The sequence below is a fragment of the Salmo salar genome, chromosome 01 (genome assembly GCF_965601325.2).
Source record: "Salmo salar chromosome 01, fSalSal1, whole genome shotgun sequence".
NCBI classification, from domain to species: domain Eukaryota; kingdom Metazoa; phylum Chordata; class Actinopteri; order Salmoniformes; family Salmonidae; genus Salmo; species Salmo salar.
Window position 1 is genome coordinate 143,226,643 of NC_138291.1, and position 258,358 is coordinate 143,485,000.

The following is a 258,358-nucleotide window of genomic DNA, read 5'->3' on the forward strand; positions in this document are numbered from 1 at the left end:
AATAGCTATTGAGCTGTTACAGATATTATTTCAGAGTATTTATTCATGACTTGAAAGGTGATGGTTATTTATTTAGTAAATTTGATGTGCATGTGAAAGTTCAGTAGACTTATTGCATCCTGTGGAAATGAATTCTCTTGAGGAAAAATAAACGTTATTTGTTTTGCAGCACGAAGACATGGTTGGCATATGGTGTTGTTGAATGAAATGCCAGATGAAATTTCCAGAATGTTGGATATGCACATAGGTACATGGTACATTTACTTGGAAACTAATTACAGTTGTAGGTTATAAACCAGGAGCAGAGATTGACTCATGAAGGCACATCTTGGTTTTTCAGACCTCATTGATGGGATTTATGAATACTTCTACATGAGTTTGAAGGACAGCTGCAAGTGAAAATTACATTGATATTTTATAAATGACATGTGTTTGTCATGAATGGAAAACAGAATGAACACACCGACAAGAAATCAAAACGGACCTTATCAGCCCTAGGGCCAATTTTTTTGCCGCCCAGCCTGGTTTTCTGAACTCGAGCAAAGCTGACTCACAGAACATGCTCCCCCTGCTGACATGAGTAGCACTGGAGCAATGCACATTTGCACTGGAGTCGCGAGGGCGTTGCAGGGAGAGAGGGAATTGTTTATTTTCGTAGCTAGCACTTTAGCATTGTTTACCAGTCAGTATATTGCGACCATGTTTGTCTTGTTTCGCCACTGGCACAATTGAGAAACATCAAAGAGTCATATGTCATAATTAGAAGATTGTCAAGTAACGTTATTGGCTCGAACTTCGATTCAAAGAACACTGGTTTTGTTGTCGGCTAGCAAGCTAACTAGTTCAACGATAATAACATTTTAGGTTTGCTACGAGAAAGTATTAGCATTTAAAAAAAATTGTAATTTAGCTACACTGACAATTAGCTACAACTTAACCACACGGGCACGTCATTTTTTGATTTTAAGCGAGCCTACTACTGTAGCTAGCTGTTACATATGTAAATGTTAACCATAGCTAGTTAGCTGGGTATGCAAACTAGTTAGCTTTTGTAAGTCATATTTGTGTAACTAACTAGCTAAGACTGTGTAGGAAAGTAGCTAGCTAAGTTTGTGATGCTAACGTTTGCTTGCTAGCTAACTAAACATGATGGCATTATTAATTTGCTGCCAGTGAATTGATAGTACGGTAGTGCTCTAATGTTGTTATTTTCTTTCTCCCTCACTGCAGTCTGTCCTGTACACCCCACCAGTAGAGTGAAGGGGACACATTCCATTCTAACCCTGGCAAAAGGTTTCAGAAAATGTGTTTTTGACTCATTGATCTGGAGTGAGGACTGAACTGGAAGCCTCCTTAAGATTGAACTCCCAAGTAATAGAGACTGTGGAACGGTGAGCAAAATGTCGATCACAAACACCCCCACAAGCAATGACGCTTGTCTGAGCATCGTGCACAGCCTGATGTGCCACAGACAGGGTGGAGAGAGCGAGACCTTCGCCAAGCGAGCCATTGAGAGCCTTGTTAAGAAACTGAAGGAGAAGAAAGATGAGCTAGATTCTTTAATCACAGCCATCACCACCAACGGAGCTCACCCCAGCAAGTGTGTCACCATACAGCGCACCCTGGATGGACGCCTGCAGGTAATGGGGTAGCTTGGTCATTCATTAGGGCATCCCGTAGTAAAACATTTTGAAACTTAAAATGAAAAAGAGCATTTCTTATTGGACAAGTTCATATCGTCCCTCCCTGTTTCAGTCCCTTTGGTGCCTAATGAATTCCACCTTGGTGATAGGGAGGAGATATTACACTTGCATTACAGGACTGCTGTACTGTGTTCATAACTCTTGTCTTCTCATCTCTGCTCTCAGGTTGCGGGGCGTAAAGGCTTCCCCCATGTGATCTATGCAAGACTGTGGCGGTGGCCTGACCTGCACAAAAATGAACTGAAGCATGTGAAATACTGCCAGTTTGCTTTTGACCTCAAAGCTGACAACGTGTGTGTTAACCCGTACCACTACGAGAGGGTGGTATCACCAGGGATTGGTGAGTGGGATTTATTTTCTCCTCTCTTGAATACTGTTGTTTATCACCTCTGACTTTTCCTTTGAATTCTAAGTTGGATCTCATTTGTGTCCTTCTACTTCTCTTCACAGACCTTTCAGGACTGACTCTTTCAAGCTCAGGTAAGGGAGGCTCTCGCTCTGTACTAGTAATTTGCAGTTCACAATGGAGGATTAAAGTGAAGTTCCCCAAAACCTCGACCCTCTCACCCTACCTGCCCTACCAGGCACACTCATGGTCAAAGATGAGTATGAATTTGAGAACCAGCCATCTCACTCCGGTGCGGACGGCCACCATCAGACCATCCAGCACCAACCCTCCAGACCAGGGGGTCCCCAGGAGTCGTTCAGCAGCCCGGCCCTGCTCCCTCCCCCTGAGGGCAGCAGCTCAGCCTCCACCTCTGCCTTCTCCAGCCTCGCTGCTGGAGCTTCAAGTGAGACAATGTGTTGTGTTTAACCGTCCCCTGTCTTGTAGTTCATTACTCCCTTTAAATGTAAAGTTTCATTTTGTGGTGAATAAGCTTCTGACATAAATACATGACATAGTGGATCCCTCATACCCCAAGTCAAGGTCACGCTGAGAAGTTTTTCAGATGTGTCATTCCTGATCACTTTTGTTTGTGTGTGTGTCTGTATCGTGGTGTATGTATGTATGTATGTATGTATGTATGTATGTATGTATGTGTGTTTGGCTGTGTGTGCTTATATGTTTTCCATACCCACCCTGGCCTGTCATGTTTCTGTCCCTATAGCCCAGTCCAGTAGCCTTCTGTCAGGGAGCCATAGCAGTGAAGGTCTGCGGAAGCTATCCTCAGGGCCAGGCCCAGCACAGGGACAGAGCTCACAGCAGAATGGCTATCCCCTGGCACAGAGCGCCACATACCATCACAGTAAGCACCCACACTCAGCCCTCCAAATTTAATACAATACCAGATACAATACTTTTCTTTAATGAATCCGACAGGAAGGATATACTGCTTCCCCGAGACCAGGCCCAAATTCCCGTCATTCGTGTGAAGAAAAGAGGGGCGGAGGTCGGGTGCCTTGTGAGAATTCATTGGCGAGTGGGTAAACTGCCTTTACCATCCGTTCTATTGGCCAACGTGCAATCACTGGAAAATAAACTGGATGATCTACGATTGAGACTATCCTACCAACGGGACATGAAAAATTGTAATATCTTATGTTTCACCAAGTCGTGGCTGAATGACGACATGGCTAATATAGAGCTGGCTGGGTTTTCCGTGCATCGGCAGGACAGAGCAGGCACGTTTGGTAAGACAAGGGGTAGGGGGGTCTATTTGTCAATAACAGCTGGTGCGTGATGTCTAATATTAAAGAAGTCTTCGAGGTATTGCCCGCCTGAGGAATTGTACCTCATGATAAGCTGTAGACCACACTTATCTACCAAGAGTTTTCATCTATATTATTCATAGCTGTCTATTTACCACCACAAACCGATACTGGCACTAAGACCGCACTCAACGAGCTGTATAAGGCCATTAGTAAACAAGAAAATGCGCCGGGGACTTTAATGCGGGCAAACTTAAATCTGTTTTACCTAATTTCTACCAGCATGTCAAATGTGCAACCAGAGGAAAATAAACTCTAGAACACCTTTACTTCACACACAGAGATGCATACAAAGCTCTCCCTCACCCTCGTCGGATGTGGCAAGGCTTGCAAAGTATTACAGATCACAAAGGGAAACCCAGTCGCGAGCTGCCCAGCGAAGCAAGCCTACCAGATTAGCTAAATGCCTTTTATGCTCGCTTCGAGGTAAGCATGCATGAGAGCACCAGCTGTTCCGGACGACTGTGTGATAATGCACTCCGTAGTCGATGTGAGCAAGACCTTTATACAGGTCAACATTCACAAGGCCGTGGGGCCAGATGGATTACCAGGACATGTACACAGAGCATGTGTGGACCAACTGGCAAGTGACTTCACTGACATTTTCAACCTCTTCCTGACCGAGTTTGTAATACCTACATGTTTCAAGCAGACCACCATAGTCCCTGTTCCCAAGAAAGCGAAGGTAACCTGCCTAAATAACTACTGCCCTGTAGCACTCACGTTGGTAGCCATGAAGTGCTTTGAAAGGCTGGTCATGGCTCACATCAACACCATCATCCCGGATACCCTAGACCCACTCCAATTTGCATACTGCCCCAACAGATCCACAGATGACGCAATCTCCATCGCACTCCACATTGCCCTTTCCCAATTGGACAAAAGGAACACCAATGTGAGAATGCTGTTCATTGACTACAGCTCAGCATTCAACACCATAGTGCCCACAAAGCTCGTCACTAAGCTAATGATCCTGGGACTAAACACCTCCCTCTGAAACTCGATCATGGACTTCCTGACGGGCCGCCCCCAGGTGGTAAGGGTAGGCGGCAATGCCTGCCAAGCTGATCCTCAACACCGGGGCCCCTCCTGTACTCCCTGTTCACCCACGACGGCGTGGCCAAGCACGACTCCAACGGCATCATTAAGTTCGCTGACGACACAACAGTTGATGGAAAAATATATTGGCCATATAGCACACCCCCTCGTGTCTTATTGCTTAAATTAAATACGTCACATTGTGTATATGGGGCATCACTTGTTTTAACGATGCATTGTTCCTACAACGGCCGAAGATGTAACGTGCATATCCCAAAACACCATGCAGAGAACGTTCTTTAAGTGCGTTGTTAGATACTTATAGGATAGAAAATAAAACCATCACTGCTCTCAGATCAGCTTTATTCATTCAAACCTTACCTTTTAACATTATTACTTCACAATAATGATGACAGATCAGTTTCTAGAGCGCTATCACCTATAGCTATAAATATCAAGGCGGCTTATTATGCAAGGCTACCCAGCAAATATATTGAGGCAAAAAAATTGACAGTAACCTATTGGCACAATAGTACTCAATTGATTGAACATGAAATTGACTGAAATATATATATATATATATATATATATATAGGCCCACGTAGCCTAAATATATTTTAATGCAGTCATCTTGGTTTTCATTTGAAGCATCTTGTCATCCTTCACTTTTTTGTAACCATTGTAAAGACTTTGGCGACTTTGTAGTCAACCCTGTTCAGAAGTTATCAGCCTTCAGTCAGACAAACCTCTTGATTTTATGTTTAGCGGAGATCTTTATCTAATCTACGAGTGGTCTGAGGCAGTCAATAAATAACAAGTGCAGCTTTAGTTACGCTGGTTTTGGGAAACACCACAGAGATGTAATGATGCCCCTACTAAGGTTCTAATGATGAACTTAGCCATATGATGTTTTTGGGAAACCGGGCCCAGAGGTGCGTTCAGTTTGCTTGAACATTTACTATGTTGCGTAACGGTATGTACTGAACGACACGTTTCCCCAAACCGTTCTTGTACGTTCTACTGCAGACTTTGAGGTACGTTTGCTCCCGTTTGGTGGGCGTGGCTTGAGGCAATAAGTGATGTATTTAAAGGGCAGTGGCCACGCTGACAGCGTTCCACAACCCAACCCCTCCTAGTTTTTCAACTGGTCGTTCAGTACCGCACCGTTTCCATTCAATTGAATGTGCCAGAACGTAAACAAGTAGTGAACACAGCCCAGGTCCATCTCACTGTCTGGAGGTTCTGGCTATATGATCATATAGAGCACACAGCTGAGCACAGTCAGCACAGCTGCTTCTCTTGTGTTAGTGTGCACTGAGCAAGTGGGCATGATCATAATTCATACCCCCAACCCTCCAGTAAGTCGTGACGAACTGACTTACAAAACTCAGTACAAGACTGACTTTGTACGAGACTGAATTTAGGACCAAAATGAGCATATTTCCACTTTGTAGTCAATTTTGACACAGATGTGTGTTTTTGACTTATATTGATGCCACATAGGCCATTTAAAACCAGAGAAGTTGATTCTAAGGGCAAGTTGACCTTTAAAGGGAGTGGGCACCTGCATTCATCAGCCTAAATATAACTCTCACTGCCTATGCTATTAGCAATTACAGAAATGACCTGCACTTACAAGCAACCATTACAGGTAGCGCTCACATTTACCCGCCCTCCATATACCATAACAGCCCTCATATTTCCTCCCTGCTGCTTTTCACAGTAACCCTATTAACTTCTCAGAACCTGGACGTTCTCAACATTTTTCTTCTCTCAAAAAAGCTTTTCAGCATTACCACATTGCATCTCCGGTGGGTTCATTCCTCCTCGGTCAGTTATAGAATTCCTCTCACCCCTGTGACTGTAACCTATGTATGTGTCGAGTGTGATTGCGAGTTGTGTTTAGTTCAAAGCTAGGTCTTTTCTTGCTATATTGATGGTCTGACGCAACAGGTGATTGTTCTGCTTTCAGGTGCCACCTCAGGCTGGCTGAGAAACGGGAACTTCTCCCCCCCAGTGCCTCACCACCAGAATGGGCACCTGCAGCACCACCAACCCATGCCCAACACCCCACACTACTGTGAGTGGCTCTGTTGGCCCCCTCTCTGGGTATACAGCTAGTGGTGCTGCCGCCAACATCTGAGCCTAACATATGTTATCTCCCACAAAGCAACAAGCTAACATTGAATTCATGTAACAAAGATTATGGTCTTGTGAAATGAAAGAGCAATTTTCCAGAAATTATGTGAATTTGTACTTATGCCATTCAACATACATTTTTTGTTCATTTAGCACGAGCAGTACAAACAGCACCATTCTCTGGATTGTTGTCTTATTTACCTGCCATTCTCTTCCAGGGCTCTCGCACAATGAGATTGCATTCCAGCCCACCATCTCCAATCACCCTGGTGAGTCTGTGTGCAACGTTAATCAGAGAGTATGTGTCCCCATCTGATCCGGCATGAGGTGTGAAATACAGGGCCTTCAGAAAGTATTCACACCCCTTGACGTATTCCACATTTTGCGGTGTTACAGCCTACATTTAAAATTGATTACATTTAGATGTTTGTCACTGGCCTACACACAACACCCCATAATGTCATAGTGGAATTATGTTTTTACATCTTTTTTAAAACAAATGAAAAGCTGAAATGTCTTGAGTCGATAAGTATTCAACCCCTCTGTTATGGCAAGCTTAAAGTTCAGGAGTACAAATGTGCATAACAAGTCACATAATAAGTTGCACTCTCTCTGTGTGCAATAGTGTTTAACATGATTTTTTTAATGGCTACCTAATCTCTGAACCCCACACATACAATTATTTGTAAGGTCCCTCAGTCGAGCAGTGAATTTCAAGCACAACCACAAAGACCAGGGAGGTTTTCCAATGGTTTGCAAAGAAGGGCACCTATTGGTAGATGGGTAAAAAAGAAGCAGACATTGAATATCCCTTTGAGCATGGTGCAGTTATTAATTACATTTTGGATGGTGTCAATGAACCTAGTTTCTACAAAGATACAAGCGCCCTTCCTAACTCAGTTGCTGGAGAGGAAGGAAACCGTTAAAGGTTTTAAGCATGAGGCCAGTGGTGATTTTAAAACAGTTTGAGTTTCATGGTTGTGGTAGGCGAAAACTGAGGATGGATCAACAACATTGTAGTTATTTCGCAATGCTAACAAATGACAGAGTGAAAAGAAGGAAGCCTATACAGAATAAAAATATTCGAAAAGATGCATCCTGTTTGCGACAAGGCACTAAAGTAATACTGCAAAAAATGTGGCAAAGAAATGTAATTATTTGTCCTGAATACGAGGCGTTATATTTGGGGCAAATCCAACACAACACATCACTTAGTACCACTCTTCATATTTTCAAGCATGGTGGTGGCTGCATTATGTTATGGGTATGCTTCTCATTGGCAAGGACTATACACTGCAGTTGTTGCTTACAAAGAAGACATTGAATGTAGCCTAGTTACAAATTTGACTTGAATCGGCTTGGAAATCTATGGCAAGACTTGAAAATGGCTGTCTAGTAATAATCAACAACCAACTTGATAGAGCTTGAAGAATTATTTTGAAGAATAATGGGCAAATATTGTACAATCCAGGTGTGCAAAGCTCTTCGAGAGTTACCCAGAAAGACCTACAGCTGCCAAAGGTGACTCTAACATGTATTGACTCAGGGGGTTGAATACTTATCTAATGAAGATTAAGTGTTTTTATTTTCCATACATAAAAAATAAAATTCTACTTTGACATTAGAGTATTTTATGTAAATTGTTGACAAAAAAAGACAATTAAATCCATTTTAATCTTACTTTGTAACACGACACAATATGGACATAATCAAGGCGTATTTATACTTTCTGAAGGCACTGTAGAGGGTATAGAGACCGAGACCAATTGATGGTGATTCTTTCGTTCTATTCCAGCCCCTGACTACTGGTGTTCCATTGCCTACTTTGAAATGGATGTTCAGGTTGGGGAGACGTTCAAGGTTCCAGCCAGCTGCCCCACGGTGACTGTGGATGGGTACGTGGATCCCTCAGGAGGGGACCGCTTCTGCCTGGGTCAGCTCAGCAACGTCCACAGGACAGAGGCAATCGAGAGAGCCAGGTACTCTACCATAGAAAAAGGAAGGATTTAATGTCTTTGCGAAATGAAGTGGCTAAGCAGAGTGCCTGCCACTCCCTTCAGTTTTTTATATCATTCATATTTTTGGAAGACTATTAGTGTACCATAGCAATATAAAGTATTTTTTTAGGCAGATAAAAAAAAAAAAGATATATCTTGTCATATACTGTCTCTCTGTTTGCTTCTCTTCCCTCCTTTCTTCCTGGCTCTATAGACTTCACATTGGTAAAGGGGTGCAGCTGGAGTGTAAAGGGGAAGGGGACGTGTGGGTGCGTTGCCTTAGCGATCATGCAGTGTTTGTGCAGAGTTATTACTTGGACAGGGAGGCAGGACGTGCCCCAGGAGATGCAGTGCACAAGATCTACCCCAGCGCCTACATCAAGGTGAGATATTATATTTTTATTGTATTCCATTGAGCTTTTATTTTGTACTATTTTTATTATTTGAATTACTTCTATTCTTATTTTTGTCGTGTAGTTGAGAGGGGTACCTGCAAGTGAACATGTCACTCTACTGTGTACACACTATGCGTATTCTGTGCATATGACATATACATTTGATATCACAGCCCACAGACTCACTGCTGAGGAATGGCATCCCTAAGTAAACAAGGACATGTTTTTGATCTGTATTATTTTCATGCATTGTGTCTCAGTGGTTATTTGACAGCTTGGTAAGGTTGATTGTTCTCAAAACTGGTTAAAATCCTTACGTTTTAGACCGTTGAACCTTTGGATGAGCACAGTTATTCAAAAATTTGAACTGACTTTAGTATTCATTTTTGAGAAGATACAAATAAGGCCAGTTTTAAAAGTTAAAAAGCTAAATTTGATTATCCACGTGACATTATTACATACCGGGATATACCATGACATTAGATGTAATAAACAACAAATGTTTGAATGTAGTTCTTATGACATGCACGCTCAGTAGCTTCCAAATATATTTGTATTTTTGTCGGCCAATCGAAGCGGGACTTTATTCATTCAAAGGCATTATTCTTGTATTAAAAACTGATTTTTCAGGGGGTGCCGCACCTCTACTTCCCGCAGCTATGGATATTTTCATCTCTGTCACATGAAACTGTTTGCATGTGCGGTGCCCTTTTGACAACTGTGTTTTCCCGCTAATTGCATTATGGATCAAACATTTGCGCATAGTCTAATGCCTTGTGCACATTGCTGTGCTTAATAATGTGAAGAATAGTTTAGCAACATTTTAAGCTAAACTTTCTGATCTGTTGCATCTGACTCATTTGCTTTTTAACTTGAAAAAAAAAATGTAACCTAGTCCTACTGGTTGTATGAATTTGGCTTCTATCTTCCCACAACTGTCCCGGAGTCTGTTTGGAATAGGCTAGTTCTACCTCGACAAGCTGACCAATAAAATGGGTCATATCTAAAAACCAACTTCTTACTGAATTCTGCACATCAGAATTCGGTAAGGACTGCACATTGTTGCATCCTCGACTTGCATGTTCTGTTAATAAGAATTACCATAATCTACATGGGATTTCTGTCATTCTGAGCACCGCGGGTGGACACCCTAAAGATTACGCACCCAATGCATAAGGGTCCGGCAGACTTCTCTAATGTCCGGTAAATTAAAATGGAAAACTTTCCCCTACAGTATGCATTTTTATTGTAGCTGTGGACAAGCACACCTGATTCAACTTGTCAACTAATCATCAAGCCATTTGATTAATTAAATCAGGTATGTTTGTCCGGGGCTGCAACAAACGTGTGCTGTTGTGGGGGTACTGGAGTTGGGAAACTGCTGTAATCGATGCAGTCAAGACCTGCAGTCAAGACCAGTACTATCAGATGGGATGATAAATAATCTATGGTAGCTAGAAGTTTTCTAACTAGCATGAGTCGGCTTTGATACATTCTACATCTCTCTCTGCTTGTCCTGCATTCCTGCGTCCCAAACACACCGGCCCCTCCCCCTGCTGCAACAGCAGAGCGCCACCGCTCAGGTTAAAGACAATAAGTACAAAAAAACCCATGTATTTCGACTATCCGGATATTACATTTCATAATATATTATTTGAATAGTGAAATTATTTCAGTTGCCCATCTGTAGTTGAATCCCTATCCCCTCTTTTTTATTTTATTTCACCTTTATTTAACCAGGTAGGCCAGTTGAGAACAAGTTCTCATTTACAACTGCGACCTGGCCAAGATAAAGCAAAGCAGTGCGACACAATCAACAAAACAGAGTTACACATGGAATTAACAAACATACAGTCAATAATACAATAGAAAAAGTCTGTATACAGTGTGTGCAAATGAGGTAGGATAAGGGAGGTAAGGCAATAAATAGGCCATATTGGCGAAATAGTTACAATATAGCAATTAAACACTGGAATGGTAGATGTACAGAAGATGAGTGTGCAAGTAGAGATACTGGGGTGCAAAGAAGCAAAATAAATAACAGTATGGGGATGAGGTAGTTGGATGGGCTATTTACAGATGAGCTATGTACAGGTGTCGTGATCTGTGAGCTGCTCTGACAGCTGGTGCTTAAAGCTAGTGAGGGAGATATGAGTCTCCAGCTTCAGTGATTTTTGCAGTTCGTTCCAGTCATTGGCAGCAGAGAACTGGAAGGAAAGGCGGCCGAAGGAGGAATTGGCTTTGGGGGTGACTAGTGAAATATACCTGCTGGAGCGCGTGCTACGGGTGGGTGCTGCTATGGTGACCAGTGAGCTGAGATAAGGCGGGGATTTACCTAGCAAAGACTTATAGATGACCTGGAGCCAGTGGGTTTGGTGACGAATATGAAGCGAGGCCAGCCAACGAGAGCAAACGGGTCGCAGTGGTGGGTAGCATATGGGGCTTTGGTGACAAAACGGATGGCACTGTGATAGACTACATCCAGTTTGCTGAGTAGTGTTGGAGGCTATTTTATAAATGACATCGCCGAAGTCTAGGATTGGTAGGATAGTAAGTTTTACGAGGGTATGTTTGGCAGCATGAGTGAAGGATTTGCTTTGTTGCGAAATAGGAAGCCGATTCTAGATTTAGTTTTGGATTGGAGATGCTTAATGTGAGTCTGGAGGGAAAGTTTACAGTCTAACCAGACACCTAGGTATTTGTAGTTGTCCACAAGTCAGAACCGTCCAGAGTAGTGATGCTGGACGGGCGGGCAGGTGTGGGCAGCGATCGATTAAAGAGCATGCATTTAGTGTTACTTGCATTTAAGAGCAGTTGGAGGCCACGGAAGGAGAGATGTATGGCATTGAAGCTCGTCTGGAGGTTAGTTAACACAGTGTCCAAAGAAGGGCCAGAAGTATACAGAATGGTGTCGTCTGCGTAGAGGTGGATCAGAGAATCACCAGCAGCAAGAGCGACATCATTGACGTATACAGAGAAAAGAGTCGGCCCGAGGATTGAACCCTGTGGCACCCCCATAGAGACTGCCAGAGGTCCGGACAACAGGCCCTCCGGTTTGACACACTGAACTCTAGCAGAGAAGTAGTTGGTGAACCAGTCGAGGCAGTCATTTGAGAAACCAAGGCTGTTGAGTCTGCCGATAAGAATGTGGTGATTGACAGAGTCGAAAGCCTTGGACAGGTCGATGAATACAGCTGCACAGTATTGTCTCTTATCGATGGCGGTTATGATATCGTTTAGGACCTTGAGCTGGCTGAGGTGCACCCATGACCAGCTCGAAAACCAGATTGCATAGCGGAGAAGGTACGGTGGGATTCGAAATGGTCGGTGATCTGTTTGTTAACTTGGCTTTCGAAGACCTTAGAAAGACAGGGTAGGATAGATCTACAGTGAGGGGAAAAAAGTATTTGATCCCCTGCTGATTTTGTACGTTTGCCCACTGACAAAGAAATTATCACTCTATAATTTTAATGGTAGGTTTATTTGAACAGTGAGAGACAGAATAACAACAAAAAAATCTAGAAAAACGCATGTCAAAAATTTTATAAATTGATTTGCATTTTAATGAGGGAAATAAGTATTTGACCCCCTCTCAATCAGAAAGATTTCTGGCTCCCAGGTGTCTTTTATACAGGTAACGAGCTGAGATTAGGAGCACACTCTGAAAGGGAGTGCTCCTAATCTCAGCTTGTTACCTGTATAAAAGACACCTGTCCACAGAAGCAATCAATCAATCAGATTCCAAACTCTCCACCATGGCCAAGACCAAAGAGCTCTCCAAGGATGTCAAGGACAAGATTGTAGACCTACACAAGGCTGGAATGGGCTACAAGACCATCGCCAAGTAGCTTGGTGAGAAGGTGACAACAGTTGGTGCGATTATTCGCACATGGAAGAAACACAAAAGATCTGTCAATCTCCCTCAGCCTGGGGCTCCATGCAAGATCTCACCTCGTGGAGTTGCAATGATCATGAGAACGGTGAGGAATCAGCCCAGAACTACACGGGAGGATCTTGTCAATGATCTCAAGGCAGCTGGGACCATAGTCACCAAGAAAACAATTGGTAACACACTACGCCGTGAAGGACTGAAATCCTGCAGCGCCCGCAAGGTCCCCCTGCTCAAGAAAGCACATATACATGCCCGTCTGAAGTTTGCCAATGAACATCTGAATGATGTTGGGTGAAAGTTGTGGTCAGATGAGACCAAAATGGAGCTCTTTGGCATCAACTCAACTCGCCGTGTTTGGAAGAGGAGGAATGCTGCCTATGACCCCAAGAACACCATCCCCACCGTCAAACATGGAGGTGGAAACATTATGCTTTGGGGGTGTTTTTCTGCTAAGGGGACAGGACAACTTCACCGCATCAAAGGGACGATGGACAGGGCCATGTACCGTCAAACCTTGTGTGAGAACCTCCTTCCCTCAGCCAGGGCATTGAAAATGGGTCGTGGATGGGTATTCCAGCATGACAATGACCCAAAACACACGGCCAAGGCAACAAAGGAGTGGCTCAAGAAGAAGCACATTAAGGTCCTGGAGTGGCCTAGCCAGTCTCCAGACCTTAATCCCATAGAAAATCTGTGGAGGGAGCTGAAGGTTCGAGTTGCCAAACGTCAGCCTCGAAACCTTAATGACTTTGAGAAGATCTGCAAAGAGGAGTGGGACAAAATCGCTCCTGAGATGTGTGCAAACCTGGTGGCCAACTACAAGAAACGTCTGACCTCTGTGATTGCCAACAAGGGTTTTGCCACCAAGTACTAAGTCATGTTTTGCAGAGGGGTCAAATACTTATTTCCCTCATTAAAATGCAAATCAATTTATAACATTTTTACATGTGTTTTTTTGTTGTTGTTATTCTGTCTCTCACTGTTCATATAAACCTACCATTAAAATTATAGACTGATCATTTCTCTGTCAGTGGGCAAACGTACAAAATCAGCAGGGGATCAAATACTTTTTTCCCTCACTGCTGTATAGGTCTGTAGCAGTTTGGGTCTAGAGTGTCTCCCCCGGGGGATGACCGCGGCAGCTTTCCAATCTTTGGGGATCTCAGACAATACGAAAGAGAGGTTGAACAGGCTAGTAATAGGGGTTGCAACAATTTCGGCGGATAATTTTAGAGAGGGTCCAGATTGTCTAGCCCGGCTGATTTGTAGGGGTCCAGGTGTTTTTATTCTCCATGGACTTTAGTGTCCCAGAACTTTTTGGAGTTTGTGGTACAGGATGCAAATTTCTGTTTGAAAAAGCTAGTCTTTGCTTTCCTAACTGCCTGTGTATATTGGTTCCTAACTTCCCTGAGAAGTTGCATATCGCGGGGGCTATTCGATGCTAATGCAGTACACCACAGGATGTTTTTGTGCTGGTCAGGGGCAGTCAGGTCTGCAGTGAACCAAGGGCTATATTTGTTCCTGGTTCTACATTTTTTGAATGGGGCATGCTTATTTAAGATTGTGAGGAAATCACTTTTAAAGAATAACCAGGCATCCTCTACTGACGGAATGAGGTCAATATCCTTCCAGGATACCCGGGCCAGGTCGATTAGAAAGGCCTGCTCGCTGAAGTGTTTTAGGGAGTGTTTGACAGTGATGAGGGGTGGCCGTTTGACCGCAAACCCATTACGGACGCAGGCAATGAGGCAGTGATCACTGAGATCCTGGTTGAAGACAGCAGAGGTGTATTTGGAGGGCAGGATGGTTAGGATGATATCCGAGTTTACGTATTTGGGGTTGTGCCTGGTAGGTTTATTGATAATTTGTGTGAGATTGAGGGCATCAAGCTTAGATTGTAGGATGGCCGGGGTGTTTAGCATGTCCCAGTTTAGGTCACCTAACAGCACGAGCTCTGAAGATGGATGGGGGCAATCAATTCACATATGGTGTCCAGGGCACAGCTGGGGGCAGAAGGTGGTCTATAGCAAGTGACAACGGTGAGAGACTTGTTTCTGCAAAGGTAGATTTTTAAAAGTAGAAGCTCAAATTGTTTGGGCACAGACCTGGATAGTATGACAGAACTCGGCAAGCTATCTCTGCAGTAGATTGCAACTCCGCCCCCTTTGGCAGTTCTATCTTGTCGGAAAATGTGTGTGGTCTGCCCCGTTGTGTGTAGTCCCTAACCTTCCCTGTTCTCTCTGTGTGCTGTGCAGGTGTTTGACCTGCGCCAGTGCCACAGGCAGATGCAGCAGCAGGCAGCCACAGCACAGGCGGCAGCCGCAGCACAGGCAGCAGCAGTGGCTGGAAACATCCCCGGGCCTGGCTCTGTAGGAGGCATCGCCCCCGCCATCAGTGAGTCTCTCTTTTCACACTATTCATCCTTTAACCTGTCTGCCAAGCAATATATCCATCTGTCTTGTCTCCAAGCAGCTCAGAACCTTACAGAAATGGCAAAATGTGTGCACTGCCTTAGACGTGTAACTCTATATAGGTAGTGAATCATTCTATCAAATATGTAGTACTACCCTCTAACTGGGCTCCCGAGTGGCGCAGCGGTCTAAGAGGCGTCACTGCAGTACCTGGTTCGAATCCAGGCTGCATCACATCCGGCCGTGATTGGGAGTCCCATAGGGCGGCGCACAATTGGCCCAGCGTCGTCCAGGTTTGGCTGTCATTGTAAATAAGAATTTGTTCTTAACTGACTTGCCTAGTTAAATTTAAAAAAATGTAACTATTGTTTTTAACCCCCTCCCTCCAGGTTTGTCTGCGGCGGCAGGTATAGGAGTGGACGACCTGCGCAGGCTGTGTATCCTGAGGATGAGCTTTGTGAAGGGCTGGGGGCCTGACTACCCCCGGCAGAGCATCAAGGAGACTCCGTGCTGGATTGAGATCCATCTCCACCGGGCCCTGCAGCTACTGGATGAGGTGCTGCATACCATGCCCATCGCTGACCCCCAGCCCCTGGACTGAGTTATAGAATGGCAACACTAACTTGACTTTGTTTATAACTGACAATACCACATGCTGGACTGACTGCCCATGCTGTGTAGGCTAGCCCATTTGAACGCTGTCTGGGATGAGAGAGGGGGGTGAATTATTTTTTTCTTCTTCTACCCACTGGCATCAAAGCCAGCCAGGGTTCCTTCTCTGAAGATACCAGCTCATGAATCTGTTTTCTACTTGCCTCAGAATCAGGATATACAGTCGTTACTCATGGATGCTTTTCATTCTGTTCTACTCATATCATCCTGTTCATTGACTGACAGAAGGCCATGTCATGACACTTTATATACTGTATTTGAGTTTTAATGCTGTTTTTTTTTAAATGGTATATTAGCTTAATTAAGCACTTTATTGGTTTGCTTTTCATGTGCTTGTTTTCAGTATGTTGTCTTGTTGTTAGTTTAGGTATGCAGTGTGGGGGTAGTTTCCGCATACATTTGTAGTTTATCTTAGAATATTCTGCTTTTGTAGCGATGAGTGGGATCCAGGCCAGATGGTGTTCACTTCATGGACTTCAATAATGTTTTCAGATGCCTCAATGTCTAGACAGGTGTTCATTTCAGTTAACATTTTTATCTCCACTTCATATTTCTGTAATCATGACTTTGATGAATTGACTTGTGGTAACATTCCTTGGAGATATTGGAGGAAAGGTAAGGAAGTCTGAAGCCATATTGATGCCAAATGAAAGGACAGTCCTGTCAGTATTGTGAAAGCTGTAAATAAATACATGTTTTTATGACCAGATACTGCATTATGAGAACATCAGCAATTGTGTGGGCCTGGACTACTTGTCACTTTATAATTACAAACCGTGTTGTTCGAGCCCTGGATGCTGAAAGCCGTAATATGAGACAATATACCACAAAACGACTTGTTTACTGTTCTAATTATGTTGGTAACAGCAATAAGGCACCTCAGGGATTTGTGGTATATTGGCCATATACCACTCCCCTTTGGGACTTATTGCTTAATTCTATATTTTTCTGCCTTATGTTTTAAAGTTAGAAAATGATAAATATGTAGGCTAAGGACAGACGTGCTTCAGTGCCCGTCCTTTACCTTCATAATTAATGAAAATAAAATGGTGTATAATTTGTTTGGTGTTCATTCTTTCGCTTGGTCTTAGCAAGGTTCTCCCTGTGGTGTATAAGAGGAAACACACCAGCGCAACAGACATCAGTCGAGTACTTAAGCAGCAGGTGGCTGTCCTATTGCCTCTGACAAAAATATGTAGTGTAAATTTCCAGCCGATTCGACATGTTGACTGATCACCAATACTTTTATCCGTTCATCTTTTGTGTGTCCCTTCTCTATGACAAGTCATAACAATGACTTATTTTTAACAAGAAAAAGTTTATTAATTTAAAGACAAGCCACAAATTAAGAAAACAACACTAAGCTAGCCTGAGCTCAAGTCTGAAATATTCAGAAAACCAAACTACATGTCTTTAATAGTTCCTATATTTCCATCATTACGACACACTGAGGGCTCTATTCAATCTATCGCTGAAGCGTTACAGATTGCGCGATAGAAGTGTAAAAATTATTTCCAATTGAGCCGACATATGCAGTCTACGCTAACGCGGGAACATTGCCTTTAAATTGAATAGAGCCCTTGGCCTTAATGTTAATATGCCTTTATAAATATAAAAGTTCCACAGTTTCATCTTTTATGTAAAATACACAATACAAATCACCCTACACTTATTGGTTTTCTCTTGCCAATTTCAGAAGATAGTATATACTAAGACGTAACTTGAAACAAAAAGAAAGTCACATGATATGTATATATAAATACAATACATTATCCAAAACAAGGAAGAGAAATCACAAAGTACTTTTGCCAACATATCAGATGAAATTAAACTCATCCAACAGGAACAAAACAAATATTTAAGAGACAAATAAATATCCTTTCTTCCCATTTTGTCTATATTTACATCTTGGGGGGAGGGGGAGGGTTCAAGAAAAAGGTTTCCCTAGTATCCACTGCCAAATGCTTGTGCTTGCATTACAGCGGGCCACAACTCACTAGACCGTCAAATGGCACTTAAAATAGATCAAGAAAATATTCAAAATCAAACTGAATAAAGCCACCATACAGCAATCAGTGAATATCATACAACAAAAAGGAAATGATAATGACGACAATGATAGTACAGTGTTGCCATTGGCAAATATCCCAGTCCAGTAGTACTCCAATCTTTCTCTTATTTCAGTGATAATGTAAATCTGTAGTAGTTCTATCCTAAAGCTCCATCCAACAGCAAATATGTGGAGAAAGCCCCACCCAGTGTAAACTGTCATGTTTGGTCAGTGACAGTTGACCAGTAGTCAGTTGGATGAGGTCAGAATTAAGGGTAGGACTGTACGATCCCTTAGGCCCATATCCTCTTCTCCATGTCAGCAGCCATTTTCACCTCTTCCATAAAGTCTGCTCTAAAGAGCCTGTGTCTGGAACCATGAAGTCAGACCAGAGACGTTAGGCCCAGCTGTCTGGGTCAAATTAAAGGCACTGGAGTCTTGTGGATCAGTGAAGCTGATGTATTCTCACCACTTCCAACTGACAGTTTGAGAATAGCTGATATGTTTTTCAGGATGTTAAGATTGTTTTCTTTTCATTTTTTGTTGCTGTAGTTGCTATATCAAACCTTTTAGGTTAGAAATGGGCTCAATTAATCAAGGAACTAAAAAGGCCCTATTGTCTTCTAACACCACACGTTGCCAGGAGCCATCTGTGACCTAAGACAATGGGGAAGGCCCTATAATATTTCTTTGTTCCAAACAAATAAACGTATTACTTTTTGTGAATGGTTATCTATGATTACAACATAGTTTGTGTTGACAGAATTGGCTTGAGTCCAGTTTTGAAACAGGCAGGTTTGATGAGGTCGCAGAGTGAATACAGCATTTACAATCTGGCACATATTCCAAAGAAAACCAAAAACAAAGCAGACAAACCAATAGATTCTAGCAGCACAAAGAGGCATGCAAGATAAAAAAAAGCACTTTCAAGTTTCTAAAGCACATCTGTAAGCTGTTTGCACTCCAGGCACAAATGAATACACAATTCATCTTAACATCTTCAGTATTTTCCGGAGAAAAAGGTCAATGTTCAAAGTTCAAGAGCCATCTCTAATGACATGTTAGGTGGTACAGTACAGTCAGGTTGAGTAAGATCTTGTAATTTCTGTGTGGTCAGAGTTTGACATGTAAACAAATGCCCAAAGCCTTCAATAACCTGTAAGCAAGGTCAATTGCCTTTTCAGTCTAAAGTGAATGCACTTTATCTTCAGTGAACTAGTAAAAGGCATTATCAGTAGAATGGCCCTTTCTCATAAAATCACACAAGCACAATCTGCTAAGTACCATATATATCTAAAGAAAATGTAGTTGATCAAATAAATTCATGATCTTCTAAAAACATAATTTCAATTTTTTTAGCAGGTACATTTTGTTTCTCAGTAGTAAAAATCGTCAGAACTCATACACTACAAGACCAAAAGTATGTGGACACCTGCTTGTTGAACATCTCATTTCAAAATCATGGGCATTAATATGGAGTTGGTCTCTCCTTTGCTGCTATAACAGCCTCCACTCTTCTGGGAAGGCTTTTAGGCCTGTCTTGCATTCAGCCTTCCAATTCATCCCAAAGGTGTTCGATGGGGTTGAGGACAGGGTCTGTGCATGCAAGTTTTTGTGCTGACGTTGCTTCCAGAGGCAGTTTGGAACTCGCTAGTGAGTGTTGCAACCGAGGACAGATGATTTGTACGCGCTACGCGCTTCAGCACTCTGTGTTCCCGTTCTGTGAACTTGTGTGGCCTACCACTTCACTTCGGAGTGGTTGTTACTCCTAGACGTTTCCACTTCACAATAACAGCACTTACAGTTGACTGGGGCAGCTCTAGCTGGGCAGAAATTTGACGAACTGACTTGTTGGAAATGACGGTGCCACGTTGAAAGTCACTGAGCTCTTCAGTGAGGCCAAACTACTGACAACATTTGTCTATGGAGATTGCATGGCTGTGTGATTGATGATTTTATATACCTGTCAGCAACGGGTGTGGCTGAAATAGCTGAATCCACTCATTTGAAGGGATGTCCACATACTTTTGTATATATAGTGTAATTTCATTTTCAAGACTGGTATGGATACGTGTGCATAACTTAAGAATAACTTCTCAAATAGTAAAACAAAAGCACAATAAATACCAATAAATAAAGTCTAGGCAAAGCATTGGTGCATACAGTTCTCCAGATATGAGAGTAAAACAAAAAACAGAAAAGTAATTTCAGTAGTATCAACAAGATTCTTCCAGTTCAACACCTTTTGCCAGTGTGTTGTCCATTTCCTAAAAGCTATCAATAACAGTTCAAGTACAAAATGTGTATCCAGTGTCGTCAGAAGCTGGTCCCCATGCCCCCGCCCATTTCACAGTCAATCGACCAATCACAGAAGAGCTAGCTACCAACGAAACAACCACAGATGACAGATCAACCACATGAAAAACAAAACAAACAAAGATGAATACATACGTATTGTATCATCCTTATATATATCTATATATATATATATCTTTAAATATCAGAAAATATCTACTTTTGGTCCACTATACAAATATGCACTTTACAACCGATAGAACAAGAGATGATAATATGGACTGAGGACTGAATGGGCTAAAATGACAATGTGTATTTTTAGCTGTGTAGTGTGAGAGGCATTATATAGTGTTATCGTGGTGTGTCGTGGGAGCAGTAAGGTTACATATGTGTGTGAGAACAAGGTTTGGTGACGTGCTGCATGTGTTAAAAGGCTGGCACCGCTGGTGTGAGGTAGGGTGACTAGTGGGTGTGCGCAAAACCCACGCTCGGACTCATTCATCCACAACAACCACAACGGCACGCGCAACCATCACCTCAATCAGGTCGAGCGCTCACGTCGGCACACGCGCACACTTCACCCAATAGCACAGGCCAAAGCAGGAGCAGGCCTCGAGAGAGTGAGAGCAGGAACGAGGCAACACACCCACATCGGGGTATCGAACAAACAAACAAAAGTAATAGAACTGGCACAATCCAGAGAAAACTACAAGCACCTCTGAACCTGCACCTCCCCAGCCTTCAGTAACACCAATGAGCCAGCCCAAATCCAGCCACAAGCAACCAGAGAGAGAGCCAAAGCTGTGGCTGGGACAGTAACACAGAATGTACTATCCCTCCCCACAACCACACAATCAGTCAGGACTACGTGGACAGCTGCAGTAAGGGTTATTAAGGCACTAGGATGAAGCCGAGGTACATAGAATCCCTGACATTCAGTCTGCTCTGCAACACCACCCACAGCACTGTTGGGACAGGAAAACGGGACATGCAGCAGCCTCGCCGGGACCACTGTGGCGGCCGTGATGGCTCTCACTCTCTGCCAGTTTCCTCTGGTTGGTTTGTTTTTTGGTCCATTCACAACTTAAGACATCTACCAAGATAGAAGCTACAAACACACACACACACACTGAGAACATGTCAGTAGATTATACGAGTCTAACTAATTACATTTTTATCACACTATCCAGGATCTAAATCCAACCAAACCAAGGCAATAAGTCAAGAGCATCCCATACGATGCATGAAGTGCGTAGAAAAGCTAGTGTTGTAGTGGTATAGTACATCCAGTCTGTCTGTCTGTCTGTCTCACCTCGTGTTTCTATAGAGTAGCAGCACACATAAGAGTACGTCTTTCTTCATGGGCAGAACAAGCCATTAGGGGTCATCAGGGGATCATGGCTACGATTATACACTACTCAATAAATCATTGAACGCAAAACAACTGCCACATAACAAGCAATCATACATCACCAAATGTCATATCTAAACAAAGGTTTGAAATACACCAAAAAAGTCAACAAAAAATCTCATATCGTTCAACTGGATTCTGTCCTTAACTGGAATGTGTCAATGCTTTCTCTGTAAGAACGTATATTATCTCATGACTGGGAGGAATATCTGCTAACGTGAGAGAACAGCACCTGTGTTTTGTTTATATATGCACTATATACTAAACAACCCGATCTAAGAGTGAACCAACTGTCCTCTTATCAATCAATCACATTGCTCATCTGGGGCTGGTGGCTTGGATTTGAGCTTTGAATATATACCCTCCCCTCTACACAGCTTGGGTCAGTCAGTGTCTCACGTCTGGCAGCATCTCATGGGTCACCCCCCCTTCCAATCCTCCTCCCTCACCCAGCATCCCCTCCCAGAGGACAGAAGCATGGGACGACAGCAGACGGAGGCGGCCCGCCCACATTCCTATTCACATCTAGCTCTCTTAATCTATCCAAGGTTTGTGTGACGCCAGCGGCTGTGGTCATGGTGATTTTCATCGTCCTCTAGTGGCCCGGGGGCGGAGGAGAGCAGAGAAAACACAGCACATGACAGTGGGAAATAGTGCAGACGTGTGTGTGACAGCGTGACCCATAGAAAGAGAGAGAGAGACAGACAGATCAAGAGGAGAGTGGTTTGTGGGCGTCTCTCTCTCTCTCTTCAGACGGAGGCGTAGGTGTTGCCGGTGGCGCTGCAGTGGCGGATGGTGGGGGTGGCGGCAGAGGGGGTGAGGATGTGCTCAGCGTGGTCCTGGGGGGGCTGGGGCAGGGAGTGCAGGACGCCCGGCTGGACCACCCCCACCACGGGGTTACAGCCGTCCTCCAGAGCCCCGACCTGGATCACCTGGTGCTCATGCTGCAACTCAGCCTTCTCCCGCTTGGCCAGCGGCTCCCCAGACTCCTCCATGTCTTCCTCCAGGTCACTGTCCATCTCACTCACCTCGTCTGGAGACACAGACAAGGGGACAGGGTCAGTCAGTCAGTCAGACAGACAGGTAGACAGACAGACAGAAAGATGTACAGGGTTAGAATGCCGACTCTCCAGGATTCTCATTAGTCAGGTTGGACCATTGTGTTTGCAGGAAAGGCTGATAGCCTGAAGACCCGACTTTGAATTGCATAGAATTCTACATCGGGCAGAAATGAGCGTTTGGATCAGGAAAGGTTCCTCTCACAACCTCTACAAGCCCGAATGCTGAATAAAATGATACTTTACAGGTTGTCCGAGTGGTTGGTCCTTTTGAAGGAACACTTTATAAACACAACATTTGTGGATTCGGAACTGAGGCAGGACTACAAACATGTTTTAAACACCCTCGCTAGCACATAGAAGAGAATAATTATATCAGACACCCTCCCGTGCTACCAAAGGGGTTCAGAACGTTTCAGACAACTCTTTGCCCCAAACAAGCACTTGAAGAAAACTTTCCAACGACAGGAAAATCTATTTTTGTGACAACGCAGGGCGACATCACAAACTTTCGAGCGACATCACAAACTGTTTTAGAGACTGACGGACAGGGTCTGGTAGTGCTCCAGTTCTCCCTGTCAGAATAAGCAACAGAAGACTTGGAAAGCATATCAATTACGGTAGAAATGGCACTATGGTTATTGTGAGTAACCCAATTTACAGTGCCTTCTGGAAATTATTCAGACTTTTCCCACATTTTGTTACGTTAAAGCCTTCTTCTAAAGTCGATTGACTTTTCCTCATCAATCTACACACAATACCCCATAATGACAAAGCAATACCCCATAATGCCGCTGAAAAACATCCCCACGGCATGAAGCAGCCACCACCATGCTTCATCGAAGGGATGGTGCCCTATTTCTTAAAGATGTGATGCTTGGTTTCATCAGACCAGAGAATCATGTTTCTCATGGTCTGAGAGTCTTTAGGTGCCTTTTGGCAAACTCCAAGTGGGCTGTCATGTGCCTTTTACTGAGGAGTGGCTTCTGTCTTGCCACTCTACCATAAAGGCCTGATTGGTGTAGTGCTGCATAGATGGGAGAACTTTCCAGAAGGACAACCATCTCCATAGAGGAACTCTAGAGCTCTGTCAGAATGACCATCGGGTTTTTGGTCACCTCCCTGACCAACGTCCTTCTCCCCCGATTGCTCAATTTTGCCGGGCGGTCAGCTCTAGGAAGAGTCTTGGTGGTTCCAAACGTCTTCATTTAAGAATGATGGAGGCCACTGTGTTATTGGGGACCTTCAATGCTGCAGACATTTTTTGGTACCATTCCCCAGATCTGTGCCTAGACCCAATCCTGTCTCGGAGTTCTATGGACAATTCCTTCGACCTCATGGCTTGGTTTTTGCTCTGACATGTACGGACAACTGTGGGACATTATATAGACAGGTGTGTGCCTTTCCAAATCATGTCCAATCAATTTAATTTACCACAGGTGGACTCTGATCAAGTTGTAGAAACATCTCAACAATGATCAATGGAAACAGGATGCACCAGAGCTCAATTTCAAGTCTCATAGCAAAGGGTCTGAATACTTATGTAAATAAGGTATTTCTGTATTTTATTAATACATTTGCAAAAAAAATGGTCAAGGGGTCTTTATAATTTTCAAAGGCACTGTATGTTCCTTTAACTCTGCCTTCTAGTGAGGTTATACAAACTGTTATCTCCTACCATTCTGATAGATTGGGGACTGTCAGAAAATGTGGTTGTAACGTTAATAATTTGGTTGTGCAGATGCCCCAGTGGCAGAGTGGCCCACACTCATTGAATATGGTGCTTTTAAATGTTAGAGCAATCACAAGTAAAACCTTTCTCGTGATTGACCTCATTACTGGGCGTTAAGATGATTGCATGTTTCTCACTGAAACATAGCTGTCATCAGACTGTAGTGCCGATCTTATTGAAGCCTCCCCCTCGGACAACAGATTTTCACACTCTATCAGCCTCTATTTTTACTAATGCTCTTAGCTCTACAGACATTTTGTTTGGCGACTTTGGGTATTTTGAGCATCATGCTATACTGTTTAAATGTCAGCCACCAGTGATGGCCGTAACCCTGTATAGGCCACCAAAGCACTGCCCCACTTTCTTTACTGGTTTATCTGAACTATTGCCTATTGTCCTTAAGATGATAAAATCATTGTGTTGGGCGATTTTAATATTCATGTTGACAAAGAGACTGACTCAAAGGCCATTGAATTTATGAGCTCTTTTGAGCTCTATGGACTTTATCCAACATGTTACCGGGCACACTCATAGCTGCAGCCATACCAGGTTATTATCAAGGGGCTTTGTGTTGATGTTGCTTTATCTGATCACCCCTGTGTATTTTTTACTACCTTGTTGCCCATAGCACAGGTTAATACTGAACACATTTTTAAGAAATGCTATCTTGCCTCTGAAGTTGCTCCAGATTTTATTGAGTGTATGAACAATACTCCACCACCTATTCTGCCTTCATCTTGTGATGATTTAGTTGATAACTGCCATAGCTCCAGTAAAGTTGAAAAAGGCCACATCCAAACGCAGAGCCCCTTGGATAAGTGAGGAAACTAATCAATTAAAGAGAAATTGCACAAAGGCAGAGCGGAAGTGGTGAAAGTAAAAGTTGCAGGTCTATTATGATATTCTGAGAGCGCAAGTTGGCAATTAGAAATGCCAGACGGGATCATTTTTCTAACTTGATCACTATTAATCAGAATAATTAGAGAGCACTCTTCTCGACCATTGGTGGCCTGATAAATCCTACCCCCGCAAACCTATGAGAACTTTCCTCTACATCGAAATGTGATGAGTTTGCGGCATATTTCAGTCAAGGCCTGATGAGAAGTTGACACAGACAAGCGCAGGAAAGTGATTTCACAACTTAAGCCTTCAACCTGATTTCTCAATCCTATCCCCACCACTTTCTTTAAAACAGTTTTTAATTGCATATCTGAAGAAGTGCAAGCTATTGTTAATCACTGCCTGTTCACAGGCACTTTCCTCACTGCACTAAAAATTGCTATGATGAAACCCCCTCTGAAGAAAACTAATTCAGATTCTTCAGCTCTTAGCAATTTTCAACCTTCCATTCTCTGCCAATCTCAAACCTTACATTCTTCTGAAAAAATCTGGATGAATTGGTGTTCATAAAGCTAAAATATTGTTTTAAGTGCCAACTGTAATGCCAACTGAAAAATTCCAATCTGTTTTTTGTGCCCACCACAGCACAGAGAAAGCCTTAGTTAAAATGGTAAATTATCTTGACAGATAACAGCTCTCGGGCGTTGTACTCTTAAATCTAAGTGCTGCATTCGACACTGTTGATCATGATGTCTTTCTGGACAGACTGGAGAGGTGGGTCCAGTTCTAAATTAGTTTAGGACCTTTTTAACCAGTCAATTAGTTTTTTGTCACCCTTAGTGAACATAACTTAGTGAACATAAAATACATATCACATGTGGCGTTCCACAAGGTTCGATTTTGGGTCCGGTACGGTTCAGTTTATATGTTATGCCTTGGCAGCATTATCAGAAAGCACAGCATTGATTTTCACCGCTACACAGACGATACACAACTTTACATTTCTGTGTCACCTGAGGATTTTAGCTCCACAGATAAATTATTGGACTGTATTACTGATTTAAATACTTGGATGGCTCACAACTTCCTCCAGCTAAATCAAGACAAAGGTACTTGGAGCCGAAGCACAGAGAGAGAATCTAGCCGCACATTTGAATTCACAAGCAATAAAGATAAAACACCAGCTAAAAAAACCTAGGTGTTATTTTAGATTGTGAATAAAATTTTGATTCACAGCAAAATTGCCAAGGTGTGGCCGTTTCTCTCTCAGGCTGATACAGAGAGACACATCCATGTTTTTATTACAAGCAAGCTTGACTACTGTAATGCTCTCCTGTCTGGTCTACCCAAGAAAGCCATTGGTCAACTGCAAAACATACAAAATGCTGCAGCACAGGTTCTGACCAAGACTAGACGGAGAGCACACATTACACCAGTTTTAAGGTCTCTGCACTGGCTGCCTGTGAGTTATACAATTCATTTTAAGATTCTTCAATTGTTTTTAAATCAATCCACGATTGCGCATCCCAATACATGTCAGGCATGCTTTTAAGTTATGTACCCAGTAGGTCCCTCAGGTCCTCTGGCACTGGCCTTTTAACTATCCCAAAGCCTAGGACCAAGAGGCATGGATAGGCAGCCTTTAGTTATTATGCCCCCAGCCTCAGGAATAGCCTACCAGAGAACCTGAGGGGGGCCGAAACTGTGGACATATTTAAAAGAGATCTTAAAAGCACCTTACATGCTGACCACACCGATCACGTCGCGTGCGTTGCAAAATAAATGTAAACATACATGTTATTCAATTATTGCACCCACACTGCTCGCGCGTGCCAACGAGTGCCTGCGTTGCCAAGCGCTAAAATAGAAGTCAGTTCCATTTGTTGCGGTGCAAGTCCTGCCTCTTCCATCTCCTCATTAACTTATAGAAGCAGATACCCACGTGCCATCTCCTCATTGGTTATACCGACGTGGGTGATTGAAAGATGAACTGAGTTCGGTCAGTCGTTGTGGTAACTATGAAAGTTAGATGCCAATCACCATATAAAGTCCAAAGAAGAAAAAGCCTGGAAGGAGGAGAGATGACTAAAAACGATTCAGTTGACCGTTTTATGTGTGGATTAATTGTCGGAGTAGACGACCTTGCGCATTTCAGGTAAAATAACAACTCAACATTTATATCTCAGGACAAATTAGCTAGCAACAGCTAGCTAGCTAAATTGCCATAAATGTTTAATGCTTTTCGACCTGTCCCCAAATTAATATAATTGGTTCAGTTTGTTGGTGTGGGGGGACAAAATCTATTTGTGGACGGTTTGGCTACAGTGTTAGGGTGCTTTTTAGTTCAGTTTGTGTAATTCTTTTGTTTTTTATCTATTGGGCTCAGTGACTTTCAACGTGGCACTGTCATAGGTTGCCAATTTTCCATCAAGTCAGTTCGTCAAATTTCTCCCCTGCTAGAGCTGCCCCAATCAACTGTAAGTGCTGTTATTGTGAAGTAGAAACGTCTAGGAGCAACAACGGCTCAGCCGCGAAGTGGTAGGCCACACAAGCTTACAGAACGGGATTGCCGAGTGCTGAAGCGCGTAAAAATCGTCTGTCCTCCATTGCAACACTCACTACCGAGTTCCAAACTGCCTCTGGAAGCAACGCCAGTACAATAACTGTTTGTCGGGAGCTTCATGAAATGGGTTTCCATGGCCCAGCAGTCGCACACAAGCCTAAGATCACCATGCGCAATGCCAAGCATCGGCTGGAGTGGCGAAAAGCTTGTCGCCATTGGACTCTGGAGCAGTGAAACGCGTTCTCTGGAGTGATGAATCACGCTTCACCATCTGGCAGTCCGACGGACAAATCTGAGTTTGGCAGATGCCAGGAGAACAGTACTTGCCCCAATGCATAGTGCCAACTGTAAAGTTTGGTGGAGGAGGAATAATGGTCTGGGGCTGTTTTTCACAGTTCGGGCTAGGCCCCTTAGTTCCAGTGAAGGGAAATCTTAACGTTACAGCATACAATGACATTCTAGACAATTCTGTGCCTCCAACTTTGTGGCAACAGTTTGGGGAAGTCCCTTTCCTGTTTCAGCATGACAATTCCCCAGTGCACAAAGCGAGGTCCATACAGAAATAGTTTGTCAAGATTGGTGTGGAAGAACTTGACTGGCCTGCACAGAGCCCTGATCTCAACCCCATCAAACACATTTTGGAAGAATTGGTACACCAACTGCGGGCCAGCCCTAATCGCCCAACATCAGTGCCTGACCACACTAATGCTCTTATGGCTGAATGGAAGCAAGTCTCCACATCAATGTACCAACATGTAGTGGAAAGCCTTCCCAGAAGAGTGGAGGCTGTTATAGCAGCAAAGGGGAGGACCAACTCCATATTAATGCCCATGATTTTGGAATGAGATGTCCGACGAGCAAGTGTCCACATACTTTTGTGAGACAAAATATCTTCAGAGTAGTGTTATCAACCCGACCTTCAGTATGTTGGTCTGCACATAGTTTGTATTTCCGGTTTTTATTTTCAAGACTGATGCAATTCGCACGTGACAAAAGCTTTCACAATACGGATGAGCCTAACCGAACGGCAACCACTTCTAGCTGATTGCAAGGAAACATGCTTCGGTCGACTACATTCGGTTACATTCAGCTATAGTTTACATATTGTGCATTACGTGCAACAGATGGAAAATACAAGCGACAGAACCAACAGGCGCCACAAAAAGTCGGGTAAAGAACCCTTTCCTGTGGACACCCTATTGCCACCTCCTACTGTCAAAAGGACCAACAGCATGTACAACCGTTAAAATAGGTGTAAATATCATCTTACTCAACATTCTGCCTTGTAGAGACTATTGCTTATTTTTTAACAGCGACTTCTTTCTGACTGATATTCATGGAGTAACCATGGTAACAGTCTGGTGTTTAGGCACGGCAACTGTTTAGCAAAAGTTCCTCGCCTTTTCGTGTGAACATCTTAGTATTAAACTTAACTTCACAAAAATGCGAAATGATCCAATAGCTTCTCGACTGCATGGGTAATAATTGAAACTGCTATTCTCTAAGTTGCATCACGTTGAGACGAAGGTAGGAGGAGGTACGACGCGTAACAAAAGAAGAATGACGCACAGCAATGCTGAACGGACATGGCTTCAAAGGGCTTAATAACTCCATGTAATGTGGAAGCAGAAGCCTACAGAGACTTAGCCTGTAGACACAGCTTGGGGTTGGCTTACCTTTGTCCATGTAAGCAGGCGACATGGCGTTGAGGTCATCGAACTGCAATACATTAAGCAGCACAAAGAAACCATACTGAGTCTGAGCCAAGGAGTAATGGGAACATTACAATTATGTGCATGTGTGGTGTGTGTTCATTTCAACGGGGCCTTACTTCTCCCATGACACCGATGGGCGTCTCGCCGGTTGCCTGGGCGACGCGGTGTTCCACCAGGTAGAACATGTACTCGTCGTAGAGCAGGCGGATCAGGTGGAACGAGCCGAAACTGGCAGCGCTGCGCAGAGTCAGGTCTCGAATAACCATGGAGCTGACAAAGAGATGGACAACGAGATCAACCACTGGAAAACTGCTAATAAGCTGCCAAACCAAATCAATTGATATGATAAACATTAAATATCACAACACACTACTTAAATTGGTTGAGGGAGCAAAAATATATAGTTTTTTTTTAAAGTGTGTATGTTGTATTTTCTGTGAGTTGCGTACCAAAAGAACACTTATTTTCTTTCACCATAAAATTAGGATGAAATCTATGGTACTCATAGAACCCATTCAATTTCTATGATCTCATTCAATTTCTATGGACAGTACAGTAGCTGACCTGTAGAAGGACCACTTGAGCAGGAACTGCCGTGCAGCCCTGGGGAAACTGGGCCGGTCCTCGAAGGGCTGTAGGACCTGGGTGACCACGTTGTCCAGCCAGGCAGCCCACTGCTCCAGAGAGCTCTGCTGCTGCAGGGTGGCCTTGAAGTCCTGCTCTAACCTCTGAACCACACCCTCCTCACACTGACAAACCCACGACGCCTGCTCCTAAAGAAAAAGAGAGCGAGAGAGGGAGGACGGGTCAGTGTGGGGTAACACAAACAAACATGCAAAAACACAGATGCACACGCACCCCTTGATGAAATAAACAGCAACCTCAAGCAGGGAGAGGACATAGAGATAATGACAGATGGCTATACGGTGGACAGACGTGTCCCTCTAACTAAATACACAGACAGGCAGACCAAACCACATCCAGCCAGATGGAGGGACAGGCAGACGGACAGCCAGCCAGAGGGACAGACAGACCTGCACGTTGGCGAAGTCGACGCGGTTGAGGTCGCTGAGCATCTGATTGATCTGGGAGGTGTTCTGCAACACGGCGCGGGCTGCCTGGGCCAGGTGGTTCAGACTAGTGTAACGACGCATCGTCTGAGAAAAGGCACTAACAGCGGCAACCTGCAGCCAATCAAACACACAGAGGATCAAACAGCAGCCAATTAAAATCAGACCAAGACCAGTCAGAAAAGATAAAAGAGAGGAAAGTCAGGATCAAACAAAATAGAGGCAATTTAAGTTTATTTGCCAATATGTATGTATGTGTGTGTGTGTGTGAGTGAGTGAGTGAGTGAGTGAGTGAGTGAGTGAGTGAGTGAGTGAGTGAGTGAGTGAGTGAGTGAGTGAGTGAGTGAGTGAGTGAGTGAGTGAGTGAGAGAGAGTCTGTACCTTGGTCTGGATCATTCTCTGTGGAATGACGTTCATGGCATTGTTGAGCCAGCCTTCCAGGCTTTTGGCAAAGTTGCGGATGGCTTGAGTCAAGGCACCTAGAGAGGAACAGATACAGAGGACAGCAGAATATATAAAGATCACCATTTTAATTCTGATACCCAACTAGGAATGAGCAAGAAAGTGTGTGTGTGTGACTGTGTGTCAGCCACTCACTGGGGATAGGTCTGAGGACATCAGGAATGAGGATCTCCACTAGGGCCTGGTACATCAGGTGGTCACAGGAACTCATCCACTTGAGCACAGCCTCGTTCCTACAGAGCACCACCAGCCTGGAGCAGGGCAAACGGCCCTCAATCTCACTCATACCACTGTGGAGACAGAGTTCAAGTAACAAAGTTACACATACTCGTCTTATATAGTGGATCAGATTCACCTCAATCTCACTCGGCCTACTGTGTGTGTGTGTGTGTGTGTGTGTGTGTGTGTGTGTGTGTGTGTGTGTGTGTGTGTGTGTGTGTGTGTGTGTGTGTGAGGGGGGGGGTTTGAGTTATTACTGAATTATTTTATGTAGCAAATCAAATATTAAACCTTGTAAACAATTCATTTAAACCAGGTATTTATTTGAAACAGGTGTTTATTTGCTGAAAAGTGTGCCGTTGCCCAGCTATTAAAAAGGGACAAGCGGCTATTTGCATTTGACTGAAGTTTTACAGTAGTTACAGGGGTCGCGCACTGTCCCAATGAATTCACTATTCACTATATATTTTTTTAAATCCCACCACTAGGCCTTTTTTGCTCCTGTATGAGCGGAGAAAAATACTTGTCAGCAGAGCAGAGAGAAATACTCCTCAGCGTTGCCACTGATCAAAGGATATTTGAAGCATTCAAGAAGAATCAGAGTCGAGGCCAACTTAATCTCGGGTTAACCCAGAACTAAAGTCAGCTGCCCGATTAAGTTCTGGGTCCAAACACAGACAGTCCATACACAGACAGGGGTCAAGAAATGCTAGAACGAGGAGCTCCACCCTCTCTCTTTGCAAGCTATGGGCCAAATATCCCCTCCCCTTCCGAAATTTGAACGATGCTAACATCTGCAAAATTCTGATTTGTCCAAATAACCAGAGACAAAAAACCCAAACACCAGAACTACTTCTTCTCGTTATCCTACACATCCCTTTCAGTCCAAACAGATTCTACAGTACTAGTCATCTGTCTACGAGATACAGGTGATAATGTGTATTGCTAATAGTATACCTGATAATATGGAGCATGCATAGGCTATAAGCATGTTCCAATATGTAAAAATAATTTCTGCAAATAATTTTACTAATATGATATTGGGCTCATTTCTCGAGGTAGAAATTATATTTTAGATGGTGTCAGCATAATTTTATTTTCATTCATTTTGGAGTAGAATATCCTTTTAAAAAGTCACCAGAACTGACCTTCAAGAGAGAGGGAGAGAATGAGTAAGAGAGAGAGAGAAACCGAGAGAGCTGACCTGTTTTCTGTGATGGTGGTGCCCTCCACTAAGTCAGAGGGGGAATAGCGCCAGAATGTCTGCCACAGCTTCTCTATTAGACTGAACTGGAGGTTCACCACCACATCCAGAATGGCCTGCAAGAGAGACATGGTCAGCATCACACAACTGAGCTGAATAACTATTCACAGTCAAGCTGATTAGTGTGGATGAGCTGGTGTGAATCAATGAAGATGAAGACTTGTAAATATCATGCATGCCAAAGAAAGCTCCCATTAATCTGCACATGGGGACCGATTCAGACTTGGAAAATCTTTTTTTTTTAACACATTTTCATTCAAGCACTTCTCAGTAGTTATATTCAGACTATTCAGACAGGTATTCAGACTTACCTTATGGGTGTGGCTCCCTTGTGCATACTGAATACTTTCAATTCAACTGCTGAAAACCCCTCACTCTTGCTGGCCAATAGATTTTCTCGTCGAGTGTTTGCTCAATAGGGTTTTCAGTACATTTATCTAAAGCCATCCCTTTAAGATTAAAAAATACTCTGATCTTGTAGATTACTTAGGGTTGGGAATGTATTTATGAATCATTTAAAAAAAGGTTGAGGAGAGCCTTTACACACTAAATATATGTTCAGGGGCAGAACGACATATTATTACCTTGTCACCTCGGGGATTCGATCAGGCAACCTTTCGGTTACTGGCCCAACGCGCTAACCACTAGGCTACCTGCCGCCCCTCATTTTCTGATCCTTTGATTGGGTGGACAAAATGTCAGTTCATGCTGCAAGAACTCCGATAGGTTGGAGGATGTCCTCCGGAAGTTATAATTACTGGGCAAGTCTATGGAATGGGGTGAGAGCCATGAGCCTCCTAGGTTTTGTATTGAAGTCAATGTACCCAGAGGGGGACGGATACTAGCTGTCCTCCGGCTACACCATGGTGCTACCTTACATTTTACATTTACATTTTAGTCATTTAGCAGACGCTCTTATCCAGAGCGACTTACAGTAGTGAATGCATAGATTTAATTTCATTACATGCATAAAAAATAAAAATAAATTGTACTGGCCCCCTGTGGGAATCGAACCCACAACCCTGGCGTTGCACACACCATGCTGGCGTTGCAAACACCATGCTCTACCAACTGAGCCACAGAGTGCTGTTGAGGCTACTGTAGACCTTCATTGCAAAACAGGATATATTTTTTAATATTTCACTATTTACATTTTTATGCAATTCACTGAGGATGGTCCTCCCCTGAGGGGCATCTACTGGTGTACAATAGGGTTGAACAACTGTCCTACAAAATCGACCCTAATCCTCACTAATCATGGAACAGTAATGACAATGGTCCAGTTGTCGTGAACCGTGCACCAGGCTCCAGGTTTAAACTGCTATGTGTGGTCTGTGTCTCAAATTATTGCAAAACTTGTAATACAGTGCATTCGGAAAGTATTCAGACCCATGACTTTTGGATTAAATCGTTTTTCCCCCCTCATCAATCTACACACAATACCCCATAAAGACAATGCAAAAACAGGTTTTTAGAAATTTTCGCTAATGTATTAAAAATAAAAAACTGAAATATCACTTTTACATAAGTATTCAGATCCTTTACTCAGTACATTGTTGAAGCACCTTTGGCAGCGATTACAGCTTTGAGTCTTATTGGGTTGTCTTCTTACACACCTGCATTGGCACACCTGTATTTGGAGAGTTTCTCCCATTCTTCTCTGCAGATCCTCTCAAGCTCTGTCAGGTTGGATGGGGAGTGTCACTGCACAGCTATTTTCAGGTCTCTCCAGAGATGTTCGATCGGGTTCAATTCTGGGCTCTGGCTGGGCCACTCAAGGACATTCAGAGTCTTGTCCCGAAGCCACTCCTGCATTGTCTTGGCTGTGCGATTAGGGTCTTTGTCCTGTTGGAAGGTAAACCTTTGCACGAGTCTGAGGTCCTCAGTGCTCTGGAGCAGGTTTTCATCAAGGATTGCTGTACTTGACTCTGTCCATCTTTCCCTCGATCCTGAGGAACACTGGAGCTCTATCAGAGTGACCATCGGGTTCTTGGTCACCTCCCTGACCAAGGCCCTTCTCCCCCGATTGCTCAGTTTGGCCAGGCGGCCAGCTCTAGGAAGAGTCTTGGTGGCTCCAAACTTCTTCATTTAAGAATGATGGAGGTCACTGTGTTCTTGGGGACCTTCAATGCTGCAGACATTTTTTGGTACCATTCCCCAGATCTGTGCCTCGATACAATCTTGTCTCGGAGCTCTACAGGCAATTCCTTCGACCTCATGGCTTGGTTTTTGCTCTGACATGCACGGACAACTGTGGGACCTTATGTAGACAGGTGTGTACCTTTCCAAATCATGTCCAATCAATTGTATTGACCACAGGTGGACTCCAATTAAGTTGTAGAAACATGTCAAGGATGATCAATGGAAACAGGATGCACCTGAGCTCAATTTCAAGTCTCATAGCAGAGGGTCGGAATACTTATGCAAATAAGGTATTTCAGTTTTTTATTTTTTAAATTTGAAAAAAAATGCTAGAAACCGGTTTTCGCTTTGTCATTATAGGGTATTGTGTGTAGATTGATGAGGATTTTCTTTATTTAATCCATTTTAGAATAAGGCTGTAACGTAACAACATTTGGAAAAGTCAAGGGGTCTGAATACTTTCTAAATGCACTGTACGTTAACCTAATATGATCCACTATTGCTAGCGACTGAGGAACAACCACATGGATGTGACAGAAGAAAGAAAGTTAAACTAATCATGTAATGGAATAATGCAAAAATGTAGGCTACAAATTTAAGGGAACTAACACCAAAGTGGCAGTTATAAATGTATGTGAGTATTACTGGCGGTGGCTACTGATAGTGGCTAATATTTAATATGATAGGCTACAAATAGGAAACAGAGAAAGTTGGGGCATATAATTAAAACATTGAGAGTGCTCAAAGGTTAAATTTGTTGCAACATTGCGCACATTGTTGCCCTGTGACCAGTAGGCTACCCATTTGGGTTATGTCTCCAAGTTGAATCCCTGGAAGCTAAAAAGCTCCAGGTCATCTACAAGACCCTGCTCGGTAAAGTCCCCCCTTATCTCCGCTCACTGGTCACCATAGCAGCACCCACCGGTAGCACGCGCTCCAGCAGGCATCTCTCTCTGGTCACCCCCAAAGCCAATTCCTCCTTTGGCCGTTTCTCCTTCCAGTTCTTTGCTGCCAATGACTGGAACGAACTACAACAATCTCTGAAACTGGAAACACTTATCTCCCTCACTAGCTTTAAGCACCATCTGTCAGAGCAGCTCACAGATCACTGCACCTGTACATAGCCCATCTATAATTCAGCCCATACAACTACCTCTTCCCCTACTGTATTTATTTATTTAGCTCCTTTGCACCCCATTATTTATATTTCTACTTTGCACTTTCTTCCACTTCAAATCTACCATTCCAGTGTTTTACTTGCTATATTGTATTTACTTCGACACCATGGCCTTTTTTGCCTTTACCTCCCTTATCTCACCGCATTTGCACACTTTGTATATAGACTTATTTTTCTACTGTATTATTGACTCTATGTTTGTTTTACTCCATGTGTAACTCTGTGTTGTTGTATGTGTCGAACTGCTTTGCTTTATCTTGGCCAGGTCGCAATTGTAAATGAGAACTTGTTCTCAACTTGCCTACCTGGTTAAATAAAGGTGAAATACATTTTTTTTTTTTAAAAAGGCCATACAATCAAAATTCTGCATAACGTCACAGCATTTATGCTTCACTCTGTGTAAGGGGCAGACATACCTGTCATGTTGATATGCTTTTCAGTTCACTGCCATATGACTAGTTTCACATTAAATCTCTCTGCATTTGTCAATCATCTCTCTGTTATTTGCATGAAGAAAAGAAGGAGGAAAAGAGGACGCAGATCAGGCTACCTTTTGAGAATCCGTAGGCGAGCGAGTAAACTCCCACTGCCATCAATACTACTTGCTAACATGCAATCATTGGAAAATAAAATTGATGACCTACGATTATGATTATCCTACCAACGGGACATTAAGAACTGTAATATCTTATGTGTCACCGAGTCGTGGCTGAACGACGACACGGATAATATAGAGCTGGAGGGATTTTCAATGCACCAGCGGAACAGAGAAGCTACGTCTGGTAAGACGAGGGGTGGGGGTGTGGGTCTTTATGTCAATAACAGCTGGTGCGCGATGCCTAATATCAAACAAGTCTCAAGGTATTGCTCGCCTGAGGTCGAGTACCTTATGATAAGCTGTAGACCACACTATCTACCAAGAGAGTTCTCATCTATATTATTCGTAGCCGTCTATTTACCACCACAGACCGATGCTGGCACTAAGACCGCACTCAACCAACTGTATAAGGCCATAAGCAAACAAGAAAATGCTCATCCAGAAGCACCGCTCCTAGTGGCCGGGGACTTTAATGCAGGCAAACTTAAATCAGTTTTACCCAGTTTTTACAAGCATGTCACATGTGCAACCAGAAAAAGAGAAAAAAAGGACCACCTTTACTCCACACACAGAGATGCATACAAAGCTCTCCCTCGCTCTCCATTTGGCAAATCTGACCATAATTATATCCTCCTGATTCCTGCTTACAAGCAAAAACTAAAGCAGGAAGTACCAGTGACTCACTCAACACGGAAGTGGTCAGATGACGCGGATGCTACGCTACAGGACTGTTTTGCTAGCACAGACTGGAATATGTTCCGGGACTCATCCAATGGCATTGAGGAGTATACCACCTCAGTCATCGGCTTCATCAATAAGTGCATCGACAACGTCGTCCCCACAGTGAACGTATGTACTTATCCCAACCAGAAGCCATGGATTACAGGCAACAGCCACATCGAGCTAAAGGCTAGAGCTGCTGCTTTCAAGGAGCGGGACACTAATCCGGACACTTATAAGAAATCCCGCTATGCCCTCAGACGAAACATCAAACAAGCAAAGTGTCAATACAGGATTAAGATTGAATCCTACTACACCGGCTCTGACGCTTGTTAGATGTGGCAGGGCTTGAAAATTATTACGGACTACAAAGGGAAACCCAGACGCGAGCTGCCCAGTGACGCGAGCAGACGAGCTAAATGCCTTTTATGCTCGCTTCGAGGCAAGCAACACTGAAGCATGCACGAGAGCACCGCAGTCTGGATGACTGTGTGATAACGCACTCCGTAGCCGATGTGAGCAAGACCTTTAAACAGGTCAACATTCACAAAATCGCGGGGCCAGATGGATTACCAGGATGTGTACTCAAAACATGCGTGGACCAATTGACAAGTGTCTTCACTGACATATTCAACCTCTCCCTGACCTAGTCTGTAATACCTACATGTTTCAAGCAGACCACCATAGTCCCTGTGCCCAAGGAAGCGAAGGTAACCTGCCTAAATGATTACAGCCCCGTAGCACTCTCGTCGGTAGCCATGCAGTGCTTTGAAGGCTGGTCATGGCTCACATCAACACCCTCCTCCCGGATACCCTAGACCCACTCCAATTCGCATACCACCCCAACAGATTCACAGATGACGCAATCTCAATCGCACTCCACACTGGCCTTTCCCACCTGGACAAAAGTGAGAATGTGAGAATGCTGTTCATTGACTACAGCTCAGTGTTCAATACCATAATGCCCATGAAGCTCATCACTAAGCTAAGGACCCTTGGACTAAACACCTCCCTCTGCAACGGGATCCTGGATTTCCTGACGGGCTGCCCCCGGGTGGTAAGGGTAGGCAACAACACGTCTGCCACGTTGATCCTCAACACCGGGGCCCATCAGGGTTGTGTACTTAGTCCCCTCCTGTACTCCCTGTTCACCCACGACTGCGTGGCCAAACACAACTCTAACACACCATCTTTAAGTTTGCTGACGACACGTCTGATCACCAACAACGATGAGACAGCCTATAGGGAGGTGGTCAGAGAACTGTCAGTGTGGTGCCAGGACAACAACCTCTGCCTCAATGTGAGCAAGACAAAGGAGCTGATCGTGGACCTCAGGAAAAGGCGGGCCGAACAGGCGCTACAGAGGGTAGTACGTAAGGCCCAGTACATCACTGAGGCCAAGCTTCCTGCAATCCAGGACCTATATAATAGGCCGTGTCAGAGGAAAGCCCATAAAATTTTCAGAAAATCCAGTCACCCAAGTCATAGTGTGTTTTCTCCGGAGTGCCAAGTCTAGGAACAAAAGGCTCCTTAACAGCTTCATCCCCAAGCAATAAGACTGCTGAACTATTAATCAAATGGCAACCGGACTATTGCATTGCCCCCCCCCCCCCCCCCATTTGTTTTGTACACTGCTGCTACTCGCTGTTTATCATCTATGCATAGTCACTTCATCCCTACTAACATGTACAAATTCCCTCTAACCTGTACCCCTGCACACTGACTCGGTACCCCCTGTATATAGCCTCGTTATTACTATGTTACTTTCTATTATTTTTTACTTTAGTTTATTTGGTAAATATTTTCTTAACTCTTCTTGAACTGCATTGTTGGTTAACAGCTTGTAAGTAAGCATTTCACAGTAAGGTCTACACTTGTTGTATTCGGCGCATGTGACAAATAAAGTTTGATTTGATTTGTAGATACACCTCCATTTCTGCAATCTCCACCCCAAACGGATACCTGTTGGCCATATTCGATTCCCCTTACTTAAGTTCAAGGTCAGAATGTGTGCAGAGAGGAAAGTGCATGAAAAAAGAATGAAGTTCCATTTACATGCGCGTATCTCCGGTCTGAATTTACCCCGTAGAGAATAATACAAACTTTCCTGTAGAACTTTGTTAGAGGTGATGGATAATCTCTGACCTCACAGTGCTCTCTGTATAGTGACTGGAGAGCTTTGATGTCATCTGGGCCGATGTTGTCCACGTTGGTCTCTCCCAGGTCCAACTCCACAAAGTCTGGCAGTGCCCGGGACGCGTCTGTCAGGGAGAGACGCATGGAAATCAGACAAGGTCAACAACAACTCACGTTATGAATCCAGTATAAAGCAGAGGAACACAGGGGTAAATATTTAACAAGGAAATACTGAAGGCTGAGAAAATCCGATCAGTGGTTCATTGCAGAATATAACCGACAGGGGAACCCTTACAGCACTCAGCGGAGGAGCACTTTCATGAAGTGGTATCAAAACTTATTGTGTCATAACAAGGGAACATCAAACAGTAGCAATCTATTGATGCTGAAAGTCACTTAGTCTACACACACAGAAGCATACACACTGCTCACTCACCCAGGTACTGCTGGTGGTGCTGGCTCTGTGCAATGACGGTCTGCTCCGCTGCACTGGGGGTGTGCTGGCCACCGCCTGAGAAGTTCTCCCCAGACACACCATCAACCTTCTGCACCGGCTTAAACCTACAATGACAATGCCTCAGTCAGTACTGTTTGTATATGTACACTGAGTATACCAAACATTAGGAACACCTTCCTAATATTGAGTTGCACCCCTTTTGCCCTCAGAACAGCATGGACTCTACAAGGTGCATGGACTCTACAAGGTGTCGAAAGCATTCAACAGGGATGCTGGCCCATGTTGACTCCAATGCTTCCCACAGTTGTGTCAAGTTGGCTGGATGTCCTTTCGATGGTGGACCATTCTTGATACACAGGGGAAACTGTTGAGCATGAAAAACCCAGCAGTTGCAGTTCTTGACACAAACAGGTGCGCCTGGCACCTACTACCACACCCCGTTCAAAGGCACTTACATATTTTGACTTGCCCATTCACCCTCTGAATGGCACACATACACAATCCATGTCTCAATTGTCTCGAGGCTTAAAAGTCCTTCTTTGACCTGTCTCCTCCACTTCATCTACACTGACTGAAGTGGATTTAACAAGTGACATCAATAAGGGATCATAGCTTTCACCTGGATTCAACTGGTCAATCTATGTCATGAAAAGTGCAGGGTTCTTAATGTCATTGTAAGTATGCACTGTATGTACAGTACATTCGGAAAGTATTCAGACCCCTTCCCTTTTTCACATTATTACGTTACAGCCTTATTCTAAAATGGATTAAAAAAAATAAAACAATACCCCATAATGAAAAAATTGAAACAGTTTTTTTAAATAAACTGAAATACCTTATTTACATAACTAATCAGACCCATTGCTATGAGACTCAAAATTGAGCTCAGGTGCACCCTGTTTCCATTGATTATCCTTGAGATGTGGACTCCAATCAAGTTGTATAAACATGTGGTCAATTCAATTGATTGGACATGATTTGGAAAGGCACACACCTGTCTATATAAGGTCCCACAGTTCACAGTGCATGTCAGGGCAAAAACCAAGCCATGAGGTCGAAGGAATTGTCCGTAGAGCTCCGAGATAGGATTGTGTGAGGCACCGATCTGGGGAAGGTTACCAAAAAAATGTCTGCAGCACTGAAGGTCCCCAAGAACACAGTGGCCTCAATCATTCTAAAAAGACCTCAGACTCGTGCAAAGGTTTACCTTCCAACAGGACAAAGACCCTAATCGCACAGCCAAGACAATGCAGGAGTGGCTTCGGGACAAGTTTCTGAATGTCCTTGAGTGGCCCAGCCAGAGCCCAGACTTGAACCCGATCAAACATTACTGGAGACTTGCATTGGCGATCCCCAGCCAACCTGGCAGAGCTTGAGAGGATCTGTAGAGAAGAATGGGAGAAACTCCCCAAATACAGGTGTGCCAAGCTTGTAGCGTCATACCCAAGAAGACTCGAGGCTGTAATCGTGGCCAAAGGTGCTTCAACAAGGTACTGAGTAAAGGGTCTGAATACTTATTGAAATGTGTTATTTCAGTTGTATTTTTTTTTTTATATACATTTGCAAACATTTCTAAAAACCTGTTTTTGCTTTGTCATTATTGTGTATCATGTGTAGATTGTTGAGGGAAAAAACTATTTGATCAATTTTAGAGTAAAGCTGTAACGTAACAAAATGTGTAAAAGGTAAAGGGGTCTGAATACTTTCCGAATACACTGTATGTATGTATGTATGTATGTACGTACAGTTGAAGTCGGAAGTTTACATACACCTTAGCCAAATACATCTAAACTCACTTTTTCCCAATTCCTGACATTTAATCCTAGTAAAAATTCCCTGTTTTAGGTCAGTTAGGATCACCACTTTATTTTAAGAATGTGAAATGTCAGAATAATAGTAGAGAGAATGATTTATTTCAGTTTTTATTGCTTTCATCACATTCCCAGTGGGTCAGAAGTTTACATACACTCAATTAGAATTTGGTAGCATTGCCTTTAAATTGTTTAACTTGAGTCAAACGTTTTGGGTAGCCTTCCACAAGCTTCCCACAATAAATTGGGTGAATTTTGGCCCATTCCTCCTGACAGAGCTGGTGTAACTGAGCCAGGTTTGTAGGCCTCCTTGCTTGCACACGCTTTTTCAGTTCTGCCCACAAATTTTCTATAGGATTGAGGTCAGGGCTTTGTGATGGCCACTTCAATACCTTGACTTTGTTGTCTTTAAGCCATTTTGCCACAAGATTGGAAGTATGCTTGGGGTCATTGTCCATTTGGAAGACCCATTTGCAACCAAGCTTTAACTTCCTGACTGATGTCTTGAGATGTTGCTTCAATATATCCACATCATTTTCCATCCTCATGATGCCATCTACTTTGAGAAGTGCGCCAGTCCCTCCTGCAGAAAAGCACCCCCACAACATGATGTTGCCACCCCCGTCCTTCACGGTTGGGATGGTGTTCTTCGGCTAGCAAGACTCCCCCCTTTTTCCTACAAACATAACAATGGTCATTATGGCCAAACAGTTCTATTTTTGTTTCATCAGACCAGAGGACATTTCTCCAAAAAGTACGATCTTTGTCCCCATGTGCAGTTGCAAACCGTAGTCTGGCTTTTTATGGCGGTTTTGGAGCAGTGGCTTCTTCCTTGCTGAGCGGCCTTTCAGGTTATGTCGATATAGGACTCGTTTTACTGTGGATCTAGATACTTTTGTACCTGTTTCCTCCAGCATCTTCACAAGGTCCTTTGCTGTTGTTCTGGGATTGATTTGCACTTTCCACGCCAAAGTACGTTCATCTCTAGGAGACAGAACGCATCTCCTTCCTGAGCCGTATGACGGCTCCGTGGTCCCATGGTGTTTATACTTGCGTACTATTGTTTGTACAGATGAACGTGGTACCTTCAGGCGTTTGGAAATTGCTCCCAAGGATGAACCATACTTGTGGAGGTCCACAATTTTTTATCTGAGATCTTGGCTAATTTCTTTTGATTTTCACATGATGTCAAGCAAAGAGGCACTGAGTTTGAAGGTAGGCCTTTGAAATACATCCACAGCTACACCTCCAATTGACTCAAATGATGTCAATTAGCCTATCAGACGTTTCTAAAGCCATGACATCATTTTCTGAAAATGTCCAAGCTGTTTAAAGGCACAGTCAACTCAGTGTATGTAAACTTCTGACCCACTGGAATTGTGATACAGTGAATTATAAGTGAAATAATCTGTCTGTAAACAATTGTTGGAAAAATTACTTGTGTCATGCACAAAGTAGATGTCCTAACCGACTTGCCAAAACTATAGTTTGTTAACAAGAAATTTGTGGAGTAGTTGAAAATGAGTTTTAATGACTCCAACCTAAGTGTATGTAAACTTCCGACTTCAACTGTATGTGTTGTACCTCTGTTTCTGTTGGACAGGCTGCTGTCTGAGGGCCATGTACTGCATGTCCTCCTGCAGTCTGTTGAGAGGAGAGTCCGGCTTCAGCCGGATCCCATAGTAGTGGTACTTTGAGTTCCCCCTACAACACACACACAGGAATGAACAGACAGCTAACAGTTTTCAGTGTTTCCCCAATATTAATTTAGCAGCCCAAAAATATTTGTATTTGTTTATATATTTTTTTTAAACATGCTGTAATACCAAACAAGAAATAATAATGAAGACAACCAAGGAAAAAGGAAAGGACAAGACTAAACTGAAGGCGTCAGAGGAGAGTTAGGGAGAGCAGAACCTTGGGACTTGAGATGCAGTGACAGGTTAGGGGAGAAGGGGAGGAGGGGGGAGCAAGGTGCAGAGGGAGTTATCAGAGCGTGTCTGTCAACTCAGTAGCTCACCTTGTGCCGAGGCGTCGCGTGCGTAGCCCCATGAAGATGGAGCGGATGAGTTTGCCGAAGGAAGCGGCGTTGACCGGGTCCAATTTCTGCTCCTGGCAGTGGCGCAAGTAGTGGTTGTAGAGAGTGGAGCGAGGCAGACTCACCCCCTCCGCAGTCTCATAGTTATCCAGTAGCCATTGCAGCTGTGGGGGAGAGAAGATATGCTGTCAATTACACACATGTATGTCACTACACCTCTCTGTAATCCACAACAGATGCATGTTTCATCCCCCACTTGTCTGTAAATACCAACACCCCCTTTCCTAGCTTTAAAAGCACAATTAACTAAAGCAGCAAAAAATTAAAATTGGAGCATAGGAAGCACCCCCACCACAATAGAGAGAAAGAGAGGGAGAGGCAAGGAGAGAGATTTGGAGGTACTAGAGAGTGAGAACAGCTATACAGGGCAGGCAGGCAAGGCGTTTAGAGTGGCGACTTACATGGCTGTTGAGCAGCGAGCTTCTCTGACTGGATAAACCTTCAGTCTTTTGGAGCGTCTCAATCGCCATTTCAATCTGATAGACCAAGGAGCAAAGAATAGAAGGAAAAACAAAAACAACAAAGGAAAAAGTTGCACTAGAATACTGACACAGTACTGACACATAGAAAATCAGAAAAATCCAGAACAGCTCCGAAAGCAAGCATCACCCAAACTAGTGCCAAAAGCCCAGTATAGCAAAGTCAGTTTAAACTTAAATTAACCTAACTGTCTTTTGAATTACATTTCCCATTGTCTTAATGAAGCAGTGTGCTAACAGAAAGTCAAGCGGCAGGTAGCCTAGTGGTTAGAGCGTTGGGCCAGTAACCGAAAGGATGCTGGATCAAATCCCGGAACTGACAAGGTACAAATCTGTGGTTCTGCCCCTGAACAAGGCAGTTAACCCACTGTTCCCCGGTAGGCCGTCATTGCAAATAACAATTTGCTCTTAACTGACTTGCCTGGTTCAATAAATAAACAAGCGCCACAGTAATCAGAAGCTGTGAAACTACCATTTTCAGCCACCAAAGGAGAGCACAGATCCACTGAGGTAGACCACACTCATTGCGCATGTTGGAGCAGACCAATTTTTTCAAGTCCTTTCAAAGTGTGTTGTATTATAGTTCTAAAAATGGTCAGACTTGCGACTCCATGTCGACTTACTTTACAAAAATCATGTGATCAAAGGTCATGCAGTTTTTGATGAAGTTGCTGCAGTTGCTTCTCACCTGCATTGTGGGAGGCACTATGCGTCAACCAATCATTAGGGTGTTTTTGTTGGACCTGTCTCAAAATACACATCTGCCAAGTATAATAGTCGATGTACATGATAGTAAGATACATTGTAGCTGGTTCCATCAGATAACCTGGCACACGGTAGCCCTTTGCCCTATGCTAACCTCACCAGATGACAGGGATGATTTCCTGGAACAAGTTCTACATCAGCCAATTACAAATGTTGACATAGATTGAGGTGAACAAACGCTTTTCCATAACAGCGTCCTTAACAAAGTCAAGCACTCTCGTTATCATCCTACAGATGGCAGTATTGCAGTAATAGTGTTAAGTTATTTTGAAGAACCCACATTTGCAAGCATCCACACCAGAGGAAAGATTGATGTTTATCGTTCTACAGTACATCTGTCAATCAACTGATCAACACACCCTACCGCACGCTGTAGGCCTACTAATAAGGTGGTAACAAGATCATTCCGTGCTTTCAGGTTGTCTTCATTGTCATAGTGACAACTGCATATAATACCATGAAAAATAACTTTTAAAAAAACAGTATTTAAATGTATTAACTCAACAGCACTTCTTTTACATCGCCAGCACATCTTTTACAGCATGTCACTGCTCGCGTCGTTGCCCAAGTGTTTCTCCTTGATTGTGTAAGGCGTGGATAGAAAGACGAGCTGAACAACTTCTCTCTTCGACGATTCATATTTCATCTTACTGCTAGCTCAGCACAGAACATGACAACCCAGGAACAAACCTTCCCCCATGCAGGTCAACTATTCCATAGGGCGGCCTCGGCTTCCAGGCCTGTGAGGTGAAAGCCTATTAGAGGATACCTGTAGCGATTACGCCCTCGCCTGGCGAGGAGACACTTTTTACAATTATAACCTACAACTTGTCGTTTACCTTACATTTGATGTAAATGACAAAAATGAAATGGTATGTTCTGTTAGTCATTCCAATCACGTGTTTCCACCAGAGGAGCTTGTCCCCAAACAGCCCATTACAAGCACAGTTATAACGAAACAACCTAAAATCACTCACTTCACATGGCTTGGAGGGGTGGCACAAATGTAGAACTACATATTAGGCCTACACTAATTGTGGTAGTGTGTTGTGCCGGCAAAACCTTGCAAATAAAGATTACAGATACATTTTATGAGGAGCTTCTTGTTGGAGTCCCTCTTCCAGAAGACACATAAGCTACTGGCAGTGCTACATAAATAATATTTGCTAATATAGGCTATATTACATAGACGTGTAGGCTACACTTACATGTACAATGTTTTATATGCGTTTTTATAATCATCTACTTTGTCACATATGCGTTATTTGACTCGAGGACCAACAATGGAGCGATTTTTCCTCAAATAAAAACCTTGCTGTCTCTGGGCTTTTTGCCTTCGTGGGTCAAGCCACCAGGTCCATACAGAAATGGTTTGTCGCGATCGGTGTGGAAGAACTTGACTAGCCTGCACAGACGTTGACCTCAACCCCATCGAACACCTTTGGGATGAATTGGAACGCCGACTGCGAGCCAGGCCTAAATCGCCCAACATCAGTGCCCGACCTCACTAACGCTCTTGTTGCTGAATGGAAGCAAGTCCCCGCAGCAATGTTCCAACATCTAGTGGAAAGCCTTCCCAGAAGAGTGGAGGCTGTTAAAACAGCAAAGGGGGACCAACTCCATATTAATACCCATGATTTTAGAATGAGATGTTCAACGAGCAGCTGTCCACATACTTTAGGTCATGTATTGTATTTGACAAGACCGCGAGCATCAGAGTTTTTTTTTTTAAACAATTTGCGAATATACAACGTACATGTTGTACAATCATCCTACATCTTTATTGCTGTGAAAGCACATGAATGTGTGACTAATATATGCGAAAACTTGAACATTTTGTCTAACGCTAGTACTAATAGCTAGTACCCTAGTCAAGGATGCCTCAATGCAATGTTGGCACAAAACACTTTGTTACAGACCAATTGCCATAATGCTTCTACACCTGCATTACTTGCTGTTTGGGGTTTTAGGCTGGGTTTCTGTACAGCACTTTGAGATATCAGCTGATGTAAGAAGGGCTATATAAATAAATTTGAACAAAAGCGAATCTTGAATTTTAAGGTTTAAAATATCCCTCTGGTGGCCAGGGTTGATTTTAAGAAATGCCATTGGTTGGTGGATATAAAGTCTAAGGTCTTTGACAGGAAATAATCAGGAAATAATCATGGTCATCTGGCGAGGTTAGCATAGGGCTAACGTTTGCCAGACTTTCTGATGGGACTAGCTACAACGTAGCTTGTATAAAAATCAACGATTTTAACTGGCTGATGAAGATTTTTAGACAGAGAAATTGTTTACGTTTAAACTGTTTCTAATGTTCGCAAGTATGGCCTCGTTATGTTTTCAGTTTGTGAGTGTGTGATATGGGGGTATAATGTTTTGTGACATTTATACAGAAAAACATTTAGAAATAAGAGCAGCTTTGTTGACACTGCCATGTTGGTCTGAGCCTTGCTGTTGGAAAAAAAAAACACTACCACTACAGTGTCCGACTTTCGGCTGTCGAAGATGCAACTCCTGACTTCACTCGCCGGCTTTCCTCTACAGAAGTCTTCGTTACGCTTACTGCTCAAACACACCCATTGTGTTTTGTCTTAAAAGCTTCACGACACAGTAAAGCAGTACTAACAAATATTATTTCATATTTATTTTAATCTTTAGTTAAAACACAGCACGAGAGGAAATTCCAATTCACAGCACTGGAAAGGGTAGATACCTATAGAAAGTACTAGCTGAGAAGACCACAGGACAGAGGGAGACTGGACAAAATAACACATTCTCAGACACTGACATAGAAGCTAAGTGGTACTATAGTTACTCAAGAAAGGCTTCAGATATGCATTATGGCAGGCAGGAGAGAGTAGCCTGACAGACAAACAGACAGGACGAGAAGAGTAAGTAAAGGGGGGCCGTACACTCACAGTGGACGGGGAGGCTCGGGTAGTCTGGGTGGCTGGGTGGGGGGCAGAGTTGTCCATGGAGTTGCCCCCGATGAGGTAGGCTCCAGAGCTGCTGATGATCTGCCCCCCGGCCAGACCCATGGTCAGACCCCCGTTCCCCCCTCCATTGTTGGCCATGCCATGGGACGACACCACTGTAGACACCTCGGACGAGCTGCCCTGCGTGTCAAAGTAGCTCCCTCCACTGTTCTGGCTGTACACCTGGGGCTCGGAGTACGAGTACGTCCGTCTGGGCAAAAACATCGGAGGGAAAAGTTAGGAATTTCCACCCCCCCCCCGGAGTGATAGGTCAGGATAATTTCCTTCTACATAAAGGCAAGTTTGAATAGTGCTAGAGTGCCTATTTGATGTGAATTAGCGGTGCCATTCTGAGCCTTCACGGGAAGGCAATATTCCTGTGTTAATGAAAGTGGAGTTTCCATAGTTACACAAATCACCTGAGGAGTCGCCGTGCCGACAGAGATTTGTGTGATTGTCGTTTTCCTCTGCAGTGACTCAGACCATTACCTTGGCCTCTGATATAATGACACCCTTCAGTGCCTTGACACAACAGGTGTTGTGGACCAGAAACATATTCTCTCTCTCAGACCTTTATATACATTCCCCTACATATAAATTTGGGACAACGATGATAAAACTTTAAAATGTGGCTCTTTACTCCATTTTGGATTTGAGATCAAATGTTTCATATGAAGCGACAGTACAGCATGTCACTGCTGTACTTTTACTTGAGGATATTTTCATACATATCTGTTTCACCGTTAAGAAATGAATGCACTTTATGCATCTAGTCCTCCCATTTGAGGGTGTCATAAGTATTTGGACAAATTAATTTATAATGTATTACATTTCATCAAAAATGTAGTATTTGGTCTAGGGTTGTCACGATACCCGAATTTTGACTTCCATACGGATACCAGTTTTAGTATAACAATACTCGATACCATCACAATACTCGATACGCAAAAAAAAGTCAAAGAAAGGCGCTTGATCCAGACAGATCTTTTGAGTTCAATATCATAACATTTCAAATGTTATGTCAATTTTTTCAGAGACAGCCATGTATATAAATTCATGAATTTGACTTTGTTTTTACCAATCTAACTACGTAACAACATAATAGTAATAATTTATTTTAATGGTAAATCTCTATTGATGAACTGGGTAAATCAAGATATAATCAAGCCTAGGCCTATTCCTAATACAGGGAAATGCATATTCAATAGGAGTGTGCGCATGTATTGAGTTATTGAGCTTGATTTGGCTGCTTTCATGGGATTCAGAGGGAAAAAAACTATCCGTTTCCCTTCCATTTGGGACTTATTTTATTATACGGCTGAACAAGATTTGCATAAAAGAAGCAATCTCTTATTTTATAAAAGTGTGCGCTGTCTCTTTAAGACCCAGTAAAGAAGTAATTCACACACACAGTCAGTTGCTCTGTCTGAACTGAATTAATAAAGTTTGTGGTGACAATCAGCATATTTTGCATTATGGTTTGCACATTATCACAAAAAAGTACTAGGGTAGTAAATTGATGTTAGCTTCAGCTGTAAGCTAGCAAGAAAAGTTAGCCTACAAAACTGGAAGCTAACAGTTTCTTCTTTCATTGTAAAGCATTCTAGTCTGTAACGGACATAGTTTTGCAAACAGTAATTAACAACATTGTGTTGAAACTGTGTGTTAGCTTGTATGCAGCATGAGTGGGAAGCTAACGTTACGCAGCCCAGACTCCCAGTGAGTGCAGTGGTTCAGGCTAGAGCAAGCAATGAGTAATTGGAGCAGGCACAGTGCACTCGCGCTATGAAAGAGACATTGACTTGCTGATAGACAGACTTGATCCTCTCTCAATCAGTAGACGAAGTGAGACACATTTGACAGAAGTACTGAAAGTAACAAACATTTGAGTACCAAACTGTTTTTCATGTTCTAGTATCAAAAAGGTACAGAAGTTTCGGTATACCATGCAACACTAATTTGGTCCCATATTCCTAGCATGCAATGACTATATCAAGCTTGGGACTACAAATTTGTTGGATTCATTTGCGGTTAGTTTTGGTTATGTTTTGGATTATGTTATGCCAAATAGAAATGAATGGTAAATAATCTAGTGTGTCATATGTGATAATTATGCCTCCAACTTTTTCGCTCATTAGTCACGATTCCTTCATGATTATCCGTAATGGTAGCATCCACATTAATGTAGACGTATTCAGAAACATATTATATAATTATTGACAATAAAAGTGACTCCAAAATGAGACAATACATTATTTACCATTAATTTCTATTGGGCACAACATAATCCGAAACACAACATAAACAAACTGCAAATGAATCCAACAAGTTTCTAGAGTCACAAGCTTGACGCAGTGTTTGTGTGCTAGGAATATGGGACCAAATACTAAACTAGACAAAATGAAATACATTATAAGTGACATTGTCCACATACTTTTAAATGGGGGGCCAAGATACATAAAGTGCTTTCATTTCTAAATGATGAAACAGATATGTAATAAAATACCCTCAAATAAAAAGGTGACATTCTGTACTCGCTTGTATATAATCCAAAGAACAGAAATCGGACAGCACTCTGGCAAATAAACTTAAATTGACATATTTTTTAGTGCAGCAAGAAAAATGTCAATTTAAGTTTATTTACCAGAATGCTGTCCTATTTCTGTTCTCTCGCCTCATAAAACATTTGATCTCAAATCCAAAGCCAAATTACAAGCGTCACTGTCCAAATAAATCTGTAGAGGAGTGCATAAGACTTATGCCGAAACTCTGGAGAGATACCAGGTTATGGAGGAACGTTTAGGGCACCAGAATGATTCTTGTTGACAAATCATCTGAACGGTAAGAAATAACCCCTGCCCTTTTTTCATGTACTCTTTTGGTGTGCAGTGAATCTACTTCTATACCCAATAGAACTGTGGAGGGGACAAGCAGCTGGTACTAACACACTGTTAACAGACTCAAATAGTAAGTGGTTGTGTGCTCAGCTCACTTGTTCTGTCCTGAAGTTAGACGGCGTTGAGCTAGCTTGTTAGCCAGGCCTTGCCCCTCCCTAAGCCCCTCCATCAGAGACTGCTGTCGGTCGATTTGGGACTGTGTCACTCACTATGGGAAAGCCCCAGCCTGTGGAGTGTGTACATAACCTTGTCCCCCGAGCCAAGGAGTACGCAGCACTTATTCATACTCCTGGTCATCTCCAGGTGACTGCACACAATCACACAGTACTTCACTGTGCTGTTACTTACGCCCTCCGCGCCCGCCATGTGTGTGTGGCAGAACTACTGCTGTGAAGTGACTTTAGCTGTTGCCGTTGACTACAGAGAAGACGTTAAAGCCAGTGTGTAGTGCCACTGCAGAGTGAGTGACAAAGGCAGCGGTGGTTGAGCAACACTAAACACTCACATTGTTCCGTTGGTGTAGACGCCACTGTTCTCCTCCACATACTGCACCTGTGCTGGGTATACATGCTGAACCTGTTGAACAGTCTGGGTCTGCAACGGTAGGGCAACAAGTTAGAAACGACACACAAATCAAAACACAAACACACACACACACACACACACACACACACACACAGCCCGTTTATCTGCTGTTGGACAGGCACCTGAGAGGTCACCTGCTGGGTGGAACCTGCGGGCTGCACAGGCACGGCGGTCTGGAGAGGGACAGTGGAGGCGGAGTCAGCGCCTGCCTCAGGGGTCTGCATGGCGCCTGCAGGAGAGAGAGGACACATTGGTCAACTGGGTACCACCAGAGCCATCGATGGAGGGGAGCACATTGATAGACGGACTATAGAGAACCACAAGCTCTTCTCTGGTCTGGCGCCAAAGTGGCAGAACAAAGTCCACTGCAAAGAACTCCACAAGCAACCTTTGTCTCAATTTGGTTTGCATGCACAGTACCAGGACAATTTAAGTGCTAACTAAGGTGTATCTGGGTCTGGGAGTATAAAATTAATATCACTCACAGAGACATGAATTCTAGATTATATCTATGGTATTAGTGTACCCAGGTTGACTAATGAACAGGTGCTGTAGTGGAGCGGGTCGAGAGTTTCAAGTTCCTTAGTGTCCACATCACCAACGAACTATCATGCTCCAAACACACCAAGACAGTCGTGAAGATGGTACGACAAAACCTTTTCCCCCTCAGGAGACTGAAAAGATTTGGCATGGGTCCCCAGATCCTCAAAAAGTTCAACAGCTGCACCACCGAGAGCATCCGGACCGGTTGCACCCCTGCCTGGTATGGCAACTGCTCGGCATCTGACCGTAAGGCGCTACAGAGGGTAGTGCGTATGGCCCAGTACATCACTGGGGCCAAGCTTCCTGACATCCAGGACCTACAGTTGAAGTGGGAAGTTTACATACACTTAGGTTGGAGTCATTAAAACTCGTTTTCAACCACTCCACAAATGTTTTGTTAAACTATAGTTTTGGCAAGTCGGTTAGGACATCTACTTTGTGCATGACACAAGTAATTTTTCCAACAATTGTTTACAGACAGATTATTTAACTTATAATTCACTGTATCACAATTCCAGTGGGTCAGAAGTTTACATACACTGAGTTGACTATGCCTTTAAACAGCTTGGAAATTTCCATAAAATGATGTCATGGCTTTAGAAACTTCTGATAGGCTAATTGACATCATTTGAGTCAATTGGAGGTGTACTTGTGGATGTATTTCAAGGCCTACCTTCAAAATCAGTGCCTCTTTGCTTGACATCATGGGAAAATCAAAATAAATCAGCCAAGACCTCAGAAAATAATTGTAGACCTCCACAAGTCTGGTTCATCCTTGGGAGCAATTTCCAAATGCCTGAAGGTTCAGGTTCACCTGTACAAACAATAGTACGCAAGTATAAACACCATGGGACCACGCAACCGTCATACTGCTCAGGAAGGAGATGCGTTCTGTCTCCTTGAGATGAACGTACTTTGGTGCGAAAAGTGCAAATCAATCCCAGAACAACAGCAAAGGACCTTGTGAAGATGTTAGAGAAAACAGGTACAAAAGTATCTAGATCCACAGTAAAACGAGTCCTACAACCTGAAAGGCCGCTCAGCAAGGAAGAAGCCACTGCTCCAAAACCGCCATAAAAAAGCCAGACTACGGTTTGCAACTGCACATGGGGACAAAGATCGTACTTTTTGGAGAAATGTCCTCTGGTCTGATGAAACAAAAATAGAACTGTTTGGCCATAATGACCATTGTATGTTTGTAGGAAAAAGGGGGAGTCTTGCTAGCTGAAGAACACCATCCCAACCGTGAAGGACGGGGGTGGCAACATCATGTTGTGGGGGGGCTTTGCTGCAAGAGTGACTGGTGCATTTCACAAAATAAATGGCATCATGAGGAAGGAAAATGATGTGGATATATTAAGCAAAATCTCAAAAATTCAGTCAGGAAGTTAAAGCTTGGTCGCAAATGGTCTTCCAAATGGACAATGACCCCAGGCATACTTCCAAGATTGTGGCAAAATAGCTTAAGGACAACAAAGTCAAGGTATTGGAGTGGCCATCACAAAGCCCTGATCTCAATCCTATAGAAAATTTGTGGGCAAAACTGAAAAAGCGTGTGCGAGCAAGGAGGCCTACAAACCTGACTCAGTTACACCAGCTCTGTCAGGAGGAATGGGCCAAAATTCACCCAACTTATTGTGGGAAGCTCGTGGAAGGCTACCCAAAACGTTTGACCCAAGTTAAACAATTTAAAGGCAATGCTACCAAATACTAATTGAGTATATGTAAACTTCTGACCCACTGGGAATATGATGAAAGCAATAAAAGCTTAAATAAATCAATCATTCTCTCTACTATTATTCTGACATTTCACATTCTTAAAATAAAGTGGTGATCCTAACTGACCTAAGACAGGGACTTTTTACTTGGACTAAATGTCAGGAATTGTGAAAAAGTGAGTTTAAATGTATTTGGCTAAGGTGTATGTAAACTTCTGACTTCAACTCTAGGTACTAGGCGGTATTAGAGGAAAGCCCATAAAATTGTCAAAGACTCCAGTCACCCAAGTTATAGACTGTTCTCTCTGCTACCACACGGCAAGCAGTACCGGAACGCCAAGTCTAGGACCAAAAGGGTCCTTAAGAGCTACTTTAGGCTCCTTAAGAGCTACCCCCCCCCTTTTGTTTTGTTTTCACACTGGTGCTACTCGCTGTTTATTATCTATGCATACCCCTACCTACATGTACCAAATATCTCTACTAACCTGCATATTGACTCGGTACTGGTACCCCTTGTATATAGCCTCATTATTGTTATTTTTGTGTTACTTTTTTTATTTTACTATTTTTACTTTAGTTTATTTAGTAAATATTTTCTTAACCTCTTTCTTGAACTGCATTGTTGGTTAACGGCTTGTAAGTAAGCATTTCATGGTAAGGTCTACACCTGTTGTATTCGGGCGCATGTGACAAATAAAACGTGATTTGATTCGATTATTTGGTTCCTGGGAAGACATGAAGTAAGCTTCCCTCCACCAATCATCTATGCACAACATGTACAAATACAGTCACAATACCATATCATTATGATTCTTTGGTATAATTGGAATAAGAATACTGACTCTGTGTGTACAATAACTGTCCATTTGAGAGTCAGTGCTTAAGCAACTCATCACATTGACTGCACCGGTGTAATTCTGACTGCTGTGCCGCTAGAATAGGCAGCTGTGGCCAGCAGTACTGAATGTACTCAGGGTAGTGTATGAGTCAGTGGTCCGAGCAGAGAGCTCGTCTCCTGTCTCCGTGTTCACAGCAATAAAAAAACAGTTAATATTTAACAGCCCTAATGAGCTTCTCTTTCTCCCTCTGCTCTCACAAATCTGTTCCCTTCACATCTTCCAACGATTTTTATCATTCAGACATTCGTTGATTAATTCTTGCCAAAAACATTTAGGCTAATTTTGTGAAAATGTGGTCGTATTTGTCAAACCACGGTTTTTACTTTGTTCTCCCACCTCGGCATTGGAACACACGCATAGGTGTCCAAAAATGCAGCTGGTGTCAGAGATTTAGAATCCATCTTTATTGGCTAACGACCCAACCCTGAACACACAGAGCTACGGTGAGATGAGGACTTGGGCAGAGGGAGACATTCACAGTAAAGCAGCATGTAGGCTAATCATAGAACAGCCACCTCTCCTCCTCCTGCTCTGTCCTCCGCGGTGACCCCCCCCCCCCACACACTCCCCCTCATCTGCTCAACTTAGTTTCCATGACCAAGCCTCTCCTGGTTAATTAACCTGTCTCCTAAGAGCCCTGGATCTCTCTGGGGTCTGCCTGTCCTCCTCCACCTCCTTCTCTCCATCCTACTACTCCTCCTCTCCATCTTCAGTGATATACCAGAGGTTGTGTTCAGATGCATTTCTCCCTTCATAGTGCATGATAGTACAGCACAGTATAGTGCATGATAGGACAGCACAGTATAGTGCATGATAGTACAGCACAGTATAGTGCATGATAGTACAGCACATGATAGTACAGCACAGTATAGCGCATGATAGTACAGCACAGTATAGTGCATGATAGTACAGCACAGTATAGTGCATGACAGCACAGTATAGTGCATGACAGCACAGTATAGTGCATGACAGCACAGTATAGTGCATGATAGTACAGCACAGTATAGTGCATGATAGTACAGCACAGTATAGTGCATGCACAGGGTGTCAATCAGCGTAGTTTCCTTTTAACGCAGGAGGCTGCATTGAATTGAATAGTATTTTCTTCCATCCTGTATTGGTAAAACACTTGAGCACTGATTCAGACAGGTGGTTCTCCATGCTGTTCACAGAAAGAACCAGAGACCAGTCAGTCAGACTATTCCGCTCCTGTTCTGTCATCAGTCAGGACTTTCAAACTGAAGCCTCTCTCCATTGAAGGAACATAGCCTATACTTTGATGGTGCAGCAGGGGTTTTAGAAAAGTGTTCCCCTTGTTTATATAATGTATTAGCCTACCATTTGATAAAACCAAAGACAGAAAGACTTAAACAATTCTGAAGATCTCTCAGCATCCATTGAAGATAAAAATCCTGCATGATTCAAGATATGGCCTTTTAATGTCGCTCAGCAAATTGCATTTGTTCTGCGGGTAGCGTGACAACATGGTCTAAAAAGCTCCAAAAGCCCAGGTACCTGATCACAGGGCGATGCTAGTAGGAAGGCAGCAGATGACAGAAACTAACATGACAGAGACAAATCAGTGCCAGATCGGGCTGGGACGGTCATGGAATTTTGGATGACTGTTATTGGCTAGCCAAATGACTGCGGTCAACTATTTGAATAGCCTATTTGCACATGTTCTCCTCTCCTCTGCTCCTGACTGTATGTGATGCCATAGAAATAGAATGAATAGAACGGGCATACCCATTCAAGGTCAATGATGGCATAATGGGTGGGCTGGCCGCCATCGAAAGTGTACTCATAGGAGCAAAGCAGGAAGTAAAAAGAGGAAGTGTACCCATCAATATGTGCTGTGATATGTTGATTCAACTCAACCGACATGACAAAAAATACATTCCATTGAATGAGCCACATCAGTTATCATTTGAATTAACATTCTACATTACCATTGAAATGATTGCATCCCAATACGAGGCAGCCATTGAGAGTGTACCCATGAGTTTACCAGTCAAGTACTGTGGATGCGGTGAAGGAGTCAATGGAACGCAGACAGTTCCACTGACCAGATTGGCTCACATTCAACTGATCTGACAAAGTGGATATTCGTCAAATCCGTCATGATTTATGTATTGTAACAGGTGCACAATTTTTATATATTTTGATTTTTTTCCCGCTGCATCACATGTAGAACTTCAACAGGTCTATTTTCAGGTTTAGAAGAAGTGACTGCTAAAAATGCCAAATGTATAAGCTGGTTAGCAAAGGTGGTGGAAGTCAGTCGTTTTTAACTGTAATGCAGTTGATTAGTAATGATGACATGAACATGTGTTGGGGTTGACATCCATACAAGCATTATACTCAGATTGTTACCTCATAGTGTGAAATACACATATAAACAATAGCCTAAATGTAGCCTAATTTTGCTGGGGGGCAATGAGGAGACTAAGGATCTTTCCCCCAAGGCCCTTTCCTCCACGCGTTTCCATGGCAATTCCATTGTTTTGTTGAGTTCGATTGACCTCTTTACTGCATCTATTGCCAGGGTGAGAGGTTCCAAGCCTATTCTATAGACCCAGTTGGTATTAGATAGAACTTCATGACCCATCCCGCCTGTGGGGAAAACAACCTGTAGTTACCTACAGTAGGCTACCCCATTAGCTCACAGCAAAAACTTGAACTTTTTCAAATGCAGTTTTTGTTGTCTGCTTGTTTTAGTCGATTACAAAACTACATTTAAGAAAAATATAACATGTCTAGAGATTCATTTTCAACATTGCCTGCTCCCTGGCGTTCTCACTACTTAGAAAAACGTAATATTGTAGGGCTTCCCTCATGCCCCTTTTCATGACGATGCTAGCAGCCACTTGAGTGAGTGCTAGCTACCGACCGTAACATTAAACTTGCCAAGACTAACACAAACACACGGACTATACAGCTGCAAGTAGTGAGTGGAGTTACAAACGGACTGTACTAAACAAGTTATGTCTTACCTGTGATTTAATGTTTCCCACACACATATCTACAGTACGTGTAGACTCCTCGGACACCGTATCCCTCACACAGAACTCTGCTCACAGGCTCTATTTCCCTACGTGGGAGCATTGCGAACCAGAGGTCATGCTTTTCGACAAGGTTACATGTACATTTAACTAACACAGCAGCTTTTCGGCATGTTTTGTTATTTCTGTAAAACAAAACATGTATGACGTATAACAAAAACATGTATGACGAAGTTACCTCTTTTACAATGGGGGTCAATAGAAAATAATGTTGTTTTCCCCCAATTTGTTGGCGTGAATACCGACTGGGACTATCAACTCTATTTCTATGTGTGCTGCAGCTGCAGGAATGCGGGCGTCACTTAGGCAACCGAAGACTCGTATGCTACAATACTTTGCTTGAGCAACAAAGTTTGTTAAGAGTCCATGTTACCTCAAAAAAATGGACTCAACTGCACAAATGCCTGGCCATCCCCTCTTCAGTTATTTTATAACCATCGGTTACGCGGTTATACGGTAAATTATGCCAGTCTTGGGTGCCCCCACCCAGGCAGTGGCAGTGCTGGCAACACTAGCTGCAGTAACCCATGGGGAGGGGGTCACACTCGGACATTCAGAGAGCGGGTATATTATTGTGACCCTGGTGGCACAAAATCAAAGTCTGACTGCATGGAGATGCTTGGGATAAATGGTCAATACGGGTGACCGTACTGTGGGTGTTTCAGGGAAAAGGTGTACATTTGACCTCCATCATCTAGGATGTGACAATAGTTAATAAAATCTCTCAATTTCTGACCATGTTTTTGTGCGGTCTTGCAGGCCTTCTAATGCAGCTGCAACTGTAAATGCATTTGTAAATCAAGATCTTTCTTGAGTTGGGCTCTAGGATGGTGCAACTGTTGAGAATGTGAGTTTATGGTTGTGTGGGGGGAAGGGTTGAGTGTGTGTGGGTGTATGTGTGTATCCCACAACTGTTGCGAAGGAGTAAATGATGTTAGGGACAATAGAGGATGATCCACAGCTATATATAATACAAATCGAGGTGAGGGCGATGGAAATGCATTTGGCAATTAATTTACTTCAATTCGGTAAATGGCACTGTGTGCTCTTTTCCAAGGATGGATCCCAGTCTGTTCAGGGCTATGGGATACGGGGGATCGGGGGTGGTCTGCCGGGCATTGGGATGACAACCCAACTAGAGATGAGGAAGGCTTTTAGCGGGAGGAATAGTAGGGACCAATTGGAGGTTTACTTAGTAGCAATGCAAATATCATGGAATAGCTATATAGACACTCAATCATCATGTTACCTTTTAATGGTACGTTTACAAACATATATTTTGATAAATACAATTTAAAGTTGTGTCTCATTATGGTAAGTGGTGAAATAAGTATAGCCAGTTACAATTGTAATGGCCTAGCAGATAATAAGAAAAGACGATCAGTATTTACCTGGCTAAAAGAGAAGGAATATAATATCTATTGTTTACAGGAAACCCATTCAACAATTTTAGAAGAAGTTTTGTGGGAAAAAAACTGGGGTGGCGAAATATATTTCTCCTATGGGCAAAGAAATTCAAAAGGGGTGATGGTTTTAATTAACAGTAATTTTGATCCAAATGTGCAAATTGTCCAAACAGATTATCAAGGTAGATGGATCATTTTAAATATGTTATTGGACAATAAACAGATATGGCTTATTAACCTATACGGTGCGAATAATGATGATCCAAGCTTCTTTGAAAATATATATAAGAATTGATCAACTCTACAAGAAACACTAGACTCTATTATTATGGTGGGAGATTTTAATACGGTCTTAAATACCTCTATGGACCGGAAAGGAAAACACACTACAAACTATCACCCTCAGGCACTTAAGGAAATCATGAATGTCATGGATATATTGGAATTAGTGGATCTATGGAGACTTAAATACCCTGACCTAGTGAGATATACATGGCGGAGGCTTAATCAAGCTAGTCGCCTTGACTACTTTCTCTCTGGCACCAAAAGTTTAAAAAGTGTTGATAGGGGACAGAATGCGGTCGGATCATCACATAATTGGCATATATATTACTCTTACAGAATTTCCACGTGGGCGAGGATATTGGAAATTTAATCAAAGCCTACTAGATGATAAATTGTTTAGAACTAGGACAGAAGAATTTATAACTGACTTTTTCAGACAGGAAAAACAAAAAGAAATGGAGGAACTTATTCAAGAAAGATTTAGTGTAATATATTATAAAAATAAAGCGAACTGGATGGAATATGGGGGAAAATGCACCAAATTCTTTTTCAATCTTCAATATAGAAATGCTACCAAAAAAAATGTATTAAAACTTGTTACAAATGATGGAGTCATGCATGGTTCACCAAATTATATTTTAAAGAGGAAGTAAAGTACTTTAATATGTTTTAATTTCAGGCTCCTCCATCTCCACTAACTGAAACTAATTGTATGGATTTTCTTCCTAATAATAATGTAAAATTAACATCTGTACAGAAAGACTCATGCGAAGGCCAAATTACAGAGGAGGAACTGCTTGATGCAATTGGGGCCTTTAAGGATGGGAAAACTCCAGGGCTGGATGGCATACCAGTGGAAGTATACAAAACTTTTTTTGATATACTCAAAGGACCATTATTAGCATGTTTTAACCATTCCTATATAAATGGTAGATTATCAGACATGCAACAAGAAGGTCTGATATCATTATTACTGAAACAGGACCCAAATGGTATATATAAAGATCCAGTCCATTTAAAAAATTGGAGACCTCTTACACTTCAGTGTTGTGATGCAAAAATCCTAGCAAAATGCTTGGCGCATAGAATTAAAAAAGTATTGTCAGATATTATTCATCCTAATCAGACAGGTTTTTTACATGGACGATACATTGGAGATAATATAAGACAAGTACCGGAAAAAATCGAATACTATGAAATATCGGGGACACCAGGCCTGGTTTTCATAGCTGATTTTGAAAAGGCTTTTGATAAAGTACAACTGGAGTTTATATATAAATGCCTCGAATATTTCAATTTTGGGGAATCTCTTATAAAATGGGTTAAAGCTATGTATGGTAATCCTAGGTGTAAAATATTAAATAATGGCTACATCTCAGAAAGTTTTAAACTATCTAGAGGAGTAAAACAAGGCGGTCCACTATCGGCATATTTATTTATTATTGCCATTGAAATGTTAGCTGTTAAGATTAGATCAAACAATAATATTAAGCGATTAGAAATCCGTGGCTTAAAAACTAAGGTGTCATTGTACGCCGATGATTCATGTTTTCTTTAAAAACCACAATTAGAGTCTCTCCATGGCCTCATAGAGGATCTACATACTTTTGCTATCCTCTCTGGATTAAAACCAATGATAAGTGTATAATATTACATATTGGATCACTAAATGCAAATTTTACCAATTAAATGGTCTGACGGAGATGTGGACATACTCGGTATACAAATCCCAAAAGAAAGAAATGATCTCACTCCAATACATTTTTATAGAAAGTTAGCAAAAATAGATAAGATCTTGCTACCATGGAAAGGAAAATACCTGTCTATTTGTGGAAAAATCACCCTGATTAACTCTTTAATCATATCACAGTTTACCTATTTGCTTATGGTTTTGCCTACACCTGCTTTTTAAATTATATGAACAAAAAATATTCCATTTTATTTGGAACGGCAAGCCAGATAAAATTAAAAGGGCCTATTTATATAACGAATATGAATTCGGAGGGCAGAAATGATTAAATATTAAAGCATTGGGCCTCTCACTAAAGGCATCAGTCATACCAACGTTATACTTAAATCCAAACTGGTTTTCTAGTAAATTGGTACGAATGTCTCATCCTATGTTCAAGAAGGGCCTTTTTCCCTTTATTCAGATTACACCTGCCCACTTTCGGTTGTTTGAAAAGGAAATAATCTCCAAAATATCTTTATTTTTTAAACAAGCCTTAGAAAGTTGTTTGCAATTTCAGTTTAATCCACCTGAAAAGACAGAACAAATAATACAACAAATATTGTGGTTAAATTCAAATATAGTAATTGATTAAAAAAAAAGTGAATGATATAGTGAATGATATAAATAGGACTGGTGGAGTGATGTCACACATGCAGCTAACACAGAGATATGGAAATGTCTGCTGTACCCAAAATTACAACCAATTAATTGCAGCATTACCACAAAAATGGAAGAGGCAAGTAGAAGGGGAAAAAAGTAAGGAACTTGTATGTCGGCCCTGTATTAAAGAACACAAATGGTTAAAGAAAAGTGTGCTATATAAAAATATACTGCTCAAAAAAATAAAGGGAACACTTAAAGAACACAATGTAACTCCAAGTCAATCACACTTCTGTGAAATCAAACTGTCCACTTAGGAAGCAACACGGATTGACAATACATTTCACATGCTGTTGTGCAAATGGAATAGACAACAGGTGGAAATTATAGGCAATTAGCAAGACACCCCCAATAAAGGAGTGGTTCTGCAGGTGATGACCAAAGACCACTTCTCAGTTCCTATGCTTCCTGGCTGATGTTTTGGTCACTTTTGAATGCTGGCGGTGCTTTCACTCTAGTGGTAGCATGAGACGGAGTCTACAACCCACACAAGTGGCTCAGGTAGTGCAGCTCATCCAGGATGGCACATCAATGCGAGCTGTGGCAAGAAGGTTTGCTGTGTCTGTCAGCGTAGTGTCCAGAGCATGGAGGCACTACCAGGAGACAGGCCAGTACATCAGGAGATGTGGAGGATGCCGTAGGAGGGCAACAACCCAGCAGCAGGACCGCTACCTCCGCCTTTGTGCAAGGAGGAGCAGGAGGAGCACTGCCAGAGCCCTGCAAAATGACCTCCAGCAGGCCACAAATGTGCATGTGTCTGCTCAAACGGTCAGAAACAGACTCCATGAGGGTGGTATGAGGGCCCGACGTCCACAGGTGGGGGTTGTGCTTACAGCCCAACACCGTGCAGGACGTTTGGCATTTGCCAGAGAACACCAAGATTGGCAAATTCGCCACGGGCGCCCTGTGCTCTTCACAGATGAAAGCAGGTTCACACTGAGCACATGTGACAGACGTGACAGAGTCTGGAGACGCCGTGGAGAACGTTCTGCTGCCTGCAACATCCTCAAGCATGACCGGTTTGGCGGTGGGTCAGTCATGGTGTGGGGTGGCATTTCTTTGGGGGGCCGCACAGCCCTCCATGTGCTCGCCAGAGGTAGCCTGACTGCCATTAGGTACCGAGATGAGATCCTCAGACCCCTTGTGAGACCATATGCTGGTGCGGTTGGCCCTGGGTTCCTCCTAATGCAAGACAATGCTAGACCTCATGTGGCTGGAGTGTCAGCAGTTCCTGCAAGAGGAAGGCATTGATGCTATGGACTGGCCCGCCCGTTCCCCAGACCTGAATCCAATTGAGCACATCTGGGACATCATGTCTCGCTCCATCCACCAACGCCACGTTGCACCACAGACTGTCCAGGAGTTGGCGGATGCTTTAGTCCAGGTCTGGGAAGAGATCCCTCAGGAGACCATCCGCCACCTCATCAGGAGCATGCCCAGGCGTTGTAGGGAGGTCATACAGGCACGTGAAGGCCACACACACTACTGAGCCTCATTTTGACTTGTTTTAAGGACATTACATCAAAGTTGGATCAGCCTGTAGTGTGGTTTTCCACTTTAATTTTGAGTGTGACTCCAAATCCAGACCTCCATGGGTTGATAAATTGGATTTCCATTGATTATTTTTGGGTGATTTTGTTGTCAGCACATTCAACTATGTAAAGAAAAAGGTATTTAATAAGATTATTTCATTCATTCAGATCTAGGATGTGTTATTTTAGTGTTCCCTTTATTTTTTTGAGCAGTGTATATACCAATTTCATTTAAAAAACCCAAAACTGACAGCTGTGCCATATAAATTGCAAAATAGTTGGGAAGACATTTTCGATGTACCCATTCCATAGCACATGGTTTATGAATTGATACGCAAAACGCCGGATTCAAAACTTCGAATTTTTCAATTGAAATTACTATACAAAATTCTTGCAAGTAATAGAATGTTATATATATGGGGGAAACAATCTTCCCAGCTCTGCAGATTCTGCTGTGAGGAGGCAGAGTCATTACATCATTTATTTTGGTATTGTCCATATGTAGCTCGTTTTTGGTCACAGGTCCAGGAATGGCTGAAGAATTGCAACATTTGCCTAGAACTAACGCTGCAGATAGCAATACTGGGTGATTTGAAAAGCCATAGTCAATCAATCAATAATATAATAATTATTTTAGCAAAAATGTTTATTTAGAATTTACAATCTGTAGAAGCTATGAGAATAGAAAGGTTAAATTGTTTGTGAAGCATGACAGCACAGTTGAAAAATATATGGCAAATAGAAATCCGAAATGGATGATGTTGAGAGATAGATGGGAGGGGTTGAATGGAGCTGAAGGGTGGGACTAATAACAAGATAAACAATGTAAAACATACAGGGTCTGTAAAATGGATATAGGTTTAGACTTTTTGTGATATAGCACAGTTACAAATAGAAATCAAACTGGATGGACATCAGAAATCGAGGAAGGACTAAAAACAAACAAAAAAGAACTATTGTAAAATAGACTGTGTCTGTAAAATGTGTATAAGATGAATAAATTGAAGGTAAAAGCCGAAGTGTTTATTAGTTTACTCCAATTGGGGGATCGGTGGTAGGGTTTGCGGGGAATAATAATAAAGGTATATTCTTTAAAAAAGTATGTATGTCTATATAGGTATGTGTATGTATATATGTGTACATGTATGCATGCGTGTATGGATATATTTACCCCAAAAATATATGGGGGTTTGGAAATGATGTAGACAATTACATTGATGGAAGCAATATTCTTTCCGCAATATTAAGCTGATCCACCCCCCCCAAAAAAAAAATATATTTATATATAAAATGAAGGAAAAATATAAAAAAAATAAATGTATGCCAGTCTTGGTGCCAGGGAGATGCTGCTGACATGGCAGTCAAGTGATCCATTCAGAGGTTGTCATGCTTTCTCTTTTTAGTCTCTACAGGTACCATTTTTCTTCTGCTCCATGCACTCTGCAGTAGGAGAGCTAAAGTGCAAGGCCCTATCGGCCTCTACAACACAAAACCCACCTGCTCCCTGCAGCCTGCCCCTGATGATTAGGAGATGAGGAGAGGAGTGACTTTCTGGATGTAAACAGGGCACCTACCTCACTCCTGCAGCCCCCCCCCCCCCCCCCCCCCCACAGCCTGCTCTCACTCCCCTGTGGCCCACTTAAGCGCTGTTCTCAACTGAACAACTGCAAGCTCTACAAGCCCACGCAGGAACAAAGGCCAGAGAGGAGGGCAGCACTCGCCCTGTCTCTCCTTCACCCTCCCCCAGGTCCTTCCCCACCATTTGACTGACAGAACGAGATCTATAATGTTATCTCATCACATTACCACAGTCAATAAAGGGCCAACTTTAATGGCATGATCAAAACAAAATATGTTTCTAGTCTAAAATGCTGTTAATGCCTGGGATATCCATTGTGAGCATAAGACTGGTAGCAAGTGGATTGTCCTCAACCTAAAATGTATTGATGAATGTCCAGAAACAACATGCTTTAGAGAGGAGTTGTAACACTGTGAAAGAAACACAACCCCAAATAAAGAGGCACGTCTCCTTTGTATTGATCTCATTTCCTTCCCATCTCCATCATGTTAGACCTGTGTCCATGTTAGGCTGGCAGTGATAAAAACACTGTCTGAAGCTGCAGCATTAACCAATTTCCTTTACAACTATGGAACAGGGTTGAGGTTAGTGATAAAGTACACCTTGTAATGTAAAAACAGTGTACACAGGCTGCTGTGCGTGCAAATAACACAGCAAACCCCCCAGTTTATTCTGCTAAGCCATGAAAATGGATGGATGAATAATCAAATGAATCAGCGGCTCTTTAAGTGATTGGAAACGGAACAGGATCCAGTGAACAGGTGGCATGGTTCTATTTTTGCCCACCCAACACCTGACTTCAGATAAGTGGTAACGTGATCTGATAACTAGCCGTTTCTGACATCCTGTCCTCTGTCCACAGAGGTGTGTATGCCATTATTGCCTTATAATAGGCTATAGGCCTAGGCCAGGGATGGGCATCTTCGATGGGGGTGGGGGCCACAAAAAATCTGCAGTGGCTTGCGGGTCTACATACCCACATCCATACATGTGGCGCTAGCCTTTTACGGGCCCTAAGGAATATTTTGTTGGGGGGCTTCCCCCAACTTGGGACCAAAACGTTTTAGTGGCCCCCCTCTTGACAGCAAAGTGAAGTTTTAGAGTTAATTTCCTGCAATTCTACACATTTGCCATGGGGAGTAGAGAAAATGTTACCTTTTTAATGCAGGTTTGCTGCAATTCTACACATTTTGCCATGGGGTGGAGCGAATATTTGCAGTTCTTAATATGACATCTGAGTGAGAGTGCCTAACAAAATCAATGGGGGCCCGGGTCAGTAATTCGACCATGATTACTACAAGTTAAGATAGCTGGCCGCTAGACTAACTTACCAATCAATTTTTTTTTTGACATGGTCTAATTTGAGTTACTGTCAGTGACCGACAAGATAAAAACTGCTGATGCACAAACACTTAAAAATTGCACCTTGTATATTCTACTATTCTAACTCAACACTTAAGTCGAGACCCAACTGAGTCCTAAAAATAAATAAATAAATAAATAAATAAATAAATAAATATATATATATGACACACACACACACACACACAATCAGTCAAAAGTTTGGACAGACCTACTCATTCAAGGGATTTTCTTTATTTTTACTATTTTCTACATTGTAGAATAATAGTGAAGACATCAAAACTAGGAAATAACACACATGGAATCATGTAGTAACCAAAACAAAGTGTTAAATAGCAACGGGTGGCTATTTGAAGAATCTCAAATATTTTCTGAACACTTTTTTGGTTACTACATGATTCCATATGTGTTATTTCATAGTTTTGATGTCTTCACTATTATTCTACAATGTAGAAAATAGTCCAAATAAAGATAAACCCTTGAATGAGTAGGTGTTCTAAAACTTTTGACCGGTAGTGTATACACACATATATTTGTGGGGGGGTGGGGGAATTTATCCATGGGCCTACAAAAGGGGGGCCACCAGTTATCCATCCCTGGCCTAGGTCCTCTTTTTACAATGCAAAACATCAATAGTGTCAATAGACAGACCTTCAAATGCTCACGGTTTAGAACTGGAGTCCTCATATCACAGCAATAACTTATTTGAACTAAAATCAAGCTGTGCAAATAATCATTAAGCTAATACATTTCAGTTAAAATCATTAGCTTATTTTCCAGATGTTGCCAGTCTGTTCCGTTCATTTGGGATTGAGGCCTGCTATGTGTCTTATCGCATCATGGTCCACACAAATTCAGTGGAATATGGAGTGACAGATTGAAACAACTTTATTGTGAGATGCTACCCATATAAACTTGCAGTAACCATGGAAATGGTCACATCTAGCCTAATTGCAAGCTTGGTGGGCCTATAGCCTACCTACATATATACCAGTCATTTCTTGGCATGTTTGTCAGGGAAAGACTTAGGGTGGCTCAAAAACAATTAGCCTAGGTGGTCAGGAGTCCCACTAAGACCCACTGTGCACCTGTCCCCCCTTCCACCTCCCCCTCTCGACACACACCTGTTCCTCTCCCCTAGGTGGGAACAGAGGGCTGCGGCTGGCTGCAGAGAACACCCAGTGGACCTGACTGTAGAGAATGATGATGCAACACAGAGAACCATGGAGCTTTTCCTTCCTCACAACAACCCTGGAGCTTTTTCCTTCCTCATCCAAGAGGCCATAAGAGGGGTCCAAATCTATCTATAGTCATCCGAGAGGCCATAAGAGGGGTCCAAATCTATCTATAGTCATCCGAGAGGCCATAAGAGGGGTCCAAATCTATCTATAGTCATCCAAGAGGCCATAAGAGGGGTCCAAATCCATCTATAGTCATCCGAGAGGCCATAAGAGGGGTCCAAATCCATCTATAGTCATCCGAGAGGCCATAAGAGGGGTCCAAATCCATCTATAGTCAGCCAAGAGTCCATAAGAGGGTTCCAAATCCATCTATAGTCATCCGAGAGGCCATAAGAGGGGTCCAAATCCATCTATAGTCATCCGAGAGGCCATAAGAGGGGTCCAAATCCATCTATAGTCATCCGAGAGGCCATAAGAGGGGTCCAAATCCATCTATAGTCAGCCAAGAGGCCATAAGAGCCACAAAACCACTAGGAGGAAACTGATCATATGTAGAGATCCATGTGTCTCAACACTTTCATTGACAATTTGCTTTAAAACAATGAAATAATGTATAATTTATGAAGTAAAAAAAGATATATGTCTGTAAGGGGTAGCATGAGAGGAAAGCATAATTTAATCTGGGCAGTAGGTTTACACACCTGTCTTGACTGAGCAAACACCAAACCGGCATTCTGTTTAGGAAGCCTAGGATATTTCCATACTGCAGATTCATAACATTTAATGCAAATTGCAGAGGTTTAAGAGAGTAAAAAAGGGTGTCCAAAGCCATTTTAATGATGTTTTAGTGGAGAGGCCGACAGGGATATGGCCCTGATAATTATTACAAGCCATCCAGCCTATTCCAGTAATAATAATAATCATTCACACTTTGAGAATCTGACTGTCGTGTCTTTCATTATTCCAGCGATTCCATACTGCGCTCCATTTTTATGGAGGGACAGAAAATGTAGGCCTTACGAAATGACAGCTGGAAACCTCTGTTAGAGTATGTTTGTGTGTAATATTCAAAAGTTATGAAGTTTGTATTCTGTGCCATAAATTGTCTGTAAAATACAGAAATCCAGGCTTTGAAATGTGCAGATTTCCTCAGTTTTGTTGGATCAGTGAGTCCAAAATGCAGCAGAATCGGAGTGGTTCCACTTCCACTTTTACTAGCCTATCAACTACCTACCCCACCACACCAGTAATAAATAAACAAACCTGTCATTATCAGGTTCAGTTTGTTTTTTGATCTGCCAAACAACAGTAAACTAATATTAGTCTAATGTTACATTGTCAATGAAAGGAATGTGATACATTTCCATGTAAAAGGACCCATGAGCACCAACATGTGAAGTTCATAGAAACATCTCTAATTGGGTGTCAAATGAAAGCGAAGAGTCTATATTTTGTGGAAATAAAAGGCATTGATACATTTTTATAACATTTTCCATCTTAAAAATGTATGGCTTTGATTTCTGGTCAAACAGATGGAAAAGGGTTCTTCCAAAACATCTACAAAAAAAAAGTATTAATAAGGTAATACATCAAAACAATGATGTTGAAGTAAAAATAACCCTGCCAACTAATATCAACACTTGTATTTCATTTTGGACAAATGATTGGACTTCTGTAAGTTTACCAAAAGCACATATCTTTAAAGATATTTTCTAATTTCTCTCATAAGGAGGGAGAATAATATACATTCACAGAAGTAACAACGTAGACCTACCAATTAGTTATAGGCCTAGTGTTTTTACTGATATACATTTCTGTTTATGAATTATTAAGTGATTAAAACTCAGATCAAATCATTTGCGACCGTAAAGTTTTGAAAAACGTATTTGTTACTCAAATTACAATACCATAGCTCAGGCAGTAGGAAGCTCTCTCATCCATTTATATGCAGATGATACAGTCTTATACTCAGCTGGCCCCTCCCCGGATTTTGTGTTAAAAGCTCTACAACAAAGCTTTCTTAATGTCCAGCAAGCTTTCTCTACCCTTAACCTTGTTCTGAACACCTCCGAAACAAAGGTCATGTGGTTTGGTAAGAAGAATGCCCCTCTCCCCATAAGTGTGATTACTACCTCTGAGGTTTTAGAGCTCGAGATAGTCGCCTCATACAAGTACTTTGGAGTATGGCTAGACGGTGCACTGTCCTTCTCTCAGCACATATCAAAGCTGCAGGCTAAAGTTAAATCTAGACTTGGTTTCCTCTATCGTAATGCTCCTCTTTCACCCCAGCTGCCAAACTAACCCTGATTCAGATGACCATCCTACCCAAGCTAGATTACGGAGACATCATTTATAGATCGAAAGGTAAGGGTGCTCTCGAGCGGCTAGATGTCTTTACCATTCGGCCATCAGATTTGCCACCAATGCTCCTTATAGGACACATCACTGCACTCTATACTCCTCTGTAAACTGGTCATCTCTGTATACCCATCGCAAGACCCACTGGTTGATGCTTATTTATAAAACCCTCTTAGGCCTCACTCCCCCCTATCTGAGATATCTACTGCAGCCCTCATTATCACATACAACACCCGTTCTGCCAGTCACATTCTGTTAAAGGTCCCCAAAGCACACACTTCCCTGGGTCGCTCGTCTTTTCAGTTCGCTGCAGCTAGCAACTGGAACGAGCTGCAACAAACACTCAAACTGGACAGTTTTATCACAATCTCTTCATTCAAAGACTCAATCATGGCCACTCTTAATGACAGTTGTGGCTGCTTCGCGTGATGCATTGTTGTCTCTACCTTCTTGCCATTTGTGCTGTTGTCTGTGCCCAATAATGTTTGTACCATGTTTTGTGGTGCTACCATATTGGTTTTGCTACCGTGTTGTTGTCATGTTGTGTTGCTACCATGCCGTGTTGTCATGTGTTGCTATGTTGTTGTCTTAGGTCTCTCTTTATGTAGTGTTGTGTTGTCTCTCTTGTCGTGATGTGTGTTTTGTCCTACATTTATATGTTATTTATTTTAAATGTTTAATCCCAGCCCCCGTCCCCGTAGGAGGTCTTTTGCCTTTTGGTAGGCCATCATTGTAAATAAAAATGTGTTCTTAACTGAATTGCCTAGTTAAATCAAATTTGCCAAAAAATTGGGACATTTATTTTGAAGGCACTTATAAATAACAACTGCACAGGACAGACAGTGACTGACAGGCTGACACACACATACACACACACACACACACACACACACACACACACACACACACACACACACACACACACACACACACACACACATCAGTTACAAATAGTAGCTAGCTAGAAATTGCGCAAAAATACGTTTTTTAAAAAAGAAAAAAAAAAAAGGAAAGTAGACAATGAATGTAGGGTGTTCCAGCAAGAGTGGACATCGAAATATTTCTTTATTGAGGTATCAGGGAAAGCTGTGTGCTTAGTGTGCAAAGAGAGCATTGCTGTCTTGAAAGACTACAACTTGTCCCGACACTTCCAGACGAAGCATGCAGAGAAATATAGGAATATGTCTTATATACTGTGAACCATCAGATCCTCCTCTCCACCCTCTCCGAGTTGGGCATCTCCGGCGCGGCCCACGCTTGGATTGCGTCCTACCTGACAGGTCGCTCCTACCAGGTGGCGTGGCGAGAATCTGTCTCCGCACCATGCGCTCTCACCACTGGTGTCCCCCAGGGCTCTGTTCTAGGCCCTCTCCTATTCTCGCTATATACCAAGTCACTTGGCTCTGTCATATCCTCACATGGTCTCTCCTATCATTGCTATGCAGATGACACACAATTAATCTTCTCCTTTCCCCCTTCTGATAACCAGGCGGCGAATCGCATCTCTGCATGTCTGTCAGACATATCAGTGTGGATGACGGATCACCACCTCAAGCTGAACCTCGGCAAGACGGAGCTGCTCTTCCTCCCGGGGAAGGACTGCCCGTTCCATGATCTCGCCATCACGGTTGACAACTCCCTTGTGTCCTCCTCCCAGAGTGCTAAGAACCTTGGCGTGATCCTGGACAACACCCTGTCGTTCTCCACTAACATCAAGGCGGTGACCCGATCCTGTAGGTTCATGCTCTACAACATTCGCAGAGTACCACCCTGCCTCACACAGGAAGCGGCGCAGGTCCTAATCCAGGCACTTGTCATCTCCCGTCTGGATTACTGCAACTCGCTGTTGGCTGGGCTCCCTGCCTTAGCCATTAAACCCCTACAACTCATCCAGAACGCCGCAGCCCGTCTGGTGTTCAACCTTCCCAAGTTCTCTCACGCCACCCCGCTCCTCCGCTCTCTCCACTGGCTTCCAGTTGAAGCTCGCATCCGCTACAAGACCATGGTGATTGCCTACGGAGCTGTGAAGGGAACGGCACCTCCATACCTTCAGGCTTTGATCAGGCCCTACACCCAAACAAGGGCACTGCGTTCATCCACCTCTGGCCTGCTGGCCCCCCTACCTCTGAGGAAGCACAGTTCCCGCTCAGCCCAGTCAAAACTGTTCGCTGCTCTGGCACCCCAATGGTGGAATAAGCTCCCTCACGACGCCAGGACAGCGGAGTCAATCACCACCTTCCGGAGACACCTGAAACCCCACCTCTTTAAGGAATACCTAGGATAGGATAAAGTAATCCTTATAACCCCCCCCCCTTAAAAGATTTAGATGCACTATTGTAAAGTGGTTGTTCCACTGGATATCATAAGGTGAATGCACCAATTTGTAAGTCGCTCTGGATAAGAGCGTCTGCTAAATGACTTAAATGTAAATGTAAATGTAAATGTCTTCTGAGCAGAGGGCAAGTGCATCGAAAGAGTTGCTTTCTCAGTTGCAAAAGCAGCAAGAACTTTTCACAAAACTGCATTCAGCAAACAATGGAATTGCGAGAGCTAGCTATGTACTGTCCCACAACATTTCTAAACATAGCAAGCCATTTGCTGAGGGCAATTCATTGAAGAATGTTTATTTGACTCTGCAGCAATACTTTGCCCCGACAAGAAAGAGCTGTTTGTTCGTCTTGAAAGGGAAATATTTTCAGTGACACAGCGTGTTGAGCGCATCACAGAGAACATGGAACGTCGATTGAAAGACAAGGTAAAGGATTTCACCTATTTCTCCTTGGCCCTGGATGAGAGCAGTGGTGCATGTGACACGACGCAGTTGTTGATATTCTTAAGAGGCAAAACCCCATGAACCCCAGAACCCCATGAACCCCATGAACCCCAGATCCCCAGATCCCCAGACTTTGAAATTACAGAGGAGCTTGCTTCAGTGCAGTCAATGAAGAGCACAACCACGGGGAAATGTTTATTTGAGGAGGTTAATAAGTGTGTGGCAAAGCTGGGACTGAGTTTTGAAAAGTTATCCAGTGTGACCACTGATGGGTGCCAAACTTGACAGGAAAAAACGTTGGCCTTTTGAAAAGGATACCAGATCAGGTAGCTGAGCTGAACCCAGAACAGAAAATTATTTTCCTGCATTGCATTTATTCATCAGGAGCTGCTCTGTAAATGTGTTCTGAAAATGAGACATGTTGTGGACATAGTCACTAAAGTGGTAAACTTCATAAGAGCAAAATCTTTAAACCACAGGCAATTTGTCTCACTGTTGGAAGAGACAGAGTCGGGTCATGCAGATCTCCCTTACCACACAAACGTGAGATGGCTGAGTTTGGGGAAGGTGCTTAAAAGGGAGTGGGAACTGAAGTCGGAGATTGCTGAGTTTTTGCAAATGAAAGGAAAATATGTGGATTTCCCTCAACTGCAAGACAAAGAATGGTTGGCTGATTTTGCCTTCACTGTGGACATCATGGCCCTCATGAATTAACTGAATTCCAAACTACAAGGGAAGGGCCTTTTTGCACATCAGATGTACAGCCTTGTCAAAGCCTTCAAGGGAAAATTCCTGCTCCTGACCCGCCAAGTAGAAGCCAACAATCTCACCCACCTTCTGACACTATTAGAGACGTATACATCGCTGCTGCGTGCTTTGAACTAGGGATGCATGATATAATCGGTGAGCATATCGGAATCGGACGATATTAGCTAAAAATGCCAACATCGGCAGCTGCCCGATGATTAGTTTAACGCCAATGTGCCAAACCGATGTCAAAGCTGACGTGCATACCTATAACATAAGTAGATGATGTAATGACACCACGAAAAATACAGCGCTACACAGAACAAAAGCAGAAAAATGCTAAGCGCGCACTTCCAACAACTAAACAAGTTCAAGTCGAGCAGTCATTTGAAAGAGTAAGAACATTTCAGCGAGACAACTCAAAGTCGAAATCCATTAACGGCAAGATAATGGAATTCATTGCCCTTGACAATCAACCGTCCTCTGATGTTGGCTTTCGCCGACTGGTCAAGCCGCGGTACACACTATTTTTCAGATGTTGCCCTACCTGAGTTACACAGTATTGTTGAAACGTACATCAATGAGCTACTTGCTATGGGTGTCACTGCTATTAGCTTCACGACTGACATTTGGACCAGCGATGTCAGCCCCATGAGCATGCCGAGTCTGACAGCACAGTGGGTCGACAAGGATTTCGTAGTGAGGAAAGCCATATTGCATGCTCAAGAATGTGCTGGTTCTCATACCGCTACTGCCATTTCAATGGCATTTGAGAACATGTTTGAAACATGAACACACTCCTAGCGCCATTCGAACAACTGACTGGAGAAATAAGCTCATAAACTGCGTCAGCAGCAGATGTGATACCCCCTGTCATGGACTGAAATGCCTGCTCAACAAAACTGCCGACACAGACCATGGGGTTAAAACGTACAAAAGTACTCGAGGCAGTGAACAAGCGATTCGGTGGCATTCTCTCTGAGCCTCTTTACTGTGTCGCCACCATGCTCGATGCTAGGTACAAGGGCCGCTACTTCGATGCAGACAAGAAACAGGGTTTACGTGAAATGTTCCATACACAGCTGGACAAGATGGAAACGGACACAGTGACAGTGCACACCGAGGAAGAGGCCAAGGACAGACAGCTGAAACTTCACTGCTTGACATGTATGATGAAATCCTGGTTGAGAAAATAACAACTGAACAAATGAATAACGAAACAGCACAGCAAGTAGTGAAATAAATAGGTTTTGATTATGTTTTACTGGTAATGGGGACATACGTAAATGCCAACAAAATAACTTTTTGTCAGTGTGTGGTGTGTGACCTTTATTTAACCAGGTAGGCTAGTTGAGAACAAGTTCTCATTTACAACTGCGACCTGGCCAAGATAAAGCAAAGCAGTGCGACACAAACAACAACACAGAGTTACACATGGAATAAACAAACATACAGTCAATAACACAATAGAGAAAAAGTTTATATACAGAGTGTGGGCAAATGAGGTAAGATAAGGGAGGTAGGCAATAAATAGGCCATAGTGGCGAAATAATTACAATTTAGCAATTAAACACTGGAGTGATAGACGTGCAAAAGATGAATGTGCAAGTAGAGATACTGGGGTGCAAAGGAGCAAAAAATAATAAAAATAACAGTATGGGGATGAGGAAGTTGGAAGTTGGATGGGCTATTTACAGATGGGCTATGTACAGGTGCAGTGATCGGTGAGCTGCTCTGACAGCTGGTGCTTAAAGTTAGTGAGGGAGATATGGGTCTCCAGCTTCAGTGATTTTTGCAATTCGTTCCAGTCATTGGCAGCAGAGAACTGGAAGGAAAGGTGGCCAAAAGAGGAATTGGCTTTGGGAGTGACCAGCAAAATATACCTTCTGGAGCGCGTGCTACGGGTGGGTGCTGCTATGGTGACCAGTGAGCTGAGATAAGGTGGGGCTTTACCTAGCAAAGACTTATAGATGACCTGGAGCCAGTGGGTTTGGCGGCGAATATGAAGTGAGGGCCAGCCAACGAGAGCATACAGGTCGCAGTGGTGGGTAGTATATGGGGCTTTGGTGACAAAACGGATGGCACTGTGATAGACTGCATCCAATTTGCTGAGTAGAGTGTTTGGAGGCTATTTTGTAGTCAGTTTTACGAGGGTATGTTTGGCAGCATGAGTGAAGGATGCTTTGCTGCGAAATAAGAAGCCGATTCTAGATTTAATTTTGGATTGGAGATGCTTATTGTGAGTCTGGAAGGAGAGTTTACAGTCTAACCAGACACCTAGGTATTTGTAGTCCACATATTCTAAGTCAGAACCGTCCAGAGTAGTGATGCTGGACGGGCGAGCAGGTGTGGGCAGCGATCGGTTTTAAAACATGCATTTAGTTTTACTTGCATTTAAGAGCAGTTGGAGACCATGGAAGGAAAGTTGTATGGCATTGAAGCTCGTCTGGAGGTTAGTTAACACAGTGTCCAAAGAAGGGCCAGAAGTATACAGAATGGTGTCGTCTGCGTAGAGGTGGATCAGAGAATCACCAGCAGCAAGAGCGACATCATTGATGTATACAGAGAAAAGAGTCGGCCCGAGAATTGAACCCTGTGGCACCCCCATAGAGACTGCCAGAGGTCCGGACAACAGGCCCTCCGATTTGACACACTGAACTCTGTCTGAGAAGTAGTTGGTGAACCAGGCGAGGCAGTCATTTGAGAAACCAAGGCTGTTGAGTCTGCCGATAAGAATGTGGTAATTGACAGGTCGATGAATACAGCTGCACAGTACTGTCTCTTGTCGATGGCGGTTATGATATCGTTTAGGACCTTGCAGGTCAGCGGGATAACGCTCCCACTGACCTGCAACGTGAGTTTATCGATCTTCAGTCTGGTGCAGTTATTGGAGAACTATTCAAAACAATGTCACTGGCAAGGTTCTATGCATCTCTCGATTAACAAAACTCTCCAAAGATTAGGAGTCATGCTCAGAAGATGTTTGGGTCAACCTATGTATGTGAACAGACATTTTCAGTGATGAAATATAACGAGTCAAGGCACAGATCATCTCTTACTGATTCTCACCTCTCAGAAATCCGACGCATAGCAACGTCAGAAACTATACCTGACTTCCCTGCTCTAGTCAATGCCCATCAGAGACTTCACTCCTCACACTGATTGAATAGTTTAAATGTAAATGTTGAGCTCTCTGTGATTTTGTGCATAAACAAGAGTTCTGTCCGTGGTGCTGAATGCACAGTGTACTTTCCCTCTGTAGTTCATTGCATGTTAAATAATGAAAATACCTACCAAAAGGAGAACATTGTGGTTTATTTCTGTGCATGTTAAAACATTTTAATAAGTAGTATATCTGGATGTGATTTACAGTAGATAAATGTCAGCACAGTCATACACATGTATAATCCTGTAATAGGATTCTGTCCCACGATGGCAAAAATATATTCTAATGTGGCCCTCCATGGAAAATAATTGCCCAGGCTAGACCCTTGAGACATTAACTTAATCTGTACATGGTCATGTGTAGTGGCCTTTCAATGGAGACCGTCCTGCTTTGGCACATGGGTGAGTGTCCAGCTGTAGATAATAAGGACAGACCCCCCAAGACCTCATCTACATAGCAGTACAAGTTTACTGAGTGACTGATTCAAAACAGTAATATTTTATAATATATACTGAACAAAAATATAAACGTAACATGCAAAGTGTTGGTACCATGTTTCATGAGCTGAAATAAAAGCTCCCAGAAATGTTCCACATGCACAAAAACTTTATTTCTCTCTCAAATTTGGTTTACATCCCTGTTAGTGAGCATTTCTCCTTTGCCAAGGTAATCCTGACAGGTGTGGCATATCAAGAAGCTGATTAAACAGCATGATCATTACACAGGTGCACCTTGTGCTGGGGGACAATAAAAGGCCACTAAAATGTGCAGTTGTGTCACAACAATGCAACAGATGTCTTAAGTTGAGGGAGCGGGCAATTGGCATGCTGACTGCAGGAATGTCTACCAGAGAATTGTATGTTCATTTCTCTACCATAAGCTGCTTCCAACACCATTTTAGAGAATTTGTCAGTACGTCCAACCACTCTCCCAACCGCAGACCACGTGTAACCACGCCAGCACAGGACCTCCACATCCGGCTTCTTCACCTGTGGGATTGTCTGAGACCAGCCACTCGCCCAGCTGATGAAACTGAGGAGTATTTCTGTCTGTAATAAAGCTCTTTTGTGGGGAAAAAACAAATTGATTGGCTATGCCTGGGTCCCCAGTGGGTGCCCTATGCCCTCCCAGGCCCACACATGGCTGAGCCCCTGCCCAGTCATGTGAAATCCATAGATTAGGGCCTATTGAATTTATTTCAATTGACTGATTTCCTTATATGAACTGTAACTCATGTTGCATTTACATACTTGTTCAGTATAAGTACAAATAACCAGACAAATACATTTGCAGACCTTTTAGATATGTATTTACTATCACATGAAGAAAATAGTGCAATGTAAAAACAGGTGAAGTGTGATGAAAAGGGGAAATAAGACTTTTTTTACATTTTACATTTGAGTCATTTAGCAGACACTCTTATCCAGAGCGACTTACAGTAGTGAATGCATACATTTCATACATTTTTTACATTTACATTTAAGTCATTTAGCAGACGCTCTTATCCAGAGCGACTTACAAATTGGTGCATTCACCTTATGATATCTTGTAAAAAATAAATAATAAAAATATGATATATTTTTCCCCCGTACTGGTCCCCCGTCGGAATCGAACCCACAACCCTGGCGTTGCAAACACCAGTAACACATGAATGAGGAAATAAGTCTAAAGAAAACGGTAAATTACCAACCACCCTAACGTATGAATAAGAATGGGGAAAAAAGCACAATCGTTTTTGGAGTGAGACAAACAAGAGACGTTGATCAGTAGAAATAGACACCAATCCCTGATACCATGACGTCGTAGACAGCCTTTGCTGGACACGGCTGCTGTTTCTGTAACTCCTGCTGCAGTCATCCACGCGCTGCATAATGTCCGTGTCCAAAGGATCCTCAGCGGTCTTCCTCTTCCGGCCTTTGGAGCTGAGCCGGGGAGATGGGATGGAGGTTGATGGACTTGCAGGGCAGAGAGCACGGGTCTTTGCTAGCCGGAGAGATGATGAATCAAGGGGCGATGAGCCACCTGTAGATGGGTCCCTCAGGGCTCAGCTCCATCTCTGGACTGTCCAAAACACCACAAAAGCAGATGGTGAATACAATGAATGCAATCTTAAACCATCTCCATGGACTCCTTTGAGTTAAAATGTTTACCCAAAAGAAATGATTTCATAAACATCTCAATATAATTAACACACACACACACACACACACACACACACACACACACACACACACACACACACACACACACACACACACACACACACACACACACACACACACACACACACACACACACACACACACACACACACACACACACACACACACACACACACACACACACCACTGTGTTTGAACTAGCCCTGTTAACCATCATGATAACACAGGCACTGAACATTTCCCACTCACAATTTTGCCCATCCAGAAAATAGCTGATTTCACATGTTCTAACAAGGTCTGCTAAACATAAGATCACAAACACACACACTGACTGCACAAAAGGACTCGGCTGCATGACGAGTACATACCGTATCTGGCATATTGTTGTCTGTCTGATGATGCTTCACGTGAACACGAAGCCAATCCAGTTGTCTGACTGAATCTTTCTCCATGTTTCTTTGATATCAGTACCGGTGTTCAAATTCCGTGATATCTCCCTCCAGCTGTTGTCTTTTGCTTGCTTGTGCGAATACAACCGCATCAAAGGGTTGTAAACGTTCTCGTATTGTCTCACCAGCTCGCACAGATGCTACTCCAAACTAAACATAGAAATAACTGCCCTTAGCAAATCTCGAAATAAAAAGCACAAAAAAGATAGGTTGCAAGTAGTAGAACGAAGAAGCAGAACATCCATCTCTTCTGTGTTTATACCAGAAGGGATACCGGAAAGTATGTGATTGACACACAGGGGTGCGACTTCCATTGCAAAACTGACTCAATACTGCCACTCAGTCTTCGCAAGGAATGACAAGTAGAGTCTCAATTGTAGAGTCTCAAAGTAGAGTCTCAAAGTAGAGTCTCAAAGTAGAGTCTCAAGTCTCAAACTGGGTCAAATGACGGAGCGTATAACAAGGATCCACCCTTTTGTGACAAAAAAACAACATTGCAACACTAGGCTCCGTCAGTCCTGTTTGTGTATTGTATGTAGACCCCTCAATGTTACCTACCCATGAGTCCCCTCTCTCTCTATTTACTCTAACCAGCATCCCCACCCACTGAGCACCAGCCAACACAGAACGTCCATGGATGTTGAAAAGTAGTTGAAATTTGGTCAGTCCGCCATGGCCTTGATTTCACTGTCCACGGATGTTTTTGGTCCCGTCTGGACCATGATTCGTGACCGGACCAAATCAGAACCAATCATAGACATCTATGTTTCACAGCACAGCACAGAAAAATAGAGTACAGTTCAGTACAGCAGAGTTTAGTACAGTAGACCACACTAAAGAAGAGTACAGTATAATGTACTGAACTATACTCTACTCTGTGATGTGCTGTAGTACTCTACTGTGCTCTATTGTACTGTCATATCCAAACTTGTGAAACAGACATCTATGATGTTTCAGATTTGGTCCGGTCCAGACCAACCAAATGTGGTCTTGTTTGGGGTGGAGCTCATTAGAATAATAGTCGGTGTGTAGAATAACACCCATATGGTATATGCAAAGGAGGATGTTGCATATTTCTACCTTTGTGTACGTATTCAGGTTACATCACCATGAAGAGAATGACATGCATATCCATAATTATTCATTTCTGTGTAGTACAGATCAGGGACCCACGATGTAATTCTATTACTGGCTGTAAATAAACTTCACTTACTGTAGTTCAATAACCAAAAGAGATTTTTCGAACTCAAATGGCTCCATTTTCAGCTGGCTTTAAGGACCCACTAGTGTCAAACACACGTTACTTTGCAATTTCATGATGTTAAAATGAGCGCACTGGCATTTTCCAGCCCTAATGCCAGGTTCGGCAATTTACCTGTCTAACATCAGCTCACTTGGCCCCCCGACTGGCGCAGCCGTCTAAGGCACTGCATCACTTCAGATGCTGGTTCGAGCCCAGGCTTTCAACCTCTCCATGGCCCAGTCTGTGATACCTACATATTTCAAGCAGTCTACCATAGTCCCTGTGCCCAAGAACGCCAAGGTAACCTGTCTAAAAGACTATCATCCTGCAGCACTCACATCTGAATCCATGAAATGCTCTGAAAGGCTGGTCATGGCTCACATCAACACTATCATCCCAGAGACCTTGGACCCACTCCAATTCCCATTCCGCTCCAACAGATACACAGATGATGCAATTTCTATTGCACTCCACACTGCCCTTTCCCACCTGGACAAAAGGAGCACCTACGTGAGAATGCTGTTGATTGACTACAGATTAGCGTTCAACACCATAGTGCCATCGAAGCTCATCCCTAAGCTAATGTCCCTGGGACTAAACACCTCCCTCTGCAACTGGATCCTAGACTTCCTGACGGACCGCCTCCAGTTGGGGAGGGTAGGCAACAACACATCCGTTACGCTGACCCACAGCATGGGGGCCCCTGAGGGCCCATGCCAAATGCCCTCAGATACTAAAAAAGGTATACAGCTGCACCATCGAGAGCATCTTGAATGGCTGCATCACCGCTTGCTTTGGCAACTGCTTGACATCCGACCGCAAGGTGCTACAGAGGGTAGTGTGTTTGGCCCAGTACATCACTGGGGCCATGCTCCCTGCCATCCAGGATCTGTATACCAGGCTGTGTCAGAGGAAGCAGCAAGAAATGGTCAAAGACTCCAGCTACCCTAGCCACAGACTGTTCTCTGCTACCGCACAGCAAGCTTTACCAATGCACCCAAGTCTGGAACCAACAGGACCCTGAACAGCTTCTACCCCCAAGCCATAAGACTTCTAAACAATACTGCTAAAAAGCTAATCAAATGGCGACCCGGACTACCTGCATTGACTCTTTTTTTGCATTAACTCTCTTGCACCGACTATGCACACACACTGGACTGTACACACGCTGGACTGTACAGTACTTACACCCCAACACACACACACTACATATGCCCACACACACATAACATGCACACTGATGCGCCACACTCACAAATTTTCACACTCACCACATACGCTGCTGCTACTGTCTATTATCTATCCTGTTGTGTTGTCACTTTACCGCTACCTATATGTACAGTACATAGCTAACTCAAATATGTCGTACCCCTCCCTGCACAGCGACTCGGTACTGGTACTCCCTGTATTTAGCCATGTTATTTTCTACTCCCTATATATAGCAATGTTGACTGCAACACTCCAAACATAGGCTATTGAGCAAACACTGGATTGTTTTAATTTTTACTGTGTCTATTACTCATTACTGTAGCCTATGCTATTTAATAAACTGCAGTTTCAATCCACAAGGGACCAGGAGATGAATATTCCATGCACCCAGTTGAATTGGAGTTGATCACAATGCAAATGTCAATAACCTACAGAACTTGAGACAAATGCCTGCAGTATTAAGCCATGGAACGTGTTGCGTTGATTGGCAAGTGAGTGTACAGGTTTATTCATCAAAACCCAGCCCTTTCGCACCACAACCAGCTATTGCACTCATAATTCCACCTGTGAAAATAGCTAAAATATTTCTGGCACACCACAGGACCTATAGGTCTACCGCCAGTGCTTACCATTGAGTTAGGGTCGTTAAATAGAGCCCAAGGTGTCATGTCATAACGGACACCCAATTCTTCCTGCAGACATCTTTGCCTCTTAATTCGGGGCAGATATTTACAACGTTTTTGGAAAATATGGTCGCAGAAAAAAAATATGATTTTGTGTATATTGTTCAAAGTAGTCCTGCATAGAGTCGTTCGATTTGTTAAACTTTGAAATGGTTTTTGATGGCATACATTTTAAAGTAAAAGATGGAAGTCTCGGCTTAATTCAGTTACCATGGAATTGCCCTATGACAGCCAGATGACTGCTGCATTTATTATGTCTGTCTTTAAGATGACAGTCTCTACTTCACTCTTCTACCTGCTCAAAAGTACATATCTCTCTGAGACACACACGCAACTGTAGCTAAATGTCAATGTGACAGCTATTATTGCTTTTACTTTTTGTATCAGCTTCAAAAATGTTAGCTAGCTAATGCACCCTGCCATAGGCATTTCAAACTGGCCACCTAGCTAGATGGGATATAATTTATGAAACTAGCTGGTTAAAGGGTAAAGACCTGAGATCAATACAAATTGAAGGTTTAGCTAAAGTAGCTAGTTTGGCTAGCCGCTCTCGCTAACAGTGTTAGCTAGCTAACGAAGCCTTTGTGGCACCTGCTTCGTAAAGCTAACGTTAGCTACAAAGGAAACTAGCTGGCTAGCCAAGACAAAAGGGAGAAGCTACTGCTAACCTCAATTAGCAATTGCTGAATGAAGATGGTACTAGTTAGAATTTATTCAACATGCAAGTAGTTATATCTTGTATAATATTATTGAAAATGTGAGGTATCTTGACAGCCACCAACATCACACCAGGAAGTTAGCGGTCATTGAACGACACACATACATCAGACACCTGCTCTGTAACGTTAGCTAACGTTAGTTGCGTTGCTAACTTAGCTACCGTAGATAGCGTGTGTTGGCTATCGTGCTAGCTATCTAGCGTTAGCTGTCATTGGACGGCCGACGAACAGCACAGCAAACTCGGGTAGAATAGCTAACTAACAGAAACATCCTTTTTTTGGCTACCTAATGAACAGCCTGGTTCATTAGGTAGCCAAGTTTACTTTCGCAGATAACGTTAAGCACATTGCTTTCTTCTAACAACGTTAACAAATACTGGAAGGAAATAACACCTAACATCAGATCAGCTATCTATCGTTAACCATGTAGCTAATAAAGGAGGGCAGACATTAACTTGCTCATGACAAAACTAGCAAGCTAGACATTTAATATATAAAGTAAAATGCTTTGGCGAAGAATCGAGAAAACAGATGCTGGTAGAAATAGTAAGTATATTCAAACCTGGGCTGAGGACTGGTTGATGAGGATGAAGTGAGGATGGTGGAGGTGGCAATGATGGAACGAGAGGTTGTTGTTGTTGGTGGGTTACAGTCGCCAGGACTACGGTGACTATGGCGCTGCCTCACTGGGCAACAGTTGCTATAAAACTCACCCGGCGCAACCTAACGGAATATTCTGTAGGAGGAGCTGCGATGAGGGAGCGTCGGAAGGATGCATATTAAGGTTTATTTGATAAATGGATGTAAGTGCTCCTGATAAGAAGAAAACAATTATTATAAAAGAAAAACTGCTTAGTATTATAAGCGGTATAAAAATGAATTAACGTCAGTATAACGTTAGTGAATCTTTCATCTTTCATTTACTCAGAACATCATCACATTAGGGTGGATTGATCACACTATTCTTGGTTCAATAAGTCTTCAAATGTATGAAAAATGGCATTAGAAATATCTTAGAATGTTTCATTATGCGCACAATACAACATGGCAAACAGCATTAATAATCGCATTAGTTCATTGAATCAGGTTATTTCCCAAGGCGGGACTACCATGCACCAATAGGTGATAAAGAGTGGTTGAGATAACAAAGAAAGGAGGCAACCATCCATCCACCCCCCCCCCCCCCACCCCCCCCCCCCCCACCCCCCCCCCGCCTCTCTCTCTCTCTCTCTCTCACACACACACACACACTCAAACACACACAGACCACACACACCATATAAACAGAGATATTAGTGAATATGTAATTTTTAAGCCAATTTATAACTTGAAGCTACAGCCAGATCATGTAAAATCTTGTGTTTTAGTGAAAGGCTATACATAATTTCATTAGCCTAACAGTTCACAGATACAGATAGTGAACCTATTAGACATTACTATAAGAGACTTTTTGGAGTTTATTTCTAAATATGGTCCATCGATGCCATTCGAATGTTTCAGTTTAACCTTTAAAAGGTACAAATAATTGCTTTAGTCCATCCAATCAATAATGGGCATTTTCAGAGCCAGCTAGGAAAAAAGTAAACTAAGGTTACTTTTGTAATACACATTACTTTGTAATTAATTACATGTAATTTACACTCTAGATATTTTCTATTGTTGAGGTCCAAATTAACAGTCAGTGTTTCATAATCATCTACCTACGCCACTTTTTTTTCCCCTTCTTACACAATTATGTACAATAGTACAGACATGCCTTCGTACAGCCACCTCAATTTTCTCTAGGCTCAGTCATTAAAACATTTAATTAATCTGACAAGCAGAAAAACACACACAATTCAGGTTAGATTTCTCTAATATATTTTGCACAAAAGAACTTTGATTTATCCAAGAACATTAATTACACTGAACAAAAATATAAACGCAACATGAAACAATTTCAAAGATGTTACTGAGTTACAGTTCATATAAGGAAATCAGTCAATTTGAAATAAATAAATTAGGCCCTAATCTACTGTATGGATTTCACATGACTGAGAATACAGATATGCATCTGTTGGTCACAGATACCTTTAAACAAAAAAAAGGTAGGGCATGGATCATAAAACCAGTCAGTATCTGGTGTGACCACCATTTGCCTCGCATAGAGTTGATCAGGCTGTTGATTGTGACCTGTGGAATGTTGTCCCACTCCTCTTCAATGGCTGTGCGAAGTTGCTGGATATTCCCGGGAACTGGAACACACTATCGTACACGTTGATCCAGAGCATCCCAACCATGCTCAATGGGTGATACTGTATGTCTGGTGAGTATGCAGGCCACGGAAGAACTGGGACATTTTCAGCTTACAGGAATTGTGTACAGATCCTTGCGACCCTTGCCATCCTTGCCATCTGCCGGGTAGAGTTGAAACTGGGATTAATCTGTGAAGAGCACACTTCTCCAGCATGCCAGTGGCCATTGAAGGTGAGCATTTGTCCACTGGTGAGGACGACGAGCACTCAGATGAGCTTCCCTGAGACGGTTTCTGACAGTTTGTGCAGGAATTCTTTGGTTGTGCAAACCCAGTTTCATCAGCTCTCCGGGTGGCTGGTCTCAGACGATCCCGCAGGTGAAGAAGCCGGATGTGGAGGTCCTGGGCCGGCGTGGTTACACGTGGTTTGCGGTTGTGAGGCCGGTTGGACGTACTGCCAAATTTTCGGTCCTTGGAGCCCCCCGCGGGTGCACGTTTTGGTTATTGCCCTAGCACTACACAGCTCATTCAAAAAACCAACTCATCATCAAGCTATGATTATTTGAATCAGCTGTGTAGTGTTAGGGGCAAAAAACAAAACGTGCACCCAGGGGGGGCCCCAGGACCGATTCTGGGAAACCCTGCTCTAAAACAATGTTGGAGACGGCTTATGGTAGACAATTGAAGACCTGTGTAATAATCATGCTGTTTAATCAGCTTCTTGAAATGCCACACCAGTCAGGTGGATTGATTATCTTGGTAAAGGAGAAATGCTCACTAACAGGGATGTAAACAAATTTGTGCACAACATTTATTTGAGAGAAATAAGCTTTTTGTGCGTATGGAAAATTTCTCTGATCTTTTATTTCAGCCTATGAAACATGGGACCAACAGTTTACATGGTGTTTATATTTTTGTTCAGTATAATTCATATGCTACTAACACGTTTTAAAAACAAAAGAATGTGCCTTTCATGTGCTTTTTATGGTATCTACAGTAATTGCATAATAGGAGGGACAATATTTCGATCCAACTGTAGAACAAATGCATTCAACTAATGTAAACATAAAAAATCCTCCAAAGCTCAAGGCCATAGGCATCCACAGAAGTGACATTTTTTTCAGTACAACACAATCTTTAGGAGGCATATTTCATTGTGGGCTTAGACTCTGACATCCAATGATACCGCAGGAGGTTGGTGGCACCTTAATTGGGGAGAACGGGCTTGTGGTAATGACTGGATCGGAATTGGCGGGATGGTAACAAATATATCAAACACATGGTTTCCAGGTGGTTGATGCCATTCCATTTGCTCCCTTCCCGGCCATTATTATGAGCCGTTCTCCCCTCAGCAGCCTCCTGTGGATGATACTCACTTGAATGAAGACAGCATCTTGCAGACTTCAAAAGTAAGGATCTCAGAATAGTTTTTATGATACATATGACCATATGACTTGCCATTATGAAAACAATGTCGATTGAATAGTATCAGTTAATAAGTGATATGTATATGTTCATTTTGCCCATTTAATTAATTCAATCTACTGTATGTCCCCTCTTGTCTACAGTTCTCACCCAATAGGGGCATCACACTCAGGTCAATGTCAGTGAGCATGGAGCTGAAGAACAATAGGGTTGTTGTAGGAATATTATAGAAAGTATCTGCCTTAAGAAGTGGATAGATTTGTTGACATCAACCCTCAGTGTAAATACAGGAGAGCTGGCTAGAGCAACGGTCCACCGCGCTGACATGTAGATAAGCGTCCTCTGACATCACTGGCGCCGGCAGATCCTGTGACGCACCTTGCAGGTCGTATACTGTGGATGCAGCACACACACAGGGAGTCATTGTTATACGATAGATGCGAATGAATGCACGTTGATCCGTACTGTACTGTAATTGTACTTTGTCTCTTCATTACCTGTGAGCCCAGACGGCAGAGCTCTTTGGGAGATGTCTAGTCCATTCTGAGTGGTAAATGTTGGAGCAAAGCTGTCATCAAACACTGGGGTTTGCATCAGGTGACAGGAGTTGGTCTGCTTGGTGGATTTGCGTGTATCATTGTTGTATGATGGAGAGTACACCATTTGGATCTGACCACTAAAACCTGCGGAGGAAAATAACAGGTACATCTAGTTATTTACATTTTATGAATAGATGAAGGGGAGACCGAAGAATCTGTTTTCCTTCTCTGGTGTTTCCCTCTTTTCATCTTCCTTCATTGTTACTTCTTCCCACAAGCACATTGGCTTCATATCTTGATATTCGTATGCACAAATAAATCTGGTATAGATAAAAGGTAGAATACTCAGTTGTAGTTCTATGAACCCTTACATCCACCATGGCACCTTATGGAAGCACTATTACTCATCTGATACTACAGAACTGTACTTTTGAGTAGTTTGAAGCATTGTTCTTATTAAAACAATAGAAACGGTGCACAGCATGAACACCTTGGCAACATCAAGCACTGCTGGCAAGTCCAGTGGGGAAAATGTGCAATCTATTTTAAGCTATGATCTAGAGAGTAAAGCTGCTTCTTTTTTCCTAAATAGAAAAACATCAGCCACCTGCTGCACAACAAATAGCATTAAGCCATGATCATCCTATATCTGAGAGTATCTGTCAAAACAGAATGTCAAACCACCCACACACTTCTTTAATAGACTTTCACACAATAAAACCAACAGTAACTCTCATTTCAGAGCAGGAATTTCCCTCAGGAATTGTACCATTGTTTTCTTTCCGCAGCCACATTTCCACAGTCAATAAGCTACGCCCTCCTGTAGGTGCAGGTGTAATCCTATGCAGAACTCTGGGACGCATTACTGACCTGATCTGCTGTCACTTTTGACATTCCAGGGAAGGATATCTTCAATTTAGTACATTAGCACCTAATAGATGAACATATTTGATGTGCCTGTAGTTGGTAGATGTCATTTACCTGGGTGGTGGTCTGTTTTTACTACAGGAGTGTGACTGGGATGACTCAGAGTTGTGCTGGTCTGTAGGGATAAGCCAGTGGGATGGTGGGTAAGAGGAGCGGAGGGACCAGGCAGTTGGTTTTGGTGTGACCCGGGGCTGAGGTGGTGGGGGGACCTATTGGCAAACCTGAAATGTTTCACAAACCGGTATATGAAATTATATCAGGTTGTTCAAGATACAAATGGACATATAGAATTTAATCTGCACACCTGCTGCAAAACATCACGATACTGTGACACTGCCCCTGCAGTAGGCTTATTTATTTATGCAACAACACACTCACTCATCATCACAAATCTTAAGCAATCTATTTACAGTGCCTCCTAAAAACATGATTGACATGGGGAAAAGAGGGTGGGCTATCAGCTGATCATTGATGTTGATGATTCATGTAAATCTGCTAGTTAGCTAGCTAGCTCGATTTCTTTTACTTTTACCTCTATGTCTTTCTGTCTCTCTCTGCTGCACGTATCAGCCAACCAGACCGAATATTGATGATGATGTAGGCTAAATCAAGTGTTATCAAGTATTAATCAAAGGTTATGCTGCTGTGGCAGTACTGTTGATATTTTAACTAAGTAGCTAGCTACACACACTCGATTGGCGACCGCATCTCTCAAGCCATGTATGTTTGAATCTCTGTACAGAGCAGACTAGGAAAAATGCACAACCGGCCACACGTGAGCTCTGTACAGGGCAGATCAACATGCACAACCAACGGAGTGGGGGGGGGGGGGGGGGGGGGGGGGGGGGGTCACTGGCGTACCACAAACCCCCGCAGCCCATGCAAGGTGGGGGGCCCACAGGCTTTGGGGGCACCCAACCCCAAAAATGTATATATATATATATAGATTTAGATTTATTGGTGTAAATGTTGGTGTTGGGGGCCCCCTTGAGGTTGGCCCAATAGAATTAGGAATCAGAATACTAGAGTGGACATGAACCTTCTTATTGGATAAATGTCAGCCATTTTGGTCATGGAGTTGGTCAACCATGGTATGCTGTGATAAGATATTGTGTAAAATAATGAATTTGAATAATATTTTGGCACTGTTTGTTAGCTAGCTAGCCAGACAGTTTTAGAGGAATGATTCTATACATTTTCTCAAATTAACTGCCAATATGCCTACATTCCATTCAAACAATGTAGTCAATTCACAGCCATACACTGGCTGAAATCAGTTGATGATAGGACTTAGCAAAGTTGTAAATGTAACAAGTACTGATATTATATAATAGCACTCTCAGCTTTCCAATTAATATTTTTTGAGACATTTATGGTCTCAAAAATACAACCTTCATTTAACTAGGCAAGTTAAGAACAAATTCTTATTTACAATGACGGCCTACCCCAGCCAAACCCAGATGACACTGGGCCAATTGTGCGCCGCCCTATGGGACTCCCAATCACGGCCGGATGTGATACAGCCTAGATTTGAAACAGGGACTGTAGTGACGCCTCTTGCACTGAGATGCAGTGCCTTACACCACTGCGCAACCCGGGAGCCCCGAATATATACATATATTTCAGAGGCTATTTATACAGAAAATTGGTATAAAGCCCATATAAACTGTATTTATGATTATTGACAATATTTTAGGTTGACAATAATTCTATTATACAATTTTTTAATTTCTCTGCTTCAGTAAAATCAAGATTATGCCTCTACTGACATTCATTCCAATTAGACTGGTTTGGATTTCTCCCTGACCAATATGGCTGCTATTTCCACCCCATTCTGGAACTTTGAGGGCTTATGACATAGCCCCCTCCCCAGATAGGATATGAACACATCATCATTTGTGTCACAGGAAACAGGTGACAGGAAATTAGCTGTAAAATTGCAAATTTTTCTTTCAGCTTCATAGAAATTATACCACCGCCCAAAAGGAGACTTTGGAGGCTTGAAGGGCAAAGGGGCATGTGCTCTGCACAGGTAGAGCCCAATCTGTGCACATGCCTGCTTGTAAGGAGAATGGAGAAACATGCAATATCTCTTTCTCTCTCCTTAACAAACCCTCAACTTTGTGAGCTAACTTGGAACAAATAAAATAGTACAGTCAAATTTTACATCTTAAATTCTTAAACACGAATAAGAATGATGTAGAAAATTATGTTTTTTCAAATGGAGAAAGTTTATATTGTGAAGTGACGAATTGGGCATGAGTGATATTTATCAAAATGAGTGATATTGTTAACGGGTATATTGGGCACATTTTGGGGAGTTCAAAGACAACTTTGGTAGTATTATAAACCTTAAAATATCTTGTTTCTAGTAGGCTACAGAATTAGAGGGGGTGAAAAGCGTAGTGAAAAGTATACAAATAAGCATAATAGGTTATGACACTTAAAGGGGTTTGGCAAAAGAGCTGATCTGATTGTTAGCTTTTTTTCTGTGAGCTCAATAAGCACATTGCACAGTTTCTCTGTGCGATGTAGTAGGGATTGTAGTTTCCAACAGGTCAATATTCTACATAGTTTAGAGCAGAAAACATGGTATTTAACTACAATGACCATAATCCATTGCACGCCTACTGGTCCAGTCTGTGTGTTTCTTCTGTGCCTGTTAGTTTAGATAAGTGTGGGGCAGACATGGAGAGAGAGAGAGAGAGAGAGAGAGAGAGAGAGAGAGAGAGAGAGAGAGAGAGAGAGAGAGAGAGAGAGAGAGAGAGAGAGAGAGAGAGAGAGAATACATGATCTAAGTGATTGATAGTTGGTATTCAGCAGTCATAAAAGTATGCCTTATTTACTTTGAAGAACTACTAAAATAGTGATTTTGTCAGACAGCATAAGCAGCAGCTCTATAGAGATGAGATGATGACTTGGAGTTAAATAATAAAGTCATCAAATAAAACAAATGTAATATACACAACAACTGAAATCTTCTTTAAAATGTTTTATTAAAAGTAAAGTTATGTGAATCAATAACTCTCTATGGTTAATAATAAGCGGTAATGGGCAGTCACTACCATCATGGGACTTCTATTAATTGTTTTATTCTGTGTTGTTACAGCATTCAACCAACATAATGCATAGTGCATTTGTTAAAAATAAATCATCGAAACTGGAATCGAAAACCGTGATAATTTTTTAATAATGGAAGGAAAACCGAACCGACCTCAAAAAGCACTATGTTCGTTCGTGTAAATGCAGTGTTAGACCAACAGTTTAAAGTAATACAGAAATGTTGTGGTTGGGATATATTGACCAAATTATCAGGAAGGTTTTGGATGTATTTCACTTCAAAAATCACGAGGAACAACCATTTCACAGTTTTTTTTTTTTATGTCGGTCCCCTCCCCCCTCCCCCAATAAGCAACCCAAAGTTACACCCTTGCCCCACAGACAGCTCTTTCAGTGAAAAGACACTGATATCTGACAAGTAGAAGTCTGTTTAAAAGAGGCCGCTAATTCATCACTGAGGGGCAGTAACATAGCACACCTCTCAGACTTTAAATAACCCATGTTAACTAAGCACAGATACGTGAGAGAAATCTTAATGACTTGTTTTAGTTTGTTTGTTTGCCCAGACTAAAATGCCTGGTTACTTAAATATGGCAACCTTCTTTTCCCATACCAAGCATCAAGAAAGTAAGAAAGAGGATATTGTGAAGAACATCCTTAGAAGGAAAGCCAAACAATGAGTGCTTTTATGGTGTATCTGTAAACCTTTTTCATTTTTCTTACTGGCACCAGGGTAATAATTAAAATAATTGAGGTGTTTACAATGCAATTGATTAAGGGGATAACAATGCACAGGCTGAATGAGGAAATAAAGAAATCACATAATGGCAGTGAATAAAATAGCAAATGGGATTTTACAATCGATTTAACATCTAGAAAAGTAATTACAGCAATCCTCTTCCCGGAGCCTCTGAATGGTATTTTTCCAATTTTATGATTCACTTATTGAATTCCTGAGCCACTCTAGATGGTGGCTATAGCATCCACTAATGCAAGCCCTAGAGACTGATGAGGCAAAGCAAGGCCTGCTTTCATTGGCTGATTGTGTACCCAGAATCCTGTGGTGAATGCTGTGGCCTACTGCTGCTACCAGGACAATCAATCAGTGTCAGTGAGAAGCCATGAGCATCTGGCTGCCCAAAACGACAGAAAACACTCTTTCTCATCGCCTTTGAAGTGCATGGATGAAGGAATGTTTTTTTTGTTTGTGTGGGCTGACCAGGCAACAATGTTGCTGGCCATTCCCAACCTGTAAAACCTCTTCCCAACCGCTCTCTTCACAGCTGAGGTGCTGCGGGCCACAAAAAAGCCCATTGGGGTCTTTCAAAAGGGGAGAAAATGGTGCTTTATTTTAATCAGATTATTCTAACTATGAGCTTGCTGCCATGAAGCCATGACAACCGACGTTTAAGTACTTATTTGTTTCAGATCAGAAAAAAAAGAAGGAAAAGGGGATAGGCATTTAAATCAGTCATGGCTACAGTCACTCTGCCAATGGGAACTCAAAATGAATAGAAATACCAAGTCGCTTGCCCAACAGATGCAACTGGGCCTGCAGCAGGTTCTCTTCCCAGAAAGTAGATGTGAACATGTTTCAAAAACCAAACCGCTTTAACAGGATGGATGAGAAATATAACCGTCTATTCATCGTCTGACACAATGTCAGAGAGCCAGACAGTATGCTACCAGCGATGCCATTAAAACACATATCTCGCCGTCAATGTCTTAGACACACCGAGAAAAGTATCTGGCAAAAGCCACCAATAGAGTGTCTTGAAGGGGCTGTGGCTTTCAACAGGACTAGGTAAGGGCTTTCACTATATACAGGTATCATTTTTTTCACCTGCAGAATTCCAAGAACGCTGTTAATTGATTACCCAGCAGGAAGTGAGAGAGACTGAAAGGCTGTTCTTAAGGTAATGACTTTCAGAACTTTCATTAGCCAGCACTTGTCATAACTACGAAACACATTCAATGTAAATGCCTCAACCTTTACACAAGATCTGGGAACATGACTGAATTCTCAAAGTCTCAAGGAAGGAACATTGAATGCAGTTATAAAAATCCTTGCTCGACTTCTAATCCTATATTTTTATTGTAAATTGATTACTGCATTGATGATGAGTAGCCTTCGTTACAGAGATACAAATATGTGACTAAATATGACTATGCATGATGAATGGTTTAAATAGTTCCCCCTTTTTTAGTTCAAGACTAGGTCTCCTGCACATTTTAACATTTAATACAGAATTACAGTATAACACGCACTGTGCACATATCACCGCGCTTAAGTTTTCAAATGGAAATGTTCTCACCACCAATGTCTTAGAAAATGATTTCCACATAACTACGACAGCAACAAGTACTAAGTTACGGAAGTCAGGGAAGTTTAGCATGGTCCAGATTGTGACAGCTGCTAATGAATTTTCATAATTTGAGCATAGGTAAAACACCATTGTATGAATACCAATTGTTTATCATAAATGCAAATGTTCCCTCTGCATATAAACTTACAACCGGGAATGAAACAAGCAAAAAACTATAGAATTGCCTCATAGTCAAAGCTGAACAAACTTCTGTGGTGAACTCAAAAAGCTTAGAAGACTAACACTAGTTGTTCTGCTGTGTGGCTGCAGTACCTGTAACTGTCCTGCAGAGCCAGGTGTGAGCTGTTTGAGGAGGGTTGGCACTGTGGAACAGCTGGAGGGACAGGGATGGATAGAGACACACAGTGGCTTGACTGGCCACTGGACAGCAAATCTATAAAAACACAGACAACAAAATAGCGATATAGATACACTGGACAAGGCTACACGCAACATAAACCCATAACGGAGACTCTAATTAAGAAGAATATACGTACATATCAAACCATGGATTTCACACCCGAATAGGTCTACTTAACTCTAAATAAAGGCACAGTCAGAGTATCTGGATGATGTGTACCTGTGTAGTGATCTAGGGAGGGGCTAGGGGATTGGCCCAACCTTCTGTCAATCATGCCCAGAGGAGAGAGGCTGGGTTTCAGGGGTTGGATGGTTAGGCAATCCGTTAATGCCTCCTGGCTCATGTCAACAGACAACCTCAGCTTTAGACCAATCACAGAGATACAGAGGTACAGAGATCAGCATAAATGCAAGTAGAGAATACACTAACTTGGTAATGAAAAAAAAACTGTGAATGTGGGAGCATTCGTAAAAACAATACTTTTTTTTATAGAAACAGCCCACCTCCTGCGGCAAATTGTATCTATGGTGACATAACCTTAAGTGTAAGATAGAATTAATGAGCATGATTATCCCCAACAGGGAGTTTAATATGGTCTGAGCATTACAGCGCAGCAAAGAAAATCAACTAACTAGTGAAGATTTATACAACAATATGTGGAGGCATTCTGCGTTAGTGTACTGTATAAGTGGATGTGTTTGCGATACAATAGAAGTGGGGAAAAGTAAGAGGCTGTGAAAGACAGCGTGTGTCTCAAAAGACATTGAGACTGTGATAAAGTCAAGGGGATCCTTTCACTGCATAGTGTAAGTTGCTGAGGGGGATTGAGCGAATTTTCAAGTGTAAAGAGTAGAGTCCAGGCAGCTCCATACTGACCTTCTTCCTCAACTGCCTCTCTTTGGAGGAATGGGATTTGACGTGCTTGCGCAGGGAGCTGGGGTCAGTGTAGCGCTTTACACAACCAGGGATCTGACACGCGTACGGCTTCTGCACAAACACGCACACGGACACACACAACTGTAAATAATGTCACAAAACCAACAACTTCCAGTTTTGGCTTTCAGTGTGTGTCTGTATGTCATTTGATTTGATTTATTTAGCCAGGATAGTCCACTCAGTCACTGTTTTCCAGGGAGCCCTGGGTTCCATATAATCAATAAAAGCATACACATCACATAGACGCTGTCTAGATAAAAGTCTACACAGAAGCATTTGTGTACAGCTTTCTTGAAGGTGGAAATGCTCGCTAGCTGCCATGTGGGTAAGTCCAGCTCGAGAGAGGAGAACAAGGCAGCGACAGAGAGAGAGAGAAAAAAAAAACGAGAACGAGAGAGCACAAGAGAGAGTGAACAAGGAAGAACACTTAGAGTAAGAGGTCAGCGTCTCAATTCTCAATGCGTGTGTTTTCTGTGTGTCTGTCTGAGAGACGCCACTCAATTCACCGTGTCCAGGTGAGTGCGTTGATGCTTGGCTCGGTCGCTGGAGTTGCTGAAGGCTTTGTGGCAGCCGGGGTGCTGGCATTGATAAGGCTTCTCTCCAGTGTGGCTGCGCAGGTGGATCTTCAGGTTCTCCAGCCGAGAGAAAGCCTTCTGACAGCCCTCAAACTGCAACCACACACAAAGGGCACAGTGTACACTTAATACCCCTATCACTAACCTGTACATCAGGGGACACAAAACAACACCCAAACATTCAGCATATGGAGAGCTTGAGACTATCAAGTTATATCTGAAAAAAAAAAAAATAGGATTCTCTGAGATAATTGGCTTTAAAGTTCCCGAAACCTCATTGGTTTGAAAGGTGTCAGCAATTTTTTTATCTTGTTTTCTTTTGGACTTAACAACACCATGAGTAGTATATAGGTAGAGAACATTGTACAAAACAAGGGTATGTCAATAACCCAATTTTAATGCCGATAGAAGCTCTCGATATGTAAACTACCACTGGTTAACACTATAAGAGGTGTGGTGGTCAATGTATCCAGCAGGGGTCAGTATCTGTGTGTACACAGACTTCAGTCTGTAGAATCTGTCTTGTCTCAAGGGTCTTGTAGGATCTAAACGTGTTGACAGATGAACTCATTGTAGAAACATGCTACCGCCAACTGGTAGAGAGGTTAAGGTAGAGAGGGGTTTGTTCCTCGTCAAAAGGGCTTGCCCCCTGCCCAGGTGCACTAGCTGTCACAAGCTATGGGATTCAAGAGTAGTGGATGGAAGCTGATCCAAGTCAGCAGAACTAAACAGCTCTCCTTTGTGCAGTACTACCAGTGGCAGACTGGCCATCTGTCACTTCGGGCAAATGCCAGATGGCCTTCCACTTTCAGCCTATTGTGCCTGTCAAACTTGTTTTTGCAAAATTATCATTATCTGGCTAATAATGGTGGCCTCAAGGAGAAAAATAGGCCGGTGTGTGTGGGGGATTCAAGGAGAAAATAGGCCGGTGTGTGTGGGGGCCTCAAGGAGAAAAATAGACCGGTGTGTTAGAAATGCCTGAGACGTCTTCTGGTCCCAGTCCGCCCCTGAGTACTACCACCTCACTGCAATGACCTCACCCTCAAGACATGTGAATCATCACAGTTTCCTACTGTAAGTCAAGCCTAGTACTTTGCTCTCTCACTCCACAGTCAAAGGGCTTGGAATGTCCTTTCTTCAGTTTCACAGAGAAAAATCATGGAACCATGACCCATTTTATTATTGTCCCTCCAGGACTGGATTCCTTGCATAGCTATACCTCTCCCTCAGTCTGAGCTGACCAACTACAAATGAATCAGTTCCTTTAATATTTGACTCATCACATTCGTCTGCATTGCTATGGGACATATTCCTTTGATTCACTCCTTTGATTCCTTTGATTCGCGTAATAACATAATGCTAACTTCAGACTGTATTTCTATCTGAATCAACATTGCCGCTCTCTTCTTGCAAGACAATATCGCGATGAAATTCAAATCTCTAATGTACTGTATAGGCAAAGTGTTACCTACTCAACAGCCACTACACTCAATGTTGTTCTGCCTGGAAGCTGGCAAACAGCAGGCACGAACATACTGTACACCCTGCCGAGCAAAACCCCCAGCAGAGTACTGTCATTATGCCAAAACTCATTATGCCTAACTTTGACCCTCAATTCCAGTAAGGCCATTATGACTCCTTCTGATGGCAACCATATGTTCATATTGTCAAAAGGAATGGGAGTCAGACTTTATAAGCCTTAAGTAATTCAAGAGGGAGAGAGGGAGGCAGATATGCCTGATAATTCTATTAGTGCTCACCAGCCTATTGGGGATAATAAATGTATTCTGCATGACTGTATCATAGCGAATGTGTGAATTCGGGGTACAATCAACTGCATTTTAGTGCTTACAGATGAGGTCTCCCATGCAACGATGACGATATCTCTCCTTGTGGGTCCTTACCACTGCACTCTATGTCCTGCTTGTCTGGGGACACGAGTAATGACCTAACAGAAGTATTCCTGAAAGTGGAGAAAGCCACCACCTTTCCATAGTCTTTCTAGTCTTTCACAAGTCTTCTTCACACACAGCAGGATATTCTGTCCAAATGCTCTCTAAAACGGTGGCATACCAGGGAAGTACACCACGACCGGACACTCCAAACCACAGTGTATAGAAAAGGATCAGCATCGGACCATTCAGACGGGCTAGCATAAGAAAAATACAGGCCAGGGAGAATGAGCAGGATAAATAGCTATTCAGCCTGGGGATGGGAAGAGAACTGAGAACCAGCATCACACGCAAATATACTGCCAGGAGCCCAGCGGTGCCCAGGAGTGGCCTGTCATGCACACTCACACACTCACACACTCACACACTCTCTTGCTAATAAAGCTTAGAGTCCCCTTTTAGCTGCTGTGAGGGACAGAGGGTCTGAATAGACAGCAACATGGCTCCTCAGTGGAGCTGAATGCCACAGCCAGCCTCCTGACAGGTCCTGGCAGCCGGGCATGCCCTGGGGAACAATGACCCGCCCATTGCGTGCCAGCAGAGTCAGTCTAGTGCCCTCTGTAGTGCCTCAGCCTCTCTCCTCTCTCTCACATCTCCTCTCTCACATCTCCCCTCCCTCACATCTCCACTCTCTCACTCACATCTCCTCTCTCTCACTCACATCTCCCCTCTCTCACTCACATCTCCCCTCTCTCACTCACATCTCCCCTCTCTCACTCACATCTCCCCTCTCTCACATCTCCTCGCTCTCACATCTCCCCTCTCTCACATCTCCTCTCTCTCACATCTCCCTTCTCTCACATCTCCCCTCTCTCACATCTCCCCTCTCTCACATCTCCCCTCTCTCACATCTCCCCTCTCACACATCTCCCCTCTCTCACGTTTCCTCTCTCTCACATCTCCACTCTCTCACATCTCCTCTCTCTCACATCTCCTCTCACTCACATCTCCCCTCTCTCACTCACATCTCCCCTCTCTCACATCTCCTCTCTCTCACATCTCCCCTCTCTCACATCTCCTCTCTCTCACATCTCCCCTCTCTCACATCTCCTCTCTCTCACATCTCCCCTCTCTCACATCTCCCCTCTCTCACATCTCCCCTCTCTCACATCTCCCCTCTCTCATCTCCACTCTCACACGTCTCCCCTCTCTCACGTTTCCTCTCTCTCACATCTCCACTCTCTCACATCTCCTCTCTCTCACATCTCCTCTCTCTCACATCTCCACTCTCACATCTCCACTCTCTCTCTCACATCTCCACTCTCTCACATCTCCTCTCTCTCACATCTCCTCTCTCTCACATCTCCTCTCTCTCACATCTCCACTCTCACATCTCCACTCTCTCACATCTCCTCTCTCTCACATCTCCACTCTTCCACTCTCTTCTCCATCCCTTCCAATGTTCCCGCTGTTCTCTCTCCCATCTTTACAGAACGCTTTCCTTACTCTTATCTACAGCTCAACTCCCTTTCTTATCTTCTTCAAACGCTCAAATCTCACCCCCTCTCACATATCCTCTCCTCATGCCCAGTCGTCTCCTCTCCCTCTTATCTTCTCATCATCTTCTTTAAATGCAAAAAGTTAGTTCATGAGATTTTGAGGTCTTTAAAACAAGGGCTGAAAACGGTTACAGAAACATGAGAATAAGCTGGTGCGTTAAAATACTTTGAAGTCTGAACTGGTTTCTGGCGGCAAAATCAAGTTATTTCCCTCCTTACGGTTGTAGAGATGGCGCTAAAAATCTTGGCAACCATAAATCCCATCAGGCCTGCATTCTGTGCCGTTGCGGGCAGGACTAGAATTTCAAGCTGTCCATTGTAAGGGAAACTAAGTGGATTAACCCGTACTACTGGGGTTGTGTTACACCTTAACGGCTACAGTCTTCGAAACATCAATAAGAGATATGTTAAAATACACACTGTGATTCCTCAAGTGAACCCACAACTCAAATACTCTAGTGCAGAATAGAACACCCAGCATCAAGACCATTTATAATTCAGAAGATGTACATACTTTGGGGCCCAAACAAAACCGATAACTCCAGGATGTGTCAAGATATTGTCTATATCATTCACGTAGCTGAACATCACACTGCAGCAACGTGGATTGAGTAACCAACGGGAATTATCTGAACTGACTGATAGCTTCCTGGTTCATCTTAATTGCACAGCCATGCAGCTACCATGACACTTGAACGCCTGCATTCCCATGGAGTGCTTTATTAAACTGACTAAGCTAGAGGAACCCTGGCCTCCACAGTTGCTTGGGTACCCCATATGTCTCTATTTAATTAACTACGATCCAGATCCAACAACACAGGGAGCTTTCATTAGAAAATAATATAGTTACTGTAGGAGGAGATATGGTTCAGCTTTCCAAGAAACTCTATGAATCTATTGCACAACATCTAAAGCTGTTCTGATAAATTCAGAAAATGTACCATTACTAACTATGGCAGTAATTATTCATCTTTCGAACAGTAAATCATCAAATGAATGCAGAGCAAAAACATGATTAGCTAATGTGTTTACATAGGCGTTGCTCTTGGTGATTTCCAAAGCTCCAAACCCGTTTGAAAACTGTTGAAAGAGTTGAAATCCCAGTGATAAGGCATATACTAAATACACAGATGAATCAACTATGTGTTAAGAAAGTGCTCAATCACCCTTACGCACTGAGAGCTGACAGGTACAAGTCATGGCTTGCCTGGTGTATGTGGGGCAGTGTGCTGCGTAATCAGATCTACTTCATTGTAATGCTACCGGCTGGGCGGGCGGCTCGCGCCTCTGTTTGCCATTCACCAGCCCCATCCTTCCTGTCAATCATTCCTCACAATAAGCCCGAGTGTAATTCTCGGACAATTTACTGGCATGGCATCTAAGACGTTTTTAGTGAAGTAGAACTGGTTCTCTCGCTCTGTGAGAGTCTCTGTTGCCTGTCTTGCTCCTCGGCTCTGACTTTGATTGCTCAGACTGTTTTGTTCAGTAAGTATGGGTTTTCTGACAGTTTCTGTCAATTAGACTGACCTCGTTCTATTTCTTTTCAGTCTGACTTTTTTAGCATATGCTGAAGTCAAGCCTGGTATGATGGAATGTCACACAATGGGTATGTCCAAATAGACACTCTATTAACTATATAGGGAATAAGGTGCCATTTCCAACATTCTGTTTTGGGCATGACCCTGGATATTTTCCCCTGTAACACATGATTACATGGTACACAGACCCATCTGACTGCAGCTGCAGCCTCCATAGCAACGGGACTGGTTGGTACTAATAAGTGAGTGTTTTGGAGCGAAAGGTCGACCACAGGTATGCATCCAGTTAATAATTGTCTAACCAAGAAGCAGCGAAACGAGTCAAGGAATGAGAATTTTTGGCTTCTTACTCATCTGAACCTCAAGTATGTTCCCAGTGGGGTTGAGGGCGGGGGGTATCTCAACAATTGTCTCGACCAGGGATGTTAAAGCCATTTTGCCCGCGGGCCACATTCGGTCTTTACCGAAGTCCAGAAAATGTGTTAGATTTCCTTGCAGTCAAAATTGTTCTAAAATGTTTTTTTCCTCCCTAACTATTCAGCTTTCTTTTCGGTGATTCATAGCAACCTGGAAAGAGTGAAGAGACTGTTTCGATGTAGGTCCAATATAATTTCTACAGTTTCGTTTTAGTAATCGGTAAAAAAAAAAACTCTACTCTTCCAGCCTGATGAGCCTCAAAAAGAGCCCGAGCTCACTACTGCAACTAATGTGCATAGGTTTTGTGCTGCTATGGCTCCTGAAGGACTCCTATAACTGCAATCACAGCACAGGAAGGCTATACAGAGTAGAACAACTCATCTGTCAACTGTCTTTGGCTTTGAACATGGTATGTTGTCATGCCGTGAAATCAAAAGAACCAAACTTAGCCTTCTCTAACAGCACATCTGAGAGAACCACCAGTAGCACTAGGACTGGGAGCACCTGTCTCAGGGGAATCCAGCCAATCCTCCTCATCAGTACCAGGTCCAAGGATACATGGCTTTCAGATGAGCTCCATTCAAGTCTCTCTCTCCTTGGCCACAGAACCAGACCCAATCAGAACCGGGCCAGGGGACATCACCTTCCCAGAACCCCAGCCAAGTCTGTCCCTGCCTGGCAGGCTCATGGCTGCTGACAGGCCCTGTGACTGCCTGGTAGAGTAGCTCAGGGAGAGAGAGAGGGGACTGTGGCAGAGCAGGGATCAGGAGGCTGGCTGACTGGTGCCCTGCCAGAACTTAAGCGCTGCGCTGCCTTTGTGCTGATTTAATAACTACATAATTAAGTTAACTGCCATGTCAACTATCACAGAGCTGGACTAATTAGCCCATGGCCACAGTTAAGAGGAGAGAGAGACCATATTTCTGACCCAAACCTTCAGCCTTCGGACATACATCAGAGTACACAAAGGCCTTAAAGAGGTACAACGTGCGTACTTCAAGATGTCGATTTCCCTCTAAACCATCTCAGCAAGGCTATTAAGAGGCTGAAAGGCCCTCTACAGCTCTGGTCTAGAGGATTGGCTGGTTGACTCACAGTAGACAGGGGAGACAGCCTGGAAGGGAACTGGTGCACTCACTTCCCCCTTTAGCATACTTATGGGAAAAAGATGTTAACCATTGTGCATAAGGGGGGTGGAATACCTGAGGTAACATTTTGTTCAGGTAAAGCCAATGGATCCTCAAGTGGGTGACTAAACAGATTCACACTTGCATTTTATAGACAGTTTTGAGGCATTCGCCAGAGATTGATTTGCTATGTACCGTGCACTTGTTGGGCTTCTCTCCTGAGTGGACTCTCATGTGGATGAGGAGTTTGTAGCGGGCGTTGAAGGGCTTGAACCTGCGTGGACACCCGGCCCAGAAGCAGGTGAAGTCCTCGCCTTTCCGCTGGTCCACATGGAGCTTCTCTATGTGCCTTACAAGCTCCTCCTTTTGGTCATACACAGCACTGCAGTCAACCCAGCGGCAGCAGTGGCCCCCACTGTATTCCTCTGTCTCCCCCTCCTCTTCCTCCAGCATGGGGAACAGGGACAGGGGATGGGGCAGGAGGCTGGCCCCATGCACAGGGGGAGCTGAGGGAGCCTGTGGGACAGGGCCCTGGGCCTGGCCCTGGATGTGGCTGGGAGGTCTGTGGAGGTGGAGGTGCTGGTGAGAGTGGTAGGGAGGCGGAGGGCCCTGCGGTGGACTAGCTGATCTGATGATGGTGGCCAACTCTAGCTGAAAGTGTAGAGATGGCACCAGGTCATTAGCACTCCTGGCTGCCTCCTGTAGTGTCCCTCCCTCCTCTGGGAGACACTGCTGCTCTACCACCATGTTAGCCATCTGGCTCTCCAGCGCCCCGCCCTGCTCCAGCCTCTGCATGTGGCCACACTCTGTCCCAGGGTGGGGGTCACTCAGTGGGATCAGGGCCAGCGTGGAGCCTGGGAGGCTGAAGAGGCCTGGAGACTGAGGATAGGGGATACAGCTCCCTCTCACCCCCAGGAAGTGGCCATAGACCTCAGGCTGGAGGGGGGAAAGGGTGTGGTGGGAAGCCGGAGAGCTCCGGGAGCCATTGATGTAAGCCACCAGCGAGGTGGGCGAGGTGCGGATGATGGAGTTGAAGTCGATGCCATAGCCATCTGACAGAGGGGACATGGAGAGGGCCCTCTTCTTGGAACGGGCTGAGTACTGCCGAGGGCTGTTGGCATCCCCGCCAAACAGGTAGGAAGGCAGGGACGCAGAGTTGGAGATGCTGGTGCTCCCTGACATGGCAGTGCCAGGGGGCATGCTGAGCAGCTCACCCCCCTCGCTGCCAAGGGTTGAGCCCTGCTGTGGGCAGAGTGGAGGAAGGACCCGGTAGCCATAGGTCCACTCCTGTCTGCCACTCACAACTGACTGGGTCTCTGCTAGGCTCAGGGTGGTGGAGGCCAGGGACTCTCTGGAGAGCAAGGACCTGAGGCACAACACTGTAGTATGTGAGTAAGGATAGCAGTACCAGGAAAGTCTGGTAGAGTTGAGTATCACAGCTGTTTAATAACGTACATGGATTTTGTTTAAAGTAGCTCAGAAATCAGTGCAATGAAAAGATAGGTGGGGGAGATATACTCCCCCTCCTAGAGTGGTGCAGAGGTTGACTCACCTGGCATCTGTGTAGGGTACCATCAGGCCTTGTGGGGGTTGGGGGTCTTGGGGGGCGTGTGGTACCAGAGGACCTGAGGTGTAGGCCTGGGCACTCACAGGAGACACTGGGCCAAGGCTCTGGACCACCATCGGACTACTGGTGACCCAGAGGTTAGCACTAGCTGGCTGGCCCAACACCTGCATACTCGGTCCTGAGACAGAGTAACCTGGTAGAGACAAGTTCACCATTAGAGGTTTGAGGGTTCACCACCGGGACATACAGTAGGAAATACAATCACTTGACATGGTTTGCTTGAATTAGACCATATACTTTACAAATAAAAAAAATACAGACATTTCTCCTTACATAATAATATCTAAATAGTGAGGAACCACATACTGTATTAATGATTAAGGGTCTAAAATGTCGAGTGACATTTCTTAGGTCTCATGTGGGCTCTAAATTAATCAACACGGTTTCAAATTCATGTTCAACTGGGAATATTATAAAAATCATAATAAATAAGAAGCCTTTACATCGGAGCATCCAGCCTTCCAGTGCTGCTGCTTGAGCTAAAGACCACATTCAAACAAAATCATTCGACACAACTTGAAACAAGATTGCGAAAAAAAAACACCATGAAAAATAATACTAACTTTCTTAATTATGGAATCAAGTCATTCAAAGTAAATTCCAGACAAAGATAATAGAGAGACACTTGTGGAGATCTCTCACTTGTGTATTAATTGTCGTGAGAACTTCAACTACTGTGTTGTCTTCGACAATGTTCACACTTCAGTGGTTGTGGCATTGCCATTTGCATCCAACCATTGTCATCATGCTTGACACACATTTCTTAGTTTGTACTGGCAGTATCTGACTTTGATAGAGACACAATGAATCCACGGTTCAGCGTCTGTTCATCTCCGCCACAGTTCACTTCACCATATTAACACACCAAACTGTGTTTGTACACCAGGGACCCATGAGGCAGATATCATCAACAGAAATCAAACACAAACCTAACATTTTTTGTCTTGTTCAATAGAAGCTTATGAATCCTGGAATTCACCCTAACAAACCTGAACTGCCCAGAGACACTTTCTGCTCTGTTAATTACTAATGAGATTTTTTTCTTCCTCTTTTTCCTCCATCGCTCATTTAGGGATATGTTTTCTGCTTGGTTAGTTATCAATAAACAAGCCAGGGAGAAAGGAGTTCTGGGGAAGAACGGTGGTTAGGGTGGGAGGACGACATTGAAGTGAAGTGAAGTATGAAGACTTCTATGTAAATCAGTGCTACTTTGAAGAGTGGCGAGAAGCGAGGGGCTGATTGAAATGCTGTTTACAACATATCACTGGGACATGTGCACACTGTGATCTTTCAACTGAAAGGGAGGAAGAGGTCCTCCATGTAGGTCCTTGGAGGGCATAGGTATCAGGTTTAAAATAAATTGTTTACGGTAGGGAACATTTAGCTAGCTATTAAACAACTGATTACTTTAATAGGGTGCTTTCAATATATTTGGAGGGACATCCTCACTTGCAAGTGCACCTAGAGAGGATAACTAACCTAAGGTCACGAGGGTCACAATATTTCATAATGAGGGGACAAAGTCAAGACTGATCAAAACAATTACAGTTATGGGCAATTCAACACTAAAGGAATTGCGCTGAGACTCAGATTTTTTCTCTTAAATTGTATTCCAAACAAAAACCATTGATTTCAAAGTTTAACAAACTGTACAACTCTCTGCACAAGGACTACTTTTAACAATTTCCTGGAAGTACTGTGCAGATGCTTATAGCTACTTCCTGTATATAGCCATGTTATTTTTGCTCGTTATCGTTATTCGTTATGCACTGTATTTATTTCCCGTGTCACTATTTCTATTCTTATTTCTATTTTATCTTTAAATCTCTTTTGGTTATTGAACTACAGTAAGTGAAGTGGATTTACACCCAGTAACTGAATTGCGGTAATGGAATTTCATCATTGGTCCCTGATCTGTACTACACAGAAACGCATAATTATGGATAGGAATGTCATTCTCTTCATGGTGTTGTATCCTAAAATGGTACACAAAAGGTATAAATATGCAATATCCTCCTATTTTGGTATTATTCTACACACTGGCTATTATTTTAATGAGCTCCACCACCAAATAAGACCACATTTGGTTGGTCCAAATCTTAACCAATCACAGATGTCCATGTTTCATGGGATAGGATAAAGTAATCCTTCTATCCTCCTATTTTGGTATTATTCTACACACTGGCTATTATTTTAATGAGCTCCACCACCAAATAACACCACATTTGGTTGGTCCAAATCTTAACCAATCACAGATGTCCATGTTTCATGGGATAGGATAAAGTAATCCTTCTAACCCCCCCCCCCCCTTAAAATATTTAGATGCACTATTGTAAAGTGGTTGTTCCACTGGATATTATAAGGCGAATGCACCAATTTGTAAGTCGCTCTGGATAACAGCGTCTGCTAAATGACTTAAATGTAATGTAAATGTAAATGTTTCACAAGTTTGGACATCAAAGTACAGCACAGTAGAGTTCAGTAGAAAACAGTACAGTATAGTCAAGTAGAGTATTCTTCAGTATAGTATAGTTCAGTACAGTACATTATAGTGTACTCAACTCTAGTGTGCTCTACTGTATACTGTACTGTACTTTTATTTACTGTACTGTACTGAACCATACTCTACTTTTCTTTGCTGTAGTGTACTATACTCTACTGTGCTCTACTATAATGTACTGTACTGTACTAAACATTTCTTTACTGTAGTGTACTCTACTGTGCTCTACTGTACTGTACTGTAATGTACTCTGCTGTCCAAACTTGTGAATCATGGACGTCTATGTTTGGGCCAAATGAAGGCCAGTACAGACGTCTGTGGACCTTGAAATCAAGTCTGGTCTGGACCAGGCCCTCAAAAACGTCTGAGGATGTTGAAATCAAGGCCAGGACCAAATGCAAACTACTTTTCAATGTCCATGGACGTCCGGTGTCGGTCAGTGCTCAGTGGGTGAGGATCCTGGTTACAGTAAATGGAAAGGGAGTGTCAGTAAGAGCCGGGAGAGGGGACATTAATTGAAGAGAGAGGGAGCGGTTGTCTAGACTTTTCACACACTTGCTTTGACCACCAGACGACAGAAAGAGAAAGAAAACAGTTGTCAGCTGAACATAACAGAATGCCAGTGGATGGGAGGACAGTAGTACTGAACATAACAGAATGCCAGTGGATGGAAGGACAGTAGCAGGTGACCCAACTGTGGTTTGTGACTGCTTTGAGTTCCCATTGTAGCCAATTCATTTGCAGAAATTCTGTTACCAATTTGTTTTAATCACTTAGTGTACAAAATTAACAAAATTAATATCAGTAAAAACACTATAACTAACTGGCAGGTCTACCTTTACTTGTCACTTCTGTGAACTGTCATTATCCTTCCCCCTAATGAGGGAGAGAAATGGGAAAATATCATGAAGAGTTTGGTAACGGATGTTTCTTAAACTTACAGAAGGCAGATTTTTCCCCCCATAACTAAATGTTGATATTAGTTGGCAGGGGTCTTCAACATGATTGTGTTTTGATGTAAACTCAGCAAAAAAAGAAACGTCCTCTCACTGTCAACTGCGTTTATTTTCAACAAACTTAACATGTGTAAATATCTGTATGAACATAACAAGATTCCACAACTGAGACATAAACTGAACAAGTTCCACAGACATGTGACTAACAGAAATGGAATAATGTGTCCCTGAACAAAGGGAGGGTCAAAATCAAAAGTAACAGTCAGTATCTGGGGTGGCCACCAGCTGCATTAAGTACTGCAGTGCATCTCCTCCTCATGGACTGTACCAGATTTTCCAGCTCTTGCTGTGAGATGTTATCCCACTCTTCCACCAAGGCACCAGCAAGTTCCCAGACATTTCTGGGGGGAATGGCCCTAGCCCTCACCTTCCGATCCAACAGGTCCCAGACGTGCTCAATGGGATTGAGATCCGGGCTCTTCGCTGGCCATGGCTCTTCGCTGGCCAACACTGACATTCCTGTCTTGCAGGAAATCACGCACAGAACGAGCAGTATGGCTGGTGGCATTGTCATGCTGGAGGGTCATGTCAGGATGAGTCTGCAGGAAGGGTACCACATGAGGGAGGAGGATGTCTTCCCTGTAACGCACAGCGTTGAGATTGCCTACAATGACAACAAGCTCAGTCCGATGATGCTGTGACACACTGCCCCAGACCATGACGGACCCTCCACCTCCAAATCAATCCTGCTCCAGAGTACAGACCTCGGTATAACGCTCATTCCTTTGACGATAAACGTGAATCCGACCATCACCTCTGGTGAGACAAAACGGCGACTTGTCAGTGAAGAGCACTTTTTGCCAGTCCTGTCTGGTCCAGCGACGGTGGGTTTGTGCCCATAGGCGACATTGTTGCCGGTGATGTCTGGTGAGGACCTGTCTTACAACAGGCCTACAAGCCCTCAGTCCAGCCTCTCTCAGCCTATTGCGGACAGTCTGAGCACTCATGGAGGGATTGTGCTTTCCTGGTGTAACTCGGGCAGTTGTTGTTGCCATCCTGTACCTGTCCCGCAGGTGTGATGTTCGGATGTACCAATCCTGTGCAGATGTTGTTACATGTGGTCTGCCACTGCGAGGATGATCAGCTGTCCTTCCTGTCTCCCTGTAGCGCTGTCTTAGGTGTCTCACAGTAAAGACATTGCAATTTATTGCCCTGGCCACATCTGCAGTCCTCATGCCTCCTTGTAGTATGCCTAAGGCACGTTCACGCAGATGAGCAGGGACCCTGGGCATCTTTCTTTTGGTGTTTTTCAGAGTCAGTAGAAAGGCCTCTTTAGTGTCCTAAGTTTTCATAACTGGGACCTTAATTGCCTACTGTCTGTAAGCTGTTAGTGTCTTAATGACCGTTCCACAGGTGCATGTTCATTAATTGTTCATGGTTCATTGAACAAGCATGGGAAACAGTGTTTAAACCCTTTAAAACGAAGATCTGTGAAGTTATTTGGATTTTTACGAATTATCTTTGAAAGACAGGGTCTTGAAAAAGGGATGTTTCTTTTTTTGCTGAGTTTATTTCTAATAGCTTTTAAGGCTTTTTCTGGTAGATGTTTTCTAAGACCTCTTTTACAACTGTTTGACAAGAAATCAAAGCCTTTGCTTATTCCTAATTTCTAGGATGGAAATGGTTGAAAAATGTACATGTCTTAATAAAAAAGAAATAGAGCCTTAGCTTTCATTTGACACCCAATTTGATATCCTCCTATGAACTTCATGGAACCTTTCATATGGAAATGACCTTATCCTACATAAAAGGTCAAGACATCACTCATATCTACACTCGTGTAAATGTATTAGTCTGAATGTAATACTGTATTTTGACAAAGCTTACTAGAACATACCTTTGACACCACTGTCAGAGCAGTCAGACGCCATGCCCTGATTGGTGGCTGCAACGCTGATGGGTGGGAGTTGAAGGGCGGGCACTTGTTGCCGTGACATCTGTGAGACACTTGACACATTTGGTTGTTTCCCATTGGTCAACATCTGCCTGCGGAGGCTCAGGGCAGGAAGCAGGACAGAACTCCCAGAATTCCCAGAGTTTGTCCCGGAGCTGAGGGGTACCTGGGAGTGGTGGACACCCCCTCCTCTACCCCAGCTGCTACCCACTGGAGAGGGGCTCAGGGTGGCACAGAATCCTGGGGACAGGGTGGTGCGCATAGGCATCCTGATGGAGGGGGCCTGCTGTCCTGTGATCATGCCCAGCGATGGGGGTACACCAGAGGGGGAGACCAAGAGGTGACAGGCCTTACCGTTCATGTCTGACCCAGTTTCTTTTTCACAAACAGCCTTGGAGGGTTTAGGAGACTAGAACAACTTTTCCCACAATGCTCCTCTTCCCAAAAGTCATTCTTGAGTCTGCAGAAGAGGAAGATCCGTGGCTAAATCAGCATCTCATCTTCAGGCCCTCAGTGGTCTATCCATACGGACAAAGACATCTGAAATATATCAGTGAGACAGGCACACATTTATAGTTATGAGTAATAAATGAGTCACAAACTATAACTGACGCAGGAAAGAATTTACTGAAATCTCCCAAAAATATGTTGCCATAGTCTACTCATGGTTCCCAACTCTAGTCCTTCAAGAACCCCCAACAGTACACATTTTTATTGTAGCCCCGGACAAAAACACCTGATTCAATTAATTGTGGGCATGATTAGTTGACAAGTTGAATCAGGTGTCCTTGTCTGGGACGTTTGACAGCAAACAGAACTACAACAGAAAAACGACACGTGCGCAACTATGGGGCAAAACAGACGGGCTTGGCTTCTATTGTTAACAACAGGTAAACTATATTTAGTCTCCAAATGTTTGACAACACCTGAAACCCCACCTCTTTAAGGAATACCTAGGATAGGATAAAGTAATCCTTCTAACCCCCCACCCCCCCTTAAAAGATTTAGATGCACTATTGTAAAGTGGTTGTTCAACTGGATATCATAAGGTGAATGCACCAATTTGTAAGTCGCTCTGGATAAGAGCGTCTGCTAAATGACTTAAATGTAAATGTAAATGTTTATTGAAAACATAAATACATTTGCACAATGAGTATTTGTTGTCTCTCAAATGCATCGTTACCATTTTTGGGCCCCTCAGGGGTATGTACTTAGTCCCCTACTGTACTCCCTGTTCACCCATGTCTGCGTGGCCAAACACAACTCCAACACCATCATTAAGTTTGCTGACAACACAACAGTGGTAGGCCTGATCACCGACAACGATGAGACAGCATATACAGTGCCTTGCAAAAATATTCATCCATCTTGGCGTTTTTCCTATTTTGCTGCATTGCAACCTGTAATTTAAATAGATTTTTATTTGGAGTTCATGTAATGGACACAAAATAGTCCTAATTGGTGAAGTGAAATGAAAAAAATTACTTGTTTAAAAAATTAAAAACGGAAAAGTGGTGAGTGCATATGTATTCACCCCCTGTGCTATGAAGCCCCCAAATAAGATCTGGTGAAACCAATTACCTTCAGTCACATAATTAGTTAAATAAAGTCCACCTGTGAGCAATCTAAGTGTCACATGATCTGTCACAAGATCTCAGTATATATACACCTGTTCTGAAAGGCCTAAGAGTATGCAACACCACTAAGCAAGGGGCACCACCAAGCAAGTGGCACCATGAAGACGAAGGATCTCTCCAAACAGGTCAGGGACAAAGTTGTGGAGAAGTAAAGATCAGGGTTGGGTTATAAAAAAATATCAGAAATGTTGAACATCCCACAGAGCACTATTAAATCCATTATTAAAAAATGGAAAGAATATGGCACCACAACAAACCTGTCAAGAGAGGGCCACCCACAAAAACTCACTGACCAGGCAAGGAGGGCATTAATCAGAGAGGAAACAAAGAGACTGGAGCTGCAAAGCTCCACAGCTGAGATTGGAGTATCTGCCCATAGGACCACTTTAAGCTGTACACTCCACAGAGCTGGGCTTTAAGGAAGAGTGGCCAAATAAAAGCAATTTCTTAAAGAAAAAAATAAGCAAACACGTTTGGTGTATGCCAAAAGCATGTGGGAGACTCCCCAAACATATGGAAGAAGGGGTACTCTGGTCAGATGAGACTAAAATTGAGCTTTTTGGCCATCAAGGAAAACACTATGTCTGGTGCAAACCCAACACCTCTCATCACCCCGAGAACCCTATTCCCATGGTGAAGCATGCAGCATCATGCTGTGGGGATGTTTTCATCGGCAGGGACTGGGAAACTGTTCAGAATTGAAGGAATGATGGATGGCGCTAAATACAGGGAAATTCTTGAGGGAAACAGTCTTCAAGAGATTTGAGACTGGGACGGAGGTTCACCTTCCAGCAGCACAATGACCCTAAGCATGCTGCTAAAGCAACACTTGAGTGCTTTAAGGGGAAACATTTAAATGTCTTGAAATGGCCTAGTCAAAGCCCAGACCTCAATCCAATTGAGAATCTGTGGTTTTACTTAAAGATTGCTGTACACCAGCGGAACCCATCCAGCTGCTGGAGCAGTTTTGCCTTGAAGAATGTACAACAATCCCAGTGGCTAGATGTACCAAGCTTATAGAGACATACCCCAAGAGACTTGCAGCTGTAATTGCTGCAAAAAGTGGCTCTAACAAAGTATTGACTTTAGTTATGAATAGTTAAGCACGCTCAAGTTCTCTTTTTTTGTCATTTTCTTGTTTGTTTCACAAACATGTTGTGGGCATGTTGTGTAAATCAAATGATACAAACCCCCCAAAAATCGATTTGAATTCCAGGTTGTAAGGCAACAAAATAGGAAAAATGCCAAGGAGGGTAAATACTTTCGCAAGCCACTGTAGAGAGGAGGTCAGAGAACTAGCAGTGTGGTGCCAGGACAACAACCTCTCCCTCAATGTGAGCAAGACAAAGGAGCTGATCGCAGACTACAGGAAAAGGCAGGCCGAACAGGCCCCCATTAACATCAACGGGGCTGTCCCTCAGGAGACTGAAAAGACTTGGCATTGGTCCCCAGATCCTCCAAAAGTTCTACAGCTGCATCATCGAGAGCATCCTGACCGGTTGCATCACCGCCTGGTATGGCAACTGCTCGGCATCTGACCGTAAGGCGCTACAGAGGGTAGTGCGAACGGCCCAGTACATCACTGAGGCCAAGCTTCCTGCCATCCAGGACCTATATAATAGTCGGCGTCAGAGAAAAGCCCATAATATTGTCAGAGACTCCAGTCACCCAAGTCATAGACTGTTTTCTCTACTACCGCACGGCAAGCAGTACCGGAGCGTCAAGTCTAGGACCAAAAGACCCCTTAACAGCTTCTACCCCCAAGCCATAAGACTGCTGAACAATTAATCAAATGGCCACCGGACTATTACATTGACCCCCCCTCTCCATTTGTTTGTACATGTTGCTACTCCCTGTTTATTATCTATGCATAGTCACTTCACCCCTACCTACATGTACAAATTACCTCAACTAACCTGTATCCCGGCACACTGACTCAGTATCGGTACCCTTTGTATATAGCCTCGTTATTGTTATGTTAATGTATTACTTTTTTTATTGATTTATTTTTTGTGTGAAAAAAATGTACTTTAGTTTATTTGGTAAATATTTTCTTAACTCTTCTTGAACTGCACTGTTGGTTCAGGGCTTGTAAGTAAGCATTTCACGGTAAGGTACACTTGTTGTATTCGGCGCATACCATCCCACCTCGATTGGCCCGACTAACTGGTGCCTGTATATAGCCTTGCTACTGTTATAGCCTCGCTACTGTATATAGCCTCACTCCTGTATATAGCCTCACTACTGTTATTTTTCACTGTGTTTTTACTGTTGTTTTTATTTCTTTACTTATCTTTTGTTCACCTAATACCTATTTTTTACTCATAAATTGCACAGTTGGTTAGGGCCTGTAATTAAGCATTTCACTGTAAGGTCTACAACACCTGTTGTATTCGGTGCACGTGACAAATAAAGTTTGATTTGATGTGACAAATAAAGTTTGATTTGGTTAGCTAGCTAGCGAATTTTTGCCATATTAGCATTGACATGTATTCCGTCAAAACACCTTAAAACAAGACATGTTATCAAGAACAAGATGAAACGAGCCACCAACGATTCCCCACATGGCAGCTTCTTGTCATTTTTGCCAGCTATCTGACCATTGAGAATCATAATAAAGCACGGCTTCTGGACCCATCAATGCACGCGCATCATTTTCAAAATGTTGTCAGCCAACCCGTCTATACAGTAGAGCCGTTTAAAAGGTTTTTTTGTGTTGTTGCAGAAATGTCTTCTTGAACATGTGAACTTTGTCTTAATAATAAACTTGTATGTGATCTGTAATTATGAAGAACATTTTATAAACAGAAGCTGTTTAGTCACAGAGAAAATACAGAATCTTGCCCCACTATTATTGGTTGGGATAAGGAGGGGGCCGGGAAATTCACGAGAGAGAGTCTGTCACTAGCTTTCTGTCAAATGTCACGTCCTGCTCTCTGATACTGGGGATATTGGAAAAATTACGTATTTTTCATATTTCCATTATGGATAACATGCAAAGTGTAGCTACAGCTATCAACAACAGTGTCGCCCTGAATTCTGCTGGTGCTGGTATCATGCAGCTCTTACTGGTTGATGCCGAGTGGGAAGGATATTTTGAAAGTGTTTTAGTCTGCTGTGATTAATCATCATCCACATGCAGGTAAGAGTCCCCAGTTAAACAGCTTGCTAGCTTCATGTGCATACTTTATTTGCTAGCTCAAGACAGTGTCAACAGGGTCATAAAGTTGTTTTCGTTGCTAGCTACCCACTGGGCACAAACTGGTCGATTCAATGTAATTTGTCAACGTATTGTGATGTGGAATCTACATGGAAAACAGTGGAGGCTGCTGAGGGGAGAATGGCTCACAATAATTGCTGGAATGGAGTGAATGGAATGGCATCAAACTGTGTGTTTAATGTATTTGATTCCTTTCCACCTATTCTGCTCCAGCTGTTACTACGAGCCCGTCCTCCCCAATTAAGGTGCGGCCAACTTCCTGTGGTGGAAAATACATTGGATTTGAAAAAAGTTATGAACTTTTGTTAAAACTGTCACTTTGAGGGTAACATTTCAACAACCAAAATATGTTGAATTTGTACAACCGAAACAACGTCAGATCTTCAACATGATAGCCACTATAACAAAAAAGATAGAGTTGATCTATCTACAGCTATCCCTTCGGTCTCCCATCCAGGATTTTAACCAAGCCCAGCCCTGTTTAGCTTTGATATATTTGTCACTGACTATTACCAATGTGCTAACGTGATAATGATTGTTGAGAAAATCTCAACTTAATAGATTCACTGTTGCTATCGGAGTCATTCCAACGGGTAGGTCCAACAAATCAAATCAAATGTAACCGTAATTTATCAATCATATATCATCAATGATGATATTTAGGCCTGTATAGCATTTGGGAAGTCATCAACAGCTAATGTTTCAATTCAACCCAAGGTTCAACTAAAAATAGAAAATACATATAGGCCTACGTTTCAGCTTTGGTTGATTTCAAATGGAATCTACAAGTTAATAATACATATGTTGGATTCACGTCTCCATCTAAACCAAAAATACAATTGAGAAAATAAGATTACATCAAATCAAATTGTATTTAAAGTGTATTTAAAGTTAGATTTTATTTAGTTCTATTGTTGATCAATGTATCTACCAAATATTACCCAATTATCCACGTTGAAATGAGGTGGTGTGCCCAGTGGCTATTACTGTGTAACTAAACATCTGCATACAGGTCACTGCTGAACGATTAAACAAAGAGTCTTTTTTCCCCTGAATTTCTTTACTAATTGACTGAAGTCGGTTCAATTATTTGAATTATATTTCCAAATGTTTTTTTTTCTGTGAGCTCAATGATCACATTGCGCTACAGTTAATCTAGAGATAAATCAGAATATGCTTTAACTGTGAGATGTAGTAGGGAGTTGTAGTTTCCAACAGGCCAATGTTCTATATAGTTTAGCACAGAAAATATGATAATTAACTAAAATGACCATAATCCATTGCACGGCTACTCGTTCGGTCTGTGTTTCTTTTACACGTGCTACACAAGACACAGAAGAATGCGCGATCAAGAGGGGATACATAAAGTATGCCTTATTTACTTTGAAGATCTACTAAAATAGTGATTTTGTCAGACAGCATAGGCAACAGCTCTATAGAGATGAGATGATGACTTGGAATTAAATAATAAAGTAATCAAATAAAAAAAATGTATGATACACAACAACTGAAATATTTCATTAAAGTGAAGTAATGTGAATAACTGATGGTTTATAAGTGATAAGCAGTAATGAACATTCACTACCATCATGGGACTTTATTAATTGGTTTATTCTGTGTTACAGCATTCAACCAACACAATGCATGGTGCATGTATTTATTTTTTAAATATCAAAACCGAAATCAAAAATCGTTATTATTTTTTTTAATAATCGAGCCGAAACCGAACCGACCTCAAAAAGCACTAATAATAAACTAATAATAATAACTAATAATAAACACAGCACTAATAGAGGTAGCATGCTAGCTAGCTAGCTAACTTTAGCTGGCCAGAACTCTAGCTAGCTAGCTAACTAATGTTAGATTGGCTAATGTTTATTGTTGATGTGCTGAGCCATGCATGACATGATGATAATCTTTGTCATGTTTGTCAGTCTGTCATGTTTAACCACCAAAAATAACCACTGTGGTGCATATGCTAACCCATGTTAGCCAGGTGATAGGTACATACAGGCTAAGGTTTTCTAGCTAGCTAGCCACAATTAAATAATGGCTAAAAAGCTATCTTGATTGGATAATAGATTTCGATGTAGGTCATTTTTTGCATTTTCAACAAACTGGCTATCTAGACGAATATCATTTACATTTAGCTAATTATGAAGTTAATTGTTTGCTAAATAAGTTGTGTCAGCATTGCCATTGTTTGACTGGAAGCAGGTTGACTACAGGGCTTGTTTTTTAGCTGGTGAATTAGTACAGCTGTAGCAGTCAACAGCCAATAACAAGCTATAAGGTATGAATGTATTTATGTTTTAACTCTAACCTATTTTTTGGAATTTGTCTTTCAGCATAAGAAGAACCTGCTCTCCTCTGCAAGTACAAGGAGATGAACAAGGGTGAACAAGGGTGAACAAGCAGCACTTTAGGTATTTTGTATTTGTACTTTATGAGCTTATTGCTTGAACTTGGGGGTCAGTGAATGTTATTGCTGGGTTTGTTATTGTTAATACAAGGTTTTAAAGTCTTGTCTATTTTAGTCTGCTTTCCTCTTTTACGGCTTCAAATGTCTGGAGCCTGGTGTTGTTGTAGCCAAGGAGCTTTCATTCAGATGGAACCAGATTTCAGCTGCTTTGCAACGTTGATAGCCTTCCTCCCAGAGATGTGCAAGCATCCCCTGGACTGGACACATCCCGGCAAACATATATTTTTGAGAATGAAAAGGCCATGAATATTACATGTCCTGCTCCAAATGGCAGGTCAGAAATAGATTCCTTTGTTCATATCATAACATGACCTGAACCAAAGTCACTCAAAGGCAGTGGCGTGTATTCAAGCCAGGCTTACCCAAAGAATTGACCAAGAAAAACTAAAAATACATATAATTATTTATCTTTTGTCTCTGTGTTTCCTCATTTTCTTTCAATTCGCAAGCGGCTGAATGTATCCCACAGGAGAAAGCATTCGAGCGAGTGAAACAGCACCTCTCTGTCTCTCTAAGTGTAGGCCATCTATCTGATGCTGCCTGGTCCAAATGAGTATGACATTGTTGCCGCAAAGGCAAAGGATGCCAGCAAGCATTTGGCCTCCCTTGATAAAAAAATATATAAAAAATTTGCCAATCAGCATTGAGCTAAACTGTGAATGGTCCTGGCGCACCAAAAAAAAATTGTCAAGGGAAGCCAACTTGGATTTTGCCATCACAAATCCCATTGAGAGCATACATCATTGACAGAAAAACTTGTTGCATCTCATTATGTTGTTGTCCTCCGGTGGCTAGCTAGCTAGCTAATATTGTCCCTTACCTAAATTAGCAATGGATTGAGATGGGATTTGGACTTGTGGTTTTACTTAATTCTCCGTACTGGCCAATGATTATAACGGCGATTCGGATCCAACCATTAATTCATACATTGTTGTGCCCCTGGCCTGAGAGGATGGAATTTCAAAATGTAGCTAGATGTAGAAGGCTAATGTTAACTAGCTAACATTGCCCATGAATGGAAGTTAGGCTAGCGAGCCAGCATTTTAGCTAGGTAGCCTAGGACAACATAAAATAAAAGTGTGAAGTGTATGACAGAGTGACAGACATGAAAGAGAGGAGGATTGCATTGGTTTTTCTCTACAAGTAGGGTTAGTCAACATGTCAAATCAAATCACATTTTATTGGTCACATACACATGGTTAGCAGATGTTATTGTGAGTGTAGCGAAATGCTTGTGCTTCTAGTTCCGACAGTGCAGCAATATCTAACATGTAATCTAGCAATTCCACAAGAACTACCTAATACACACAAATCTACTTGCATGAACGTGCATGCACACACACACACACACACACACACACACACACACACACGCACACACACACACACACACACACACACACACACACACACACACACACACACACACACACACACACACACACACACACACACACACACACACACACACACACACAGAAAGCAGAACCATGGACAGCTACAACGTTGTATCTTTTAGTTGTCACTGTATTAGACTTAGCAGTGGTGATTTGATGGTTTTGAAATGTTGAAGCTGAAATGGTGCTGGAATAGTGGAGACAGCTCCTGTTTTCTTTGTGATTTATGGTAACTCCGCGTGGTTCTAAATCAATAGTTGTTTAGTCGTCCAAAAATGTCAGAAACATTAACTTTCTTGACCATGCTGTAGGTCATATAACTGTCTGTTACTGCACATGCAATATGCTTTGTGGACTTCACTGGACAGAGGTTGCTATCTGGTTTTGTGATAAAACAAAGGTGTGGTTGAATTTATTCTGCCACTGTGTCTTCTTATTGTATCAACCTTTAGGCCTATATATCACATTCGCAAGGTATATGAATTAACAGGTTAAAGAACAAACAACGCAATTATCACAACACATACACTACCGTGCAAAAGTTTGGGGTGACTTAGAAATTTCCTTGTTTTTGAAAGAAAAGCAAATGTTTTTGTCCATTAAAATAAAATCTAATTGATCAGAAACACAGTGTAGACATTGTTAATGTTGTAAATGAATATTGTAACTGGAAACGGCAGATTTTTTACGGAATATCTACATAGGCGTACAGAGGCCCATTATCAGCAACCATCACTCCTGTGTTCCAATGGCACGTTGTGTTAGCTAATCCATGTTTATAATTTTAAAAGGCTAATTGATCATTAGAAAACCCTTTTGCAATTATGTTAGCACAGCTTAAAACTGTTGTTCTGATTAAAGAAGCAATAAAACTAGCCTTCTTCAGACTAGTTAAGTATCTGGAGCATCAGCATTTGTGGATTCGATTACAGGCTCAAAATGGTCAGAAACAAAATAACTTTCTTCGGAAACTCGGCAGTCTATTCTTGTTCTGAGAAATGAAGGCTATTCCATGCGAGAAATTGCATTTCGTACACCGCTGTGTATTACTCCCTTCACAGAACAGCGCAAACTGGCTCTAACCAGAATAGAAAGAGGAGTGGGCGATCCCGGTGCACAACTGAGCAAGAGGACAAGTATATTAAAGTGTCTAGTTTGAGAAACAGATGTCTCACAAGTCCTCAACTGGCAGCTTCATTAAATAGTACCCGCAAAACACCAGTCTCAATGTCAACAGTGAAGAGGCGACTTGGGATGCTGGCCTTCTAGGCAGAGTTCCTCTGTCCAGTGTCTGTGTTCTTTTGGCCATCTTAATCTTTTCTTTTTATTGGCCAATCTGAGATATGGGTTTTTCTTTGCAACTCTTCTGTGAAGGGAGTAGTACACAGCATTGTACGAGATCTTCAGTTTCTTTGTAATTTCTCACATGGAATAGCCTTCATTTCTCAGAACAAGAAAAGTTTCAGAAGAAAGTTCTTTGTTTCTGGCCATTTTGAGCCTGTAATCGAACCCACAAATGCTGATGCTCCAGATACTCAACTAGTCTAAAGAAGGCCAGTTTTATTGCTTCTTTAAATCAGAACAACAGTTTTAAGCTGTGCTAACATAATTGCAAAAGGGTTTTCTAATGACCAATTAGCCTTTCAAAATTATAAACTTGGATTAGCTAACACAAAGTACCATTGGAACACAGGAGTGATGGTTGCTGATAATGGGCCTCTGTACGCCTAAAAATCTGCCGTTAAAAATCTGCCGTTTCCATTTACAATATTAATTTACAACATTAACAATGTCTATACTGTATTTCTGATCAATTTGATGTTATTTTAATGGACAAAAAAAGCTTTTCTTTCAAAAACAAGGACATTTTAAGTGACTCCAAACTTTTGAACGGTTGTGTAGGTTCTAATTTGGGTTTTTTGGGGGTGGGGGGGTTCTTGGCTTCCCCAGTGATTTTACCCACGCACCACTACTGCTCAAAAGGATCTTATGATATATGCCTAGATCTATATAGATTGTTTTTACCTTTATGTGTTTGTGTGTTTTAAGTTGTTACTTCTTGTAAGCTAGCACCTGAAGTTAATCAAATATTGTAATCTTGAAATATTTTCTTTGTTTTTTAAGCAATGTACCTCACTGCTTTAGCATATGGCCACAGTCACATGGGTTCACATGTGAATTCTTAAAGAGATGGGTGGGTCTAAAGCTTAAGAGTTTTTGAACTATGTTAAATGGGTGTGAACAAAGAGACGCATTGTAGCTGTTCAATATGAAAGGTTATCTTTATTATACAACAAATAGGCAATTTAATACGCCAAAGTTTTGCCTAATGAGGGAATTAGTGAGATAATGTACAGGATATCTATTTTGGCAATTTGGTGAAAATCTTCCTTTACTAAATGCATGTTTCCCAAGGATTATTGTAAAGCAAGTGTGTAAATGGCTGCCAAATCTTTGAAAAGCCTTTTTCTCCTGAATGGAATTATACATTCATCAACATTCAAAGCAACATTACTTCCCCATGTCTGATCCTACTACAGTGTATGCTATACCATGTTGAAGCGCTGAGTCTGTAACGTTACTTGAGTACAATGTAAAAAAAAAAAAGCTAATCCCTTACATTTGATTTAAGGCCCCCACAAATGCACGTTCTGTCTGAAAAACATGACAGGCATATTATAAATCAAATCGTATATGCTTTATCATTAAAAACAACTTTCTACAAGACAGATTGCAGTTTCTATTTACTGTTGGCTACTTTGTTACTAAAGACGAATTGCAATTGCAAGTAATTTGGTAGATTTAGCACTTAGCAGAGTGATTTGCAAGAACATTTATTTCAAATGTTTGTAGATGACTTATTGTCAACCTTAACGTTTACAGTAAATTAAAGTAAATAAAAAGTTAATGACAATGTTAAACTTTATTGAATTGTAAATACTGTCAATTACATGTTTACTCACCTGCAAATTCTTTAGCACTGAAACTATCTTCTGTCAAGTAGTAGATTGCCAGGTGAAAACTCGAAACGGTAAGGCGATAATGACTTCAGATAATGTATCTAAGTATGATCATTTCTCGGTGATGATGACATCGATAAGTATCTAAATAAGGCAGATTTTCGACATCACCACACAGTTAAGGTGAAATTACTGTTCGCGGTTTCGATACATTATTCATATCTATGTTTGAGAAGTTGAGAAGTTGTGATGAAGTTGGTCCTACGCGCTCTTTGCACCCAGTCACTGAGCCTCTTGTTGGTAGGCTACGTATTCGTTATGGTCATCATCTCCAGCAGGGAGGTGTATCGGTTACCCTTTTGCCCTTGTGTGTGAGCGATGTGATTTCATATTCAAGCAGCCTGGTCTCATATACTAGACGTAACACAGTAAACGAAAATCCGGGACACTCAAATTAGTATGATATGTTGTGTTTTGTATAGTTACACAAGACAGAAGGTTACTTAAGGCAAAGCTTGCATGTTCGAATCTCAGCAAGTACATTAGCATTTTAGTTAATTAGCAAATTAGCACATTTGCAACAACTTACTACTTTTTACCTACTTTGCAACAACTTAGCATGTTATCTAACCCTTCCCCTAACCTTAACCCTTTAACCTAACTACTAACACTAACGTCAACCCTAACTTTAACCCTAGCCTTAACCCCTAGCTAACGTTAGCATTAGCCACCTAGCTAATGTTAGCAACAACAAATTGGAATTCATAACATACTAAATGGAGGAAACAGCTCTACATTTACTATGTTATGTCTACTCTTGAGTCCAGGTTGCATCAAGAGGTAATTCTTTAACTTTGCTCTATGCAAATTAAAATCCAATGGTTTTCAGATGTTTTACAACTGGTAAAATGATTAACATTTCGCTGAATATTAGGCTACATCATAGTTTTGACGAGTGTGTGTTAGATTAAAAAGTGTAATCTCTGTGTGTGTATGTGTGCGTGTGTGAGAGAGACACACACACAAACACAGACAGAAACAGAGAGAGAGAGAGACGGAGACAGATAATTATATTATATACGAGTAGGCCTATTTCTGACCATAATTTCACTTGATAGGTATGGCTCGGAAATTGCAGTAGATTGGCAAATTGTTAATGTTAAGGCAAATATGACTTACTTTAGATATAAACCTGTCTGTGTCCCCAGATTTTGAACACTGTTTATTTAGCTATATGGAACTTAATGTTCCCAGTCTACCTGTGTGCTGCTCCATCTCCCTCTTCCCCTCTAACCCCAGTTCAGGCTCCATTGTTACGCACTTTTCTCCTGGCGTCTAAAGTGTTTGCTCTGTGGATCCTGCTCCAAGTTGGCATGGCAACCACAGTGTTTACTCTAGGGTGACTTGAAGGTAGTAGTGCTTGGGAACCTGTAAAGGAGGAATTCTCTATGCCGGGGCAACACATCCCATAATAGTATTGAGAGAAATATAACATAGGAGGGAATATACAGCACATTAAATACCAAATAAATGCATTTTATATGTAGGCTGTGTGACAGGGGACTGGTCCAAAACACTATATTGGGGACATTGAGCACTGACGTACTGGTATGTGGACACCATATAATTAGGAATTAGAATAGCCTACTAATTTAATACTCATTTTATAGGATCTCTATGGTGGGTACATTCTCTTTTAGCCAAATCAGTGTGATATCAAGGACGTTCTGAGATTCTTAGGTGGGCAGTGATGTATTATGCCTTTTAGGGTCAGTGGGTCTCTGATTACACCTGTTTCAGTGTCAAGACGAATTCCAGCTAAAGTAATGACAGTATTACTAGGAGAAATACATCTTAGATTCTAACTCATATGGCATTTTACTTGTAACGTTCCATTGTGTATTTTAGGCTGTGTATTAGTGGAAGTAGGGCAGATTGGTAATTGTGTCAGCTTTCAGCAGGAAGTCAGTATGATGATGACCTCTACTGGAGAGTAGAAGGAAGGCTTGTCTTTAATCCTCAATAAACAGAATCCCGCCCATCCCTTTCCCTCTGCTCACTTGCTGTCATTATTAATTCATTCCCGATTCATCATTTAATATTTGATATTTATTGCGTAGTACTGCGTGTAATTTTCATCAGCTCACAGCGCATACATCGTGTCATTTTTGTTCTCCTTGTACGTAAAAAGTTATCCCTCTTACCAGCAGGGGGTACTGTTAGTACACCAATGAGATGATTTTGGAGTCTAGTACAGTACATTAGTTAAGTGTCCCTTTAGGATAGACTTACAGTACCTTTTACCACATATGCAGCCTGTAGAGGTCAACTAGATGTGATTGGATGTTGTTTACAAGATTATCATGAGGGTTGTATACTTGCAGGGTATATTCCTTCAAGGAGCAACCTCCCCCTGGTCCCTCTGTGATTTGGCCTCTCCTTTCCCTTCGCCTGGCTAAGCTAGTCACGGTGGGTTTTCAAATGTCAGAGCGTGGCGGAATATAACAGCAGTAGGACTGGGGCCAGAGCAACAACACAGTCACACAAACAGCCCTCTGACTCCATCTTCACTACAAACACTGATAGAGCGGGAACACCACGATTGGGTTTATGTCCATTGTAGATGGTATTTACTGTTAATGTAAACCTTAGGGTAAACTCAGCATAGAAGATTGTTACTTTTTACCCTAAAGATGTTTCTTTCCAACCAGCGAGGGAGAGAGAGGGAGAGAGAGAGAGGGAGCGAGAAAGAGGAGAGACCGGGGGAAAGGGGCGGCACCCATCTGGAGAGAGAGTTCCATTTGTATTGCATTAATGCACTTATGGGCTCTCTAATACTCAAATAATCAATGTCCATACTTAATGACAATAGCAGCACTTCCAAAAGCAGCAAAACACCTTGTTCATTCATTCTGGTGTCAATGTGAAAGACCATTGGTGATTTTTCTTGAAGTTATATTACTATAGTCACTTAGGGTAATGCACATTCCGCTGGAGTGCTGGCTAATTAAGCCACGTTTGATTTGCTAATGACAATACAAGTCAAATACAAGGTTACTGCAGGCTGACTCAACCCTTTTAGTGCAGGAGAGTGAGAGACAGAGGGAGTGTTTGTAGTGATTTAAAGTTATCAATTTATTTGAATCATCCCAGGGCTTTTATTCAATTACATAAATTACACAGATACATTATCCTTTTTACTGGAATGCAAAACAAAATACCAAAAAATAAGAGATTTTCCATAGATACTCTAGAGGGCCATTACGGAAAGGATGGATGTTTTTTGCATGTCGGACAACCTGTAACATACAGTAATCTCATACAATATAATCATGATTGGCTTTCTGCTGTAAACAGCGTTGTGGGGTGGAGAGGGTATGAATAAGAGCTGGCTCTCTGAGCCGCCCTGGAAACAATGCCTCATCATCACTCTAAATGCCATAAACTCTCTCTCCTCTCATCTGAAGTATAGATGATGCCATCCACTGTGAATGCCAATGTAAAGGGGGAGTGTAAGCCATCCATCCCTCTGCCCTGTGAAGACAGTCCCTCCCTCACATCCTCCAGACAGGGATGAGCGAGGGAGAGATGGGCCTCTAAATGTCTCTCACTTTCATCCATCAATCTTATTCTACTTCACTAATGACCTTTGCAACAGAATAACCACTAACTGAGGAAAATGAATGGATTGCAGTCGGAAGATAGATGCAGATATAGACAGAAGCCACCACTCTTTCATTCTTGTCATGTGTTATTTTTCTGTTCTCACTGTTGTCTTTGAGGACAGGATGACTCTAGTAAAAGACTGCTGACGCAACAGCTTGTGTCAGGCCAAATGCTTGTTTTTAATTTCAGTAGGCCAGCAGGTTCAGGCCCGAGGGTGTGTGTTGTAAACTCACTTCTCTTTGGATGTTATTATGAGCACAGTTATTGGACCTCAGATGCGATGCCTCATACTGGGCATCCTCCACAGCTCTTCTACTCCCTCTGCCAATCGGCCAGGATACCTGGGCCAGCATGTCACCTAAATTAAGGCAAACAGGATTTTTTTTTCCGTAAAACGTAATGAAAAGCTTCAGGACATTTGTTCTGTTTCAAAAGCTGAAATGGGCCCGGTCATAAAAAATAAAATAAATAAACGTACAAAAGTGCTTTTCTGTTCGATTTTTATTGGAAATCCAGTATATCAGAGTACAGTGCCGCTCATCATTGACCCTTGTCTTCCACTGTGGTGATCTGTTGATGTATGAACATAAAAGAGCTGGAGCTGCAATTTCCCAGAGCTATTGTGAGTTTTGAGAGGTAGTTGAGGAAATAAGCAAGGCCTGTGCCAGATGAGTTTGTGAACATCCCAGGAAAAAAGTATCAATAGGCTTCTGAATGTGGTAGGCCTACAGGTTTTTAGATTGGATTGGATTGAACTTGAGTTGAACACAGTTCTCATTTGCAGTAGTCCCTTTCTGACTCCTCTTGATGCAGTGAGTAAATATGAGCACTCATAGGAGATGAGTCACAACATTCCAAGTGGTTCATGGGTGGAGAGCTGTTGAGCATGAGCTCTGAAATTACACTCTACAATACAACTGCAGCATCACTTCAGACAGGAGGCGTAACCACTTCAAAAAAAGTGACATCACCTTTACGTATGGTCTTACATATGTTTTTTACTTCATTTTCTGACACAGACCGTTTCAAACGTACTTTCAACATCTTGAATAGACATACCATCACATTAAATGTGACAGGCCTTCAAAAGATGCATTTGATAAGTGTGTAGCTGAGGTTCACTGAAAAGTGTAAGCTCATGCAGGGGTCACTCAATGCCTAGGCACAGTCATATTTCACTAGCACTGATGTCTGACACAGGTGGTGAGGGTGTGTGGCGTTGAAGGTAGACTTTGTGATATGACATAGATGTAGAAAGTAAACAGCGTAATGGGTACATTTTCGCAACAACTAAGAGCGTTGAAGGCTCAACTTCTGGCTAACATGCTGTGAACAGCGTGAAGCGAACCCATGCACATGCACAGATACTCTGTCTGACTGTGTGAGAGCAAAGTCTTGCATCTTGCTCATCTCAATTTCTGCAGTGCTGTTCGTGGCAACGTCATTTCGCTGAGTCTACCTTTAATATTGAGGGTGGGTTGCACCAACATGCTTCAAATACATTTTATATTAAACCTAACCTAGACTTTGTAAATCTAGAGATGTGTTGCACCACTTAATTTTAAACCTGGGTTAGTTCATCTAAGGTTAAATCACAAAATTATGATTAGTGACACGTGTCATAATGGATTCACTGTAGCAATATGTTCTAATTATATTTCTGTGGAAACAAAAGTGAGTTTTGACTTTGGGCTAAATTCTGAACTTAGTTGTACTTTTTTGTCAAATTAGTTAGCTGGCTAGTTAAGTTTTACAAACATGATAAACCACAAGAGCTGAAATTGTTAATAACACCGAAAAAAAACTGCACATACAGTGACATTGGATTAAAACCTCTCTGGGATAGGGGGCAGTATTTTCACGTCCGGATGAAAAGCGTGCCCAAAGTAAACTGCCTGCTACTCAGGCCCAGAAGCCAGGATATGCATATTATTAGTACATTCGGATAGAAAACACTCTGAAGTTTCTAAAACTGTTTGAATGATGTCTGTGAGTATAACAGAACTTATTTGGCAGGCGAAACCCCGAGGACAAACCAACCAGGAAAAAAATGTTTCGAGGTCACTCTCTTTTCAATGTGTTTTCTATGGAGATCTAGATTTCTAAGGCACTTGCTTGCAGTTCCTATCGCTTCCACTGGATGTCAACAGTCTTTAGAAATTAGTTTATGTTTTTCCTTTGTGTAATGAAGAAGTATTGCTGTTCAGAACGAGGGTCGAGTGAAGTGTACTGTTTGTTAGAGGCGCGTGACCTGAAAGCACGCTCCACTTTGTTTTCATCCGGTATTGAACGCAGTTTATCCCGTCTTAAATTGTATCGATTATTTACGTAAAAAAATACCTAAAGTTGTATTAGGAAAGTTGTTTGAAATGTTTGGACAAAGATTACAGGTAACTTATGAGATATTTTGTAGTCATGTTGCGCGAGTTGGAACCAGTGTTTTTCTGGATCAAACGTGCCAAATAAATTGACATTTTGGAGATATAACGACGGAATTAATCGAACAAAAGGACCATTTGTGATGTTTATGGGACATATTGGAGTGCCAACAAAAGAAGATCTTCAAAGGTAAGGCATGAATTATATCATTATTTCTGAGTTTCGTGTCGAGACTGGTAGGATGAAATATGATTGTCTGTGTTTGTTTGATGGGGTGCTGTCCTCAGATAATCGCATGTTGTGATTTCGCCGTAAAGCCTTTTTGAAATCGGACACTGTGGTTGGATTAACAAGAAGTTTATCTTTAAAATGGTGTATAATACTTGTATGTTTGAGGAATTTTAATTATGAGATTTCTGTTGTTTCAATTTGGCACCCTGCAATTTCACTGGCTGTTGTCGAGGTGGGGCTAGTGTCCCACAAATCCCAGAGAGGTTTTTTTTCACAAAAAACCTCAACCGGTTAGGTTTAATCCCTAAACTAAATTTAAATCTGATTTTAAAACAATGGAGCAACAAGATTACATTTGATCTTGGTTTAAAGTAAAACAATTAAACTGAGTTTAGAGGAATTTAACCAGGATTGATTTAAAACTGGGTTTACATTTTGGTGAAACAATGTTTATAGCTAGACCTTGATTTAACCCAGTTTAAGAGTTAATCCATGTTGGTGCAACCCACCCCGAGTGTTAATGGGTGTGCCAATTGGCCTCAGTGGGAAGCCAGGACCAGGTAGTGGACCCTCTGTGTCATTAGCCCCCTGCCTAGCACCTCCTGGTCAGGCTCTCTTATCTACAAATATGTCTTCATTAAAGAGATGACGCTGGCCCCTCTCTGAGCAGATGGAGAATTAATAGCCCTCCTGCTCCTCCTTGTACTGGGACACTACCTGGAGGACACCCATCACATCACCCTTTTAACGGCACCTTTGTAGTCATACTACCCCTCACTAGAGTGGAGGAATTCCACGAGGCCACCTGAGAATGACACAAGGCCTGTTTTTATTTGTTTATTTTTTAAACATGGCATTTGACTGTGGTGAAGCAAACCCATTTTGTGTGATGAAATGTACTTTATTCTGTACTTTTTTTGTTGGGGGGGGGGGGGGGGGGGGGTTAAAGGTACAATATTTAAATTAAGGGTTTGAACCGGTTCAGGGAACAGTACCGAAAACCGGAAAATAACTCAATTATTTGAGGAGCAGAACCCAGACCGAGTGATCTATACTGTTCTGGAAAATAACCGTTATTTTAAGCATGGGAACTGGCTAATAACGTTCTTTTAAAATCGCCACAAAGCGTCTATGCAAAGCCCTCACTTTGTCACTTATGCCGTGTTATGCCGTGTTTTGACTTGATAACTGGTTGGATAACTACAAAAACATTTTTACAGTCACACAAAATTCGTAACAAACTATGCCTCTTGTGCCTGAAAGCAAAAATATTAAATATACAGTGGATTTGGAAAGTATTCAGACCCTTGACTTTTTCCACACTTTGTTACATTACAGCCTTATTCTAAAAGTGATTAAATCGTTTTCCCCCCTCATCAATCTACACACAATACTCCGTAATGACAAAGCAAAAACAGGTTTTCCGAAATTTTACAAAATGTATAAAAAATAAAACACTGGAATATTACTTTTACATAAGTATTCAGACCCTTTACTCAGTACTTAGTTGAAGCACCTTTGGAAGCGATTACAGCCTTGAGTCTTCTTGGGTATGACGCTACAAGTTTGGCACACCTTTATTTGGGAAGATTCTCCCATCCTTCCCTGCAGATCCTCACAAGCTACGCCAGGTTGGATGGGGAGCGTTGCTGCACAGCAATTTTCAGGTCTCTCCAAAGATGTTCGATTGGGTTCAAGTCCGGGATCCGGCTTGGCCACTCAAGGACATTCAGAGACTTGTCCCGAAGCCACCTGCATTGTCTTGGCTGTGTGCTTAGCGTCGTTGTTCTGTTGGAAGGTGAACGTATGCCCCAGTCTGGGTTCCTGAGCGCTCTGGAGCAGGTTTTCATCAAGGATCCCTCTGTACTTTGCTCCGTTCATCTTTCCCTTGATCCTGACTAGTCTCCCAGTCCCTGCCTCTAAAAAACATCCCCAAAGCATGATGCTGCCACCACCATGCTTCACCGTAGGGATGGTGCCAGGTTTCCTCCAGACGTGACGCTTGGCATTCAGGCCAAATAGTTCAATCTTGGTTTCATCCGACCAGAGAATCTTGTTTCTCTTGGTCTGAGAGTCCTGTAAGTGCCTTTTGGCAAACTCCAAGCGGGCTGTCATGTGCCTTTTACTGAGGAGTGGTTTCCGTCTGGCCACTCTACCATAAACGCCTGATTGGTGGAGTGCTGCAGAGATGGTTGTCCTTCTGGAAGGTTCTCTCATATCCACAGAGGTTCTAGAGCTCTGTCAGAGTGACCATCAGGTTCTTGGTCACCTTCCTGACCAAGGCCCTTCTCATCCGATTGCTCAACTTGGTGGTTCCAAACTTCTACCATTTAAGAATGATGGAGGCCACTGTGCTCTTGGGACCTTCAATGCTGCAGAAATGCTTTGGTTCCCTTCCCCAGATCTGTGCCACAACAAAATCCCGTCTCGGAACTCTACGGACAATTCCTTCGACCTCATTACTTGGTTTTTGCTCTGACATGCCCTGTCAACTGTGGGACCTTATATAGACAGATGTGTGCCTTTCCAAATCATGTCCAATCAATTGAATTTACCACAGGTGGACTCCAATCAAGTTGTAGAAACATCTCAAGGATGATCAATGGAAACAGGATGCACCTGAGCTCAATTTCGAGTCTCACAACAAAGGGTCTGAATACTTATGTAAATACAGTATCTGGAAAGGGCCTTCCCCAAACTGTTGGTACAAAGTTCGAAGCACAGAATCGTCTAGAATGTCATTTTATGCTGTAGCATAAAGATTTCCTTCCACTGGAACTAAGGGGCCTAATCCGAACCATGAAAAACAGCCCCAGACCATTATTCCTCCTCCACCAAACTTTACAGGTGGCACCATGCATTCGGGCAGGTAGCATTCTCCTGGCAGCCGCCAAACCCAGATTTGTCCGTCGGACTGCCAGATGGTGGAGTGTGATTCATCACTCCAGGGAATGCTTTTCCCTTACAGCTGACCAGGGCAGCTCTAGCAAGGCAGAAATTTGATGAACTGACCTGTTGGAAAGGTGGCATCCTATGATGGTGCCACCTTGAAAGTCACTGAGCTCCTCAGTAAGGCCATTCTACTGCCAATGTTTGTCTATGGAGGTTGTATGGCCGTGTGCTCAATTTTATACACCTGTCAGCAACGGATGTGGCTGAAATAGCAGAATCCACTAAATTGAAGGGGTGTCCACATACTTTGAATTGATTTGAGCAATTTGTTAAAGTTTCTGGCAATGGTTTTATCTCATGAAGGAAAAAGATCCACTCCCAAATATTTAAAATGGGAAACGATTGAGATTTTTTAAGTAGAAATGGAGTCCTCCATCAGGGTCTTGAGAGACAGTATGGCTGATTTGGTTATATTAGTTTTATAACTTGAGATTAAGGTGAATTTACATATGATCTTCAATGCCTTTGGAAACGGGTGAGATACAGTACATTGTCTAGATATAGTAAAATATTAGATGAGATGAAGGGATCAGTAGATTTGAGGGAAATTTGTGTTATTTCATTCGATTGGCGAATTGCCTGGACCAGGGGTTCCATGGATAATAAAATAAAAATTGGATCGCCTTGTCTGCTGCTTCTAGTGACTCTGAACGAAGCAGAGCAGATATTGCCTGTTATAACTATGGCTGAGGGATGGCATATAGCATTTTAATCATATTAATGAAATTGGAGCCAATTCCCATATGTTCCAAGACAGACCGGAGATATGACCAGTATTATGTTTGGGGCAAATCCAATACAACACATTACTGAGTACCATTCTCCATATTTTCAAGCATAGTGGTGGCTTCATCATGTTATGGGTATACTCAAAATGGCTAACCTCTCTTGGGTAGGGGGCAGTATTTTGATGTCCCGATGAAAAGCGTGCCAAAGTAAACTGCCTGTTATTCAGGCCCAGAAGCTAGGATATGCATATAATTGGTAGATTTGGATAGTTTCTAAAACTGTTAAAATTATGTCTGTGAGTATAACAGAACAGATATGGCAGGCGAAACCCCGAGGACAAACCATTTCCCCCAAAAAATATTTCAGCCTACCACTATTTTCAATGGCTATCACTTTTATTATAAGGCCAAGTCCTCCCAGATTGCAGTTCCTAGGGCTTCCACTACATGTCAACAGTCTTTAGAAAAAGTTTCAGGCTGGTTTTTGGAAAAATGAGCCAGAAATTGTTGTTTTTCTAGGTGGCTCCCATTTTGGCTGTAGTGTTTCCAAGCGCGTGGAAGAGAGCGCGTTCTTTGGTATTTTTCTCCGGTTAAGACAATAACGATTCTCCGTCTTAAATTTGATCGTTTATTTATGTATTAGGATACCTAAGGTTTGATTATAAATGTTGTTTGACTTGTTTGGAAAAGTTTATTAGTAACGTTTGGGATTCATTTTGTATGCATTTTGATGGAGGAAAACTGGGTGGATTATTGACTGAAGCACGCCAGCTAAACTGAGTTATGGATATAAAGAAGGACATTATCGAACAAAAGGACCATTTGTGATGTAACTGGGACCTTTTGGAGTGCCAACAGAAGAAGATCATCAAAGGTAAGGCATTTTTATATCGCTATTTCTGACTTTCGTGTCGCACCTGCCTGGTTGAAATATGTTTTTCATGTGTTTGTATGTGGGGCGCTGTCCTCAGATAATCGCATTGGTGTGCTTTCGCCGTAAAGCCTTTTTGAAATCTGACACAGCAGCTGGATTAACAAAAAGTTAAGCTTTATTTTGATCTATTACACTTGTGATTTTATGAAAGTTAAATATTTATAATACTGTAGTTTGAATTTCACGCTCTGCAATTTCACCGGATGTTGGACAGGTGGGATGCTACCGTCCCACCTGCCCATAAGAAGTTTTAAGGACTGGGGAGATTTTCAGGACAAAAAATAAATAGAATGGAGCTAAGCACTGACAAAATCCTAGATGAAAACCTGGTTCAGTCTGCTTTACACCAGACACTGGGAGATGAATTCACCTTTCAGCAGGACAATTACCTAAAACACAAGGACAAATCTACACTGGAGTTGATTACTAAGAAGACAGTGAATGTTCCTGAGGGTCCGAGTTACAGTTTTTACTTAAGTCTGCTTAAAAATCTATATCAAGACCTGAAAATGCAGTGATAAAAAAACAATTTGACAGAGCTTGAATAATTTTGAAAAGTATAATGGCCAAATATTGCACAATCCAGGTGTGGAAAGCTTTTAGAGACCCCAAAAGACTAACAGCTGTAATCACTGCCAAAGGTGATTCTAACATATATTGACTCAGGAGGTTGAATACTTATCTAATCAAGATATATTAGTCTTAAGTTTTTAATACCTTTTTCGAAAATGTGGAAAAAGTCAAGGGGTTTGAATACTTTCTGAAGGCACTGTATGTTGACAATGACTTGAAAATAAGTCCGTTAATTCATAGTTATTTTGCAAAAGAAAGCAATGAGAAAGCCATGCGTTTCAATGCATGCTTCCGGAAACGGACAAACCTTTAATGACAATCTGCGTCCAAGGTCATACTGTCGTTACCAGTAATTGACTTGGTGAGATTGGATGTTAACATTTCTTAAATGTCTTGACAGTATGACAGCATGTTTTCATGGCCATAGAATGAATGAAACCCCATTTGCAATTGACTTAGCTTGGTGTTTCTAAGGTGTCAGAGAGGACATTTTATCTGGCCATACTATATTAGTGGAGGCTTCTTATTTTGGAAAGAACATTCCCATAATACAGTTTGGGATGTACTACTGAGGACAGCCACCTCACCTGATTAACCGGAAGCTGTGTCATCTTCTTAAGCCAGTAATTAGCTACCAGTATCTCAGTATTTCACCCTGATCCTGCTTCTCATCACTTTCTAACTTTAGCAGTAGATTGATGACTACGGAATCTTTTTATACAGTTCTGGTCTCATAAGGTTTGATAGAGGCATAAGCTTTTCTCTCTCTCTCTTCCTCCATGTCCCATCTGTCCAGCGGACCTGTGTAGGATGCAGGCAGAGTGTAAATTACAGGGGGCCCAGGGGGGTCTCACACCCCTTGAATGAGACATGAGTCCCCCTAATTGCAACAAAGTCCAACGTGTCATTCAGTTCCTGTTTTGAGCACCCCATTTTTAGCACACATTTTATATATATATATATATATATATATATATATATATATATATATATATATATATATATATATATACTTTTTTGGCCTGTTTTGCAAGTTATTTTGGCATTAATTCACATATTAGTTTGCAAACAATGTAAAAATATATATATCATTGAGTTAATAAATCCGCATACAAACATGGTCTCTTTTTTGTTTTCTTGAGTAAAGCAGCTCCAAAAGGCAGGTGTTTCAGCCTAGCTCAGTGCTTTCTGTGGTGGTGGGGCAAGCCAGCAGAAAATACGGAGCGTTACGCTGTGATTGGCTCACTGTTCTGTCACTCATGGCGACACTATGTCACCGCCAAGTCTAAGGGTAGAGCTAGAAAATTCTAGCCCCTTGGGACCTGCCATAGAGTTAAATTAGAAGTGCCCATCCAAGAAGGCTCAAGGTAATTGGCCACAGATAAAATGACGTCAAATCACGTTATATTTACAGTAGCTTTGATTGGACTGATCATGTCAACATCAAACTTTCAAAATCTTAGCTAGCAGTCATCATCCTGAATCAAGTCGACAATCTACTGGCAAATCCTTTTTAATCCTTGTCATATGAAGATAAATTATAGATAAAACATATCGCTGCTCATGGGCCATTGGAGAGAAACATTACACAACAAGTTGGAAATCGCAAATTCAACAATGACTGGTTTGGAAGGAATCAGTGACAGTGGCTAACTTGAAGAATTGCAAAGCAATAACTAGCCTGTTATGTGGCTGTGTGGTCCCAAATCTGGGATTAAGGGGCTCTTTTCCAAGTTTAAAATGATATACATGCTGATGTCAATGAAGCATGATTTGTGCCGCGCTCAAAACAACTGTTAACTCGGAACTGCGAAAACTTAACTTCAGTGAGTTCAAGACAACTGGAAAGACGGGAATAACCAAGCTCCGACTGAGAAAATACGTTTTGAGCGGTCATCCAACTCGGAATTGCATTCAATGAACGCCGGAGAGGATGGTTGCTGTTTTATTGGCCCTTAACCAACCGTGCTATTTTGTTGTTGTTTTTTTCGCATTTTTTTAAACGTATTTTGTACGTAATGTTGCTGCTACCATCTCTAATGACCAAAAAGAGCTTCTGGACATCAGAACAGCAATTACTTAGCTTGAATTGGCCGAAGATTTTTTCTTTAATGAGTCGGATGGGAGGGATTTACTCCAGACACCCGAACAGGCCCTCATACTCGTCATTCACAGGAGAAAGAGACAGAGGAGGAGTGCCTTGTGAGGATCAGGCGACGAGTTGCTAATCTGCCTTTGCCATCCGTACTGTAAGCCAATGTACAATCTGGGATGAACTAAAATCACATATATCCTACAGTACCAATGGGACATTAAACAATTAAACAACAGCTGGTGCACGATATCTAAGGAAGTCTCAAGGTTTTGCTCGCCTGAGGTATAGTATCTCATGATAAACTGTAGACCACACTATCTACCTAGAGAGTTTTCATCTGAGGGGAAAAAAAACTCTAGACCACCTTTACCCCACACACAGAGACACGCACAAAGCTCTCCCTCACCCTCCATTTGGCAAATCTGACCATAATTCTATCCTCCTGATTCCTGCTTACAAGCAAAAATTAAAGCAGGAAGCACCAATGACTCGATCAATAAAAAAGTGGTCAGATGAAGCAGCTGCTAAACTACAGGACTGTTTTGCTAGCACAGACTGGAATATGTTCCGGGATTCCTCCGATGGCATTGAGAAATACACCACATCACTGGCTTCATCAACAAGTGCATCGATGACGTCATCCCCACAGTGACTGTACGTACGTATCCCAACCAGAAGCCATGGATTACAGGCAACATCCGCACTGAGCTAAAGGTTAGAGCTGCCGCTTTCAAGGAGCGGGACTCTAACCCGGAACCTTATAAGAAATCTATGCCCTCCGACGAACCTTCAAACAGGCAAAGCGTCAATACAGGACTAAGATTGAATCGTACTACACCGGCTCCGACACTCAACGGATGTGTCAGGGCACGTAAACTATTACAGACTACAAAGAGAAGCACAGCTGAGAGCTGCTCAGTGACACGAGCCTACCAGACGAGCTAAATAACGTCTATGCTCGCTTCGAGGCAAGTAACACTGAAACATGCATCAGCTGTTCCGATCGACTGTGTGACCATGCTCTCTGCAGCCGATGTGAGTAAGACCTTTAAACAGGTCAACATTCACAAGGCCGCAGGGCCAGACGGATTACCAGGATGTATACTCCGAGCATGCGCTGACCAATTGGCAAGTGTCTTCACTAACATTTTCAACCTCTCGCTGTCTGATTCTGTAATACCAACATGTTTCAAGCAGACCACCATAATCCCTGTGCCCAAGAACACTAAGGTAACCGGCCTAAATGACTACCGACCCGTAGAACTCATGTCTGTAGCCATGAAGTGCTTTGAAAGGCTGGTTATGGCTCACATCAACATCATTATCCCAGAAACCCTAGACCCACTCCAATTTTCATACCGCCCCAACAGAACCACAGATGATGCAATCCCTATTGCACTCCACACTGCCCTTTCACACCTGGACAAAAGGAACACCTGTGTGAGAATACTATTAATTGACTACAGCTCAGCATTCAACACCATAGTGCCCTCAAAGCTCATCACTAAGCTAAAAATCCTGGGACTAAAAACCTCCCTCTGCAAATGGATCCTGGACTTTCTGACTGGGGCTGTAGTGGAGCAGTCGTGAAGAGGGCATGACAAAACCAATTCCCCCACAGGAGATTGAAAAGATTTGGCATGGGTCCTCAGATCCTCAAAAGGTTCTACAGCTGCACCATCTAGAGAATCCTGACGGGTTGCATCACTGCCTGGTATGGCAACTGCTCGGCCTCCGACCACAAGTCACTACAGAGGGTAGTGCGTACGGCCCAGTACATCACCGGGGCCAAGCTTCCTGCCATCCAGGACCTCTGTACCAGGCGGTGTCAGAGGAAGGCCCTAAAAATTGTCAGAGACTCCAGCCACCCTAGTCATAGACTGTTCTCTCTGCTACCGCACTTCAAGCGGTACCGGAGCACCAAGTCTAGGTCCAAGAGGCATCTAAACAACATCTACCCCCAAGCCATAAGACTCCTGAACATCTAATCAAATGGCTACCTAGACTATTTGCAGTGCCCCCCCTTCTAAACTGCTGCTACTCTCTGTTATTATCTATACATATTCACTTTAATAACTCTTCCTAAATGTACATATTACCTCAATTACCTCAACTAACCAGTGCCCCCACTCATGTGACAAATAAAATTTGATTTGATTTGAGTTGTAAATCCGGCCTCTTTCTAGAGCTACGACCTGAAGATCAATGACATCATGATTCAACCTTATTTTTTTCATCGTTTCCAGTTGTTTTGAAAGCACCATACATCCAGAGAATGCCAGACTTGGATGACAGATTTTGCCCACGAAGGACCACCACAGCACTTTCCTGTTCAAGTGAGCACAGCACAACAATGTGAGTCCAAAAATGTATTGTATGCTGCTGCATAAATTATGCAAAATGCCAGAGAGATATGTATACTCTAGCTAAGAAAGTAATACTAAATGTATGTTGTATAGTAAGACGTTAGTAGCCCATGTGCCTCACCCTAATAATTTGGTCTATTTACCCATCTTAATTGTGCCTACTGTTCTGACTTGGTGGTGCACATGTAGCCTATAACCTGTTTTAGAGAAACATAATCATTGAATATTGTAAGAGCTTTCATTGTCTGCTTATATACCCCCTTTTTATTCTACGGTTCTGACTTGGTGTACAGGGAGAACACTAAGAACAGTCCATGTTCTGAATTCTGTTGCTGTACATTTCAAAAGTGCTCAACAAATAGTCATATTGACTACGTCCGTCCTAGCTTGCTCATTAATGTTTTTATCAAAATTACGGATTGCCTCTTATCCGCTTGTCTCATTATGCTATAGTTTGTACATCTCAATTGTCATTAGAAACCACATTTGTTTAAGCAAGTCAGCCATATCAGCTATGTTTTTTAAAAAGGCAGTAAATGAGGCTGAAGGAACTGTTTTGCTGCCAGACATGGCTTTGCTGATGTGTGTTGCAGTGGTAAGGTGTTGGGACTGCTGTTGGGACAGCTTTATGTAGGCAATTAACAGTTTGTGGGCACCGTTTGTCACCGTTATAGTGCAATTCATGTATTGTTTAATGTTGTGTTGTGTATTGGCTTTGCTGGCATGCATCACCACTGGCCGCTCTAAATAATGCTAATTTAACCACTCTCCTACTTGTTTAAAATGCCATTTCTACTGCTACAATGGTAAATACAAAAAAGCTTATTCCAAACACCCCCCCCCCACCTCTGTCTCATGGATTACATCTTTTTTTTTTACATGTGGCTTCACTTGTTATTAAGGGACAATCCTGTATCTCAGCCCCTTTTCAGGTGTCCCATCATTTCTTTCTACTAATAAAGTAATTTGCATACAACATTTCATGGCCCTGGGTTCATCGGTTCAGTTCTCATAGCCCTGGTGTGATATGGTGCCATCAATTGGTGTATTGTGGTTGACTTTGAATGCAGCATCTAATCATTCTCAAGTTCATTAGAGGCTAATTCATTGAGTCTACAGTGCCTTGCAAAAGTATTCATCCCCCTATGTGTTTTTCCTATTTTGTTGCATTACACCCTGTCATTTCAATATATTTGTATTTGTATTTAATGTAATGGACATACACAAAATAGACCAAATTGGTGAAGTGAAATTAAAAAAATAACTTTTTCCATATAATTCTAAAAAATAAAAAACAGAAAAGTGATGCCTGCCTTTGCTATGAAGCCCATAAATAAGATCTGGTGCAACCAATTACTTTCAGAAGTCACAGAATTAGTTAAATAAAGTCCACCTGTGTGCAATCTAAGTGTCACATGATCTCAGTATATCAGTATGTTCTGATTGGCCCCAGAGTGGCACCATGAAACCAAGAAGCTCTCCAAACAGGTCAGGGACAAAGTTGTGGAGAAGTACAGATCAGGGTTGGGTTATAAAAAAATATCAGAAACTTTGAACATCCCACGGAGCTCCATTAAATCCATTATTAAAAAATAGAAAGAATATGGCACCACAACAAACCTGCCAAGAGAGGGCCGCCCACCAAAACTCACGGAGCAGGCAAGAAGGGCATTAATCAGAGAGGCAACAAAGAGACCAAAGGTAACCCTGAAGGAGCTGCAAAGCTCCACAGCTTAGATTGGAATATCTGTCCATAGGACCACTTTAAGCTGTACACTCCCCAGAGCTGGGCTTTACGGAAGAGTGGCCAGAAAAAAAGCCATTGCTTAATTAAAGAAAAAAATAAGCAAACATGTTTGGTGTTCGCCAAAAGGCATGTGGGAGACTCCCCAAACATATGGAAGAAGGGGTACTCTGGTCAGATGACACTAAAATTGAGCTTTTTGGCCATCAAGGAAAACGCTATGTCACAGTGAAGCATGATGGTGGCAGCATCATGCTGAGGGGATGTTTTTCATCAGCAGGGACAGGGAAACTGGTCTGATTTGAAGGAATGATGGTAGGCGCTAAATACAGGGAAATTCTTGAGGGAAACCTGTTTCAATCTTCCAGAGATTTGAGACTGGGAGAGAGGTTCACCTTCCAGCAGGACAATGACCCTAAGCATACTGCTAAAGCGACACTCGAGTGGTTTAAGGGGAAACATTTAAATGTCTTGGAATGGCCTTGTCAAAGCCCAGACCTCAATCCAATTGAGAATCTGTGGTATGACTTAAAGATTGCTGTACACCAGCGGAACCCATCCAACTTGAAGGAGCTGGAGCAGTTTTGCCTTGAAGAATGGGCAAAAATCCCAGTGGCTAGATGTGCCAAGCTTATAGAGACATACCCCAAGAGGCTTGCAACTGTAATTGCTGCAAAAAGTGGCTCTACAAAGTATTGACTTTGGGAGGGTGAATAGTTATGCACACTCAAGTTTTCTGTGTTTTTGTCATATTTCTTGTTTGTTTCACAATAAAAAACATTTAGCATGTTTTGTAAATCAAATGATACAAACCCCCCAAAATCTATTTTAATTCCAGGTTGTAAGGCAACAAAATAGGAAACATGTTAAGGGGGGTGAATACTTTCGCAAGCCACTGTATATACCAACTCTGGAGTCAATCAGATTCATGGTTTGTGAGAAGAAGATTTTTTAAAGCATTAGCATATGTGCTAACGTGCATCTATAGGTAAAACGCGACCATATTTTAATGCAACAACACTTTCTTCTCAAACCCATGAAAGACGTAATGAGTCTAAATACAAAATCTGGAGTGAATCTGATGTATGGCTCATGAGGAGAAGATGATTGCAGATTATTTTGAGCATTAGCGTTACATATGAAAAGAATTCAGTGTGATTAATCTTAGGAATGTCCACGATAGCAATGACAAGTTTGAAGTTGATAGGCCATTTACAATGGTAATTTACAATGGTTTAAATGGACATGTAAAATCAGATTTATGATTAGTCAAAAGCTAAGCCATCTTTTGACCAATCCCTTAGCTTTTCTTAAACCAAGTTAAGATCGGTACCATATGCCTAAACTGCAACTTGGTGTTTTTTGGTCTTATGGTTAATGAGAAGAAGATTGTTTTGGCATATTTTAGCATATTAATGTATTTGCTAATATGCATCTACTGGTATTGTGTGGCCATCCTTGAACGAACGCATCAATGTTATTTTCTCAAATTCTTTAGGGACTATTATGATGAGTTCAAAGACCAAATTTGGAGTAAAAAATTTGACTTTTAGTCCATGAGAAATAGATTTTTTATGATTATTTTAAGCATTAGCTTTACATGGTCAAAAACGTTAATTGTTAATAGTTTCCTTTTTTTAGATAACAATACCAAACTTAACATGGTTAATCATTTTAGAACACCTACTCATTCAAGAGTTTTTCTTTATTCTGACTATTTTCAACATAATAACTCGTATGGAATCATGTAGTAACCAAAAAACTGTTAAACAAATCAAAATATATTTTATATTTGAGATTCTTCAAAAGAAGAGACTTTCTTGGGCCAAGAAACACGAGAAACACGAGCAATGGACATTAGACTTGTGGAAATGTGTCCTTTGGTCTGGAGTCCAAATGGGATATTTTTGGTTCCAACCGCCGTGTCTTTGTGAGATGCGGTGTGGGTGAACGGATTATCTCTGCATGTATATTTCCCACCGTAAAGCATGGAGGAGGGGGTGTTATGATGCTTAACCAGCATGGCTACCACAGCGTTCGGCAGCGATACGCCTTCACATCTGGTTTGGGCTTGGTGGGACTATCATTTGTTTCATTTGTTTAACACTTTATTGGTTACATGATTCCATATGTGTTATTTCATAGTTTTGATGTCTTCACTATTATTCTACAATGTAGAAAATAGTAAAAATAAAGAAGAACCCTTGAATGAGTAGGTGTTGTGAAACTTTTGACCGGTAGTGTATATCAGAGATGTTTTGTATGGCTCTGAGGCCAGGCTGTCGCTAGTCTCATTATTATATTTTGACATACATCATTCCCCAGAACCTATTCAAGCATCAATTATCATGATTTTAGTTCTGGGTTTCCGAGATTATAGTTTTGGTACATGCAGGACATTGAGGCAAATCCACAAAACTTGATTGTGTCAGCGTTGGAGGATAGTGCACCGGTGTCTCTTTAACTTTATGAGCTATGAAAAATATTACTGCAGTGTGCTGTTTTGAACCTGACCACATAATTTAGTGATATTACTGTGAGCACAGGCATTGTAGAGCAGCAAAACCATATGTGAAAATATGCCATGCTGCTCTGTTCAGGGGTCTTTGTGTAGCTGACTCACCTTACATATGTAGGATCTTAATTTGATCACTCTTTCGTTGCTGAAAGTTTTCCTGAGTCGTAGGAAATGCAGATGAGCTTTGTGATTTACATCAATTAACTGAAAAAACCTGCACACAAACACGGTTATGTTTACAGTATTCCACCTTCCATCTAGCCTCATATTTACCAGCTAATAGCCTAACCACAAATTAAGCAACGTTATGGACTAAACGTTCAAATCGTGTTGCTGCAAGATTATGTTGCTCTGACAATACAGGTAAAAGAAATGAAGATCCTACATCTGTAGCTTGACTCACTGCTCTGTACAACTGCACAATGCCTGCTAAGATAACGACACACACCAGTAGATCAGAGTTTAGGTACTGCCAGTATCTCCAGCAGTCTCAGAGGTTCCAACTCACTGGGAAAAAACTGGTTGAATCAACGTGCACCTAATGACAGGGTGAAAATGTCACGTTGAATTCACGTTAGTTGACAACTCAACCAAATGTAAATCAAAACCAGCCATTGAACTGACGTCTGTGCCCAGTGGGCAGTGTCTTCAGCTGATTCTGTAATGATTCCTGACCAGAGAGCAGAGTATGTTATCCATCTTCATCATGTTCATTATCATCAAGGAGGCGGACACAGGCGTCCTGGCTCCACTCCCTCTGCTCCTCACCATTAGTGTGACTGGATTACACCAGTATCCCAAGGAAGCTCCCATAGACTGCTGTGGTGAGGAATAAAGCCTCACTCCTCTCATGAACAAACTCATAAGACACGCTGTTGTCTTTGACGGAATTTGTTCATTACAATACATGTACAGCAAATCATATTGTTCTATGTCTGTGTTGTTACAATAAGTCATTGGGAGCTAGTAAGCCTGCCGTGTTTCGGCCGAACGTATATGTGGTCAAAGGTCATACTCCAGAGGGGGTTCACGTTTACAGCATGTTTGTTGTCTTATCATCCTCTACTGTGACTCTAATAAAGAGAGACAAAGTGACAGACTTGGTCGTTCTACCACCCAGACAGACAGTAGGCTACACAGACACTGGTTGGGTGATGTGGGAACGCCAATCTATCTTACATTCACTCGTACAGCTGGGTGAACAGGATAGCTTGATCATTACTGGTGGCATTCACATGGACACATACAATGAGAGATCATGTGGAGACAAATCTTGGACAGAGAAATGCATGCACACAAACACGTCAGCCTATTTTCATAGTTTACAGAAGCATGTACAGTGATGTCATCCTGCGTGAAATATACTGTATTATGCACTTAAAATGGTTTTAGGTAGGAACATTGTCAAATCATCTTGCACCTGGAGGAGGTCATTCCATTAAGTTATTGGATTTACATATAAATTGAACAAGTTGGACAAACACACCTCCAGTGTTCTATTATCAACTTGCATACTTTAACAAGTGTTTAATTTCTTCATTAAGTTGACTTATGTTGCATTATTTTTCAATGCTGTTGATTAAAATACATTGAACTAATTCCGCCCCCACGCCCTGCCCCCTTTCCCCACACTATTCCCACGATGCACCTATTCTAATGTGTTCTGGGTGTCTCTGTGTCCTAGAGCTAAAAAAGGAAATGTTCAAAATGCGGTGGAATATGAAAAGCAATCACATTTTCTGTATCAGTAAGCAGGTCTGTTGTAGCTGGGGGTACTTCTTGCTCTCTGATCTTGCTTGGGGAGGCATTTTGTAAGAGCCCCAAGGCTCACCTAGATAATTAACTTTTTCTAGTTTTACAGTAATGAATTCCTTTATTTTCCAATGCTGTTTTCCCATCTGGGGAGAGACAGAGTCTGTGAACTTCATCCTCTGCATGGTGAACTGGTGTATTTAAGGTTCTGTGAACACCTTGAATAATATAATATATTTTTATGTAATTAATTGATTCACTCATGTGTTGCATTGTATTATTAGAACACCTGTCTGTTATGTGTTCATTCATGAATATAATTATTATTTGTGAAAACATTGTTTGTTTCTCCACGATGTATTATTTTACACACATAAACCTTCCAAAACAAATCAGAACTAGATTGCTCAACATGTGGTCAGCCATAGTTCAACATTACATTTACATTACATTTAAGTCATTTAGCAGACGCTCTTATCCAGAGCGACTTACAAAATGGTGCATTCACCTTATGATATCCAGTGGAACAACCACTTTACAATAGTGCATCTAAATCTTTTAAGGGGGGGAGGGGGGTTAGAAGGATTACTTTATCCTATCCTAGGTATTCCTTAAAGAGGTGGGGTTTCAGGTGTCTCCGGAAGGTGGTGATTGACTCCGCTGTCCTGGCGTCGTGAGGGAGCTTGTTCCACCATTGGGGTGCCAGAGCAGCGAACAGTTTTGACTGGGCTGAGCGGGAACTGTGCTTCCTCAGAGGTAGGGGGGCCAGCAGGCCAGTGGTGGATGAACGCAGTGCCCTTGTTTGGGTGTAGGGCCTGATCAGAGCCTGAAGGTATGGAGGTGCCGTTCCCTTCACAGCTCCGTAGGCAATCACCATGGTCTTGTAGCGGATGCGAGCTTCAACTGGAAGCCAGTGGAGAGAGCGGAGGAGCGGGGTGACGTGAGAGAACTTGGGAAGGTTGAACACCAGACGGGCTGCGGCGTTCTGGATGAGTTGTAGGGGTTTAATGGCACAGGCAGGGAGCCCAGCCAACAGCGAGTTGCAGTAATCCAGACGGGAGATGACAAGTGCCTGGATTAGGACCTGCACCGCTTCCTGTGTGAGGCAGGGTCGTACTCTGCGAATGTTGTAGAGCATGAACCTACAGGATCGGGTCACCGCCTTGATGTTAGTGGAGAACGACAGGGTGTTGTCCAGGATCACGCCAAGGTTCTTAGCACTCTGGGAGGAGGACACAAGGGAGTTGTCAACCGTGATGGCGAGATCATGGAACGGGCAGTCCTTCCCCGGGAGGAAGAGCAGCTCCGTCTTGCCGAGACAACATGTTCCATTACCATGAATACTTGCAGTTCCCGCTCAGCCCAGTCAAAACTGTTCGCTGCTCTGGCACCCCAATGGTGGAACAAGCTCCCTCACGACGCCAGGACAGCGGAGTCAATCACCACCTTCCGGAGACACCTGAAACCCCACCTCTTTAAGGAATACCTAGGATAGGATAAAGTAATCCTTCTAACCCCCCCCCCCCCCCCCCCCTTAAAAGATTTAGATGCACTATTGTAAAGTGGTTGTTCCACTGGATATCATAAGGTGAATGCACCATTTTGTAAGTCGCTCTGGATAAGAGCGTCTGCTAAATGACTTAAATGTAAATGTAAATGTAACCCTTGACAATGTTGAACATGAAACAAAAACAAATAAGATTGTTGCCATGGATTGTTGCTAGGCAATGTGACAACATGGAATATTTAGAAATCCTCCTCAGAGCTGTTTAAAACTTCATCAAAACCAGTTATGCTATGCTTGCCCTCCAGTGACAAAACCAGCAATCGTCCTACCACTGCTTTGAAATTACTGCGATAAAACTTTTGGTTGTTGAATTATATACGCTAGTGAGTGTATTTAATTGTATCAGTTTTATTCATTTGGATTTTGTGACAGACAGTGAAACTGAACTTACCTATATCTTCCATTTTTTTGTGAAAGTGTGGTGTCTAACAGTGTAGGTTTTAGTGAAAGTGTGGTGTCTAACAGTGTATTTAAAAAAAAAAAATATTTAACCTTTATTTAACCAGGAAGGGCTCATTGAGATTTAAAATCTCTTTTTCAAGAGCGTCCTGGCCAAGATAGGCAGCGCCAAGTCATTACAAAAATTACAGACAAACAACATGAAAAACTACAATTAATCTAGTAAAAACCATAGAATTAACAAAGAATATAACAAAATCAAAAACAGCAAATTAAAAACATTGACATGTCAGGGAATCAGTCTCAAGATCATTCATCAGTGATTTAAAAATACCAATCGGGACAAGTTCTTCCAGTTTAAAAGTATTTTGTAAGGCGTTCCAAAACGATGGCGCAGAGTACATAAAAGCCCTTTTACCAAATTCAGTTCAGACATTTGGAACAGATAGCAGGATAAAGTCCCACGAACGAAGAGAGTACCGACCACATTTCTGAACAATAAAAATGCCCAAATAAAAAGGTAGTAAACCCAAAATGGCTTTGTAAATAAAAGTATACCAGTGACTGAGCCTACGAGTGACTAGAGAAGGCCAGCCAACCCTGGTATACAAAGTGCAGTGGTGCGTAAGGGTTTTGCAATTTAAAATAAATCTCAAAGTGCCATGGTAAAGGGTGTCAATTGATCTCAAACACTGAGCGGAAGCATTCATATATAAAATATCCCCATAGTCTAGTAAAGGCATAAATGTAGCTGATACTAGCCTCCTTCTGGCTTCAAAAGAAAAACAAGCCTTATTCCTAAAATAAAATCCTAATTTCAGCTTCAATTTTTTTGTAAGTTGTTGAATATGCATTTTAAAAGAGAGGCCATCATCAATCAAAATTCCAAGATATTTATATGAGGTTACAACCTCAATCTCCTTGCCCTGACAGGTAGTAATAGGTGAAAGGTTCACAGGTCTATTTCTTGCTTTAGAAAACACCAGTAGTTTAGTTTTGTCAGTATTGAGGATAAGCTTCAATTGAGACAAGGTATGTTGAACAGTATTAAAAGCAGTTTGCAAGTTCTGGAAAGCTTTTGTAAGAGATGAAGCACAACAGTAAATAACAGTATCATCAGCATAATTTTTTTTTGGTTTTCGTAAAGTGTGGTGTCTAACAGTGTAGGTTTTTGGAAAGGTGGGCCTATTATTTTACTTGTGTTTGAAATAGGAACTCCTAAAGCCTTGAACATCTGCACGTTCACTATCATCCCCTTCTAAAGCCTTGGTTAAACCGTGGTGATTCTGAAGTGGAGAATGATATGGACTTTCAGACTAACATGGTGCACAGGGTTGTCTTGGTGATACTAATGGTGACGGAGGAGGAGAGACAGATATAGATGCATGTAGGAGTAGGTGTTTTTATGAGCTAGAGCAACTTCTAAAGAGAAAACAACTTGCTAACTTTGTTTCTCACCTTGTTCACTCTGAACCAACCACTAAGTGAGCTAACTCACCTCCCGGCCGCTCAAGGGTCCCTCAGTTGTAATCAGAGTCAAAGGAAGGTTTTAAATTGAGTGTTAAAAAGGTGCTATCTTGAACTTTAAAGGGTTCTTCAGCTGTCCCCATAGGAGAACCCTTTAAGGAACCCTTTTTGGTTGCAGGTAGAAACCTTTTGGGTTCCATGCAGGGGCGAAAATCTGATATCAACTTTGGGGGGGACAATTACATTAAATTTTCTCAAGAGCAATTCCTGAGGGGGACACCAAAAGTAGTGCTGTAACACATAGCCTACATTGTAATATGGTAAATGTATATTGAGGAACCAAAGAAATAAGGTGTTTGCCGTACTCCTAACTACCGGTACCCAAAACTACACAACTACTCACAACAGCAATACCATCGCATTTAACAAATCTTAGTTCAGTCACCAGTTTAAGTTGAGAGTGGGGGTATCCATGGCATTTTCCAATTATGTTCCTATTTTACAAGTAAAAAAAATGGAGAACCTTTCATAATGTTGCCAAACAAAGACTCAACAAACTTACCTGAGACTCCCTGTCTCTGCCAGTCTGTCCCTGCATATCTGTCCCCAACTCTGCTGTCTGTGTGCCATCTGTTGCCTGCTCTGCCTAATGACATCATTGTGAAACATTTCCATTAGAATTTCATTTCTTTCTTATGAACATTTTATCAACTAGTCTTTGAGATATTAGGCTACTAGGGTTCTTACTTTGCGTTTTGGTGTACTGAAAAATACTCTGATGTCCGTCTTTTATTTTTCTGCCATTTTTCTACCTGGCTGGCTGGCTACACACACACACAGTGTGTAGGTTATTTACAGTAGGAGATGGGCTTCTATCATCTTATCTTTTATCATTCTATTTGGGCTTCGATCTAAAAGGTAGCTAGCAAATGTGAAACGGATTAAAATAACAAGAGTTGACAGCTGTATGAGTTCACCATTTACACAACATATGCTGCAACCTTTTGTAATTTTAATAGTTTGTTTCATATTGGCTGGCTTCCAACAATAGCTGAATTTGCAAAGCTAGCAAGCACCAATTCAGTTTCAGTGGTGTTTGCTATAATCTTTGCTACCCGGGTTAAATAAAATAAATAAATAAAAGTTCCCTTGCGACAATTTAGCTTTTGCAATGAGACCATTAAATATATTTAAGACAATGGTAGAAGAGAGTGTAGTTCTGTTCAGTTTGGACTTCAGTTTATCGCTAACCTTATCACAGGCATCATCTGCATGCTGATCTCGGAATAAATTGACGATAGCAAAGATTCTATCTTTGACGAGGCCACATAAATGGAATAGGTACTAGCTAGCTTAATAGTTCATATTTGCGCGCTAGCTCTGCATATTCAGCTAGTGTGTGTGCGCGATTGACTGGATTAACCTCACGTCAGTTACGTTCATTGAGTGCCTTTCAGACAGTGGCTACGACCCCTCTGTTACCTTGCCAGTGGATCAAACCATTGTGAGGAAAAGGGTGGGGGGGTCGCAATCTTTTGAAACTTAAAAACGCGCTATTAAGTGTCTATAATCAGCACAATTGCTTTCATTGCGTATTATTAATATTATTTAAATTACATAGTTATGTTTCAGTGATATATTGGGGGGGACAAATCATATTTTTCCCAGGATGGGGGGGTCGTGTCCCCCCCTTCCCCCCTGCGATTTCCGCCCCTGGTTCCATGTAGAACCTTTTCTACAGAGGGTTTTACAAGGAACCCAAAAGGGTTTTACCTGAACCAAAAAGGGTTCTCCTATGGGGACAGCTGAAGAACCCTTTTTTCTCACATTGTAGTGTCATTAGTTTGATAAAGTTCTGTAGAGGAAGCAGCCTCCTGTGGGACCCTGGCTTTAAAGGCCGAATGCAGCTGTTTGTATCTCAAAATCAAATCATTTCTGGGTAACAATTAAATACCTTACTGTGATTGTTTTCAATTCAAATGGTCAAAAAGAAACGAAAACAGCTTCTTAGCAAAAAGCTATTTCTCAAGCAATAATTTTGCTAGGACTGTCTGGGAGTGGTCTGAGTGGAGAGGGGGAAACTGAAAACTAGCTGTTGTTGGCAGTTTGGAACTATCTTTCTTATTGGTTTATTAACTAATTTACCTTCTGGTGATGTCACCAGGCAGGCCAAAACTACATCCCACCAAAACAGGCTGAAATATATTATACACTAAAAGGGCATTATCCTCATTTTCACAACTTCACAGTATTATTCCAATCTCATAGTGTGGAAATATATATAAACATTTTGTTATATTATTTGAACGTTTTTGGGATGTTATCATCCTAATGTTAGATAACAACCCTAACTAGAACTTAATGGCAACCTTAGGTAATGTTCTGGGAATGTTCCCAGTTTGCTGTCCTTGCCTCCTGGTGAAAGTCTCAGAAGTAAGTCTACTCCCTGAGAACCATACATGATAGACATTACTTAACGATTCTGTCAGACCCTGATCTTGTCACGGCTGTTGTCGGTGAATGAGGACCAATACGCAGCAGGTACGTGAATGCTCATCTTGATTTTTAATTATCTTTCAAAACGAACATACAAAATAACAAAAACACGAACGATCAACAAAAACAGTCTGGTAAGGCACAAGGCGAAACACAGAACAATCACCCACAAATCACACATACAAACACACCCTAATATATGGAACTCTCAATCAAAGGCAGATAGACAACACCTGCCTTCAACTGAGAGTCCCAACCCCAATCAACCAAACATAGAAACACACAACCTAGACTAACCATAGAATACTAAACATAAACCAAAACCCGGAATTACTAAATCAAACACCCTTTACACAAAACACACCACCCCGAACCACATAAAACAAATACCCCCTGCCACGCCCTGACCAAACTACAAAACAATTAACCTTATATACTGGCCAGGACGTGACAGTACCCCCCCCTTAAAGGTGCTACCCCAGAAGCACCTTAACAAAAAATAACCCCAAGCAACACCAACAAAAAGTCCCCTTTTCTAAAGGGAGGGAAGGGAGGGTGGCTGCCGTCAACGACGGCACTGTGCTACACCCCCCCTCCCCAACCCACCTATTTCTGGAGGTGGCTCTGGCTCCGGCCGTTCCAGGCTGTCGGGCCACTCTGGCTTCGCCGGGGGGCAGTCGGGCCACTCTGGCTTCGCCGGGGGGCAGTCGGGCCACTCTGGCTTCGCCGGGGGGCAGTCGGGTCACTCTGGCTTCGCCGGGGGGCAGTCGGGCCACTCTGGCTTCGCCGGGGGGCAGTCGGGGCAGTCTGGCAATTCGGGACAGTCTGGGCAGTCTGGCAATTCGGGACAGTCTGGGCAGTCTGGCAATTCGGGACAGTCTGGGCAGTCTGGCAATTCGGGACAGTCTGGGCAGTCTGGCAATTCGGGACAGTCTGGGCAGTCTGGCCACTCCGGCAGTTCAGGGCAGTCTGGCCACTCCGGCAGTTCAGGGCAGTCTGGCCACTCCGGCAGTTCAGGGCAGTCTGGCCACTCCGGCAGTTCAGGGCAGTCTGGCCACTCCGGCAGTTCAGGGCAGTCTGGCCACTCCGGCAGTTCAGGGCAGTCTGGCCACTCCGGCAGTTCAGGGCAGTCTGGCCACTCCGGCAGTTCAGGGCAGTCTGGCCACTCCGGCAGTTCAGGGCAGTCTGGCCACTCCGGCAGTTCAGGGCAGTCTGGCCACTCCGGCAGTTCAGGGCAGTCTGGCCACTCCGGCAGTTCAGGGCAGTCTGGCCACTCCGGCAGTTCAGCGCAGTCTGGCCACTCCGGCAGTTCAGCGCAGTCTGGCCACTCCGGCAGTTCAGCGCAGTCTGGCCACTCCGGCAGTTCAGCGCAGTCTGACCACTCCGGCAGTTCAGCGCAGTCTGACCACTCCGGCAGTTCAGCGCAGTCTGACCACTCCGGCAGTTCAGCGCAGTCTGACCTCTCTGGCGACTGTTGACTGGCGGGCAGCTCTGACGACTGTTGACTGGCGGGCAGCTCTGACGACTGTTGACTGGCGGGCAGCTCTGACGACTGTTGACTGGCGGGCAGCTCTGACGATGACTGTTGACTGGCGGGCAGCTCTGACGATGACTGTTGACTGGCGGGCAGCTCTGACGATGACTGTTGACTGGCGGGCAGCTCTGATGATGACTGTTGACTGGCGGGCAGCTCTGACGATGACTGTTGACTGGCGGGCAGCTCTGACGATGACTGTTGACTGGCGGGCAGCTCTGATGATGACTGTTGACTGGCGGGCAGCTCTGATGATGACTGTTGACTGGCGGGCAGCTCTGATGAATACTGTTGACTGGCGAGGCAGGGTTGACGCACTTGTAGCCTGGTGCGTGGTGCTGGTACTGGGATTACCAGATTATGTACACGCACCTCCAGGCTAGTGCGGGGAGCGGGAACAGGACGAGTCGGACTGGGTTGACGCACTTCCGGGTCCGCACGAGAGACAGGAGCTGGAAACCCAGGGCTATGGAGGCGCACAGCCGGTCTAGATCTTACCTCCTGCACAACCCGCCTTGGCTGGATGGAACTAGTAGCCCTGTACGAGCGGGGTGCTCGTACAGGGCAGACTGGGCTGTGCAGGGGCCTGATGGTAGCCGTGCGTAGAGCGGGAGTTGGGTAGCCTGGTCCTCGGAGGCGTACCGGCGACCAGATGCGCTGCGCAGGCATCCTCCTACCAGGCTGGATGCCCGCTCTAGCACGGCACCTGCGAGGGGCTGGAATAACGCGCACCGGACTGTGCGTGCGTATGGGTGAGATAGTGCGCTCCTCAGCGAAACATAGCGCTCTCCACCCCATACGCTCCTCCATATAACCACGAGTAGCTGGCTTCCGGCTCTTCTTACGCCTAGCCAAACTACCTGTGTGCCCCCCCCCAAAATTTTCTTGGGGGTGCCTCTCGTGCTTCTCCTTCAGCGCGTACTTGGCCTCGTACCACCGCCTCTCTGCCTTGGCTGCCTCAATTTCCCCCTGCGGGCGTCGATAATCCCCAGCCTGATGCCAGGGTCCGGCCCCGTCCAGAACTTCCTCCCAAGTCCACTTCTCCCGCCAGTCCAACTCGAACTCCGTCTGCTCCTTCCTCTGCTGCTTGGTCCTTTGGTGGTGGGTGATTCTGTCAAGGTTGTTGTCGGTGAATGAGGACCAATACGCAGCAGGTACGTGAATGCTCATCTTGATTTTTAATTATCTTTCAAAACGAACATACAAAATAACAAAAACACGAACGATCAACAAAAACAGTCTGGTAAGGCACAAGGCGAAACACAGAACAATCACCCACAAATCACACATACAAACACACCCTAATATATGGAACTCTCAATCAAAGGCAGATAGACAACACCTGCCTTCAACTGAGAGTCCCAACCCCAATCAACCAAACATAGAAACACACAACCTAGACTAACCATAGAATACTAAACATAAACCAAAACCCGGAATTACTAAATCAAACACCCTTTACACAAAACACACCACCCCGAACCACATAAAACAAATACCCCCTGCCACGCCCTGACCAAACTACAAAACAATTAACCTTATATACTGGCCAGGACGTGACAGATCTGTTTCACCTGCATTGTCCCTGGATTACTGACCCCTGCCTGCCTTGTCCCTGAGCCTGCTGGCTGTTCTGTACCTTACAGACTCTGCCCTGGATTACTGACCCCTGCCTGCCCTGACCCTGAGCCTGCTTGCTGTTCTGTACCTTACAGACTCTGCCCTGGATTACTGACCCCTGCCTGCCCTGACCCTGAGCCTGCTTGTCTTTCTGTACCTTACAGACTCTGCCCTGGATTACTGACCCCTGCCTGCCCTGACCCTGAGCCTGCCTGTCTTTCTGTACCTTACAGACTCTGCCCTGGATTACTGACCCCTGCCTGCCCTGACCCTGAGCCTGCCTGTCTTTCTGTACCTTACAGACTCTGCCCTGGATTACTGACCCCTGTCTGCCCTGACCCTGAGCCTGCCTGCCGTTCTGCACCTTACGGACTCTGCCATGGATTACTGACCTCTGCCTGCCCCCGACCTGTTGTTTGCCTGCCCCCTGTTTTATAAATAAACATTTGTTATTTCAAACTGTCTGCATCTGGGTCTTATCCTGAGGTCTGATAGATTCAATGCATTTGGTCTAAATGTTTTGCTACACTTTCACAATGAATTTCATGAAATGAGTTACCTGAGATAAATAAAGCAATTCAGTTTTCATCTTTTTGACATGTCTTCAGTTTATGCTGTTACTCTTGGATGAAAACCAATAGCTAGCTAGCTAATGTCCTAAAACTAATGTTCAATGGATGGTGAGGTGACAAAATATCTTTACTCACGGACTACCTACCCCTTGATCACGACTCTCAGTTCCATTAAATTACACATAAGAGTCATTGAACGAAGGCGTCTTCTGTGGGAGGGAGTTTTGTTAAGAGCCGCGACGCTCGGTCTGAACATTGACATGCATCGCTTGCGGTACGCTTTTGGAAGCAGAAGGACCTTGTCTTTCATTTCAGCAAGAATAAAAATAAAAAAAGGTTAAATTGATACACCCCTTTATAGGGTTTGGGTTAGGCTTCAGACACGGCCATATTTCCATGTTACAGCGCTTGTTTATGGAAAACAGATGGAAGACAGAGTGGACTACCTGTGCTAATTGGGGACTGGTCTTGATAAATCAATGAGATTTTTATTTTCACTGAATCACTTAATCTCCATGTGGGTATTGGTTAGACAAAAATGAGAAAATTAGGATGCAGAAATGTTATGCTCTTAGTGTAACCTTTATTTAACTAGGCAAGTCAGTTAAGAACAATTTCTTATTTTCAAGGACAGCCTACTCCTTCCTCCCCATCGGGGAATTGAACCCCGGTCTCCTGCGTGCCCTGCGAGGATTCTTTAGCTACAGTTGAAGTCGGAAGTTTAAATACACTTAGGTTGGAGTCATTAAAATTTGTTTTTCAATTACTACACAAATTTCTTGTTAACAAACTATAGTTTTGGCAAGTCGGTTGGGACATCTACTTTGTGCATGACACAAGTCATTTTTCCAACAAGTGTTTACAGACAGATTATTTCACTTATAATTCACTGTATCACAATTCCAGTTGGTCAGAAGTTTAAATACACTAAGTTGACTGTGCCTTTAAACAGCTTGGAAAATTCCAGAAAATTATGTCATGGCTTTAGAAGCTTCTGATAGGCTAATTGACATAATTTGAGTCAATTGTAGGTGTACCTGTGGATGTATGTCACGGATCCTTAAGGGCAGGAGGAAGGGGCAGAGTCAAACGCAGGAGACTTATGTCCAGTAGTGCCGAAATTTATTTACACCGAACACTCGGTGGTCAAAAAGGCACAGGGTGCACACAATACCCAAAAGGGAAAACAGGTAATCCACGAAAGAAAAAATAAGCACGGGGCGTAGCCCGGCAATAATAATAATACAACGTGTTCCGCTACTGGGAACACACAACAACAGCGTACACAAACACTGCCCGCTGACATACAATTAATCCCGCACAAAAAACAAACCCAAAGGACCAAACTAAATACCCCCCCCCCCCCCACTAATGACAGACAAGAAACAGGTGCGGACCTAGACAGACACAAAACAAAGAACACAGAAACATAGATCAGTGGCAGCTAGTAGACCGGCGACGACGACCGCCGAGCGCCGCCCGACCGAGGAGGGGCGCCATCTTCAGTGGATATTGTGACAGTACCCCTCCCCTGACGCGAGGCTCCCGCAGCACGCCGACGCCGGCCTCGGGGACGACCCGGAGGGCGAGGCGCCGGCCGGTCCGGACGGAGACGATGGAACTCCTGCAGCATAGCTGGATCCAAAATGTCCCCCACCGGAACCCAGCACCTCTCCTCCGGGCCGTACCCCTCCCAGTCCACAAGGTACTGCAGGCCCCCTACCTGACGTCGGGAGTCCAGGATGGCCCGGACTGTGTACGCCGGGGCCCCCCCCGATGTCCAGGGGGGGCGGAGGGACCTCCCGCACCTCAGCGTCCTGCAGTGGACCAGGTACCACCGGCCTGAGGAGAGACACATGAAACGAGGGGTTAATACGGTAATATGAAGGGAGTTGTAACCTATAACACACCTCGTTTATTCTCCTCAGGACTTTGAACGGCCCCACAAATCGCGGACCCAGCTTCCAGCAGGGCAGGCGGAGGGGCAGGTTCCGGGTCGAGAGCCAGACTCTGTCCCCCAGGGGGGGGCCTCTCGGGGTGAAAAGACCCCCAGCCTCTCCATAAACAACCTCCACCACACCCTGGAAGTGAACTGGGGACCCCGATCAGATACGATGTCCTCGGGCACCCCGTAGTGCCAGAAGACATGGGTGAATAGGGCCTCCGCGGTCTGTAGGGCCGTAGGAAGACCGGGCAACGGGAGCAGACAGCAGGACTTCGAGAACCGATCCACAACGACCAGGATCGTGGTGTTCCCCTGAGATGGCGGGAGATCCGTGAGGAAATCCACCGAGAGGTGAGATCAAGGTCGCTCTGGAACGGGGAGGGGCTGTAGTTTCCCCCGAGGCAGGTGCCTAGGAGCCTTGCACTGGGCGCACACCGAACAGGAAGAGACATAGTGTCTTACATCCTCAGCCAAGGTGGGCCACCAGTACTTTCCTTTCAGGCCTCACACTGTCCGTTCCACCCCAGGATGACCCGAGGAGGGTAGAGTGTGGGCCCATTGGATCAGGCGATCGCGAACACCATGTGGAACGAACTTCAGACCCGTGGGATATTGAGGTGGAGTGGGTTCTGACTGAACCGCCCGCTCGATGTCTGCATCCACCTCCCATACCACCGGTGCCACTAGACAGGAAGCAGGGAGTATGGGAGTGGGATCAATGGTCCGCAACTCGGTGTCATAGAGACGCGACAGTGCGTCGGCCTTCCGGTTCCGAGAACCCGGAATGTATGAAAGGGTAAATTAGAACCTCGTAAAGAACATGGCCCACCTGGCTTGACGAGGATTAAGTCTCCTCGCTGCACCGGATGTACTCCAGGTTACGGTGGTCGGTCCAGATGAGAAAAGGGTGACGTGCCCCCTCAAGCCAATGTCTCCACACTGTCAAAGCCTTGACCACGGCTAACAACTCCCTGTCCCCACATCATAGTTGCGCTCCGCCGGGCTCAGCTTCTTGGAAAAGAATGTGCAGGAGCGGAGTTTCGGAGGAGCGCCCGAACGCTGCGACAGCACTGCTCCTACCCCAGCCTCGGACGCGTCCACCTCCACTATGAATGGCAAAGAGGGATCCGGATGCGCCAGCACCGGAGCGTCGGTAAACAGAACCTTCAGACGATGGAAGGCTCTGTCCGCCTCTGCCGACCACCGCAGTCGCACCGGACCCCCCTTCATCAGTGAGGTAATGGGAGCTGCCACCTGACCAAAACGCTGGATAAACCTCCGGTAATAATTGGCGAACCCCAAGAACCGCTGCACCTCCTTCACCGTGGTAGGGGTCGGCCAATTACGCACAGCCGTAACGCGGTCACATTCCATCACCACCCCTGTGGTGGAAATGCGATATCCCAGAAAAGAGACAGCTCATTTGGAGAACTCACATTTCTCAGCCTTGACGTATAGGTTATGCTCCAGCAGCTGCCCAAGCACTTTGCGCACCAGAGCCACATGCGTGGCGCGTGTGGCGGAGTAGATCAGGATGTCATCGATCTACACCACCACACCCTGTCCGAGCATGTCTCTGAGAACCTCGTCCACAAAGGATTGGAAGACAGCGGGAGCATTTTTTTAACCCATACGGCATGACGAGGTACTCATAATGGCCAGATGTGGTACTAAATGAGGTTTTCCACTCGTCTCCATCTCGGATACGCACCAGGTTATACGCGCTCCTGAGATCTAGTTTGGTGAAGAAGCGCGCCCCGTGAAATGACTCCACTGCCGTAGCAATGAGAGGTAGTGGGTAACTAAACCCCACTGTGATAGAATTTAGAACTCTATAGTCAATGCACGGGCGCAGGCCTCCCTCCTTCTTCTTCACAAAAAAGAAGCTCGAGGAGACGGGTGATTTAGATGGCCGAATGTATCCCTGCCTCAAGGACTCAGTGACGTATGTCTCCATAGCCACTGTCTCCTCCTGAGACAGAGGATACACGTGACTTTTTAGGAAGGGCCGTTTTACTGAAGGCGATAGCCAAATCGGCATATTCAGAGGGAATGTGCACGGTAGAGACTTGGTCTGGACTCTCCACCGTGGTTGCACCGATGGAAACTCCTATACACCTACCTGAGCACTCCCTCGACCACCCCTTGAGAGGGTTCTGAGTGGCTAGCCAGGGGATTCCCAGTACCACCGGAAACGCCGGGGAGTCAATGAGGAATAGGCTGATACGTTCCACATGACCCCCCCACGTCGCCATAACCAGTGGCACAGTAACCTCCCCCACTTGGCCGGACCCTAGCGGTCGACTATCTAGGGCGTGCACAGGGAAGGGGTGGTCCAGCTGAACCAGGAGAATCCCTAACCTATTAGCGACCCCACGGTCCATAAAACTCCCAGCTGCACCTGAATCGACTAGTGCCTTATACTGGAAGTGAGGGGGAAAAAAAAGTGTACATGTGGTCGACAGGGGGCTCTGGGTGTGGCTGGTGCTGACTCACCTGGGGGGTCGATGTAGTGCTCTGCCTGCCATCCGAACTCCCGGGTGGACCCCTCCAGCACCGGTCCGCAGTGTGTCCTCTGCGCCCACAGTGGGTGCAGGAGAGGCCCCCCCCCCTCCGGTCCTCCTCGAAGCAGCTCCTCCTATCTCCATGGGCAGTGGAGAAGGAGGGCTGGGAGGTGGAACGAACAGGCCCCGACTAGCACGTCCCCAGCAGGTTGTCCAGCCTGATGGACAAATCCACCAGCTGGTCTCGGGTGATGGTGTGGTCCCTACAAGCCAGCTCCCGGCGGACATCCTCTCGGAGACTGCAACGATAGTAATCCATCAGGGCCCGCTCATTCCACCCCGATCCCGCAGCGAGGGTCCGGAACTCCAGGGTGAAGTCCTGAGCGCTCCTCGTCCCCTGTCTCAAGTGAAACAACCGCTCACCCGCCACCTTGCCCTCCGGGGGATGATCGAATACCGCCCGGAAGCGACGGGTGAACTCCGGGTAGTCGCCCCGAGCCGAGTCTGGGCCATCCCAGACCGCGTTGGCCCAGTCCAGGGCTCTACCCGTAAGACAAGAGACGAGGACGCTCACTTTTTCTTCGTCGGAGGGAGAGGGGCGGACGGTCGCCAGGTACAGTTCAATCTGGAGCAAAAACCCCTTACACCCTGCGGCCGTCCCATCAAATTCCTTCGGCGGCGTAATCCGGATCCCGCTCGAGCCCGCTTCAGGGGGTGTCGGTAGGGGCACCAGCTGAGGAACCGGAGCTGGTCCGGTGGGGGAAGCACCTCTCTCCCAGCTCTCTAATCGGACCAGCACCTGGTCCATTGCCAAGCCCAGGCGGTGGAGGAGGCTGGCGTGCTGTGACACCTGCTCCACTACTGAAGGTGCTTCTGCTCCTGCTGACTCCATATAAATTTGGTGCGGGATTCTGTCACGGATCCTTAAGGGCAGGAGGAAGGGGCAGAGTCAAACGCAGGAGAATTATGTCCAGTAGTGTCGAAGTTTATTTGCCCAAGCACTTTGCCCGGCAATAATAATAATACAACGTGTTCCGCTACTGGGAACACACAACAACAGCGTACACAAACACTGCCCGCTGACATACAATTAATCCCGCACAAAAAACGAACCCAAAGGACCAAACTAAATACCCCCCCACTAATGACAGACAAGAAACAGGTGCGGACCTAGACAGACAAAAAACAAAGAACACAGAAACATAGATCGGTGGCAGCTAGTAGACCGGCGACGACGACCGCCGAGCGCCGCCCGACCGAGGAGGGGCGCCATCTTCAGTGGATATTGTGACAATGTATTTCAAGGCCTACCTTGAAACTCAGTGCCTCTTTGCTTAACATCATGGGAAAATCAGAAGAAATGAGCCAAGACCTCAGAAAAACAATGTAGACCTCCACAAATCTGGTTCATCCTTGGGAGCAATTTCCAAACGCCTGAAGGTACCACATTCATCTGTACAAACAATAATACGCAAGTATAAACACCATGGGACCACGCAGCCGTCATACCGCCCAGGAAGGAGATGTGTTCTGTCTCCTAGAGATGAACGTACTTTGGTGCAAAAAGTGAAAATCAATCCCAGAACAACAGCAAAGGACCGTGTGAAGATTCTGGAGGAAACAGGTACAAAAGTATCTATATCTGTCACGACTTCTGCCGAAGTCGGTCCCTCTCCTTGTTCGGGCGACGTTCGGTGGTCGATGTCAACGGTCTTCTAGCCATTGCCGCTCCACCTTTCATTTTCCATTTGTTTTGTCTTGTTTTCCTGCACACCTGGTTTACATCTCATCATCATTACTATGTGTATTTAGCCCTCTGTTCCCTCCATGTCTGTGTGGGGTATTGTTTATTTGTCAAGGTTGGCACGCTTCTGGCTGGTTTGTGCCGGGTTTTGTTTTATACCCGTGCTTTGTGGCAGCCGGTACTTTGTACTTGGGTTTTGTACTTTGTGCTGCCTCACTTGTTCTTTGGGCATTTGTTTTGTGGCACGGTTGCGTTCTGTTCATTATGATTGCCTAAGTAAAGTGCTTTGTCCACTCATCTCTGCTCTCCTGCGCCTGACTTCCATGCACCAGCTACACCCACCAATGACAATATCCACAGTAAAACAAGTCCTATATCGACATAACCTGAAAGGCCGCTCAGAAAGGAAGAAGCCACGGCTTCAAAACCACCATAAAAAAGCCAGACTACGGTTTGCAACTGCACATGGGGACAAAGATCATACTTTCTGGAGAAATGTCCTCTGGTCTGATGAAACAAAAATAGAACTGTTTGGTCATAATGACCATCGTTATGTTTGGAGGAAAAAGGGGGAGGCTGGCAAGCCAAAGAACACCATCCCAACCGTGAAGCTCGGGGGTGGCAGCATCATATTGTGGGGGTGCTTTGCTGCAGGAGGGACTGGTGCACTTCACAAAATAGATGGCTCATGAGGATGGAAAATGATGTGGATATATTGAAGCAACATCTCGAGACATCAGTCAGGAAGTTAAAGCTTGGCTGCAAATGGGTCTTCCAAATGGACAACTAATCAGTTAACAAAGGGTTAACTTCTGTCTCGCTTTACGTAGTTTCCGGTCACAACTTGCAGACTTGTTTACGTGTTGCTGTGCGTTTTGTTGCTAACCTTACTTTGCTACCTGACAACTTTACGGTTTTTACTTTTTAATTAGTTTTAGTTTTTCCCTCACTCAACTTTTTTTCATTCAACTTTTTTCACTCCAGACGCTTTATCTGGATATGGTTCGTCAAGACCTCTAACAGCTGAGGAAAAGATCATGATCATTAGAAAGCAAATTACGGACTCCTCTTTAAATCTGCGTATTCCTCCAAATCTCAGTTGTCCTGAGTCTGCACAACTCTGCCAGGACCTAGGATCAAGGGAGACACTAAAGTGTTTTAGTACTATATCTCTTGACACAATGATGAAAATAATCATGGCCTCTAAACCTTCAAGCTGCATACTGGACCCTATTCCAATTAAACTACTGAACGAGCTGCTTCCTATGCTTGGCCCTCCTATGTTGAACATAATAAACGTCTCTCTATCCACCGGATGTGTACCAAACTCACAAAAAGTGGCAGTAATAAAGCTCCTCTTGAAAAAGCCAAACCTTGACCCAGAAAATATAAAAAACTATCGGCCTATATCGAATCTCCCATTCCTCTCAACATTTTTTGAAGAAACTGTTGCGCAGCAACTCACTGCCTTCCTAAAGACAAACAATGTATACGAAATGCTTCAGTCTGGTTTTAGACCCCATCATAGCACTGAGACTGCACTTGTGAAGGTGGTAAATTACCTAGGACCATGCCTCAGGACTACCTGGCATGATGACTCCTTGTTGTACCCAGTCCACCTGGCCGTGCTGCTGCTCCAGTTTCAAGTGTTCTGCCTACGGCTATGGAACCCTGACCTGTTCACTGTGATTACTATTATTTGACAATGCTGGTCATTTATGAACATTTGAACATCTTTGCCGTGTTCTGTGATAATCTCCACCCGGCACAGCCAGAAGAGGACTGGCACCCCTCATAGCCTGGTTCCTCTCTAGGTTTCTTCCCAGGTTTTGGCTTTTCTAGGGAGTTTTTCCTAGCCGCTGTGCTTCTACACCTGCATTGCTTGCTGTTTAGGGTTTTAGGCTGGGTTTCTGTACAGCACTTTGATATATCAGCTGATGTAAGAAGGGCTATATAAATACATTTGATTTGACAATGACCCCAAGCACACTTCCAAAGTTGTGGCAAAATGGCTTAAGGACAACAAAGTCAAGGTATTTAAGTGGCCATCAAAATGCCCTGACCTCAATCCTTTAGAAAATGTGTGGGCAGAACTGAAAAAGTGTTTGCGAGCAAGGAGGCCTACAAATCTCACTCAGTTACACCAGGTCTGTTAGGAGGAATGGGCCAAAATTCACCCAACTTATTGTGGGAAGTGTGTGGAAGGCTACCCGAAACATTTGACCCAAGTTAAACAATTTAAAGACAATGCTACCAAATACTAATTGAGTGTATGTAAACTTCTGACCCACTGGGAATGTGATGAAAGAAATAAAAGCTGAAATAAATAATTTGCTCTACTATTATTCTGACATTTCACATTCTTAAAATAAAGTGGTGATCCTAACTGACCATAAACAGGGAATTTTTACTAGGATTAAATGTCAGGAATTGTGAAATACTGAGTTTAAATGTATTTGGCCAAGGTGTAAGTAAACTTCCGACTTCAACTGTAAATAGCCCAGTATTGTACTGCTGACCGTCATATTGTACAGCGCCATATTTTCCGTTCCATCGTAATGGAAACCCAGAGGGTTTTTCATTTTTCTTGGAATAGAAAAAACATAATATTAATCAAATTAATTAAGCAAGTACCAGTCAAAAGTTTGGACACACCTACTCATTCCAGGATTTAGAATAATAGTGAAGACATCACAACTATGAAATAACACATATGGAATCAGTTTAGAACAAATTGTTATTTACAAGGACAGCCGACTTCTTCCTCCCCGTTGGGGATTTGAACCCCAGTCTCCCGCGTGCCCAGCATTCTGTAGTACAGACATGGCCTGCTCTCCCTTATGTAAGGAATTATGCACTTTCCCATGTTTACTACCATATGTATTGTAGACTGCACAGTAGCCTAATAAACAAATGCAGGTGGCTTATATCTTCAAAATGCTTTAAATGCTTTATTATCCAAATGTAAACGCCTATACTGTACAGTACTGTATTTCTTCATTAGCATCTTTATACTATCGTTAATATAATAATGATAAAAATACTCTTTCAAAATGCAGATATTGATTTAGTTATGGATCCATAATGGATTACTATGGGAATAAATATCACTGATTTACAGAAATATTGGAACAAAGTTGTCTAATGAAGGCAAACAATTTAGAATCCTCCAATCCTCATGCTGTAGCCTGCTCCCGACCGTCATGTTGTACAGCGCCATATTTTCCATTCCATCCTAATGGAAACCCTGAGGGTTTCATTTGAATTTTTCTCGGAATAGAAACACCATAATATTAATCAAATTAATTAAGCCAAATTTCTTAAAATCAATCCCATATACTATGTTATTACAAAAAAGGTTTTAATTTCTTTGGTAATGCCAATATGGAAGACTATCAAATGCTTCTCAAAGATGCACTCTGGTGGTCAAACTAGCAATAACTTGCATTAACAGACAAAATGACTGACAATTAGATAACGTGCCACAGAATGCTGCAGCAGCCCGCAAGGTGTGCCGCAGTATGACGCAACTTTTAAAGGAGGAAGCACTGTATCTGCGTCTCTGAACACCTGTGTGCAAACGGAAGACAGTGTAGTCACTGAAAAATACTGTCAGCTGCAACTGTGTTAAAACAGGTTAAAACCATGTACAGTAAGTGTACAGTGGGGAAAAAAAGTATTTAGTCAGCCACCAATTGTGCAAGTTCTCCCACTTAAAAAGATGAGAGAGGCCTGTAATATTCATTATAGGTACACGTCAACAATGACAGACAAAATGAGAAAAAAATATCCAGAAAATCACATTGTAGGATTTTTTATGAATTTATTTGCAAATTATGGTGGAAAATAAGTATTTGGTCAATAACATAACAACAAACAGGGATTACACCTACAATGCCGTGGTTTCATAAAGTTATGTAAATTATGACATGATGGTGCAGAATTGCTTGTACATTTTTTTTTAAACCTATTTTGGAAGTACATACCGGTCATGACGGCACTAAATGGCGATAGTTGCTAATCAAAACTCCATATTCGGTGGGTAACAAACGTATTTTGACATTATAAAGCTTCAAAAGCTGGTGAATGGCAAGTTCAATGGCTGCTTCCTGGGCTTAAAGGTGATTCGCCATATCAACGTCTCCCATAAAGCCAGATTCTGGTTCAGAGTAAAGGTATAAGCAGCTTTATATTTGTGTTAGTGCTATCCCAGTGCCGCAGATAACACTGCAAACCTCCCAGGTTTGATCCCTGCTTGCGACTATTAACAAAATACGGTAAAACTATGTTTATACAATAAATGTGTAATAAATTGTGATGTGATTACAATAATTGACAGATGTGTTTGTACATGGACTGTTGTACAACTAACTTCCTCAATAGTAAGATAACCCTAACACATGAAATAAAACTCCATGGACTGTTCAAAATTTAATTTTATCATTCTGGGAACATAGGAATAACTTTCTAAGACCATTGGGGGAATGTTTTGTGCACCCTGGTACAAACATTATAAGAACGTCATCACAACTGGACATTTTTTGTGTTTTGGGAACCTATTTCTTGTCATGTCCCCATAATGTTACCACAAACTAAAGAAATGTGTTAGGAACAATTGAAGAACATACAAAAATGTATTCTGGGAACGTCAGGTGATGTTGTATAATCAACTGGACAGTTTTGTGTTTTGGGAACATATATTTTGTGTCCCCATAATGTTCCCACCAGACTGTACCAACAACAACCTAATAAAACATTCTGGGAACCTTTCAAGAACAGAAGAAATGGGTTCTGGGAACGTTCTTGCAATTTCAGGACAATGTTTTAGACAAACATTGTATAATCATCAGCACAACTGGACAGTTTTTGTTGTATGAGAACAGTTGCCGCAACCAAACAAATTTTCTGGGAACTTTCAATTTTGGTTTGTTGGGAGCTTTCTGCTCTGTCTTCTTAGGGAGACAACTCATTACAGCTTGTAGGGATATGTGTGTGTTTGATCTGGTCCCTGTAAACCACATCCTCTGGGTTGCCTGGGAGAGGTTAGGGAGAGGAGGTGGTCTGGCCTGTCTGATGTGTCGGAGGTGTTGACAGGCCTCACCAGAGGAGGAAGATCACTCATCACTCTTTCAGTCACTGTGTAAAGAGAGGAAGCATGGCATGCAGCTCTGTGACCGGCCTAATGAACAACAGTAGGGGAGTTTCCTCCCTCTCAGGTCAGAGGAGGATAGAATTGGCTCACGTATGGCTCCTCTGTTGCTCCAAACTTGCTCTAAGGAAGTTCAACTCCGTACCTCTAAGCCTTTTAGGTAGCCTGTGACGGTGTAAAGTGCACTGTGCAGATGGACAGTAAACCCACTAAACTGTCTTTAAGTCATTCCTTTGAGAAACAAGGCAGTCACCCTTAGCACTGATTGATAGTAAGACTTTCTGAGCTCTCATGAGAAGACAGCTGTGTGTTTTATGAAACTCATATATCAAAAGTAATTGATTGTATAAACCAGCTTGGCTTAGCTTGCTTTTTAGTTTATGAATAAAATTAATAAGCAAAAACAAATGGTGAATAAATAATCAGTTGGATGCCCTTGAGAACGGTTCTAACCTTCATGGATACTTAGGACATTATTTCGCCAGCTCTCTTAATACCGTAACTCACTAAGGGGTGAGGATGAGTGGACGCACGTACACACGCCCCCCCCACACACACACACACACACACACACACACACACACACACACACACACACACACACACACACACACACACACACACACACACACACACACACACACACACACACACACACACACACACACACACACACACACACACACACACACACACACACACACACAGTCAGGGCACGGCAGTGCGAGAGATGGCAGCCAGAGCTGTTGATCAGGACGCCGCTGATGGGAGTAATAGATCCGTTTAGCATTAATCAATGTCGCTCCGAGGTTCATTGAGCAGCGCATTCACCAGAGCCTACATCCTGCCTTTGTGTCTCTGAGCCTTTTAATCTAATTGGACATTAAACTCCTGTCATTATTCCTTCAGCTTCTAGACTTATTTATGCCTCTCTAGCTTGCTTGTCTTTACCTTTTCATTATACCACGCCATTCTACATCAGCAAAGTCATTAACGAGAATGAATCAAAGGAGAAAGCTGATGTGCGGCTGAAAAGTGTGATTTAATAAATCTGCGTTAAGGGCGGCCGTGGTACACGACACATCATTCATGTTGTTTACTGGCTGTTATTTGGCGCTGGGTGAGGGCACTCGGATGACAAAGACAAAGAGGCCAAACACAAAGGCAAACAACAGTGCTGTATTTTAATCATGCCAATGGCAGGCAGCCAGCCTCATCCTAAAAACGTCACTGTTGAAGTAATTCACACCGTGCGCCAACACATGTCAATGTAGCTGCTGCTTCTCAACTTTTCCTTCTGCTTCTCAGTACCCTACAAGTAGAGCCTTTATTCACATGCCCACAATTAGTGTTGCTTGTGTGTCTTAAGGGGGGGATTTTCCAACACATTTCACAACACATATTTAGGTAGTTTTCAGGGACGTTGTTAATATTCCGCCACGATTGACATACGTTGTGTTAAGAAGGCTCTCCTGTACCTTCTTAACACAATGTTAGCCTGTCAATGATGGAGGTCTTCTGCAGGGTATATGAGGAGGGAGAGGTGAGTCTCATGGCTCCAGGGTCCTAAGAGACTCCCTAGTCATCAGCTGTATGCGTGGCAGGCAGGCAGAGAGCTCTTCTTCATGGGTGTTTAAGCAAGCACTTTAAATGGAAATGTACTTGACACTTCAGGAGATGTTATCGTCACGTATTAGAATGCAGCTGACTTACTCCCCACTCCCTCTCATCTCTCTCTCTCTCTCCCTCTCATCTCTCTCTCTCTCTCTCTCTCTCTCTCTCTCCCTCTCATCTCTCTCTCTCGCTCTCTCTCTCTCCCCCTCTCTCTCTCCCACCATCTCTCTCTCTCTCTCTCTCTCTCTCTCTCTCTCTCTCTCTCTCTCTCTCTCTCTCTCTCTCTCCCCCCATCTCTCTCTCTCTCTCTCTCTCCCCCTCTCCCTCCATCTCTTTCTTTCTTTCTTTCTTTCTTTCTTTCTTTCTTTCTTTCTTTCTTTCTTTCTTTCTTTCTTTCTTTCTTTCTTTCTTTCTTTCTTTCTTTCTTTCTTTCTTTCTCTCTCTCTCTCTCTCTCTCCCTCCATCTTTCTCTCTCCATCTCTCTCTCTCCATCTCTCTCTCCCCTCTCTCTCTCTTTCTTTCTCTTCTATATGTAGATCAAGTTATAACTTTTTATTTTCTTCATTAAGGAACTGTTTGAAAACGTGTGGGTGCGTAGTCTCTTTGACAAGCATAGAGCCTGCTGTAGGAGGGAATGTGATAATGTGTTGACAAATCTCAGTAGCATTAGCTGTCTCTAAAATAAGTGATATGTTGACAGATGTGGGAGGCTCTTATTAATGCGTTTATAAACACACTGCAGATCAGATCTTAAGGGAAAGGTGACAGTGAAGTAAATGAACAAAAACAAGAGAAATACTCTATAGAAAAGAAAGCAAGATTCTTGACAGGATTCAATTAGCATTAACGTTTAAAAAACTGATCGTCATAATTGTAGTGGCTGTAATACCTTTTGATTTCCCTCAAACTAAATAGATTTGCTTGAAGGCTTGTCCTTCTCTTTGTCCCTTCTTTGTCCCTTTCTCCTCTCGCTCTGCCTGGTTGCCTGTACAGTACAGTGCCTTCTCCCCAGGCCCTTCTATTACCATAATTACAGCCTGTGCACATTTCATTAGCCTAATATGTCTATGGCTTGGCTGCTGCAGCATGTGTGTACACATCCCCCAGCTGGAGCCCACTCTATCTCTGCTCCCCAATGCTATGCCACTTCCACCCCCACAGCCAGCCTGCAGGGACAGAAAGACAGCTCCACACAACAGGTGGTAGAGACAGAGAGAGGAGGAGGAGAGAAAGGAGAAACATATTAATGGAGGGAGAGCAGGAGATGGAGAGAGGGAGAGAGGCATGGGGAGGTCTGAGATTTGGCAAAATAATGAGATACAAGTTTGGAAAACAAAAAAAGATGAGTGGATGGTGAGCAAAAGGAGTGTATCATAAAACACACCACTCCCACAGAGAGAAAGAGAGAGAGAGAGAGAGAGAGAGAGAGAGAGAGAGAGAGAGAGAGAGCGAGAATAGCACCATCATGTTCTTTATTAGATCGAAACATGTGCCAGTGAAGTGGGATGCAGATTTTGTTCCCTGTCTCCCCAGCGTGGTGAGTGAGTGGCCATGCTGAGCAGGTCTGGTCTGAGAGCTGCAGGCTTTTGTTCTCTGCCTGTGATGATCTGTCCGTCATTTACACCCAGGCCAGCTCGCTGGAAGCTGAAGTCTGCTCCGCATTAACTGCCTCAGAGGTCAACCCAGTTTGATCATTACCTTCTAACAAGCAGCTGGGAATCCCCCTCCTCCTACTGGTCCATTTATCAGGACTTTTAAAAATCACTTTGCATATTCTACTCTGTATCACATCCCGATTCTCTCTCGCTCTGTCTCTCTCCCTCTCTGCCTCTTGTATGATAAAAAAAAATCATGATGACATTCATTCTTTGACTCCACTATTGATGTAGTTCATCCCCTCTGTAGTATGACCGTTCCTGATATACAGTGCATTCGGAAAGTATTCAGACCCCTTGACTTTTTCCACATTTTGTTACATTACAGCCTGATTCTAAAATGGATGAAACTGTTTTTTTCCTCATCAATCTACACACAATACCCCATAATGACAAAGTGAAAACAGGGTTTCAGACATTTCTGCACATTTATTAAACATAAAAAACAGAAATACCTTATTTCCATAAGTATTCGTACCCTTTGCTATGAGAGTCGAAATTGAGGTCAGGTGCATCCTGTTCCCATTGATCATCCTTGAGATGTTTCTACAACTTGATTGGAGTCCACCTGTGATAAATTATTTTGATTGGACATGATTTGGAAAGGCACACACCTGTCTATATAAGGTCCCACAGTTGACAGTGCATGTCAGAGCAAAAACCAAGCCATGAGGTTGAAGGAATTGCCCGTAGAGCTCCAAGACAGAATTGTGTCAAGGCACATATCTGGGGAAGGGTAAAAAAAATCAGCAGCATTGAAGGTCCCCAAGAACACAGTGGAACCACCAAGACTCTTTCTAGATCTGGCCACCTGGCAAAACTGAGCAATCGGGGGAGAAGGGCCTTGGTCAGGGAGGTGATCAAGAACCTGATGGTCACTCTGACAGAGCTCCAGAGTTCCTCTGTGGAGATGGGAGAACCTTCCAGAAGGACAACCATCTCAGCAGCACTCCACCAATCAAGCCTTTATTGTAGAGTGGCCATACGGAAGCCACTCCTAGTAAAAGGCACATGACAGCCCGCTTGGAGTTTGCCAAAAGGCACCTAAAGGACTCTCAGACCATGAGAAACAAGATTCTCTGGTCTGATGAAACCAAGATTGAACTTTTCGGCCTGAATGCCAAGCATCGCATCTGGAAGAAATCGGGTACCATCCCTACGGTGAAGCATGGTGGTGGCAGCATCATGCTGTCGGGCCTTACCCTACACTTCCGGTGCCGACAAAGATGGCCACCTCGCGTCGCGTTCCTAGGAAACTATACAATATTTAGCTTTTTTATGTGTTATTTCTTACATTGTTACCCCAGGTAATCTTAGGTTTTACTACATACAGTCGGGAGGAACTATTGGATATAAGAGCAATGTCAACTCACCAACATTACAACCAGAAATGCGACTTTCCCGAAGCGGATCCTCTGTTTGGCCCACCACCCAGGACAATGGATCAGATCCCAGCAGGTGACCAAAAACAACGATGTCGTAGAAGAAGGGGCAGACGGAGCGGTCTTCTGGTCAGGCTCCGTAGACGGGCACATCGTGCACCGCCCCCGAGCGTACTACTCGCCAATGTCCAGTCTCTTGACAACAAGGTAGATGAAATCCGAGCAAGGGTAGCATTCCAGAGAGACATCCGAGACTGTAAAGTTCTTTGTTACACGGAAACATGGCTCACTCACGACACGCTATCTGAGTCGGTACAGACACCTGGTTTGCCGACAGAAACAAGCATCTCTCTGGTAAGAAGAAGGGCGGGGGTGTATGCCTTATGATTAACGAGACGTGGTGTGATCATAACAACATACAGGAACTCAAGTCATTTTGCTCACCTGACTTAGAATTCCTCACAATCAAATGCCGACCGCATTATCTACCAAGAGAATTCTCTTCAATTATAATCACAGTCGTGTATATCCCCCCCAAGCAGACTCATCGACGGCCCTGAAAGAACTTCATTGGACTCTATGTAAACTGGAAACCATATATCCTGAGGCTGCATTTATTGTAGCTGGGGATTTTAACAAGACTAATCTAAAAACAAGGCTCCCCAAATTCTATCAGCATATCGATTGTGCTACCAGGGCTGGTAAAACCCTAGACCACTGTTATTCTAACTTCCGCGACGCATATAAGGCCCTCCCCCGCCCTCCCTTTGTAAAAGCTGACCACGACTCCATTTTGTTGCTCCCAGCCTATAGACAGAAGCTAAAACAGGAAGCTCCCGCCCTCAGGTCTGTTCAACACTGGTCCGACCAATTGGATTCCACGCTTCAAGATTGCTTCGATCACGTGGACTGGGATATGTTCCGCATTGCTGCGAACAACAACATTGACGAATACGCTGACTCGGTGTGCGAGTTCATTAACAAGTACATCGGTGATGTCGTACCAACAGCGTCTATTAAAACATTCCCCAACCAGAAACCGTGGATTGATGGCAGCATTCGCGCAAAACTGAACGCGCGAACCACTGCTTTTAATCCGGGCAAAGTGACCGGCAACATGACCGAATACAAACAGTGTAGCTATTCCCTCCGCAAGGCAATCAAACAAGCTAAGCGTCAGTACAGAGACAAAGTGGAGTCGCAATTCAGCGGCTCAGACACGAGAGGTATGTGGCAGGGTCTACCAGCCAATCATGGACTACAAAAGAAAATCAGCCCCGTGGCGGATCACGATGCCTTGCTCCTAGACAGACTAAACAACTTTTTTGCTCGCTTTGAGGACAACACAGTGCCACTAACACGGCCCGCTACCAAAACCTGCGGGGTCTCCTTCACTGCAGCCAACGTGAGTAAAACATTTAAACGTGTTAACCCTCGCACGGCTGCAGGCCCAGACGGCATTCCCGGCCGCGTCCTCAGAGCATGCGCAGACCAGCTGGCTGGTGTGTTTACAGACATATTCAATCAATCCTTATCCCAGTCTGTTGTCCCCACATGCTTCAAGAGGGCCACCATTGTTCCTGTTCCCAAGAAAGCAAAGGTAAGTTAACTAAATGACTATCACCCCGTAGCACTCACTTCTGCCATCATGAAGTGCTTTGAGAGACTAGTCAAAGACCATATCACCTCCACCCTACTTGACACCCTAGACCCACTCCAATTTGCTTACCGACCCAATAGGTCCACAAACGATGCAATCGCCATCACACTGCACACTGCCCTAACCCATCTGGACAAGAGGAATACCTATGTAAGAATGCTGTTCATTGATTACAGCTCAGCATTTAACACCATAGTACCCTCCAAACTCGTCATTAAGCTCGAGACCCTGGGTCTAGACCCCGCCGTGTGCAACTGGGTCCTGGACTTCCTGACGGGCCGCCCCCAGGTGGTGAGGGTAGGTGACAACATCTCCACCCCGCTGATCCTCAACACTGGGTCCCCAGAAGGGTGCGTTCTCAGCTCTCTCCTCTACTCCATGTTCCCCCACGACTCCGTGGCCATGCACGCATCCAACTCAATCATCAAGTTTGCAGACGACACTACAGTGGTAGGCTTGATTACCAACAGCGACGAGACAGCCTACAGGGAGGAGGTGAGGGCCCTCGGAGTGTGGTGTCAGGAAAATAACCTCACACTCAATGTCAACAAAACAAAAGAGATGATCGTGGACTTCAGGAAACAGCAGAGGGAGCAGCCCCCTATCTACATTGATGGGACAGTAGTAGAGAGGGTGGAGAGTTTTAAGTTCCTCTGCTGTATCAACGCCTGGTACGGCAGCTGCTCCGCCCATAACCGGAAGGCTCTCCAGAGGGTAGTGAGGTCTGCACAACGCATCACCGGGTGCAAACTACCTACCCTCCAGGTCACCCACACCACCCGATGTCACAGGAAGGCCAAAAAGATCATCAAGGACAGCAACCACCCAAGCCACTGCCTGTTCACCCCGCTAACATCCAGAAGGCGAGGTCAGTACAGGTGCATCAAAGCTGGAACCGAGAGACTGAAAAACAGCTTCTATCTCAAGGCCATCAGACTGTTAAACAGCCATCACTAACATTGAGTGGCTGCTGCCAACATATTGAGTCAACTCAAGCCACTTTAATAATGGGAAAATTGATGTAATCAATTTATCACTTGCCACTTTATATTATTTATATTAGATAATGTTTACATATTCATCTCATATGTATATACTGTACGCTATACCATCTACTGCATCTTGCCATCTTGATGTATTAGATGTATCACTAGCCACTTTAAACAATGCCACTTTATATAATGTTTTCATAACCTGCATTACTCATCTCATATGTATATACTGTACTCTATGCCATCCTGATGTAATGTATCACTAGCCACCTTAAACAATGGCGCTTTATATGTTTTCATACCCTACAATACTCATCTCATATGTATATACTGTACTCCATACCATCTATTACATCTTGCCTATGCCGTTCGGCCATCACTCATTTATATATTTTTATGTACATATTCGTATTCATTCCTTTACACTTGTGTGTACAAGGTAGTTGTGGAATTGGTAGATTACTTGTTAGATATTACTGCATGGTCGGAAATAGAAGCACAAGCATTTCGCTACACTTGCATTAACACCTGCTAACCATGTGTATGTGACAAATACATTTGATTTGATTTGATTTTGATGTTTTTCAGCGGCAAGGACTGGGAGACTAGTCAGGATTGAGTGGAAAGATGAACAGAGCAAAGTACAGAGAGATCCTTGTGAAAACCTGCTCCAGAGCGCTCAGGACCTCAGACTGGGGTGAAGCTTCACCTTCCAACAGGACAACGACCCTAAGCACACAGCCAAGATGACGCAGGAGTGGCATTGGGACAAGTCTCTGAATGTCCTTGAGTGGCCCAGCCAGAGCCCGGACTTGAACCCAATCGAACATCTCTGGAGAGACCTGAAAATAGCTGTGCAGCAACGCTCCAGATCCAAACTGACAGAGCTTGAGAGGCTCTGCAGATAAGAATGGGAGAAACTCCCCAAATACAGGTGTGCAAGCTTGTAGCGTCATACCCAAGAAGACTCGCTGTAATCGCTTCCAAAGGTGCTTCAACAAAGTACTGAGTAAAGGGTCTGAATACTTATGTAAATGTTTTTGCTTTGTTATTGTGGGGTATTGTGTGTAGATTGATGAGGGGGGAAAATGATTGAATCCGTTTTAGAATAAGGCTGTAACGTAACAAAATGTGAAAAAAGTGAAGGGGTCTGAATAATTTCTGAATGCACTGTAGTACACATATTCACAGTGCCGAGGTGGAACATTTTAATCTTGAACTGGTTTATGGATCACTCAGCTGCATCCTCTTCATTTTCAATCAGTTATGGACATCAGATCTTCATGGGCAGTACAGTATGAAATAAGTCCACGCATTAGGTGAAAACAAGAGTAAAGCTAAATTAAACCAGTCCTTGATATTATTATAAATCTATGCACCCTACTACATGGCTCATTAGCTCATAGTCTGCCGTTTTCTTCCCTTAAAAAAAACTGTCGCATCCTGCCTCCTCTCTCAATGCATTGTCAATCTCAAACACTTTCCATGGGAAATGAATTCCATTATTAAACATGCCACACTTCAGAAATTTCTATTACTGAGAGCAGCATGAGGAGAAGTGAGGAAAGGAGAGGAGAGAAAGTAGACTAATGAACGCTCAGGCTAATGCATGAATATTGCATTAGGCCAAGAAAGTAATCACGGCTGGTAACTCAAAAGTCAAGTGTCTCGAGGCCCATTTCTAAACATGACTTCTGGCCAGATGGCCACTGAAGACAACACATCACTTTATGAAATGTATTTAGATTTCATGCCACTTTGAAGAATTGAAATGTGGAAATGGGGTCAATTTTTGGACAACAACACAAGGCTGCCCCTTCACCTACTGTAGTTGAGAGGATTATTAGGCGTAATTCTAGGTTACTGTAAAAGTGCATTATCTTTTTTGAATTGTATTTATTTATTTTATTTAACCTTTATTTAACATGAGCTAATGCCATAATATCTGGAAATATAATAATTTGCTTCATTACCAGCAACATTTTATTTCAGACTGAGAATTATTTCCATTATCATGCAATTTACCATGAGGGTTGAACACATTGAAAAGAACGTCATGGTAAATTGAATATCTTTTGGGAAATGGGAAATGCACATTCCCAGAGGATATCAGTTTTCAAGCACATACGTTTGTTAATTTCCACATTCCCTGTTTTTCTAATATTCTGCCGACCTGAGCACTATTTTCAGTTGGTATAAAATGTCCCCTGTCGCCACAGAGCCATGAGTCGAAGAGGAAAAGAGCTCAATGCAATTTATATTTTACACGTAGAGTTTGATCGCTCTGTCATCGCCTCAGGGTCCAAAACTGCCACTCTCTCTTTCCCTCACACATGCTCACACGCTCACACACACACACACACACGCTCACACGCACATGCACACACACACACACACACACACACACACACACACACACACACACACACACACACTCTGCACGAGAAGGTGTCAACCCACTTGGGTTGCATGCCTTAACTGCTTCTTGGTAAGTGACAGAGATTAGAAGAATGGTTACATGGTGCAAGGATACCAGGAAGGGTTGGGTTTGATTTGGATGTTTTAATAAATATGTTTTCTGAAGGGAAGCTATGTTTTTTTTAGCCCAAGGATAGGTTAGTAAAACACACTACAATCAAATAGGAATGAAATAAAACATATGACTGCAGCAGTCTGCTAATCTTCCATCAACAATAACAAGGGCCTTGAGACAAATAAAGAGCATGAACCATAGCCAACAAACTCACATTGGAAGATACTTGAGGGTGGAGAGAGAGGGAGACAGTCAGAGGCAGGGTTGACGGGCGGTGTGTCAGTGTGGAACATACTCATGAGTGTAATGGATGAAATGGTCAAGACAGGGTGTTATTTATTGTACACATCTGCCTGTGTTGTGGGAGACAAGACTGAGGGAGTCTGGGTAGTAATCTGCTGCCTCCATGAATACTCATCATGGTGATTCCAGAATGATTTACGATAAGGCTGGCTGAGGCGCGGGACAAATGACCTTCACACACAGTTTTCGGACATCAGTGGGTAGCGATCTCTATATCATGTTCCACTGTCCTCCCCCCGGACCCTCCGCACATGTATGCATGTATGTGTGTGTGTGTCTGTGTATGTGTGCGTGTACGTAAGTGAGTATGAGAGAAAGGGCGAGAAAGAGAGAGAGGAAAAGAGCGATATGAGGGTGGGGGTGTTGAGTAAAACATTTGAGCTTGGCCTCAGGGGAGGTATGGCTGGTGTGCGGTATGTGTGTGTGTGTCTGTCTGTTTGTGTGTGTGTGTGTCTGTCTGTGTGTGTGTTTGTGCACATGGTGTGACAATTATAAATGAACTTCTCTCCACAGACAGCACAGTGAGGCGGCGTATGAGTGGCACAGGAAAATATATTTAATTTCCATCTCAAAATGAGTCATAATCAAAAATCACATTCACATTCTGGCAGCCACACCATCTGCTATCTACTGAACCATTACTCAGACTGCGTCACCAGGAGCCGGACACGTAATGGATTAGCATAATTGGGTTCTCACATCAGTTTTTGATTTAAATCAAACCACATATTAAACATTTATAATCAATCCATCATTATCAAATCTTACTGTATTTGTAATTTGGCTGTTTGCGTTATATACGTTTAATTTGACTTCTGATTTGGTGTGAGTGGATGGTTCCATCGGTCTCTTTCATATCCTGCATCTGTAAAGTAGCCCTGACCAGCAAGGGTGTTATGTCTGTTTTGTCAGACTCTGTTTCCAGGTGTTTCTGATGCTTTTGCCTAAACTGACTAGATGTGTGTGTCTCTGGCTGCGTTTACACAGGCAGTCTAATTCAGATCTTTGATGTTAGTTTCTCTTCAGCAATGAGTCTGGATCTGAGTACTTCCCCTACGATTTCTAGAATGGAAATATGTTCTAGATCGTTTGATTGGTCCCAGAAAACAATGGGTTGGGCCAAAGCCAGAACATTTAAAACATTTATAATTGGCTTTGATACTAGGATTGGTTAGAGATGAGCCAATCACTGTTGTTTTGTACAACTGCTCTCATTATGATGTCACCACAATGGACTTCTACAATGACAGTCTCTGACTGAAGTACATAGCGAACATAGCAATTCCGTTTGAGTCGTCAGGCATGCAGATTGTGAAAGTGTGTGTGTGTTTGTGTGAGTGTGTATGGCATCAGTATGCATGTGTGCACGTGTTATGTGTGAGTGTGTGTATGTGTGTGTGTGTTGGGGTTTCAGTGTAAGAATGTGTGAGTGTGTGGGTATAGAGTCAGTGCAGGAGAGTTAGTGCAAAATAGGAAGTCTCAGTAAAAGCAAGCATACCTGTCTGTTTGTGCGTGTGTGTCTCTGAATGTGTGTGTTCGTGTGTGTGTGTGAGAGAGAGAGAGAGAGAGAGAGAGAGAGAGAGAGAGAGAGTGCTAACATTGCCAGTATAGTGACTAGCTGTGCATCACCGCTAGGAGACTCCTTCCAGAGGTCCTCAGCCCGGACCAGGTGTCGTAAATGAGATTGATCCATAATAGAGGCACTAGTGAGCAGTTTCACACCCAGGTAGTAGAGTAGCCTACACGACCTGGCAGTAACTCAATCTCCTTTTCCCCTGACACCTCCAGTATTTTTTAATCTTTCTAATAGCATTGCCTGGCGCTGGGAGATCTGTGCGTTCTATTTGTCAGGCCTTTTTAGTGGGAGCACCTGACACTCAGGTCCACAGATCATGAACCCAATTAAACAAGACAATTTGTGTTACATTTATCTTGACCAGACTGTGCTGTTATTGGTTCTGGGCTTGTCAGTCCCCACCTTTATCAATTCCAAGTGGTGCCCCTTGGGTAGTGAGAGGGCCAGCGCCATCCAGGTTATTGTCCCATTGATTTATGTCCCTCATCATGCCAAAGATTAGGACTCACAGGCCATAGACAGCCTGCTGAGAGACGACCACTACCTACTGGTAGTAGAATATAAACTACTGTCCCATTATATTCTCTCTTTATACCCTCTGATGACAGAGTTATGATAGAGAAAGACATACTGTGCTGGGACTACAAGGAGGAGGATGACCTTGAAATAATTACTCTAAATGGCAAAATATGGCAACCCAAGCATCATATAGACAATGGCACAATGACTATTCCCACTGCGGTTGCCAGTATCTTTTTGGAATCTTTAATTATTGGTCAGGTAATACAATGTTCTAATTTCAAATCCAATCAGAAATGAGTTATTTTTTTACAAATGAAAATAGTAGAGTAGACTATAACGGTGGTGCTGCAGAGCCCGGTCCTGGAACAGAGTGAGGACATTAACACCAGCATGCCTGTCATTTTTCACCCTCTCTTTGATTGGGGCATGACAGCTGGAATTACAATAGCTGGGCACTGGCTTATGCATACTGAAGTTATTTAACAAATATTAAAATAGTGTACAGTATAGAGCTGGGGAGTGAATGATGGCACTGTCCCATTTCAAACCTGTCACTGACAGATCACTCCAGATTACTCCTTCAGACCCCATGACTTTTCCCACATTTTGTTACGTTACAGCCTTATTCTAAAATGGATTCAATTAAATGTTTTCTTCATCAATCTACACACAATACCCCATAATGACAAAGTAAAAAACGTTTTTTAGAAATGTTGCACATTAATAAAAAATAAAAACAGAAATTCATTATTTTCATAAGTATTCAGACCCTTTGCTATGAGACTCAAAATTGAGCATAACTCAAGTGCATCCTGTTTCCATTGATCATCCTTGAGATGTTTCTACAACTTGATCGGAGTCCACCTGTTGTAAATTCAATTGATTGGACATGATTTGGAAAGGCACACACCTGTCTATATACGGTCGACAGTTGACAGTGCATGTCAGAGCAAAAACCAAGCCATGAGGTCGAAGAAATTGTCTGTAGAGCTCAGAGACATGATTGTGTCAAGGCACAAATCTGGGGAAGGGTACCAAAAAATGTCTACAGCATTGAAGGTCCCCAAGAACACATTGGCCTCCTTCATTCTTAAATGGAATAAGTTAGGAATCACCAAGACTCTTCCTAGAGCTGGCCACCCGGTCAAACTGAGCAATCGGGGGAGAAGGGCCTTCGTCAGGGAGGTGACCAAGAACCCGATGGTCACTCTGACAGAGCTCCAGAGTTCCACTGTGGAGATGGGATAAACTTCCAAAAGGACAACCATCTCTGCAGCACTCTACCAATCAGGCCTTTATGGTAGAGTGGCCAGACAGAAGCCACTCTTCAGTAACAGCGACATGACAGCCCGCTTGGAGTTTGCCAAAAGGCACCTAAAAGATCTCTGGTCTGATGAAACCAAAATTGAACTCTTTGTCCTGAATGTCAAATGCTCTGCACCTTTTTCTTCCTCTAATGGGTACTATGGTAAAACCTTTAAAAAAAGGTGAATAACTAAACAAAGGATCTGTAATTCCTCACAATTAGCAATTCCCCCAATGACTGAGAGCTTGGGACTACCTTCTCATACCCGGTCAATTAGAATTGTATGAGGCGAGGGGAATGTAGAGGAGAACCACTCGTCTGAGCCCATAATAGCTAACCTCTGCTGATGCTGTTGTCACAGTAGGCAAACCTCATTTAAATAGCATGACATAACTAACATTATTCTCCATAAGGACATGCAGTGCGTGATTTATAGAGCACATGCACAGACTGGCTTTTATTTAAAGAAATCGCTGACATAATGAACTCGGAGGAGTCATTTTTGCCTTTCATCAACACATATTAGTGCTTACAACTACGCTACCCCATGCAGTCACACACGGCTCCCCACATTACCAGTCTGTTCCATTAGAGAATTTTTTTTCTACTTATTAATGTCGCAGTGACATCATTAATAGGGTGTGATGGTCCGTTCAGTTCTTTTCCCTCTCCGTGTACTACCCTGGGCCTTGGGCCCTCCCTCTGCATGCGTTCCTGCCTCTCTCACCTTCTGGAGGGGGGAGTCGCATGTCATTACAATCTAGTCAATAGTGGTTTGCTTGTGGCTTTATTCTGTTCATAGAAATATACTCTATTGGACAACTTTCAAAATGGGAAAGAAGATTAACACTGTCCTCTGGACTGTGCAACTGCGTTGTGCAATTGTCAGAAGAAATTGTAGGTAAGAAAAACTTGTATTCGTGGACAATTTCTAAACCTACAGTAATATGTGTGTAGGGAATATGAGGGATTTCCATGTCTGGATGCTGCTGGTGTAGAAGGAAATGCATCCTGGCATGCAGACCCAGGTAATCACAGCCCCCATCAAACCAATCACAGACTCATTCAGAAGAGCCATGTACTCTACGCAACACCGTCAAATGAATGATCACACATGATTCGCTCCTTCATTGAGAAAGTAAATAACAGACACACACACACACACACACACACACACACACACACACACACACACACACACACACACACACACACACACACACACACACACACACACACACACACACACACACACACACACACACACACACACACACACACTCACAAAAACACATTAACAGAGAGACCCATCTGGTCGCCGTGGTAGCATAGCACTCATCGGACCCTGATTTCATTATCTCAGCGTGTTCCCACCGTGACCTGAAGAAAAATGACATCTGATTTACCTCAAGATCAATTTGTATGTAAATCAGAAAGAAAACTGGAGGGCAATAGAGAGATGGCGTTATGAAAGCTGTTTCCAAGTGCGCGAGCGGGTTTTGTGGGTTTGGTTCAGGCAGCCCGGCGGTCCCCACAGAGAAAGGCTAATGGAGCTGATTTAGGTAATGGGAACCCTTGGGCCAAGGGGGCGGATCTCAGTAGGGGGGCCCAAAGTACAAAACATACTTTCACACCTTGTTCTAAGCCATCCTGTTAATGTCAGAGTCATTCAAATCACATTATTTTTCATTTCATGTGCTTTTAAATAGTTGCCATTATAGCACCATTAGGATTTCTTTTCTCAGAAGTTGTTGGAAGGATAACTGTCATTGAGAAACATTCTAGATATTAGAACAATGTTCTGACAGCTGGCACATATTCTCATCATAACTCACTCAAATTCTTGACATACAGCAATGCAACTGCATTTACATAGTAATGTCTCTTTATGTAACGAAAAATGATTAAGGCACATACAGATGTCTTGACAAAATTCTTACCTGAGATGACATCACATCGTAGCATCATAACATAGTAATACCATGGACCCTGCTTTTAGACACACACTGTGCACAGCCTCTCTGGCCAGCCCTGCTAGCCATCAATGTGCCTTTGAAATATCCCATCTAGCCGGAGAGATTATATTTTATCTGGAGATGATAAATGGATGTTCTGCCTCGCACATATTCCAGCCAATTTCCTCCTCTTTGATTTCGGACCAAATTTCTCATAAATCGAATGGATCACACAGGACGTGTCACTCTGCGCCCAGAGTAGGGAGGCCTCAGCTCCTCACATCATCCCCAGATTCCCACTCCATCTGCACGATTCAGCAGCTTCCCTTTAGAAGTCAGCAGAGCCCCCTCCTCAACTAAGTCTCTACTGATGTACCTGCACTATATGAAGCAATACCCTCAGGCAGCCTCGGCAAGAACAAAAGGTCAAATACAGGAAAATAGACACACATTGTGAACATCACCGTTGAGGCAATATAATAACATGAGATTTGGCAGTGTGCATTCTTGTTTGTTTTCCCCAATGGATAATGCTTTTCGTGTGTGTCAGAAGATGCAGAAGAAGCAGGCCGCCCATTGACTGCATTACTGCCAGGACTATTGGGTATGAAGACAGTGTTCATGGATTCATATGAATCGTTGCTAAAAGCCAGAACCAATGGTAAAACTAACTCTGGATTTGATTAGTGTCCGGCTAATGTTTGCCTTAAGTGGTCAGGGAGAGTGGCTGTAGTGGAGCGTGGGGCCAAGGGGAGGGGCTAGTAGGCACTTGTTTATGCAGCTGACCTTGACAACTGATGTCTTCTGACTAATAGGTGAGACAGGTAATCAATATCTATACTGCATGCCTTTTGTCTCTGTTTAGATCAATATGACTGGGACTGGTTAGTTACTAATTTGTACAATACAACAGAGGGAGAATTATAATCAGATTGCAGTATCTTAGGGCCTATTGTTCAAAAGAGAAATATGGAGGGGAATAAACACTTTAAAAATAATTAATTTTTTGTAAATGTTGTGTAAATTATTCTGCACACACACTGGGGCGAACACACACAGACATGCCTTAAAATTGGCATCAAATATGGGCTTGCGACTGTCATGCGAAATTGCATTTATAAATTATGGTCGAGGGTAGTTTAATTTTATCTGCAGACCAAAACGGGCTAACCAGCCAATCAGAGGCTGCCAATCCCAGTGACACAGGAATAAAAAAGCTCTTTGTGTTATTAGATGGCTATATCATCTATGGCTGACACAGCTAATGAATATGACAATGACTGCATTACTCACAAAATGGGCCTTCCATTTGTAAGCATTACTCACAAAATGGGCCTTCCATTTCTAAGTGGAACAGTGGCTACCTTCCTGTCGCTCCTGATGACAGTGCTCTGTTATGGTCCCAGCTATGGTCCCAGCATGGCTTCTAGGCAATAGAAACCATCACACAGGCATAATAACAAATGAATCATGCAATGCTAATTTGTTAGCATAAAACGATAAACCAAAATTCCCAACAAAATGAAATATCCCAGAAGCGATCCCAAGTGTCGATCTACAAGTACCATAATAAAGAGATGCAGATATTACAGACAATGTCCCTTTTATTTGCTAAGTTTAAAAGACATAGCAATTGTTGTAAATAGCCAGTCACATATAATGGCAAACATAAACCAAACTGCAGACCAATCTCAGGTCCACTGGGTGCTATGGCACTAAGAGATCCCCTTTCCTATTGTTCCAGTGGTGTTGTACCATGCAATTGAGACAGAAGGGGTACTTTCCAATTTTAATAGAGGAGAAAACTACAGGGAATATAGCTGGGACCAGGAGACAGGTTCATAGGGTCCACTTTCCCTCCATTTGAGCCTTTCTGGTGCACAACTTGGTCCATTTTTACACCCAATACAGAGGGGGTAAGCTATGGGCCATCAAACATACATTAGCATCATTTCATCAGTGCAGTTTTGCACAGTACACCACCTGGGAGCACGGAGGATACTATACAGAACAGTACACCTTTCTGTGTTTGAGTAAGTAGATCGTTAACACAAATGCACCAAACATTACTAAACCAGAAGCACTACATTGTATATCTATGCAGCATATGAGGACGTTGATGCTGGGACATTGTTAGGACCATAAAGTATAAATGCACCCTGAACCATGTCTTCCTCAACCCATTAACCCCCTCACGTGCTTCACTCTCCTCTCCTTCTCTCCTCTCCTCCAACTGTACCCAAGGCACTAGGGTTTAATGACTCCTCTCCTCTCCTTCTCTCCTCTCCTCCAACCCTACCCATTGCACTAGGGTTTAATGGCTCCTCTCCTCTCGGCTAAATGGAGCAAGGCACAGGCCAGCACACACACTGGGCTCTGCTGGAGAGAAAGCTGGAGGACTCTTGATGACCTGTTTCATTTTTATATCTTCCATAAATTACTCCGTTAACATCTCCATAAAGGCTTTACTAAAGGCATAGGATGTTCAGCGAAGGCATGGCAACATCTGCTTCTGGAGATAGAGGTCAGCAAGGCTTTGGTTCCACTTCACAGGGGGTCTAGAGTTTCCGTAGACCCAACGACTGTCTCTGAACTGACTGGGTGACATGGAGTGAAACTCTGGAAGAAACTATATTTCTTATGAAATGGATGACATAAAATTGAACAGATGAAATGGAATTTAGTTTACTGGTATTCTCAAGTAAGAGCCCTACTGTGAGTGTGTGGAAGTCTCAAGCAGTGTGCTTCATGATGGAGTTAGTAAGTAAACATTAGGGCAAGGATACTAGGCCATTTAGATATGGACTGAGATTGAAACCTCCATGAAGAGATGGAATGCTTTTCCATTTATTAAGAACAATATGAAGTCAATAATAATGCCATTATGGCGTTCCTGCTCCAAAGTAGCATTTTACATAACTACAGCAATCTCAAGATTGAAAGTATAAAAGGTAAAAGGATACTGTTGTAAAAAATACATGTTATAAGAAATTTTCATAGAAAGAGGTCAAAAAAGGATAAGGAGTACTGTAATTAGCTTGTACTGTAGAGATCAGATAAAAACACACTGTTCAAACTTCATTCTAAAGCAATCTCAGAGATCAAATGTAGACAACAGAAAACAAAGACCCAAAACACAAATAGCATAGTGCATACATTACCTTTTTTTCCCCCCTCAACACTCCAAATAAATCATCCCTCAAACAGTTCTGACAATCGCCCCTGTGGGGGCTAGATAATATTATGGAAAAGGGACTCCATCTAAGTAGCCCACTTCTTCACTCCTTTTCTCCCCAAACTGAGTGATCTAATTATTGCATGTTAAATGAGCATCTGGTAAATGGTGCGTATAATGATGCGCTTGCACTGAATTAAGTGCCTGCCTGTCCTGCTGCAGGGGCTAACACACAAATTGGCCTTCTCCTGTTCTATCCGCCTCCTTCTACCTCCTCCTTCCATTCCTCCTGCCATCAGTCTTGTTCTCCATCCCTGATGTGGGCAAAGGCAGGGTGGGTACCCTCTCGGAGGGAGAGGGAGACGCCCCGGGTCCTGTATGGATTAATGAAAGCAGGCCTCAAATAGTTTTGGTCCATAATCCACCACTGTTGGGGGCATTCAGAGGAAATAGCAACTTAATAATGAATCAAAGATAAATGTGAAATTCAACTATAATTCAATTGTTATTTTAGTGCATACATGTAGGCCACATTGTAGTCAGTTTAGTCTAATTCAGTAAATCTAAGTATTTTGTTCTATTGTTTGAATGTTCTCTCGTCTAAATGGGTACATGGGGGTCTGTCTGTAAGTCACAATGTGCTCTGATGGGGTTTTCTTTCCCTTTTTTAATACACACCCTTGAAACCCTCTTCATGTTCGTTTTTGTTCGAGGCTTTTAAACTTTTGGTATTCCCTCTCATACATAAACCAAAATATATTAAACCAAAATATCTTGCCCATCTTTTATAGTACAGTTATTTTCTACTGAGACTTTCTCCAAGTATTATTCACTCTCTGTCGAGGTATTACTAACCCTGGTCTTGGGTGACTTGCATCAGACTACTGGTTTCAACACTGTGTGATGGCTAATGGCAAGACAGAACAGCAGCCTCTGGTAAGACACGGGGCGGGGGCCTTTGAATTTATGCAAACAACAGCTGGTGCGCGATATCTAAGGAAGTCTCAAAGTTTTGCTCGCCTGAGTAGCTCATGATAAGCTGTAGACCACACTATCTACCTAGAGAGTTTTCATCTGTATTTTTTGTAGCTGTCTACATACCACCACAGAGCAAAGTTGGCACTAAAACCGCACTCAATGAGATGTATTCCGCCATAAGCAAACAGGAAAATGCTCATCCAGAGGCGACGCTCCTGGTGGCCTGTGACTTTAATGCAGGGAAACTTAAATCAGTTTTACCGAATTTCTATCAGCATGTGCAACCAGAGGGAAAAAAAATTGTAGAACACCTTTACTCCACACACAGAGACGAGAACAAAGCTCTCCCTCGCCCTCCATTTGGCAAATCTGACCATAACTCTATCCTCCTGATTCCTGCTTACAAGCAAAGATTTAAGCAGAAAGCACCAGTGACTCGGTCTATAAAAAAGTGGTCAGATGAAGCAGATGCTAAACTACAGGACTGTTTTGCTAGCACAGACTGGAATATGTTCCTGGATTCTTCTGATGGCATTGAGGAATACAACACATCAGTCACTGGCTTTATCAATGAGTGCAACGAGGATGTCGTCCCCACAGTGACTGTACGTACATACCCCAACCAGAAGCCTTGGATTACAGGATACATTTACATCGAGCTTAAGGGTAGAGCTGCCGCTTTCAAGGAGCGGGACTAACCCGGAAGCTTATAAGAAATCTCTCTATGCCCTCCGACGAACCGTCAAACAGGCAAAGCGTCAATACAGGACAAAGACCGAATCGTACTACACCGGCTCTGATGCTTGTCGGATGTGGCAGGGCCTGCAAACTATTACAGAGTACAAAGGGAAGCACAACCGAGAGCTGCCCAGTGACACGAGCCTACCAGACGAGCTAAATAACTTCTATGCTCGCTTTGAGGCAAGTAACACTGACACATGCAATGAGAGCATCAGCTGGTCCGGGATGAATGTGTGATCACGCTCTCCGCAGCCGATGTGAGTAAGACCTTAAAACAGGTCAACATTCACAAGGCTGCTGGGCCAGACAGATTACCAGGACGTGTACTGCGAGCATGCGCTGACCAACTGGCAAGTGTCTTCACTAACATTTTCAACCTCTTGCTGTCTGAGTCTGTAATACCAACATGTTTCAAGCAGACCACCATAGTCCCTGTGCCCAAGCAATCACGTCTGTAGACATGAAATGCTTTGAAAGGCTGGTCATGGCTCACATCAACACCATTATCCCAGAAACCCTAGACCCACTCCAATTTGCATACCGCACCAACAGATCCATAGATGATGCAATCTCTATTGCACTCCACACTGCCCTTTCCCACCTGGGCAAAAGGAACACCTATGTGAGAATGCTATTCATTGACTTCAGCTCATTGTTCAACACCATAGTGTCCTCAAAGCTCATCACTAAGCTAAGGACCCTGGGACTAAAGACCTGCCTCTGCAACTGGATCCTAGACTTCCTGACGGGACGCCCCCAGGTGGTAAGGGTAGGTAACAACACATCCGCCACGCCGATCCTCAACACGGGGGCCCCTCAGGTGTGCATGCTCAGTCCCCTCCTGTACTCCCTGTTCACGAACACGACTGTATGGCCAGGCACAACTCCAACACCATCATTAAGTTTGCTGATGACACAACAGTTGTAGGCCTTATCACCAACAATGATGAGACAGCCTATAGGGAGGAGGTCAGAGGACAATAACCTCTTCCTCAATGTGATCAAGACAAAGGAAATTATTGTGGACTACAGGAAAAGGAGGACTGAGCATGTCCCCATTCTCATCGACGGGGCTGTAGTGGAGCAGGTTGAGAGCTTCAAGTTTCTTGGCGTCCACATCACCAACATGGTCCAAGTACACCAAGAGAGTCATGAAGAGGGCAGGACAAAACCTATTCCCCCTCAGGAAACTGAAAAGATTTGGCATGGGTCCTCAGATCCTCAAAAGGTTTAACAGCTGCATCATCGAGAGCATCCTGACGTGTTGCATCACTGCCTGGTATGGCAACTGCTTGGCCTCCGACCGCAAGGCACTACAGAGGGTAGTGCGTATGGCCCAGTACATCACTGGGGCCAAGCTTCCTGCCATCCAGGACCTCTATACCAGGCGGTGTCAGAGGAAGGCCCTAAAAATTGTCAAAGACTCCAGCCACCCTAGTCATAGACTGTTCTCTCTGCTATCGCACAGCAAGCGGTTCCGGAGCTCCATGTCTTGGTCCAAGAGGCTTCTAAACAGCTTCTATCTTCAAGCCATAAGACTCCTGAACAGCTAATCAAATGGCTACCCAGACTATTTGCACCCCCCCCCCTCCCCCCACGCTGCTGCTACTCTCAGTTATTATCTATGCATTGCCACTTTAATAACCCTACCTGCATGTACATAATTAACTTGATTACCTCGACACCGGTGCCCCCGCACATTGACACATTGACTCTGTACCGGTACCCCCTGTATATAGCCCCGCTATTGTTATTTACTGCTGCTCCTTAATTATTTGTTTTTCTTATCTCTTACATTTTTTAGGTATTTTCTTAAACTGCATTGCTGCTTAAGGGCTTGTAAGTAAGCATTTCACTGTTGTATTCGGCGCATGTGACAAATACAATTAGATTAGATTAGATTTGATTTGAGTTACTCTAACAGTGTAAATATTAAGACTAGAATAGTCTGTCTCACCGTAATCTGACCTTCTCCTACATGATCTGCCATTAGACTGTTGCCATTATTAGCCAGGCAGACTTACATGAAAGGTTACCCATCTATACCTGTTTAAATGTCTGTAGACAGCTTCATTACAGTACCAGGAGATGACTCTACAACAAGAGGATTTATGAAAACTTAATCTTAATGCAGATGTAGACATACAACACAGATGTACAACACACATCCGTTCAAAGCCGCCTAGGGTGGCAGTTTGACGAGGGAGGGATTATATGAGCTAAACTGACCAAAACACACCTCCAACAACAGCACATAAAACCTCGCATAATTCTGCCCCAAAACAATGACAATTTCTCTCAACCAGTGGCATATGGGCTTTTTAGGTGAGCGCTGATGCCGCCCTGTGATAAGAAGTGCCCCGTTTGTCAAAGGCAGGGATCCTAAATATTTATCTTGTCCATTCCCAGCGCGCCTCTCCAGGGTGCTGTTGGAGAGACGCATCGCTGCGGCATCGACGTAGCAGATATACTGCAGGATATGGTAGAAAGAGTACGTGGCCTTTTCTGTAGCCTACAGGCTGGAGATAAAATGTATGACAATGTGATGAGACGGAAACGTTTTACATCATGCAGGTTTCTCCGATCAAATAGCCTAAACTAAATGGCGCCCAATCAAATAAAAAATGTGCTGACATGTTAACAAACAACATATCCGAAAAACAGGACAGGTCAAAGTAAAATAAACAATATGGAATGGGCAATCAGGCTACTCATACCTGCTGTCCAGGAGTTTCACCCCGTGGGCTAAATTGTCATGACCAGTGGTTTCAAGTTTGATTCCATATATTTTTTACGAGATGATCATAGCGAAAAAGAAAATACTTCTGCATTTCCCGCTGTGTAAACAGATTGCAAATACGCTATGGATAACTCCTGATGAAGTTGGGTAGGTGATATTCAGAGTTTAAATTGCCAAATTGATTAGTCACAGGAATCAGGACAAATAAAGCTAATGCAATGGCCTGTTTTACATATTTATTTATTTTATTTCACCTTTATTTAACCAGGTAGGCAAGTTGAGAACAAGTTCTCATTTACAATTGCGACCTGGCCAAGATAAAGCAAAGCAGTATGACACATACAACAACACAGAGTTACACATGGAGTAAAACAAACATACAGTCAATAATACAGTAGAAAAATAAGTCTATATACAATGTGAGCAAATGAGGTGAGATAAGGGAGGTAGAGGCAAAAAAGGCCATGGTGGCGAAGTACATACAATATAGCAAGTAAAACACTGGAATGGTAGATTTGCGGTGGAAGAAAGTGCAAAGTAGAAATAGAAATAATGGGGTGCGAAGGAGCAAAATAAATAAATAAATACAGTAGGGGAAGAGATAGTTGTTTGGGCTAAATTATAGATGGGCTATGTACAGGTGCAGTAATCTGTGAGCCGCTCTGACAGCTGGTGCTTAAAGCTGGTGAGGGAGATAAGTGTTTCCAGTTTCAGAGATTTTTGTAGTTCGTTCCAGTCATTGGCAGCAGAGAAATGGAAGGAGAGGCGGCCGAAGGAGGAATTGGCTTTGGGGGTGACCAGTGAGATATACCTGCTGGAGCGCGTGCTACAGGTGGGTGCTGCTATGGTGACCAGCGAGCTGAGATAAGGGGGACTTTACCTAGCAGGGTCTTGTAGATGACCTGGAGCCAGTGGGTTTGGCGACGAGTATGAAGTGAGAGCCAGCCAACGAGAGCGTACAGGTCGCAGTGGTGGGTAGTATATGGGGCTTTGGTGACAAAACGGATGGCACTGTAATAGACTGCATCCAATTTATTGAGTAGGGTATTGGAGGCTATTTTGTAAATGACATCGCCAAAGTCGAGGATCAGTAGGATGGTCAGTTTTACGAGGGTATGTTTGGCAGCATGAGTGAAGGATGCTTTGTTGTGAAATAGGAAGCCAATTCTAGATTTAACTTTGGATTGGAGATGATTGATGTGAGTCTGGAAGAAGAGTTTACAGTCTACCATATGGATGGACGCTCATAAAATTCAATTTCAGGCCGAAACAGTAGGCCACTCCCCAAGAAGCGCAGACCAACGCCAACATCTTTTGGACATCTTTTTTATGTCCTGTCCGGACCGGCCGTCTTTTTTTGTGTGTTTTACATAGGGTAGGCCTACCACATAGATGAGCCTTCCCAAAATTCAATTTCAAATTATGTCTTTTCAACTTTCATTCAGAACCGAAAATGTACCTGATTTCAGCGTCCAGAAAATACGTATTTTTACCTTTCATTCAGAACCTAAATTGAACCTAACTTCAACGTCTGGAAAATACATATTTTAGATGTCTTTTCAACATCATTTTGCTTACTGGGACTATTCTAGTTTTGCTGGGGGAGACAATTTTTTTGTCTCGCCTAGGGCGGCAGAGCAGCCAGGACCAGCCCTGCATATGCTGTATCCCAAACACAGGAGGCTGATACCATTCCACTAACATGAGCCCCCTCTCCCCAATTAAGGTACCACCAACCTCCTGTGCTCCCAAACACTAACGACAAGGGTTATCTTTTGTTATCGGTATAAGAGTGACCTTTCTAGTAACAATAGCTCTAACGGTAGAAAGAAATCTTAGCATCTAGCAATAAACAACATCTGGGGACCAAGAATACTCCTAATATTAGAGTGGACCCACGCAATGTGATACTCAGAAATTGAGAGAGATATCTGCTGACACCACCACTAGGGGCAGCAGAGGACAGACAGTGTGAGAATCGTTACAGATATCTCTTTACTCACTGTAATACGCTTAGTGCTGTGGGGCTACAGTAACAGCTTTAGACCATTGAGGTTCTGATACTTCAAGGGTGATTGGAGCTGACTGGTGATTGGAGCAGGGGCCATGGGTTTGGACAGCAGGGACCTCTGCTCAAAGTTTGTCGTTACTTTGTGCCAATAGCAATTATTGGGCTATTCATAGTAGAATATGCCAGTGTAAAGATTGTGGAGGTGGGGGCAGACAGAGATGTTGACTAGAGGTGACTGGTGAGGGAGAAACAGACTCCCCCCTCCCCCCCACCCATCTCCCAGCCCTGCCCTGCCCCTGCTCTACTCAACCACCAACCACCTCACCTTGGACCATGGGATTAATGACGGACATGTAGGGAGAGTGCGTATGCTTACCATCTCATTAATGGACACATCATGTCACCTACTCAAATGACACATAATTAACTCTGCAAGATTAGAGGATAACAGATGTCTAGTGTGTGTCTAGTGTGTGTCTGCCATCTTTCTATTCAGGTCTCTTATCAGTACATTCATTCACTGTCAATTGTATGAATGACCATGTGCATATGCATGTATTGACTATACCCAGTAATGTGAGAAAATTACAGCTACCTACAGTATGTATGATATATAAATGACAACACCAAGCATGTACTATTAGCTCCACTACCAGACCTTCAGCATGTATATATAATCCCATAATTGAATGTAATGTAATATACTATAATCAAACCAACCAAGGAGGTCTCTGTCTCTCTCTCTCTATTCAGCAGCTTCATCTTCGGAAGAGAGAGAAACTAATCAGCCAGACTTATTTTGTAACAAAAGCGAGTACAGGATGACTGAGGCTGAGTTGTGTGGCGGCCCGGACCCTCTCCCGGTCTGCCTGTGCCAGGCCTGTGGTATTGTGGCGGGCTTGTGTGTGAGTGTGTGTGTGTGTGTATGTGTGTGTGTGTGTGCCAGTGGCGGTTTGGCCTGGGAGCTAGTGGGACTGAGGAGAGGAGGAGCAGCAGACTGGAGCTGTACAGTTCAGTGCCTCTGCATGCTGAGGACAGCTGACACACGCTGGTATTAAGACAGACTCATCAACCGTCCAACGGTACAGAGAGCCTTTTGGACAGCAGAGGAGATGAGGAGGGAAGGCGAGGGAGATCCAAAAAACTGCCTGGCCCCACTGGATACCTCACCTGTCTCTATAAAATGTAGCCAACTTTCCTCCCGCCCACACATGCATGAACGCACACACACGTACGCATGCGTGCACACACACACACACACACACACACACACACACACACACACACACCACACACACACACACACACACACACACACACACACACACACACACACACACACACACACACACACACACACACACACACACACACACACAAGCCCACCACCACTGCACAGGCGTGGCACAGGGAGAGCAATAGAAGGTCCGCGCCACATTGGGGTAAGCCACTCAATAACTACCTTCGCTTGCAGTTAGGTCAGTAGGTCCATGTTTATGCATGCGCTGGAATAGTGCGCTGACCGTGTGTCTTGACCACATGTGCTGACCACATGTATTAACCATGTCTGTTGACCTGGAGTGCTGGCTGCATGTGGTTTGCAGGGTGTGGTGCCACCATCGACTGTATCAGGAGACAGCAGGGCTGACAGCTTGGGTTGGTGCTACCCTGCTTGGGCGCCATCCTGCCTTGAGCACTACAGATGCCACCTCACTAGTGGGTACGGACAATGTGGCACGAAAGGTGCAAGATTTCAGGATCAAAATGTTCCATCTATTTTACTGGTGTGATTGTATTAGTAATACAGTCGTTTAGAGAAAGAATAAAATTCAGTTGAAAACCCCATGCCATCAGTAAAACCGAGTAAAGCTTTTATGTAAACTTTCAATTCTGGTGCGCCTCTCAGTCAAGACCTTCGAGACACAGACCTCTCTGTCCTACCACACCATACCGTGATGTCACTTCAATGGATGTACGGTCGTTGTTGAATGTCAACCGACAAGTTTGTCTCTCAACAGATAAAGCAGCAGTCTCACAAAAGCACCGTGCGATCCATTTCTAACAGGCTAATAGACAGAGCGCATCATCACAGCTGCGGTAGTCCACAGGGTAATGCAGAAGCGGGGAAAAATCGCTATCACACAGCTGAAGGTCGTTGAGGCTTGCTGAATCCGCAACATCATACCATCAAACACAACAAACAAGTCCGACATGGATTTCATTCCTCTCTTTCTCCCTCCTTTCTTTTGTTCTCTCCTCTCTTCTCCTGGGAGTCTGCAGAGAGAGTTGTTGGAAATGGTGCCTTAGCTGTGAAGGTCATCTTTGATGGCTTCCCTTGGTTCTACCTGCACTAAACTGGCAAACAGGAAATCCATCAACTGGCATCGCCATGGTAATAGACTCATTTTTTTCTGGCTGCTGCTGGTTGTCAGGGAGACCCACAAGGGACACAGGTGTGGTGAATAATTGACCCGGTGCCAGAGGGAACGTGGAGGTCATAAGGGGCAATGATGACGAGAACACTCCTCAGGCTAGTCTAGCCACACTGCTTCAAACTGCTAGGAGGATCAGACGTACTGTACTGTAGGGGAGGAGGGGCAGTGAGAATGAGAGAGAGTCAGACAGAGAAAGATCAAGATAGTAGAAAGGGAGTACGGAAGAGAGTAAAAGAGAGCGCACAAAGGAGAGGTAGAGAAAAAAAACTAAAGCGAGAGAGGGTTTGAGGAATGGGGGAGATGAGGACGACGTTTTTTTAACACCAAGGCCTGACTAGAGAGGGACGTCACAAAGCCACCTTGACTGAATAATAACACTGACAGTGGGACTATAGACTGCAGAGATCAGAGAACTGTTTTGAATATTGTTTATCCAACAAACACGACCCGCAAATCTTTCTCACAGTGAGACACTTTATGACCGATAAGGAGCCATCAGTGACTGAGATAAGCATGTCATTCAATATGATAAGTAGGCACAGAGAATTTGTTTCTGGCTGGGATGTACTAAATATTGTCCAGTATGACTCAACCAAATCATACTTCTCCATATCTGTAAGTCCTCAACATGTTCATATTCAATGTGTCCAAAATGTCTAATGGAGGAAGGCTGACGTCATTCAACCTGAGAAATAAACATATATTTAATGCCTTCCACGACAGACCAAAAAAATGCTGAGAAAGTATTTCGATGTCAACAGCTATGTCACTACGATCTTAACCAAATCCACAGTAAAAATGCAGGTCAATGGAGGTTTCTAATACAGTAGGAAGGGAACATTACATGAACATGTTGTTCTATGTAGGCTGTAGTCTGTTGTCTGCTCTTGTCCTGCAGCAGTGCTGCCCACAGGGCACAGGGCCCTTGCATCTACACATGTCTGTGAGCTCCCAGCCCTGGCACACATAATGTGGATGGCACATACCCATAAGGAGGCTGGCATGCTCTCTAAAATGGCTGCCAGGGCCTTGGTGCCCCCCTTCTGTTCATGTGCCATACAATACTGTCTATTTCATTTTTTACTCCTCGTTTGAGGAGATATTTTCCATTGTTCATTTGAACAATTAAACATGAAATACTGTAAAGCAGGCAGTGTGTAGACAAGTTAACATCTTGGCACCTATACTAACTATGCAAAGTGGTTGTAATCCAACACCTCCAAGATAGACGTTTCCTTTAGTAAATCTGAGAGTTTGGAGTGTCTATGTGTCGGCATACTGTTATTGTGTAAGACTTTCAGATCTTTTGTCGTCAAGGTTTCTTGTCGACCTATTTTCTTATCTAAGTCAGAGCAGCCACCTTTGCATTTACATTCCTGCCAGCCCCTCTCACAACAGGTGTAATGATTCAATGTGCACTTCAGCTAAAGCCATGATTTAATTCCTCTATAAAGAGGGGCGGTTAAAAAGTATAAGCCATGCGGCGATAATGAGAGTAACTCTAATAATGACTTGAGTTTTTTAAATGGCCCCTCTTGATTAAAGACAATATGGAGTGTTATTTATCAAGATTGCAACACAGCTTAGAGCCAACCGTGTTGTTGATATTAATCAGTCTGAAATTGGAATTGAAAAAAATCCTCTCACCAGTTGATCTACAACGCCTTTCTCTGCTACGCCCTAAGGCACACGTACACATGCAGTATCTGTATACGGTACACATGCAGTATCTGTATACGGTTCACATGCAGTATCTGTATACGGTACACATGCAGTATCTGTATACGGTACACATGCAGTATCTGTATACGGTACACATGCAGTATCTGTATACGGTACATATGCAGTATCTGTATGCGGTACATATGCAGTATCTGTATATGGTACATATACAGCATGTGTTGTGTATCTTAATGACTGTTAATCAAAAATGTTCATCCATACTCCTTAGTAGCCAGTACCTTGGCTTGCCAGCATCTGCACAGATGTAATGTGACACACCCTGTCAGCTATGGTGTTTTTATTGTACCTTTATTTAACTAGGCAAGTCAGTTAAGAACAAATTCTTATTTACAATGATGACCTACCAGGGAACAGTGGGTTAACTGCCTTGTTCAGGGGCAGAACGACAGATTTTTACCTTGTCAGCTCAGGGATTCAATCTTGCAACATTTCGGTTACAAATCCAACGCTCTAACTACTAGGCTACCTGCTGCCCCATTGTTTGTGTGTATCTGACAAGGAGGCCCTACACTGAGAGTGTGTATGAAGACTATTCCATGCAAATGTGTCTCAGGGAGACACCAGCTGTAGTGCCCGATGCTGCCTCCTCAAACTGGGCTAAGCACACGCAGACACAGCCTCTCACACGGCCTCTCTCACATAGACAGACAGTGGAGATGGTCTCTAAGACGATGGGCTCGGTCTCATGTCTGTCTCTGCATGGCCACGAACCTCAAACGGGACACTGGAATCTGGCACGTGGTAAACTGGCCTGATCCTGAACGAGGGTTTATCAGGTTTGGCAACAAAGCCGATTAGTGGATTCCACCCCAGTCTGGTAGAGCAGAGAGAGGCTGGCTGTCGTAGGCCAGCTCCCATAGGAATCCACTTGCCGACTGCTGTATACAGCTCTGTTTGTGAAGGAATGGGAACATGTGAAGAAACAGAGAGAGAGAGAGAGATGAGTGAAGGATGCGAGTGAATAATGGCTATTCAAATAGATGAGTAATTGTCGGTGCGTACAAATGTATTTTAATTGAATGTCCTGTACTCTTGATATAAACACTCTGGGATTAAATGCCTGTTAAAATAGCATAAAGGCCTTTGAGAACTGCTGTTTCTGAGTGGATAGATGACAGGTTCACTACTTCTACATCAATGACATGCTAAAAGTAGGCCTATGTGTAAAAATCATACTGTATATTCTTCAGAGTTATCAGCCTTCACAAGAGTTTTCTAGATATTCCGAGGAATTCGTAGCTCATTTGCGTGTAGACCACACAGTCACTCACTCTGATTTTCAACGGTCTCCTCAGCACCCTCACAAAACTAAACGGAACGGACCTGGAAATGGTACAATTCATTATTCAACTTTGTGAAATTGAGTTAATAAAATATTGTCGTAAAATGCACATTGATTATGCATCTTGCTGCAGTTGTGACAGAAATGAGCCCAAGTTCTTTTTTCAAAGTTGGTTTCTCAAATATGTACTGTAGGTGTTACTGGCCACCCTCCGGTCTGAATGAATTGAAACGTTGCTAAATTGTGATCTTTCATCACTCTGACGTTTCCTTCATGTTTTCCTATCCTGTCCATATCAGTTGGCAGGGAAACCTTTTTGTTAGCAGCTAGAGCCTTACTCTGTGTCACACTATTATGAAAAGAGATAGGGATATGGAAAAGGTCAAAGATGATAATTGATCAGAAAGATGAAAGGCAATGAGTATATGGGATGGAGGAAGTGAGACTTTATATAGGAAGTCTCATTTCTCAGGACGTCACACCCTTATCTGTTTCACCTGTCTTGTGCTCGTCTCCAACCCCTACTAGGTGTCTCCTATTTTCCCTATTATCCCCTGTGTATTTATACCTGCATTTTCTGTCGGTCTGTTGCCAGTTGGTCTTGTCCCGTCATGTCGTCCCAGTGTGTTTTCCGTGTGTTTTCAGTACTCAAGTTCTTGTTTTCTAGTCTTCCCGGTTCTGACGTTCTGCCTGCCCTGATCCTGAGCCTGCCTGCCGTTCTGTCCCTTTTTGACTCTGCCTTGGAATACGAACCTCTGCTTGCCCTCGACCTGTCCTTTTGCCTGCCCCTTTGTCATAATAAATATTTTGAGAAGTGAACCATCCACTTGTGTCTGCATCTGGGTCATATCCTTAGTCTTGATACAGGATCACTTTCATCCCCAGAGATCAAATCAAATCAAAGTTGATTGGTCTCGTACACAGTTTAGCAGGTGTTAATAGCTGTGCAGCAAAATGCTTATCTTACTAGCTCCTAACAATTCAGTTAAATGTCATTAAAAAAGGCCAAGAAATCAAGAACGTCAGGACGAATCCAGTTAAGCACTGTAACAGTATCAATCTATACATACAGTTGAAGTCGGAAGTTTACATACACCTTAGCCAAGTACATTTAAACTCAGTTTTCAAATTATAAGTGAAATAATCTGTCTGTAAACAATTGTTGGAAAAATGACTTGTGTCATGCACAAAGTAGATGTCCTAACCGACTTGCCAAAACTATGGTTTGTTAACAAGAAATTTGTGGAGTGGTTGAAAAACAAGTTTTAATGACTCCGCATATTTATTTATAGACTGGATTCTTGACATAGCTCACTTTAATATATTTACTGTTGAACATATCATCCTTAGTTTATCTTGTGTAAATTCCCCCGGCGTACATACAGTTGAAGTCGGAAGTTTACATACACTTATGTTGGAGTGTATAAACAGTGTAACTAAAACACAATCTACAGTAGCAGAAATATTATAATAATATACACGGTGTGAAACAGAAAGTGACCAGTGGTTCAATGTCTTTATAACATGGGACAGCAATATTGGCTGTGAGTGTGTGTGTGTGTGTGTGTGTGTGTGTGTGTGTGTGTGTGTGTGTGTGTGTGTGTGTGTGTGTGTGTGTGTGTGTGTGTGTGCGTGCGTGCGTGTGTGTGTGTGTGATACCTTGTGTGTGTGTGTGTGTGTGTTGTGTGAGTGAGTGTGCAGTACCTGTTAGACGGCTAGAGATGGCTGTTCAACAGTCTGATGGCCTGGTAATAGAAGCTGTTCAACAGTCTGATGGTTTGGTAATAGAAGCTGTTTTTAGGTCTCTCGGTCTTGGCTTTGATGCAGCTGTACTGTTTCCATCTGTCAGACAGCAGCCTAGTGAACAGTATGTGGATCGGGTGACAGGTCCTTGATTATCTCCTTGTTCTTCCTTTGAAACTGGGTGCTGTAGATGTCCTGGAGGGCTGGTAGCGTGGCTCCGACGATGCATTGGGCTGGCTGCACCACCCTCTGAAGAGCCATGTGGTTGAGGGTGGAGCAGTTGCCATACCAGGCGGTGATGCAGCCCGACAGAACGCTCTCAATGTTGTATCTGTAGAAGCTCAATGAGAGCATTTCAGATCCTCAGTGATGTGTTCACCGAGGAACTTGAAGCTTTTGACCCTATGCAGATCACATTACTGACGGACTCGCTGTCCATTACTCGCAGTAGGTGGTATTGTATATACAGCACCAGTCAAACGTTTGGACACCTACTCATTCAAGGGTTTTTCTTTATTTAGACTATTTTCTACATTGTGGAATAATAGTGAAGACATGAAATAACACAAAACTATGAAATAACACATATGGAATCATGTAGTAACCAAAAAAGTGTTGAACAAATTAAAATATATTTTATATTTGAGATTCTTCAAAGTAGCCACCCTTTGCCTTGATGACAGCTTTGCACACTCATGGCATTCTCTCGGCCAGCTTCATGATGTAGTCACCTGGAATGCATTTCAATTAACAGGTGTGCCTTGTTAAAAGTTAATTTGTGGAATTTCTTTCCTTCTTAATGCATTTGAGCCAATCAGTTGTGTTGTGACAAGGTAGAGTGGTGTACAGAAGACAGCCCTATTTGGTAAAAGACCAAGTCCATATTATAGCAAGAACAGCTCAAATAAGCAAAGAGAAACGGCAGTCTATCATTACTTTAAGACATGAAGGTCAGTCAATACAGAAAATGTCAAGAACTTTGAACGTTTCTTCAAGTGCAGTCGCAAAAACCATTAATAAGCACTATGATGAAACTGTCTCTCATGAGGACCGCCACAGGAAAGGAAGACACAGAGTTACCTCTGCTGCAGAGGACAAGTTCATTAGAGTTAACTGCACCTCAGATTGCAGCCCAAATACATGTTTCACAGAGTTCAAATAACAGACACATCTCAACATCAACTGTTCAGAGACTGCGTGAATCAGGCCTACATGGTCGAATTGCTGCAAAGAAACCATTACTAAAGGACACCAATAAGAAGAAGAGACTTGCTTGGGCCAAGAAACACAACCAATGACATTAGATCGGTGGAAATCTGTCCTTTGGTCTGATGAGTCCAAATTTGAGATTTTTGGATCCAACTGCCGTGTCTTTGTGAGACGCAGAGTAGGTGAACGGATGATCTCCGCATGTATGGTTCCCACCGTGAAGCATGGAGGAGGAGGTGTGATGGTGTGGGGGAGCTTTGCTGGTGACACTTTTGGGTTTAATTTAGAATTCAAGGCCCTCTTAACCAGCATGGCTACCACAGCATTCTGCAGTGATACGCCATCCCATCTGGTTTGCACTTAGTGTGACTATCATTTGTTTTTCAACAGGACAACTGTAGGAAAGACTTTGATGTAAATTCATGTTCAGTTTTTGTATAGTACTGTATGTATGCCCACGTTGAGCGCTATTTTGGCTCCCGAGTGGCACAGCGTTCTCAGAGGCGTTACTACAGACCCTGGTTCGATTCCAGTCTGCATCAAAACCGGCCGTGATTGGGAGTCCCATAGGGCGGCGCACAATTGGCCCAGTGTTGTCCGGGTTAGGGTTTGGCTGGGGTAGGCAATCACTGTAAATAAGAATTTGTTCTTAACTGACTTGTCTAGTTAAATAAATAAAATAAAATAAAAATGCAACGTTTGTTGAACCGTTTGATTTCACTCTCATTATCAAACGTGGGCTGTTTCTTCAAGGTGATCTACCATTAAATTAGGTTTGTCCTCTTTTTTTTAAATTTTTACTGTAATTGAACAACTGGCATCTTTGTCTTTTATTTGTGCTGAAAACAAAAATGTGTCAGACTGCATGGGCCGTGAGTCTCTGTAACGGAATGGGCTTATCTCAGTGTGACTCAAAGAAAAACAGTCCTCTCTGCATGAGCAGCCCAGACACAACAGCCACGTCAGGGTGCTGGGCAGACCACATATGCATGCTGGGAAAAGGAAATTAGGTCCCTGTGTAGAAGCTGTGCTGAAACCACAGGAACAGAAATGGATAGAACAGATATTACTTTCCTTGTCTTATTGCTGTTTCATCTCTGCAGCAAAATTACATTGACATATCATTGGTATTTAGCTACATGCAATCTCCAATATTTAACACAGTACAGACAGTCTGTGTGTGTCTGCCTGGGAGATTAGCCCTGATAATGGCAGAGATCATTTTCTGACTGCACACAGCTGTATTCCCATCTGTCTGCTCTCACCCCAGAGAAGGGCCTTAATTGATAAGCACAATAAACACATTACCGATTCACACGGCTATGGAAGCTCATCTACATACAAAAGGAAAAGGAATAGTGGTCCCTTCCCCACTGGGCACAAACTGGTTGAATCAACATTGGTTCAACATAATGTGTCCACATATTGTGACGTGGAATCCACATGGAATATACATCAAATCAAATCGTATTGGTCACATACACATGTTTAGCAGATGTTATTGCGGGTGTGGCTAAATGCTTGTGTTTCTAGCTCCAACAGTGCAGTAATATCTCACAATTCACAACAATACACACAATACAAACAAACCTAAAGTAAAATAATGGAATTAAGGAATATATCAATATTAGAATAAGCAATGTCGGAGTGGAATAATCTAAAATACAATAGAATAGAATAGAATACAGTATATACATATGAGATGAATAAAGCAAAAATATGTAAACATTATTCAAGTGAGTAGTGTTCCATTATTAAAGTGGCCAGTGATTTCAAGTCTATGTATATAGGGCAGCAGCCTCTAAGGTGCAGGGTTACATAACCGGGTGGAAGCCGCCTAGTGATGGTTATTTAACAGTCTGATGGCCTTGAGGTAGAAGCTGTTTTTCAGTCTCTTGGTCCCAGTTTTGAATGTACTGACCTCACCTTCTGGATGCGAGGTGGAAGAGGCAGTGGCTCAGTGATGATCTTTTTGGCCTTCCTGTGACATCGGGTGCTGTAGGTGTCGTCCTGGAGGGCAGGTAGTTTGCCCCCGGTGATGCGTTGGGCAGACCACACCACCCTCTGGAAAGCCCTGTGGTTGGGGGTGCTGCATTTGCCATACCAGGTGGTGATACAGCCCGACAGGATACTCTCAATTGTGCATCTGTAAAAGTTTGTGAGAGTTTTAGGTGCCAAGCCAAATTTCTCCAGCCTCCTGAGGTTGAACAGGTGCTGTTGCGCCTTTTTCACCACACTGTCTGTGTGGGTGCACCATTTCAGATCGTCAGTGATGTGTACGCCACATTTTTCCACCAGCTCCACTGCGGTCCAGTTGATGTGTTTCCTAAAGTCCACGATCAGCTTCTTTGTTTTGTTGACATTGAGTGACAGGTTATTTTCCTGGAACCACACATCCAGGGCCCTCACCTCCTCCCTGTAGGCTGTCTCGTCATTGTTGGTTATCAGGCCTACTACTGTTGTGTTGTCTGCAAACTTGATGATTGAGTTGGAGGCATGCGTGGCCACTCAGTCATGGATGAACAGAGAGTACAGTAGGGGGCTGAGCACACACCCTTGTGGGGCCCCTGTGTTGAGGATCAGCGAAGTGGAGGTGTTGTTTCCTACATGGGGACTGCACATCAGGAAATCCAGGACCCAGCTGCATGGGGAGGGGTTCAAGCCCAGGTCCCCAAGCTTAATGATGAGCTTGGAGCATACTATGTTGTTGAATGCTGAGCTATAGTCAATGAACAGCATTCTTACATAGGTATTCCTCTTGTCCAGATGGGCAGTGTGCATTGCGGTATCGATTGCATCGTCTGTGGATCTATTGGGGCGATAAGCAAATTGCTGTGGGTCTAGGGTGTCAGGTAAGGTAGAGGTGATATGATCCTTAACTAGCCTCTCAAAGCACTTCATGATGACAGAAGTGAGTGCTACGGGGCGATAGTCATTTAGTTCAGTTACCTTTGCTTCTGTGGTAAAGGAACAATGGTGGATTTGAAAAAAGTACATATAAAATGTTGTTTTGAGGGTAAAATGTCAACCACAGTATTATGTCATCATGTTAATCCATTTTCAACAGTCAAATCTTGTATAAAATATGTTGAATTTGTACCTTTGAAACAATGTCAGATCTTCAACGTTATAGCCACTATTTGAAGAAAGAAAACTATAGGCTGGGCAGCACATCCTACTGGAAATGAAAGTTAATCTATCCATTTGCCTCTCATCCAGGATTTTAACCAAGCCCTGTTAAGCTTTGATATGTCTCTGACCACTACTGATGTGCTGTCGTGAGAGTGATTGTTGAGAGATCTCTAAATAACTAAATCGATTCACTGTTGCTATTGAAGTCATTCCAAAGGGTAAGTTTAACAGAGCAAATGAAATGTAACTATACTTCATAAATTACAGTGGTGGAAAAAGTACTCAATTGTTGTACTTGAGTAAAAGTATAGATACCGTAATAGAAAGTTACTCAAGTAAAGGTATTAGTCACCCAGTAAAATAGTACTTGAGTAAAAGTCTAAAAGTATATGGTTTTAAATATACTACAGTATCAAAAGTACATATAATTGCTAAAATATACTTAGGTATCAAAAGTAGTAAGTCAAAAGTAAAAGTATAAATCATTTCAAATGGATTATATTAAGCAAAGCAAGCGGCACAATTTTCTTGTTTTTAAAATGTACGAATAGCCAGGGCCACACTCCAACACTCAGACATTACTTACAAAAGATGCATGTGTGTTTAGTGAGTCCGCCAGACCATAGGCAGTAGGGATGACCATGTGTTCTCTTGATAAGTGTGTAAATGTAACAATTTTCCTGTCTTGCTAAGCATTCAAAATGTAACGAGTACTTCGGGTTGTCAGGAAAAATGTATGGAGTAAAAAGTACAATAATTTATTTAGGAATGTAGTGAATCAAAAAATATAAATAGTAGAGTAAAGTACAGATACCCCCCATAAATACTTAAGTAGTACTTTCAATTATTTTTACTTCAGTAGTTTACATCACTGATAAATTATACATCATCAATGATGATATTTAGGCCTACATAGCATTTGCAAATTAATCAAGAGCTAATGTTTCAATTCCACCCAGTATTCAACTAAAAATAGACAATACATACACTTTGTATACAAACGTTAACAACACATGCTCTTTCCATGACATAGACTGACCAGGTGAACCCAGGTAAAAGCTAAAATCCATTATTTATGTCACTTCTTAAATCCAAGGTGCAACTCAATATCAGGAATGTGTTCCTGATGTTTGTTATAGTCCGTGTATAGGCCTAGGGTTTCAAGCTTTGGTGGATTTCAAATGTAGTCTTGATAATTAATATGTTGAATTCATGTCTCCATCTTCACCAAAAATCTAAGTTAAAGAATAGTACTAAATCAAATCAAGTCAAAAATAAAAGCACTTTAAATAGCGTTTTCATTTAGTCCTAATCTTTAACTTAGATTTTTGGTGGAGATGGAGACGTGAATCCAACATATCAATTATTTATTTGTAGACAAACTAAGTCAGTGGTAGAAAAGATACATCTCCTTCAAATGTTGATATTTGGTTGTGTTGACAACCAAACACAATTCAATACCACTGTTGCAATACAGTAAATGGCCTATTAACTTGTTGACAAGTTAACAAATTATATGTCCAACTAAACCAAAAATACAAGTAAAATAATTGGATTAAGCCAGTGGCTCAGATAAAACTGATAATTGTAATAATAATTTATTCAAATTGTATAGCTCTATTCATAACATAAACAAATCTCAAAGCGCTGTACAGCAGCAACAACAACAAAAAACAAACAAATTCAAATTCATAATCATGAGTAGATGGTCGGTCAAGAGACTGAAGGTTGAGAAAGTTCATGGCTTCAATAAGGTCAGCGGAGGCAGGATGCAGCAACCCAAACATTAGATACATCACCTTTAAATGTTGATATCTGGTTGCTTTGTTTACCAAACACAATTCAATATTACTTCAATAATACCGTAAATAGCCTAAAGTTAAGGCTATCTTACAAACTAATTTAACATTCAACCTTAAAATGAGTAACAGATCCATGGCCACATTTTGAGGTTACTGTAACTATAAATGTCTTCTTATGTAATCATAGAAGGTGTGTATGTTCAAGATAGCAAAGGTCCCAGGTCTGTGGAGAGCTTCACAATTGCTGTAATAATCTGTGCAGAATCTTGAACAGCATTGATCACTTGCACCATGTACTTTTAATGTAATTAGACGAAGCACAGTGATAACACAGGAAGTTGTTGTATACAAACTATCTGACATTGTATTCCCATTTGATCGTTGTTGTGCTTTTAGATGGTTGAAAGCATAGTGATAACACCTTTTTGAGTGGGTGAATAAAGGATGAAATCTCACTGATCAACGTCTCAACCAAATATTACCCACATTTCCATGTTGAAATGACGTTGTGTGCCCCTGTGGATTTCTCCCGAAGTGGTGTGGTTGTACTTTTCGATATTTGCGTTTGACATAATGCTCCTCATGTTCATTTGAAAATGACTGCCATCTCCTACCATGAACGTAATTACATCCTCACCTATCCGTGTTCGTAGAGAGCCGAGAGCGATGATAGGTCTACACTTAAATGTCAGGTTTAGAAAAGAACTACGGTGTCATCCGCTAACAGGAAACTAGCATGAACTGGCATTTACAATGTGTTTTCTGTATAATTACGAATTTTCAATGTATGAAGGTGTTATGAGAGCAGCTATGCTGGGCTGATTCTGAGGGGTTGGGTTAAATGCGGAAGACACATTTCAGTTGAAGGCATTCAGTACAACTGACTAGGTATCCTCCTTTCCCTTTCCCTTTCCCATATCAAATGGATCCCCTTGTATGTTGGTGGTCCATTGCACTTCTCATTATCTGGATTAAAACTGGTCCCTTGTCATCTCTGGTTTATTTTTTCTAGAAAAACTAGGACATTGTCATATATTTTATGCATTGTTCATCACCCCACCATGTAAGCATCTGCCATTTCCCCATGCTGTTACCAAGGCTACAGTGTTGGAGAGTGCAGCCCTAACGAACACCCCCATCTGCTGTACTATATGAGGTCCATAGCTCCTGCCCACCCACCACACGGAACATACTTCCCCGAAAACTTCCTCTGCCAACAAGCAGTTCATTAGCCAATCTTGCAAGCATCAGTTAAAACTTTCCTCGGTCGCTTTGCATATTGTATCAGCAGCATGTCATAAATCATTGTCTTTCTCTCGCTCCGGGAGAAGCAAGGTGTGATCTCTGTCAGAATAGATTGGAAACCCTCAACCATACTCCTCATTTTGGAAAGGTTAAGAATCACACTGTCATACAGAGATAGATGCTGCCTACAACTACAGCTAACTTGTTTAGTTTAATGGGCTTATGCCATGAAAACGATTCATTCCTTTCACTCATTAAATCAAAACAAAATGTATTTGTCACATGCTTCATAAAACAACATGTGTAGGCTAACAGTGAAATGCTTTCTGACAGGCCCTTCCCAACATTGCAGAGAGAGAGAAAATTGAGAAATAATAGAAAAGTAAAACACATAATAACAAAAGTAACAGTAAATACATAATGAGTAACGATAACTTTGCTATATACACTGGGTACCAGTAGTGAGTTGATGTGCAGGGGTGTGAGGTAATTTAGGTAGATATTTACATTTTAGTCATTTAGCAGACACTCTTATCCAGAGCGACTTACAGCTATGCTGTTGTGTTCTGAGTGCATACATTTCATACATTATTATTTTTTTCTTCCGTACTGGTCCCCCATGGGAATCGAACCCACGACCCTGGCGTTGCAAACACCATGGTCTACCAACTGAGCCACACAGGACATACAATACCTGGGAATAAAGAGACGAGGCAACACCATAGATAATAAACAGTAGCAGCACCGTATGTGATGAGTCAAAAACAGTTAGTGCAAAAAGGGTCAATGCAGATAGTCCAGCTAGCTATTTGGTTAACTAATTAACTAAATGAACTAACTATGACTTAGGTGATCGGAGTCTTTTATACAATGGTTGATTATTGAAGATGTTACAGGCCTACTTCTGTCAAAGTCCATATTTATGTGTGTGCCTAACGTTATGCTCCAAATGATTCCTATGTATCACGACCATACAGTCATAGCTTTTATGCCATTAACTCTGTTGTGTTCTACTTAACCCACAATGCCTGGTCTATGTACACAGCCATCCCATCATGTTTCTGACCACAGGATGTTTACTGTGACTGGGCCAGAGTGGCGATGTGGAATCTCTAGCAACACATCCCCAGGGAAGAATGTGGGGACAGCTATGTGAATTCTCTAGCAACACGTCCCATGTGTACGTGCGTACGTGTCCTAAGGGGGAGGGTGTATGAGATTCTGGCAGATTGGTAAATTGTTTATTGGCCTGTGTTGGATGAAACGTTTCTGTTTATCTTTTTTATTTGGACCAAAAACCTCACTAAATTCATTTGGAAATGTCATCTTTGTTTCTCTCTCTCAAAAATCCAGACTCTATTCTAAGGGTAACCACAACCTTCCTTTTATGTTTGTCAGTTAACACAGACGTGGGGTTGGAGACAGGTGGGGTTTTCAAGCTCTAATAATCATGATAGTTTGAAACATTCCATATTTTAGTAGCCTATGCCAAGCACCTACAGCAGTTCATTCTACATGGGCCTGAGCAATGAACCAGCCCTGTTGTTCATCAACATGTTCTATCATTTAATGCAACTGTGAAAAATGAAGAGTAAAATATCTATTTCCAGGAGACGTGAGTTGTTGGAATATTCCTTTTAAATGTATATATTTTTTGACATGCCGTTAGCAGAAGTGCTGTTAGAGTGATTTATCCTAATGGTGTAGGCATGCAGTTAAGTGTCATTTTCATAATGGTTTAAGAGGGAAATTGTAAATTAGCTCCATTATGCTAAGTAAATTAAGCTCCTGAATAATTCAATTGAAAATCTACTGTTGCTTATCTTTGGCATGCGAGTACCAAACAATATCTTTGCATGTAAGTGTGTGTGTGCTTGCAAGTGTACAGTACGGGCGTTCCACACATGATGCATTTCTATGTGTGTGTGTGTGTGTGTGTGTGTGTGTGTGTGTGTACACAGTACGTGCGTGCGTGGGATGTTCGTGTGTATGTATTTGAAAGGACCGTTCTCAACATTGTGTCTTTGCTCTCCATACATCAGCCTGCTCCTGTCACTTCCTTTTCCTGTAAATTCCTCTTCGTTCTGGAGCTGGTCATTATCCTACCATCTGCTACTCATTTAGACCCACTACACCTCCAGCCCATGTTGTTCTTTTCGCTGAACATGACTGACCTTCATCCAAAGAGGTAGCCTACTGCCCTACTGAACTCCTGCACCACCTTGACCTGCATGAAGACAAAGGGTATAGGTACTGTACGTATAGCATAGAGGTGTGTGTGTGTGTGTACTGTATAAATAGATTAGTACACTCTGTACAATCTCATGAAGTAATAATTACCTTTACCCACTCAATATTAATCAATACATTACATACAGTAAGGGCATTTACACCAGGCTCTCATCTGCATATGTCTCATTAAGGTATTGCACTAAACAAGTGAACTGTTGCATAAGCCTAACAACATTTTTCATCATATTCTGGCATGGGTAGCATATATTGTTTTTGATAACTCATGAACAGATGAATTTTCTCTAATACTATTTGCTTCCTTAAACCATGTTAAAGACAGGGCATGAAATACAGTAGTGTATTTAACCAACTAAATACAAACAATCAAGGATAACATATCCAACGGCATACTGTGTTTCCTCACCATGGAAACTGTTGATTTCTGTTAAATCTGAATTACATGGCAGATGAGCTCAGTAAAGACTCAAGTGTTTGGAAAAGGTCCAACTTTCCCCTCAAACTGTGCTGCACTCCATTAGCTAACGTAGCTTGTTAAATCGAGCTAAACTAAAGAAAGAAGTTACAAATAAATAGAGATTGTGCTGCGATAAATGAGTAGGGGGCTCGGAAGGTAGTGAGGTACCCCTTTGTCTCTCTAGTATACAGGGCTGGCCCCAGGCATAAGCGACATAAGCGGTCGCTTTGGGCCCCCAGCCGCTAGGGGGCCCCCAACCCATTTTTTTATATATATATTTTTTAGGAACTCAGTCGGGGTCTCTTACTGTTGAGAGTTAGAATAGTAGAATACACAGGGTGCAAGTTAGAAATTTGGTTGGGCACCAGCAGTTTTTCTCTTGTTATGTCAGCCATTCGCAGTCCATTAGCCCATGTCAGCTAACGGTTTTTAGATTTGCAAAATAGTCTAACCAGATATCTAAACTTGTAGTAAACAAAATTTCACATTCAGTGCCTTGCAAAAGTATTCATCCCCCTTGGCGTTTTTCCTATTTTGTTGCATTACAGCCTGTAATTTACATTTATTTTTATTTGGATTTCATGTAATGGACATACACAAAATAGACCAAATTGGTGAAGTGAAATGAAAAAAATTACTTGTTTCAAAAAATGTCAATTAATTAAAAGCGGAAAAGTGGTGGGTGCATATGTATTCACCCCCTTTGCTATGAAGCCCCTAAATACAATCTGGTGCAACCAATTACCTTCACCTGTGTGCAATCTAAGTGTCACATGATCTGTCACATGATCTCAGTATATATACACACCTGTTCTGAAAGGCCCCAGAGTCTGCAACACCACTAAGCAAGGGGCACCACCAAACAAGCAGCACCATGAAGAACAAGGAGCTCTCCAAACAGGTCAGGGACAAAGTTGTGGAGAAGTACAGATCAGGGTTGGGTTATAAAAAAATATCCGAAACTTTAAACATCCCACGGAGCTCCATTAAATCCATTATTACATTTTTTTTTAAATATGGCACCACAAAAAACCTGCCAAGAGAGGGCCGCCCACCAAAACACACGGACCAGGCAAGGAGGGCATTAATCAGAGAGGCAACAAAGAGACCAAAGATAACCCTGAAGGAGCGGCAAAGCTCCATAGTGGAGATTGGAGTATCTGTCCATAGGACCACTTTAAGCCTACACTCCACAGAGCTGGGCTTTACGGAAGAGTGGCCAGAAAAAAAGCCATTGCTTAAAGAAAAAAATAAGCAAACACGTTTGGTGTTCGCCAAAAGGCATGTGGGAGACTCCACAAACATATGGAAGAAGGTACTCTGGTCAGATGAGACTAAAATCGAGCTTTTTGGCCATCAAGGAAAACGCTATGTCTGGTGCAAACCCAACACTTCTCATCACCCCGAGAATACCATCCCCACAGTGAAGCATGGTGGTGGCAGCATCATGCTGTGGGGATGTTTTTCATTGGCAGGGACTGGGAAACTGGTCAGAATTGAAGGAATGATGGATGGCGCTAAATACAAAGAAATTCTTGAGGGAAACCTGCTTCAGTCTTCCAGAGATTTGAGCCTGGGACGGAGGTTCACCTTCCAGTAGGACAATGACTCTAAGCATACTGCTAAAGCAACACTCAAGTGGTTTAAGGGGAAAAATGTAAATGTCTTGGAATGGCCTAGTCAAAGCCCAGACCTCAATCCAATTGAGAATCTGTGGTTTGACTTAAAGATTGCTGTACACCAGCAGAACCCATCCAACTTGAAGGACCTGGAGCAGTTTTGCCTTGAAGAATGGGCAAAAATTCCAGTGGCTAGATGTGCCAAGCTTATAGAGACATACCCCAACAGACTTGCAGCTGTAATTGCTGCAAATGGTGGGTCTACAAAGTATTGACTTTGGTGGGGTGAATAGTTATGCAGACTCAAGTTTTCTGTTTTTTTGTCATATTTCTTGTTTGTTTCACAATAAAAAATATTTTGCATCTTCAAAGTGGTAGGTGTGTTGGGGAAATCAAATGATACAAACCCCCAAAAAATCTATTTTAATTCTACAATATCAGGAGGAGGCAACTAGCAGATGCTGCTGGAGATGGAAGGCTCCCATACTGGTTTCTGTTCTCTAATCCCTTTCCACTACCACATAGTGCCCTCTACTCACTAGCACAGTTGCTTGCTACCATATAAAAGAAGAACCATGCACCTAATAAGTGAGGCCAATGCGTTCTCTTAGCCATTATGAGATACGATGCAATAAGCATCCACAGAAAGCTTTACTGTCGAGGCACAGCAGTACATAAATTAGCTGAAATATTCTCTTTAGAATATAAAGGCATCATTGACTGTCTGTGGTAGCAATGCAGCAACATTACTGTGATTAATGCCCCATATCACACACTCCAAAGTGGATAAGTCCTGAAAAAAAACGGTGCCCTTACGCTAATTCTCCAGTCGACTTGACCTGATTGTACACCCTGTCGAAGCTCGAGGAAGCAGCTCACTGAGAGCGTTATTAACTATCCCATTTCCCTCTCATGACATTTCTACTGCATTATAGCATTTAATACCACTATAAATTCGACAGCATGTGTCCTTTACAGTCTCACTCTAAACCCCAGATGCACTTGTGACATACAACCAGCACTCTCGCGTCATCCTTCACACATTGAAGCCTTCTGATATAGTGGAGGAAGCAAGAGGTTTTTACTGAGCCACACAGCAGATCATCTCCATTCCAGCTATTCTGCTGCATAATACAGAAGCTGGTGTCGTGTATCAGCAAGTATCATAGAGAGCTGTGCCACTGAGATGTAGGGCATGGCCTACCCTGTAGGCTCTGTTATTTCACCATAATTAGATGGTCAATTATGAATGTATGGATGAATGTAGCATGAGGCTTTAGGCCTGACTGTTTAAGACAGATCTCCCAGTTTGTTACTTCCCCTCCTTTTTTCATTTGTTGGTTTCTGTTCTAACCAATCAACCCATGTTGACCGTATCAACAACAGACCATAACATACTTAACACCTGAAGTCCGGGATAGGCAAGAATATACAGTATGCTTTGAAGCTCGTTCAAATATAAGACAACTGTTGATATCTGCAATAATGTGTGTTTTTTTTCTTTGCAAGTTTTAAACACTTGTGTTTGCAGTCTTCCATCAAGGCACATGTTGATATACGTTTCAGTTATCTAAAGAATGTGCGGAGTTGTGTTCAGGTCATCCATCAACATATTTTACTTGACAGGAGAGTTTGAAAGGCATGACATTGTAAAAGTACATCTCCTTACCTCAAGGTGGCAGCCCAGCCACTTCCATTCATCTTGTTGAATGTACGTCACAACATTGTACAGTAATTGTTTGTCTCACACAACATCTCAGAGTAGGTTGGCCCAGCAGTAGGAGGCTTGAAAGCATTGGAACAGAAGCAGCAGTACAGAGTCACCATGTTTATTTGACTAAAGATGTGAAGTTCCAGGTCCCAGTGGGAATTATTATACACTGAGTGTACAAAACATTAGGAACGCCTGCGCTTTCCATGACATAGACTGAACAGGGGAATCCAGGTGAAATCTGGATAGGTATTTTACGTATTAGCTAACCACATCACGGTCACGTCCCCCCGCTCAGATGTTCCATACAGTACATCAACCAATGGTTGCCTGCCATGCCATCAGATTGCTATAACATGTGATGTGGTTAGCCTATATGTAAAATACCTATCCAGGAGTTGTAAGATGTGACAGGTGTCAACAACATCTAAACAGAGGAATGCTTATTTCGTCATCTAAAAAAAAAGTATAAACAATAGCAGCTATGTTGACACTGCCATGTTGGTCTGAGCCTTGCTGTTGGAAAACCACTACAGTGTCCGAATTCCCCACCTATACAGCAGGCCTACTTGGTTTGGACCCCGGGAACCCCTCAACGATTGTCCTTGGAATCTCCCAATTCAGGGCAACTTTCAGCAGGACACAACTTTGGCCAACGTTCAGATAGGAATGTATGATGTAGAACAAACATACCTTGCTGGTGTATAGAATAAGGAATTACACCAACTCTAGTCATGGCATTTCTATTCGCAACGTTTCACAATGTTTTCGTACTGAACATGGCCCAGGTTTGCCACTTCCAGTTTGGACGACTGGGACTTCGTTCGAATTTGCCCACCTTAATAAATTGCCCATCTAACCAAATCCCAATTATATAAATCGATCTATGACTGTGCATATCTCTGCGATGGCTAAGATCAAAAGTAAGCATGACATTCAAAGGTTGAGCTGTTTTTCTCAAGACTGAATAAAGTGGATTCTGAATCCAATGGTGGTAGAATCAAGGAGAATTAGAATATTGTCCAAAAGAATGGAAAACAGAGCAAAGTAGTGTACAGTGTTGAGAATGTCCCTTTGTATCTGGTAGAAGTACCATTTGTTAATGAGGACTAGCTAAACAGATTACCAATCTTGAAAAAACCATTTGAGTTATCCAAACTGGTGGAGAGAGTGCTGGGTAAAGTGAAGGCTGTGAGGATCAGGAGAGGTGGGCTTGCTTCGATTTTTAGTGCTTCTGCGGATCAGAAGGAACGTGCGTTGCGTCTCATCCGATTTGATAAGTTTGAAGTGTCGTGTGTGGGCACCCCTCAAGGGGGTTATATCTGGTGTCTCGTGGGAAGTCAATTTTAAAGAGATTAAAAATATTCCTGGAGTGATTGATGCACTTCGGATGAATCGTGTGGTGAATGGTGAAAAAGTGAAGAGTATCTGTTCCTTTGATATGGAGTCTCTCTCCACTCAAGTGCAGTTAGGATTTATAAACTACGGAGTTAGAGCGGTGTGATCATTGTAAAGCTTTTGGTCATGTTTGAAGTGTTTGCAGAAGGGAGAAGCCGAGATGTCCAAGTTGTGGAAAAGATCATGTCGTGTTTTAAAAGTGAGGGAAAATGTGACATTTTGCAATTGTGGTGGGAACTATGATTGACCGACAAGGGTGAAAGAGAATAAGGTGGCAAAGTCAGGGCTGTCCAGAGCATTTCATATGCAGCAGCTGTTAAAAGGATTGAGGGGTTGAATGGTGCACCTGAAGAGTCCATGGTGGTGGATAGGCCTTAAATGCAGGCTGCAGGGTTTGCCTTTCACCAGCAGGATCCTGACATTTTAAAGGTTAAGAAGGTGGACTTTGTGGCCTTTATAGCTATGGTGATTAATGGCACTGCCAAGGTGGAGAGAAGGTCCAGGAACATAGATATCATTGTGGATGCGGAGGAGCGGTTCCTGGGACTAAAAGATTTCTCAGCGGAGGAGTTAAATGGAATATTGTCACAAGCCTTACCACCCTCTCTGGACCTAGGGCCTGAGAAGAGAGGTATAGAGATTTGAAAGGAAGAAGTGGGAGTTTTGTTTTGTTTTTGTCAATGTACTATTTATATTTAGGTGGATTAAGTTAGTTTCCCTATCACAAATGGATTTTCTTTTTACCTTGTTTTGGTTTTTCAACCCGTTCAGTTGGTGGCGGAAATACACCGTTTTGGAAGAAGTAGAAGAAGAAAGGTTGAGCTACGACTAGCCCATTCATAGACAGTAATGCTAAACATATTGTCTATTCACAAACCTATCTGCTGTCCAGGGTAATTGTACAGACCGATGCGATGTCTAAACGTTAATAAGCCTCACTTTCAGTACAGTTTTGGAAACATTTGGAACTTAACTTTAATACCATTGAGGAAATTTTCAAAAACAACTTTTTAACATGATGGCTTGTTTACGGAAGAGAGAGGTGACCACCTGTTCTAATCAGCTATCTAGCATCTCTGAACAACTGTGTGTAATGGAAGAAGGACACCAGAACATTTTTTGTAACTGAGAAATACTGTCAGCTGTGTTAAAATAGTGTACAGTCAGTGTATTAGAGAGAGTATCAGAGCCAGTTTTCCTTTGAACATAACCTAAGGTCCTTAAAGGAGTAGGTTAGCCTACACCAAAATGACTTGGGAAGTAAGGCTTAGCCCAATAATGGATTATAGGAGCCTAACCTTACTCCTTATAGTCCAAGGACCTTAAATGTTCTGTTTAAAGGTGAATTGGCTCTGGCAGCCAAAACAGCCAAATACTCCATCTAAATGTGAATCGATTCTCAATTGCGGTGCGGTTATAGAAACATAAAGCCCTCTACTTTCATATCACATTACAATTATTTCACAACTGCAAAATAAACATTTAATGTACACTGTTTTAACACAGTTGCAGCCAACCATATTTTTCAGTGACAACCCTTTTGAGATGTCTGTCTTCCGTTTACACACAGGTGTTCGTAGAGGCAGATAGCTAATTAGCACAGGTAGTCCACTCTGTCTTCCGTCTGTTTTCCGTGAACAAGCGAAGTAACATGGGAATATGGCCGTGTGGGAACCCTAACCTTTAATTTGATCACTCTTCTGTTGCTGAGAATCTTCCTGCACAGCAGGTGTATTCGAGGTTTAAAAAGGCTTCTAAAGTTTGTAATTTCCATTTTAAAATGTCAGACTTCATTTGCCCTATCGAAAAATGGATCAACCCCTACAAAAATGTCCATTAATTATAAACCACATAGTGATTCACATTTCCTGCTTGTAGCAAACTGGCTCAAATGAATATCCTACATCTGTATACAGGTGTAGTAATATAAACGTTTTATTTATCACTGATATGAAAGATACGTTCCTTATGTTTCCCAAACCATACCGCGATGCTTGTTAACGTTTAGAGCAAGCGTCTGGATCTAAACAAAACTCCCCCGGCCAGAAGATACGATCGTCAAAAGGCTCTAAAGTAGTTAGTGATTATGAACGGGCTAGTTTAGGCCGAATCCTATACAATGTGTGAATTAATTGTTAGCTTTTGTATAACTAAAGCTAACAACACACAGGTAAGTATTACAAACATGCTGTTTGTAATACGGTGACAGTTCCCCGTCCAGAGCCTCCGGCGACAGTTCCCCGTCCTGAGCCTCCGGCGACAGTTCCCTGTCCTGAGTCTCCAGCGACAGTTCCCCGTCCTGAGCCTCCGGCGACAGTTCCCCGTCCTGAGCCTCCGGCGACAGTTCCCCTGTGCCTGCTTCCGGCAACGTTTTACAGTCCGGAGCCTGCAGAGACGGCCTACAGTCCGGAGCCTGCAGAGACGGCCTACAGTCCGGAGCCTGCAGAGACGGCCTACAGTCCGGAGCCTGCAGAGACGGCCTACAGTCCGGAGCCTGCAAAGACGGCCTACAGTCCGGAGCCTGCCGAGACGGCCTACAGTCCGGAGCCTGCAGAGACGGCCTACAGCCCTGAGCCTCCAGCGACGCTCCTCAGCCCGGAGCCTCCAGTGCTCCCCCACAGCCCGGTCTATCCTGTGCCTCCTCCACGGACCAGACCTCCAGTAGGTCTCCCCAGCCTGTTGAGTCCTGTGCCTGCTCCCAGAGCCAGGCCTCCTGCATGTCTCCCCAGCCTGGTGAGTCCTGTGCCTGCTCCCAGAGCCAGGCCTCTTGCAAGTCTCCCCAGCCTGGTGCGTCCTGTGCCTGCTCCCAGAGCCAGGCCTCCTGCATGTCTCCCCAGCCTGGTGAGTCCTGTGCCTGCTCCCAGAGCCAGGCCTCCTACATGTCTCCCCAGCCTGGTGAGTCCTGTGCCTGCTCCCAGAACCAGGCCTCCTGCAGCCTGAGTCGCCCTCCAGTCCAGGGCCCGCGGCGAGGCGCCACCAAAGTGGGGTGAGCCAGTGGTGGAGCGGGGTCTGCGTCCCGCTCCAGAGCCACCACCGCGGAGAAATGCCCACCCAGACCCTCCCCTATAGGTTCAGGTTTTGCGGCCGGAGTCCGCACCTTTGGGGGGGGGGGGGGGGGGGGGGGGGGTACTGTCACGCCCTGACCTGAGAGAGCCTTTTTATGTCTCTATTTAGGTTTGGTCAGGGTGTGATTTGGGTGGGCATTCTATGTCCTTTTTTCTATGTTTTTGTATTTCTTTGTTTTGGCCTGGTATGGCTCTCAATCAGGAACAGCTGTACATCGTTGTCGTTGATTGGGAGTCATACTTAGGCAGCCTGTTTTCCTTTGGGGTTTTGTGGGTAGTTGTTTTCTGTCTTGTGTGTGTTCACCTGGCAGAACTGTTGGCTTTCATTTTCTTGTTTGTTTAAAAGTGTTTCATTAAATATAATTATGACCACTTATGACCATGCTGCATCTTGGTCCCCTCTTCCAGACGATCGTTACAGAGTGTCATTAATGAATAACTTAGGTCTGTGTGTGAGTGCTTCTTACACTATAAATCATGGCTTAATTTGGAATGAGTGCTTTATAATATTTCACACCGAAAATATTTGTCACATGCTTCGTAAACAACAGGTGTAGACTAACAGTGAAATGCTTACTGATGGGCCTTTCCCAACAATGCAGAGAGAAAGAAAATAGCTGAAATAATAGAAAAGTAAAACCAGTGATGGAAAAAGTACCACATTTTCATACTTGAGTACAAGTAAAGATATCTTAAAACAAAATGACACAAGTAAAAGTGAAAGGCACCCAGTAAAATACTACTTCAGTAAAAGTCTATAAGTATTTGGATTTAAATGTACTTAAGTATCAAAAGGTAAAGTATAAAGAAATTTAAATTCCTTATATTAAACAAACCAGACGGCACAATTACATTTTACATTTTTGTTATTTACAGATCGCCAGGGGTACACTCCAACACTCAGACATAATTTACAAATGAAGCATTTGTGTTTAGTGAGTCCGCCAGATCAGAGGCAATAGGGATGACCAGGGATGTTCTCTTGATAAGTGTGTGAATTAGACAATTTTCCTGTCCTGCTAAGCATTCAAAATGTAACGAGTACTGTCGGGGAAAATGTAAAGAGTAAAAAGTACATTATTTTCTTTAGGAATGTAGTGGAGTAAAGTAAAAGTTGTCAAAAATATAAATAGTAAAGTAAAGTACAGATACCCAAAAAAACTACTTAAGTAGTACTTTCAAGTATATTTACTTAAGTACTTTACACCACTGATTAAATTACATAATAATACAAGTAATAATAAATACACAAAGAGTAACGATAACTTTGCTATATACACGGAGGTTGATGTGCAGGGGTATGAGGTAAATGAGGTACAGTTGAAGTCAGAAGTTTACATACACCTTAGCCAAATACATTTAATGTTTTTCACAATTCCTGACATTTAATCCCAGAGCTGGTGTAACTGAGTCAGGTTTGTAGGCCTCCTTGCTCGCACACGCTTTTTCTGTTTTTTGCACACACATTTTCTATAGGATTGAGGTCAGGGCTTTGTGATGGCCACTCCAATACCTTGACACCCTGGCCAAACCTCCTTAAGCCATTTTGCCACAACTTTGGAAGTATGCTTGGGGTCATTGTCCATTTGGAAGACCCATTTGCGACCAAGCTTTAACTTCCTGACTGATGTCTTGAGATGTTGCTTCAATATATATACACATCATTTTCCTCCCTCATGATGCCACCTATTTTGTGAAGTGCACCAGTCCCTCCTGCAGCAAAGCACCCCCAGAACATGATGCTGCCACCCCCGTTCTTCACGGTTGGGATGGTGATCTTTGGCTTGCAAGCCTCCCCCTTTTTCCTCCAATCATAACGATGATCATTATGGGCAAATAGTTCTATTTTTGTTTCATCAGACCAGAGAACATTTCTCCAAAAAGTACGATCTTTCTCCCCATGTGCAGTTCTTCCTTGCTGAGTGGCCTTTCAGGTTATGTCGATACAGGATTCGTTTTACTGTGTTATAGATACATTTGTACCTGTTTCGTCCAGCATCTTCACAAGGTCCTTTTCTGTTGTTCTGGGATTGATTTGCACTTTGCGCACCAAAGTACGTTCATCTGTAGGAGACAGAACCCGTCTCCTTCCTGAATGGTATGACGGCTCAGGAAGTGTATGTAAACTTCCGACTTCAACTGTACATACTATGTACATATAACTAGGAATAAAGTGACAGGCAATAAACAGTAGCAGCAACGTATGTGATTAGTCAAAGGGTCAATGCAGATAGGCCGGGGAACTATTTTGTTAACTATTTAACTAACTATTTAGCAGTCTTATGGCTTGGGGGTAGAAGCTGTTCAGGGTTCTGTTTGTTCCAGACTTGGTGCACTGGTACCGCTTGCCATGCAGTAGCAGAGAGAACAGTCTATGACTTAGGTGGCTGGAGTCTTAGACATTTTTTAGGGCCTTCCTCTGACACTGCCTGGTATAGGGTCTTCCTCTGACAACACCTGACAACGCCTGGTATAGCGGTCCTGGATGGCAGGGAGACCAGCCCCAGTGATGTACTGTGCCGTACGCACTACCCTCTGTAGCGCCTGGTGGTCGGATGCCAAGCAGTTGCCATACCAAGCGGTGATGCAGCCAGTCAATATGCTCTCAGTGGTGCAGCTGTAAAACCTTTTGAGGATCTGATGAATCAGTGATGAAGTACGGTACGATGACTGATGCCCAATTTGTACTATCAGTCATTACGTTATCATTGCATTTTACGACACATAGACATAAAGAAACAAAGATCTGCGCAGGTATGCATGCATGCAGACCCACAGACAAGTACACACACACATGCACACACACTTACTACTTAGTTTTACATCTTACCGATATCCACCCCCTCCCTTCAGCCTTCCTGTGTAATGGTGTACTAGGTAAGCCTCATAAACTTCTGCTCTGTCTAATATGTCCAACTCAAGGGATCAGTGCTCAGGTGAGAGGGTCCCCATGTTTTATTTTTGGGTCTGCCCACTACCCTCTCCCACCCACCCACAGCTGTTTCCAATCTGTGACAAATCCAGCCCAGCGGTTAATGAAAGAGGTTAATGAAAGAGGTTAATGAAAGAGGTTAATGAAAGGATCCAGGGCCCATGATGAAAAGATAGGGCCGAGGCCTGTGTTAAGGTTAGGTTCAAATCTGAAGCAGGCCGCTGGGCCGGAAAGGCCTGCTGTTTAATGGGAGATGTCCTGGTGGCACACCTGTACTCTGTTGCACCAGCAGAGTAACAGTAAAAACACTGGAGATTGTCCTTTAAAACATACTCTTAACATTTACATTTACATTTACATTTAAGTCATTTAGCAGACGCTCTTATCCAGAGCGACTTACAAATTGGTGCATTCACCTTATGATATCCAGTGGAACAACCACTTTACAATAGTGCATCTAAATCTTTTAAGGGGGGGGGGGGGGGTTAGAAGGATTACTTTATCCTAGGTATTCCTTAAGTTTCAGGTGTCTATGCAGTAGATGATGCAGTAGATGATATAGAGTACAGTATATACATATGAGATGAGTAATGTAGGGTATGAAAACATTATATGAAGTGGCATTGTTTAAACTGGCTAGTGATACATTTAATTACATCAAGATGCAGTAGATGGTATAGCGTACAGTATATACATATGAGATGAGTAATGTAGGGTATGTAAGCATTATATAAAGTGGTTAGTGATACATTGATTACATTAATTTTTCCATTATTAAAGTGGCTGGAGTTGAGTCAGTATGTTGGCAGCAGCCACTCAATGTTAGTGATGGCTGTTTAACAGACTGATGGCCTTGAGATAGAAGCTGTTTTTCAGTCTCTCGGTCCCCGCGTTGATGCACCTGTACTGACCTCGCCTTCTGGATGATAGCGGGGTGAACAGGCAGGGGCTCGGGTGGTTGTTGTCCCTGATGATCTTTTTGGCCTTCCTGTGACATCGGGGGTTGTAGGTGTCCTGGAGGGCAGGTAGTTTTCCCCCAGTGATGCGTTGTGCAGACCTCACTACCCTCTGGAGAGCCTTACGGTTATGGGCGGAGCAGCTGCCGTACCAGGTGGTGATACAGCCCAACAGGATGCTCTCGATTGTGCATCTGTAAAAGTTTGGGAGTATTTTTGGTGACAAGCTGAATTTCTTCAGCCTCCTGCTGCGCCTTCTTCACCATGCTGTCTGTGTGGGTGGACCATTTCAGTTTGTCCATGATGTGTACGCCGAGGAACTTAAAACTTTCCACCCTCTCCACTACTGTCCCGTCAATGTAGATAGGGGGCTGCTCCCTCTGTTGTTTCCTGAAGTCCACGATCATCTCCTTTGTTTTGTTGACATTGAGTGTGAGGTTATTTTCCTGACACCACACTCCGAGGGCCCTCACCTCCTCCCTGTAGGCCGTCTCGTCGTTGTTGGTAATCAAGCCTACCACTGTAGTGTCGTCTGCAAACTTGATGATTGAGTTGGAGGCGTGCATGGCCACGCAGTCATGGGTGAACAGGGATTACTGGAGAGTGCTGAGCACGCACCCTTGTGGGGCCCCAGTGTTGAGGATCAGCGGGGTGGAGATGTTGTTACCTACCCTCACCACCTGGGGGCGGCCCGTCAAGAAGTCCAGGACTCAGTTGCACAGGGTGGGGTCGAGACCCAGGGTCTCGAGCTTAATGACATGTTTGGAGGGTACTATGGTGTTAAATGCTGAGCTGTAATCGATGAACAGCATTCTTACATAGGTATTCCTCTTGTCCAGATGGGTTAGGGCAGTGTGCAGTGTGATGGCGATTGCGTCGTCTGTGGACCTATTGGGGCGGTAAGCAAATTGGAGTGGGTCTAGGGTGTCAGGTAGGTTGGAGGTGATATGGTCCTTGACTAGTCTCTCAAAGCACTTCATGATGATGGAAGTGAGTGCTACAGGGCGGTAGTCATTTAGCTCAGTTAGCTTAGCTTTCTTGGGAACAGGAACAATGGTGGCCCTCTTGAAGCATGTGGGAACAGCAGACTGGGTTAAGGATTGATTGAATATGTCTGTAAACACACCAGCCAGCTGGTCTGCGCATGCTCTGAGGATGCGGCCGGGAATGCCGTCTGGGCCTGCAGCCTTGCGAGGGTTAACACGTTTAAATGTTTTACTCACGTTGGCTACAGTGAAGGAGAGCCCGCAGGTTTTGGTAGCGGGCCGTGTCAGTGGCACTGTATTGTCCTCAAAGCGAGCAAAAAAGTTGTTTAGTCTGTCTGGGAGCAAGGCATCGTGGTCCGCGACTTGGCTGGTTTTTCTTTTGTAGTCAGCATCAGCACACGGGTAAACACGGACATATGAGAAACAATCCCGAAGCAGGAAACAGAGCTAGGAAACAGACAGATATAGGGAAGGAAATTACACAAGTAATTGAGTCCACGTGAGTCCAATAAGCGTTGATGCACATAACAGGGAAAGGCAGGTGTGCGTACTGAATATGGCTTGAGTGCGTAATGTTGGGAAGTCTGGCGCCCACGAGCACCAGAGGGAGGAAGAGCGGGAGCAGGCATGACAGTGTTTGAGCCAATCAGTTGTGTTGTGACAAGGTAGGGGTGGTATACAGAAGATTTGGTAAAAGACCAAGTCCATACTATAGCAAGAACAGCTCAAATAAGCAAGGAGAAACGAGAGTCCATAATTACTTTTAGACATGAAGGTCAGTCAATTCGGAAAATTTCAAGAACTTTTAAAGTTTCTTCAAGTGCAGTAGATAAAACCAAGCGCTATGATGAAACTGGCTCTCATGAGGACAGCCAAAGGAAAGGAAGACCCAGGGTTACCTCTGCTGCAGAAGATATGTTCATTAGGGTTACCAGCCTCAGAAATTGCAGCCCAAATAAATGCTTCACAGAGTTCAAGTAACAGACACATCTCAACATCAACTGTTCAGAGGAGACTGCGTGAATCAGGCCTTCATGGTCTAATTGCTGCAAAGAAACCACTACTAAAGGACACCAATAATAAGAAGAGACTTGCTTGGGCCGATAAACACAAGCATTCTGCAGTGATAGTACACCAAGCGCAAACTAGATGTGATGGCGTATCATTTGTTTTTCAACAGGACAATGACCCAACACACCTCCAGGCCATGTAAGGGCTATTTGACCAAGAAGGCGTGTGATGAGGTGCTGCATCAGATGACCTGGTCTTCACAATCACCCGACCTAAACCCAATTGAGATAGTTTGGGATGAGTTGGACCGCAGAGTAAAGGAAAAACAGCCAACAAGTGCTCAGCATATGTGGGAACTCCTTCAAGACTGTTGAAAAAGCATTCCAGGTGAAGCTGGTTAAGAGAATGCCAAGAGCGTGCAAAGCCGTCATCAAGGCAAAGGGCGGCCACTTTGAAGAATCTAAAATCTAAAATATGTTTAACACTTTTTTTGTTACTACATGATTCCATATGTGCCACTTCAGAGACCCGATGTCCTCACTATTAATCCACAACGCAGAAAACAGTAAAAACAAAGAAAAACCTCCGAATGAGTAGGTGTGTCCAAACTCTTGACTGGTACTGTACTTTACTGAACTCATTGTAACTTGTTATAAGCATTTAATAAATCAAATGTTCATCCCTCTCAATTCTCTCAACTTATTTAGTCTGCATCATTATGAGACTATTATAAGACATTATAAAGAGGTCATACCCTATTATTATTATTATTATTATTATTATTATTATTATTCAGTTGACTTAAAAAGGGAGTACCAAACATATCTTACGATAATAATATCAACTGTACGTTTGACGCTGGAACGCGCATGCCCCGGAGCACTTGGCCTTGCCACTGTCTGGATAGACTTGCATCTCTCAAGGGGATGGAACATGTCGTGATTGACATATGACTCTATAAAACAGGTCTTATGCGTGTACGTAGCAATGAGATGTTTGAGGGTTTAATTCAAATGAACGTTCATTTTTTTTAAAGTCTCTATATTTGTGAATCCATGATGTAGTCCTATACCGTAGATGAGCCCATATCAGAGATGTTTCAAAATGTTTTTCGTGGAAGTTCAGCGTTAAAGCCCAAATTTAAAGGCAATGTTCCCGCGTTGGCTGAAACTGCATTCACGGTAAACATTGCATGTCGGCTCAATCGGAAATGACCTTTAAATTTCTATCTCGCAATCTGTAATGCTTCAGCAATGCAGATTGAATAGAGCCCTTAGTGTCAAACAGCATAGTTTTGCTCCGGGATATCTGAGTACTATATCTGATTATCTGCGCTATTATCACTATGTCTTTCATTGAACACTGTAAAAACACTCCAAAGCCTCTGTTTAACTTGGTTGTCCTCCCAGAATGGCTTGTCCTACTTAATAAAACAAGATAAAACAATAAACTTGGAAGAACTTAATAAGTCGATACACATTCAAACAAATACAAAAGTACAGTGTAGTAAGATAGGCAACGTTGTCCCTGCAAGACATTTTCTCCACAAAAACCCAAGCTGGTCTCTCATTTAAATATTCAATAGGGTCACACTGCCAAGAAACAAGAACTTAATGTGCCATCTGGTAAATCACAGTCTTGTGTTCTCATCAACTCTGCTCAATGGAGTCCATCAAAGAAGCTGTCAATTGGCTACATTGACCAGGGCCAATACTCAAACAGACTAATTTATCACATGTTGTAAAGAGTACATGGAAAGAGTATGCATACAGTATGTTTCTAATCATTCATTCTCTGCCATCATACAGGACACATGAGAATATCAATCCATGCTGGAGGTTTTCTTGGTTATCTTCAGAGAATCTGTCCCTTAGGTGATCTGGTGTTTTAGAATATCTTATCTGAGACTCATTGCTGTCTCACCAGAGCCAATATTATTCAATGAGAAGCAACTGCATCAGCCTACTTGTGAAGAAAAAAAGACTCAAATCCACGCTTGGATACGCTCCCACACTCTAATATGAAAACAGGGAGTGTCTGTCTGTCTGTCTGTCTGTCTGTCTGTCTGTCTGTCTGTCTGTCTGTCTGTTACATTGCCTGGCCAACTTGTAGAAGCTGTTCTTCACTCAGGGGTTGGAGGATTTAAGAGGCCAATAATTGGCTGCAAAGGGCCCAGGGACCCTGCCTTCTTTAGCCAATTCCTGATGAGTGAGCAGAGGGGGGAGTTCCATGCTTCGCTGACAAGTAATGGCAACAAAAAAAACTCAGAATGCTGCACATGCACCTGATTTACATGCAAGAGTTGTAATTGCCTGCGTTTGAGTCCTATTACTTGGGAGTTTTGTACCTGTTTATGTTCTAGGCCCCTTATGTTCCTGCAGGATTTGAAATTTATGCACTGTCTCAATCGTCAATCACGCTGACAGCTCTAGGGTGGGGGGTGGGGGGGGGGCTGCAGCTGTGAGGCTAGCCAAACGTAGCAGAGGTACAACCATAAATATTGCTTAAATTAGAATTAATATTACAAAGAAGAAAATGGAGAGAAATAAAGTAGAATGAAAATCATTCCCCCAAAACAAAATTGTTCTGCTATACATGCCCATGAATAATGGAATAGGATTATCTTTCCCCGTATTGGTTTCTAGTCAATCTGCACCCCATATATTCTGTGATTTTAGCAAATATAGCACAACCCCTACCGTCATATTACTAAGAGGATGCATCCTGTAAGATTTAGTGTTTGGATAACATGTTTTTCATTTATTTAAGTTTTAAAGGACAGGAAATACAAACAGCCTTTCATTGTGCTCACAAAAAGGACACAAACATACGCGTACATAGCAGTACGCACATGCTTCCCCTGTTCCAAACCTTCCCAGCTCTCCCACCCTGCTGTTCAGTTGACTGTCTCCTCAGCTCTTGTGGTCCCTTTGATGTCCCCCCACTCATCCTAAATCCCCTCTGATGGTCTCTGCATGCCCCAATATGAAATATACAGAATGCAGAGCTTACAGTAAACACTAGAATATTCTCCACATGCAAGAAACGTTCAGTTAAGGTCCATGTGCAGATTTGCCGCTCTCTCTCTTCCTGTTTTAGTACCTCTGCTGATAGGCTCACGCCGCTCCCAGCTGAGAAGCTGAATTAAAAAACCTGTGGTCTCTGCCCTTTAGAGAGACTCATACGAAAAAAAGATACATTTCAATATATTTAATGTCACGTCAAATGTACATCTTTGCATCTTTGCTCAAATGCATGTAATTCCTGACAATATTCCAGAAATGCATGGCTATGACATCTAGTCTACAGGGTGGCCAAAGTGCTTCCTAATTCGTCTTCTTAAATTACTCTTCACGTATTAATCAATGGAGGTAATCAATCAAGATCGGGCACTAGGCTGGTTTAAAAATACACATTTTGGAGTTTTTTTGCAATTTAAACACAAACTGTACATCCATTGTATAATGCTCCACAATTTGTAGGTCTAGGTCTTGTGCTTCCAATAAGTCGTATTATACGGCTCTACAGTGAATGGTTAGCGGTGTTATGGTGCGTTCGTAACCAAGTGGAAAGTGGGAATTTACCACATCTGGGAAAAATCTACTTGAAAGGCCCTCCAACTGGTAATTACTAGTTAAATCAGCCACGAATCCCCTTGTGACCGGGGGAATCGAAGCTTGTTGTGTGCAACAGGGAGAGGCAATTGAATGCAAGATTCACCCCAAAAATGTAATTGTTAAAAAATGTCTAGCCTATCTATGGGTAACAGGGTTAAGATGTTATGCTCGACCCACTCAGTTTTTCACCACAAAACACCAGAAAATGTCCAAAAAGAGTAAAACCAGCTCACCTTATTTTACACTATGATTTGACTATTAATGTTCAATGTTTCTTTTGAAACAAATATTTAAAAAGGAATAGTTTCACCATATTAAAACGAGAGTTCAGTTCACGTTACAGGGTTCACCTTAAAATGAGGAACAAGAGGTAAATGAATCACTAATCACATTAAATAAATAATAATCTTCACAAATGACCTTGTGAAAGTAATACATAACTAGGGCTTTACAATGACTGGGAAAAGTTGGAGTATTTTGGGGGGATTCCTGGTTAAAATCTTCCTAGAAGTCACAGATGGTGCACAGAGGGACATGTCAAAATGCAACATTTTGCCACTTAAGCAAGTCTTTATTCATATTGAAAATTGTATTTATTGAATTCTCCATATGGTCTATATTAAAGGGCACTTCATTTCATATAACAGGCTTTGAAATAGGCTTTTAAATTCAATATTGATGCATAATATTGAATTAACATATCAAAGTGATGCAAAAGGGACTCATTTTGTGGAACGCACCAGTACTCGTAAGGATCCGCCCCTTTTTTTCAACTTTCGCCTAAAATGACATACCCAAATCTAACTGCCTGTAGCTCAGGACCTGAAGCAAGGATATGCATATTCTTGATACCATTTGAAAGGAAACACTTTGAAGTTTGTGGAAATGTTAAATTAATGTAGGAGAATATAACACATTAGATCTGGTAAAAGATAATACAAAGATTTCTTTTTTTTCTTCTTTTTTTACCATCATCTTTGAAATGCAAGAGAAAGGCCATAATGTATTATGCCAGCACAGGCGCAATTTAAATGTTGTCCACTAGATGGCAGCAGTGTATGTGCAAAGTGTTTGACTGATCCAATGAGCCATTGCGTTTCTGTTCAAAATGTGGTATCAAGACTGCCCAAATGTGCCTAATTGGTTTATTAATACATTTTCAAGTTCATAACTGCACTCTCCTCAAACAATAGCATGGTATTATTTCACTGTAATAGCTACTGTAAATTGGACAGTGCAGTTAGATTAACAAGAATTTAAGCTTTCTGCCAATATCAGATATGTCTATGTCTTGGGAAATGTTCTTGTTACTTACAACCTCATGCTAATCACATTAGCCTACTTTAGCTCAACCGTCCCGTGGGGGACCCACCGATCCTGTAGAGGTTTTAAAGAAAAATTCCACCCAAAAGCTATATTTTGGTATTTGTTTCATTAATCCATTGTTACCATAGTTCCAAAAAGTTTTCCTTGTTAGCAATCAAGTTTTCAAGATACTGAAATCATCCCCATTTGATGCAAAACGCAGCATAATATGATGCAAAATGCTTCATACTGTGTGATTTCTGTATTTTGAAAGTTACATATCTTGAAAACTTGATTGCTGACAAGCAAAACACTTTGGGACTATGTCAACAATGGACTAAAGAAACAAATGACAAAATATAGTTTTTGGGTGGTTTTCTTTTAAATGCTGCCTGTTGGACAGTTGTTGCAATGCATTGTTTACTTGTCATATGCACATAAAAGACATGGAGCCACTATTTAAATGCAAGTTAGTGCTTTTGGTATGTGTCAAGTACAACAAAAGTCATTTTGACAAAATCTATTTTAGCGGTGGCAGCCTATTAGAAGACTTGGAGGCATGGCTTGTTGGGGGAGTGGCTTTGTGCTTATTGGCCCCCCCATGAGATGGATTGTCATTCCAGTTAATTTGTTATGTTGTGTTCTGTGACTAAAGCTTGTACACTACCAGTTCTGCACTCTTAATGAGACCAAAAAACATACTGTAGTGTTGTTTTATATGATTTGGCCAATTTTTTATATTTGCTATATTTAATTTGAAAATATAATTCTTCCCAAAAAATTGCCAATTTCATCAAGCTCCTTATCTGTTTTATACTCACAAAGGGAAGCGCTATTGGTTTTCATCTTGTGATGTTCTCTCTCTGGCAGGTTTATCTCAGCTTTCCATCTGCAAACGGACAAGAGGGAGCAGTGCACAGCCCCAGATGGGACTTTCATAACTATTATTATCTTAGAGGTAAGAGCATTTTAAAGGCAGACATACGATGATACTTCCACTAATGTTGTACCTATAGGCGTACATACTACTACTGTTACACCACACACTCCTCCTACCACTACTCCTAACTACTGCTGTTACACCACACTGCTAGGGCCTCCTACCACTACTCCTAACTACTACTGTTACACCACACACTCCTCCTACCACTACTCCTAACTACTGCTGTTACACCACACTGCTAGGGCCTCCTACCACTACTCCTAACTACTTCTGTTACACCACACACTACTCTTACCACTACTCCTAAATACTGCTGTTACACCACACTGCTGGGGCCTCCTACCACTACTCCTAACTACTACTGTTACACCACACACTCCTCCTACCACTACTCCTAACTACTGCTGTTACACCACACTGCTAGGGCCTCCTACCACTACTCCTAACTACTGCTGTTACACCACACACTCCTCCTACCACTACTCCTAACTACTGCTGTTACACCACACACTCCTCTTACCACTACTCCTAACTACTGCTGTTACAGCACACTGCTAGGGCCTCATACCACTACTCCTAACTACTGCTGTTACACCACACACTACTCTTACCACTACTCCTAACTACTGCTGTTACACCACACTGCTAGGGCCTCCTACCACTACTCCTAACTACTGCTGTTACACCACACTGCTAGGGCCTCCTACCACTACTCCTAACTACTGCTGTTACACCACACACTCCTCCTACCACTACTCCTAACTACTGCTGTTACACCACACTGCTAGGGCCTCCTACCACTACTCCTAACTACTGCTGTTAAACCACACACTCCTCCTACCACTACTCCTAACTACTGCTGTTACACCACACACTCCTCTTACCACTACTCCTAACTACTGCTGTTACACCACACTGCTAGGGCCTCATACCACTACTCCTAACTACTGCTGTTACACCACACACTACTCTTACCACTACTCCTAACTACTGCTGTTACACCACACTGCTAGGGCCTCCTACCACTACTCCTAACTACTGCTGTTACACCACACACTCCTCCTACCACTACTCCTAACTACTGCTGTTACACCACACTGCTAGGGCCTCCTACCACTACTCCTAACTACTGCTGTTACACCACACTGCTAGGGCCTCCTACCACTACTCCTAACTACTGCTGTTACACCACACACTCCTCCTACCACTACTCCTAACTACTGCTGTTACACCACACTGCTAGGGCCTCCTACCACTCCTCCTAACTACTGCTGTTACACCACACTGCTAGGGCCTCCTACCACTACTCCTAACTACTGCTGTTACACCACACACTCCTCTAACCACTACTCCTAACTACTGCTGTTACACCACACTGCTAGGGCCTCCTACCACTACTCCTAACTACTGCTGTTACACCACACACTCCTCCTACCACCACTCCTAACTACTGCTGTTACACCACACTGCTAGGGCCTCCTACCACTACTCCTAACTACTGCTGTTACACCACACACTCCTCCTACCACTACTCCTAACTACTGCTGTTACACCACACACTCCTCCTACCACCACTCCTAACTACTGCTGTTACACCACACACTCCTCCTACCACTACTCCTAACTACTGCTGTTACACCACACACTCCTCCTACCACTACTCCTAACTACTGCTGTTACACCACACTGCTAGGGCCTCCTACCACTACTCCTAACTACTGCTGTTACACCACACACTCCTCTTACCACTACTCCTAACTACTGCTGTTACACCACACTGCTAGGGCCTCATACCACTACTCCTAACTACTGCTGTTACACCACACACTACTCTTACCACTACTCCTAACTACTGCTGTTACACCACACTGCTAGGGCCTCCTACCACTACTCCTAACTACTGCTGTTACACCACACACTCCTCCTACCACTACTCCTAACTACTGCTGTTACACCACACTGCTAGGGCCTCCTACCACTACTCCTAACTACTGCTGTTACACCACACTGCTAGGGCCTCCTACCACTACTCCTAACTACTGCTGTTACACCACACACTCCTCCTACCACTACTCCTAACTACTGCTGTTACACCACACTGCTAGGGCCTCCTACCACTCCTCCTAACTACTGCTGTTACACCACACTGCTAGGGCCTCCTACCACTACTCCTAACTACTGCTGTTACACCACACACTCCTCTAACCACTACTCCTAACTACTGCTGTTACACCACACTGCTAGGGCCTCCTACCACTACTCCTAACTACTGCTGTTACACCACACACTCCTCCTACCACCACTCCTAACTACTGCTGTTACACCACACTGCTAGGGCCTCCTACCACTACTCCTAACTACTGCTGTTACACCACACACTCCTCCTACCACTACTCCTAACTACTGCTGTTACACCACACACTCCTCCTACCACCACTCCTAACTACTGCTGTTACACCACACACTCCTCCTACCACTACTCCTAACTACTGCTGTTACACCACACACTCCTCCTACCACTACTCCTAACTACTGCTGTTACACCACACTGCTAGGGCCTCCTACCACTACTCCTAACTACTGCTGTTACACCACACACTCCTCTTACCACTACTCCTAACTACTGCTGTTACACCACACTGCTAGGGCCTCATACCACTACTCCTAACTACTGCTGTTACACCACACACTACTCTTACCACTACTCCTAACTACTGCTGTTACACCACACTGCTAGGGCCTCCTACCACTACTCCTAACTACTGCTGTTACACCACACACTCCTCCTACCACTACTCCTAACTACTGCTGTTACACCACACTGCTAGGGCCTCCTACCACTACTCCTAACTACTGCTGTTACACCACACTGCTAGGGCCTCCTACCACTACTCCTAACTACTGCTGTTACACCACACACTCCTCCTACCACTACTCCTAACTACTGCTGTTACACCACACTGCTAGGGCCTCCTACCACTCCTCCTAACTACTGCTGTTACACCACACTGCTAGGGCCTCCTACCACTACTCCTAACTACTGCTGTTACACCACACACTCCTCTAACCACTACTCCTAACTACTGCTGTTACACCACACTGCTAGGGCCTCCTACCACTACTCCTAACTACTGCTGTTACACCACACACTCCTCCTACCACTACTCCTAACTACTGCTGTTACACCACACACTCCTCCTACCACCACTCCTAACTACTGATGTTACACCACACACTCCTCCTACCACTACTCCTAACTACTGCTGTTACACCACACACTCCTCCTACCACTACTCCTAACTACTGCTGTTACACCACACTGCTAGGGCCTCCTACCACTACTCCTAACTACTGCTGTTACACCACACACTCCTCCTACCACTACTCCTAACTACTGCTGTTACACCACACTGCTAGGGCCTCCTACCACTACTCCTAACTACTGCTGTTACACCACACACTCCTCCTACCACTACTCCTAACTACTGCTGTTACACCACACTGCTAGGGCCTCCTACCACTACTCCTAACTACTGCTGTTACACCACACTGCTAGGGCCTCCTACCACTACTCCTAACTACTGCTGTTACACCACACACTCCTCCTACCACTACTCCTAACTACTGCTGTTACACCACACTGCTAGGGCCTCCTACCACTCCTCCTAACTACTGCTGTTACACCACACTGCTAGGGCCTCCTACCACTACTCCTAACTACTGCTGTTACACCACACACTCCTCTTACCACTACTCCTAACTACTGCTGTTACACCACACTGCTAGGGCCTCATACCACTACTCCTAACTACTGCTGTTACACCACACACTACTCTTACCACTACTCCTAACTACTGCTGTTACACCACACTGCTAGGGCCTCCTACCACTACTCCTAACTACTGCTGTTACACCACACACTCCTCCTACCACTACTCCTAACTACTGCTGTTACACCACACTGCTAGGGCCTCCTACCACTACTCCTAACTACTGCTGTTACACCACACTGCTAGGGCCTCCTACCACTACTCCTAACTACTGCTGTTACACCACACACTCCTCCTACCACTACTCCTAACTACTGCTGTTACACCACACTGCTAGGCCCTCCTACCACTCCTCCTAACTACTGCTGTTACACCACACTGCTAGGGCCTCCTACCACTACTCCTAACTACTGCTGTTACACCACACACTCCTCTAACCACTACTCCTAACTACTGCTGTTACACCACACTGCTAGGGCCTCCTACCACTACTCCTAACTACTGCTGTTACACCACACACTCCTCCTACCACCACTCCTAACTACTGCTGTTACACCACACTGCTAGGGCCTCCTACCACTACTCCTAACTACTGCTGTTACACCACACACTCCTCCTACCACTACTCCTAACTACTGCTGTTACACCACACACTCCTCCTACCACCACTCCTAACTACTGCTGTTACACCACACACTCCTCCTACCACTACTCCTAACTACTGCTGTTACACCACACACTCCTCCTACCACTACTCCTAACTACTGCTGTTACACCACACTGCTAGGGCCTCCTACCACTACTCCTAACTACTGCTGTTACACCACACACTCCTCTTACCACTACTCCTAACTACTGCTGTTACACCACACTGCTAGGGCCTCATACCACTACTCCTAACTACTGCTGTTACACCACACACTACTCTTACCACTACTCCTAACTACTGCTGTTACACCACACTGCTAGGGCCTCCTACCACTACTCCTAACTACTGCTGTTACACCACACACTCCTCCTACCACTACTCCTAACTACTGCTGTTACACCACACTGCTAGGGCCTCCTACCACTACTCCTAACTACTGCTGTTACACCACACTGCTAGGGCCTCCTACCACTACTCCTAACTACTGCTGTTACACCACACACTCCTCCTACCACTACTCCTAACTACTGCTGTTACACCACACTGCTAGGGCCTCCTACCACTCCTCCTAACTACTGCTGTTACACCACACTGCTAGGGCCTCCTACCACTACTCCTAACTACTGCTGTTACACCACACACTCCTCTAACCACTACTCCTAACTACTGCTGTTACACCACACTGCTAGGGCCTCCTACCACTACTCCTAACTACTGCTGTTACACCACACACTCCTCCTACCACCACTCCTAACTACTGCTGTTACACCACACTGCTAGGGCCTCCTACCACTACTCCTAACTACTGCTGTTACACCACACACTCCTCCTACCACTACTCCTAACTACTGCTGTTACACCACACACTCCTCCTACCACCACTCCTAACTACTGATGTTACACCACACACTCCTCCTACCACTACTCCTAACTACTGCTGTTACACCACACTGCTAGGGCCTCCTACCACTACTCCTAACTACTGCTGTTACACCACACACTCCTCTTACCACTACTCCTAACTACTGCTGTTACACCACACTGCTAGGGCCTCCTACCACTACTCCTAACTACTGCTGTTACACCACACACTCCTCCTACCACTACTCCTAACTACTGCTGTTACACCACACTGCTAGGGCCTCCTACCACTACTCCTAACTACTGCTGTTACACCACACTGCTAGGGCCTCCTACCACTACTCCTAACTACTGCTGTTACACCACACACTCCTCCTACCACTACTCCTAACTACTGCTGTTACACCACACTGCTAGGGCCTCCTACCACTCCTCCTAACTACTGCTGTTACACCACACTGCTAGGGCCTCCTACCACTACTCCTAACTACTGCTGTTACACCACACACTCCTCTAACCACTACTCCTAACTACTGCTGTTACACCACACTGCTAGGGCCTCCTACCACTACTCCTAACTACTGCTGTTACACCACACACTCCTCCTACCACCACTCCTAACTACTGCTGTTACACCACACTGCTAGGGCCTCCTACCACTACTCCTAACTACTGCTGTTACACCACACACTCCTCCTACCACTACTCCTAACTACTGCTGTTACACCACACACTCCTCCTACCACCACTCCTAACTACTGCTGTTACACCACACACTCCTCCTACCACTACTCCTAACTACTGCTGTTACACCACACACTCCTCCTACCACTACTCCTAACTACTGCTGTTACACCACACTGCTAGGGCCTCCTACCACTACTCCTAACTACTGCTGTTACACCACACACTCCTCCTACCACTACTCCTAACTACTGCTGTTACACCACACTGCTAGGGCCTCCTACCACTACTCCTAACTACTGCTGTTACACCACACACTCCTCCTACCACTACTCCTAACTACTGCTGTTACACCACACTGCTAGGGCCTCCTACCACTCCTCCTAACTACTGCTGTTACACCACACTGCTAGGGCCTCCTACCACTACTCCTAACTACTGCTGTTACACCACACACTCCTCTAACCACTACTCCTAACTACTGCTGTTACACCACACTGCTAGGGCCTCCTACCACTACTCCTAACTACTGCTGTTACACCACACACTCCTCCTACCACCACTCCTAACTACTGCTGTTACACCACACTGCTAGGGCCTCCTACCACTACTCCTAACTACTGCTGTTACACCACACACTCCTCCTACCACTACTCCTAACTACTGCTGTTACACCACACACTCCTCCTACCACTACTCCTAACTACTGCTGTTACACCACACACTCCTCTTACCACTACTCCTAACTACTGCTTTACACCACACTGCTAGGGCCTCATACCACTACTCCTAACTACTGCTGTTACACCACACACTACTCTTACCACTACTCCTAACTACTGCTGTTACACCACACTGCTAGGGCCTCCTACCACTACTCCTAACTACTGCTGTTACACCACACACTCCTCCTACCACTACTCCTAACTACTGCTGTTACACCACACTGCTAGGGCCTCCTACCACTACTCCTAACTACTGCTGTTACACCACACACTCCTCCTACCACTACTCCTAACTACTGCTGTTACACCACACACTCCTCCTACCACCACTCCTAACTACTGCTGTTACACCACACACTCCTCCTACCACTACTCCTAACTACTGCTGTTACACCACACACTCCTCCTACCACCACTCCTAACTACTGCTGTTACACCACACTGCTAGGGCCTCCTACCACTACTCCTAACTACTGCTGTTCTGGCCACTGCTAGGGCCTCTAAAAGCACCTGAAAGAGAACAATTTTACACTCAGACGTCTTATGTTATGGTCCAATCTAACTTACAACATACGTCAGAAGGTCTAGTCAATTGTATCTACACTCACGTTTGAACAGGTTTCTGCTGAACCTCACTCTATTTGAAATGATATACAATAATTGTGTTGGAAACGTACTGCTTTTCTTATTCTTCATGATGCTTATATGTACTATAATTTCGGCCAACTGCAGCTGGACTGATTGAGGACTCAGATAAAATGTCCTTTAGCTCAAAGGATGCTCTCCCAGTCACCCAGTCTCACTATGCAGTTCTCTGTCAGCTGAGATGCAAAGCTGTAACTGTGACATTCAAAGAGAAAATCAAATCTCTTTTTTCATGCTGTTCCAATTACAGGCCTGCTATCGCTGCATGTAAGAGGGCAAAGCCAGGAGCGTGAATGGCTGGTTGACATTGGAGGTGATTGTACAGTACTATACATTGAATGACACAGATGAAGGGAACAGGACTGTATGGCATTGGTTTCCCTGAGGACTTAACTTCAAAGCTTCACCAACAGGAAACACAGCTAATCTCTCCAGTGGGGTTCTCTCTAACTACTTATAGTACATTGAGGGAAAATGGGCAAAGTAATGACAAAGACATCAGAGATTACAGCATGCAGACGTACAGGGGAGCATTTTAATAAATACTCAACTAGAACATGTTTACAGTTACTGTAGCTACATACTGTACTTCTCCCCGGTAATTATACAGAATATAACTTGTCCGCCTGCGTCTCCACAACAACCGAGTCAATGCAAAACCTCACTAATGATCTTCCCTCCCAGCAATGTACTGTTCTGTAAACTGGTGTATAATCAACCATTTTAGAGTAGAAAGTTTTGCCTTAACCTTTTAGGAGGATTGCTTTCTCAATGTGGAAAACTCTGTAGTGTTTACTGAAATAATGATGGTAATTAGAGAATGAAGAATAACTCCATGAACCTCAACCCATAGTCTCCCTAGTCTTCACTTAGCTGAGAAACAGTGTAGCTACTCCACACTGAGAGAGCAGTGGGAGTTAAGACCCCAAACCGGCTTAATGGCCTCCCTCCTCTAAAGGGAAGCTATAATTAACATTAAGCGAGCAGATGTTGAAAGAAAAGCATTTTTCTCGGTAATAAATGTGATTTTGAATTTAACATCTCAGGGGTAAGGGAACCCTATCTAAATAACCCTAAGGCCTCTTCCTCCACAGTGGTCTGTAATGCTGTAAGTGCAGTAACGACACCCATCCCTCACCACCCCCTCTTCCCTTCCCACTCCTCCCTCTGTGCCTCCCGGCCCTCTGGCCGAGTTTGAAACCCTTCTGTTTCAGTAGGGATCGAGTGACTGCACTTAAGTGCGGCAACAATGTCAATGAAATTGAGACCAACAATGTTTGCATTGTACCTACAAGACGGCTCGCCCCCTTGCTGTAAAAAAAGAGGTGTGGGAAGGGGATGGAGATAGGTTAAACCAGCACTCTGGTTCCCGAGGACTTCTCAAACTTCTGAGGGTTCAATGCCTCTGCAATGCCTCTGTGGAATAAAAGCTTCAAGCTGCCTACATGAAAATTCAATTTCTCCAGCATTTGAAAGGAGTCTGGTCTATTGTAGGCTGCTGCTGCCTTTTGCATGTATGAATAGTTCATTTCTCTTCATTTCTCTCTCTTATTTGAAAATAGGTCACTCTAAATTCACAGTTAAACAGCACTTGTGAGAGTCTGCCTTGCCATGCCTGTTATAGAATAAGTATGTGTTTGGGTGTTGTGTTTAGGTTGAGTTAGGCTCTTGTCTGTTTTCTGGTGTTGTTTTTTACTATTGTTGTTTACTATTTACTGTTTACTTATTTGATTTGAGTACCAACATAACACCCATATGGTTCTTGAGAAGTAGAGATGCAGTTTTAGGATGCTCTGCATTGCACAGTAAAGTCTATGGTTACCGGTAGTTACAGATTTGAGTGTTTCAGAGGCTACAGGAAGATTGGATTTCTTCATTGATTGTTTTCTCTTCTTATGGGTCGATTTCTGTTTTCATTTTGTGTCGTCACATAACTATTCCCAGCTCTAAACAACCACAGAAAATATTCTTCATATTTTATGGGTAGGATGTGGTGAGGTTTTGGAAGAGACTCTTGCAGAAAATGTATTACCACGGGGAATACTTGACAAATCTGAAGTCTTTGTATGAAAGGGTAGCAGATGATTTAAGTGATTCCTGTTTGATTTGGTTGCAATCACCCCCCCCCCCCCCCCCTTCCATCTTGAATGTCCCCAGTATCCCTGCAGTAGCTTCCTCATGAGGACTAACAGAGCAGGTATATAACATTAAAGTGTTTGGTGTTTGATGACAGTTACCCTTTAACTACCTAGGTTCATCCTGGTTCATCCAGGGGTGAGCCCCCCCTCCTCTTCCTCTGTGACTAAGGGAACCCCTGCTATGGCTGCTGTAACCTGGGGCTCCATCAGAGCAGGGGTCCCCGGTTTATCTCACACCCCCGGTCTGGAGAGGGCCCCTCTAAACCCCATATCCCCTGCTCTGAGTCTGGAGAGCAGTCTGTCTGGAGTTCCTATCTTCCCAGCACCAGCCCCTCTCTGCAGGGGGCCTTGCTGGAGACACAAACCCTTTTCTCAGGGCTACAGTCTGCAGCAGGGGGAGAAGAAAAGTAGAATTAAAACCCTATTTTGTTTTATCATTGCCCCCTCCCTCCCATTTCTGGGGTTTTGGCATTTGGTGTCTGGTTTCTATACCTTGGGCGATAGTCAACGTGACAGGCATTGGTTTCCTGGTGAGTTGGGCTCTCTGCTCTGCTTTGTTGTGTTTAGGTTAGGATGCTGTGCTGTGCTGTGCTGTGTTCTCTGTTGTTGTCTACTGTTGTTGTTTGCTGTTGTTTACTGTTGTGTCAACTATTGTGGTTTGCTTACTGTGCATAGTACGGATTCTCCGGCGGATGCAATATCTCAGCCATTCTCCTATTCCACCAGGTTTTCAGAACATTTACTTTTTACTCGTTCATGTGTTCTTATTTGTTCATTATTCCTAGGAGTAAGGGGTAGGCTGTTCTGGTTTCAAGGCAAAGATGCGACTGTACCAAGATTAAAGCATTCTTTCTTCACTGAGCTGCAGAGTCTACAATATCTATTGCACTAAAGGAAATCACTTCAGACACTTTTGTATAAGACTCTACAACTGAAATGCAATAAATATTGATTGGCCAGCCTACACATCTATATTGAATGTTTAAGCGGAAGTCGTTAGTATACTGTAGAAGCTGTGTTTGCTGTGTTGAACAACATATTGTGTTCTGAACACACTCTGTCCTGTCTAGAGGTCGAGACACTCCCCAGAGAACTCCAAGGAAGATAGAAAATATTTAGATTCAAATTTTTCTTGCTTGGTTTGCATATTTTTCCCCTTCAGCTACAATCTATTAATGAGGCAAACAGGTCCTTACCGGCAAGGGAGGTGCTTACCATGCTACCACACATGAATAGGCACATGTTCTCTTTATCCAAATTGATCTATCACATGCACACACTCAAACACACACTAACACACACACATCACTGGACAACCCCCCCACTTTTCCTGCTGCTCCCTCATTTTAATAACCCCTAGAGATTACATCTGCAGTAAAAGTAAATCAGCTTTTCTTCGATTGATTTGACCTTGTAGGTACAGCAACATAATTGCTTCTACATGCTATTTGCGTACCTTGCAGGGTAAGGAGCAGTAGTCTAATGATGTACGCTTTACGCACGAAGAATCACAACCTTCCATCACCCCATCCCCCGTTCATTCTCTCTGACTTCCCTGTTCTCTCTGTGTGTTTACTTGTCCCCTCTCGCCTGTACCAGAGCAGATCAGATGGCAGATATGTTAATGAGGCAGTGCTGAGTAATGGGGCAGGATGGGAGTCTGACACAGTGCCCCCTCCCATCACCGCGGCGACCAGCAGCCCCACAGGATGCACTCTGGGAAATGTCCCGTCTGCTTATCAGAGCCTCTTTGATGGGTCAAGGTCTAGAGTAACATCACAACATGATCCCTGTGCTCGTCTCCACACACACAACTGCTATAGGATTCGGGTCTATGTCTGTGATGTTGGTGTGATCACACCGTGATAAGCGAGTCCCTGTCTTTAAGAGGGAGCCTTCTCCAAGGACTTCAAACTAAAGAGGCCACCGAAATGCTATTGATAGAGAGTCACAACTTCCCCACTGCTGCAGTGCTTCTGGTCAAGTTGAGAACTACTTTCATGAAACAAAATATACTTCTCATCTGATCTTTCGCGCTCTCTCTCTCCCTCTCTCTGTTTGAGACATATTCACTGATCTATTTCATCGGCGCAACAGTTTGACTTGGGAGAGGAACAGTATTCTGCTGGATTGAGGAAGATACTGTTACTGAAGGTTAGATAGACAGGTTCATATAGAGAGGAATGTGTTTGAGTGTGTTGGGTTCTGGTGTGAGGTCTTCATCAGGCTTCCTAACACTGTGTTAACAGTAGCATTGTGACTAGCGGCTGCATTCCCACAGGCCTTACAGCCTCCCCCTGAAACCGTCATAAATCATCGTTAACAGACAGCTCCTGACATCCTGCCCAGACATCACCACATAGTCCTCTCTAGTCAGGAATTTCTACGCTGGATGTACAAACATGGCTGGCTGTGTAGCCTCAGCTAGAAACATTACTGAAACTCACACCCCTAACAAAGAACGAGAGGGTTGAGTTCCAAAGAGAGGGATGAAAGCGTCTCCCAGAATGTGGAGAGCGGCACGCTAATGCCTCAGTACATTATGTTAAGCTTTTCACCCCCGAACCTGCCAGGAATTTGGATTTCTGTTTGTATCCCTGCCAAACTGAGTAGGCTACAATGACAGTCAGGGTGCTTTTAAAGCTATTAACGAATGCTAGAGCTATCAAATAAGGGGAGGTAAGTGAGAGCATGATAGTGTGCATACTAAGTTGTTTGTAAAAATTCAGCATTTTGAGCAGTAAAAATGAGTGGACTTGAAAAAGTATGGTATTCATTCAACTATAACTTATGTATGAATTCAGGGAAATAGGTCCAAATGGAAATACTGTACAGAGATAAAATGGGTAAAACCATAGATGTCAACTAAAATCATATTTCTGGGAACAGACGCTGTAAACCCCAATGTGCCGTCATTACTCAAAACTTCTGTAGAAACCCGTTGCACTACTGTGCCATAAGAGTACAGTTACTTGAAGTGATTTTGTAGTCATTACTCAAACCGATAGAGTCGGTTTTGAGTTGTATCAGCTTGACAATTTTGAGTAAATCAGGAAAAGGTTTTAAGTTCATTGAAGTTTAAGCTCATTGTCAATTAAATGCAAAACTTATTAGTGGCTGGAACTCTAAAAAGATGTTTTAAGAAATTGTTATTATTAATTTGATTGAACTTAGAATACAGACATTTCTTTCTTACATGAACATATCCTAGTCAATATTTTCAAGTTTAATATTTCAAAAAATATTCAAAAATATTTTCCAAACATCGTTGTTTTTCCCAACCACAAAGAAACTACAAAGAAAGTATGTTATCCAGTTTCTAACACAACTTAATGAAGGAAGCATTATGTCACATTCAAAAGTTTCATTTCCAATTAATAATAGCATAACAGAGAATTTAGTAGGGAACATTAAGGCACCCATCTGTCGATTGGAATTCTGTATGCTTTTTCAGAACTGTCATCAACACCCATGTAAAAAATTGCCCAACCAACAGACCACTTTAATAACTACAACGACATTCTCAGTAATGCTTACCAGAAACTTTTTTTTAATCTACTTCAGCTGAATGCACTGACTGAAGTTGGTCTGGATAAAAGCATCTGCTAAATGACCAAAATGTAAATGTATAAACTAACATTTGGATAGCATACTGGGTATTATTCTAATTAGCTCTGCCCCCAAAAAACAAGAGAAACTCTTTGGCCAAACAAAATAAACTAGTAAATTTAAAATAAATGAAACGTACATATCTGTTGTTTTAATCATTTACTTAAAAAACATCATACACGTTTAATAATAAAAGCACAATTGCTGTGATAAAGTTGTACTTGCTTAGTTATCATTTATTATCATAACTTAAAGAACAAAGTTGATGTGACTTCTCATGTAGTTTTTAGTCAGTACCACATAAACAGTTTAAGTAATAAAGACTTGTAATTGACTTTGAGTTCAACTTACTAGAAGTATTTGAGGTAAAGAATGCTTTGGGTTTTACAGTGTACTATAATCTTAATTTTATATTCATACACATAATACCAGTGTCAGAAATCTGCATAGGCTACAGTATTTTACTATGTAGCCTACAATCAATGAAATAACAGTCAACCTGTGTACTTCACATGCTCCAAATTGTTCTGCTATTTGTCGGAGTTTAGATCATTACAGAACGGAATGAAAAATATACTAAGTAAGAAAAAAAAATATCCATTCTGTACAATTGCAATCAAACATCGCCTGGCACTCTGACTGATTGCAATCAGCGGAGCTTTGCTCTGGCAGTGCCAGTTCACACAACACAGTTGGTTTTCTTCCCCAAATCACACGTTTTCTGTTTCTCTAAAATACTACTCAAGACCTCAGCAAAAATAGGCAATGTTCTGTGTACAATGGCACAGGGGGAACGACAACAATAGACCTCCGATGCCTCTTAATTGACTATCGCAAGGTCTAGGATTTGGAATTGAATCTGAACTGAATCAAACTGAATGAGAATTCAGTCATCTAATTGAGAGGTCAGTGAACTGAAGGAGTCTATAGGGAGGATGGGAGCAGTCTGACAGGGTCCATCTGCACAGTATATCATTGTTTAGGAGGCAGCAACATGATGACAACCCACAGACACGGATCTCCTCATTGATCACCTACTTACTTACTGCCTGCTTTTAAACCATCAATATCTTTTAAAGCACCACTTAAGATGAGGGACATATGTCTCCTATATGCTCTCTGTCTAAGTGCTTGCGTCTTATACTGGAGGCCAGGGATCCATTGTTTTAAGAGCAGGGGACTGTACCAGAGACCTAGCCTCCAGCAGCATGATAGTAATGGACAACCCAACACAGAGAAATCTCTGATTCACTCCTCGTGACAGTTGTGTTTCTGGCAGACTTACCATGTACTAGCGCTTGGTGAGAGATCACACTTTTAATTTTAAGAATGCTAACGGTTGTTGGAGGATAATTGAATGCGTCTGTCAGAAATTAAATTATGCTGCACGCTGTCATGAAACGTTCGAAAGTAGAAATCAAATAACAGTTTCAAAGAATTCAATTATGTGATATTACTGACTGACAGCAGAGAAGGCTCGGAGCAATTCGAGGTATATTTTCTTTGTATGCTCTCTGTCTATTTCCATGTAAGATATACACTTAAGTATCATTGTTTGTCCCAGGCAGCAGCTGAAAGCAGGACATAGGTGTACTTATGGTGCACTGACAGCTACTGGTTCTTGGACTAACAAGTCTGTGCTGTATTGGGTTGGAGTAATGAATTCAGCCAGACCCTAGAAGAGTCCCCTCCCTCTTTCCTCACTCGGTGTCCTTGACACACTTTCTCAAGGTGGTGGGCACACTGACCCCATCATCTGGTGCAGTCCAGCTCCCAGGGGAGGGGGGGGGGGGGACGGACAACAACACCCTACGCCCCCGCAGCATCTATCTCCCTGTCCCATTCACCTACATACCACCCCTTCTCAGATGCCTTGGGCTCTCCCCTTGACATTTCCGTCAGATAGAGTGATTAATGCCTGTTTACATCGGAAGGCCAAACCATTCCCGTGGAGGGAGGGCTGTTGGAGGGTACAGTGAAGTGCAATTGCTCATTGCTTCATATACTGTACATACGGTCCCCATGAATTCGATTTGAGTGTGTTTGCGTGCATGCATTTTACGTATGTGCGTGTATAAGAACGTTTGTGTGCATGGCGTGTATGTGTTGAAGTGGGTGTGGTATTCTCACAGGCCTACAGGGGAGTACAGCGAGCCAAGCAGAGGTTCTGTGCGCCAACTCTCTTTGGACCCTGTGTGCCGGGGTGGGCGAGAAATAAACAAAACCTTTCATACTGTTACAAAAGGCAAACAACAAATCTCTATGGAACTGAGTCATAGAATGCTCGTTGGATGCAGAGGCTTACAAACATTTCCTCCAAGGTTGCGTTCAGTGGTGATTAGAATGGTATATCAATCAATGGTTCAGAGATACAATAACTCAATGGGTGTTCTTCTGATTTCCAGTTATATCACAGGCTACTGAAACAGTGACAGGGTTGCGATACAATAGCCAAAATGGATATTTGTCTTATCCAATCTTATTGTATCACAGGCTATTGGGAACAGTCACGGGGTTGTCATGTTTCAGCCCTATGTGCAAGAGCGGGAGTGACAGTGGGTCACTGGAACTCTTAACACTGTTATAAGGTTGGGCCATGGGGTGTACATGTGGAGAAGAATAGCTGCTTTAAGACCCTGGATTCTATCCTCGTCTCGAGCTGTTTGATTTGACCTGTAAACTTTATGTCAATGATCCTGATATTCTTCTTCAAACTATTTCATTGAATCACTGATATATTCTTATGAATTATTATTCAAAGTGGTGACGCTTTATTCAAACCCTCTTCCATAAAAGTGCGTTTACAGTGTCACAAGAGATGCCATCGACTGAGATGACAATATACTGTGTGACATCTATTATATCATGAATTTGACAGTGAAAAGAGAGCTTTAGTGATGATCTGTGGCTGAACCTCAGCACCATGTTGGATCCCTAGAGTCTTCCTTCTTATCTTGGTGTAATTTGTGCTGACACAAGCTGAGAAATGGTAGGAGGCCCTCAGCACTCTTAAAAGGTCCCTTACAAAAAAGTGTGTAGATATAATTTTATTTCACACTGATGATGGCTTGATGCCGAAAGGTTTGTCTTTTTGTTTTCACTCTTTATTTATGCACTTTTCTGCACAATCAAGTTTTAGCCACCGTGATATCCAAATAAAACATCTACATGTTTGCATTTAAGCCTCCATTTTGGATTTATTCCTCTTTTTTCAACAGGTTTCTATCTCTTCCACTGCTGACACAACCTCACAGGAAAGATAGGGTGAAAGGTCAGAGGTTAGTGGTTAGGGTTAAGATCTGGCTTAAGTCACTAGTCACTGTTGAACACTAGTGGTGGTCTACGGAGGCCCATTAGGCACAAATTCCAAAGGAGAAGCCGAGTACTCGTCATGTGAAGGGCAGAATAGTACAGTACTGTATGTGGTCCCTTAAAAGAAACAAACACATATGGACAAATGCAGTATGCATTAATTTATCAGACAATGAAGTGTGCCAAAATACAGTAAACCTGAACACAGCCATTATTAAAGAGATTCTCCGGTACTTTTGTATACTTTTTAGCCAGTAGTTATGAAATTAGCGCTCACGAATCAAAAGTGGTCCCCGAAAATTGCGTACTACAGTACATCACATATGTGCAGATGTACCACATCATTGCTCTCTCTCTCTCACTCTGCTGTGTGTGCATCTTACTAGCTGTCACTCAAATGTCGAGAGGCTGAACTCAAACTGGCCCACGTGCAGGAAAACATTGGGTAAAATGGCGCAGCACAGCTTCTATAAAATCAGTGGAATTCAAACTGGCCCACGTGAAGGAAAACATTGGGGAAAATGGCGCAGCACAGCTTCTATAAAATCAGTGGAATTCAAACTGGCCCACGTGAAGGAAAACGTTGGGGAAAAAGGCGCAGCACAGCTTCTATAAAATCAGTGGCTTTCAAACTAGGGATTTTTTTGGCTAATTGAGGTAAGACAGTAATCATGCTCATAGATTATGCATGTATAAACTACACATTGACACATCAGCCCAAAGTGGGAGGTTTAACAAATACTTGGTAACCGTCAAAGTTCAGGATCATGTCTTTAATATATATTAAAAAAATATGTCATAATAACTACATGATGTGGTTTTGACTGATTTCAATGAAACACTACATGACCAAAAGTATGTGGACACCTGCTCGTCGAATAACTTGTTTCGAAATCATGGGCAATAATATGGAGTTGGTCCTCCCTTTACTGCTATAACAGCCTCCACTCCTCTGAGAAGGCTTTCAACTAGATGTTGGAACATTGCTGCGGGGACTTCCATTCAGCCACAAGAGCATTAGTGAGGTCGGACGCTGATGTTGGCCTGGCTCGCAGTCGCTGTTCCAATTCATCCCAAAGTTGTTTGATGGGGTTGAGGTCAGGGCTCTGTGCAGGCCAGTCAAGTTCTTCCACACCGATCTTGACAAACCATTTCTGTATGGACCTCGCTTTGTGCACGGGGGCATTGTCATGCTGAAACAGGAAAGGGCCTTCCCCAAACTTTTGCCACAAAGTTGTAAGCACAGAATCGTCTAGAATGTCATTGTATGTTGTAGAGTTGAGATTTCTCTTCACTGTAACTAAGGGGCTTATCCCGAACCATGAAAAACAGCCCCAGACCATTATTCCTCCTCCACCAAACTTTATAGTTGGCACTATGCATTGGGCAGGTAGCATTCTCTTGGCATCCGCCAAACCCAGATTCGTCCTTTGGACTGCCAGATGGTGAAGCGTGATTCATCACTCCAGAGAACAGATTTCCACTGCTCCAGAGTCTAATGGCGGTGAGCTTTACATCACTCCAGCCAACGCTTGGGATTGTGCATGATGATCTTCGGCTTGACTACAGCTGCTCAGCCATGGAAACCCATTCCATGAAGCTCCCGACGAACAGCTTTGCTGACGTTGCTTCCAGAGGCAGTTTGGAACTTGGTGGTGAGTGTGGCAACCGAGGACAGACGATTTTTACACGCTACGCATTTCAGCAGTCGGTGGCCCCATTCTGTGAGCTTGTGTGGCCTACCATTTCACGGCTGAGCCATTGTTTCTCTAGACGTTTCCACTTCACAATAACAGCACTTACAGTTGACCGGCGCAGCTCTAGCAGGGCAGAGATTTTACAAACTGACTTGTTGGAAAGGTGATGGTACCACGTTGAAATTCACTGAGCTCTTCAGTAAGGCCATTCTACTTTCAATGTTTAGTCTCTGGAGATTACATGGCAGTGTGCTTTATTTTATACACTTGACAGCAACTGGCGTGGCTGAATTAGCCGAATACACTAATTTGAAGGGGTGTCCACATACTTTTGTATATTTAGCATATTTTAATAATGATTGTGGTCAGGTTTATTTGGGTATTTTGGTACAGTACACTTCATTGTCTGATAAATGAATGCATAGTGTATTTTCCAGTTTAGCTCTTCCTCGTCTAACCCGCTTCTCTCTCCAGTATGTACTCTCCAGCGGTGAGCTGCCCAGTTTGTTCTGGCAAACCCACAGAGGAGTATAACATCATTATGAACCCTTTCAGAAACCAAAAGACTTCAGTCTCTTTAAGAGGTTCACAGGGTTATGCAGAATATATTAATCATGTCAGAAAACCAATTATTTCAGAGAGATTCTCTGCAGCAGTTAATGTGGATGCACAGAAGTTGTGGACGAGAAGTGAGAGCAAGGAAAATACCTCTTAGTTTGCAGCCATTGAGACAGAAGAGGCATAGGTCAATGGAATGGTTGTGACATATGCTAAATAGTAAGACTTTCCTGGGCACCACTCATCTCTGATCTTTATACTTTGCTTGACAGAGGTCAGACACAGCACTGCATAGAGAGGCAAAACAACTAAAGAAAGAGAATGAAAATAAGTATTGATACTGTGTTGGTGAAAGCAATCAGCATTCAGTAATATGAGTCAAACATCTTACCGTTCATTTACTGAGTCTTTCTGGCATATTGTCATAGCTGTATTTGTAATTACACTCATTGTCAGTTTCTAAAGAAGAATTGTTATATTGCAAATGAAAATGATTATGCTAATGTGACTGTGAAGCTATTGATGTGAAACAGACTAATCCATCCTTGCGGTAGGCAGGTCCGTCGGCAGCATCTTTGGCTCTGTGTGTTTTCTATGATGACTCATGCCCATGACAGACAGGTAGATCGATATTTTGACTTTGGCACCTGATTTTTGTCTTACAGGAAAAACGATGGTAATGGAAGAGGTCTGTAAATAAGTGGAGGCTTCTTGACAAATGAATCCATTAACATTTCCCTGTGTCGCCTGGTGAGCAGATTTGCCGTTTTATGGGGCAGGAAAAAGTAGCTTGTAAATCTGTGAGGCCGAGTGAGGAGCTGAGAGCAGAGCAGGGAGGACACATCGTCCATGATGCAGCACTTTATCTCCCTGCGAAATGGCATCTTTATCTGCCTAAATTAAGTTTTGATTCCTTGCCACATACGGTGCTGCAAATCACTTTTTAATACTGTTATCAAGGGCAACAGTAAAGTATAGAGCCTGAAGTCATGGAAAATAGCTATATTGTGTGTCGCATACTGTCATCAACGACTGGCAGACAGTCACTGTCTCTCTGTGGCTTACAGTAATAAAAATCACCTCCAAACTGCTGCTTTGTGTGCAAATCATATCAGGTCGGTTGCAATAATTTCCAACTCTTTCTCGCTCTTGCAGCTTGGTACCCTCATTCTGTGTCACACTGTTAGGGCACAGGCAACCCTCCGAAGATGCTGCAATTTACAGGCAGGATTAATTTCCGATTCAAATTTCACTCTGAGATGTGTATCTACTAAATTAGAAAGAAGCTCTTTCGGGTGGTGACATCATCCTTCACATCCCTTGCTGCTTGAGTGAGTGAGGTGATTGATCAGTGCAGGGAAGGTGGAGGCTTTGTTTGTTCAGTACTACTTTCTGTAAAGATGCTGTGACCTTTGACACACAGTTTCTGTTAGTGATATATCTCGACGGCCAGCTAAAGAGAGCCCAGCTAGAGTTGTTAGACGCTGAATAGGGAGGAAATCATTTCGGGAATCACTCAGTGACTATTATGCCTCATCCTAAGTACCAAAATCAAATGGCAACACTTCAATCCCAAGGAGTACCTGATGAGACACTGAGAATATTCCAGTTTTTTAGAGCCTGAACATTACTATCCCCAACTATGCTATCAGCAGGGCTATAGAGAGACACAGAGTATTAACTGCTGCTGTTTAGTATACAATTTAGTCTGTGGTGTGGTCAACCTCATTACCACAATACACCACCTCCCTCTCCTCCTGTCCTCTAATTAACAACCATACCATTAATACACTTTTACTGTTCCTTAATTCAAATCTGACAGCGGTATGAGTGGAGGAAAGAGCAGCCTGCTTCATCTGTCCACTGTTTGGTAGTACTGTTTTACCATGCACTATTTACATGGTACTGTATCTACTTAGAAGTGTCAATGAGGCAATTACTAGCTAATATCATTACGCAATAAGCATTTTCTGTTTCTTGGGGATTCAATAATCCCTACAAAGTAGTTACAAAATAGTGAAATGACTTGAAATATGTAGCAGAAAGTACAGTAACCTATGTGTTTATTGCATGCAATTACCATGTAAACAGTACTGCGATAGTAACATCAGCTCTTTCCCCATGAATTAACAACCGATTACACCAGCCACTGGGCACACACTGGTTGAATCAATGTTGTTTCCACATCATTTCAATGGAATAGACGTTGAATTGACGTCTGTGCCCAGTGGGCTGTGACTTTTTATTTATGACCTTTAAAGTCCAGTTAGAGAGTCCAATGAAAATACTGATTGAAATGATATAAATGCTGCAGGTGTTCATCACTGGAATACCACACCCTGGACCACGTCATAAGCCAAGAATTACAGTAAATTTGCTGTATATTTTCTCAGCCTCATGGCAAAATGTGTAGAAAAGCAGGAAATGTGCATTAAAAATGGCTAAATTCTCCCTGCCTCATAACAACATGTGTAGAAGAGCATAAGATTAGCTATAAAACTGCAGATTTTTCACTCTGCCTCATGGCAATTTGGGTAGAATTGCAGGAAATTAGCTTTAAAACAACTCAGGCTCATGAGAAAATGTATAGAATGGCACGACATTAGCTATTAACAAGTGTACAACTCTACCACTATGCAAATCACCACACTGAAAGTGATTTAAGATGAAATGGCAGTAAACCAGATTTTGATGATCCGAAGTCTATTTGAAGGATGGATATTTTGGAGCCCTATGCCTCAGTCAACCCGTCTCTCCCATCCCACAAGAGTTCCAAAAGCAATTTCCTGCGTCTCGTAACTCAAATTGAAATGCCAGTGAGATGACAGTGGCCCATTGACATTATTGTACATTCACCTAAAATGGAAGGAAGGTGATGAGAATACCCTGTTTCTCAAATTACATTTAAAAATTGTTATTTTCACTTTTCAATTTTGTGAGGCATAGAGCGACCGTCAACTTCACATTTCACATTAATCACAGAAAGTCAAGGTGGTGTACAATTCTGTCACACATACATAATATTCAGCAGCAGTAAATATTAAAAAAGAAAAAACATTATGTTCTAATGGAAAAAAGTATTGCCCTAAATACAATAAAGGCTTTGCCACTTTCTCACTTTACAAAACAAAGTTATGTCCAAAAAATATGAAATAAAGCAACAGTATGTATGCATTAGACTCTCCATAGACCTTGATTGAAGTGCAGTGATTTATGAAAAGTGTTTGGGATGGAATCATGAGCTCCCCAAAGCCTAAAACAATGTGTGCCTGTATAAAGTCTACAAACCCCACTTTTACTTGTTTCCAACTTTGCTCTTGCTTGCTGATATAACAAACCAGGTCATGGTTCATTCATAAAATGTGTTGCCCCTGGAAACCAATGATTCGAGTACTAAGCAGGATTGATCTGCACCAGTCAGACTGTAGGAGCACTGGGGGACTTGAGGAGTCAGACAAGGGTGTTGAAACTCATTCATGCCCGTCATTTGGGTAAGGTAGTCGCCATACCCTACCTCAAGACCAAAAATGTAAAAGTACGCTACAAAAAAGAACACAAGGATGATTATTCTGATGAGGTTGAGTAGTGGTTGACATTGCACATGTCGTTCCACAGACCTTTAAACCTAATATTGCGTTTTTGTTTTGTTTTTGGTGTTCTCCAAATAGCATTTTAGAGTTTGAAAATTGTCTAGAAATGCAGTAAATGAGCTTCAACTTTCTGAGCACCCCCTCCAGGTTTAGCTGAACTGACTCCACTGTCCCTCTGTGGTAATTATTGATCAGGTCTTTAGACATGGCTGCATGTTAGTCCTAATGACCGTGTCTAAACGAGAATCGGGAGTGCGACTGTGACAAGAACAAATGCCAGTTAGAGAAAATGTGTTTCTTGATTGAATTTCAACAGTCTGATTACATTTGCGGTCTTACAGCAGTAAAAAGCGATGTTGCCTTATGTTTGCTCAGCAAGCAATATGCTTGCTCAAACATTCTTCACAAAATATATTGTAATAGACAGATTAAAATGATAGTCACTTTAGGGTAGAATATCAGTGGAAAAAAACGTATATTTCATATATTTCAATTCTGAGCTAATCGATTATAGGCTACTGCTACATAACCAACAATGTTAACCAACATAACCAACAATGTCACTGTCTACAGGCCATGCTTTTCAACATAGCCTTACCTATTTGTTTAGATTTTGGTGGAATTTCGGAAGAGGATTCGACTTAAAGCGGCAATCAGGAGTTTAAATAATAACAAAGTGTCCTCCCTGCTACTGTTTCGTAAAAATCTGAGGAATGGGGGTGGAGAAATATAACCACTCTCAAATTCATTGATAGCTATGGATGCAAGGACTGACCATCCATGATATCACAATTATAGTTTTAAACATGTTTTTAGGCTGTACAGTGTTTGTTTACATTTACTTTGTTTACAAACATTGGAGTGAAACAAGCTTATACTTTGGGTTCTGATGGGGTACGACGGTTGAACTAAGCTCATGAGGCATTTATAAGTTATATTCTTCAAGAATCAATGGGTACATATTATCATCAATTTATATAAGTCCAAGAATGGATGTAGCAACTGCTGATTGCCCCTTTTAACCATCATAGCAAGGGAAATCATTTATGGTAGACTAATGCTTATCGGAAGCGACTTCACCATTCATTTTCTGGATTCAGGTTCACTCAAACATAATTTTAAGCTTTTTTTTTTACTATTGACAGTTACAGCTGATTTCAGGAATGCATATCGATTCATTCTCCTTACATATTTGTGAACTGATGTATTCGTTTCCGTTTCTGAATTCTTTAAGGTTAATCAAACTTTTGATGGCTAGCTAAGCTATGCTAGTTTTCATCCTCATTCCCAAACTTCATAAATACTACACCCTCAAATTCAAAACTCCTTTGCTAGTTATACAATCATGTAACTAAGAAATTACCTGGAAAGAAACTTGAAAATTATTTAGTGTTTTTTGAATAGTCATGACTGGTTCAAGGTATCTTCGGCATTATTGCCAACTGTGACAACAGGCAGCCTCTCCCCACTTGGCTCGATGGGATATGTAGTGGTTTTGCCAACACAGCCAGATATGTCAACAGTCTTGTATCCTTAACCTAAAAAAATAACTACTCTACATAGCGTCAATGGCTACTTTGAATGGCCAAATTACTTCCGGATATGGAGCTTCTCCTCCTCACCACTTTATACTCGATAATAACATCCATTCCGAGGCTCCAAGCCGGGTTTTGATATGGCCGCCACAGACAGGAGTCGGTCGTATTTGGATTGGTTGAAGTAGCATGGTACAGAGACGGAGCCTTGTCCGATTCAATTCCATCAGTAGAGCGCTAGGCGCGGTACTGAGGTTGTATACTGTCGCTAGACGGAGTGCGGAGCGTGGTAGCGGCAGTTACGGAGGACTTTTGTGAATTTTCTGATTCGGAACATGAACTTCATATCAACCAGACATCGGCCCAGGTAGTCAGCTAGACACGTTAAGCATTAAAAGTGAACAGAGCAAACGGTAATTTCAAAGGTGTTCATGCATACCTTCATATGACTGAGGGCGGTGCTCGCTTCTCATGAGACAATTTAATATCTGTCATATTTCAAAACTGTTTCACTGAAGTCCTGGAATTTGTTCATTCTCTATCCACCCCCCTTGTTCTACCTTCCCCTTCTATTCGTCAAGTGTGAGACTCCTAAAGATTTCAATTGCAGCTGCTGCAAGGCAGTAGGTCATTCAAACAGCATTTGATAGCCACTGGACTTGCCTCATCGCGGAGTTTTTGACTCCTCATCATGGGGTATAGTGTACAAACTGCAAGAAGTGGAAGAAGAGGAGTCACGGGATACTTACTGCAGATGATCACCATATCTTTCGTTTTGCTAATTGCCCTCGTGGATATCGGAGCTGCTCAAGGTAAGCTATCGAATTCATACCTGCATGCAGAAAAAAGCAGCAGCGCTCGAGTGTTTTGCGGATGGCCAAAGTCGAAGATTTGTGCTGGATTTTTGCAACAACAGAAAATCATAGTTCGCTGACATCATAAATGAATAGCCTAGACTTGTTAATTTCTACCCGACAAAATAGAAGAATCCCAGAGTCGCATACCTTATAGAGTGACAAAATATAGTCACAGCTGTACTCTTGTGCGCTCTGGGATATGTACACAGTCAATTACTGTTTATTCCATATCGACTACTGGAATGTGGTGGATATCGACGTTTTTCAAATGTGTTTATTACCTAAGTGTAAGGCTATGCGTTAAAAAGACACAACTTCAATTAAGCCTTTGCTTGGTGTAAACAGACCTGACCATAGCCATTTTTGCTCAATTGTAAGATACTTTTAATAGTTTTTTGTTGTTGTTATATAAACGAAAGATTAGCAAGCTACACCTGAGTCATCGTAGTCACAATATTTTTCTTTAGACTATCCCTCTCTCTCTCACACGCTGCACACACACAAACACGCAGTTGACTTCAAAGTGCGCGGGATGTCTTGTATCGAGACATAAAAAAAATAAGCTTCTCCGGCATTTTACATAGTAGCCTAGGCCTTATACAGCAATTGAAAATATTTCGTTGAAGTTACGTTTACTCTAACCCAATCAGAAAAATTCAATGCAATAACTGCCCACGGAGGCTTGCTTATATTTCAACATACACTTAAGGGACAGTTCGAAATGTACTGGTCCAACTTAAGGTGTCAAAAGAAATGCACCTGTCTCACCAACATTTAAATTAAACTGCACACCCTCCCCCCTCATTGAGTTAACTCAAAATCATCTTTAATACCACAAATAACCATAACTGTAGCGACCCTGTGTTTATAAACGTGGATATAGATTTTGCCACTTCAGCATGATTTTGTGGTGCAGGCGATGCTACTCAGGGCTACAGGCCAGAAGGTTGAGGGTTCTCACCGACCACCACAGACAAGCTCACTCTCCCTGCCTATTTCATTACACTACAATCAGAGCCGGCTGCAGACAATGATCAGCTAGAGGGAAATCAGATTTTCAATTTTTTTTTATGCCATATTTATAATTATATAAAATATATACACCACATTTTCCAGTAATAAGTTTCTGTGCCAATGCACCACACAACCAACAAACAAACCTTACCGACTTAGGGCACTTCAATATCATGGTTTGTTTTTTCAACACAACAATAACTAGACTATGTCAATCTTGACAAACAGAAAATACATCCCTTCCTGCACTGTAGGCTTACCCAGTATCCAAATGTCATTAAACTTTTTGGTGTTTGGTGTTTCATCAAATGGCACAGTTCGGATTGATTGGTTTTATTTGTCAGTTTAAAAAATGCATATATTTACACACAGTACAAATATTTTTTACAAGTGACTGCGATTGCACTATAAAGTCGGGAACTTATTTCCATTGTAGTCCCTATTTTTTGTACATAAATACAGTGCCTTCAGAAAGAATTCACACCCCTCAACTTTTTCCACATTTTGTTGTGTTACTGCTTGAATAAAACATTTGATTACATTTAGATTTTTTTGTCACTGGCCGACACACAATACCCCATAATGTCAGTGGAATAATGTTTTTACAAATTTTTACAAATTTACTAAAAAATGAAACACTGAAATGTCTTGAGTCAATAAGTATTCAACCCCTTTGTTATGGCAAGCATAAATAAGGTCAGGAGTAAAAATGTCCTTAACAAATCACCTAATAAGTTGCATGGACTCATTCTGTGTGCAATAATAGTGTTTAACATTATTTTTGAATGACTTCCTCATCTCTGCACCCCACACATACAATTATCTGTAAGGTCCCTCAGTCGAGCAGTGAATTTAAACACAGATTCAACCACAAAGACCTGGGAGGTTTTCCAATGCCTCACAAAGAAGGGCACCTATTGGTAGATGGGTAAACATATAAAAGGCAGACATTGAATATCCCTTTGAGCATGGTGGCATTATTAATTGCCATTTGGATGGTGTATCAATACACCCAGTCACTACAAAGATACAGGCGTCCTTCCTAACTCAGTTCCCGGGGGGACAGAAACCGCTTAGGGATTTCACCATGAGGCCAATGGTGACTTTAAAACAGTTAGAGTTTAATGGCTGTGATATGAGAAAACTGAGGATGGATCAACAACATTGTAGCTACTCCACAATACTAACCTAATTAACAGTTTGAAAAGAAGGAAAGAATAAAAAATATTCCATAACATGCACCTGTTTGCAACAAGTCCTGAATACAAAGTGTTATGTTTGAGGCAAATACAATAATACAACACATTGCTGGATACCACTGTCCATATTTTCAAGCATAGTGCATCATGTTATGGGTACGTTTGTAATCATTAAGGACTGGGGAGTTTTTCAGGATAAAAAAGAAACAGAATGGAGCTAAGCACAGGCAAAATCCTAGAGGAAAACCTGGTTCAGTCTGTTTTCCACCAGACACTGGGAGATGAATTCACCTTTCAGCAGGACAATAACCGAAAATACAAGGACAAATCTACGCTGGAGTTGCTTACCAAGAAGACAGTGAATGTGCCTGAGTGGCGAGTTACAGTTTTGATTTAAATCTACTTGAAAATCTATAGCAAGACCTGAAATGGTTGTCTAGCAATGACCAACAACCAATTTGACAGAGCTTAAAGAATTTTGAAAAGAATTTTGAAAAGAATAATGGGCAAATGTTGCACAATCCAGGTGTGTAAAGCTCTTATAGACTCGCAGTTGTAATCACTGCAAAAGGTTATTCTATAAATTATTGACAAAGGATGTGAATACTTATGTAAATTAGATATTTTCAAAAAATAAATAAATAACATGTTTCCACTTTGTTATTATGGGGTATTGTGTGTAGATGAGAAAACGAAAAATCTATTTAATCATTTTTGAATTCAGGCTGTAATACAAAAAGTTGAATAAGTCAAGGGGTATGAAGGCACATAGTACCATATACCGTACGTATACTATGGAGTACCATAGTAAGAGTCAGGCTTACCCAGTAGTTTTGATAACCGTGCAAATCTCTCTAGGACAAGGTGACTTTTATCAGTATATTCGCCTGTATTTACCCCCCAAAAATGAAACGCTAGTTAGCTGCTAAAGAACTACAAATGCCATGATGATCTGGGTGAGACGGTCAAATCGAGGCAAAGGTAAGACTCTCTGGATTAACTATCACACATTAGCTAAATGTAGGAATTAATAAATTGGCAACATTTCTTGAAATCGACAATTCTGTGAACTGTGTTGTGCAAGTTTTAAATTGACACAATACCTGTTAGCAAAGGTGTCAGCTAGCAATGAGGTGCAGGGGTCTGTAGTTTTGCATGTCTACTTTGATGGTAATTAGCATTTTTGAGTCTGAGACTAAATAGAGCCGAATATATTGATAAAAGTCACCATGTCCGAGAGAGATTAACATGGTTATGAAAACGTCACGCCAGGGCAAGCCTACACGAAGCACAGCGCTTATTTTAAGTGTTTCTAAAATCCCATGTGGGGAAAAATGAACGGTGGAAAAAGGATTGTAACCATTTCCCTGTTTTACTGCTAGGTTTTATGGGTATTATGACACCTCCAATGTGGGGCTCTATTACATAGATAGACACATTACAGAGATGCAGACAAAAAACTGCTCGACCTCCAGATGAGTATGAGGGGGGAGTTTAAGTACAATTCTTGTTTTGCTTGGTCTGTAACTTATTCTTTAGATGTTTGGGTCTGCTGGTGAACCATGATGTGCAGGCATTATCAATGAAACTGGGCTAGCGCACTTGCCAGAGTCTTTAGGGTGTCTATAGCTACGTTTCCATCCAATTGGCGACAGATTTTCATGTGAATGTTAAACATTTTTCCCATCAGAGTTGTTTCCATCAAATTGACTCGTTGAGGATAAAAGTCTGGGCATAAATACATAGTGCACATAAAAAATGTTTTTTGGTATTAAATTCCCATACCGAATAAAAAAATACAAGTTAAATGAGTTTCCATGGCATTTTCAACTCTAGGCCTGCTGATGGTTTTGTCACAAAAAATGTTGCGTAGGCATAGGGAATGTACCCACTCTGGTGTTGACACTTGTGCTCTAGCCAACAGCTGGCAGATACAGTGTGGGTATAACCTACTACATGATGAGTGCAATATTATTTTATTTGTCAAACGGCAGAATACATCACCAGAACAAGACCCTCAATATTTATTGGAAAGGAGCATCACGATGACCGTGCATTTTTACCACCCCGTGAAGTCCCTCATAACTTATTTCCTCTGTAGCCTAATAAACAGCATGCTTTCCCATGATGACATGAAAAAAAATGATCCGACATGTACTTTACTCACTTAAAAAGGTTGGATGGAAACCTGGTTAACGTCAAGTCATTTTGAGGACGCTGGTATTCTATTTTATATATCTGAATAACTTGGCCTGTTGGGAGCATATGGAGCCACATTGCTATAGGACGACTAGGGAGAATGATGATCTGCAACAGACAGAGCATCTCAGTATCAGAACTAAAAATAAAGCCAGACTGCCCTTTCTAGACCTTCTAAACTGTCGAGTGTAGACTCACAACTCATCCAAATGGAATAAAACATTAAAATCACAGGGCTATTGCACCGTTATTCAAATGACATTTTCACTGCAACCCAGAGTAGAATTTTGTACTCACTTGAAAACAATAATGCAACTATTCATTGCAATGTGGCGTTGTAGGCTAGTCTATGCGGGATCATTATGTTGTCCCTAAACAAGATCAATAGAGGAGCTGTTTGAGCTGTGTGTCTCATGTCAATGATGCACCTGGCCACACTGATTTGATGTGTGGAATGATTGCTAGTCAGCCTATTGCAGATCTGGACAAACAATCTACCTAGCACTATTGTCACTATGACTGGTGGATAGAGGGCAGGATAGACAGACTGGACTATATTGACCTGGGGTATAGGACTATATTGACCTGGGGTATAGTAAAAACTAGCGCAGCAAAGCGTAGTGCAAAAGGGAAGTACCAAAACACCTTGATATAAGGGAGGTACATACAAGCAGATGAGGACATTTAGCTAGGATGGAAGACAGTATATAGTAAAACCTACAAACGAGCAAAAGTAAACCAGTAGCAAAACGCATTACCCTCCCCTGTGCCCAATAAAAAATCACACAACCCTCCCCAAAACAAAACTCAACGTTTGACAACCGTCCCCCCAGTAAATTTCATTCTGTCCTTTTTATCAGCTTTTTGCAACAATGAGTTAGATCAATCTCAACATTGGATCTTAATGCCCTCATAGACTTTCATAATGAAGTATAGTTGTCGCCTGTTGTTGTGGATTTCCATCGCCCTTCCTTTTCCTCTTTCTTCCATTATTCTCTTTCTTCCATCTCTCACACTTGTTGAAAGGATGGTAAAGTTCAGGGTCATAGGCCACTGCCTCATCCATCAGGAGAGTTGCTCTTCTCACATCTGTTGTCCTTGGTTGTTCACCTGCAGCTGTCTGAAAAGTGGTAGGCCCACAACGCTGAGGCTAGAGTCATTGGTCAACTATAGTATTGGAAGGCTTTATTGGTTACATACAGTATAACGTTTCAACGGTTGAATGTTATTAATTCCAGTTGGTTCTGATTTTTGTTTTGTTTAGGCTTGTATCTTCATTATTTTCCTGCATGCTGCCATTTTATTACAGTATATTAAAGGATTTTTTTTTTTTTAGTTAAGGTGTTGTCAAGTAGAAAATAGCAGTCAAATCTCAAACAGCATGCAGACTCCGTTGAACACCCAAACCCATTTACCAAATCCATTCCCAACTGAGCTGGATTGTCTGTCAAACAAAAAAAGGCAAAAAACCATCCCCTAGGGTGTGTTGAATGTGCATTCCTGTGTGTGTGTTTTTCTCAGGAGGCAGGTGGGTGGCCTCTTTCTTACCATAGATGCATTGTGAAAATCCCAAACACATTCACACACACATAATGTAACAATGGAAGTAATGGCGTGAGGATTTTTCACATTTTCTATGTCAGAACTAAGGGCTTTATTAACACAGACCCAGCTGGAGGAGGAAAGAATGTTTTCCCAACAGTTTATCGAGTAATTTGGAAGTCATGCTTTCGTCCTTCATGCTCTGGATCAGTCCAAGAGTCCCCTGCAATCTCAAATTGCAGCCCTAAAACCATAATTTCAGATGATCCATACAGGGAAAAGGGTCTGTCAGCAACCCAATTCAGTCTGTCCTGGCCCCAACCCCTGCCCCAGCTCTCAGTCCCGGGCCCCAGCCTCAGCCACAGCATCACAGTGACTCCTACATAGTTAATGAGGAATGAGCAAAAGGAGAAAAACGGAGGAGGAAAAACAGCTCTGGTTTCTAAAGGGCAGAGCTGGGATGACATAATGGCCATTCCAGAACCCCGGAGAGGGTCGTGTCGTTGACTGGAGTGGGAACACGAACCAGGTCGTTCCCTGTCCATTAAGAAGTCGATAAGCCTGGAGAACATTGTTTGGGGGTAATTAATGGCCCTGCCTTCTTTGTGCACTGATGAGCTGCCTGTGCAGATTTCCACTGGAGAGTCTCTTCAGCTCAAAAGGACTCACCCGGTTGGTGATTAGTGTCTCACTTACCCGGTAACAGACTTTTCTATTTTTAATGTAATACAAAATTTAAAAGATACCCCCATTTTTCTCCCCAATTTTGATCTTGTCTCATCGCTGCAACTCCCCAATGGGCTCGGGAGGCAAAGGTCGAGTCGTGCGTCCTCCGAAACAGGACCCGCCAAACCGTGCTTCTTAACACCTGCCTGCTTAACCAGGAAGCCAGCATCACCAATGTGTCGGATGAAACACTGTTCAACTGACGACCGAGGTCAGCCTGCAGGCGCCAGGCCCGCCACAAGGAGTCGCTAGATTGCGATGAGCCAACTAAAGCCACCCCGGCCAAACCCTCACCTAACCCGGACGACGCTGGGCCAATTGTGCGCCGCCCTATGGGACTCCTGATCAAAGCCGGTTGTGACACAGAGAGTATGGGATGGACTCTCGGCATGGTAGCTCCTCATTGTGAATTTAAACTGGTTCTGCTTCTTATTAGTCTATGTTTGAACTTGTACTCTTGACAAGGTAATCCACCTAGCTTGTTTCCAGCAGAGAAAGAGAGTGTGATAGAGAGAGAGAAAGAGAGAGAGAGTAGTATAGCTGGATAGCTATCAGGGAACGAGGGTTGAAGAAGATAGCTTTTTAACCTACCGTACTCTTTATAGAGCAGGAATTGAGATATGGGGTTAGCCAGCCAGCAGCCAAATGCTTTCCAATTCAGGGACAGTAGCTTGATTGTCAATCTTGAAGAAGGGGCAGGCGTCCACATCATCATCTATTCTCACAGCAGCAGGTGTGTGTGTGTGTGTGTGTGTGTGTGTGTGTGTGTGTGTGTGTGTGTGTGTGTGTGTGTGTGTGTGTGTGTGTGTGTGTGTGTGTGTGTGTGTGTGTGTGTGTGTGTGTGTGTGTGTGCGTATTTAGGAGCAGATCTGGGCTCTGTGACTGTCTGAATATGCAGATGAGCGAAGGATGAGAGAGAAGAGGCAGTGGAAGAGAAGGTTTATCTTTGATCGTTCTCCAAATAGTGCATATCTAAATCAATGTGTAAGCCTACTTCAAATACATCCCAGCAAATACATCCACCCTGCTGTCACTCCGGTATGGAATTACACAATATATTGAACTAAAAGTCAAATGTGTTAACAAGATTTAAGTACATTTTTAGTTAAATGACAGGCCTATTTGATACATGAGATAAGCTGCTTCTTAATGAAGAGCAGTGTGATGCCAACTAAGCCACTCTGTCATCCTCAGACACTGCAGCTTCAAACACTGTGCAGAGGCAAACCCAATCTAACCAAACCCAATCTAACCAAACCCAATCTAACCAAACCCAACCTAGGGAGTCTGTGGACACAGCCATTAGCCACTTTTTCCACAACTTTCCTCTCAATACTTCATACTACATCCCCCAGTGCTCTCTCTCCCTCTCTCCCCCCTCTCTCTCTTTCTCCCTCTCCCCCCCCCCCTCTCTCTCTCCCTCTCTTCGCCCTCTCTTTATATTGTGTCCTCTGAGCTTTGTTTTCGTGGAGAGAAAAGGTAATGGTGTCTTTA

At 43.0% G+C, this 258,358-nt stretch overlaps 4 protein-coding genes and 1 pseudogene across 13 annotated transcripts in view; 3 read left to right on the top strand and 2 right to left on the bottom strand.

The window, feature by feature from the left end:
* The first annotated feature begins 580 nt into the window (after positions 1 to 580).
* smad4a (SMAD family member 4a) lies at positions 581 to 17,018 on the top strand. 6 transcript variants are annotated; one of them, XM_045689777.2, is made up of 12 exons: positions 581 to 945; positions 1,231 to 1,640; positions 1,869 to 2,043; positions 2,154 to 2,183; positions 2,288 to 2,494; positions 2,813 to 2,950; positions 6,424 to 6,531; positions 6,809 to 6,859; positions 8,386 to 8,569; positions 8,802 to 8,970; positions 15,130 to 15,268; positions 15,675 to 17,018. In XM_045689777.2, exons 2-12 carry the CDS (start codon positions 1,401 to 1,403, stop codon positions 15,884 to 15,886), a joined length of 1,653 nt encoding a protein of 550 aa, XP_045545733.1. In that variant the 5' UTR covers positions 581 to 945; positions 1,231 to 1,400; the 3' UTR covers positions 15,887 to 17,018. The 6 variants fall into 6 exon arrangements, with proteins under 6 accessions (XP_045545733.1, XP_013985383.1, XP_013985401.1 ...); XM_014129911.3 differs by having other exon boundaries at positions 582 to 864; XM_014129914.3 differs by having other exon boundaries at positions 582 to 774.
* Positions 17,019 to 17,255: 237 nt separating this feature from the next.
* On the bottom strand, positions 17,256 to 83,654 carry rfx3 (regulatory factor X, 3 (influences HLA class II expression)). 4 transcript variants are annotated; one of them, XM_014129960.3, is made up of 17 exons: positions 83,510 to 83,654; positions 51,614 to 51,708; positions 51,400 to 51,488; positions 47,935 to 48,208; positions 44,177 to 44,251; positions 43,698 to 43,879; positions 43,262 to 43,381; positions 39,846 to 39,970; positions 39,419 to 39,534; positions 32,577 to 32,692; positions 31,289 to 31,443; positions 31,073 to 31,170; positions 30,656 to 30,805; positions 30,186 to 30,394; positions 29,738 to 29,891; positions 29,583 to 29,625; positions 17,256 to 22,746 (listed from the first exon to the last, which is right to left on the bottom strand). In XM_014129960.3, exons 2-17 carry the CDS (start codon positions 51,701 to 51,703, stop codon positions 22,463 to 22,465), a joined length of 2,280 nt encoding a protein of 759 aa, XP_013985435.3. In that variant the 5' UTR covers positions 51,704 to 51,708; positions 83,510 to 83,654; the 3' UTR covers positions 17,256 to 22,462. The 4 variants fall into 4 exon arrangements, with proteins under 4 accessions (XP_013985435.3, XP_013985427.3, XP_013985419.3 ...); XM_014129952.3 differs by having other exon boundaries at positions 47,941 to 48,208; positions 51,602 to 51,708; XM_014129944.3 differs by having other exon boundaries at positions 51,602 to 51,708.
* LOC145851868 (general transcription factor II-I repeat domain-containing protein 2B-like) lies at positions 72,851 to 73,735 on the top strand (annotated as a pseudogene).
* Positions 83,655 to 86,024: 2,370 nt separating the features above from the next.
* Positions 86,025 to 120,993, bottom strand: glis3 (GLIS family zinc finger 3). The gene is made up of 11 exons (XM_014129971.3): positions 120,639 to 120,993; positions 108,883 to 109,479; positions 103,455 to 103,662; positions 102,098 to 103,268; positions 95,301 to 95,462; positions 94,735 to 94,845; positions 94,078 to 94,219; positions 93,771 to 93,891; positions 88,126 to 88,292; positions 87,103 to 87,288; positions 86,025 to 86,998 (listed from the first exon to the last, which is right to left on the bottom strand). Exons 2-11 carry the CDS (start codon positions 109,298 to 109,300, stop codon positions 86,874 to 86,876), a joined length of 2,811 nt encoding a protein of 936 aa, XP_013985446.1. The 5' UTR covers positions 109,301 to 109,479; positions 120,639 to 120,993; the 3' UTR covers positions 86,025 to 86,873.
* Positions 120,994 to 249,507: 128,514 nt separating this feature from the next.
* Positions 249,508 to 258,358, top strand: part of unc5cb (unc-5 netrin receptor Cb) — a 173,241-nt gene continuing 164,390 nt past the window's right edge. For both annotated transcript variants that reach the window (XM_014130002.3, XM_014130008.3), the window contains exon 1: positions 249,508 to 250,139. In XM_014130002.3, the coding sequence (XP_013985477.1) occupies positions 250,019 to 250,139 (121 nt within the window). In that variant the 5' untranslated portion in view covers positions 249,508 to 250,018. The remainder of the gene's footprint in view (positions 250,140 to 258,358) is intronic.

Excerpts from the sequence above, each read along its gene's own strand:
- glis3 (XM_014129971.3), bottom strand. The coding sequence starts at position 109,300 with ATGAACGGTAAGGCCTGTCACCTCTTGGTCTCCCCCTCTGGTGTACCC. Across the intron at positions 103,269-103,454 it reads GTACCCTACACAGATGCCAG|GTCCTTGCTCTCCAGAGAGT; the intron begins GTGAGTCAACCT and ends GTTGTGCCTCAG. Across the intron at positions 87,289-88,125 it reads AAAAACAGACCACCACCCAG|GTTTTAGTGGTCAGATCCAA; the intron begins GTAAATGACATC and ends TTTCCTCCGCAG.
- smad4a (XM_014129908.3), top strand. The coding sequence starts at position 1,401 with ATGTCGATCACAAACACCCCCACAAGCAATGACGCTTGTCTGAGCATC. Across the intron at positions 2,044-2,153 it reads GGTGGTATCACCAGGGATTG|ACCTTTCAGGACTGACTCTT; the intron begins GTGAGTGGGATT and ends TTCTCTTCACAG. Across the intron at positions 2,495-2,812 it reads CCTCGCTGCTGGAGCTTCAA|CCCAGTCCAGTAGCCTTCTG; the intron begins GTGAGACAATGT and ends CTGTCCCTATAG.
- rfx3 (XM_014129944.3), bottom strand. The coding sequence starts at position 51,703 with ATGCAGACCCCTGAGGCAGGCGCTGACTCCGCCTCCACTGTCCCTCTC. Across the intron at positions 31,171-31,288 it reads TGTCCTCAGACCTATCCCCA|GTGCCTTGACTCAAGCCATC; the intron begins GTGAGTGGCTGA and ends GTTCCTCTCTAG. Across the intron at positions 30,806-31,072 it reads AGAGAATGATCCAGACCAAG|GTTGCCGCTGTTAGTGCCTT; the intron begins GTACAGACTCTC and ends GATTGGCTGCAG.